This window comes from Xiphophorus couchianus, chromosome 8 (genome assembly GCF_001444195.1).
Source record: "Xiphophorus couchianus chromosome 8, X_couchianus-1.0, whole genome shotgun sequence".
Taxonomy (NCBI): domain Eukaryota; kingdom Metazoa; phylum Chordata; class Actinopteri; order Cyprinodontiformes; family Poeciliidae; genus Xiphophorus; species Xiphophorus couchianus.
The window spans coordinates 11,279,619-11,517,271 of NC_040235.1; the positions used below are offsets into that span (position 1 = coordinate 11,279,619).

General features: G+C 37.0%; 9 protein-coding genes across 19 annotated transcripts; 6 read left to right on the forward strand and 3 right to left on the reverse strand.

Annotated features, from left to right (window-relative positions):
- Positions 1–64,766: 64,766 nt before the first annotated feature.
- LOC114149238 (putative helicase mov-10-B.2) lies at positions 64,767–78,303 on the forward strand. Of its 2 annotated transcripts, none has more exons than XM_028024909.1 (28): positions 64,767–64,854; positions 65,479–65,659; positions 66,042–66,135; positions 66,436–66,602; positions 68,251–68,344; positions 68,675–68,850; positions 69,212–69,302; positions 69,517–69,662; positions 70,059–70,152; positions 70,851–70,998; positions 71,138–71,357; positions 71,438–71,521; positions 71,718–71,880; positions 71,974–72,116; positions 72,713–72,901; positions 72,996–73,102; positions 73,183–73,379; positions 73,573–73,676; positions 74,195–74,292; positions 74,369–74,467; positions 74,760–74,865; positions 75,343–75,457; positions 75,530–75,727; positions 76,956–77,024; positions 77,102–77,227; positions 77,865–77,953; positions 78,044–78,142; positions 78,217–78,303. In XM_028024909.1, exons 2-28 carry the CDS (start codon positions 65,484–65,486, stop codon positions 78,257–78,259), a joined length of 3,435 nt encoding a protein of 1,144 aa, XP_027880710.1. In that variant the 5' UTR covers positions 64,767–64,854; positions 65,479–65,483; the 3' UTR covers positions 78,260–78,303. The 2 variants fall into 2 exon arrangements, with proteins under 2 accessions (XP_027880710.1, XP_027880711.1); XM_028024910.1 differs by having other exon boundaries at positions 64,787–64,854; positions 65,479–65,544.
- A 1,469-nt stretch (positions 78,304–79,772) lies between these two features.
- Positions 79,773–84,993, forward strand: LOC114150107 (syntaxin-2-like). Of its 4 annotated transcripts, XM_028026321.1 has the most exons (9): positions 79,776–80,031; positions 80,249–80,317; positions 81,305–81,398; positions 81,858–81,932; positions 82,285–82,358; positions 83,046–83,154; positions 83,741–83,814; positions 83,930–84,067; positions 84,166–84,993. In XM_028026321.1, exons 1-9 carry the CDS (start codon positions 79,996–79,998, stop codon positions 84,373–84,375), a joined length of 879 nt encoding a protein of 292 aa, XP_027882122.1. In that variant the 5' UTR covers positions 79,776–79,995; the 3' UTR covers positions 84,376–84,993. The 4 variants fall into 4 exon arrangements, with proteins under 4 accessions (XP_027882124.1, XP_027882125.1, XP_027882122.1 ...); XM_028026323.1 differs by lacking the exon at positions 81,858–81,932 and having other exon boundaries at positions 79,773–80,031; XM_028026322.1 differs by lacking the exon at positions 80,249–80,317 and having other exon boundaries at positions 79,777–80,031.
- A 1,246-nt stretch (positions 84,994–86,239) lies between these two features.
- On the reverse strand, positions 86,240–88,243 carry pgam2 (phosphoglycerate mutase 2 (muscle)). The gene is made up of 3 exons (XM_028026319.1): positions 87,712–88,243; positions 87,456–87,636; positions 86,240–86,645 (listed from the first exon to the last, which is right to left on the reverse strand). Exons 1-3 carry the CDS (start codon positions 88,240–88,242, stop codon positions 86,476–86,478), a joined length of 882 nt encoding a protein of 293 aa, XP_027882120.1. The 5' UTR covers position 88,243; the 3' UTR covers positions 86,240–86,475.
- A 5,344-nt stretch (positions 88,244–93,587) lies between these two features.
- nefla (neurofilament light chain a) lies at positions 93,588–97,055 on the forward strand. The gene is made up of 4 exons (XM_028024515.1): positions 93,588–94,737; positions 94,819–94,943; positions 95,876–96,276; positions 96,357–97,055. Exons 1-4 carry the CDS (start codon positions 93,697–93,699, stop codon positions 96,791–96,793), a joined length of 2,004 nt encoding a protein of 667 aa, XP_027880316.1. The 5' UTR covers positions 93,588–93,696; the 3' UTR covers positions 96,794–97,055.
- A 2,249-nt stretch (positions 97,056–99,304) lies between these two features.
- nefma (neurofilament medium chain a) lies at positions 99,305–103,933 on the reverse strand. Its single transcript, XM_028026217.1, has 3 exons — positions 102,690–103,933; positions 101,892–102,016; positions 99,305–101,812 (listed from the first exon to the last, which is right to left on the reverse strand). Exons 1-3 carry the CDS (start codon positions 103,746–103,748, stop codon positions 100,180–100,182), a joined length of 2,817 nt encoding a protein of 938 aa, XP_027882018.1. The 5' UTR covers positions 103,749–103,933; the 3' UTR covers positions 99,305–100,179.
- A 20,266-nt stretch (positions 103,934–124,199) lies between these two features.
- ank1b (ankyrin 1, erythrocytic b) lies at positions 124,200–203,317 on the forward strand. 7 transcript variants are annotated; one of them, XM_028025480.1, is made up of 45 exons: positions 124,200–124,991; positions 157,855–157,956; positions 161,962–162,060; positions 162,545–162,643; positions 162,911–163,009; positions 164,060–164,245; positions 164,466–164,564; positions 165,966–166,064; positions 166,230–166,328; positions 167,058–167,255; positions 167,449–167,547; positions 168,017–168,115; positions 169,448–169,546; positions 169,738–169,935; positions 170,041–170,139; positions 170,319–170,417; positions 170,611–170,808; positions 170,921–171,019; positions 172,043–172,141; positions 172,236–172,334; positions 172,469–172,561; positions 172,737–172,809; positions 173,527–173,547; positions 174,767–174,890; positions 175,416–175,479; positions 175,696–175,808; positions 175,903–176,127; positions 177,787–177,941; positions 178,151–178,362; positions 179,403–179,607; positions 179,704–179,800; positions 179,927–180,155; positions 180,336–180,464; positions 181,786–181,905; positions 182,533–182,617; positions 184,726–184,800; positions 185,043–185,174; positions 185,437–185,595; positions 186,121–186,192; positions 194,835–195,480; positions 195,568–195,703; positions 195,794–195,838; positions 196,184–196,255; positions 197,208–197,302; positions 198,283–203,317. In XM_028025480.1, exons 1-44 carry the CDS (start codon positions 124,866–124,868, stop codon positions 197,274–197,276), a joined length of 5,745 nt encoding a protein of 1,914 aa, XP_027881281.1. In that variant the 5' UTR covers positions 124,200–124,865; the 3' UTR covers positions 197,277–197,302; positions 198,283–203,317. The 7 variants fall into 7 exon arrangements, with proteins under 7 accessions (XP_027881281.1, XP_027881283.1, XP_027881282.1 ...); XM_028025482.1 differs by lacking the exon at positions 173,527–173,547; XM_028025481.1 differs by lacking the exon at positions 197,208–197,302 and having other exon boundaries at positions 124,201–124,991.
- A 548-nt stretch (positions 203,318–203,865) lies between these two features.
- Positions 203,866–207,538, forward strand: LOC114150205 (eukaryotic translation initiation factor 4E-binding protein 3-like). The gene is made up of 3 exons (XM_028026510.1): positions 203,866–204,134; positions 206,476–206,673; positions 206,757–207,538. Exons 1-3 carry the CDS (start codon positions 203,999–204,001, stop codon positions 206,786–206,788), a joined length of 366 nt encoding a protein of 121 aa, XP_027882311.1. The 5' UTR covers positions 203,866–203,998; the 3' UTR covers positions 206,789–207,538.
- On the reverse strand, positions 207,023–210,538 carry LOC114150206 (nodal homolog 2-A-like). Its single transcript, XM_028026511.1, has 3 exons — positions 209,437–210,538; positions 208,517–209,247; positions 207,023–208,425 (listed from the first exon to the last, which is right to left on the reverse strand). The coding sequence occupies exons 1-3, from the start codon at positions 209,735–209,737 to the stop codon at positions 208,273–208,275; spliced, it is 1,185 nt and encodes a 394-aa protein (XP_027882312.1). The 5' UTR covers positions 209,738–210,538; the 3' UTR covers positions 207,023–208,272.
- A 1,435-nt stretch (positions 210,539–211,973) lies between these two features.
- LOC114149015 (low-density lipoprotein receptor-related protein 2) lies at positions 211,974–234,935 on the forward strand. Its single transcript, XM_028024556.1, has 55 exons — positions 211,974–212,046; positions 212,925–213,047; positions 213,135–213,380; positions 213,804–213,917; positions 214,000–214,119; positions 214,285–214,410; positions 214,612–214,815; positions 214,918–215,086; positions 215,160–215,328; positions 215,916–216,138; positions 216,283–216,402; positions 216,546–216,764; positions 216,854–217,162; positions 217,580–217,798; positions 217,896–218,039; positions 218,140–218,388; positions 218,477–218,695; positions 218,777–219,022; positions 219,465–219,632; positions 219,741–219,989; positions 220,060–220,266; positions 220,763–221,011; positions 221,096–221,320; positions 221,488–221,736; positions 221,848–222,039; positions 222,155–222,400; positions 222,506–222,700; positions 223,519–223,770; positions 223,859–224,083; positions 224,195–224,443; positions 224,692–224,862; positions 224,945–225,211; positions 225,284–225,499; positions 225,667–225,837; positions 225,981–226,100; positions 226,651–226,818; positions 226,901–227,116; positions 227,197–227,426; positions 227,498–227,627; positions 228,497–228,690; positions 228,816–229,002; positions 229,397–229,606; positions 229,692–229,875; positions 229,957–230,158; positions 230,522–230,686; positions 230,780–231,013; positions 231,090–231,317; positions 231,909–232,043; positions 232,142–232,343; positions 232,436–232,561; positions 232,790–232,897; positions 233,551–233,787; positions 234,107–234,413; positions 234,639–234,729; positions 234,827–234,935. Exons 1-55 carry the CDS (start codon positions 211,989–211,991, stop codon positions 234,872–234,874), a joined length of 10,530 nt encoding a protein of 3,509 aa, XP_027880357.1. The 5' UTR covers positions 211,974–211,988; the 3' UTR covers positions 234,875–234,935.
- Positions 234,936–237,653: the final 2,718 nt, after the last annotated feature.

The window sequence follows — 237,653 nt, forward strand, 5'->3', positions numbered from 1 at the left end:
TGACAAAAAGTGGAATAAAAGAAATTACTCCACTCCTTTCTTTTAAAACTACTAAAATGACAAACATCTGAATACTGTGAAGTCTGGCTGTATTACACTGCATGATATCTGCATAAGAAAACCTGTTTGTCGCTGAAAATTATTAATCATCAGTTCAAATCAGGATTGAATGGGCTACAACAGGCTGTGCATACTCAACGTCACGTTCTTACCTTGCCTGCAATTTCTGGAAAATTGTGTTTATGTACAATACCTCGCAAAAATACTGATACAAATATTTTCTCATTTTGTCAGTTTCCAACCACAGAATTCACTATATTTTATGGAAATATTAAGTGTTTAACCACAACATAGCATAATGACTTAATATGTCATTCTAATGTAAATGTGATATCTTCTAATTGAAATTCTAAGGAGTGTAAAGATATTCAAAAAACATAACAGGTGTATAGTTAATAACAGTTGTTTCATACGTTTTTTTTTTTTTTTTATTGAACTGGGTTTTTACGGAGCCCCTAAGGGGACATGGAGAGAAAAAAAAAGGAAAGAAATCCCGACTTATTATCTCGAGATCCCGACTTATTATCTCGAGATCCCGACTTATTATCTCGAGATCCCGACTTATTATCCCGACTTATTATCTCGAGATCCCGACTTATTATCTCGAGATCCCGACTTATTATCTCGAGATCCCGACTTATTATCCCGACTTATTATCTCGAGATCCCGACTTATTATCTCGAGATCCTGACATCAGTACATAACGACCTAATCACAGTGATGGAGGACACCCACCCATGATTTTTATTTCGAGCTTGGGCTTGAGTATAAACACATTAAATCAGTGCTTGACAGCAGACATGGATTTAGTATTAGTGAGAGACATCTGAAGAGAGTTTTCAGAGCGCGGGGACTCATTCGGCGCAAGTCCTTTTCCGACTTGGCAGTTTTGGTAGAATTCATTAATAACCAGCTACAGTCCTCTGGACAGCTTCACGGTTACCGATGGATGTACGCTAAATTGCATGTGCATGATATCCTCCTCTGGGACATCTCTGGACCGCAGAAAATGATATAAGTCGTCCTCCATAATCAATGTAGACACACTCCCCCACGTTTACCGCATAAAAACATGCCTTTCCCCCCCAAAAAAGTAACTCGCGATTTTTCAGAAATGTCGCGGGATCTCGAGATAATAAGTCGGGATAATAAGTCGGGATCTCGAGATAATAAGTCGGGATCTCGAGATAATAAGTCGGGATAATAAGTCGGGATCTCGAGATAATAAGTCGGGATCTCGGGATCTCGAGATAATAAGTCGGGATCTCGAGATAATAAGTCGGGATCTCGGGATCTCGAGATAATAAGTCGGGATCTCGAGATAATAAGTCGGGATCTCGAGATAATAAGTCGGGATTTCTTTCCTTTTTTTTTTCCTCTCCATGTCCCCTTAGGGGCTCCGTAGGTTTTTACATAATCTCTAAAAATTAAACTCAGATTCCTCCTTTTATGGATAACAATTTAATTTACAACTATTAAGGTATAACAAAATTATGTTAACTTATTCTGGGCATATGTATTTACTACCAACTTCATAAAATCAAGCTTTTCACTAGAATCTGTCGTGAGGCCATCACTGAACATTACTTTATTAAAATAAACATTAAAGTTCTAGCCTACACTCCTAATTGACATTTTTCTGCACACAAATGTATGCCAAGTCTGTTTCTACTGCCTCTGAGTAGATACATTACAAGCAAGTGAAAAGCAAGAAAGGGTTGCCAGGATATGTCAAATGATACAGCAATGTAACCCTTTTTATTACATCAGCTCTGTCAAATCAATACAATTTACAGAATCCTGTATGCATGTGCTAAGCATAAGAAACAGCAGTAAACACAAAATTGCTTCCACAAAGCCATTTTTTAAAAAGGTACAGTGTAAAAATAATTGCATTATACATTACATTTGAATTACATCACTCTCGTGACTGAATGGAAAAGAATTGAGAAAAACAGAAGTTGAGGTGCATGCAAGTGGTTTTATTTTAACCACAGACTGAGTGCACCGACAAATTTTTTTAATACCCGAACCATGTCATCCTTTGAAGCGCCACTTGATGAAATACCAACCAATACCAACTATAGTAGTGGTAAATATACTTTTAATTAATTTTATTTGGTTTTAAGGTGGTTATATGAAATGTATAATGATTACATCCATATAACAGTGAGTTAGTGTCATGTTGAACTAATAAAATTTTTGATGTCACCCATTCCTGGCTTTATATTTATACATGCGTATATATCTTGGCTTCTGCAGTATCTAGTTGGGAGAAATACTTTATCAATTATGTGTGTAGTTCCGAGGACAACTCTCATCCCAATTTGTTCAATTTAGGTCAGAGAGGCTAGTTAAAGGGAGGCCCTTTAAATCTTCCAACGGCATTTAGAAATGAATAAACTAATTAAAAACCCTCTGAGGCTTGGGTCAGTAATTAGTGCAGTGTACAGCTTTCTGTAAACTTTTTCTTAGCGGGTCAACTCCTCGTTTCATTCGAGTTAGTTTTTTTTATTTTATTTTAGTGAACCCTTAAAAAAGTAGAACAACCTCAAGATTTACAGAATAAACTTTTTTGTTCTTTTTTAAATTGCCATTATGTTATATTGTTAAATGGAAGAAAGGACAGAGAACAGAGAATTTCTCACTTTTTTCTTTGATTTAATAAACTCTCAGCTGACTGGAATTGTGTTTTGGGGCACGAGTATGCTACCATTGAGACCAAGAGGTCTGTCATCTGAACTGTCCTACGAATATCTAATTTTACAATGGAACTGAGGGTCAGCCCTCAATTTTACAACTCTTTATGGGTTTTCATGCAAGTGTATGTGCTAAAGTGTCTCCTCGGTTCTTGTTAGAAAGTAAGCAAACTAAAAGCAGCAACACTGAGCCTGAAACCAAATCTAGCAGACTTCAAAGACAGAACTAACAAAACTGGGTCATGAAGAAAGATGGGAATAAATAAGTACATTAATTTGAACATCTGTGTTTTAGGTCACTGACAGCTTTAGCAAAAAGCTCACAAGAGAATTAATTCCAGCTTGAAAGACAAACTCAGAGATATGGCAGATTTTTGACTGATAGAAAGAAATATTTCCAAAAAGCTATGTGATTTATGGTGTGACCTTTGAGACCACTCTGTCTGCAGACGCATTATGATATTTATATTCCAATCCTCACTTGAACTGGTTTAGGCCATATTCACGCTGGACTCAGACCACACAACTATAAAGTTAGACTTCAGGGAGCATCAAAATGTGTGCTTCCTATGATGTGATGGAGCACAGAGCCCACCATCTGTTTTGACTCTGATCCAAACATGACACTGGGCTGATTCATCAACATGGTGGCAGAAAATAGTAGACTTCAAAGAACATCACCCGTGCCTGTATGAGGGTGTGCCAGACAATGGCTGCCAACATGATCTAAACTCACTTTTCAATGCTATTAAGATGCAGCTGGATTGTAAGTTTTGTGTAATCTGTATAATTTACAGACATGTCAGATTCCTACAACTACACCATTAGTTTAAACATTGCAATGGATGAGAAAAATCCATTAGTAGTTATTAGATTAATGAGACCCGATCAGATGCAGATGAAGGAGAATAAGGGGATGCCAAAATGAGCAATATATTTTATGTGGCACAGCTTTCTGTGCACATCAAAGGCTGTTTAGTGTTTATATTACACCCTTGTAAGGCTCAAAGCTTTCTCCTGTCTCCCAGTAACCAGCACAGCCAGGCCTATGCACAGTGTGGAGGTACTGCACATGGAATCTGGAGCATATTGATTCCTCTGTGCAAGAGGCTTGAACAGTATGATATTCAATGGTGTGGAAATCTTAAGCTACGTTCACACAGCAGGACATGATGACTAATCTAGATTTTTTCATTGTTCATAATACTAATTAAATGTAATGGTAGTCAGACTTCTGTGTGAACCGTATACAACCCTAAATCAGCCCACATATGCAGAAGATTGAGGTTACACAGCAAAGCAGTGTGTACAGAAGTAATAGTGTATCAACTTAAAGTTATTCAGCAATATTGTCAGAAGGTCATAACTCAAAGGAAGCTAATAAAAGAAAAAAAAAAAAAAAACTGCAATGGCTTTTTGTGAAGCAACTCCTCAGAAGTCCGTTTGGTTGTGTAGTCAGACCCAAGAGTGACGGGATTTTGATGTGATGTGTTGTGGAATAAGGTCCTACTTTTCATAATTATGATTTTCAGCCAATGTTTATGTCTGGATTCATTGTGTCTGGCTTCGGTTGGTGCAGAAATATGATGTACTGTATGTCTCACATCAATGACAAAGGTCGCATAAACAGTTCAGACTGCAAACATTGAAAATTATCAGACATTTATTTGATTTAGTATGGAAGTGGTACAACTCAGATTTTGTGGGGATGAAAAGATTGAAATTAGGCAGTTCAAATTGTCGTTAAAAAAGTCAAATATGTCTTCATATGGGCAAAAAACACACATTTGGGTCTCATTTGCCTGCTTTAGATTGTTCAGTTAACTTGGTAGGATCGTTTTGCCAGTTGTCAAAACTGCCACCTGACTGTTCAGTGAATCAGCATAAATCTTTATTTGCAGCCACAATTATGAAGCGACACTATTGCGCCGGTTTGTACATGGTCAACATTTGGGGTTATATTTAAAGGAGAAAAACAGTACAGTGCATTCTTGTTTCACCCCAGAAGACCCCGTCCAATAACTTTGAGACAATCTGCTGTCTGGCAGATTTTTTACATCAAGAGCCATTTTCATTCAGCACAAAGCGATCCTAACTAACAATTGTAAACTGATGTTATGAGAAGATTCTGGCCTGACTAGGTTTTTTGAGGTAAGATGGATATGGGAAAAAATCTAAGAAAGTAAATCAAGTATGCTCCATGTGGCAAGCAACTTATACACATAGTCATAAGACTGCTTTATGTAATGTCAAAGTCTGTAAATCAAAGCATGACACAAATATGTAAAAATCAAGTTAAAAATAAGGCTACCATCCAAATGAAAATGTGTTTTTATGTCATTTAATTTGCTGTTTTTTTCTATTTCAGCTTACAAAAAAATAAAACAAAAAAATGAATGTTCACAGAAATATTTGATTTTTCATTCTCAGTTCATATTCTTCCTTTGCAAACAATGAAAGTTGTGTTTTGGGATGTGCATTTATCATTTATGAATCTGGAAAACAACCTGAAAACAATCTGCCAACTGGTGAGCGAGGAGGAGGACTTTGTAGTAATTGAAGCAGAAGTTTTGAGCGTCACATCAGCCTTGGCAATAAACCCATCCCTCGCAGTATATTTCTCCAATTTTATTCCAAATAGATTCAACACATACACAATTCACGCCTTTGTTGATATCTTCATTTCAACTACTGCTGGCCAACACATCACAGAAACAGTGTCCTGCAGTTATACGCAAGATCTTACAATATACTCTGCTTTCCAATTTTCCATCTAATATTACACAAAATCGTTATCATCACATCTCTGCAGAAGTGGATTTTATGTGTGTGAAGACTTGTCTTGCATTGTCCTGAGTACTGCTCATTCAAGACAATCTGCAGAATAGCTTTTTTATGTTACAACCTCAGGGGTTCCATCTTACAATCATTGTATTAAATAGAAAGTCTGTTACTTATTTTCTGCCTTTCCCTTTGTCCCTCAGAGTGTTTTCTTTCTGTGTATCTCTGTTCTCTTGCATATTACTGGTGATGTTCAGTGCATTGATCTGTGATTTATTTGAGTCAGTTGAAAAGCATAAAGGCTTTGACCAATTCTACTTACTTTTTATGCTGCTAATGCTGCCATTTTTATATATCCTGGCCTATTGTAATCTTGTTTCTTCTGACTATGCAAAGTTAGTCAGCAGGAGTTGGTGCAAATTTAGCACCAAATTTAGTACTTTGTAAAGTGCCAACTACTTTGAGCTCTTAAAATACAACTACAGTTAAGTTAAATATTATTCATGCACTTTCAGATACAGGTTTAAAGTAATCTTTTAATTTTACCATGTTAGTTCACACTTGAAGTTACATTGATGTTATTACTTTAAATGAATAGGAAGCATTATCTCTTTCTAAATCGGTTTGGATATCAGGTTGTTTGCCGACTTTCCAAGCCTCTTTGTAGTTTCACTTTTAATCTATTTAATACTTATTCAATTTCCAGTTTATTGCACATTAATTACGACAGACAAATGTAGTATTTTCCGTTTTTTTTCCAGATTACTTCTGTTACAATGAACATCTTGAGATGATTTCACTTCAAGAGTCTCATAAGTATTAAATCCACTTTGGACAATGTTGATATAGTCAATATTAATTCTCTGTGCTATAAGTACTGAATACTATAACATTAGTAAGCTAAAATGCATGAACAGTTCCATCAACAGTTAATAATCCAGAAATAAATTGTTTACAATAAAAAAAAAAGAAAACACACAAACATTTGAAATATATTGATAGAACTGAAATCCAGATAAGTGCTCCCATCTATACATAGGCATTATGTGGGTACATAAATGGATGGATGTATAAAATAACTGTAGGGTGACGTAATATATGAAACCAACAGCTAATTTCTCAATGTGAGTATCAGACTAAACCACTGATCTGATTTTGGTGGATTTGGTGCTGCCATTTGTCATATTATGCAACACAGTGACAGAAAGAAGCCATCTACTGAATAATTGTGGAGAATTTCTCAAGAAGATGACCATCACTCAAAGGTATGACACCAAACAACTCTTTATAATTAAGAAAGATCAGAATGGAAATTAATTTAGTCATAATCACAATTTCGTCTGAAGGAGAAACCATGGGCAAGAGAGCCATGAAAGGACTCAACATGAAAAAGGACTGGACCGTAAATTGAAGGAAAAGGTTACATTTTTATCTGCCAAATGCTATTAGTGCAAAGTAACATTAAAATGACACTCTTACAGCAGATACAGGCATCTGTGGTAATTCTCAAAAACACTTGTGTGGACATTCACTTCTACTTTAAAAGGCATCCATGAGTGAAATTTGCTTTGGCCACTCAGGCCTCTCAATCCTTTTCCATCTTTTATTGCAGCCCTCTATGTTCTTTGAGTGCCTCTGAAACTGTCTGCTTAATCAAATGTGATTTTCTCTTGCAGAGAAAAGCATCCTACAAATGTCACAGTCTGGGCTTTTCATCCGCCCATATTCAGAACGAGCAAAACCAGGCCATATTTTGTGTTAAGTGCTCAGCATGCTGATGATTGGGGATTATACCTTGCTGATGGTTAATCCCTTCCCCTGACAGCAGGTGTATATATTGCTGCTCTTTGGTTGCATTTATGTAGCAAACGCAAATACTTTTTGGTTTTCTTGTACAAACCTTGAAGCAGATTAAAAATGCACACAAACCAACAAGTAGGAATGTTGGTGTCAATTTGTGGATTTTATTGATTGATTTTTCCATTTGATTTTCCAGGTGAGAATTATTATTACACAAACAGTTTCAGTGCATCAGTAATAAATCAAGAATCGAGAAAAATAACTAACATTAATTGAAAATATCAATTCTTACATTTTCAATGAGTATTCTGAGTATTTTTCAGTCTAATGAGTGCTGTCAAACATTTTCATTCAATCATCAAAATGAGAAAAGACCTCGACAACTTAAAATAATCTTCTGCACCATTTAGTAAGGTGAATGTACGTCCATATGTGAAACTATGTCCATAATTCTATATATACAAAATCCAAATTTGATCATTTCTTATGCTTATAACAATTCTATAAAGTTGTTTACTTTAAGATCATTTCAAGCAGCCTCAAAGTCAAACAATGAAATCTACTAACTATTTCGTATTTGTGTTTATGATGGGTGCATGAAAATATCTCACCAGAATTGAGGTGGATCACTATAGCATTCTCAATAATCCAGGTCTCATTATTTTGTCTCTATCTCTATAACCTCTATATTCATTACTAATGAAAAAATCTAATAGTTGTTTAGAATTTCCTTTTTCTTCTTAAAAAATTATGGACTATGGGAAAAGCATCTTCTAATTTCTATTTCAGTCCTTTAGCATGCTTTGAAAAACAGTATTATACATTTAAAAAAAAATTAACTGAAATTATCACCCAATTATATTGTGTCCCACAATGCAGTATCTTTGCAACACTTTCCCAGCATGCTGGCAGTGAATATGCTGCATTTCTTTAGCTGCTTTGTACTTATCACTAACATAGCACTGCAGGCTGTTTGCTTGGTCACCTCGCTGGCAAACTCAGTTGATAGCAAAAGCTAAGAAACCACCCTTCCCTTGCACATCAGTTGAGTACCTACACATAGTGCATATCAGTAGCTTGCTTGCCACTGAAAACCTGTCTGCAAAAACCAGATAAATTGAAACCCTTCCCCAAAATACTTACAGAACACAGTAGCTTGACTCCTAACCATAAATATCAACTGCTGAGGGGGTGAGAATGGAAATTTCAGGATGTGGAGAACAAAAAAAAGAAAACTGACTAGAGGGAGAAATAAGCAGAGATACCTTTACGTTAAAGCAAGGTAAATTTATTTGAAGTAAAATGTAAAAGCTAAAACAATATTTTGGTCACCTTCCTAAAAATAATGGCCTAAGTAATTTTTTGGCCAAAAATGATTTTGGCAACAAAACCACCACCTCTTTCTTCCCAAAAGATGTTAAAGGGGGGAAAAGAATTATCAAAGATTTACTCTGTTTTCCACGGTCACCTTCCATGCAGAATTATAATAACCAATGATCCCAAAATAACAGACAATATTCAGTCGGTGGTTTTACTTAATATTTGTCAGCAAAGTGATTTGAACATATGTTGCAGAATCACAGCTTAATGTCCACAGCATAAAAGGCTGTTGGAATGCTACTGCAAAAGAAGCATTAAGTATTGGAAATTAAGCTGCTTTAATTATAACTGGCATATGTTTATAAACCTGGTGTCTAATAATTGCTTAATTCTGACATGACTACATTTTTGAAACATATTTTTAACTGTCCACTAAGGATTATTTGAGACAACCATTGAACAGTAAAGACACTTTGCTTCTTCCAGCCCTGGTTTGGACTTCTTGCAGTTTGACAAATCATTGTGAAGAGTTTTTTTGTATGGTGTCCAACTACTGTGCGACTGGTATGAAATTTGAAGTGGACAATACTACTAGATTGACAAATGCTGCAGAGGGAAAGACCTACATCGACACAGCAAAAATTCTGCGCTTGAGTTCTTCTGAAGAATAAAACGCTCATCTTAAAAGGAACCTTGCTCTTGTGCATTCCACTTTGAGGAAAAGTATAAATTTCTCTCTTGCTGAATATGGCTTGGCCTTTAGCTGAAATATTTATGTACCATCACATGGATGGCTACATCAACTTAAGAAAATCAGATAATCTCTTGTGTTTGATAAAGTTTGTATTTGTGTCCAGCTTATACAGGTTTAGCTCAAGGACTCTTCTAAGTTTCTATGTTAATTACGCTATTAGTTAACAGTTTTGCCGTTTGTGGGGGAGAAAAATAAAGTCTTTTGTTCTTTTCTTTTTGGAAACGTCTTAAGTAAAAATAGATATGGGTTGTTTTTCATTGCATTTTATGCTGAAGATTTTGCAAGTACTGCAGACTTTTTGCAGCAGAGGTTCTACATGACAATACATCAGGCGGTTTCAGCAAGTTGCAAGGTTCTGTAGAAGCACTCAAAACAATACAGCACTGTACTGATATTAGAAAATATAATTTGTACTTTTGCAAACTTGAATTTGCTTTTGAATATATACATATTTTTAAAATTACTTCAGTACCGAGTTAACCTTTGATCGAACAACTTTTACTTGTAGTTGAGTAAAATTTGACCTAGAGTACCAATACTAAAGTTGAGTACTTTGTCCACCACGGATCTGAACTGCTGTTCGATACATAAAATAGTGACAAAACTCTCTGCTGCAACTTCAAGTCTCGAAAAGGCAATCTCTCTGTCACTTTATAAAACTCTATCAACAAGGCACTCAACCACAGGCATGCAAGTGTTATTAAACCCAACGCGTCTCGCCCAGAGTAATTAAAGGTGCCTACGACATCGCAGAGTTTCCTTCCAGAAACTTCTCTTCTTCCTGTTGCTGGAATCAGAGTTAATGCAGTCAACTTTAGTTGATGAGGGAGAATCCAAGCACAGAGGACCACATCTGAATCAAAGCATGGGGCTTTTAAGTGCAAGTGTGCACAGTGTTTGGGGGCATGTTAAATTATCCTCTCTGCTTCATCGTTTGAACCGTTAGCTTTTGATGCCACAAACAACACTACACAAGCCAGACGCCACTATTATCATGGGGTTGGCTTCATTGTAACTGTGCACACTTTCATGTTTATTGTCCACTGTTTATGACTTCCGGCTTTATCGTCCCCTATCAGGTCGTACCAGGATTTCTACCACCTGCCACTGATTTCTCTTAAATCAGTGATTCAATAGACTTTGTGAATCTGCTCAAAAAAGAATGTCTTTTGTTAATCAATACCATGCTACTACTGTGAATATTTTTTATTTTTATATCAAAATCAACTGTTGTAGGCGGCATGTTTTGCTTTGCAGACTAAACATCAGCGATGTTAGAATTGAATTAATCACTTCATAAACGATGCAACTTGTACTTTCCTAAAGGCTTGTGAGAAAATATATTTTATCATGATGTCAAATTCTTTAGCATACCCTGTTTAGAAGCTCTGGCAGAGACCAGACACTGCAGCACAATTTAATCTTCGACAGGATTAACACTGCCAATCTGCAAATAAAAGAGTAAATATAATACCAAAGAATGAAGTAACTGGGAAAATCCTTTCAACACATCAAGGCAAAGCTTTGTTTAATGAAGAACAAGCACTTTCTCCATAGGGCTGCTCCAAAGATTTACAGAGGAAACAACTAGAAATGCATTTGTAGTATGGATTATGTTTGGATGGCTAGTTAGGAATTTAAACAAAAAAGAAAATAATAAAATAAAATCAGTACATGTGGATGACAGCCAAATTCCCACATGTATGATTCTGGAAAATAATTTTTCTTGAGTGCAGATACTCATGTTTCAAAGAGCCTGGATATTCTGCTCTTGAACCACTAAGTTTATATTTCAGGAAATAATTTGATTTTAATTTGTATTAGGGTCATAATTAAAAACTTGCAGTAGAGTCATAAATACAATCATTTTTCTATGGAAGAATCTGCAAGACTCCTCTGATGGAGCACCTCACAATGTCTTCACAGGCTAGACGAGCCTTTTAATTCATGAGTAGCCCTCCTGTGACAAAGTGTAGAATATAAAATACATAAAAATATGGATGAAAAGCTTCAATAAACTAGATATTTTTCTAATCTTTTAATGTGATCTTGAGTAAATATTCTTTGGAATTTTCTTTAAGTGGTTTAGTCTGATTCATGCATTAATTTTCATTTGATTATGACTCAATCTCTAGCTGGGCATTTCTATTAGACAGAAGAAATAAAATATATTTTTAAAATAATAACAGGTAATTTTATGAATAAGAAAAATTGATAAAAGGAAATAAAATATCTAATTTACAAATTATGATAAAACGATTTTTTAAAATCTGTTTTGTAGTTTTTCTTATTTTTACTTAATAGTTTAGTTAAATTGTTTGTTAACTGCACTATTTTAACTATAACTTGAAATATTTTAGTAGTATTTTGGAGATAAGTATTTTGTGTTTATTCTGTCAACATGTGCAGAGCTTTCTGTTTAAGAATGTCAGTGCTACTATTCACTCCATTGCTAATAATGGTACACCCTACTGGGCAGATATTCATATCAACAGAGATCAAGAGCTGCTTAGCTATTAATTCCTGACAGAAGGTGATTCCCCAACTTATTAATTTTGACTCAAATGACCAACTCTGTTAATAATTGGCCCTGGTACTTAATAGTTATTCATAGCCAAAACAGACCTATTGCTGTATAACAATCAGTAAATGTACTGGTAAATTGGGCAAGTTTTAGTCCAAGTTATATTGTTGTATATACAGTTTTATTTAAAATAGCAATTTTAAGTTTGAAATGTTGGAGGAAATTAAATGTTTTAAAGTTGAGTTTATTTATATTATCAGAGTAAAAATGTATTTAATTCAAGCAGGTGTGAGACTCACATAGACAATGCAAAACACCAGCAAGGGTTATATCTGTATTACATTAGTGTGAAGGTTTAAAAAGGTTGTTTGGCACCAACAGAAAAAACACCGACATCAATACAACCTGGTTCATTGTCTGGCCTGTCAGCTTTTTCACACACAGCAGGCAACAGAGGCCCAGCAGTGACTTTGTAATGGAAACACGAGTACTCACAGTATGACATGCTAAAGCATGTTTTATTGTGTAAGAAAAGAAGACATCAGACAAAGCACAAAGCAGGGAAAATATAAGTCAATTACCTCATGACTTTACACACAAATATCCCATATTCTTTGCAATGTGGAACTTTTTCCTAATTTATTACAAGTAGAACCACATCATGTAAGAATTAATAGTCTTTCCCATGAAACTCTAAATGTATTACAATTTGAAACAAAGATGGAACAATAAAATGTGGATAAACTGAAGTACTGTGAATACTTTCCAGATGCATTGTATGACTCAATAGTAACATTTTTATCTCAAAACCATTGTAGCCAAAATGAAACTGACTTTAAAATCTGTATCCCTTGGATATGATAGGGTGACAAAGGCTTCAAAAAGGGACATGGTATTAAAAATAATATTTTTTCTCTACTTGAAAATATTTTAGAGCATAAATCACTTTTTTCTAAGAAAGGAAATTATGTTTTAAACTAATTAAGTGAAGGGTTTAAAGGTAGACAAATATGTAACACTTCAAAAATAGAAATATTGTGATGTGTCCAACTGCTTGTTTTAAATATTTCTTAGCCTAACCAATTTCTGTCAGTGAGTAAATTATTTAATCTGTTCAACACTTTTTCAACAGAGATTCACAGCATGAATTCACTCCTACCTGAAAACAAACAAACACTATTAAAGGGTTTTAAATACAATCAAAGGTGTAAAAAAACTGCACAACCCTTTTTTAATGACAAGTTAGCTTTACTATTTAAATCAGCTTAGAGAATACCCCCCATCAGGGTCTCCAGGCCTAATTGTGGCTGACAAGTTTTAAGCCAGCTGTGGCTATTTGCCAAGGTCTTGGCTTTAAAGCATATCTAATTTTCTCCTGTGGGTCCTCTGTCCTCCAAACCTTGTATTGAAAGCTGATGCTGTGAGACTTCTGAAGCAGGTACCATTTGCTCTTCCATGCAACCACAGGCAATTATGATTTGACCCTGTCATCTCAAAGAAAGCTGGTAGGGCAGAATAAGAATGAGTCAGGGCTAGTAGCACCAACTAAACTTTGACAAGTTTTATGCATGCAACTTGGTCATGATTTGAAGGGTGTTCAACACCTTGAAATCTTTGATCATCATCAAGCAAACCATTAGGAAGTTTTAGTAAATTTAATACAAACAAGAGGTGCTCTACATACAGTTCCAAATAAACTAACTCGCATTGCAATATGCAATGAGGTGGAATAAACATTCTTTTGTAAAGCATAAAGCCTTATGCAACTTTCATGAATTCCCCATTCTGACAAACTTGTGACCACTTTTCATGACATGACTTAAAGGGTTATGTTATGTTACTTCATGACTTCAAGGCATCCAGAAACGTTCAACAGAGCTAAGGTCACACCACACACTGCCATGATTAGCACTCTCCATAGACCATGACAGTCTCAGCATTGCTACCTAGTGCAGAATATCTTTCATGTGCAAATGGCTGAGTGGGACAACTAGTATTGTAGAAGCTATCAATCCCAGTAGCAAACAGCACAGCCTGAAAAGGACAGATTTGAGCAGGTGGAACGTAGTGAGGCAGAATATCAACATGTCCCACATGTCCACTGACAGAAAGGCGGTGAACATAGTCTAGCGCTAGTCCCAGAAAGACAATATTCTGTGCTGGGGCATGCATGTTCTCATGGTTGATCATAAAATCCAGATTGAGTAGCTGCCAAATGAGTATGTGTGTGTGCTTCTGCTCCAAGCATCCTTCCTCAGAAGAAGTCAGTCATCCAGATATGTGGTCAAACAAGATGCCATGCTATCTCACCAAGGCCATCTGCCACTTTGGTACACCACCTGAACACCCTCTGGCTCAGGAACAGCACAGGTTGAAGGAGAACACGGAGCAACTGTAACAGACATCCTGAAAAACAAATGTCAGAAATATGGATACGTGCATCACTCAGGTCAACAGGTGAACTGATTGTCTCAGTGCAACAGGCAATGAAAGATGCATACAGATCCAGGATAGGGTGAATCCAGTTCCCCCCTTTTTGGGAACCAGAAAATACCTGGAGTAGAGACTCCTCTAACTCTGCTCTGCTGATACAGGGATTATTGCTCCTTTCCTCAGCAGAGCAGAAATTTCCTCTTACAGAGTGCAATGTGCCTGGAAAATACCTAATATTGCTCCTTAAAAACTAAAATACTTAAGACAGTGAGAAAGTGAGCTTCATAAATCAATCAAGGAACATGTCTTCAAACAAATTTCATTTGTAATGATTTATGTTTTCAGTTCTTTTTCTGGATATTTCTTTTTTATTTTTCTTCCCAACAGTGAAAATGTGTGTGATCCAGCAGCTGGTTCATGATTCTTGCCATGCAATTTGGAAACAATGGCCAACAGAGCTGGTGTGAAGAATGCAGCCTGAGGACGCCGATTGATTCTGGAAAGAGTGACAGATGTACATGTTTTTGCTTTAAAGATTGCTGGGGTGCATTAATCCCACATGTGAGTCCGGAGCCCCATGACATTGATTAAAATCACATTTTGGACGCTGGCAAAATGAAACCATCTGATCCATACTTGGGAATTGAGACCTTTGAGATTTGTTACTGACTTATTCCTTTATTTTGTTGCAGGGGAGAGGGCCTTGTTGCTTTGGGGGAGGAATGGCAAATTGTAACACCACATATAATTAACAAATGTCAATCTTTATTACGTTTATTTTTCCAGAGGCCTTTGGGATCCTGTGTAACCAACAATGGGTCCCATTGGGTCCCATTGTTGGTTACACAACAATGGAAGATAAAAGACTACAATGAGTTTCTTCAAGGTATGCTTACTGCTAGATTTGTTTCACGTGTAAAAACAAATGTTAATGAAGCTTTCTGGAATGTTTTAATTGTTCAGTGTATACATGCACATTCCACTAGTGTTGAATTCAGTGAAGAAAAAAAAAAAAAAAAAAAAAAAAAAAAAAAGAGTTTTCACTGCAGAAAAGCTTAATGTATGTCCTCAATATTAATTCATTGTCATTTGCTAGAGGAAGAAATCTTTAAAATATTCTGTTTGGACTTTCCCACTTTCTGGTCTGCCACTTTGAATACTTGTGATCTGACTGCCACTAAAATGTTAGAATTAAAAAAAAAAATCCAATCATGGTGCAAAAATCATACTCAAAATTATTCAGTTAGATATCTGATTCACCAAAAGTTCAGTCAGGGGCAACATGCACTCCTGACCAAAATCGTATGACCATGGGAAATAATTGCAAGCATTCAAGTTTCGTTCTGGTGAATCAAAACATCCGATGGGTCATTAGTAAAAATAAGAAATGTACGCATTTCATTCATCACTGTTAAGAATTATTAGCGTTAAATGAAACATTTTTTCTACTTTTACCTCACCTTCATAAACAGCAGAGAATGTACAAAATATAAATTTACCCATCTAAGGCATTACATTAGGTGTTGCAATCACTTCCATGGCAACAAATGTGTAAATGCCAGTACTGAGGGATCCAAACTGCTTCTCTAAACTGAACGTAGAGACCTCATCAGTTTTTCGAAAGAAGACTGGCTGAAAGAATAACTATGTTACAACTCAGACATTTCAGTCTGAGCTTCTCTGACACTCATTGATCCCTCTCCCACTGACTTCCACCCTGTAAGCCCTTCTCCCTGCAGAGCTTTATTCCCCTCCAGAGCTCCATCACTGTGTACTGGAGACAAAACAGGCTTACTGTAAATCAGAAACCAAATCCCACAGGCAACAGGGAATCTATCCTGCGACAAAAAAAGAGCACCTTTTCTCCTCTTGAAATGAGCGACAAACCAAGTCAACATAATTTTTCTATAAGTCATTTATTTCACAAGAAATGCTTAAAAATAATTTTCTCAGAGGAGATGAATTTTGGCAATCAAAATTCATTACATGGAGTGATGCAATGCATCATATGCTGTTCCTTTATAAAGTAGTGAGGTTAACAGTAAAAAAATATATATATATGCATATTTTCCAACAGGGATGTAGGAGATTCTCAACATACAATAACTTTAAGCAAAATTGCTAACTAGGCTAAAAAGTAAAACAAAAATGTAGACAAAAATATAGAAAGTTACCTAATTTAGCCTTATATAGGCCACATTGAAAATTTTATCGCAAACATGCATGTTAAAATGAGGGTACTTCACAAGTTAGACCTGCATCATAGATGTCATGGTGAACATTGCATTGTTCTTTGAGTGTCTTTATCAAGCATCCAAAATAAAAGCACACAAATCAACTGTTTTGTCCAACATGAGAAATTACTTGGCAAAACATCTGTCCACATAAATTGCCCTCTGTTAAGTATATTGTGAACAACTGAGAATAGACATCCAAAAACAGCCTAGAGGAGGTTAATGAATACATTAAAAGTCCAATAAAATTAAGCTTATTACGAGCTTATTTGAGCTTTTACTTATCTAAGTTGTTACCAGCAGGGCAATTTTGTAATTTAATTCCCAACAATGAACCAGCTATAAAGTACACACTAAAAGATAAACAATCCAAGATGCAGTGCCATTAAAAGGCAAGCTGGTGACATAATTTGACGAATGTGGACCAAGAAAAAGGATTTAAAGGGCTTTTGGAAAAGGATAATTTTATCTTTAGAGCTGCAGGCTTTTATTACCGTTGCTCTGTGGAAAAAAACAACAGATTTTGTCTTGAAGACACATAGAAGTTATAACAGAATGTAGACCAGCAATGAAACAAACCATATTCTATATATATATATATATATATATTTATACAGATATATATATTTATACAGATATATATATATATATATATATATATATATATATACACACACACATATTTTGAAATCAAAGTGAAAAGAAAAACAGATATTTTAATGAAGACTTTAGCAGAAACCTCACTGGAAAAAATACGTATATTTAAAGGAAATGACAGATCCAGCTAAACTAGTTCCATGTTGCCCCCTAGTGAGTTCATTTTATTAACTCTGAGGTGTATAGTATAGCCCAGATTTGTACTCGCGTAAAAGTAGTATTACTTCAATATATTTTTCTCAAGCTAAAGTAAATATTAATACTAGTCAAATTAAAAACATAAAAAACTACTCAAGTGCTGAGTATTTGAGTTGTGGCGTTTAATCTCATTTAATTTGTTAAAATTATTTAATCAAATATCCAAACTAGCCAGATTCTGGCACTAAGAATAAACAAACAAACAGATGTGGGAAAATAAGTAACATAACACATTGGAGCAGAAAGACAATTCCTTTTCACAACATAAAAGCTTTGAAATCAAGACTTGCACTAGATAATTTGTGTAAATTAAAATAATGATTCCAGTGACAATTTTTCCTCTTCAAGGAATTTTGGTTAGATCTTGCTTTTTTTGGCATTCAGTAAAGTAATTACCCTGACCTGGCAATACTGTGGTATTATAAATACTACCAGAAAGTGCCTCTATTCCAAGAAGTGGCTACTATAGTATTTTCAAGATGTAGATCAACACTTTACAAAATCAAAAAAGGTGATCTCAATATTGCCTTTGAAACTGCAACACATTAAAATTAATCTACAACTTAAGATGAGCTACATTTTTACTGTCACAATACAGTACATATCCATGCTTACGCAACATTCCATTGAAGAGATGAAAAATGTAAATCTCTATGATCTCCTGCCACTCTTTCCAGTCAGAGGTGTTTACATGGCAAAACTGGGAGAAAATGTCTTTTCTTGAAGATGGATGCTGAAGTAAGACCAAAACGTAGGCAAGCAAGGGGCAGACTGGCAGAGTTGGCAGAAAAATGAAAAGTCCACAAACAAGTTGCAAAGGGAGAGGCAGAACCCCCAGATGGTATAAAAATGGTTGTGTAAACAGGAGAATCTCATAATGAACCAAATAAACCTTAACGTATAATGTGAGCACACCGAGGAGGAGGAAACAGGTGAGACTAATTATTTGAGTGGAAGAAGCTGAAGGCAAACTGAAGAAACAAGCAGCAGGGATTGGCTAAATGAGTGTTAGTCCATCCTGAGGACTTGCTGTCTTGCATGTTTTATGTGTTTCTCTGCCTCTACACACCTGACTTCATGCTTCATTTGATTCGTGTGTGCTGGAGCAGGGAAACATTGGAAACAGGAACAACAGTGGGTCCTGAGGCCCAGGGTTAAATACCACTGGGCTAGACAAACACTACAAGACACACAGATCTGGAACACCAATAAACAGGCAAAATATTGATACATACAAATGTAAAAGAATTAACACAGAAACCTAAAAACAAAATATAAAACCCAAGGTCAACCTATGAAGTCTAAATAGTGAATACAAACTCAATGCTTTGTATCGTGAGTGTCCAGCTCTAGTTCTCTAGTTTTGCCTCCTCAGCATGTCAAAGTTTTGCAGAGGCCTGCTAATGAAACACCATTTTATCCAGTTGCATAAAAATACAGGATGCTGGCTCTACAGGACTGACATTGGACACCACTGCCATACATATTGACACATAGAAATTCCCTCCTAAACATGCCATCAAGTTTTTGCAGAGCACTTCTGTAGAATCACTAATTCAGACCAGGTGTGCTGAAGCAGGGTAACGCATGAAACATGTATAATGGTGTTTCATGGGACGCGCAATTGGACATGAACTATATCTATCACAAGTCCCCAACCTAACCACATAACATTCTTTTTTTTAAGAAAGAGAATAAATAAGTCATCTGAACAAGGGTTAGATTTACTCAAAGCTTTAACACAAAATGTTCTGCTTATTATTAAACTGACTGGATAATGGAAACTCAATCTCAAGATAAAGTCTTTATTAGCCGTTGCCCCCAAAATCCTTACATGCAAGTCAATGGGTTCAGAAGGACACTGGTGACCTTCTGACTTTTTTCAGGGTTTAATAACCTCTTTACATAATCTTGCCTGTCCCCAGTGTTCAGGGTCAAGCAGGGGGACATTTGAGAGCTTGGATTTAGTCTTTACAGCAAGAAAAAGTACCCTAATATATACTCCATATCAGTAAAAAGCATCCTCATAATGAATGTAATATTTTGAAACATGGGGTAGGCTGTATGCGTTCAAGACAAGTAAACAGCTACTTCCAGCCTTGATTGAACACCTACTTTGTGTGGAAAGAACTAAAGCAACATCAGTGGCAATAATTCCACTTGAACTGGATTAAATATCCACCTCATATATTTGGCTTTCAGATAAACAAGCTCTCAGAGAGGTGCTATGGGAAAGGATCAGCACATTAATAAATGGTGAAAATGATTTGAAATGAAAATCCAAGGCTGCTTTTTATCCAGATGCAGTTTAATAAGTAAACAAACTAGCCCTGCTCAGCAAATCAGAGAGGGAAAGTTTAAAGAGAAACAAATAACATGGCAAAATATTTAAAAAGAAAAAATGTAGGAAAAAGGATGATAAACAGACTATCATTTAGATTTTAATTTAGATGTGCAGTGTTAGTCCTTATTAACACAATAACCTTAAGAGTAATTTCCAGCCAATCAGCCTCCTAAATTACATTCCAAGGGTCTTTTTGATGAACTTGAATGAAATTTTGATGAAAACTAGCAGATTAACAAGTGAGGTAGGAACATAAAAGTACCAAAGGAGGGTGATGTTGCTTTGTGATCTCTGGAAATGGAGCAGTTCTGATATGTTTGTCCTAACAAAACACCATAGCTCAGAGTTTGTTCATTTTGTTTGTTTTTTTGAAGGTTCTAGTGGCCTTTATTTGATAGTGAATTGACAGGAAAGTGGGTAATGAGAGAAGGGGGAAGACATGCGGCAAAGGTCACCAGGCCGGGAATCAAATCTGTGACAGCCACTTCGAGACCTAAGGTCTCCATATGTGGGTTGTGCTTAACCCCTGTGCCACCACAGCACCCCAGTTCCGAGGTTTTTGTGCGCAAGTGGACAAATTCTTTGCAGTTTGCATTTATGCCATGTTCCATTTGCAGTCAGTAGTCCCAACTTCCCAGCTGGAGAAACCGACTGGAACGTCCCACCCAAGTTGGACAACACAAAGAAAGTGGGAGAACATTTAAGACCCTAAGTTAGGATTTCAAGATGGCTGCCAATTCCAACATTATTAGTAAAGTCGTTTACTTTCACTGTTGAGGTTTGTTTTTTTTTTTTGTTTACATTTAATCAGCCTGTACAACAAGTCTTTGGGGGGAAAAAAACTGATAAAAAGGAACAACGACATTTAATCTCTGTTTGGGATTAATAAAGTATTTATGATATGACTTGAACTTCTGCATAGTGAGGGACTTATTAATATCCTCGGCTTACCAAACTGCTCAAATCTTTTTGCTGCTACTCAAAATATTGCAATACGTTTTCCAATATCATTTTGGAGACCTTGGATAGTCTAAGCTGTCTTGGCCAGTGACACCAAGTTTTTTTTTTTGTTTTTTTTTTTTAACTTAGATTTTACAAAGCAGAGCTTCAAACTGTGCACATTGCATTAGAAGTCTGCAGTGGTAAAGAATTAATCACAGTATTTTCTTGAAGAAGAAAGATCAAGTCTCTCCACAGTGAGTCTCTTACATTAGGGGATACATGAAAAATGCATGAACTCTTACTCCCCACTCGACCCATGGCATTTTGTTGCCAACTCAGAACTCACTTTTAAGATAAAAGTGAGGTTTCTCTAGTTCTGCTAGTTTAATTTCTTTGTGAATGAAATACTAGTATATTATTCTGGGAATACTTGGAAATGCCAATAATAAACATAGCAGTCATACAGATTGTTCCATGATTTTCCATGTCTTTTTGCACAAGAAAGTGAAACAAGGCCACTGCCAACATGTCAGTTACAGTTGCTGGCTTGGCTTGAATATCAAACGATTTTCTATTGGATTTTTTTTTTATTTTAACCAATGGACTGCATTTTAAATTGTTCTCTTTCGGGAGTGGGAATCTTTACCTCAGATCATTTTGCAAGCATATTCCAGTGGATATTAAGCTAACAATACTCTCATGCAAAAACCAGTTCATACAAAGTATTAAGCATTCCAGCACAAACTCACTAATGTCGTGGTATATGCAGCAAGGAATGTTTAGGCTTCTACATTGGAGACATTTAACTGCAGATACTGGTCAAAACAACTCACAATTGCCTCATTAATGACCAACAGTCTTATAAGTGGTTCTTCTATACACCTGTTACTTCTCATCATGTTCAGAACTGAAAAAACCTTTTAGATGGGAGACAAAATGTCAGTGACAGTCACAATTTGAATCTAAATATCACATGTGAAGCAAACATTGAGAATTTCAATAATTTAAAAACTAAATATTTTGTTTAAAAACTGGATTTGTTTAGTCAAAATAACTTTGCACAATAGATGTAAAAGCTAAAGAATGAAGTCTGGCATTTCTCAATTTCTTGCAGCCATAGCTTTGTTCCTATCATTTCAAATATACAATTAAATATTCCGGGGAACAGCACTGGAGATTAATAGCTTGCCTTCACCTCCCCTTTCTCAGTGTCAAAGGTACTCTTAAGCTATGTGCAACTCAAACACGTGGACTCTCCATCAGTCTTTGTGTCTGCAAGTGTCATATTCAGCAATCACGACAAGAGCCAACCAAACAGAGGAAACTTAACTTTAAACTTCATTTAACAGCAGAGAAATTCAGTTTTAGGAGACTGGCCTCCTCTACACAGTCACTCAGGAAGCAGCCATGTAGCCACTGTTGTAGCAGTCAGTGTTATTCAATACAATGGATTAAACAGCACTTACTTTTGGAAGAGTCAGCTTTAATTGACAAAGGAGTCTATAGGATGCTTAGTTAAATACATTGATATTTTTGTTACACTTAATGTTGTTAGTACTTTGTTGAAGATGCCTGTCCTTCTATATGATCAATTAACTCTTGATTTCTCATCTCAAAATCTTTAGTCTATATTCAAGCTTGACATTTTTCAGAGAATTTATCAAAAAAGAGCTTTACATTAATAAAAATCTAGCAATTTTTTGTCATAACACACTAAAATATACTTCACTATCAACTGTGTTTAATGAAGGAGCCTGGAAACAAGTAGATGTATAATTTAATCCTGAATGTGCTAAGACTAATCAGATTTAGGTTTTTATTCTGCTGAAATTTATTTTCTATTTGTTTTGCATTATTTTGCTAATAAGTTGGTATGGTTAACTTTCAACTGACTTTGCACACTGAATATATAAACATCCAAGAAATCTTTCAAAAGATTAGGCAGCAGTGAAGGATTTAGGGCTTAATTGTCAACATCTCATCTCTCTCTGCTCAATTTTGAGGTCCCAGTTGAAAACAACAAACATTAGACACTGAATATAGTTAGTTCAAATCGACTGCTCCTATTAAACAATTTATCATGTTAACAGCATTAAATATCACAAATAAATAATAAAAAATAAATATGGCTTTTGATTATTCTGTTCATTTGTCTTTTTGAAAGTAAATATGTCTCCAAGACATTATTGTCATAATGCCTGTTGATGTATTTATTTTTACATCCCGTTGTAAAATGTAAAGAAAAAAAACATGAGTTCAAATAATTATAGTTTCTGATCAGAAACACTCAACAGTAGCGTAACACAAGGAAGTTTAAATGCCGAAGTCTTTTCTTTGATCACAGTTAATGCCTTCTCTAAGAGGATTATATTGTCATTAGACAGATCTGCCTTTGAGGGGATAAATATAAATCCTCCAAGTCTCACCAGTGAAATCTACAACCTTTTGTGTCCTGCCACATGTGGTAGATGTACTAAAAAATGCAAGCCTTCACTGTTAGGTTTAACATTGCTGGGGATAGATCAGGTGGAATCATGTGGGGTGTCTGATTTCATCTATGATTACAAGATTTGCAGGCATGACTTTTCTTATTTATTAGCACTTTTTACAAAAGTGTACCGTGCAAACCGAATGAAGAGTCTTCTGGTAAAAATAAAGATTACATTTTTAAGCCTTTCTTCCATAAAGACAATACACAAAAATATTTAAATCAGGGTAGAAAAACAGTTTACTTTTGTATGTTGCGTCATTTGTGAAAAGTAAAAAAATGTCACTGTCACGGTGGAGTTGCCTAAAATTAGCAATTAAATAATTTGAGGATACATTAAGAGCTTTTAGTCACATTATCTGAGAACTATATGACTTAAACAATTGGTAGCAAAGCAGTGTGTTCCTTTTTCTTTAAGATTTTAATGATTTTTCTTTCATTTAAGATTTTGCGTGTTATATTGACAATTTAACAGCTAGAAACCAATGGGAGTCAGCCAGCAGCTTTTTGCGCTGTATTAGCACTACATCACAATTATGCAAATGAGCTGCTGTTGTCCAATCCCTCCTACTCAGTATTTACATTAGTACCTCAAACACATAAAAATGGCATACAGACACACAGTGGTCCAGCCTTACAGCTTTGGCCCCGAAGCAGAACAAAAAGCACAACTGAGTACAGAAAGGCAACTTTTTTAAAATATACATTTGGCAGGTTAGAGGAGAAGCACTTCTCTCCACGTGCTTTTTGGGGAAAAAAGAAACGTTGTCGGCAGTATCCAGTTGTCAGTATTTTCACAAATACTGCATCTTCTCAGACTGTCACTTCCATTTTACAACAGTAAATGTGAATATATTACCTGGGGTCAGACAGACAGACACAGGACTGGCAGAGGCGTCATTTAGTACGCATTAACGTATGCTAACAGACAAATCATCTTCATTTTGCTGAACAAAAATACAAAACACACAACACATTATTGTGTACTTACATCGCCATCATCTGCAGATTTGCGACAAACACTAGGAACAGAACCTTCCTTTAGTCAAAGGCTTTTGGTAAATCCTGCTGTGTAATGTTGTTGTGAAGTTCCTTTGCCATATTGTCAAAGAAACTACAAATTTCTTTGGCATTTTCGCAGTGCCATTGCAAGCAAAAATAAAAAGAAGCCACACTGTTCTGTTCTTGTGACTGGGATAAAATAAATGGACACATTCTCTAGGGTGCTCAAGTCCAGTCCTCGAGAGCTACCCTCCTGCAACTTTTAAATGCATCCTTACTCCAACAGACTGAAATCAAATGGCTGAATTCCCTCACTAGCAGTCATTCTGCTCTGAACAGGTGTGGTAACGAGCCATTCATTTGATTCAGGTGTGTTGGAGCAGGGATGCATCTGAAAGTTGCAGGATGTTAGCTCTCCAGGACTGGATCTGAGAACCCCTGCTCTAGCCAATAAAAAAACAAACACACATTTTCCTTCTACAGCAGCCATATCAGCTGTAGCTTATATGGCTGTCTTGAATGAAGTAGGTGGAGCTCCACTTGGGTTGCCAGGTGAGGGGCTGGACTTGGCTTGGGGTTGCTTGGTAACAAATTGTGACTCAACAATTTTTAGAGGTTTTTGAAACAGACCTCTTTGCAGACACCAGCAGAACATTTGCTGTTTCTAGAAACAGAAGATACCCATATGGTTATATTTACAATTACATTTTGGGTTAAATTATTGTGTTAATACAATGAAAGGATGTAAATTTTACTAGAGACTGTCATCTTGAGAATCTCATAAGCATGTCTAGACTGAAAACAGCTCATTTCTATTGATTGTAATATTCTATTTTATTTAATGAGACACAATGAGTAAGCTTTTATATTGCTGCATTTAAGAAAATGTCTTTAAATGAGCAAAATTGATCATGTGTTACACATTTTCACCTCATTTCATATTTGTATTCATCTAACCTGAGTTTGTTTACAATTTTTATTAAAAAATCAACACAAGCAAAGTCACAGTTTTATAAACGATACACTGGCAAAGCTGAACTATTATTTCAGTTATATTGCAGTGCTCTGGAAATTGTTTTGCAATATCTGGACAGTGTGGAAATATATATTTGGGGTCCTGCACCAGCACAATTTGTCTTCCTGTCTTTATCTGACACTTCATAATTCCCTGTTTGAAGCCTTTCTCTTTATTCAGTTTCATGCTCATCATCCTTCCTCTCATTAATTTATTTACCTCTTATGATTATTTCTTCCCTCTATGGTTTTCCCCTCGCTGTCAGTGATGCATTGTCTATTCTCATTTTCATTCCTCCGTATCTTCCTCCTGCCCAATCTTCAGCTTTCTATTTCTGAAAAAGCAAAAGAGGAATCATCTGAAATTCTTCTTCTGAAATTATTTTTTACTTAAAGTGCAGATTCTGATGTTTCATTGAAGTACTTGGCACAAAGGCAACTTTATACTGTAGCTATAGGATGCAAAAACATTAACATGTGAAATTTTGACTTTTATAAAGATGAATCTATATAATATGGTATTTTTTTTCATTGCTGGGAAAGTTACAGTATGTCCTTTTTGTGGTTCTGCAGTTTTTAAAGTAAAATAATTTCAGAAAGGAAATTACCATATTGAAAATGCAATCAGTCACTCGCATAACAGGAAAAGCCGCTCGGAGTTTTCCAACTGTACTTTAAGACAATCTTACCTTAATAAAACTGGCTGTGTTTCAAATTTTGCAAATGGGAAAAAAACATATTTTAATGCCTACATTTGTGTTTGTGGTAAGTGAGGAGAAAGTGTAGTAGCCTTCTTTCTGTCAGCTGATTACTATCTAAGAGATAGATGAAGAACACCCCAATGTTGCGCAATGTTCCTCACAGTCATTTTCTCTGACATCCCATTTAAACCCCTGGAACAGCATGGCACACTGTTGCCTTTTATAACTGCAAATTCTCAAAGAACTGTGTTTTATGAGGCATTTTGAGAAACTTATCCAGATGTCTTGGCAAGAAATAGTGCAAGTGGGCGATGAACTGTTGTAAAGCTACAAAAACACACATCAGGTCCAAGTTTAACTCTCAAATTTGTGAATGGCAAAGAAGTTATGTTTTATATTCAGCTTTGTTAACTGAACATCTTTGAGTTGACTAATATTTAGCTGCTCTCACACAAGGCATTTTCAGGAACTTTATCTTTCAAATTTAGACTTTAAGGATTATTTAGCAAATGCAAAAAATATTTTTGATTGTATATGCAAATGCGCCTTCCCTTACACACAACCAATGAGAATCCTTAAGAAAGTGGAGATTGTCTATTTTTCTATTTGAATAGGTGGCTTACTTGGTATGTAACCATTTGTTTTCTTAACTGAAATTCACTTTCACCCACACTAATGATGTCCTGTCTGGAATCAAAAGTTATCAGATGACATTATGGAAACATTTCTTGTTCCCACACCAAGCAGAGCCTGTTGAGGTTTAATTAAGGAGGCTGTTGAACAAACTTATCTTTGGATATTTTTTTATGCTGCAGCACTATCTCTTCATGGCCTCAGAAAGAGAAAAAAAAACATTAAGTGTGATCAAAGGAGTGATGAATCATTTGAGCTCTGTTACCACTGCATCTGTCAGAATACAGAGCAATCAATTGAATCACTTCCCCTTCATCTGTCTCCCCCCACAGCGGCTTACAGAGCTTTGGTGTCTGGTCACCCAAAACCATTTTCTCATTGTGACAAAACAGGAGAACTCTCCGTTAACAGATTAACAAGACCAAACTCAAAGCAAGTGATACTATTAAATGATTACGTCAGGATAGTTCAAGGTTGACAAGTGGGTTGATAAATCACCACGTCATGAAAGGAGAATTTTGTTTGCCTTAGTTAAACACTGAATGTTAGAGAGCAATAGTCATTTAGAACTGTTACCATGACTTCAAACACATCTCTGTGACAAAGTGACCAAAGTAACCAACTTTGCAAATGAATGACTAACAATAGTTTTATCATCAGAGACAAACATATATTGTCTTCCTGCAGATCTAGCTATTTGATATAAAGAAACTAACTTCTTTAAAGTTGATGTGTCTTTCTGCCACCACAAGTGTGTCAAGGTTTTCAGTCTCGTGATTTCACAAGTGACACATATAGTCAAATGACCCCTGTTTCCATTTAGTACTTTCAAATATTTCATAATCCTACAAATGTCTCAAAGGAGTTGTCTGCCATGGAAGCTTTTGAACCAATCAATTGTCAATTCTAATTATGTTTTGGAACGTCATTTACCCATATTGTTGGGTAAATACAATATTACAAACTAATAATTGTCTTTTATTTATTCTTATAGTACAAAAAATGAAAAGTGTGGAAATAAGGGACTAAGATAGAGAGCATTTACCAACAGGCAGTTTTTCATATTTATTTTGAGATCAGGGATAAAATTACCTCAGCAATGATTTGTTGTAGCTGAGACTGGATAGTTTTTATGTCTGTTTGTTGCCATAATTTCATTAAAATATTTTGTTAGAGAGAACTCCTAAACCCTCCTACCACTTTCCATGATACAACGGAGTAGTATAGACAAAAGTTAATCATCATAAGACATTTAAGTGTCTTTTTTTTATCCATGGCTGCAAAATCATATTCAAGGCATAAGAAAATGATGAACAGCTCATGTACTGCTAATATCACCATTTCCATAAAAGTGTGCCAGCAATAGAAAGAGAAAGGTTCTTCCTGCACTTGCATCAGGTTTGGACAAATACTGCACATAAGCACTTCACATAAATGACTCTTACCACTTTACCTATGTTTGATTATTTGTCTTTCTTGGTGTCCAGTTGCTTTCATCAACGAGAAGGTGGTAATACCAGGGACAGTAGGAGCAATTGTTTTGGTATTCAGGTGTGACTATAGCTTAGAAAGAGGACAGTTTTGGCTAGAAAATTCTGCCAAGGCAGGTGGGTTGAATGCTGGGATTACTCTGAGGTTTAATGAACCTCCCATGCACCAGCGATTATTTTACACAAGAGACAAGCTGTTTGCTAACTCAAGTTAAACAATGTGTGAAATTAATTTATAAATATTAATGGGTTTCGTGATGAAACACCTATAATCCTCCTGGATTTTGTTTGCATAGGTGGTGTAGATTAGGTGTGTTGTGTGCTGGCTCCTTCAGGCTGTATATCTCAGGTGTTTATAATGAGAAGGGGATCAATGCATTGATTAAATAACACAAAAGATATATTTAGCTTTTTATCAGCCTCTTAACTCTGCCATCTAGGCTTTAGGTTGGGTCTCCTAATGAGACATAATTAGAGGCACACAGGAGAAAAATGATCCACAAATGCTGCAGAGGGTGACTAATAATCCAGGCTGTATCTCCCTGTATCACCCACTTACCAGTCGAAAATGGAATTGGTGGCCGTAGGGAACTGTATTTGGAAAAAATGGTTAATTGGTGATGGAAAATTACAAATTCTAAATGTTGATATTAATATTAACCACCTAAAATTTACACACTGTCTACTTACATTTTACAGAACACTGAATACTGGTTATTCTTTATCATCATATTTAGCTGTTTAATTCTCTAAAATATTGTCTGTTTCCTCCCTAAAATAGGGAGGAAACAAATGCAACTTTTATTTGCCCCAATCATCACAGCGAATGAAAGGTAACCATTTTATTAATAAGCTCAGCATTCCCTCAGTGTATCGACCTTCTCCTGTGGCCTTTTCCCATGAAGGATGGAAATGCTGCAAGACAGCAGCTCTTAGCAGGATTAAATTGGTGCTGAGTAAAGCCTATTTTATCCCAACCGCTGCCTCAGGACGTGTAGACGCTATCATGAAGCCAAGACTTGGCATTTCTTTCCCTGAACAGCGGGTCTAAGGTACTTCACCATGGAAAAAAAAAATTATAATGTACGACTACACACACAATAGCACCTCTTTTAACTGACAGTGAACATTAATGAGGTGAAAATGTGGTTATTTCAAAAAATGAGAAACAGTAATGTTACAGATGATCCGAAAGCATAATATGCTAAGTTGTCGATTTCATCTGGCAACGTATGGAATTTGTATGAAGATTTGAGAAGGAAAGAAGGAAAGTGGGAAATACAGAGACATTAAGGCAAACACACTGAATGGAATGAACAATAGAAAGTGACACCATACAAATAGACTAGCAGATGAATAGAGACAGGTAGCAGACCAGCATACAGTCTCTTACTATGTGTACCTGTGCTAATAGTACATAAAACAATCTGGATGGAACAAGTGAACTATTCTCAGTGCAAACCAAAGACTTCTTTTACAATATTACAACAATCTGTTCTGGTAGTCATCATGATCAGCCTTGAGTTTAACACTTGTATAATTTCTAAGTGCTCATTCTAAACCCAATTCCACCTCTTTTTAGATGTCATAGATATTCTCCTTTAGTTTTGTAAGATTTCTTTTCAGTTAGAAGAATAGATGCCTGTATTTTTGCCATAATTTTCTTTTTCTGCTTCAATAAGTCCCCATCAAAGTAAGGTCTTGTTTCTTCTTTCTTTGTATTCCTCCAGTTAATACAGGGTCCAACATCGCCCGCAAAACTCTGTCACCTCCTTCTGATGCCAGCTGAAAGGCTCAAAAATCTGACCTTCATTAATAGTGGAGGTCCTGTTTTTGCAACATGTTTCACATTCTTAAGTAAATGTGAGAGAAAGTGTGAAAAAATTAAAGTAGAAACAGAGGTGAACCCTGCAACATGTCATTGACGCAAAAAATGCAGTAAATCCACCAAGGACAGGATGAAATCTGAGACATGGAAAGTCAAGTTGTTTGTCCTTTTCAGATGCTGAGGGGTGACTTGAGATGAGGTGTAAACACAAGAAACCCAACAAACATTTTATAGCTGAATGTGAGGAGTTTGGCAAATGGTTTCTCAGCTTGAGGTTAGAGACTCATAGATTGCTACAAGAAACATCTTACTGAAGTTCAGCCAAACAGGGTAACAGTAGCCATTAGTGGTAGGTTCTCATCCTAAAATATTGCTTTGTTTAAGTGAGCATTGCTTAAGAAATGACTGTCCCAGCTTTTTATTTATTTAACTGTACTTGTATTTTTAATTAACCACCCACCTTCAAATAAATATACTAAAATTAGAAATCGACTTTTTCAAATTTCTTCAGTGTGGTGTTGGCTACTACTTAAAAGTTATTTTATTCTGAAGGTTTTAACTTATCTTTACAAGAGGTTGCCAATAACTGAACATAGTTCTGTGTTAATGAAAAAACAAAACTTACTATTCAAATTATTAAGTCTATTCTTTTGATTTTTGTAATCCATACTTAGTGGGGATAAAGCATATGGAAATGTGATCATTTAAGGAGCAGCTCTGAAAATAAGTAACATATTTCATCAAAGCACTTTTGGAAATCTATTGTTCTGCAGCAGGTCCAAACACATCAAGATGCAAACAGGTAGGCTGTGATTATTTTAACAGAATAAAGATTATACACTTTATTGATTAAAAAACTGCACGTTTGTTTATCTTTTCCGCTATTTGAAGTGGAGAATGCTTTTAATGTTTGAGATTCAAAACATCAACTTTGTTCATCACTCATGAATAATGAGCATATGGTGTTTTACACATCTAATGCCGTAAGAAATATTAATCTAGAGAATTCATTTAACACTCCAAATGATAATTCCTGCCTTGTGCGCCAGAGTGACGTGAGCAAGGAAAGGAGACAAAATGTAACTATAAGTTCAATTCTAACATTTTGAGGTAAATTTATTTTATGTGAACTGCATTGCCTAGAACATTGAGCAGCACATAGTTTGACTCGGCCCCACCTAAGCAGATGCCTTGTTGTAATGAACTAACCTCTATTCAGACTTTGAATCCAAGTCAATTGATGTTCCAAAATGGCTGAATAATAAGGCAGTTGTATTTTCTGGCTCACCTAATTGTTGAGGTGTCTACAAGTTCTGTAGGCTCACATTGCTTTTCATGTCACTCTTGCTGTTTAATTTCCCACTACAGAATAAATTGGATTTATTTGCTTCCAAGGTTATTTTGTATTGCGCCAGATGCTTCTGCAACTCTCATTGTAAATCTTCCAGCTTGCTGAGCTAACATGCTTTGTCATACCAATAACATCACCCAATGGCTTCAGTAATTTGCTATGCATTGCTATTTGTTTGTTTCCCAGCTTTGTGTAAATGGTTCGTATTCCAGTCCTACCATTTTATTGTGGAGTAACTCTGACAGGAACCAATGTGAGACACATTGAGAGCATTAAGCCCCCAGCTGCACCTCTTTGTGGTCTTAGTTCACCCCCCCAAAGCATCAGCTTGTGATGATCACTTTTTGTGGATTGGCCTGGGATGCTGCGAGGCATCATATAGATGGAGCAGTAATGAGGATTGCTTTCCAAAGTCCATCACCTGAACTGGAAAACATGTGTAAAGAGGAGGAGAGAAGCAGAAGGGTTGAACTAAAAAAGGATGGAGATAAGTAGAAGAGAAGAGAAGTGAAGTGAAGGAGGATATGATGGTGTTTGTGTGTTGCCACTGTGTCCCTAGGCTCTGTCTGGACCCAGAGGCAACAAAAGTACCATCTGCTCTGAGCTACTAGAGAAGCGGGGTATAATGCATCGGAGATAGAAGAACACGCTTCATTAAATCCATCAGTTAATCCCGTTTTTCCAAAGAGTAACCATGATACTGATGAAGCTACAGGAAAATTTTGAGACAACGAAAGAGACAAGAAATGTAATTTTATTGAATATTTCTAATATAACAACATAATTATAAGATCTGTTTATGTTTATGCATTTGGCAGGCACTTTTTTCTAAAGTGACTCACAGATGAAGATGTAACAATGGAGTAAATATCAAAGCTAACAATAAAATACTTGGAAGGAAGACCAGCTGTCAGGCTCTACCATAGGCAGGGTTCCCACATGCCCTTGAAGTTCAAGAAAGTTTGTAACTTTGAAAAGATAAACTCAAAGTCCTGGAGAGTTTTGACAAGAGCTGCCAAAAAAATAAAAAAAAAACACCTGTTCTTGAAGGTCCTTTAATGCTTTTTGGCATTTGTAATTTCACACGGATGGTCAATTTTTTTGTTTTATCCACCATTGCTAGCCAATGTCTAAAGTTGAACTAGCCAAAAGACACATACATGTTAATGGTGATTGTAGGGATGGACCTCTGCACCCACATTTGAAATTTGAAAGAAAACTGCTGTAACCTTTGTCAAAAATGTAAACATAGAAAATGATGCAATCATAAAAACAATGGGCAGACTAAAATGAAGCCGACAGGTAATGTGGATGTCATCAATTATTTAGACAGTTCTTTTTCAACTCTAGCAGAATATGCAAACACCAGATTGTTATTATTCAATAAGGCAAAAATTTGTAGAGAGTTTAATTTCCTTTATTTAACAAAAAAATGATTGCTACAAAAATAAGCAGAAGCTCACAGCATTGTCAAGTGTTAAGTAAAACATTTGTCTTCACATCTGCGGGAGGTATTACTTACTTAAACACATTCTTACAGCGTGAAACATGCTGAGACTAGGAACACATGATAAAACGAACATTGGAAATACTGTAATCACCAGTGCCTACAGGGACTCAGTCTGTCAGCATGTCCAGAACCTGTAACATAAGCACCAATGGCAAAATTAATCTCCTAGAATGAACTAAAATCTGTGTTTTCTCTATATCATTTTTCAAAATGACACAAAGAAAACAAGACCAGCCTTGATGATTAAGCACATGGAATCCAACTCCTAATAACACTGACATCTGGTGGATGTTTGAGAGAGAGATAGAGGGCAGAGTGGGCAGAGCAAGTAAAAATGATGCAAAAGGAGAGCATAATGCCAAAGGCTGGTGGAGGTTTTGATCTCGTTTTTTTGTTTGGGAACTGTTCAGTCATGACTACCAAGTGCTTCACAAGCTGCCCTCTCCATCTCCCTCGCTCTCTTGTCTGATTTTTGGTAGTTGTATCATGTCTATGTCCCCTAAAGCACCTCACCAGCTGCCCTGGTCAGAAGTTCTTTATGTCTTGATTGCACTATATCATGCATAATCGAAATGTAATCCTTGAATAATGGAATCTGTAGAAGAAATATCAATTATTCTGATTGCACTATGATTAAATCTTAATCTTACCATTTTTGTCACCATTGAGTTTAATTTTGTGAGTTAGAAATCTCAAATGATACGCTTTTAATAACACATGCTACGAAAGAGATGCAAAACATTTAAAAAAGTAATGCATGAATAGAATTTCATATTTTTGTCTGCAGCTCGTTTGCATTTGTACTTTTACTGGTAGCATCTTTCATGTAGTGGTGGATTTCTTCTTTTAGCTTTTACATTTAGGTCAACAATTGTTGGTGGCAAGACAAAGTCATTGTTCTACTTAAGGAACTTGAGCCAACCTTTTAGCAGTAACAGTCAGTTTACTCAATAATAATTTCATTGTATCACCATTTGAATGCACACAATTAGATTAATGTCAGAGGCTACAGAAGTATAGATAATGTAAAAATTAATAAACCACTATAGAAATACAGCTCAAATTTATGACTAACTTGAGGCGCATTGAAGCCCTTAAGACTTGTGACTTGACCATTGGTCTGAGATAAGTTTTAGTTAACAGTTTTACATTTAATGACAATTGAAAGTTAGCTGCTATCTGAGCTGCAGACTACATGTTTGCTATGTATTTTTTACTACAAAAGGATGATTTTGAATACTAGCCAATGCAGTTTAGATTGTAGGCTTGTTAATCAAGACAATCTGCAAATATTAACTCTAGTCACTCAATAATTAGATATGAATGCCTGTATTAAACACCTTTTTACAAGAACAGTTTGGGCTGAAAATGTCAGTCATATTTTTCATTGCTTTAGGAAGTTTAACATGTATTTACTTAATGAACATGGTCTCATTCACTATGTTGTAATTTCTATTTTAAATTTCAACATGTTCAGAATTGGGTAGCGCAGTTGGTAGCACTGTTGCCTTGCAGCAAGAAGGTCCTGGGTTCGATTCCCGGCCCAGGGTCTTTCTGCATGGAGTTTGCATGTTCTCCCTGTGCATGCGTGGGTTCTCTCCGGCTTCGTCCCACAGTCCAAAAACATGACTGTCAGGTTAATTGGTCTCTCTAAATTCTCCCTAGGTGTGAGTGTATGGTTGTTAGTCCTGTATGTGTCTGTGTTGCCTTGCGACAGACTGGCGACCTGTCCAGTTTGTACCCCGCCTCTCGCCCGGAAAGTAGCTGGAGATAGGCACCGGCAACCCTCCTGACCCCGTTAGGGACAAGGGTGAACAGAAAATGGATGGATGGATGTTTAGAATTGAGAATAGTGTAGAAGTAAATGTATGAAAAAATCCTGGTGACACATATTGGTTGCTTCTTACCGGGAGCAGTGTATTTCTGCAGTTGACAGAAATAATAATAAACACATATTAAAGGGAAAAATTAGCTTTGAATTTTAAAAAACAGATCTGTTGATTCTTGATTAGTGAACTGGTTCCTTGGGTGAGTTCCTGCTTTAACATAAAGGACCGAAACAGACCTTAAATTTCAGAGAACAACCATAAAAGAGAAACTGCCTCCAACAGATATTCTTTTTAGGTTTATCCAGTATAGAAGCTTACTGTCATCAGTCTTCCTTCTCTGCTGCTTCAGGCACAAGAAGAATTTGTCACTAAGGTACGATAAAGCTTCTCTGCACTGTAAGGGAGTCTAGTCTCTGTTTGAGCTGTCTATTGGTGAAGAAAAGCAGTATATTTAAAGTTGTCCTTAATCTCAACTCATGTTTATGTCATCTTTATGTCAGGATTCTGTATTGTTGATTTAAATAAAAGAGCAGACACTTATGCAGACAGTACTTTTATCGACTGATTTAAATGTCATAATTACCAAGAAAATTAAGACAAAAACAGATTGTGTCTTTACCTAACAAATGTTATCTCAGTTGATTCATGCGGCACTGCTCTCAGATTGTTTGTTTTGTGAAAATGACTATATCACAACAAAGCACCTAAGGTTAATTTTGTGAAAGGAGTGACATACACTGATGAACTATTCAGGCTGTCTTTGGAAGAATTAAAATAGATCTATGCAAACAATGTACCAAGTCTGGCAGAACCATATATGACTCAGACACAAGGCTAATAATAACATTGCCTAAAAATTGAGTTGTTTTCCCTTTCTGTCATCACAGCTTCAATCTTTGTTTTTTTGTCTTGTAGCTTGCTCACCAGGTTTGTGATTACAACTTACTTTTAATATAGAATGAGACAGAGGTCATGTTAAATATTAATTCTGACCTCTGATTATCTTAGAGTGCTTAACCTTTTAATCTCTTTGCACAAGCCCTGTTTAGGATTGTATTCCTGCTGCTAAAACGACAGAATGTGGTTTAGTTTGGTTTTTCAGGCAATGCAACTTTTTATGGCCATAGTTCTGGTCATGGAACAGTGGACCACATCCTTACTCTCATAATATTTAGACCTTGAGCAAAGAACAAGACCAGGGATACTAGTAGCTAAATTAGCCTTTCTGCTTTGAGTAGCCAGACTTAGATTTAGTATGCTTTTACTACAGTACAGTTCAGAGAACATGGTTTGAATGGACTAGGAAACTGAAAAAATCCACACTTTCATTTAGTTTGGTTTACTTTCACACTACTCCTTTGAAAACAACCAAACCACCTGGACAATGTCATAAAGATGTCACATCTGCATCTTTGGACTGCTATCAAATGAAGCTGCTCAGCATCCAATTCCCATTTAAATTGTAGATATGTGAAATAACCATTTGTCCTAAGAATTGCATTTGCCCTATGCAGAATTTTCACGTAATATAGGATCAATATATCTGTAGATAAGCGCATCTAAAAAACAATAAGCAGGAATAAAACATTTGAAGTCATTTATCCTAAGAACATCTTAGATTGCTGAAATGTTCACAAATGTTCTTTGTTTCTTAGTTTTCTTGGACACCTGTACAAATATATCTATGTCATTAAGAACATAACTCACCACAAGCTTAAAGTGTCGATCACTTAATGTAATAAAGTTGGCCACAATCATGTGCCAAAAACTAGACGAGAACCTCTACCACAAGTAAAACAAAAACAGCTTATAAGAAAACATGTACCTGTGCAGTGTTCAACATTCTGTGACATGCTTGCACTGTTTTGATATTGATTTAAATTAATCACTTCTAGATAGTGGATATTCAACAAGTGCAAATAAATCGCTCTGAAGACCTCAAGGCAGCTGCCAATCCAAGAACATCAGTGGCAGAATTACTGGCAGGTGTTTAGTACGGGGAAAAACGTTGCCTAAAACAATTTTAAAAAGACAAAAGAAAACAGAAAGGAATATAAATGGTGGATCAGGTGCACCATATGCTGAGGCCACAATCTTTGACATATCTCTCCTGAGTGTGAGCCCTGGGGCCATTTTCTGCACATCTTTCCATTTTCTCTCAGCTCTTCTTCCCATTCAGCTACTAACAAAGATCACTTCTGACAAAAATCTCTTTAAAAAAATAAAATTGCTGCAGGCCACAAAGAAAAAACAATAACAACAGAATTACCAATAAATTAGAGGAAATGCTAATTCTGTAAAGTAGATAAAGTGACCGTTGAGGGAAAATAGCCAAGTTTTAGCATGTAAAGCCAGTCTTTATTCTGCAACTGTATCTCACCTCCTCAGTCTGTAAACAATTCTGTATTTATTTATGAACTTATAGTCTATATTGTGTAACTGCTTTTGATTGAGCTGCTGTACATATTGGTCCTTTAGCCAAGAGATTTTGGCAAGCAGTTTAAATACCAAGAGGTTTATTTGGTAGATAAATGCAGGTTAAGCAAAGTATTCTTTAGAGGGGAACAAAGCATACATTTTTTATACTGTCTGGTCCGTGCCAATTGCCCATTTGTTTCCTCGCTGTAGACAATTATCTTAAACCTCTATTTGCTGACTAATACATTTCACATGGTTACAATGTTTCAGTAGTTATTAAGCCTATAAAACTGCCCATGTTTCTTTTCTTTTAATAGAAAATATCCTTAAAAAAATACATCAATGCTGTCCATTTTCCATTCAGAAAATGGACAAAGTAGTCTTTTCGGAACATTTTGTTCAATTGTCAATTTTTTTGAAGGGCTTTATTTCAGAGAAAATCTCACAGTAAACAAATCTCAGTCCGCATCAACTTCCTGTGCAGCTCTTGATTTGCTGTTAAGAGCTATACAAAATTATTCCATTATTATTCTGATATTTATCACATAAAATGAATACAGTAATTCCAACTAATTTAAAACAAGAAAAGTTTAGTCTGATTCAATGTCAGTGAAAATGTTAAATTTCAACTTCAGATTGCTGCATTATTCAAACCCCTTTTCTTTTCTGAAAGTTGCTATCTAAAATGGTAAATGATAAAAGTTTTTAACTAGTTTCTAACATTATCAGATGGTCAGAATCTGTTTTTAATCTATAATTTACAAAAGTGTATTACACTGCAAGTCTTTGTACAAAATTTTTCCATTTTGACTTAATTGTGAAGCTCCATTCACAGAGTCATTGATGTTGAGAACCAGAGGAGCTGTCTGAAAAAAGTGACTTATCTCTATAGTCGGGCAGGAACAGATCAGATCTCACATTCTGCCTGTTGGATCTCTATCACCTGGGGGGAAAAAAGACAAATAAAGTCAGACAGCAAGAACATTACTGATAGAGACTGATTGATCAACATAAAGACGTGAAGGTAATGGAAACCAGAGGGGCAGAAATAGCTCTGAAGAAATTAATCAGGAGCTTGAGGGACTACTTTACATTCACTGTAAATATAAACAATGAAAGCAACCGTCACGAGTCCAGATCATTCACACAGCGATATATATGTGCGCCCTGTTTTAAAGGCAGAGGGAGGAACTCTGGTAGTAGTCTACAGAATTTATAACTATTTAGTTTGCACAAGATTTAGTGGCCCGAAGTTCAATTGTATATATGGATAAAATATATAAAAAGATAATACAGATATTCAGTGGTTACCAAGAATTTTTTGAGTAAAAATCTGGAAAGCCTCTCAGTATTTGAATCACTCTACACAGTTATCTAAAACCGTGTTTCTCAATCCTGGCCCTCAGGGACTACTGCCCTGCATGTTTAAGGTGCTCCCCTTCTGCCACACACCTGCCCTGAATAAATGGGTGATTAACAGGCTTCTACAGTCCTTATAGCATGCAGGCACTAATGCTATCATTTAAATCAGGTGTCTGGAGCAGAGCCACGTTAAAATATCCAGGGCAGTGGTCCCTCAGGACCAGTAGTGAGAAACACTGCTCTAAAACATTTCAAAATCTAAAGTAAAGTTGAAATATGTTCTAATTTACGCAATTATACTCATCATAATTTGAAAGTAACTCTCTTTTTATCTTCTTGCTTTGGTCTTTATGTTGAAAAAGAGCAACCATTTGACCTTGACAGCAGAGTGAATAAAGGCCAACATCTTTGCATCGTTTTTTTTAGGCTTGTTCTGTCCGTTGAAACTTATTTCGGTTGAATTCATTGCAATTTTCTTCTTCTGGGTTACTGGAATTCAACTGTATCTGTGTAAGTACCTGCTGCAGTATGATTCCCGACGGCAAACCCTCAGGGTAGCCTAGTTTTGGAGTGAACATTTTTACCTGGCTTCGGCATTAAGCTCCTGCAATGCATGAATAAGGCTATTTGACAATGGTACAAACATTCAACATGCATTCATTTTGGCAAAGTAAAGCAAGTCATACTTTGCTTCTTTTGTTTTAAATATAGTTCTTTACGTTTTTTGAACGTTTAACAAAAGTGGGTTAATTCAGATCAAGTCTTCTGTCCTGTACACACGAAGGTTTCTGAGTGCTGTTCTTTGAGCTGAGAATCCTCCTTCAAACTGAACCAAAAGGTAGACAAGAAGCACAAGAACTGTTTCAACCAAGTGCTGATTGTGGAAGTTCTTATAGCTGGTAAATTATTAGACTATAATGTGAATTATAGATAAAACAGATTCTGATTAACTGACAACATTTGAAACTAGTTAAAAACTTTTGTCATTTACCATTTTAGATAGCAACCTTCAGAAAAGATAAAGGGTTGAATAATGCAGTAATCTGAACTGAGTTGAAAGCTAATGTTTTCACTGGCATTGAATCAGACTAAACTTTTCTTGTTTTAAATTAGTTAGGAATACTGTATCCATTTTCTGTGCTAAATATTAGAATAATAATGATTTTGTAAATACTAGAGAACATAATATGAGATACATTAAATTGAATTGTTGATTAGATTAAAGGACATTCTCTGTGAAAGTAACACTATATAAAAGTCTTGATCTCACACAAAATTGTCATGTAAATAAATGGAGTAGGTTGAGGGTAGAGGATTGGTTTGATTAGCTCTGGCTTACCTAAACTCTTACGACTCAAGTTATTTATCAGGTTTGCATTCACATTTGATTTTTGTTAATCATGTATTTTGTATCTTCTCATCTACTTCAAAATGTACATATAGCTGTTGGTTTTTTTGTGGCTTGTTGATGACTCATAATGGTACTCTTTACATGTTAGTTCTTTTATGATCTTTGCCATAAGGAAGTTTTCATTCTACTGTTTTGTTTTAGTTATCTTTGAAGACCGCCAGCTTCGGCTATATTGTCAAGTTGTGTTCAGTGAAGTAGTTTTTCTTCAAGCCAGCTGTCTTTTTTTCTGTGCCAACTGCTTCCTGGGGCTTTATGTTTAGGATGTGGTCTCCCAAGTGCCTGGCTTCTCTCTTGCTTTGCCCCAAACATTCATTCAGCTCTTCCTCTTTCTTCTTTCTCTCTTCTTATTCTTATTTCTTTACAATGCCCAAAGAAAAAAACAATAGGAAAGATATTTCAAACATTCTTACACTGCAACTAATAGTTGTGTAATGGGGGTGAAAAGAGGAATTGCCTCAGCTTTTTCATAAACTGTGAGAAGCTTTTTCTGCTTTAACACCAGTTAGCTGTTTTTCTTTGTCTCTACTAAAACAAAACCAAAACAATTGTTTGCCTTTTTTTTTTCAGGAACAATACAAAAGCTTAAACACAAACTTAAAGGTGACAATTTTCTCCATACCAAACAAATCACTCATAAAATAATCTTGAAGTTTGGAGAGGCAATTCAACTGCATAATATCTAGGCATAGTCAAAAATCTGTGGAAACTATATTTGTTGTTTGAGTGGAACAAAGTATTTACGAATGTTGATAATGATTCAGGATTTCTTCATATCTTTGCACATGCGTTAGATTCTGTGCATATCATATTTTGAATTCTGTGCCTCGGCTTAACTTCATTGTGATCTTCATTAACAGACCAATCTGAGACCTACGATCAATGATGAGAAAAATAAAACAAAACAAAACAGAGAAAATCAATTGGTATTTTTCTTCTAAGCGCACAAGCATGCAAATCGGATTTTTCATGGAGTCACAATATCACAAACTAAGAAATATATGCTAAACTGGGTTAATCTCTTATTATTATCATCATGCAAACTTCATCATCGGCTTGTTGTGCAGCTCCTGAACAATTTCTGTGAACATTTATGATTTCCATGCTGGCTAAATATAGATTATATCAAGATACAAATTCAGACCTAAACACGAGTCTGTTGCTTACTAATTTATTTATCTATTACAAGTGGTTCTTAAATGGTCTGCCACAGCTAGTCTAAACATGAAACCATTGAGCTCTTTGAAGCATAAATATTTGTGAGCAACTCCAAAGTACGATGAAACTAAGTCTGAGTACAGACATGACTCCAGAGAAATTTAGGTCGGGTGTGATGGGTTATGTTTTGGGTGCCCAGTAAACAGGCTTTTTTTATTTAAAAACATAAATGAACATTTATGTAACTTTTCAAATGAAATAGGTCATCAATGATGATGTAAACAGTGACATGTAACTGTGCATGAGTCACGAGAAAATGCTAAGTAGTTATGCTCAGATTAGCATAAAAGTTGCAGAAACCTAAGAAACTAATATTTGCAGTCTTTGAAGTCTCTATCTTTAAATGCAAAATCACACAATGATGTGTGAGAAAAAACAGTCTGCGAAGAAAATGGTATAGTGGCCATGCCAGCTTTTATTTTGGAGTGTGTATCTAAGGGACTTTGTAATATCCTGATCCCACACCTCAAACTCTACTGATGTGTGGTCTTGTAAATGTTAGGAAAAATGCGCCCTGTTGGAAATTTACTAATTTGAACAGAAATTTTAAAATAATTAGACTTACCACTTGTCAAAAGGAAGTAAACGTAGCTAAATAGTCTTATATACTGACTTGTTGTTGGTTCAAACTTTGCTCTAATTGAACTAAGTCCTTGACTTTTTTCCACTGCTCTTTGGTGTGAAGAAGTTTCTGATGGAGCAAAAATGAGTGTGATTGAACAATTTATCTTTCTGCTTGTTGGAGCTCATTAGCTCTATTTTGCAGTTAATTTGTTTGCATAAAGCTTGAAAGTCATCCACCATGAATCAGCTAAAACCAATTGTTTTAGTTTGAGAATCGTGGCTCTAAGGTATGATAGTTGGTTTAGTGTCGTCATCCATTCCCCTCCTCTTCGTTATTTTAATGGTTATACCATCTTGGGATTTGAGGTCTGAGTCTGCCGCCTCCTTGCCTTCCCCCCTTCAGTCGCTAACTCCCTCCTTGTGCTCCAACAATCCCACCAGCAACTTTGCTTACAAGATAATGAGGTGTGCAGTGCCAGGGTTGGACACATAGTTGCCATCTCCTACACTTGTCTGCTCAGTGTTTGGGATTATGTTAATTGCTTTTCTGCATCTACGTCTCATGCAGATATGGGACACACATGGACATGCAGACAGAGTTAGCAGTGCTGCTGAAAATCACCACTGCACTCACACATTGATTTGACAAAAAAAAAAAAAGAAATAGAAGAAGAAGAAAAAAACCATCCACATTTATGTCATTTCCATAGGGAAATTATTGATTCAGATAGCAATCCAGAATGTATAAGTTTTTGCAATAGCAAAGTGGCTCAATACTTGGATGACCCAGCAGAAATGTGCATCTTTTCGCTGGCAGTGGTTTTAATGCCAGCAATGACTTTCTCCTGAGGTCCTTGATGCAGCCACTGGAGCTTGGCTTTGCTTTTTGTTTCATTGAAGTATTTACCCAACCTGTGCAATACCCTTGTCACCTTCACTGATTTTCTGTCACTTTTATTCACAGTTATTTAAGGGACCACTATTGCATCAACTCTCCAAAATAAAAACTGCAATTTATTTAATTGAATAATTAGTTTTGGGGTCTCTTTTTAAATTTCATTTGAATTATTTGTCAACTTCCTTTTGGTTGTTAAAGCTGAAGTGATGAAGAATGACGGGAGGATAGACTCTTTATCTAAAAAAGTTGTAAGTGTTCAAATTTGTTGCTTGTAGATCCAAAGAAGGTTGTCAGTTAAATATAAAAAATTAATAAAAAATTAAGAATATAATAATATATATTGCACTTTTTTTTTTTTTTTTTACCTCAAACTAACATCCATTTGTAAACCTTTTTTGCCTCCATTTTGAAGAAGAATTGAAAAAAGGCTCTCAAATGTTATTTTGGTTCTATTTTCAGTGATTTGTCTGCAAAAAAGAAAAAAAATCCACTTTGCTACTGATGTTGCATATTTTTAAAAACAACTTAAAGAAATTCTTTCATTTGCTTTGAGACTGAAAATTGTTTGAAATGGTTCGGAGAAGCTGGAACTCCACATGTTTCCCACTCATTGGACAACAAACTAGAACTACTTTGCATTAAGAAACTACATAAAATGCATTTTGCATTATTAATACATTTCATTTATGAATTTAAATTATTTCTATAACTTAATATGCATTTTTTTTATGGTGTGCTTGCCTAAGATGCTGTAAAATGTTTTAGTGGCCAAGGGAAAAGAAAGGAGGATCACCAACTTTAATACAAATGGCAGATATTCATTTTGTTGGGGAATGCGAATGTCTTGGTTCCGCTTTGAAGAACAGTGTTGCAAAGGATTGATTTCATGACATGACCAATGCATTAACACCTTTGAAAAAATGGAAGCAAACATCTCTGACTCTTGCTGATTAAAGAGGTCGTGAGTCTATCAAGACAAAATGTTCTTTTGGGGTTTGAGTTGCGATGTTTCTGAAAACACTTCATGGCTAATCAAACTGACATATTTGACACTTTCTCTTGCTTAAATGAACTGAATCTTGGACAACATGGACTCTTACCATTTATGATGTGCAGGATAAAATGAATTGTTTACTGAAAAATGATTCTTATTTCCCTGCATTAGAGAGTTTTCTGATAACAATCTGACTTTAAATGATTCAGTCAGGTACAACATTATTGCAAACCTCATTTTCCTCAGACAACAGTTCTTAGAATATTTTCCTGTGATGTTCAAACCCAATTACTAGATTAGGAATTAATTCAGCATCAACTTCTCTGATATTCTGAACGAACTGACTTTTAGAGAGCAGGAGAGTTTGATAGAACAGACTTGTGATGAAGCAAAAGTTGCCTGAGTAAAATGCTGCCACACTACTTGCTTGGGTTATGGCCAACACAAAATCTGACAAAACATAAGGGGTAGAGTTTAATCAGGGACTCTAAAATTGATTATTTAAAATTGAGATCTCAAGACCCACCTGTTTTTAATGTCTTTAATAAGTTAATAACCGAGAAAAAAGAAAAAAAAAACATTTATTGTAACTAAACTCTTTGTTCTTCTATTTTAGGAAATGTACCTGAGGTTCAAGAAAAAGTTCTTGCTTGGAATTATTTGATGAAAGACCTGTAATCCTAAAAAAGTGATGTTCATGAATAGATTTATGACGACAGTAAAATGTCTCTATTATAACTTTGTGTTAAGGAACTTTTATGTTGGACTAATTGCCCCTATTAAGTCACACTATATAACGAAGAGATTTACAACCATAGATACTATATTAAATGTCATAAAACTTGTTCTGACATTAAATCGGACTGAACTTTTCCTGTTTTAGGTTAGGTAGGATTATGGTAATTACTTACTTTTGTTTGCATTCTTGCTAGACATGAACTGAAGATGTTACTTTAGAGATTTAAAAAAAAAAATGTTTTTTCCAAAATATTTCTTTAATATTTTATAAACTTTCACTTCAAACTGTTTCACATAAGTTGCTGGAATATTGGCCCCTTTCTATGGAAGCCCACAATTTTCTTCTTGATATCTTATTTGACATCTTTAGATTTTTCATTGTGTTTTAGGTGTTGCTTTAAAATACATTTGCGTGTGTGATTTTATTTAACTGAAATATTGTGAATTAAGAAAGGCAAAACACTACCATCAAACATTTTTTGAAATCGCTTAAAGACAAAGAGATTTTAATGTATGTAAACTTCTAACTTTGAAGAAAGTGATTTTATCGCAGCAATAGATAATTGATGATGATAATAACCCTAATAGATGAAACACTTTGATTTAATAAATTATGTCTTTTTAAATGCAATGTATGGAAATAATTTATTTCGGCTGCGTGTTTCTAATATTTTTCATAAATCTCTATATTACAATAATTTATTTCCACTACATAGCTTTTCCTGTGTTTTATGTTTCTGACTATTTCCTATTTTCAAAGCGGGACAATATGCTGTATTTTATTTATTTATTATTTTCTTGACATTGTGCCGGTGGCTATCGAAATATGGTTGTACATTGAAAAATGAAATATTTATAATTTAATAACAAATGTAGATTTCTTTCCATGTTCATATCAGTTTTTTCAATAATCAATAATTCCCATGTCATGGTGTTGAAAAATCATTATGGAAGAGAGGGAGTGCCATGAGTGAGGCTGCTGAACTAAATGTGCTGTCAGGATGTTGTCTCCAGGCAGTTGGTGAGAATTGCTGATCTAACACTAAAGTCTCACACAATATCCCCCAGTCCTGAGCCAAGATAAATATGAAATACAAAGCTCTGCATGCTACAGGCAATGCTGACAGAGGATCAAGTGTAGCATATTGACCGAGCATGAGCTGCTCCATCATTTAAAATCACACCAATATAATATGGAACTACTATTCATTTGTGATTGTTGAGGGGGGTTGAACCATTGTGTATCGGCTCAGTGTTTTCAAATAATTGGGTTTAGTTTTTCAATTCAACTTGCTACAAGATGCTTTGTGCCCCCCCCCCAAGTGCTTCTCCTTCCTATTCCCTGCCAAGTTTGTGAAGATTTGTCAACCCTTTTTATGGAAGACTCAATAAATTAAAGGGGAGTCTTAATCCCATGTGATTATGATTTGACATAAAAATAGCTTTCTCTACATTAATTTTAATGTTCTAAATTAAACTAATGATTCAACAACAATACCTTTCTCCAGTGATGATCTCAAGATCGTCTCTGTAGATAATAGTAAAGGAAACGTTAGGATCTCTTTCTGGGTTTATATCTTAATTTTTTTAAGTTCATTGTCGTAACATATAAAAGTTCCAGTGTGAGGTGAAATAGACTGTTATATAGCTCCAATAATTACTCTATAAATTCAGAGTTAAACTCTTGGCTGCATTTTAAAGCTGCAGAGTTCCTATGGAGAATACTTACAAACATTATCTATGGCAACCTCATGTATATACAAGCAATGAGAGATTATACAAGACTAAACAGTACATAGAGGCACAGACAATTAAATAGTTGTAGGAACAATGACTTTTATGGATATAACTAATACTGGAAAGAGTAACTTTTAGTGAGTTTACAATTAGTTGTCTAATAGTTATTTTACCGTATATTGCATCTGCATGGCTATAAAGATGGCTGTTATGCTGCACATTAGAATAAAAACTCCACTGGCCTTCCATCTTTGGGAATGTCTGTGTTTATCTACATATTCTATTCAGTTTTAAAACCAAAAAATGAGAATCAGTGACATTGAGGTTGATGGTTTTATTGGAAACAAACTGATTAGCGTTTTTGGAGCTCCATTCTGTTCCTCAGTTTTGCAGAGTTTTGATCTGCTGATGCCAATTTTTGTGACTACTAATTTAAAACAAATTAAAACATCACAAATTTAAAACCATTCATTTATATTAGGACCAGAGAAAACATCAAACTGAATGTGTGAGAGAGAATTCTCTGTAAAATACAATTTTACCATAATTTAAACACAAAAACAAAATTGTTATGAAATTGACATTTTATGACATCTTTGGCATCTTTTTATCACAATTAGGATGGTTAGCATCAGTAAGCTTAAGAGAAAGTATTTTGATATTCAGCTTATCCTCTAAGATTGTGTATTGAAGAAGAATATTTGGATACTGTATACAAAAAAAGTTATGACTCCTGGTCACTGATTGTTTTTACTAACCAAAAAAATAATAAAAAATGTTCAAAAACTTACAATGAATCCATCCTTCTATTGTTTATGAAAAAAAAAATCTGCATCTCCTTGCAGCCAAGTTGGATGAACAGAAAAACATAATCCTGGCCTTTATATATCACTTAATTTACAGTTCATTGAAAGTATATTTCCATCTTCATGAAAAATGTCAGAAAAAATATGGGGGCAATTGTTTATGCACCGTCTTGAGGATGAGTTGATTTACTTGGAATGCACACGTCATTTTAACACCATTTTGTAAAAGTATTCCACTGCAAATGTCGAAATATAATAATGTGCTTTTTGCATGATTTACTGTTCTAATATAAGAAAAGAGGCTTGTGCATTATTGAAACCTTCAGAATAAGTGGAACTATCAGAGCCTGGGTCTTTTGCTCAACTGATCCTGGATAGCTTGTTCACAAACAAGCAAGTAGACATGCGTGCAAACTCACACACACACACCAACATATACACACAGGTTGCTTTGAGAGGGAAATGAAGTGAAGCAGAAAATTGGCAGGAATGTGAGAGGTTTGCTCTGATATGATCTATGAGATGAAGCAGTGGAGCTTGTCGCTCCATATAATCCAACATGACAGCAGCATCTCTAGCCACCTATAATCCATTAATCACACAAAAAAAGCTCTCATGCATCCGCACGTAGTTATATACCCAATCATGCACTAATACAAAAACAAAGAGGCACATAGTTACTCCAGTGAGACATCACAAAATTGTCCATGAAAACTGTACCTTCACAGTCAACAGGCATTTATTTTGTTCAAACTATTTCACTTTCTTTTATTCCACATTACCTTTCTTCAGATGTTAATAAACTAAATTATGTTTATGTTTTTGAGAGCTGACCAAAATCCTATAGTCAATGTACTTGTAGAAAACCTTCATGCCCATTCTAACTAGTGGTGAAATATACACAAAATAACATGCTGAATGAGCTCAGTACAAAGTCACAAATATAAAAGAATTAATTTTGGCTGGATTATCAAATCACCAGTAGCAAATGCTTAATATCGCCATGTTTTCCCCACAGTTACACAAAACGGTTGAAGCTGTACGTGTGCACATTTCTAGCCATAAATGTTTTCCTTCTTCTTCTTTGCTAAATGGCTCTTAAGTATGAGCCAAACCATGGGATTGTAGCTCTGCTTTTTTTTTTTTTTTCAATAGATCCACTAAACGTTGACATAAATTAATGCCTTGTGCTGCATATCTCTGCAGTAACCCCAGAGTTGCAAACTTGATCCATTTCCATCTTTGGAAGGCTTCATTTGGGTCGATGTACACTGATACCAGCAAAATGACAGATTATGTGATTTTTGTGTTTTATTTGTAGGTCTCTTCATTCCAGGCTTATTCACTTTGCTAAAAAGGTACAAATCAAAATCAGATTCTCATTCAAATTACAAAGACAGAATTTACATTTGAAGGATGAATTTTTTCAGTGAGAAAACTAAAATGACACAAAGGGCTGCATCTCATCTTGGAAACCTGTCAGACAGATTTAATATTGCCACTATAACCTGAAAACACATTTTTTCAGATTACAACTGTAATATCAAATCAAACAAAAAGGCTAAACATTTTGATGCTGCTAAATTGACTGGCATTCAGTGGTTTAATCACCGTCTGAGTGACAGCCTTCTTTTTGATCACACATGAAGATTTCAGTCCTCTCTTTGAAGGATGCTTGCAAGTTAGAAAAATTGCTTCACTTGACAAAGAAAGCAACTATGCACTCTGGTTCTGAACTCTTGGGTTGCGAGGACTCTATAATCTCTTCTTGTTATGAGAATTGAATTTTATGTGAAGGAAATTTATAGACGCTAACAGAAAAAAAACAAAAAAACTTCCCAAACCCCCAGTTTTCTAACTCTCTAAGGAAATGAACAATGGGCATTCAAAAAGAATAAACATAACTGAATTAAACTGCAGAGCAGCTGCCCAGGTTATTTGCATATAGTTACAGTAAAGGAAATAGCTACAGTCTTCCAAAGGGGCTCTTCCTGTACAGTACTAATTAAATACTGAATGACTCATTGCTTATAAAAAAAGAGCAACTCAATCACCCCGTTTTCTGTTAGTAAAAGTAACTGAGGATTTATACAATAAGATCACATTTTGATTTGACTCTATTGTAATTGTGTCCCTTTTTGTCTCACTTAGCCATGGTTGCTACTGTTGTAAAGTAATAAAACAACACACATGTTGTGACATATTGATTATTTGGAAAAAATGGATGATGAAGCTCATTATGCTGTTTTGCTGATTTTGGTAGGAGTTTAATTTTTTGGTTTGACATTTGATCTACTCCACAATCTTTTGTGGAGTAAATGATCTATGATTGTCAACCATTTGAAATGACAATCGCTTGTCATTTTCAAAAGAATAAGGCGAACAACCAAATGTCCACATTAGGATAGTGATATATCAACTAGATTGGAAGGCATGCAGTCACTTTGACAGGGCAAGTGATACTTAACATATTATAGTTTTGCAGTTCCTGATTTACTCATTTGTATATAATTTATTGTATTATGTTTGTAAAATAAAACGTCTGTTGAGAGCATAGATTGATATAATGATTAAAAAGATTGTTTAGTCGGAATCACAGATGCAGCAAAACAAACAGGCAGCTGTGTTTTGGTTTTTTACGAAATGGAAGTACAAGGGAGCTAACAGATAACATTCCACTATGAGACCTTAAACCTGTGGCACACATCAAACCCAAAACCTGAAGTGGTAATGAAAGTTGTAAGGACTGCCATCAGCTATCAGCAAGCACAGTAGACTGGACTCAGAATCGTAAATGGATACTTCTGACCAAGGGGGAACAGCGGTAAATCTCACTGTCGCTTTGGTGTCTGGAGATGTGAAAAGTGTCGACCCCAATATAATGATTGTCTGAACAAATTAAGGGATTTTATTTGTAGATACGTATGTGCAAAGAAAATTTCATGTTTTTAAATAAGAGAGAGGCAAATATGTATGCAGCCATTGCTCTGGTTACTGACTTCAAAATGTTCATCAGAGTGCCACTGCAAGAAACAATTTCTGTGTTGGTTGTTGGGATGTTTCGTTACTGACTGCAAATTATCCAGGAATGTTGTGGCACTAATGTCTTTGAATACGCTTAGATGATATCAAACCATACTACCTCAAAGTTAAGCTCCAATTTAACTGAAAAGCTCACCTCTTATACTACTACAGATAAAGCTTGGCATTTATCAAGTCAAAAACCCTATCCCTGTAAACAATCACAGTTAATCCAAATGGGACATTGATGCAGCGAGTAAAATAAAATGTTTTATGTATTCCAATGTTGACCGAAGTGTTCAGAATGGCTGTGCTGGTTCACAAAGGTGCAGTTGTGCAAGACTGAATAAAGGAGATGAATGTGACAGCCTCTCTAGCAGTCAGCAGCCCCAGAATATAAACAGCAATAAGCAAATAGGATCAGAGTCATAATAAATCCTTTGCATGTATCATTATGCACTTAGTAACTCAGTGTCATCTCAATGTAGACGTGTTTGGGAATTTGTATTTTCACTCTGGCGAGAGTGAAATAATTGGAATCATGACTTGGCGCCACATGAAATCATTTAATTTTAGAAAGTGGAAAAGTGCTGTGATTTTTTTATTTTCTAGTAGCAGGTATAATAAAACTTTATATAGACTCTTTAATGGTGGACAGTATTTGACGGCAACAATTTTGAGTGCGGATATCATGTGGCTCAAAACATCCAGGAAAAAATGTCTCTCAAAACCTGGAATCAGTGTTGGTATGATGCAGCATTTTGTAGGCAGGCAAAGACTTTCCAAATACTTAAAGGTAAAATCTACTGGCTATAATCCTTGGTCTATTGGTCAGTTCAATCTTTCAAAATCATTTGAGCAAAGCTGACGGTTTCTTATGTTCACAGAACTTTTGTTTTAATTAAATTCTGTTTAATGTCCTGCATTTGCTGTGTAAAATCCACGAGGTTTCAGTTAAGACAGTTTGACAAATGCATTGATGTTGCTTGTTGCTTCTGGAAGTCTTCTTAGAACCTGGTTGTTATAACATTGTATTTTAGTGTCGCCAATTTAAGAAATAGCCTTGTTTTTGAATCTCCAAAACGAAGTACAGGGAAAACTTTGAAATCCATTGAAATTACAGCCTGCAAATTCCTCAGCTTCATGCCAACACTGTTAACCACTTTTTCATAACTGTAAACAAAATAAATTTGAAGGCTAAACTTCACCATGTTCTTGTTGATGTCTAAATCTGACCAAATAGCAAAGGCTTTCAAAAATCATGGCGCTACAAACAGCTTCTGGTTTCACCTCGAGGTGTTGTCAGAAGACAAGAGGTCCCTTATCAACACTTTTAAAATGTTGAATAAAGCCGAAGTCACAAGGAGTTTATTGCACTTAAAACATTCAAGTGTGTCCTTCAAATTGTTCAACTTTAGGATGGTTATTTTCTAATCAAGACTTCATTTCCACTTATTAGCAGATTTGTGGAGAGTTAGAGGCTGGAGATATGCTTGTCAGGATCCATCCCCTTGAGTGATTGGTGTTGTGTGTGTATATTAGCGTGTGAGTGACTGTAAATGTGCATGAGTGTACTGGGGCATAGATCATAATCCTTTAATAAATATTTGTGTCACTGTGACTGACATTCCCCGCCAGTGCTCCGATAAAAGTCTCTGTTTGGTGCTGTCCTTTTGTGTCCCAACATCTCTCTATCTCAGAGAGACTGTTTGTTTCAGTCAGAAACAATCGAAAGCAGTGTTGGCAAGAAATGTAGTGGAAGGGGTGCAGAACCAGAATGCTGTGCTTTTCACCCACATTCCCAGGGGAAAATAATGTGGCAAAATGTTGGGATTTAATTTTTATTTTGTTTTTTTATGTGGAAAATGTTTCACTTATCTCTTTCATGCAAGAATACAAATGTGACTCTTTTGTTTAATAAGTCTTTATTGTTATGAATTATAAAATAAAGTCAGAACTCATACAAGAAAAATGTTTAAACTGAAATGAAAAAGTCTTCATAGAGCAAACAATATTTTTTTGTTTTCTTTCCTCAATAAACGCTACTAGTGAATGTGAGTCTCTATAAAGAGCTTTTCATATTTTATGTGTTTTTAAAGGTAATTTTACATGTCTAAATGTGAAAACATCAAGTCCTGTTAGATCTTTGAAGCATGTGTGGTGCTTATGATGTATCCCTGTTTTGTACAATAGTTATAAAGTTTCTTTTTTCATGACATCAGGGTTGCATCTTCTTGTTTTTGCTATTTAATAATCACTCTACAGTCTTGGGATGAAAGTTCTGGGCTCAAAATGTTGTCTAAGAGTTAACCAAACAGGTCAAATAATTACTTGGTGAATTAATCAGGTAATAAGATTGCCATGTCTTTTGAACTTCTTTTGCACTCTGAGGTGAGAAACTTCATCCTTATGAGATAGAGTGAGATTAGGAAACAGTATTAATGGGTCATTGCCATATGGAATTCACACATCTGCTACTTGCGCTATATTGCAGCAGTGTTGCATATTTTTATTTTATACTGAGAGTCTTTGTGTTGCTCTTGAACTCTTTTGGAAATTCTTAGGGCGTTGGTAGACTGGCATTTACTTTGAGCACATTATTTTTGAAATGCAAGGTTGATACACAACAGTGTTACAGGTGTAGAAAAATATGTACATAAAACCTTTTGTTTTATTAAATTACATGCCACTAAAAATGAAAATGAATAAGCAATAGTGATGTAACTTTGCTTATAATTAAGCCTTAGTTTGCTGGCAAGCCAGAAAACATTTTACAGAGATTTCATGAGTTTGAAATAGTGATTGTATGTAGTTTGCTCGTAATCTGAGCAAAGTACATAATACACTTAATAACCCTTAGAACTGTTGGTATTTCTATGACAGAGAAACAAATATGCAAGGACTGATGAGCTGCATTACCCAATGCAATTTGTATCCTGGAAGGTAGTATTATACTGTTAAACATTTCATATATACTAATTTGTTGACAATAGCTGTAGTATTTATAATCTTACATGTGTTTAACAGTTTGTAAAAGGTACTTTGAACTTAGAGAAGAATTCCAAATGTATATTGTGTAACAAACTCTAATAAAATGTAAAAAAAATATCAAGGTTTGAAAGTTTTACCACATCACAATTTGAAACTATCCTCTAATTAACAAGGTCTTTCTTAACAGTTAGTAGAGTCAGCTGTCTTTATATAAAACAATACTCAAATCACTGATAGATTCCAAGCCTCCCTAAATACCTCATCCTTATTAGATGTACACACGTGCTCCTGTTTTCAAATATATGCTGATGTACCCTGCTTTTGCAGTGGCTCAGCACCAGACTGCATTCATTCTCTTCTAACTAACAATGTGTTACCACTCTGACTTTCTGCACTGTCTTGCCCTTGCATAGCATGCGATCTAAAAGCATAGGCTTTGAGCATCACTAATGCTGCAGCCAACACTTTAAATTAGGCACTCTGAGACCAGGAAAACTTTCAAAGTTCTGGCAATTTGGGAAGAGGGTAGATCCCAGGCCTATTTTGAGGACTATACTGGAGCGCTCAAGTACAGCTGTACTTTATACTTTATGTAGTGACGTCAAGACCGCCATTCTGAACATCACCAGTGTTTTCTTGACCAGATGTTGACACTTGAAGGCAATTTCCCAACATTTGGTTGTTTTATTCTTCCTCCTATAAAACCCCTGCAATTTGAGCGACCGTAAGTATAGGTTTGGTATGCTTTGATTTGTTAACTCATGGATCTTAAACAGTTGTACATGTACCACTGGCTCTATTGTAGATGTCTTCAGTGAAAAGAATTCTGATTTCAAAAGTGCTTTAATGAAGAAACAACAACACCCGAGGAAAGGTCTGTTTTCATCATTTAAAATGTTTCTCCGTATCCTGGTTCTTGGACTATTCTCCAAAGGTAAGACATGGATGTGAAATTTTGTGTGGGACAGATGCCTACTTCAAGGTGGAACATAAAAAATTACTCATTGTTGAATTTCAAAAAACAACAATAAAATATTGATGATCCTTGGCTCTTGCTGTTGAGACAATAAAGAATAGATTCCTTCCTTCAGCATTATTTGAAAAAGTTGTTGAAGCCTATTGATACAACAATAGACCTCAATGATTCTCCGTTGCTCCATCGTTGCTAATATTTGCTTAAGGCAATACTGGAGGGTGATGCTTTAGAGCTCAGTATATGTGCCTGGAAGATTTTTTTTCTCAGTATTCTTTTGTCTTACAATCATATGGGTAAACTGAAGCGAAGTATGAATGTGTCTTTGTTTATTTTAAGTTAATACATTTATTCAGAGAAAAGTTTAGACATTTGTAAGGAAAGTTAAACTCTTCCCCTTCAACTGCTTTATTGAAATTCTGCTGGCGACTCTCTGACTCATTCAGGTAAATTGAATTGTGAATGTGTTTCAAGACCTTGTCACTCAGCAAAGCAGACTTATCCTGAAGTCAGCTAATAGCCTCTCTGTCTTTAAAGCTACCCTACTTCAGTTCTGACCCTGTACACATGGAGATTTGATGTTTAGCCCTCCAGCAAAGCAAGTTATTTTTCTTTCTGTCTCAGCTGTAGAAAATATCCCAAAACTTTTCTCTGTGCTAAAGATGAGCTCCATGTTCTTGTTCTGGAAACTCACTTTTACATTCTATTATCATTAAAGGCTGCAACATTTTAATCAATCAAACGTTATAGACTGCATTAGATGTTGTGTCAAAACACACCAATTAATCCATGTCTATACAGTTAATATTTGCTCCAATTATCCATGAGCAACATAAAGAGCCAGATTAAAGTTTGTTAATGGACACAGGGATGAAGACCTTAATTTTTGGAGAAATATCCTTTGGTCTGATGAAATGTAGCTGAAGTATTCATCCATAAGGATCACATTAGAATTGGACAAGGGAAAGGGAAGCTGGCAAATATGAGAACCCCATCCTGGCTGTGGCACAAACAAGTTATGTAAATATTTTGTTGCAAAGGGGAGTTTCGTGCTTCACAAAATAGCTGTCATCATTAGAAACAAATAATATGTGGAAATACTAAAGCAATATTTCAAGATATTAGCCAGCAAATTAAGTTTTAGGTGAAAATGGGTCTGGCAAACGATTACTGAATCTAAGCTAAAACACTTGCAACGTGTGCTTTGGAATAGTCATCACACAGCCATGATCCCTCAGAAAATATATGGGCAGAGGTGAAAAGCAGCAAACAAGGCGACCTATAAACCGGACTCCATCTGTGTTTATTCAGAAAATTGCACCAAAGTTCAAGCAACTTTTGGGGAACCACAAAAGTCAACCTTTGGAGAAGAAAGGAGTAAAAACTCTGAATCCCACAAAGAACTATGTTTCACAACTACAAACCCTGTGACATCACAGAGTTAAAATATCACTTTTTAATTTTGATAATCCTCACTGATCTAAAACTGCTTTGTTTGTAAAATATTTTGTGAAGGGCACTTCAACTGTGACATTTCTGCCATTTTTATACACTCTGTTAGGCAGAGCAAATTTCTTTGAATCATTTTAATTAAGGATTGTTCTTTAAATTGTTATTATTATTCCAGTAAATAAGACAGGCAGTTGAAGGCACTATTTAGTTTCTAACTCCTAAATTGTTTTATCATTAACCTTTAAGCTCTTGTTCATGAAATGGATCTGCAGCGGGGATTTTTCTTTTTGTATTCATGTTGGCCTCTTTGGTTTAGGTCTTACTACAGATGGTCCAGAAGCTTTTTTTTTTTTTTTAAATGGTGTTATTTGTCACACTTGCCAGACCTTCTTCTCGAGTGTCGAAGCGGTGGCTCCTCTGCGCTCTTTTAAGGAGTGAGAGGTTATTTAAATTCTCTTCTTCATAAAAACTGCACATTTGGATGAACGGAATACAAATGAGTATTATTCTCCTCTGTTTTCACTTACCCTCCTCTCTGCCCCTACCATCTATCAAAGGTACGTGACGTGACGACGACAAACATAGACTCCATATGACCTGGGACGTGAGTCAGACTCTGAACAGATTCTTTCAGAGGGATTCTCCATTCATGTGTAGTCATCTTCAGTTTTGTTGTTTTATAAAGATTTGGTGAAATGGGATTTCATCTCTCTGTCCCTTTTCTATCCAACATTAATTCTCTGTCTGTGTTGTTTCCGTCTGCCTTTGCCTCTGTCATTTTGCTGCAGGCAAAATGAATAAAATATGGGAGACTAGTGGAAAACATAAAATGAGATTATTAAAAGTTGAAATAATACAGGAAAAGGGTTATCCTTAGAGGTTGAAGCTTAATGATTTTTCATCTAACTGCATAGTCAGGTCATAATCTCTCTAAGTCCAGTTCACTGGTTTGTGTACAGAAGTGTTGATGCAATTTTTTTTCTAAAGCATTTAACAAGGGTCTAAAACCACTTAAAAATCCAGGTAAGGGGTATTTTTTTAAGATCTACAATTATTACAGTTCTATGAATATAAAATGATGTTTTCATATACACTTCAGGATATATAAATACAATAAAAGGGGGAGCTATACTTTCTATCTATAAATTCAAACGACGATCCAGTCAGAAAGAGTCAGTATTTAACTACATTTACTCAGTGATGAAAATATCACATTAGAGAAATAATTGTTTTTATTGAAATCACTGGAGCCACAATCATTGAAATCCCTTTTTCTTAAGACAGTTAGTAGTCTCCAATAAAATTATTCAACGTTGGATCATGAAGAGAAAGTGTCCTGGGTCCTGTCATGATCTCTATTCTTTAATAATTCAAAATTGTAACTGACGTTAATTTTCTTATTCACAAGTTTGTGACTATGTTGCCCATATTTCTTTAGGTATCTCTTTCTGTCATTGAGAAACTTTGACAGAAAAGCCTTTTTCAACTGTGTGCTTTAAAGTATCACCAGCCTGAGGATCTTATACTTACCGACTCATAAGATAATACAAGAAAAATGTGATAAATCAAAAATTGAAGAGAAGCTTTTAAAGACAATTGTAAGAATAAAGATGATTGATATCCATCACAGAAAGTATAAAACAGGATTGGTGAGCTATCAACTCCTTGTTTCTTGTTAAAAGCCTGCCAGCTGAGTTCTGTACAACTCGATACGATTAATGGGTTTTTGGCTCAGGCAGGTGAAGAGACAGCTGCTGCAGGAAAGGAATGGGGAGATAGAAGTGCACAAAGTGATTTCCATTTCTTTAAAATCCCACTTCGGCACGCAATAAGTCCTTTTAAACTTGCTCTGTAATATTGAAAGTCATCTTTCAAAGTTTGGCCTCAAATTACATCAACCTGTGTCTTTAGTCTCTGTTGTTTAATCTTAAACATGACAGTAATTCAAGACGCAGCCAGACACCAACAGTCCAAACCGATCTGTTGTGTTTACCATTGAACCACCAATCCTTGAAAGCAATAACGTTTTGATGGGGTTCAGCAGGAGGAAGACTCTGTTTCAATTAGCATCACAAAATGAGAGTAAGCTGCAACAATGACATTAATTGGTGTTGGTTAAACATCAGCGTTTCCACACATAAAAGCTAAGAATACACGTTTACATAAAAAGGAGTTGACGCTCTTCACACAACACTGCCATCTAGTGGCCACAGCTTTCACTAAATTGATGTAACATTGTCAACAAATTGAAAGCCCATGGTTTCTTTTTTGAAACCACAAATTTTAATAAACAATTTACATATTGCCTTCAATTTGTCATTGAAGAGGATTTTATAGCTGTAAACCTGCTAAGATATGGACATGCAAATAAACAGACTGGTTTGGCGAGTGTAGCATTAATCAGAGAAGAGGACAAAACTTAGGTGGGAGAATATGCTGGCAAGACAACTATGAGTCATACCCTACACAAATGTTGCATAAATCCACTAGTGGTGATGTTTTGCTTCTATAGAGAAAGGAAAGCTTCGGAAAGTTGAAGGATGGAGCTGCAATCCAGTAAGAAAAACTCTGAGGCTGCAGAACTTCGCCTTCAACCTGGACATGGACACCAGTCCAAAAGCAGCAACAACGAAACTGGTTTAGAGCAAAGCATGGCTGTGTTTTAAATTGATGATACAAATGAAATCTGTATAGCATTTGGGATCATTTTATGTAAAGGAAAATGCCTGTATCATATTCAAACATTATTACTTCTGGGTAAACTTACATTTATTTTATTTGATAAGATGACATTTCAGAGTCAATTTTGATATAATAAACTTTTGTATTTTATTACTTTAATTGCAAATCTTTACATTTAATATAAAAATCCATGCAGAGGTGGTGTAGACATAGTTAAATTAGATGTCAAAAACTTGCCTTGGGTTATTTTAGTAAACTATCTTCAAGTCTGAAAACGAAATCATTTGTAACAAAAGATTTTTACAAACAAATTCAAATAAACTGCAGAGTGTCAGTTTAGTAAGAATTTTATTGGCAATGTCAACCAGCTTTCATAGATATTGTTTTGCTTTGAACAGCTACACCTAAAATATGTTTTGACTAATGCAGAAAATACAGTGTTCCTCACCATGCAGAGCAGATTATTTTAATTTAATTCTCATTCTCATCAACTTTTTAGTTTTACTTTGGCCTTGATTCACCATGATCCAGCAGCAAGTGAAGTTCAACTTTAGTGAATCTACCTTATATCTGCTATTCTTGATTGTCAGAGGAACTTTCTGTTACACTCTTTAGCTTCCAGTCGCCATTTTGCTTCATCCCTAAATAAGTAGCAGTTCATCTTAGGGCATAAAATGGATTAGTCATGCTTTGTGAATGAGCATATAATTATGAAACTCTCTTGCTACATACACAGTGGCATTTGTGTGACTTATCCAAAGAGAGCACAATATAATAAAACCAGAGATTTGGTTTTGAATAATGAGATTTAGAGCCAGTTTGTCCTCTGAGGGTTCATCAGCCAGATGTTTTAAGTCTCTTGAGTGGGCCATAATGACACACAGTGATTTACTGTGGAGCTATAATCTGTCTATGAAAAATTAATTTATGAATAGCCTTTTCCACGAAAGGATCCTATTGTCTGTTAATTAACCCTTTTTTTCCACAATGGAAGTGTATACGTGGACTTGCGAAGTGTATGGAAGTCTCTTGCAAAAGTATTAATTCTTAAAATATTTCAAATTTTGTATTATGTATTGTCAAGAGGAAGGTGAGAGATACCAGACCCAAGAATGCAGATAACCTACAAGATGCTGTCAAAGGAATAATGTCAGAACAGTAAGCTGATCACACAACCAAATATTGTGTATAGAAATGAGCATTCTTTTCAGAAGCCTGACATTTCTGTTTAAAATACAATTTTTATATTAATCTTATAAACACAAAATGTTGGGTTTTTGTTACCTGTAAGGCATATTCATCAAACTTAAGAGAAATAAAGGCACTCTATGTGTAATGAATGTGCATAATAGGAGTTTCATTCTTTAAAATAAGTGACAGCACTTTGTTATATTAATAATTTGATATATTATTATATTGATATAATGCTATTGTATTATATTATTTATTTTCATTAGATGCACCTGTGCTCATGTCCAAGAATTGAGACAAAAAATGTTAAAGTCAGATCAGTTTATATTCAATTTGAATGTTTTGCAGACATCTGTCTTCTTAAGTAGTATTTATGCCTTCTGAGCCTGCTTGTATCACATGTCCTACACTCATTCACCCACTGAATGAGTGTAGGACATTACAGAACAAAACAAAATGGCAGCTTAATTAATACACATTGACATGCTTTGGTCTTTTATTCCAAAGAATTGATCTTTGAAGGGTTAGTACTACTCTAGATTTTGTGTAATGAATGGCATGAAGAGAATATGAATACATTTTGAAGGTGGCTCATTCATTATTGTCCACATGGCACAAAGAGGAGACATAGGTTTCAGTTAGTTCGACTGACTAATCTGCCAAACAGTAATTTTCAATTTGATGTCTGGACCGAATCACATTGGGCAGAGCTGTTAGCTGGACTGAATGAGAAAATGGGATTTCCATGAAGCATTTCCAGTAATTTAAAAGCTCATAATTTCATATAGTGACTGATACAGTTCAACAGCATTATATTGGTTGTGAATGCATTCATAAAATGAGCATTCATGGAGCTCTTTCATGTTGGTTGCTTGTAGAATTGACCAGCTGACATTTTTATATGATTTTGCACCTACTATATGTGATGGGATGAGTATGTACAACTAAAAAAAAACATATTTAAAAATTTCTCTTGAAGGGAGATGAAAACTGAGTAGAATACAAAATAATAAAAAAAACAAGAAATAAAGGTTGAATCTCCCAATTTTACAACCACTGAAGAAACCCCTTTGTGTCCTGCACTTTGGAGGATCTTGCTATATAAGCTCAAAGCAGTCTTGTCCAATTAATTGCTTTATTGGTGTTGCTGAACTGCTTATGTTGTCTTCATGAATATTTCATCTATGTTTAAGATAAGAGCAATATAGACTAAAAGTGTTTATTTAGTATTTAGCTACTATAGTGGAGTTTATTTGTTACAGTCAGTTTAATTCTTTAGTATTCTGAACCAAGTCTGTGCTTTTAAAATTTATTTTTTTAATAATGGTAAATGTGATACATTAGACCCTGATTGCAAACAAAACAGATGGAGATTACAGTAAGCATTTGCTTCCAGGATGACTACAAAACTACACGTTTTGTCAAAAAATAAGTTATTGTGAGAAACAGGAAGTTAATGACTGAGGCAAACATGAGAACAAGCACCACAAAACAACACATTCTGGGATAACATTGATGAAAAGTGGACCAGGAACTATGATTTTTGAAACCTGATTCCAGAGTGGATACAGAACGTAGGTTCTATGTTTCTGTTTCTAAGAGTCACATCGTAACTCTGGTGGAGGTTTTGTGGAGATGCACTGTTCATGTGTGAGAACTTGAAGAGTGGATGACATAGTTGTGAACAATTCACACAAGTAGTAATGGACTCTTATGCAAGATCTGCAAGAAGAAAGCCGTAAGACCTGCTTAAAGTGTGCTTGGAGCAATATATGTATGCTACATTTATATTAGTACATGCCAATGCTATATATATATATATATATATATATATATATATATATATATATATATATATATTGACTGGACACATCCCTGTTGCATCCCTGCACCTGCCTCACCGGGGGCTCATCATCAGCGAAGTAGCAAAATTGCTTCCCAGCTGCCTGCCTGTCTGCCTACTCCTGGGTGTACCACTCTGTGAAATCACTGCTAAGCACCGGTGAGCCTGCCAGCAAGCATGTATTATTGATTTATATTGAAAACTGTTAACAAGATAAAGTGTGGACTTGCACTGCTTTTGCCGAAAATCGCGGCAACAGAAATGCCAGGTCTGCCGTTACTTTCTGCTGCAGGTTATACATTCTGAAAAGTTACTTTTGTTTACATTTTTTTGTCTTCTGTAACAAACATAATTGATCTCATATTTGTATGATGCATTAACTTATAAAGGTTTGTAGCACGCTATTGGACATTTCAGTTCCAGGTAGGATTTTTTTAACTTTTCTCAATAACATAAACTCCTCATTCAGTGTTTTAACAGATGAAACAAAATGTCATTAACTTCCATAAAGTTTAGAGTGTAAGCACAGTTCTTCCACTGTTATCCTGTCACAAAACTATCAGGAAAAGGCAGAAACATGCGAGCTGTCTATAAGGGCTGGGGTAATAGCAGGGTGCCACAATTATAAGCACCCCTGCTGTTAATATTGTTTAAAGGCCTCTTTTGCCAGTAAAAAGAGAAAGTAGTCTTTTACTATTGTATTTCAAAACAAAGATGGGTCTTTGATCATTCCTCTTCGCACAATCTCTCTAGATCAGGGGTGGGCAACTCCAGGCCTCGAGGGCCGGTCTCCTGCAACTTTTAGATGCATCTCTACTTCAACACACCTGAGTCAAATAATGAGGTCATTAGCAGGACTCTGGAGAACGTGATTGCACTTAGGAGGTGATTCAGCTGTTGGATTCAAGTGTGTTGGACCAGGGAGACATCCAAGAGTTGCAGGACACCGGCCCTCAAGGACCAGGATTGCCCACCCCTGCTCTAGATCATTCATTATCCTCTCATGCTCTTCAGCTCAACCCACAGGCTTTGTAAAGGATTCAGGTGTTGGAAATTAGGTATTCATGGAAAAAGGTTGTTTTTGTTTATCTTAATTTTTATTAATTTAGACCAAGTTTGAATTATTTTTATCTGTTAAAATGTACAATTATCAGTTTTTGGTTAGTGGTCACCATATTTCTGTTTAAATGTCCTGCTAGTTCAAGGAACTCTTGACTGTTTACTTTAAGCAGGAACTTTTAAAGTGAAACAGGTTCTTATTATACTTAAGGTGAGCATGAGATGTTTTACCACATATTTAGTCTTTGTTTGACACTAAACCAACCCCAGAAGTGTTTGTTCCTGACCAGCTCAATGTCAAACTAATCTAACCAAAGCACACAGTTGCAAATAATTTTCTGGTACAATTTGCAAACTCCCTTCCAAACAACCACTACTCATATAAATGTCATTTAGTAGTTGCAATGAAGACTTACTGACCTAAAGATTTCACACTTTGCCAACAACAATGTCCATCTTAGTTTGTCACAGTCCCAGTTATTTCAAATATTTTTTTCATTATTACATATATGGGTCCATCTGCCTCAATTCAATTGCATTTTCTCTATTATTTCATATTTTGAAAAGTTTTTTTTTTTTTTTTTAATAGGCCTCTGGGTCACATTGATTGATAAATGAAAGTCTCAAGTTGATTAACAACTTAAAAAAATATATTAAAATGCATTGCAATTTGATAGAAATTATTAAGTTGCCAATAAACAGTTTAGTAAAAAAATGTTTTTAAGTCAAATTCATGAACAAGTTCAAATTAAAGAATGTTTTCAGTTGTTTAGTGTGAGGATAGCCACTGAAAAAACTTATAGTCACATCTGAATAAACTGCTTAGAAGTTGTTCAATACTACAACTGGTTGAAAATTGGAATAACATTCATTAAAACTAAGCTGCAGGGATAAAGCCCTGATTTAGTAATGTTCAAGCTACCTCTAGTGGTCAAAAGATGTACTTACATGCATACCTAATACTAATAAAATTCTAAATACTGAGACAGTAAAGACTTGTGTGTTAGTTTGCTTGTGAAAATACAATAATCTGTGTTTCTGTGTGCTGTATTGCATTTTCTGACAACAAAAGAGATTGGAGAGCATTGTATTGTTTTATTTGTATATTTGTCTCACAAAGCCTGACAAAGTGTTAAAATAAATATTTAAAAAGACAACCATTTTGAGGGTTTAGAGTCCGCTACAAAAGTTTAACTAAATGACAGAAACGGTTAAAGGTGGGGTTTTTTTGTAAAGTAAATTTAGTCACCAGCTTCTGTTGCTCCAAATTCTGCGTTCCAAAGAGAATTTGAAGCAGTTTGGAGAAACTGCGGGTTTATTGTACTACAAAAAAAATTAAATAGTGTTCAACTGAACTCACTCTTGGTGCAGTTGCAGGTTGAAAAAAAGCAAAGATGAAAGAATAAAAGATGTACTGTAGCATTCTTTGAGGCTAATAATACGGTTCTTTATTCACTTTAGCATATTATTATAAACCAAGATGTCTATAAACATTGTCTATGCAATTAAAAAACTAAGAATTTAGTTACACAGTAACAAGAAACAAAAACATTTCAGGATTACTTTGTTTCATTCTGGTAAAAAGTTTCACTGTTGGGCTTTTAAATAAATATATTTTTTCTTTTTCATTGTTTGAGGCTGAAACACACAAACTTAACCTCAGCTCTTTGAAACAACAGAGCAACCCTCAGGACCTGGTGAGACATAAACTGCAGTAGACACATCAGATACTGTTACGGAAAACGAGTACATTTACAGCTTTGATCAACGATTTCCTGGCTCGAGCATTATTAATCGCTGCGATTACGAGAGCTTGCCACTTTGTACACATCAAATTCGTTTTAATGGCTGCACCTGAGTCCCTCCTGCCTCCACCCTGCTGTGATAAAAGGTTTGCCAAATGTGCAGTGACACAAAAGTGAAGGCAGTAATGGCAATTTGTCAGCTGAGAAAGAGCATGGACAGATCGTTTTTGGCCTTCTGTACGTTGCAGAATTTTTTTAATTACTTTTTCTGCATGAAATAATTCTGTCTTTCGTAAAATAATTTAAGGTGAAGCACAGTAACAACACTGGAATTAAACACAAGACAGGAATAGAGGATAACAAATCTTTATAATTCAGTTATTTCAATAAATGTAATAATGATCATTAATACACTACCACATTCTACTTAGGGGTATAACTATTGCAAATATTTTTTGTTGTATTTTGTTTTGTCCTATATGCATTTTTACCTTAGAGACGTTTAGGGGACTTTTTTTTAATAGGTTTAAATAGATCTCTTCTTCTGACACTAAATGAGAGGTTTGTAAATGAACTTTTTTTTATGTCATCTTAATACTGAAGGTTAAAAAATTGTGTTAAAATACTCAGACATCTAGAGAGAAATCAAACCTTCTAAACTGGAAGATTTAATACAATTTTCATATATTTCTTGTTTAATTAAGAAAAATGTACTATAATCTCTAACCAAGAATAAAAACCTTCCAGGGTTTTTTTTGCCTGCTTTCTCCCTGTAATTATTCTGTTCAAACTATTGAGAATTTAGTTCTGCACTCTAGATTTCCTGTTTTTGAAACCTACTTCTGCATGCAAACAACTACTGTGGCCATGGTAATAACACTGTTAAAAATGACAAACAATGCTAGAATTGCACGGAACATCAATAATATACAACAGTAATGTTGTAACTAAATTACAATTACAAAACAAGCAATAAAAGAAAACAATTTTAAAAGCATCAACTTGCAACTGGAGTATTCTAGAACAATAAATGAAAACAAATAACCAGACTGTTGCTAAGATATTTTCAAATTTCAAATATGCCTTGTTTTAAAATCAGATAATAACACATTTAACTTCAGCTTCAACATTAACTGGGGTCTCCACCTGAACAAACTAAAGAGTAAGTGAGACTTTCCAAAAGGTTGTGCTATTTATGTTCAATCTTACTCATAGTATTGTACATAGGTTTTAAATCTGGTTAACAAAATTGACATGCAACTTTCAAATATTTAGTAAACTTCTGAACGAGTAGCATATCCGTGTACAAGACATGTCAGGTGTATGGGTCATGTGAATATGTTAGGTTCTATTCAGAAATATAATGGCCATTTTATGCTTGTTTCAATGACCTTGAAGCCTCGTTCTTGTGTACAAAAAAAAAGCTGTTTGTCTATTTGCAGTTTTGTCACATCAGGGAGTTTAGGCTTAAAGGTTCTTAATTATATAGAAAAAAAATTTGTGAATGTGACTCCAGATGCCCACTGTGCATCTAAATCAAAGTTGGTTTTTTTGTTATTTTTTTTTTATTCTAGGGGGCACATTTTAGATTAGTATTGTATGAACATTACAATATCAGTAAAGTATAGTTTAGATAAAACTGTTTCTCCTTAGATTTTTTTTTACACCATGTGTGGTTTCTCAAGTTTAAACATCCATTTCTTAATAAAGGAAGTGAGACATTAACACAGACACACAGCCTAGCCTAGAAAAAAAATATGTCTATTTTTTCCCCTTGTTTAACCAGAAAAAATGGATGAAGCTGAGGATCTGCAACTGAAGTCTGAAACACAATCAGGGGAGAGAGAACCAGGTGGCCAGGACCCAACCTTCTTATATACTAAAGTAGAGATAGCAATACAAGTCAAAAAAAATATTTTGTCTCGTCATAAGAGGGCAAAGTCATTTCAGAAATTCAAGAATAAACGGTAATCAATTGAAACATTACAATTGTTCAAGGTTTATCAAAAAAAAAAAACATCTATTAATTATAGTGATGTTTAAACATTTGACATCCTACAGGCATGTAGGACGTCAAATGACTAACACATGTCAAATAATGAGTTAGTCACTGAGACCTTCTATTATCATTTTCTGACAGATTAACAGGATAAATACTGATACTATTATTAATGTATTTAAAGTTTTTATTTTATTCATTCATATTTCAATACAACCTTTGAACTATTGGCAAAGATTGGAGATCAAATAAAATGAATACTCAATATGCTACCAAAATCATAGATACATTTGGCAGTGCAGATGTAGCACAATGATCACATGTATTTTATTACCTTGCCATCTACACAGGCTTGAAGAAACCTTCAAACAATATAAACTCAGAATGACTTCAAGACACTGTGCACTGAAAAAGAAAAAATCTGTCTCTGTGAAAGAAAATGAGGTAAGACCAAGCTAAGTAACTTTAACTTTATTTTTTTAAAGCACTGGTTTAATCCTTCAATACTAATTAAATTATCAATACTAATCAAATTATTATCACAATTTGCAAATTGTCATTACCTACAAATCCTTCTTAACTCATGAAGCTAAAAAGAAAGATTGGACATAAACATCTTACAATTTTATAGAACTATTCCTTTCTTCAGAAACTGAGACATTAATTACCACAAACACAAACCGACTTTACTGGCTTTCAAAAAAAAAAAAAAAGTATTTAATAAATCTAATCCCGTTTAATCAGAAAAAAATGGATGAAGCTGTGGATCTGCCATCAACATTAGAGAGAGCATCAAGTGACCAGAACCCAACCGTCTTATTTACTGAAGAAGAGATGGCAACACTAGCCCAACAAAACATCTTGCTTCGTCAGAAGAAGGCAAAGTCATTTCAGGAATACAAGAATAAATGGTAAGCAGTTGAACCATAAGAAATATTTGAAGTTTAGCATGTAAACAATATACTAATTGTTATCATTGTTACCTGGCTACGTAGGATGGACTGAAGGTAAGGTGGTTACTTTGTCCTTTCCACATGTGATGGTGCAATATAGAAAAGATGAGACACAAACATAGAGATTCCATTAGAATTTAACAGGAAGGTTAAATGCTAATTCTTCTTCTATGTAATGAACATACTGCGTATTCAATACTTCAGGTACCAAATACTTCAGGTATCACTAAGTAATTGCAATAAATTGCCCTGAGATGACATCACAAATAGCCATAATATCCATTTAAATTGAACGGTTTAAAAGAATATTAATAAAGACATTATGAATATCCTTTTGATTCATAAGGACATTAGGAATGTTACAAGTGGCTTGAAAACAATATTATTTCTTTAGTTAGTGCTTTAACTCAAATACCTTGTCCCTTTTTCCCAGACCTTCTGTATTTTTAACTGGCAAACTTAAAATATATGACTTTGCTTTTAACTATTTTTAATAGCTTTTACAAGTTTTATTCTGCACAAATAAAACATACTTTAATATTTAAGCATTTCAGCTTTTAACTGTATTCATTGCTTTAAAAGAATAAGAGTATTTTATCTCTTACATTAAAAAAAGTAACTACAAAACTGTAATGCTCCTTTAATGCTGTGTCTCTTTACTAAGCTTTAAACATAGGCAACCATTACTTACTCATCAAATGTCATAACAATATGGTTTCTCTGGCTTTTGCAATAACCCACAAAGAAATGTCCAAATGGCAAATAAAAAAACCAAAATTATGTCCTTTGTGGGAAAACCGTTTTGAAAAGTGCAAAAATATAGAATTAATTCTGTAATCATTTAGCTGTTTGTCAGCTAGCTTAACACACGTACGAAGTCCGCTAGCATTAGTATTTAGCCTGAAAAAATATGTCGTTTTACACGATACTGATCACAAACTGTATAACATGGCTCACTTTTTGACTCTCGGTTCAAGAACTTCTTCAACTCTAAAAGGTAAATAACATAAGTGCATCAAAATACAGTTTTACTGACCTGTGAAATAGAAAAGATGACACATATTTTGAACTTACATTAGCGTATAACAGGAAGGTTTATTCTTCTTCTGTGTTGCCACCCTGCTCTATGCCACCAATGCGACAGGCGCCCCTAGTGGCTATATGTGGTATTGCACTGAATGACTGAAATAACACTAAAGAACATATCACAATGAATAATTAAGGATAGAAAACGAAAAATAATGTGGGGGTGCCTATTTTTATACTTTGCGTTTTATTTACTGATTACTGTACCTGTTTTTCACCCCTCTACATCATGTTCAAGCATTTATCTCCATAACCAATCAAGAATTGATCAGACAGACTTTCTATTATAACGTTCTGACAGATACATGGAATTAATACTGCTGTGATTATTTATAATATGTTAAATGTTCTTTTTTTTCCCTTTGCATATTTCAATCCAATCTTTGTGCCCCTGGCTCACCATAGATTAGAGGACAAATATAGCAAATTCTCAATCTGCTTGCAAAATTATGGGTAGATTTGGCAGTGCATTTATAGCATGATGATCAAATGTCTTTTTTTCACCTTGCCATCTACACAGGGTTGAAGAAACCTTCAAAAAATATAAACTCAGAACTACTTCAAGACTTTATGAAGAGAGGGACAAAAATTCTGTTACTGTGACAGAAAACAAGGTGAGACCAAACTGCGTAACTTCAATAATTCTTAAGTATGAGTTATTTTTTAACTGTAAGGTTTTAAAAAAAAATCACACAGCATGGACACTGTCTCCCTCCCTTGGTGACCAATCGTTACTGTGTTCTATGTGCTGTATTAAATGTCTATGGCTTTGTATTTTTAAGGCATTAGTTTAATACTTCAAAGAACATTTCAAAATTGATCATACTAATCTAAATAATCATACAGCATCAGTCAGAAACAGATACATTAATTGTCAAACACAAAAACACTACTGCCTTTCAAAAAAGTATTTATTAAATCTACTCTTTACCTTGTTCACCCAGAAAGAAATGGATGAAGCTGAGAATCTGCAATTGAACTATGATACTCAAACAAGAGAGAGAACATCAGATGTCCAGGACCCAACCCTCTTATGTACTGAACAGTTGGCACAAGCACACCAAGGCATGTTGCATTGTCAAAAGATGGCAAAATCATTTCAGGAATACAAGAACAAACGGTAAACAGTTGAATCATCAGAATTATTTGGAGTTCAGCATGAAAATAATCTAGTAATTGTTGTCATGTTTAAGCAATCAGGTCCATATGCAATCAATAATTAGTCAGACAGACAAACAGACATTTTATTATAATGTTCTGACAGATTTATGAGATTAACACTTATTAACTGATAATGTAGTAAAGGCTCTTCTTTTTTCCCTTGCATATTTCAATACAATCTTTGCTCTCTTGGCTCTCCACAGACTAGAGGCAAAATAAAATGAACTCTCAGCATGCTAGCAAAATTTGGATATATCTGGCAGTGCAGTTGTAGCATGATGATCAGATTTTTTTTTTTTTTTACCTTGCTATCTACACAGGGGTGAAGAAAACTTCATAAAATATCAGCTCAAAGTGAATTCCAGATCTTGTGAAGAGGAGAAAAATTATGTCTCTGTGACAGAAAATGAGGTGAGACCAAGCTGAGTAACTTCAATAATTAGTATGATTTCATATGTTAAATCATTAATCCTCCCAGGAACATTTCAATTTATATTAATGAAATAATCATATTGAATTTGTCTATTCTAAATGTCTAGAAATCCTTCTTAACTCATAAAGCTGAAACAAAAGACTGGACATAAACATTTTACAATTTTATTTTAATGTCACTTTCTTTCTGAAGTCTGATACACAAACAGGAGAGAGAGCATCAGGTGACCAGAAACCAACCCGCTTATTTACTGAAGAAGAGATGGCAACACTAGCCCAACAAAACATCTCGCTTCGTAAAAAGATGGCAAAGTCATTTCAGCGATACAAGAATAAGTGGTAAATGGTTGAAACATTAGAAATATTTGAAGTTCAGCATGAAAATTAAATCTACTAATTATTATCATGTTAAAAGATTTAATAAAATAAGCTATCAATACTTAGTCAAACAGGCTTTGTATTATAATCTTCTGACAAATGAATGGGATTAATACTGATGTTATTAATTATAATGTATTGAAGTTTTTAATTTTTTTTCTTGCACCCTTGTTTCACCACAGATAAAAGGAATACTCAAGCAAAATTCTGAAATTAAATAAAATGTATTTTTAACATGTAAAACAAAAAAAGTCATGATAATAATCAAACTCACAAAAATGTTGTATTATGGGTTTCTTTTGTAGTGCAGTTGAATTACCAAGTGTTTTGTTTTATTTTTGCGTTGCCATCTCTCAGGCTTGAACCAACCTTCCAAAAATGTCAAGTTAGTGTGACTTCAAATCCTTATGCAGAGAAGGAGAAAATTTCGATCATTGTGACAGAAAATGAGGTGAGACCAAGCTAATTAACTTCAACAATTCTTATGCATCACTTAAATACTAGCTTAATCCTCCCAAGAACATTTAAATGAATATGGCACTGATCGCAAATGACGTCACTGTTGCCTGGATGTTTGAGTGACAGTGCAGGAATCTTGCCAAGTTTTTGCTCAGCAGTTGGTGTGGTTGAAATTATTGATTCATCAATGCTCAGCAGTTCATTTTTCTAATTAGATATCAATTTGGAAAAGCAAATGAGTGCGGTGAGCAACACTGTTGTGAGCAACTCTTACCACTATATTAGCGCGGTGACATATAAAGCAGTTTTTCATCTTGAGTTTACTTGTGGTTAGCAAACAACAATTTGGTGGGCATTAAATTTGACATATTTATAACCTAAATCAGCCAATCACAAACAAAATTAGCTTTTCAGACACACATACGTTTCCCCAAAAACACCGTTCTTGTTGGTCCGAAACTAAAATGGTTAAGGTGCAGTGATATAGATTTGGTAGTTTAATGCAATTTGTGATCAGTGCCATTGAATCTGGCAATTATGCACAGGCTCAACATTTAGATATTTATGAATTATGCCATTCATTCTTTTTATTGCAGTTGTTAATGATTTTACAATTGTTCTTTACATAAATATGTGCTTTTCTGTGACTGATAGTATTGCAGTTATTTTGTGAGATGTTCTTTCTGACAGAAATTTGTGCCGTTGCGCATACAAAACACAGGTGTCGAACGGGTGTATTTCACCTTTAAGACCTTTGATTTTGTGAAAAACATTTTCACTGTCAAAAGTCAGGATGGAAACATTATCAAAACCATCAAAGACAACCTTCTCAGGCCAGGTATGTAAACCTCTGACACAAAGCATTAATCATTCACATACCGTAATTTTTACTCTGAAATCATAAAATAAGTGGACCCAAACTTATCACAAGCTGAGCTAATGAAATGAAAAAATGTTTCCCTACATTTTGGCTCCAGGAGAATCATACAGAATGAAAATTCATTTCTCCTCCGACCACCCCGGCCTCTATGAGCAGCTGCTAGTCTTTAAGTTTAAAAGAGACTGTCAGCATTCAGAAACATTTGACATTATGCGCCTCTTGGAGGTCATCCGTCAAACACCTCAGAATGAGGACTCTCAAGCCAGGTCAGAAGTAGAGAAGAACTTCCAGACTGCAAAGAAGACATCTCTGGCAGGGTAAGTAGTGAAACATTGAGCAGTTTGTTACTATTATTTCATGTTGCCCAATGTAACTTGTTTGTTTTTCACTTCTGCAGATGTGAGGTCTTTCTCAGACCAATGGTGTATCTCAGGAAATATCCATTGCCTAAGAACGTTGCAAACATCAAAGACATAGATATGTCTGTTCAATTTTTGATCTCTCACATTTTTTTGTTGTTCTCAAATGTTTAAACATGGGGGTGATTTGATTATATTAATCCAATACCATGGACTTATATTACAACTAAGACTTTTGCCTGCTATTAATTGTCATCACTGAAAGCTATATGGCTCTAAATGTACCGTCACTTTTACCATATCAATGATTTTTTTCAGAGATTTGGAGAAAAAGCCACTTAAGTGGGGGAACTACTCTTGGCGATTTCACTTGCTTCTTTATCTAGAGGAGTACGCATTTTCCACCGCTCTTGAGAAATGCAACCAAGAAGATATACTTGTTGTCACTCATCAAAGTGAAAAACGTATACTGATTTTAAAGGTGACACGTCCATCTGTGACACAAAGTCTAATAAATTACAACCTTGTGTCACATTAACAATAAACTTAAATCTTTTTGCTAATGTTGCATCAGGCAGAAGATGTCTCAAACATGTCTAATGTTGTTCTGACTGGATGCAAGGCACTGGTGACTCCTTTGAAGCAGGGTGACAGGATATACAAAGGATGGGTCGATGACGTGGATGAGGAGCAAATCTACATTAGATTTGAGGAAATGTAAGAATGCAGCAAAAGTAATTGGAAAGTAACCTATTTTTTTCTTTATAACCTTGTCTATTTTTAGACTATTAATTTAGTCTCCCTCTGCAAAAAGAAGTATCAAGTTAATAAAATTAGTTCAAACTATTTTCCAACAAACGAGTGAGTTTACATTTTAAATGTAGGCTTGAATGTGCAGACACTCTATGCAGTTTGATTGAGGTTAAGATATTTTCCATAGCATAAAAATCATAAATTTCTGTAAATAAACGTTCGTGGAGAGACACCCCAAAGGATTTGTAGTATCTACAAAATACAGTAAAAGATGGCTCTAAAGTGCTGGCTAATGGTAGCTGTATATACTGCATATGTGCCCCACAATTTTCAGATTTCCGAGTCACGAAAAAAAAAAATTTAATTCCTTTTAGTTTATTGTACTTTTCATTGGTTTATCATATAAAATACTGATAAAATAAATAGCAGTTTGTTGTTCTAATATGTCAACAGTGGAGAATTTCCACAGATGTGAACATGTTTGCAAGCTACAGTATATTTTAACTTTTTTGTCGTGTTCTTGTTTGGTACTGACTCAGTTGCTTTGAATTTAAACTCAGCTTTCCAAAAGAATACAACATAGGCATGAGGTGCAGTGTTGTGTTTTCACTTCAAAGAATACCACTACGTATGCAACACAGAGCAGCAGCACTATCGCGCAAGCATTTACTAAGGGACTTACTCTTCCCTGTTGGGCTATGTTCTGCATACAATTCATGCCTTGCACCTGTAATCCCAAAATGCACCAGGTCAGTATGTAATAAAGTTAACACTACCTTGAAAATCAAGTTGCTTTGCCTGCTTTGCCACTGAAGTAACTACAAATGGTTTCTCCATCTCCAGTCCACGAGTGATTGTAAACAACCCAGAGCAACAAAAGGCTATTAAACACATTTTAGCCCGTTCTGCAAAACCTGCCCCTTACCTCATATTTGGTCCACCTGGCACAGGTATGGTATGAGGTTTTGTATGCCAAGACCAAACTGATTGGCATGTAATACAATATGCATTTCTCTTATCTGTGGGTCAGGCAAAACAGTAACTTTGGTTGAAGTCATCAAGCAGATTGTGTCAACTCAAGACTCCAAAATCCTGGTTTGTGCACCCTCCAACAGCGCAACAGACTACCTCTGTGAGAAGATCCTGGAAGAAAACATTGTACCCCACAAAGTGTTTCGCCTTTACTCCATAAGCTACAAAGTGGAAAAGATCCCTCAACATGTGAAGGTCTGGATTCTGTCTGTTTTTATTTTGTTTATTACAACTAAAATGAAGGAGAGAATAGACAGCATGACTAACAATGTTAAATATTTTAGAGGTACAAATACCATAAAGCATTTTTTTGTAAAAGTTAACTTCTATTGCATTCATATTAATGTGTACTAGACATGCTTGTATGTGCTGTCTGTTTTAACTACAGATGCACTGTAGCTTTAATGTTGCAACAAACTCTTTTGAGATACCGACCAAAGGGGAGCTGATGACATACCAGATCATGGTCACCACCCTTCAAACTGCTGGAAGGTATTATATTCTACTGGAGATGTCACAATCAGAATGCTTCTTTGTCCCAAATACTAATCAAATGATACCAAACATTTAAAAAAAAAAAACCTTCATAAGTATGCTGAGCCCCACTTGTTACTGAAATTGTAAAATATTTCAGTATATTTTTTTTGCCAACTTTCTGCTTCAGAGAAATTATTTCTTTGATGATGGCACAATTTTTACACAAATTCTCACATATTCAGAAAGAGTCAGAAAGGCTAAATTGGTTTACTGAGTTGATGTTCAGATCTGTGGTATCTCTAGCTGATCTCAAATTTGTCATCTTTGCCATGTTCATTCTGAAGGTTCTTATTTGTAATTTATTTGATCTATTTGAAGGCATCAAAGAAATTGGGCCCATTTGCAGCAGGTTAAAATCTTCTGTGAGAAATTCCTTATTGAAACAAATGAAATATGATGTTTATCCAAGCTGCAATGTGTGCAATGATTAACGTTAAATTACTGTATGTAAACATACACTTCTTTTTTTACAGGCTGGTGACAGGTGGCATTCCTCCAGACCATTACAGTTACATCATTGTGGATGAAGCAGGCCAGGCTATAGAAACAGAGTGTTTAATTCCAATAGCTGGTGAGCAAGGCGACTTTGTTTAAAATACTATATACTAAGCACATATTTTATAGTGTATTCAATGGATTTCTGACAGGATTGCTGAAACCACATAGTGGCCAAGTGGTTCTGGCAGGTGACCCGAAACAGTTGGGACCTATTATTTTATCAAAGATAGCAGAGAGAAACGGCTTGGGTGAGCACCATGCATACAGTGTTATTGATATGTAAAGGTCTAAGTGAATTAATCGAAATATGATTCAAAACATGTCAAACATTTCTGGATTAAAGAAACTTGATAAGCTGCTTTGGTAATTAGATAATCTGACTACCTTAAGAAAATGGAATGAAACATATCATCTTAGCTGTAGATGCTGCAAACTATAATTTCTAAGCTCAGTTTTTGCCTTTTTTAAGTGTGTGAAACAGTCAGAAAACTGTGACTATTCACATGTCTCGAGTAGGAAAATAGTGTTCACTATTTTCAGGTGTGTCCATGCTGGAGAGACTAATGACGGATATCAGACTGTACAAACAACACAAGATCAACGGCTTCAACAGTCGCTATATGACTAAACTGCTGAGGAACTATAGGTTTGCTTTTTGTGACATAAATTAGTTCATCTCTTTGCCAATTTGAATCTGGTTCATTCCTAATTCATCCCAAACTTTTACCATTTTCAAGAAAACCTTTTGTATCAGTTTATGGGGATACATAAAAGGCTCAGTCTCAAGGTACTTTTACACTGTACAATATAGATTTACCAATCCACATTGTTTCTAATCATTTCAGGTCTAATATCTGTTTTGAACCAACCACATTTCCTTGTTCTAGAAAAACAAGTAGATTATAATTACTTTCAGATCAGTGGTTACCAGAGTGGGTAAGCAATAATTCCAAAGTTTGTGCAAATTATTAGTGTGAAACATCCAATATGACCAAAACTGCAGAAGTAAAGTGGCACAGGGGTCAAATGATCATCACTGTTTTCTTTGTCACTATATCCTATCAACAAAAAGCTTCCTTCCCCAATTCTCTCCAAACGTTTCCACATCTTTGCTTTTTCTTAGGTCTCATCCTGCAATTCTGAAAATACCCAATGAGTTGTTCTATGACTCCGAACTCCAGTTTTGCAGTTCCCTTGAGGATTGTTTATATAGTAACTGGGAACTTCTGCCAAGGAAGGTAATTAGAACCAAGAGAAAATATCTTGCCATCAATTTCTCTTCATCTCTAATCTTATCTTGTTTCTCTGAGGATCAGGATTTTCCTCTAATGTTCCATGGGGTTGCAGGCATGAAAGAACAAGACCTCAACAGCCCATCTGTTTACAATATGGCTGAAGTGGATGTATTGAAGGAATACTTAAAATCCCTAATCAAATATCGCCGCAGAAATGGTCTAGACAAAATTGGACCAAAAGAAATTGGTATTGTTACTCCATACACAAAACAAGTAAGTATTTAATCTTTATGTTCATTATTAACCCTCTGATGCATAAGTGGGTTCTTTTGGACCCGGTGAGGTCATCTTTTTGCAATATCTTTTTAATGAAAAGTTTTCATCACTTCATATTCCAGGTATTCCTCAACAAACATGCCATTGATATCATGCAATTCGAATTTCTAATTTACTTTTTATACATTTTAAGAAATAGCATGTTTTATATTACTACCCTATTATTCCATAAGTGGGTCCAAAAGGACCCGCATTAATTTCCTATGGAATTTAATCGGAATCTTTGTTTCTTACCAACTGTGACTGTCAGGAAAAAATTGTTTTGTGAACCATACACACTGAGTCCCAAGTCTCACCCCTGAATAATATTTCACAAAGCAAGAAGTTTTACATATAATTATTATCTTTATTTTTACCTCACAAATGTGTGGGTGTGTGTGTGTGTTAATCATCAGTGCTGTGACAGTGTTATTGTCACAAATCAACCTATTAGCCTTCTTTGAAGTTAGCTAATACTAGTTATCTAATCAAGCTAGCTAACATTACTGCCTATACTTTATTGTGCATGTGTATTATTTGTGTGCGTGTGTTTTATGTGTGTCTGTGTCTCTCTCTGTGTGTCTGACACCCTGGATAAGAAAACCAAAAGAGAAAATGTGGCCCCCGGGGAAGACCCAGGACATGCTGGAGGGACTATGTTTCTCAGCTGGCCTAGGAACGCCTTGGGATTTCCTCAGAGGAGCTGGAACAAGTGGCTGCCTACCCCGCAACTTGACCCCAGATAAACAGAGGATGGATGGATGGATGGATGGATGGATGGATGGATGGACGCATCCATGATACACAGCATAGCTGGGTTAGCTAGCTAGTTTCAAGAAATGGGTTCTTTCTATCCCCCCCCGCACACACACACATATAATGGACGCTGACATTGTTCCAACACAGTATCATATTAAACATGATTTTGAATAAAAATGACAAAAGTAGCATAAAAACACATTGATTTCAACTCGGGTCCAAAAAGACCCACTCATGGAAAACTGTATAGTCAATATGTCATGCATCAGAGGGTTAATGTTTTCATGACTTCTACAACTGAGGGAGAGCTCTGCAAATTCTTTGTGTCAAATACTGTAAAGACTTTTTTTAAGGACAGTCTTTATTACCAAATCAGCAGAATGTGTAATTCTCTTTGCCCTCATTGTCCTGTTTTATGTTCTGACAGGTGGAGAAGATTAATGCAGCCTTTCACAAAGACAAGGATCTAGTCAAAGAGGACTTGGAGAATGTCCTGGTATGACACTTTTCAGAAATTACTACAATTTTGAAAATATATTAAATAAACTCTAAATTTGTTTCCTTTTTCTGAAGGTTGGCACAGTTGAGATCTTTCAGGGTAAAGAGTCAGATGTAATCCTGATGTCAACGGTGCGCAGCAATCCCGGCCTGACTGCACCTAATCAACATTTCAGCTTGGGCTTTGTAAAGGATGAGAAGGTGAGAAATATCTCATTGTTCTTAGATGTATACTCCTCACATGTTTTTTAACTCATTGCCAGAGTGGTGGTAGTATATATAATGCAGGAGCATCAACAACTTTTACTCTGCTAAAATTAAAAAGGCTTCATTTTTCTCTCATTGCAATAGCACAATCTTACAATTTCTTTGACACCATCAGAACTACTGGAAAAACTTTCAAATACTTCTCATATGTGCAACTTTTTTTCTTTAGTCTTGACAATGATGTTTGTTATAAGTCTTTTAATAGGATGTATTTGATTTTCTTCTGAATCTTCCACAAGATTTGTTTGAAAAGAAGATCTTGTTTTAACATTTATTTTTACTTTTCAGCCTAGTGAGCAATTTATTTCCAACACAATCATTAGAGTTCCCTCTACATTTATTTGCACTCAATCTAAAGATGTGCAAAAGCCTGAAAATAGTTGCATTTTTTATCGCAGTTACATAATCTCACCCTGTAGCAAATTTAAGGACCATAAAATAAATCTACATTTATTCCGATTGTTTTTTTGAGTTTATACTACTTTGATAAAAGATACATTTATTAGAAGACCTTTGTCATTGGGCTGTCAATATATTAGACCCTATGTATTTACAATCTGAATCTCTTCAGAGATTCAACGTGGCAATGACTCGAGCCAGAAGCCTGCTGGTTGTGGTTGGAGACCCCAGAGTCCTGGAAATAGATCCAGTGTGGAACAAGTATGGCTCTGTATTTTCTTACAAGTACAAGTAAAAAGATTGGGCAGAACTCAGTCTGACATGCCTTGTGTGCTAATCTTTCTCTCTTAGGCTTATCCATTACTGTTTAAGAGAAAGAGCATACCGTGGCATCAATATTTATGATCTGAAGGCAGGCACAGAGGTCGCTTACCCCTCGTCAAGCTCCGGGTAAATGGCAGACTTGCAGATCCAGAGACACTGTTGTCTGCCAATTATTTTAATAATAAATGTTTGTGTTACAGCCCTCAGCAGAAAGTGAAACCAAAGGTCACATTCAGCTGGTAGAATCAAAAGCATTCAACACAGAAATAAACTTCATCCAAAGCATGTTTCACTATTTCATTCTGTCTTAAGGTAATCAAGAATCTGAAATTTGGTGCATATTTAATGTAGCATGTGCAAGACATACAAAACAATGTACCATTCAGACAACACAGCCGATCATACAAGTACAAAACCTTCATACAAAACCATTAATAACATTTCATGTCATGGAGACTTTCAGACCCCAAAGTGAGTATATTCTTCAGTTATCCAACATTGAGGTTTTTACCTGCCTTCCTATCCTTCTTACTATGTGAGATGTTAAATTAAACCCACATCCTGGAAAGAAATGAAAGAAGCTATTATCTTGTGGCTTTTTTTTTGTTATCTCTCTATTAGCCCATTTTGAATTTTAAATAGGCCATGTCAGATGCATATTTCAGGTAAATACAAAGACATGGAATAACTGAAAGTTAAACATTCAGATCAATTTAAAAGAAGTTATGCAGTGGAGTAGTAAATTATTTAAACCCAAAAATGCTTCAATTACATTTATTTTTAATTGTATAAAAATATACTTTATTGTTAATGAGTATGGATGCTTTTACCAAGATTAGAACAAATCAGAGAAGAAATTAAACAGAAAAAACTACCTCAGGGTAAAATTACCTCAGTATTCCTAACTCTTTTTTCGCTTGCTGGCGTTTTATATAAATAGAAAAGAAGAGCTAACAGTCCTGAATATTTTTTATTTTTTTAAGAAAAAAGTTTTTTTAAGTATTGTCTTATTGCTTTGGTTATTTATTTATTTTCTTGTTTTGTTTTTGTTGTTGTTGTTTGTTTTGTTTTGTTTATAAGGCACCAGAGGATTTACTGGGTGATTTACGCACCCAGTAAATCAAAAGAAACAATTCAATTGAATTTATCTATGAACAATTTCCCCAATGATATAAAAATAACAACAACTTTAGAGCAGCTAAAATTGGTGGAATATAGGCTACTCAATTTGACTTTAATAATCATATATTGTATAGTTTACAAGTACTCTTATTATTGTACAAAGTCGCCCTTGCAGAGGTCATGGAGAGACAGGGTGCGCCCCTTTACTTCTCCACAAAGCAGAACTGTCCACCGAGTAGGTGGAGTTTATAGCCATTTTACATTTGAAGCAACTCGTAATTATCAACTACAGACTTACTCATATGAAAACAATACGATAGCTTGGTTGCATACATAACAACATCGTCTCAAACAATGAATAAATTCAATGATTCGGCGTAACATGTGCCACCTGTTACACATGTGGCACAACAAGCTGGTCTCGACGTTACACCTTCGGCAAAAACTCGTTTTCCTCAGGAAAACTCCTCTTTCATATTTTGGTCATCACCTATTCGTAGGTTGTTCGGCGGCTGACTGTTATGAAACTCACCCAGAAGATGTAGTTCTCGTCTTCTTATTGGTTAATCCGGCTGTTTACAGGTGTGTCACTCTTTCAAAGTAACCAATTCGAAAACGGGAACCAGCTTCATATTAACGGAAAACTCTGTAAGGGTTTGCGTTTTTGTTAACATTTCTCTACACTTTTTCGCAATAGGCGTAAAGCTTAGCGATAAATATCCACAACTTCGTTTTAATAAATACAGTCATTTTCTGTTCAACCATGGCTTGAAGACAGGTGGCTTGCTGAAGCTCTCTTTGTTTGTTTAGACGGGAACGCGCCTGCGTGCCCACGCCTTTTATTACAGGTGCCTTCGATGACCTCATCCCCCAGGAGGACGGACAGACTTCAGGTGAGGTCGAGTCTTATTGTGAATCCCGTGGGTGACCTGACTGTTAATAGTGTAGTATTTTGTAGCTGTGACAAATTCCACCGAAGTGGAGTTAAAAACCGTTTTTTCATACAAAGCTTTTAGAAGAGGACAGAAGCTAGTTTTGTGTGCAGCGAAGCACTTTTTATTTATGCCACAACATTAAAGTGGCGTAGTAAATTTCCACTCGCTTTTTTAGTCACGCCAAACGGATACTATGAGCAATTCAACAACGATAGGAGCCGAAATGGAGGAATTTTTTGAAACGGTAAGTTTGCACCTAAAACTGAGTTAGTCACAACATCACTGAGACCAGAAGCTTTGGCCACATTCTGGTTGCAGTCATTGTTTGTCATTTGTTAGACTTAGCAACAGCTGCTTCACAAAGCACATGATTAAAGTTGCATTTTACAACAGTAAAACTTAAATAGGCTGCAGGGTTGCCTCGCAGCAACCGTGCTGGTTTGAATCTTGGGCAGTGGTCATTGTGGGTGGCTTTTGCATGGTTCTTTCTGGTTACTCTGTAGCTCCCACACAAAAACATGGCAATGGTTTGTTGGTTACTCAAAATGGTCCTTTTGTGTGAGTGCGTGTGTGTAAGGTTGTTTTGGGTATTGGCAAGCTGTCCAGACCATGGTGGTTTTTGATATAAGAATTGGGGGCAGTTGTATTGGGCGGCATTCAAGAGGGGAACAGTGACCAAGAACTACAAAATAAAATGTATGTTATTAATCGGTTGTGCCCTGAAAAGTTTACTACTTATATTCATTTGCACATTATATTCTGCTAAGTATTAGAAGACTATAAGCTACCTACTTTCTGCTTGAAAAAAATTTTAATTGCTTGCATTTTAATTGATTGAGCGCATTGGAGTCTCAAATGTGTCAAACCTATTCCTTTTGCAGCTTAAATATGTCATAATTTTATATATAATTTTCAGGTTGCTAATGCCAGCTGATCTACTTTAAGTTCCTAATGTGAAGAGATGGACCACCATACACAAAACTAATTTTAGCAATTTGTTTTCTTTTACTGTCACAGATTCAATGTAGTTTACCAAGAATGAACACTTGCAAAAAGAAATGAGGAAATGCAAGTTTGTATATGTATAACATCATTTACATAAACAGTAATTTAAAGTTCTCTACAGAAAAAACAAAGAACAGAGATGAAAACATTGACAACATTGGTGGTTGTTTTTTGGCTTGTTCTGACATTTCAAGTAGCCTAATGTTGGTGGAATTTTTGTGTGTAGGTGGGTGAGATAAGAAACCTCATTGAAAAAATTTCCAGCCAAACAGAGGACATGGAAAAAATACACTGCTGCATCCTTTCCTCTTCGCACAAAGGTAAGACTTTCTGGAATATTTAGTGAAGCATTTAAATTGTGTAGCAACTCAGTGTTCTATTAAGCTCCCTAAAGATACACACAAAAAAACAAGAGCAACAGAAATATGAGAAGTTTAACAGAGCTTTATTTGTTTACAGAAGGGACGCGGAAACCAGTATAGCAATGCCCTGTAAGCATATCTGTGCTATTTGGAGATGAAAAAGATTATGTAGCCATGCTTCCAGAATTTAAGATGTGAACAACCGGTGTTTTGGGATATTTCTATACATTTTCTTTGCATTGGCTAGATTTTGCTTAAATACTGTTTTATGTTGTTACACAAAATTACTGAATTACAGTTCTACCATAAAGAGAAATGTAGTCTAAGCTTTTTAGATTGGTTTAGACACAGAAAATGCTGAAAAAAAGGGTTCCTCACTTTATAAAGCAAATTTGTTCAATCTGGTTGTTTTTTTAGGAAGTAAAGATGAATTGGAGCTGATAAACAACGAGACCAGGAACAACGCCAAGTTGGTCCAAACCAAATTAAAATGTAGGTGCTACAAAATGGAGTCAAAATTGCTCTCTGCTGGAACCTATGCAATATTTGTGTACATTTTTAATATTTCCCTTTGGACAATCATTTGAAATAGGTGCAGCTTTGCTGAACACCAAACTTCCTTAAAAACTTGGAGTGAAGTCAGAATTGTATAATTTGATTGGCAAGTGAATAGAAGAGGAAATAAAGTGTATCACTGTCCACTACAGCTCATCATCATTCAATCATAAAAAGTTCTCAGAATATTTTGCCTTGCTATGTAAATTGTGAAGGGAAACCTGGAGCGCATGTTAGTTCCTATCTGATGTGGTTTGTAATTACATTGGATCTGTCTTGTGTATTTCAGTAATGCTGAAGAACTGTTCATCAGAAGACAACAAAACTAATAACTCTGTAATTTGTCGAATTCGGAGGAATCAGGTTGGTACCTAATACTTTAATTTTTCTCATGGATAGTAATTTCATTTTTTTTAAGTCAAATCATTGCTTCTATACTTATGTTCTGAGAAACTAGTGCCCTCTCACTAGCTTCTCAGTCTTTTTGAAAAAGAAAATTATCCACAGAATAACATCTTTGTTTACAATGAGCATGAGGTGCTTTCATACAAAGACATCCTTTGTTTAAGGCCAAACCCACCAGAAGCATTATTTGTTTAAAAAGCTCAAATTTGGTCTCATCTGACCAAAATAAACTATTGCTGTCAAAGTTCCTGTAGGAATTAGAAAACTCCACATTTATATTTGTGATGTAGAAGAAAAATGGTTAATGAGTTCAGTGAAGTTCAACAAACATCAGCCTTAAATGGCATTTCTTATCTTCCACATTTTGTGGAAAAACAAATAAATTGCTCTGTGCCACAACAAACAAAATAAAAATACATTATTGATTTTTTTTGTGAGATTATGCTGTAACAATAATCCTAATGTCACAGTTTAATTGCATAAAAAATGATAAATTAGCAAATATAAGCCTAGTATCATACCAGGTTGTGATTGTAATTGCATATGCCCTGCTTTATGTCATAGGCTGTCATTGTACTAGTCATTGCATTGCAAATTTTAACCTTGGCTTCCAAATAAATACTTTTGCCGACTCCCTTCTGCCAGCATTCACACCTGACTCGTTGGTTTTCTGAAGTCATGAAGAGTTACCATAAGATACAGATTTCCTTCAGAGAGAAATGCAAGGCCCAAATTCAGAGACACCTCGAGATTGGTAAGTCATTATTGCAATAGTAATTGTTTTTTATTTCCAGTTTCAATGCTTTTCTTTGAGAGCAAACTGAGATCAAAGTCAAATCCCTCATTTGTGTCCATAGACTTGGCCAATAAAGCAGATTCTGGTCTTGTTCTTTACCATTTCTAGTCATAAAATTGCAGGATTGTTTTATTTAGCATGTAAATAATATGACTTACATCCACTCAATTTCCTGCCAAGATTGTTTTGAGTTTTGTTACTTTATGTATCACTGAGCCGGAAAAGGTTGATATATTAAACCACATTCCAATAGAGTATGTGTTAATCTCTTTATCCAGTTTGTTAATTGGGATAACTGTGAAGCAGTGTTATGTGTGCAGTTATGGTTTAGAATAGTATTTTGTCTTAATTGAGGCTTAGAATAACACACTAATTGTGACATCCTACGGCAAACTTCCAGAAATGCGTATAATTTTTCACTTCTTTTACTGCAATGATTCCATTGTTTTGTGTAAAAGATTTTATTTCATTTTGTAATTTCTAATTTGCCTCCATTTTACATGCTACAGATTCTAAGTATTAATTTCTCATTTGTTTCCAATAGTGGATAAAGTCACAACAGATGACGAGCTGGAGGATATGCTGCAACGTGATAATCTTGCCATTTTCGTATCTAATGTGGGTGAGATCCCAGATATTCTTCCAATACAATCTTGTGGTATTTGAATAAAAAAAAAATATTTATAGATGTAAGTATATAAAAATAATGTCCCTTTTTTACCCTCTAAAAAAGATCCACTTTGATGCCCAATTTTCAAGTCTTGCTCTCTCTGAGATTGAAGGACGTCATCAGGACATCATCAGCCTTGAGTGCAGCATTAAAGAACTACATGAGATATTTACAGACACAGCCATTCTGTTGGAAATGCAGGTAAAATGTCTGCCCCAAAAATAAATGTTCATTGAGAACAGATTTAAAATATAACTGATGAAATGACTAACATTGTGTCTTTTTAAAATTTCCACCAGGGAGAGTTAATCAACAATATAGAAAAGAATGTCACCAGTGCTGGAGGCGATGTACGTGCATCAAAAGAAGAAACACAAAAAGCACTTGAATACAAGAAGAATCCTTATAAGGTTGTATCTCTCCCAAGCTTCTTCAAGTCCTTTAGGAGACAAACCAATACTAAAGCTGCTGATGAAAGCTCTTCTGAAGACTGCATCAAGTATTCCTGACACACATCAGAGCCTTGGAGAATTATTTTTATCAATTGTTTGCAGTTCTTCATTCAGTTACTCACTCAGCCACTAGGTGGCAATGCAACAACATTGAAATATCAGGCTGTACCTCGTCTAAAGTTTCTTCTTTTGTTTAGTTTTTTTTGTCAAAGAAGTTTTCAAAATATATTAAGCAAAAAATAATGTCAAGCCATATGGATACTGACAAAAGATCGAGTGTTTATAATTTGATGTATTTATAATCCAAAATGTTGACTTGTAAAATTATGTTTTGTGCATACTACTTGTTCATAATGAATGCTGTGAAATAGAAGTTTTTAAACTTTGTGTTCTGCCTCTTCAAAATTTGTGGTCTCCTGCTGTGATTAATTAACAGTTTAAATAAAATGTGAGAAAATCTGCACAGTATAAAAATAGCTTTAGTAGTTGCAGTCAACTTGTAAATTAGAAATGTACTGATCAGAGTCTTACTGGCTTATGTCTCGTTTTGCCTTTTTGTGGGTCTGATCTGCTGACTGTAAAATCTTGTGTTTTTAAATTAACAATGACATGTATATAAACTGCTTTAAAGTATAAGGAACCAAGGCGGGCATAATCAACAAAACGGGTAAAAAAGAAAAAGTTTCTTAATAAAATAATGATGATGGCAGAAAATAGAACATAAGTAATTAGGTTAAATATTTTCGATCTATAAAAAATCTGATGCAAATTTATATTTTGGTATCTAATGTAGTACTAATAACTGATTTAGTCGCTTTACCTACGTAATATGCCTATTAGGTTTATTATGTCCAAATTCCTTTTATATTGTTTATGTTCATGTTATTTATACGTATTGCTGCTTCAGTTTGTTCTGTTTTTTTCATTTTTTAATGCACACATTGGATAGGTAATGTTCACTTATGGTGTATTTAATAAACTGGGAAAAACAGATTTTTCAGTGTGTGGCTTCCAGTTTCTAATCACAAGCTGCTCAGTTGGTAAATTACTTAGAAACTGGATAGCATCAAAAAGTGTCCCCAAAGAGTGTATGCATCATGTACATGGAGTAACTTCAGTAAACACACTTTGATATTGTGACCTTTGTGAAAGTGCAGTCTCAGATAGCATTGAATTTAATTTGATGCTCCACTGAGAATAAAGTGGGACTAGTGTGGCTGTAAATATATTTTTTAAAGGTTGAAATTATTTTACTCATGCCTTAACATAAATGAACTGTTAACAGTGTAACATTTCTAATAGTGCACATTAAGTACCACATTCTCTTTAATTCTTGTTAATAAATATAAAAATTGAGAATTTACATAAAGGCTTCACTTGACTTTTATCCTCCCTACTGATTCTTATTTGTGATGTTGTTGGACACTTGCATTAGGCAATACCTATAGGGTTATAATTGAATGACATTTGTGTAATTTGCTGCTGCACTTGCTAAATGTGCAGGCTATTGGAGTGATAAGAGTGATGCCATATCTATGTTTAATGTATTATTTCCCACATGGTCCATATGTCTTAAAAGCTATTGACTGGCTGTTACTTGTGTGATTTGTAGTTACTTAAAACCATTTTGTTATCGCATTTTTCTCTTTGATCTGATTAGAGTTGAAAACAAACAAGCCTGCATTGTGGGAATACTGCCAGGATGAACCCATTGACTTTTCTCTCAGACTGCATTTCACATCCAACCCCTCCGCCCCTCCGCTTGTGCTACGTCAGGATAAAATTTCACAGCACCTTTGTACTTTGCTGAAACCACTGATTTCCAAATTGCTATGGAAAAGTGTGGGTGTATAGAAAAAAGATGACTGTGAATATGGGGATAAAAAAAGGAAAAGATGTGAGGATAAGAAAAAGCCAGACATACAAACATGACTTATTTATTAGATGTGCCAGAGTGGTGAACCCAAAAAATAGAGCTTGACCACAATTTAAAAGAGCTGAGTGATGTGTGGCTGTGTAAAATGTGGGGGCCTGGCCCTCCTCCCAAAGACCCATTAACCATTTCCCCAATCTGGAATGAAATATGAGGAAAATCTGGAAGAATTAGGGGATGAAAAGTCTCATTTTCTGCTTCCTCGTGGAGCCTCCGTGGCCGGCTTACTTCTTGGCTTTTCCCTGGGCAGCCACAGCCTCCATGGCCTTCTTCACGGTTTCCTCATCACCGAGGAAAGACATGGGCTTGACCGGCTTCAGATTTGCATCCAGTTCGTATACGATTGGGATTCCTGTTGGAAGGTTCAGCTCCATGATGGCTGCATCAGACATATCTGGAAAAGACAACACAAAAAAACCCCTGAAATCAGAAGTATGAGAATTTGAACTGATATAAATATATGGCCAGATAACAGTACTAATTGTCATTGTTCCTGACAAATTGCCCCCAACTTTATTTTGGTTAAATGTGCACAGGAAGTCTAAAGCAGACCAATAAAAGTGTATAGTGCAGCCTTAGCACCTCACACTGACTTTGATGTTATGACAGACTGTTTAAATGAATATTTATTTGTTGCACATAGTGAAAATAAAATTATTTGAAAAATACATTAAAATATTAGATGCTTTCTGTGAATAAAACGGCACATTTAAATGTCTATTTTTCAAATAATCTGTGTTATTTTTAATGAATCAGTGACAAATTTACATAATTGTTTAATTAACCATTCAGTTTCTTCACATTTATTATGTTTTAAATTAATTACATATTTTTATATAGATATAAAATAATCTGCCTTTCTTATTGTTTGCCAGACACTTCTTCTATTATTCCCAGTGAATGAAACTCCCTTATTTATCTCTGACCACTGCTTAAAAATGTACAACCTTTCGACATAAAGGTCGTGACTGTAATGGGAACCAGACTCATGACCCTCTACCCTGCACTCCAGTGCAAGAGTCTTTGCAGACTATTTATAAGCACTGGAATCAAAAGCTTAGTATCTCAAGGGCTTTTCTTCTATGTAAATCTATTCATAGTTGTGTTGTTCTCTGGAATTAAATCTCTGGAAACTATTTAAGAGTTTTCGATTTTATAAATAAAAACAACACAACTGTGCCCGCTTGCTCACTGCAAAACTCACCCTCTAGGTGCTTGACTATGCCACGGAGGCTGTTGCCGTGGGCAGCGATGATAACATTCTTTCCTGCTTTGATTTGTGGAGCAATAACCTCGTTCCAGAATGGCAAGGCACGTGCAATGGTGTCCTTCAGAGACTCGCATGTAGGCAGCTCACCAGGCTTCAGGTCTTTGTAACGCCGGGACTGGAATGAACCAAAACAGAAGCAGACTGTTGCACTTGTAGGGAGCTATATGATGGTTAAGTTTAGGTGTCTCACCTCACTGATGATTTTGTGGTAAGAGTGGTCCTTATCCATAGGTGGAGGTGGGATGTCAAAAGATCGACGCCAGATCTTCACCTGCTCCTCACCGTGCTTCTCGGCAGTCTCTGCCTTGTTCAGACCAGTGAGGCCTCCATAGTGGCGCTCATTCAGGCGCCAGGTGCGAATCACGGGCAGCCACATCTGGTCAGTGACCTCCATTATGGTCCACAGGGTCTGGATAGCGCGTTTCAGCACTGAGGTGTAGCACACGTCAAACTTCAGGCCTGCCTCCTTAATAGCCTGGGCTCCACGCTTGGCCTCTTCCACACCCTTCTCACTGAGGTCAGCGTCAAACCAGCCGCAGAAGCGGTTCTCCTGGTTCCAGGCACTCTCTCCATGGCGGACAATAACTAAGCGGTGGACAGCAGTCATATTTAATAGTTTTCCTTGGATTTTTAGCTCTAAACTAGGCACAGAGCTCTCAGCCCTTCTAAGTTGCTCTTTCACACACTCACTGGCTGCCCAACAGTGAGTCCAGACCAACATACCAAAATCTTTTTATAGCGGACCAGCCCCTCAGCATTCCACCTGTGAGGGCATTTCACCCTCTGATGGACACACAAAGCAGGCCAATAAACCAGACCACAACTGGGCTTATGGGAGAGGCTGGGAAGGCCAGAGGTCAGGGATAAACCAAAATAGCAACATGACTTTTAAAATGAGATCTGTGCAACAAAAGTGTAAAGAGCACAGTTGGTGGCACATAGTTTTCTCATCCTAAAATGAATGACTAAAAAGCTGACAATAAAACTACTGTGAACAATTCTTAGTGACTTTTACATTTGCCATCCATTTGTTTGCTAAACCTTTGACCTTTTATCAATCTATACATGCATCATCCACCTGTCTTTCCATTTGTCTGCCATCCATCCATTCTTTATTCATTCATCATCGATTTGTGTAAAATCTGTGCTTCTGTTTTATATCAGTCATTGGTCTACTGTGCATACATTCATTTTTTTGTCATTCATCCATTTACCCATCTGTCCTTCTTCCTAACACTCACCCTTCTTGATTCTTTTGTCATCATCATGAGTCCATTCATCCCTATATCTGTCCATTTGTCCTTTCAGTTTTAATTTATTCATCCAGGTTCCATTGTCCATTTTTTTGTCCATAGTATTTTTAAATCCATTGCATTTTGAAATTTATAGTTTTATATTTTTATACCATATAAACTTTTAAACTTTATGATTTTCCCTCCAGGGATCAAGAAACTAACTACTATAACTTAATCCATTCATTCTTCTGTAGTCCATTTGTCAATAAAGGAAATCATTACTTATAGGTTTAAAACTGTGAATGTGAAATTTTGTACAAATTCTGAGTTGTTTCAAAATCTCTAGGTTTGCAACATAAATTCACCATGAAATTCTTGACAAATATTTAGTCTGATGTTTAGTGTTGTATCTTATTATGACCACTAGGTGTTGATCTTGTAAAGAATAAGCAAGTGATGTTTTTACCGGTATTACTCCTTCTTTTTTTACTTTTAAAAAAGATGAATTGCAAAAAATTGTATCAGGTTTAATCAAAAAAGTTTTTAAAAAAGAACACTTTTATTTTTTTATATAAGAAAGTCAAACATTTAGTTTACTCTTATATGTTCTTGTGTTGTATTGAACAAATGCAAGTGTATACAGTATTCTACAAGAACAAGTCTTAGAAGCTAAATATTCTGCTGCATTGAACAGGAAATGTAATGCCAGGAAGGAGCATTGCACAGAAACTCCCAGAACGGACATAATGGAGCTGGCTTGGAAACTGAACCACAAAATCCAAAAGCTGAAATATGAAGCAAAGTGTTCTGTCATCCTCCTGTGAAATTATGATCCACTAGAAAGGCAGAGGTCCAAAAAAAGAATATTAATGGAATTCTAGGATTAATGCCAACCTGCATCATGTGACCTTGGATTGTATCCTATATAAAAAACTGCATTGTAAGGAATAAAAAACTCCTTTGCCTTAAATTTCTCTGGTTATATTTTTTAACAACCATATTAAATGTAAGTAATATTGGGAAACTGGTGACTGCATTCACCGGTTTGCTAGTTACAGGTTTTGTTTCAAGTTGGTATAAGAAAATGTAGCCTTTTTCATGTTTTTATTAAATTACTGATTCACTATCAGTGTTTGTTAATACCTGACATTCAGTACTCATCATCTCTCTTGACCTAACAAGCTACAAGTTTGTTATTACGCCTTTAAGCATTTTCATTTGGTTGAAAAGGCGACTTAATGATCTGCTGTCTCGGTTGTATCGCCCAGAGTTCTGTAAGCATCTTGTCTGCAACAAATTGCCTCGGTGCAGATTGTGAAGCTGCTGTTTGAGATGGAAAAAGTGGACACAAGGGAGTTTGCGTGATCACAACTGTTCCGATGACTCAGCCTGCGGAGTCATACAGCTTTCACTGTATATAGAAACACAGAACTGCCTTTGAGGGCTCTACTGGCCTTTGGTGCAAGGAAGAATTACACAAACAGCACTGGTTACAGATCAAAGCACGGTCAAATCCAATACACCGCACTCACATTCAAACTATGTTCAGTGATATTGATGCAAAGCGCTGCAATGAACAGCAAAAGTGTATGATGCTGACTGGGTGAGATGAGACTTCATGTGCAAAATGTTGAGCAGGTCATTGCACATTATATGCACAGATTCATGTAATCATTAGGCATAGGAAAATAAAAAATATAAGTCAGCATTTATGGGGCATCTAATTAACTGCATGTATAGCCAAGCAGGACTTGACAAAAATAGTTTTTGCAAAATGAAAGTCAACAGACAGCAAACAGGAAGACTTGCCTTAAAAAATTTAAAATATGCCTTTTGAACATAAACATGCAGCCCACAGTATGTATTTATCGCGACAGATAGAAAACAAAGTACGGTAGTATGAAAATGTAAATGGGAGGACAATTATGTGCAGTATATTGTTTTTTAATAAAAATAAAAATGTAAATGTTGCGGTCTGCACTTAAATTCAGCTTCACTTTGTAGAATATTTTACTGCAAGCAGCAATTACTTTGAGGTAAATATGTACATTTATATTCTTGTCCAGTCCTGCAAAGCTGTCCGATCCCTGGCATACTGGACGGCGTTAATCTGTAAACATTAACATTTAAGTCTTGCCACACATTGAATTTATGTCTGAAGTTTTAATGGACCACTCCAAAGTGATATATTGTGTTGCTTGTGAGAGGACCAAATGCAGGCAGCGGGCAGAGTAATTGCAAAAACATATATCTCTTGATGATAACTTTTAAATTTTGCACTTTTAGTATAATAATTTTACACCAATTATTTCTCATGGATGATTTATTTACAGTGATCTATCATTCCTTAAAGAGCTTTAGACAATGTTTTTGTTTTTTTTTCCAATACAAGTTTAACTTGGTTGTACAAGGCTACTAGTGAACAAACTATACCACCACCTAAGACCTGAGTAGCTTCTTTGTTTATTTAGAATTGACAACTTTGCTCGCTGCGGCTTCAAAAAGTCAAGAAAGGCACATCTTGCTCTGCTCCAAATTTCTGCTGAGGGAGAAGTTTACAGAAACAGCAGCCTAATGAAAACTTTTTTTTTCCTCTCTGTGATGAGGCTTGGATTGTTGTATATCTATCCATCCATCCATTTTCTTACACCCTTATTCCATTGGGAGTGGGAGGGGTGCTGGTGCCTACCTCTAGCTGTCAACAGGCGGGAGGCGGGGTGCACTCTGGAAAGGTCGGCAGTCCATCGCAAGGCAGGTTGTTGTATATACGCACTTAATTTATTGAATGTGGGCAAATCTTACCAACAGAGCTGTCTTCCTTTGTCACAAAACAGACAAACGGTGAGACGACAGCACTCTAAACAATCTGTCTCTGTAAATGTCAAAGTAAGGATACACTTTGAGCTTTGGATATTTGTAGCATATAATGCAAAAAACACCAAATTATATTATATTCCATAATTTGTATGCCAAATTCAGTTATTCACCTTAAATTGGCAACTTGGCTTGATTTTGGACTTGACCTGCTTGATCTGGACAGCAGTCAGGATTTTGAGAAAGGAGGATGGCATCTATACTCACCTGAACACTTCTGGGAGTTAGTAGAGAGTGTGCTTGGGTGCTAAAGAAGCTGAAAAGAACCAAACAGAAGTTGGCAGCAGGCAGAAGCACATAAATTGTAGTGTACCTTTTAGGTTTTCAGCCAAATTGTTTGGATATGCCTGACATATTCAGCAGAGAGTGAGAGCAATTAAGTATGAAGCAGCTAAAGTGACAAAAAACAGAAACAATAGGAAGTAAATCAAACCAGACATAAAAGAAAGGCATATTTCAAAATGAAGGAGGAAATAAAATTTACTCTAAAGAAAACCGTGACTGGAGACTAGATCATAGATCAGATTATCAAAGATTTAAACTACACTAAAAGTATAGAAAATTAACCTCCAAAAAGTCTAGTAAACCAAACCAACACATATATAGGCTTTGATCTAAACTATTCCAATGTAATTTTGTGTGTATGTTTAGACTTGGTGATCTACTGGAGTGTGATGATCTCGTATGTCTCTAGCAGCTTCTGACAGTTTGTTTGTGAAGGATCACTGTGTATTTTGCTCCATCTATCATTCCAGTTGCCTTTGTTAGTGTATCCCTAACTGCAAAGAAAAGTATCCAAAAGGGGCATTTTTTCAACAAGATCAAATTTGGGAAATACACTATTATTAATTGACCTTCCAACAGATTTTCCCATCTGAGCTGTGGATCTCTGGTTCAGGTTGTGACCTCAGGACATTTGATACATGTCTTCCTATCCTCTCTATTTGCTTGTTTCATGTCTGATAAATGTTGATGGGTCCACTGGTCCCACCAAAAATATCTTACGGGGAAAAAAATGACAATAACATTGACTTCCTCCACAGTTAAGATGAGGCAATTGGTTGTACTATTTTTATTATTTGTGGGTATGCCAGTAAAGGAGGCTGAATACACTTTTCATTTCATCTATCATTTTTGCTTTTACTTCAAAATTATAAATTACTTTGTGTTTGTGTACATACAATCCCAGTAACTTGTAGCAAAGCTTGTGGTTCTAAGTAGACATGCACAAATTACAGCTGAAAAGTTGACACACCTGATGAATAAGTTGAAAGATGACGTCTCTCTCAAGTTTTGGATTTTCTTAAGAGACAATTTGCCTTATTTAAACCTTAACATGCAGTTTAAGCAGAAGTATGTTTTATTATTAGTTGTAATAATGCTTTGCTTTCTTTATGCATCCATATTATTAACAATATGAATTCTGCTCTGGGACAAAAATGGGAAGAACCAACATAGTCTTAAAAAAATACATATACAATGAGTATTTTTGCTGCTTTCACTATGTCATCATTTACCTTCTCTTTGTGAGGAACCTTAACAATGCACGTTTTTGAGGTCACAGCTGTAATTCTTGTCTCTACCAGAAGAAAGCAAACTGTCACGACTGATGCATCAGGAGAACCCATCTCCTTATGCAGTTTGTTTCTTCCATATTTTAGAAGAATATAAATAATGAAGACATCAAACAGCTGTTTGTGATGCTGTAAAATCCAGTCTCAAGATTTCAGATAAATCTGGATGTTAATTGAGTTTTTGTTTCTTTACCTAAAGAACCATAATGTGTTTACTGTCTAAAAAATGTAATACCAATTTCATAGGAGTCTTTCTCCTCCTATGCCTATAGCAGCTCTCTCTGATTTTATGCTACTGCAGTGAAAGCCTAGAGAGGCTGCATTGTCAGAGTTTGGAGAAAGTGCTTGCGTCAGACTCTGTCCTGCTATAAAAGCTCAGCCTGCCGCTGCAGCAAGCAGTCGGGGCTTAAAGCTGAGCCCTCTATACACCTCCCCACCCACACAGACACAAAGAGAAGAGGGAAGAGCAGCAAGTCCCTCCAACACTCAGCCATGAGTAGCATCGGATATGACCCCTACTATGCCTCCTCGTTGTACAAACACCTGTATGTGGAGCCCACCTCTCGGGTGGTGGTGAGAGGGAGGACCCATGCCGGCTACTCTTCCCGTGCATCCCCTCAATCTTCCTCCCGTCTGCAGTACTCCTCCCCCAGCCGGGTGTTGTTCTCCTCTTCCTCCCCGGCCTCTTCCTTGGAGCGGGAACTCAGCCAGGCAGCCCAGATCAGCTCCGACTTCCGAGCCGTACGCACCCAGGAGCGCAGCCAGCTGCAAGACCTGAACGACCGCTTTGCAGGCTTCATCGAGAGGGTGCGTGAGTTGGAGCAGCAGAACCGTGCTCTGGAGGCAGAGCTACTGCTGCTGAGGCAAAAGCATGCTGAGCCATCTCGTCTCAGAGCATTGTATGAGCAAGAGGCCAGAACTCTGAGAGCAGCTGTGGATGAAGCAAGGGCAGAGCAGCAGACTGTCCTTGGCCAGAGGGAGAGGCTGGAACAAACCCTGAATTCAATGCAGGGTCGATATGAGGAGGAGATGTTGGCTCGGGAAGAGGCTGAGGGCAAGCTGATGGAGGCCCGTCGTGAGGCAGATGAGGCTGCCTTAGGAATGGCCGAGCTGGAGAAAGGTGTTGAAACCCTGCTGGACGAATTGACCTTCCTCAAAAGGATCCATGAGGGCGAGGTGGCTGAACTTCAGGCTCAGGTCCAGCTGGGGGTCCAGGTAGCAGTTGAATCTGAAGCTGCTGCTCCGGATCTGTCCGGTGCTCTCAGGGACATCCGATCCCAGTATGAGAGGCTGGCTGCAAGGAACATGCAGGCGGCTGAGGAGTGGTTTAGGGGGAAGGTGGGCTCTCTGACGGAGACTGTGGCTCAGCACAGTAGTGCTGTTAAAAGCTCAAAGGATGAAGCAGGAGAGTATCGCCGTCAGCTGCAGGGCCGCATACTGGAGATTGATGCATGCAGAGGCCTCAATGTATCCCTGGAGAAGCAGCTACACGAGATGGAGGAGAAACAGAGTGCAGAGATAGCTGCTATGCATGTAAGTACAGGCATGCTGTAGTGTGATGCTTATGCAGATATTGTATTATATTTAAGGTACTCACCTTGCTTTTCTATTTAGGACACGATTGGAGAGTTGGAGAATGAGGTGAGGGGCACCAAACAGGAAATGGCACGCTACCTTAAGGAATACCAAGACCTCCTGAATGTCAAAATGGCCTTGGATATCGAAATTGCAGCATACAGGTGAGATCTAAATACAGATGCATAGATCATCAGAGTGTTGATTAATCAAGTTAAAGTAGTCCTAGAAAACAAATGTCTTTATTTTTAACAGTTTCTCTCATTTAAAAGAGCAAATTCAAAACTTTGAAGACTCAATGTTCAACTTCTATCATTGTGTAATAAGGGCCAACAGTACCGCAATTCAACATGAAGTAAATAAATATTAATAAACACAATACATTATTTTAATAAATATGTAGAATTGTATATATTGAATAATAAATATCTCAAATTCTTTAAACATTTAATTAATTTAATAAATCATTAAATGTGAAAATAATTGCTTACAATTTTGATTAGTCATATTTTTAAAAAATAATTGTATGTATTATCTAAGGATTATTATGAATTTAATGAATTGGTCAGCCATATCTGTCAGTGAGTGGGCGGGTCTAGCCCTTCTATGGACAAAATGAGTAACTCAGTAACTGTACTGGTTAACTAACATTTGCTAGGTTCTATTTAATTTGACATAATGACTCTTTCAAAAAAATGCATGAAATGAAACAATTATTGTCTAATATTAATAAGGTAGATGATGAACACATAAAATTATTTTATTTTACATTTTTCTTTTTTTTATTTTTGATTAAATATGTATACATAATAAGTTCTTAAGTATGTATTTATTCATGTATTTGAATTTCATTTACATCACATATATAAACACTGAACAAAATAATTTACTATTGAAAAAACTAATAATACATGCTTTTAAATTATACCATGAATCAATTCTAACAAATAATATTTACATTTAGTTAGAAAATGTTAAAAATCTTAGTTTCAATAATGACTAGAGACAACTGTCCTCTTTAAATATAGCACATCTAAACATTTATTTATTGACTTAATTGAATTTAGCCTCTTCCATGTTTTTTTGGCTGAAACAGGAAGCTTCTGGAAGGGGAGGAGTCTCGCTTCAGTGTTGGGGTCCCTGGGGGCGTGGCCTCCCTCTACAGCCACAGTATGGCGACACCCTCCTTTGCCCGGCCCATGCTCTTTAGTCTGAGCTCTGGTACCTCGTATCTGATGACCTCCCGCCTGCTCAGCTCCAGCACTACTGAGGGCATAATTTCTGCCAGCCACGCCCAGCAAGCAGAGGCCAGCCCCCCTGCAGAAGAGGAGGAGGAGGAAGAGGAGGTTGAGGAGGTAAAGGAAGAAGAGGAGGGTGGAGAGGAACAGAAAGAAGAAGAAGAGGAAGAGGAGCAGCAGGAGAAAGAAGAGGGAGGAGAGCAGGAGGAGAAAGGAGAAGAAGGGAAGGAGGAAGATGAAGAGGCTAAAGAGGAAGAAGGTTAGTGCTTTTATTTTCAATATTTATAAACTCAATAATTAAGACTATGAATAATTTGAAAACTTAATGCGTTTTTTCAGGTGATGATGGAGAGGAGCAAAAGGAAGATGTTGAACAGGCTGAGGGAGAGAAGGAAGAGAAAGATGAAGGAGGAGAAACAGAGGTCAAAGCAGAAACACAAGAGGAGGAAAAAACAGAAGCAACTGAGGATGAAGATGAAAAGGCCAAAGATGAAGAAATAGAGAAGGGAGAATCTAAAGAGAGTGAAGAGAAAGAGGTGAAGGAAGAATCAAAAAAGAGTGAAGAGAAAGAGGAAAAGGAAGAATCAAAAAAGAGTGACGAGAAGGAGAAAAAAGAATCTAAAAAGAGTGAAGAGAAGGCTGATGCCAAGAAGGAGGACAAACCTGATGTCAAAGAAGCTGCTCCAAAGAAAGATGATACCAAAAAGGAGAAAGTTGAAGGAAAAACAGCCAAGCCCGAGCCTGCTGAAGATAAAAGCACAACAGGTAAAAAGTGAATTCTTTGGTTGCGACAGTGAAACTCTCTGCTCATTAATCAGATAAGACGCTGGCAATGCTGCTTGGTAACATGGTGCTCAATAAAACAGTCTGATAGCCATTTACAGCAACAAGTCAATCTAAACTGCTTCCCAATATCAAGAATAAACCATTAAAGTCTGACCGCACAGTTCCTCATGTCTGTAAGATGTATAACTGCTGAATGCTAACTTGAGTGTTTGTGTTTTGGGTGAATAAATAAAGATATGCCTCTTGAAGCCACATGTGTGGGTTATTTTTTCCTCTCTTTTCAAATTTTGAACTTCCACAACCATCAGAACTCCTTCATTTAAGTACATTTCTGTTAGTATCTTTCAGATCATCAGTTACAATATATGTTAAAAATGCATTTTAAAATGGTGAAACTTCCTGTTTTAATGAGACAAAATATCTGAGCTCCAATTATAAAAAAAAAAAAGACACCCAGGTTCTGAGTTATTGGTGACTCTGAAAACGTAAAGTTGGAAGATTAGGTCAAGCTGATGACGCTCCATTGTGATGAAAAATCTGAAAGCCTTTTTGCTATAGCTGTTAAGTTGGTAACCACTTACGTATCCTACAAAGGTGACAGAGATAAATTGTTTTTTAAATCACTTAATACTCTTAAACTATACATAAGACACAAATATAGCAAAAGTCACTGCTTAACTAAAATGAAAGCAAAAATTCTTATTTCTAGAAGTAGAATTCTGTTGTGACATTGTAAGCAGTCAATATTACTCACTTGTATAAAACAGATGTCTTGTCATTGAGCTGACTAATATGCCAACAACTAGTCAATTTCCCAAAGTAGCATACACAAGGCTTATTGGAAACCCTGTTCTATAAATCTCAAAGCTGCTGTCACATTTGAAATAGATTACTGTATAGAGATCCTAGAATTTGTTTTGGGTACAATTAAGACAATAGTATTGTGTTTGCAAAAAATGTGTAACACGTCTAAGCAAATTAGGTTAATAGGAAAAATTGTCTCTTTTATTTTCTAATCAAGTTTTGTTGGGAGGAAAAACACGTACTCCATTTAGAACTAATACATCAGAGTAGAGCTGAGATAAATTCAGACTTATCCCATGTTAAAAAGTCTCATCACTTTTTGAGAGACTTTTTACAGAAAAAGCATTAGCAGTTAGTGTTATTGCTATTTACTATCCCTACAAACTATCATCAGGTTTGAGTCAAATGACTATTTACGGAGAGTTTTTATTTTTATTTTTGTACAATTAAGCTTGTGATTAATGTGGTTCCTACAAAAGCTTATATCTTTTGTAGGAATTGCCTCCAGTGTAAAACATACCACTACAAAAAAAGAAAAGCTGATGGTATAGGTCCTTATTAAATTGAATTGCTTAGTTTAAAAATAACATTATGACCAATAAAATGTCTTACTTGCAGTACACAATTAAATTAAAGCCATATCAGAAAAGATACATCATACCTACTGTCCAACATGGTTGTGGTAGTGTATTGATCTAGGGATGATTTACTTCTTCTGGACCTGTTCTACTTGCTGCAATTAACGATGCATTGCTTTTCAGTCTTTATCACAATATGCTGAAGAATATCCATCCACCAATTAATTCAGTCTAGCTCACCCAACTATGACAAGAAAAAGAAATTTAGGAATCCAATTGAGATGCTATGCCCTTGGAAGCATAAACGGCCTTCCAAGGGCCGTTTATGCTGGAAAAACCCTGTAATGAGTCTGAATTAAAACAATTATGCAAAGAAAAGTGGGCCAAAATGTATCCACTGATATTAAAGACCAATAGCCATTTATTCCAATTGCAAAAGCTTGATATCAATTACTGTTGCCAAGTGTGGTACAAATCCTTTTTCTGTTAAGGGGGCAATTATATTTTTTACATAGAGCCAAGTTGGTTTGTACATCTGTTATCCATAGAATGTGAAATCAACTATTGTAAATTGCTACTCTTACGTACTTAGCTTAAATTTCCCTGATAATAGTTTGTTTGTTACTCTGAAACTTACATGCATGACACAAAGCAAAGAAACAATTAAACTGTATGTTATAAACTTTTATAGTCTGTTATGTACTAGCAGCCATCTATCGATTTATTTTTAAAAAAACAAGTCTGCTGTATCAATGATGTCTACTTATGCATTAATATGAATAGACTGCAGCACTCTTAATCAGATAGGCAACACAAGGTTGCCTTTGTGGTTTTTTGTTGTTTTTTTAAACACAGTCTTACACACTTTTTGCTGACTAATGTGTGGATATTTACTTTCCCTGTCATCAAATCAATCATGTCTTATTGGGCTTATTTTTATATTTACAGAAAAAAATAGTCCTTCATATATCTAAAAATAACCAATAAAGCTTCATTTAAAGTCGTTCTTTATATTAAAATGAAGAGTAAAAGAGTAAAGTATTATAAAGTATTATAATATGAAATAGAAACCATTTCAAACATAACCCAGTATGACTGCAAAAATGACAAGAGACGATGTTGTTTTGGTTTTGTTATGATATTTATTGAGCAAAGGCTGCTGGGAAGTAGTTCAAGATGAGTAAAGTTATGGGACTGCAAACAGTAGCACCTCATTTATTTCTGTAATTAAATTCAAGTTCATTCTATGCATACAAGGATGCACAATTACATTTGTCTAAGTTGCTCTCAGGTAAACATAACAGACAGTGATAAAAAGCATGTTTAAGGCTAGGAGTTTTCTCAGATTTGTTAAGCTGTCATTGCTTCAGTTACTGGATGTATACTGGTATGGTGATGTGTTTCTCCAACTCATGTTTCACATTTATTGTTTGTTACTGTTTCTGGCTCAGATGGCATCTTCACAAGTCAAGTAAGGCTTCTTCAGTAGAGTGCATGTCTGCGCCGAGGACCCTCCACCTGCCCAAACCCACCCCGACTACTTTAACTCAAAAATCTCCTCAACAGTCTCATGTTAAGTTATCTCTTTAAAGTGCATTTCTACCAAACAAACAGATAAGAGAGGAAAGTACTCCACTCTTCTGAGCTAGCATGCAGATACCCCATCCCTTCTTCCTACTCCTGGGATCACCTTATAAAAGCAGAAAGAACCTAAAAGAGGATAAAATGTCTCAGTCGCTTGCTCTTCGCTGCATCAGCGGCGAAGCTCGCTTAAAGCTTTCACTCAACATGCAGGTTTGAAGTTTGTCATGTTTTATTTTGGCTTCTCTCTATAATTTGCTTGTAGTGTGGTTTCGTTACATCGCTCTAGCTGTATGTATTTCATTGTTACGTTAGTTCTTTGTGGATTGCTTATGTTCTCTTCTCTAGCTTATGCCCCTCTCACGATTGCCCCCTCCTCTCCTTCTACTTTAGCTACGCCGTCCGGAGTCTGCTCATTCAGCTTCTGCCACTTGCTTGACAGACTGGGTAGACTGCTTCTCTGTCTTCTTGGTGGAAACAAGCTTCTCCTGTAGCACCTCCTCCACCTCTTTCACTGTTTCTGTCACTGTGATTGATTTTGTGACGTGCTTGGATCCATCTTCTCCAGTGGTGATTGTCTCCACGGTTTTAGTGATCACCACTTTCTGGCTGCCATCTTCCTTAACAGGGCTCTCATCTACACCGTTAGCAATCACGTCATCATCTTTCTTCTCTTTTTCTTCTGGGCTACTCTTCTCCACCTCGCCATTCATGGCAACATCTTTCTTTTCTACCATTTTATCTTCTGTTGAATCACTCTTCTTTTCAGATGTGTCCTCTTTGGGAGCCTCAGCTTTGGTGGTGTCAGACTTGGGGGACTCAGATTTGGGGGAGCTAGGCTTTAGGGATTCTGCCTTGGGTGAGCTTTCTTTGGGTGATTCAGGCTTTGGAGAAGCAGACTTGGGGGACTCAGCTTTAGGAGACTCTGGTTTTGGAGATTCGGATTTAGGAGAACCTGGTTTGGGTGATTCAGACTTGGGAGATCCTGGTTTGGGTGATTCAGACTTGGGAGATCCTGGTTTGGGTGATTCAGACTTGGGAGAACTTGGTTTAGGTGATTCAGACTTGGGAGAACCAGGTTTAGGTGATTCAGACTTGGGAGAACCAGGTTTAGGTGATTCAGACTTGGGAGAACCAGGTTTTGGGGATTCAGACTTTGGGGAACCTGCCACTGGAGATTCAGACTTAGGGGACTTTGATCCCTCTGGTTTTGGGGCTTCTTCCTTGCTGGCCTCAGTTTTTGAAGCTTCTGACTTTGGAACAGCTTTTTCTGTTTTATCTGCTTTCTCATCTTTTACCTCCTTTTCATCTTCCTCTTTATCCTTCTCTGGTTCATCTTTTTCTTCCTTCTCATCTACACTCTTTGATGCTTTATCATCTGCACTCTCTTCTTCTTTTTCAGCACCTTCCTCTTCGGCTCTGGCCTCCTCCTCTTCTCCTGCACTACCTTCTTTGTCTCCACCTTTCTCTTTGTCAGGAGAAGCTTTGGACTCTAGAGCTTTGGAGCACAACACTGTTTCCTCAACTTCTTCTTCTTCTCCTCCTTCTCCGCCCTCTTCATTACCTTCCTCTGCCTCACCCCCCTTTTCTTCTTCATCTTCTCCCTCCCCTTCCTCCTCCTCCTTTTCTCCTTCATCACCTTCACCCTCACCTTCTTCTCCCTCATCGTCACCTTTTTGCTCCTCATCCTCATCCTTAGAAGGAGCACTAGCACTAACTTTGACTTTGGTGGCAGCTACAACTTCCTCTTCTTCTGCTGCCTCTTCCTCAGCATCCTGCTCTTCCTCTCCCCCCTCCTCTTCCCCTTCTTCCTCCTCGCCTCCTTCTCCTGGTGTAGCGGAGAGCTCCTGTGCTATCTCTGCCAGAGCCTCATCAATGTCCACCTTATCATCCTCCACCCGTGTCTCCTCGATGATCTCCTCCACAAACTTGTGTTGGACTTTCAGCTTTGAGGCCTCAGATTTAGGTTTGGAGATTTTACTAGAAGTAACAGCCTGGCGATATGGGAAGCTGCTGAAGTGGGTCTCCTCTCCCTCAAGGAGTTTCCTGGTTAGAAACAGAGTCCATTTATTGATCGTTTAGTTTGTGTAAGTCCAATGAAACAATTAGGAGTAATGTTTCAAACCTGTATGCAGCAATTTCAATATCCAGGGCCATCTTGACATTCAGCAGGTCCTGATACTCACGGAGATGACGAGCCATCTCCCATTTGGTGCTCTTCAGTTCATTGTCCAGCTGGTGGATTGTCTCCTAAGAAAAAAAAAAAAAGAAAAAAAACAGAGAAAACTCAACTTATTTAGAATGACAGCACTATTCTCTTATGCGCAACCTGTTGCATATCTGGGACTTTCTCAATTTTCTGTCTGAGCTTCCACTGCAGTAAAACTCCTTCTACTTTTGCCTTGGCTGAGGGTGTTGGTCTAATATATTCTGACGCAATTCAGCATTCTAGAGATGCTGAGCCTCTGTTTCAAGGGTAGCCTCCGCCACCCCCACCCTCTTCCAAACTCTGAGCGGTGTGATGCAAGGACATAACCAATGAAGGCATCGATCCATGCCTCTGACTCAGCAAGAGAGAAGGGAGGGGGAAAGAGCGTGCACTGCAGTCTGCCTTTAACCATCTGGAAATCTCCCAAGCTCATAAAGAAATAGGAAAGTCCCGCAGTCATAATGCAGCGGAAAAAACTATTTAACATGTCTGATATATTACAATTTTGATATTGTTGTGTGGGGAAATTATTTTTGTTTAAATGTATCAAATAACAAATGCGTCATCATGACAAAACAGTGAATATTAAATTACTCCAAACCATAATATTTTATCGCACACACACATTAAGACAGTTCCTCACATTTCAAAATATGTATCTATATTTCCTTCCATGTTATTCTCTAAATAACTAAGTTCGGAGTGTCTCCCTACCTGTAGGCTGGCCAGATCGCTGTTGTGTCGATCTTCAATATCATTCAGCTGTCGCTCCAGGGAGTCCTTCATCCCGCGGACGGACTCCAGCTCCACTGTCTTCGCCTGCAGCTGGCGCCTGTAGTCGGCAATCTCGTCCCGGGCGGACTTAATTGCGTCCTTGTTCTGCTCCGCAGCCTCCGTGAGCTTGGCATAGCGGCACATGAACCAACTCTCCACCTGCTGGAGATTCTGGTTGGAGTGGCCTTCCAACTCGGTGCGTATTTCCCGCAGAGCCTCTGTGATGTCGGTCTTCTGGAGGTCCTTCCTCTCCACGGTTACCTGGGATGCCTGGATCTGGGCGATGAGGTCGCCCACCTCCTCCTCGTGGTTGTTGCGGATGAAGGCGATCTCGTCTTGCAGCGACTGAACTTTCTTGTCTAACTCGGACTTCACCAACTCCGAATCACCTGTGTCTTTCTTCAGGACGCGAATTATGGCCTCCGTCTCCTCACGGATTCGAGCCTCCTCCTCGAAGCGGTCCCTGAGCCGCTGGATGTCCTCCTCGATGTGCTCAGTGTCGAGTTGGATCTGCGCCTTGTCGCGGTGGATCTGCTCCAGAACGGTGCGCAGCTCTTTCAGCTCCTGGTCGTAGAGATCGTCCAGCTGATTGCGGGACACCTGCTTCTGCCGCAGCGCCTGGATCTCAGCCTCGATCTGCTTGTTCTGCTGCTCCAGGTAGTGCACCTTGTCGATGTACACAACAAACCGGTCGTTGAGCCCCTGAAGTTGTTCTTTTTCATTAGATCGTTTGTAGTCACCGTTAAGGATCGAGGTTTGACTGTAATCGACACTGTCGGCGGAACTCAGCACAGCTGAGCTGTAAGCCCGGGGAGCTGGTGCGTTCACGGTCCTCTTGTAGGATGCGGTCATGGTGGAGCCCGGGCTTGTCCGGGACCAGGACTGGGAACGAAAACCGCTTGAGGGGGTGCCGCTGGGGCGGCCGTAGCCGTAACTGGTTGTTCTTGTATCCATAACTCTCCTGAAGGGACTTCCTATCGTGTCCACCGGGTAACTCATCCGGTCAGACTAAAGTAGAAGATGCACACGGGAATGAAAGGAGACAGTGCTGGCGGTGCAGAGGCGTGTGGGTGTAAATGTGTGTGTGCGCGCAGGTGAGGGGTGTATGGCTTTCACAGCGACTGAGAGAGCCTCCGTCTTCTCCTTATATACCGAAGCTTCTGCCGCTAACACGGCATGTCCAAGCAGTTTTGTTTCGTCCTATGAAGGAAGGGAGGGGATAGAAAGGAGCGTCAGCTGATGGTCCTGGGACCCTGCTCAGCCTGAACCACGTGGCTCAGATGAGCTACGTGGGTGTGGGATTTAGAATAAACTTAGAGACAATGAGGTGATGTGTCTACTTACGTTCTATCCAAGTTATAATTGCTTACTCGTTCCGATCATTTCAGCACCACAGACAGCAACAGTCAGCTGTCAGTCGATTCCCCGCTGAGGGAAACAGCAGCATTTCCGTATCACAGAATATTGACAACAAAAGAGCACTCCATCACAGCTTTGCGATTCTGCTGACTACTGCTGAGCCAAGGTCTGCAAGCAACTCTGCTTCATTTATCTTGTTAGTTCAGTGACTCAAATCAAGGTTAGGCGAACATATCTACAGTTTTTATGTGGTGTGCAGCTGTATTCAACCCCCCTGAATTACTAACTTTCACGACAATTACAGTTGCAACTGGTTTGGGCATAAATAGTTTACACTTAGTCAATATTGATAAGGCATATCTGTAGACAACATTGTTCACATTTCACCACAGAATCTGGATTCTGTTTTGACCAATATTTAGCTCCATCTCTCTTGCCATTAGCAGACTTCCTTGTATCAGGTGAGAAAAAGCCTTCCCACAGCATAATCTTGCTGATATTGCGTTTTAACCTTGGATATGATGTCCTCTGAGTGTGCAGACCAAGGTTATGAGCAATTCAACATTCAAATTGCACTAGAAGCAAATGAAGTGAAGCACATATTGTTTGTGGCCATTTTTAGGCTTACCAGTAAGAAGACAGGCTGCTGCATTCTGCACTAATTGCAGATGATTAATAATTTCTGATCTATACCGAAGTATAATGAATTACTGTAGCCATGATGATATTTAAGCATTAATTTTATTCTCTAGATCCATGTGAGGGGTACCATGTTTTATGTAGCCTTTTATTTATCTGCTAATCTAAGGTGGTAAGCCTGATTTAATAACAGAGCTCACCAGCTCTTCAATTTTAAAACCTCCAGTAAAGGCCACAAAAAATGTTTCTCTACCAGATGAACACTGAAATATCACACACACACACTCATCCGTCTCTTCTATGTTAAAAACATCATGTCCAACCTTTGTACCAGGGGTAACCATGGAATTGTTATTAACCCCCCCCCCCCCCCACCCACCCCCACACACACACACACACTTCCTTTTAAATTGTGTTGTCTGAGAGTTTTCTCTGAAGGCTTGGCCTCATTAGCCGATTATTGATCACCATCACTCTTGATGCCTTTGTTCATTATTCAGTCACTTGGATCAATGTGAAACCATTAGTAGTTGTTAGAGGTAAGGTGTTGATGGTATTTCTATATGTTTGTTGTGTAATTTTTTCTAAATCAGCAAAATGGGAAAATACTTCCTGAGACATTGATTAATAAATGTTTCCCAAGAATTATACACATTTTGAGATTTGAGTTAGTGCTTTTTCCCCCCCCCAAATAGAGCAAAGACAATCTGCATTCCATTGCTGTTCGCTCATTGGAATTCCCGTGGGAGCTTTCAAGAAGCACAACTAATGCATCAAGGTTAGCCAATTTTAGCTCCAGAGACAAGAAGGCAGACAATGAGAGAGAGTGAGCTAAAATACAAAGAGAGAGATGGACACAGTGACTTCTTCAACTTGTGTGTACCTTTTTAAAGCTGTGATACCTGTAGTAAATTACTACACTTCACCAACAAGCCACTCTGTTGTTGATGTTGCAGTGTCCTTTGCCTTTGTCCCATGACTTGCTTTTCTTTTGTAGGATTTCAGTTCTAGTTCAGCTTTTCATGTAGGATCTATTAAGGGCAGTGGTTGCGTGATGAACATGATGTACTGAGGGTGTGTGGGTACACAACAGTTCTAGGCTTCGGCGCATTGCAGGAGTGTTGAAGTGTTTTAAAAAGGCAATGCAGCAGAAACAAGCTCGAACAGCTAAGACAAGCCCATTCTAGCCGGTGTCAGTCCGTCCCAGCCTGTAACCTGCAGATGCACATCCACAGGGGTAGAGAGGCTATTGATCCTCTGAATGGGGTCAAGGCCAAGTATTGCTGGGATAGGAAATATATGTATTCACATTTGTAGGCGTCAAAGTCAACATGACCTCATCGTCACTTCGTATACTGTTCTGAACAGCATATCAGGTCCAGATATTGATATATTGACATAAGGTTTTAGACAGTAAATTAATTAAACAATATCAAGCTAACGAAAAAGGTTATACTTACAATATATCATGTAAACTTTCAGTGTAAAAAATAAGCTCTTCCCATATTCTTTTCTACATTAAGCTCATTTTTATTTGGTTTAATTAATTTAAGGTTTTGATATAAAACGTACACAGCTTGATAAAAGGCTCTGAAAAGCTATTTGTGGTGTTTCCACTGTTGGCTGCTGGTTTTAGCTTTGTCTTAAACATATTCAGGAGCAGAAATGGAATGATGCGACTCAGTGGAGAGGAAGAAGGACACATTGATAAAGGCATAAATAAAACAGGATTGAAGCAGCTCAGTGCTTCCTTTTGACCTCATAGGGGCTAACATCTCTTTATATGTGCAAATGTGTTTAGAGATAATTAAATAGGCAAGTCAGTAATGATATTAGTACAAAAGCTGCATCAAACTGCCTTTCGCTTATATTTCTCAGCACACGTAACTGTGTGTGATGCCCACTCTGTTAAACTACAGTCTTATTTTACCTGCAGTCATTATGCAGGTGTCCTTCACCACAGAGTAGGTTATTGTGTCCAGACTGTAACTACTGTCTTCAGGCATTATTGCACCTAAGGCTGAGAGTAAAGAGTAATAGCATGAGGCAGACAAAGAAAGTGGGTAACACTTTATTTGACGGGTTGTGAATAAGACTGACATGACACTGTCATAAACATGACATAACACCTGTCGTGAACATGAGTAAGTCTTCATGAATTATTAAACTTGATTAAATGATTAAACTTTAAAAAATATGTAGCTTTATGTTATTAAAGCTAATGTTTAATTCGTAATACTTTCTAACAAATTTATGTCAGATCATGATTTCTTGGTTAATGTCAAGTTGTCATAACAAAGACATTTTGAATAATGTCAACTTTGCATTAAAAGTGTCATAATTTACCGAATGACACTTTATGACAACAGTCATAAATATTCATGAAGACTTACTCATGTTCATGACAGGTGTTATGTCATGTATATGATGGTGTCATGGCAGTCTTATTCACAACCCATCAAATAAAGTGTTACCAGAAGGTGTTTATTAATCTTAAGGTTAACTCATCCAATCCTTCAGGTTATATGCATAACTTTATTTACATAATTAAGAGCCAGTTTTAATTAGTGGCTCCAGAAATTTACTTATTTGACTAATTTACACAATCATTACATTTCTAAACAGTACTGCATCAAAAACTTCTGTTTTCATACTCTTGTATCTTGCCATGAGTTTATGTACTGTATGTACTTTAAAATTAATAATTTTCTTCTTTTCTTTTTTTTTTTATATTTTACAATAATCTTTAATGTATTTCTTGTCCTATGTATTGTTTTAGCTTTTCTCCTTTTGTACAGGATAGTCATAATTTCAGCCTCTAAAATCAAACTGAAAGTAACTTAATAAACTTGATCAAATATGTCTAGTGATTAATAATGTGTAATTATGGTTTCATTAAGTTTTTCTACAGTCTAAAATAACTTTACAGATGTTCATGGCTGTGAAACAAATATGTAAACTCTAACACTTTATGCATTATGACCCCAAAGACTGAACATTTCAGCTGACATTAGAAGAGAAACCAGTAAATGCCAATACTGTTCACTTTTCCTATTTAGTTACTTGAAAGCTAGCTCCTTTGTTTGCTGATTAGGCCAATCGACAACAATGTGGTGCAACACATTCACACTGAATTTGCATATTAATATCATTAAGCAGATGCCAAGTGATCCAGAACTTCTTGTGTATGGAGGGCTGGCTCAGCATGCAGGATATAGACTGCATCTGGGCTGCAGGTGAGTTGAAAAATTGCAGCTGCCATATGTGTGACCTTTTCCCATCATCAATAAGAATGTAGTACATAAATTTGAAAATTGAACTATAGAAAGTTTGAGATTTCTTCAATTACTATGTTTAATGCATAAAAAGAGTGTGTAAAATGCCTAACCAAAGCTGGTAAAAAAAAAAAAGTATATTTATTAAAAAAAACATTTTATTTTCTGAAATACAAAGAGTGTGATTTAATTTTTTATAAAGTACAACATATCGTTTAAACGCTGCATTTGTATGAATGCAACATTAATTTTGCCTATAAACTTTGTAATATGCTTCAGATGTCCAAACATCCCAAATTGATTCTTTATAATTATACTGTTACGCAAGATTCAATACTTTGAATAATTTGTTGTAACATAAAAAGTCATCCAAAAACTGTCTACAAATATTATTATTTTAAATAAAAGTTAAAAGAAAATTGAACTTTTATTCAGTGAACTGATTTGTAAAACTGTGTTTTGCTACTTGTGCAGTGAAAAACTATTTCATCACGGTCATTTAAAGGGCTAAGGTTTTCTTGGTTTTCTGAGATGGATTGGTTGGACTTGTGAGGGCAACAGGATCAGGTGGTGAGGTGTGGCAGCCTGTGGCAGGTTGTAGATATCTGTATGGGGTGATGATAGTGGGTGGTCTGAAGGCAGTGATGTCATTGAATACATCAACAGTGGAAGGGGGGAGTAAAAGAAGGAAAGGAAGGGAGGGGTTGCACTGCGATCTGCAGTTTATCTGCAATGCATCAGTAGGTCCTCTCTGCCTCCCCACCTCAGAGAGTGAGCAAATGTAGATAGGTCTATTTCTTATATGTGATCCACTGTGGACATCTCAGTAGCAAGAGAAATCTGATTCTATATTTGTGTGTTTGTTGGCCACACTCCAAGCCGTGTTACCGCAGACACTCATGCACACACATATACAAAAGGGCTCAGCCAAATGGGGTTTAACAACAAATATGCAGGTGATTTATTGTTAGGACTGGCTGTTATTAATCAGCTGGGTTAATATTCTAAAATCAATAATGGAAATATGTAGGAAATAAAGATGATTGAGGGTATACCTCCATACAAATCACCTGCTCATTTACATTCACTTGTCGGCCATAACTGTAAATCCCCCAGCTCTGCCTGTTTTGTGGTTTTCTTCACCAGCCAGGAAAAAGAGCGTCTATAGGGGAGTCTCAGGTGCTTCACTTCCACTACACGGTATGGCACGGATTGTCAAAGCAGCCCATGCAACTGAGCCATACAGCACCATTCTAGAAGCTCCTTTAGTTCTAGGTTCAGAGAATAATGTTATGGTACGGTTAGTGTGTCACATAACACGGTCCATTGACTGGAAAAACATAAAACGTCACTCCTTGTGACAAGCACAAGACATGCTAATGCGTATGTATTTGTTGCCACAGTAGTATAAATACATTGTTAGGTGTTTACATTTGATTTGGGACAACGTAGCATCAAAACTCCACCTCCTTGAGTTTCATTCTCAACTTGTATTTAAAGGGGAGATTACAAACTGCACACCGGTTTTTAAATTGTGTTACTAGGCCAGGGAAATCTGGAGTAATGCTAAAATATTTAAACCATCTTTTTATTCAGAATATCAGGAAGCAGATCAAACAGAGATATGAATGCAATTAAACCCATTTTCTGTTTTAATGCAGTTAAAATTAGAGGTGGATTCTAAACAGGACATGAGGATGAGGAAAGTTCTGGAAGAACTCATGGCTGGGCAAAACAGGAATGCAACACACACACACACACACCCAAATAAAGCGAGTGCTTAATATATACCACTCACTGAAAGGTAACACTAAATTCAACATTTTCTATCACTGAATTAAACATGTAGATCAGAGAAGACTTTTTCTTTGTGGCGATCCCACAAGTTGTGCAGTCCTACTGCCCAATACCACATCAGAAACTGCCAATGTGTAGGACTACTTTAGACTGATGTAGAGCTTGAGGTGCTGCAGTGGTGCAGGGAGTAATGCCTGCAGCCCAAATAATGGGTAGAATCCCAACCTTTGCTGCATGTCTTCCTTTTCTCTCATATCCCACTTTTATGTCTGACAACTGTCAAATAAAGGTCACTAGAGAAAAACCTTTAAAAAACAGTTGTAGATCTGGTTTTATTTTAATTAAGTAAATGTTATCAGCACATAAAATTATGTTTATGTAAATCCCTCACATTCTATTGATCCTCCACAATCAACTGTTTGTCCAATTTTAGAGCAGATTCTCCATCTGTCAGTTTACTGAGCAAATGAAAACCTAATCTGAAATCCAAAAACATATGATACAAATTTATTTCCTTGTGTCTCGGCGATGAATGAAAATAATAATGTTATTTAATCTGCAATTTATTCTGCTGTTTGCACCTTATGCAGTATTTGTTGCCACAAATAAATGACTTTGGAGTCTAGCCTGGTAATCACAGTGTTTACTCTAGTCATGCATTATCTAAATGGATGGTCTGACTTGTAGCAAAGCCACCATCAGTTACTCTGAAAGCTTTCTGCTTCTGCTGTGTGTTAAATGTATTGCACACTTAATGGTCACACAGCAGTACCATGTTCAGCAGGACCTTGAATTGTTACTTGACATCAGGTAGCCGCTGTAAACAATGATGTCCTTGTGGGATTTGGTAAAGTTGTCTTTTTTGATTTTTCTTTTGAGCTCTTTTGTCTGGCATTTTGCAGACATTAAACATGGGAGTGCTAGTGAAGTGGACTTATTTCACATAAAGAATCATGTAAAAAACTGATTGTAGTGTTTTACACAACATTTAATTTTGACAGTGAAGCAACAACAGAAGAAATCCATATGGGGCATTTCTTTGTAGAATGTTTGTATATTAATCCATTTCTTCCCATGACTGTATTAAATTTCTGGGTATGTGCATATGAGACCGTGGTTCTGAAATGGATGTCAGCAGGTATTATGTGACTGTGTAAGTTGTCAATATGTCCTAGCACCAATGTCATCTGAAGAAATTTGTTTACGCATGTTAGTTTGTAAATAGACGCATGCAGCACACCCTCAGACGTATATCTGTATGTTGGATGTGGTTGTTTAGGCCTGAGACAGACACATGGTCCACATAATATCAGTGTTTTTTGTTTTTTTTCTGTCTACACACGTTTTGACCAAAATCTTCCCTCTCAACTAACTGTCAAGCCAATTTTAGCAGCTTTCTCTCAGGAGTAACCAACATCTTCTTACCACAAGTCCAGCACATTAAACTGCATCATCCCACTGAGGGTGATCACCTGAGACGCCATAGTTATTGCATCTTCCTTAAAGAAAATCTGCCTGACTCAGGCACAAATTTCTCTTTATAGTTTAATTGAGTCAGGTACCTGGTGGGTCAGCCGTAGGGTGCCAACTACTATAAAAATGATCTGAAAGATAGTCCTGTGAAGATGGCAACCCAGACATCAAGAAATCTTTCTGTTAATCCAGCCTTCTTTCCTGTTATCACTACTAGTGTTACAGATTTTCTCAACGATGTTAACTGGAAGATACTTTCTGGTGTTTAATGTCATCCAATTACATACCAGTCATCCACAGTCCCCAGAAGTCAGGTACTTATAATTTTGCAAAGTCATGCATCACCTTTTTCTCCCGCTACCCCTGCAGTCCTTCCTCCACTGTCTTTGCCCATACACAAGCAGTTTTGCAGTCTCTTATTTATGTCTCTATGACCTCCTAAATCATGTATTGGACATTTTAATGTTATACCCCTCTGTGAATTGTCTCCATGCACTTCCTCGGAAAATTACTTCAGTGCGTATTTTCTGTTGCACCCCCACTTATAGAGAAACCTGAGAGAAAGATAAAGACTTTTAATGACACTTGCACGTGTAACTGCAGCAAAGACTGGGCACGTCTGCCTCATAGCCAAGCACGAGTCATTGAACATTCTCTTTGAGTTGAGGTCACAACAACAATGAAAATCATTCAGATCAAATCCACAGTTTCACAGAAATCAGTATAAATTGCCAAAAGCATATTCTCACCACTTCTAAAAGATTTTGCTACAAGAACAAGATTAGATAATTATACTCTAATTTTATTTAATTTTGGCTCACCAACTATCAGGAGCATCTTTGGTCCACTGGCAAACTTTAAATCAAACTGTTGACCTTTTTTTGAGCCAATGATCATGCTTACTGCATCAAACTGAGCAACACGTCATTTTACTTCAGATCAGCATTTTGAAATCACTTGTCCTTATTACACTAACGACTAATCTTTTCTCAGAAAGTATGATATTATGCTGAATCATTCTGGGTGCAACTGATCAATTATTCTTCATCTGTTCCAACAAATTTAATGCCTGTCAGAGAAAATACATTCACTAAGACCATAGAAGGATGGGATATATTCACTTGAGAGATTTTACAAAGGCTAACAGGAACGAAGTTAAAAACCTGAAAGTCTGAGTCGTATCTTTGACTCAGGTTTTAAAAGATCTTCAGCAGCAATTACCAGTTATGAAAGAGATAAGCTGTGATATGCTGAGACCTCTGTATGGTTTGGCTGACATTGCTCCCCAGTGACTTGTGGAAAACAAGGACACTGCCTGAAAAAGGTTTGCTGTCAAGTATTGGTAAAAAGAGAAGGCATCAAACCTCATATTTAAAAAGCAGTGATGAAAAACATGACAAGGTTTTCATATATTTCTAGAAAGGTTATGAGGGTTTACCTGTCTTAAATATAGATGATTTATGGTGGAGTTTCTGCATTATCCATATGATGTTCTTAACCAGAATCTGACACAAATATGAAACTGAAAGAACCTTTTGGGTTAAAGCAATGGAGCCTGTGTGTATGCCTTCTGTATGTCTGGTTCCCTTCAGTATTTCTCAGACCTGTCAGGGGTTTGCCGTAGAGGCTGATTGAGGTGCAGAGAGGAAAGTGGAGTCATGCTGCAGAGGCTGAGCTGCAGAATCATGATCCAGCTGAAAGAGCGGGGATGTAAGGGTGAGGAGGGGTGATTCAGGAAAAGAGGAATAGAAGTAGGTAGGGAGAACATTGTGTTGTGTGTGCTTTTGGGATGTTAACTATCAGTCTAAACCTTGTTATGTAACTGTATCTGTTGCTGCAGAGAAAACACTGATGCAGTGAAGGTGTGGTTTGTCATTTTCATTCTGACCTTGTAATTACTGCTCCTCTGTTTATTGAACTTTCAAAGTCGTTGTGTAGTGCAATTTGGATAAGAGAGAAAGAGTTTTATATGACGAGGTCTGACTCTATTAACTGCATGAAGCAGCTAATAATAATAGCATGTTTTAGATAATTGTTTTTCCAGTGTTCTTTCATTTTATATTTCCTTAGAATTTAGTGGAAAAACCTTTTAAGATGTATGACTTGAGTCCAACATCTTGGGTATTCTCCTACAACGCCTTTGTGGTCACCTAACCCTCCATATCAGCCACATACGAGGCTGATGTGGAGCATCAAGGCAGCATCAGATGCTCCCTTTTATGATGCATAGATCCCTGTAGTGATCTATGCACTACTGAGTCCCTGCAGTAGTCCATAGATCAGAAGCGGAGCTCTGCTCACTTCATTATTTGAAAATAAGCACTTTTGGTCAGCTGGTTTTAGCACTGTACAATGGCTGCTGGAAAAGCAAAGCATCTTGTTTTGTTGGTTGAAATGAACATCATGTTCTGGAAAAAGGTTATTGGAAACTGCAAAATTTAAAATAACTACCTCAATTTTGCAAAAAACATGCTTCAGGATGTTTTTCGCTTTCCTGAAAAAGAGTGAGTACTCTAAAGGGGACATGGAAACACATTTGTCAAATAAGTTCTGTGGTCGCAACTCCCATCTAATGGTGGGTCTATGCCTTAACAGAGGCACAAAACTAACAAATTTCTAAATCTAAACCTCCAGCACAGAGAGGAGGACTGGGGTGGCCGTCTGAAGGCACTCCAGGTTGGGAGGGGAATGGTGGATCGCTCCCATCCACCGGTTCGTCTGTTGGCAATCTCACAGCTACATTGCCAAAGAAAATTGTAGTTTGTGCTAATCACTCCCTAAAAATGCATGAAAAGGATGGGTTGTTATCCTAATAGAAATAACGTGTAGACGTTTGAAGCCTTACATCAGGTTTCTGTTTGAGGTTTGCTCCTTTTTGCTGCTTCTCTTTGAAGTTAAAGTTCCATATTTTTCAACATGATCAAATTCCACTTTTCTCTGATCCCACAACTACTCACACTTTCATTGTGAACTGTGCATTGTAATTATTTTTTACACTTTGGAGTCCAGATTTAATATTTATATATTCACTGCACCTTTAATCCTCATTTCTACAGCTTTATTGATTATCAGCTTTTCTTTGCAAAGTGTAGTTTTATAAGAGCAGCAAGCCAAGTGACACATTGCAGCAGAATATAATGTGACTTGTACTTACAGCTTAGTGTTTCATAGTTCTCTACCGTTTTTTCTGTTATCTTATTGAAAATTCAAAAGCTTTATTATCAGCTTACTTGGAGTAAGGCTCTTACTATGAGCAGTGCTGCAGTAGGGTCACGGTTGAGTAAGCCGTCTCTTTGGTTTGGGTCATGAAACTCAGAGTCAAGCAACCTCTGCTATTGCATGGCAGCGGCTACGGGTAATTCTACATATTTCATGAGATTGATGCAGCCTGCAGAAAATTGCTGTACTGGCAAAATGTGTATTTTCATGTGTGTCTGTTTTAGACAGGCCTGCTTCGATATGCTACAAACTCTTTAAATAACATCTGATATCACTTTAAAAAAAAGACTCAGTCAAAATTAAGAAGCGTTGATTTCCTTCCATCTAATTCCTTTTGCTGATCCACAGTCAAAGGTAGCACTTTTTCTCTTTGGGGATAGATCAGAAGGTTCTAGGCCTGCCCGGATATTTTTTTCTTGCAGGAAGTACTGTAAAAATCTCCAAAAGAAAACATCTAGCGTGTATCCTTAGCAGATGTCTGAACCACATCACAGGACTTTCCAAAATAGGGAGAAGCAGTAATTCTGAGGTCTCCACAGCTAAGCATTGCCTTCCTCCTAAGGGTGTTTTTTTCAGTAGTTTGGGATCCTAGTCTTTGAGCCATGACTTAGTTGTCATGGCTATAGGTGAGGTTTGGACCTCTGGTAGAAATTACTCAGCTGCTTCTTCACTGAGATGGCATATAGCAATCATTACTGAAAGTGAATCTCTATTTTTTAACCAATCAGAACTGATAGTCAAGACATCATGAAGCTTTAATCTTGAGGCAGAGATTCACCAATCACCCAGGAGACAATGCATTGGTATATGTACATAACTACCACTAAAAGGCATGATGAGAGTAGATCGGCATGAAGGAGATCAATACGCATTGGTAACACACTAAGAAGTGCACTGAGAACTTGGGGACAATTCTGAATTTTCGTTATGTAAGGACTGAATGACCTCTAAAAGAGAATGCAGCCCGCTATAGTGTTAATGCAATCCCTTAAAAAGGCTTAGAAGGAGACCGTCATAACTTTGCAAGAAAATAAAAATTTAACATCTGCACCACAACCTGGTAAAAAAAACAACTAATTAATCTTTTTGAATTGCATATTTGCTTGCCCCCTTCCGTTTTATGTTTGGCATTTATGTTTGCATTTATTACAGCTTTTCAAGCGATAAAATTGTCAAATAAATGGTGCAGCAGAATATCTAAAAAAGCATGACAAGAGATTTGGATTTTCCTTTGAGAGACTCATGCTATACTCTCAGAACACCCTCAGTGAGAGAAAAACAAAAGGAAACTGTCAGAAGCTGACATTCTCCCCTGGCTGACTTACTCCGATGGCTCTGATGTGCTAAAATGCTTCGTCTCAGCCACATGGGGCAAAACTTCATCAGCATATTGGGTTTCCTCTGAGGTTGGAGAGGTAGATGAAAAGACTGCAGTGTAAAAGATGTGAAGTACTTTTCATAAAGCATAAAGTTTCTTTTCTAAACATAGCCACAAAACTTTTACATCTTTTTTCTTCTATTTTACTCTTGTCCCTGTTTGTACTAACTCTTCAAAGACAAATGATGTTATTTAAATGTAGGTTGCACTGTAGTATAGCAGTTAACTCTCCTCTCTGCAGTGAAATGGCCTCCAGTTCCAATCTTGGCTCATCTGCCCATTGTGTTGTATTACAATCTCAAACTTCAGTGTTCATTACTGAGCTTTTGTATGAGAGAAACTAATACAAAGTCCTTTACATTCTCTAAGATGATTTGTCTTTTATTTAATATCTTGTATTAGAGTAGAATTGATTTGCACACATTGTTCTGTTTTTTGTTTTGTTCTATTTTGTTTTGGTAAGACAATTTGAAATGCCCATGTTATTTCCACTGTTTCATGTGTTTCACAGTTATAATCCATTTTAGGTGTATGTTCCAAATAAAATCCCCAAAAAGCAAGTGGAGTTTGTACTTCAAGGTGACTAAATGTGAAATGGTTCAAAAGGACTACTTTTGCAAGGGACTATAATTTCTCGTAATTAATATATGTTTTTCAATAAAACTTTTTGTACTGTGCAATGTACACATTGCGTTTGTGTGTGTTTAGCACTCATTTGCTTTGTCCCATCTTGCATTACGCATGTTTACATTCCTCTTATTGTTGGAGCCTATTAAGAATTAGATTAATTTATTTTTTTGCTAAATTATTAATGTTACATGCCCTGACTGGCGACCTGTCCAGGGCGTACCCCGCCTCTCGCCCGAAACTTTAGCTGGAGATAGGCACCAGCTAACGTTCCCCATTAGGGACAAGGGTGTACAGAAAATGGATGGATGGATATATTAATGTTACAGATCTAAGGTTATGTGAATGGTAGATCTGTTGTTGTTTGTTTATTTATTTATTTATTTGTTTGTTTGTTTGTTTTGCTTAGACCCTCCTCCTAGTCAGTTAGCCTCCTGCTGTGATTAACAAGCAGAAGCAGCTGCTGTAGTTGATCTGATTGTTTGGTGAAGGAGTGAGGAGTGAAACAGTTTTTCTAGCACCCATTAACATAATTAAGTCAACTCGGAGAATATTTCTGTTATTTTTATAAGTAAAGAAAACACGCCTTTTGAAATCAGAAAACTCTCCGCGAGTGCATTTTATTTTTTCAGTGAGTCGAAAACCTCCAGTTATTTGTTATGTCTTACATTGTGTGTGAATTGTGAGACAGTTATTTTTTTGTTTTTAAGCATATGCACTGACTGATGGCACTTTTTAAATTTTGTTGTTCTTGTGACAATGACAATAAAGATTTATCTATCTATCTATCTATCTATCTATCTATCTATCTATCTATCTATCTATCTATCTATCTATCTATCTATCTATCTATCTATCTATCTATCTATCAGAAAAGACCAGAAATATATGCCAATGACTGAATATTTTAGCACACTATTGTAGGATTAAAGGAGACATAATTTCTCAAAGATAAATCTCAACCCAGTACCTTCTTTGATATTTTTCATTATTCTGAATGTTAACAATTTATGTAACATCAACCCTATTAAAAGCCAAGTATGTGCGAAAAAAACAGCCAAATTTAGTAAACGTAGCCAATTATGCCAACAAGAGCAGTGAAATTGTTGCAAAAAATACATGGTTTTTCTGCATGACGCTAAGTGACTCTTAAGTGGGTAGTGGGGCTGTGTGTACATATTTGATTCTGGATTAGAGAAAATCAACATTCAACATAAAATCAAAACTTTTGAAACTGATTATTTCTTTACAAATCTTTGAAACTTGTTTTTTTTAGGTTCTTTCTAAAGCCGAGTAATTTAAATCCATTATTAAAGTGAAAAATTTATATCATATCCATGTCTGATTATTTAAGCATCTGACTGAAACTGTAGCTACATATTTTCTGTACAGTATCTTATATAATATAACTAGATTTAACAAGTAGTAGAGTAAGACAAGTCCTTAACAATTTGTATTCAGTTAATCCAAAATCCACGCTAACCTTTTTAGGGAGCAAATAGGGAGGATATTGATTATTAGTCTAAGTAGAAACATTCAATTTAAAAAACAAAATGCAAGAAATAAAAGTAAGGCAATAAGTACTTTTAAAAACTGTATTTATTGCAGCAAAAACAAGCTTTCACAGTTATACAGTGATCTACTGCTCTATTACATTGCTTTATTTTTGTTAGTGTTATTAGTGTTTCCCATATTTTCCCATATTTTTGACAGATAATCAAAATATTTGGAGTGAAGATTAACTTAATATTGTGATCAAAGTGTGTTTGGATGATAAAACCAACTCATCAGAAAGAAACTGTTAAAACAGGAGAATCAGTTTTTGCTTGCAGTGACATTTTACATGCTGCCTCGCCTTCCTTCTCCTGTTTTTTCCTGCCTCCCCCCATGTGCCGAGCCAACGCCCCGTTGCTGCAGTGCAGCTTCTTTCTGTCTCTGCAGTGAGACAGTGAGGAGGCAGCGGGACGGGTTTTACATGTTGGCAGTTTGTCGTGTTGTAGTTGGAGAAAGAATGTTGCTGGGACCTTTTTTTTTTTTGTAGATTCAATCACAGTACTGCCTCAGTCATAAAAATTATGTCTTTGAAGGTTTTTGGAAATTAATCTGATAAAGTGCAGCAGCTCCAGCAGGTCATTTCACTTCAGTCCTCCCACTCCCTAAAACATCGTTTTCTTAAGCTATTCCACAAGTTCTGAGGAATCATTAAATGTCTAAACTGAGATGTTCCCAGGATCACTTACTAAAATACAACCTTCAAACTCAGACGTCTGCAAGACAGCCAAAGCTTGCCTCTTCCTCCATCAGGATTACCAACTGGTTTGTGATTGAAAAAGCTGCTCTTTTTCCCTCAAGTAAAAGGAAACATTGCCACAGACAAAACCATTGCATTCTTTTTTTTTTTCTGGCATCCTTGTCATTGCTGCAGGTAAACTTAAGGAACCAAGTGAACATCTCCTCCCACATTACATCACCCAGCTGTCTGAAAATGGGATAGATTTTTTTAAGCAAGCAGTAAACCGTGGTTTTGGCCTCTGAGAATAATTGAAAAGCGAGACCAAAAGCTTAGATTTTATCTTAGAAGATGGATGAGGCCATCAGAGAGTAAGGAAGAGTCCGATGCTTGATGACGATGCTACATGGAAGTTAGTGAACTGATAAATGGAGCTAATCAAAGCCTCACAGAAAAAAAGATTAGGAAAAATCTCAGTAGTTTTTAACTAACACTGATGGCAAAAAGAAAGCAACTGAGAGCTGAAGTTTATGTAAAGTTGTTTAAAAAAGCTTAGAATTTCTATTGCTTTAGCATTTTTTCAATACACCAAGATGTTTTACAGTAATTTAAATGAGTATTGAATATGTGTTTGGAGTCATATCTTAAATTTTGACATTCAAACTGGTGCATCTACAAAGTTGTACTCCATATCAAAAGCAAGAAATTTATGACCAGAACTTTTTTGTGGACTCTGTACTTAAAGCTGTTGCCCTGTCATGGTCACCAGATTGGTACAAATCCTCTGTTTAACAGCATTTTCAAAATCCAGCATCTTACATGTCTTTTATAACCTACTGATACTCAATATAGCCTCTAAACACCTTCCGGGAAAAAAATGTACACAACATATTTTGCAGAATCATCAAAGATCAATGATTTTCTACATAATACAACACATTGCAAAAATACAAAAACTTTTATGAGTCAGCTTGCTGGAGTGACTGTTGAGTCTGGTGCAGTACTTTTGATGTATCAAATAGCAACGTTTTTCTTTAAAACTGGAACTATGAAAAATAAATTGCCCTCATGCACATCAGTGGTTCATGCATGACAATCCAGAATAACATCAAAAGCACTAGAGACCTCACCTGCATCTGATAACATCAGTGGTCATAGCTCAACAATAAGTAGGAGATAGGCATATGGAGTGCATATGGACTAAAAGCTATAGCTACAGTTATTCAGGAAAAATAACAAATTACCAACACATAGTTTGGGAATGCTTTGTTACTTTTCTCAAATGGCCTAGTCAAAGTATGGGTTCAAATATAATTGAGATCTAGGACCATTAACAGGCCCATGAATGTTGGTAAAGCACTATTTTTCTTCATTAGACTACTGTCATATTGACTGAGCTGTATCTGTCCCATTAATTATGACCTTGATTTCTGACTTGTGTTACTCCATCACAACACAATCTGACATAAATTGAAGATCACAACTGCAGTAAAGAGAGACGCCCACTCTGTCAGACTGTGCAACTGGAAGAGGACTAGACTCCTGGCATCTCTGCAGCACCTGCTAATCTATGGAACATTGAAGTTTGCTGAAACACTGCATGGCAAACACATTTACTGTAATCTAGCTCTTGTAAAATTCTAAAGAAGGAGAGAGAGAAAAGATACAAGACACTATAGATTAGTATTGATTGGCAGCAATGCGGGTCTTGTTCTCAAGTGCTTGTGAGTTGCTCTCTCAGGGCGTTGCCAGGTAATCTAAGCCTTAGAGGTCAGCAAGATTCCTGGCAGGTTGAATTAGGCATTCCTGCAGCACCAAAGGAAACCAAGGCGTAGCTGTTAAGACCCTTCATGACTGTTTTAGAGATGATCACCTCATTTCACTTTCATTTTTGTTTTCGAAAACTATCACAGGATGCCTATGCAGTGTTGGATGTCGTGTGTTTAAGGGGAAATACAATAAAGTTGATGAATATGCAAGCTGAGCTTCCTGAAAAGGTTTTGGCAATAAAAAAGGAGACTGAACTAAAACCAGGACGAAATTCATGTGCGTTCAAGTCTTTCCATCAGCAGTTCAGGACAGAAAGAGAGGAAGTTTTCATTATTCCTCTCCTGGGCAGGACAAGGGTCTGCAGTACTGTTATGCCTTGGCTTCAGCATGGGTGACTCTGTGATAATTTGTTGGGCGACTGCCAAATGCATTTCGCCCCCCAAAGCACTTTGATTCTCACAGAGTGCGTCTGGCACGCTCTGCTCCAGTGATCAATGGTTCCTAATGGAGGGACGCTCATGTGCAGCAAAAGTTTTAATTAGAACACTTTTTTTCTGAAGCCATAAATGAATTTAGACAATGATTTCTGTCTTTCAGATTTGTGGGAACAATTTTGAGTTGTCTGAGGGCTTTACAAAAAGGACATTTCAAGGATTTAATCAGTAATGGAGCAATTTATAAAACAACTGATAAAAAGTAAAAAGTAGAACAAGAATTATTTAATTTATGTTAATGTAAGTTATTTATACATCCTTGTGTTGCCAGTTTGTCCATCTATCTATCTCAATGTATATATTTGAGAAAATCCACTGGACAAAATTACATATAGATAACATACAACAGAAAAAGGAAAAGGTTACTTGTTGACAAAAATATTTATTTTTAAAAAAAAAAAGAAAAACCCAGTGGTTCAACAGCTGAAATATTTAGAAGACTAAAGTTCTTTTTATTACATTTATGTGTCAGTGCTATACACTAGAAATACAGCATAAGTTAATTGTTCTGTATATTTGTGAATATTAGCACAGCTTAAGTTAGAATCCAGGGACTTCCACAGAAACAAAGTAGAGACAGAGTTTTGTAGCAAACATTTTAAAATTTGCCCTGTAAAGGATAGTGGTTGATCAATTTTTTCACAATATAAATATTGAAACTTTGCTGTCACCTACAGTTTAAAGTCTGCCAGTGCATGGACTGGCCTAGACTGCAGAAGCAGTCCATGTCTATTCTTATTCCACTAACAAGAATAGAAGATGTAAACAAACAAAAACAGAAACACATGATTTTTTTTACCTCTTCTAAATAAAAGAGTGACTAGGATGCAGCAAATTAACAGTGTCTCAAAGTGAAAAATCATCATATATGAGTAAAAGGAGGAGAACATTTTTTTCTTTTTTTAATCTGGCCAGGAGTGGTTGCTTGTGAAGGTGAACTGAAATGAAAATAATTCTGAATAAAAACAAACAAATAAAACAAGTGAAAACCAGAGAACGTCCAAAGACAGTTCCTCACATTTTAAAAATATTATTACTCTCTGACAAAATAACAAAAATGTTTTGCACTGTATGTTTTAAAACTTACCAAACCTTTATAATACTATTATATATACTTCTCCAAATCTGACAATCTGAAGCAAATTCAGTAGTTTATGCATAACTAAATAGACAAACACATTTTAATTAATTTGAAAATAACATAAATAGAAATCAAGGTGAAGGGGACAATATGTCCCTTGTTGCAGTGACTAGAGCTTTTCAATCTACTTTTTGCACTTTACATTGTCCAGAGCAAAACTGGCTGAGTCCCAGTGCGTTTAGTGCTGAGGTAAGCACTCGTCATTGTCAAGGACAAACACTTCAGGACACTCTGTATGTTTTGGAGTGAGGCCAAATGACGTATGACAGAAAGGTAAGGGTGGTGTGAAGGAGTTTTAGGACATTTTAGAGACATTTTTAACATAGGATGTAATATTTATGCAAAAAAGAAATACAAATTTAACTGAGCTCTATGTATGAAAGAATCAGTGATGCCAAAAAGAGAAATATATTTTGAAAAGTTCTGTAAAATAACATTACACTGTCAAAAATATATAAAAAGATTTTATGTTGTTTATATGAACTTAGGACACATATACTACACATAAAATGGCATTACAAATCCAATCATATTGTTAATAAAACATCTCTGCTGTTAACTGGTATAGACACATACATTCACTTCTCTCCATCACAGCTGATAAAATTACAGTAAATATTAAAAAAATATATTTTATAAAGAAGCTATACATAAGTTATTTTAAACATTCATTGAAAACCTGAGCAATATTTTATGTTTGAAACGGGGAAAAAAAGCACAGAGAGAGTAATAACAGCTTTTGGCCACCAGGTGGTAGAGTGATACAAATAATGCCACAATGCAAAAGCTGTTGCAATCTACAGCACCTTCAAGCTTCAAGCAGTAAATCATCAGACATCATCGACTGGAACCCTTTCAGTACTGAAATGTGTAGAGCATGACATCCTGGAGTTAAACAGAGCACCTTTGTGTTTTTAAACACAACTCTTTCTGGTGACAGTGCAACACTGTCTGGTTTGGCAAAAGCTTTGCTTACACATTTTTTGTGAATAAAATCTTAAATGGCTAAATCATGACAATGCAACTTCTCTTTGAATGTACAGCAGCATTTATTTTAAGTCTTTGGGGTTGATTGAACTGTGTGTTACTTGACATCTCTGCTTGTCTACCAACAAAAAACACATCGTAACGGAGACTCATCACCTTGTACGTTTGGGTGTTACCATGGAGCACTAAGAAAATATTACTGACCATTAAGATGATACAGTATTCATATTCATGTTCCTTACATATTTTCAAAATGCTATGTAGACCTGGCAGGGTGGAGTGCAATAAGTTAATATTAACTTAATATGATAAAAAAATTCATCAGGCATATAATATATAATGGGCCTGACTGTTTATGTTTTTATAGCAAGTCAACAATAAATGCAGCTAATTAATCATTAGACACATTTTAGCCCCATTCTATTATAACTTGCTGAGCCTATTAGTATTCACGTACTCAAAGCAATAGTCGATATACTTTGCTTCATAAAATTTTTGAGAGTTTATTAAATGTCTCATGTTTATGCCATCTGAAAAAATAGAATGAACATTGGTGTGATTGCTAAAATAAACTATTGTTCCCTTTAATACAAATTTACAGTCTGCATCAGAGATTCTGTTTTGTCAGATGAAAATAAAAAAAAATCTGAATTTATTGGTAATGAACTTTAAATTAAACATTTTTGTGAATAATTATCTGTCAAATATTGAAATCTGTGCCAGCTACTCTGTGTTTATTCAATTCTCTGCCTGTTCTCCAGCATCAAACATCCATGTGGGCATTTCTGATGTGATGGTAAGCGGTGGAACAAAAAGAGGGAGAGGGAAGACATGCAATTTTAATGACCAGTTCATGTTGGGTTTTTTTTTTCCTCTTTTCATTTCTCTGACACAAAAACGTGATAGAAGCAGCCTGATATTGTTTCCATGCTGCCACAACATATGATATTCAACGCATGACCAAGATACTTATGATAAATACTGTATTCTGTCACCTAATGTGTGTTGTGCACCTATTTCATGCATTTTTTCCCCCCTTTCTCCATCTATTCCCAGGAAGGAGGTGTCACAGTCAGAGTCGGGGAAGACGTGAAAGTATTTGGAGGCATTCCGTGTCTTTGGCGCCCTTTTCCTTTTGTACCTCACTTATGCAATGTGCAGCAACAGCTCATGTACAAGATGCGTGTCACACAGAAAGAAAAGACGCGGAGCAGCTTGAGTAGAAGGATGCTTGACAGACAGAAAGGAGAGAGCTCTGCAGCAGGATCCCCACGGCGCTGCTGAACATAAAACTGCGTGACTGGTCTCCGCAAGCAGAAGGGAGGAGAGAGGAGAGAAGGGAGGAAGGCAGAGAAGAAAGCAGGGGGAGGGGAGGCAGCTCAGTTCAGTGCGGTGCTGTAGCTGAGTGGATGAGGCAGCAGCATCAGCACCACTAGCTGTAGCATCCTCTCCTTTTGTGGAGGCTGGGGCGGGGGGGTGGAGGGAGCTGTCTTGTAGCTGCTGCAGGATCAACATTATCTGCATACACAGAAACATATCCGGTCACCTCGTCACACGCACCCATGCCGTGGCGGCCAGAGACAAGGAGGTGGTGGTAAGTGACGGGGTAAGCTCGGGGGACAGGAGGAAACAGGGACGGCTGGAGGGATCCCAAACGTGAGGAGGGCTGGAGGGACGGTGACTGGAGCAGAAGCAGCAGCAACAGCGGCAGCAGTAGCAGCGGCACCATGGCGCAAGCTGCCAAGCAGCTCCGCAAGACCAAGGACCTCGCAGAGGCCGCCGCCCAGGAGCAGCGGGAGAAGGAGGAGGAGAAGATCAAAAAGAGGAATCGATCCAGAGACCGCAGACGCAAGGTACAGATGTTCTACCTCAGGAGGCTGGGCAGGTGGTGCTTACATTCTTGTGTCCATCTTTCCCATCATACCTGTCGTTTTCCCCCTCGCAGACTCTGTCACACTGCAAACATCGTGCATGATTGGTTGGAACGCAATTGCAGAAGTATAATTGCACAGATGGATTTGTAGGCTCAGCGTGTGTGTGTGTGTGTGAGGGGGTATGTATGTGTGTAACCAGTCAAGCATTGATGCTCTGGTGCAGGTTTTGTCTGCTCCGTCAGATATTTTCCCATCGGGGGAAATGGCTCTTAATACCAGTAGGGATGTGACTAATACCTGCTGTTTGCAGAATAACACACTATGCCATTAATTTCTTTTAAATGAGAACCCTTGCAGTGGGTGCAGCTTTTTCATGTTAACAAGATTCAGTATTTTATATGTGCACATATTGTTTCCTTGCGCAAAGCCCTAAACAAGCTCTACTCTCTCTCAAAAAGCTCTGCCAGAGTTAGATTTGCTGTCTTCCCCCATATTGCATTTTTTTTTCTCACTGGGAGAAAATGGAGGGGGAAGATGGAGGTACAGTCTAATAATAGATGCAGTTTTAATGCTTTTGTGCATCTTTTTGGGCTGCAGGTGTTATTTGAAGAAAAATATAACAAATGTTGATAAAGTAACATCTAAACCTTTTGTTACAAACTTGATACATGGAATAATATCAGATAAGTTTGATGCTTTCAGTCACCTTCACATTCCATGCCTCCTGTTCACTCTCCTGCTCTAAGTGCAGATTTGACTGAGGTTGTGCTTCCTTGCTATTGTGTTAGGGTGATTTATAGTGATAATGTTTGAGAAAAGTTGGCTGTTTGTTTGTGGATCAGTCAGAATCCCGATTCTGATTGGATAGAGACACACGACTTCATTCTGTTTTTAGGTGCAGCATGTACAGCAGAGTGTTGCCATCAAAGAAAGAGTCTGATTTTATGCATTTGTATTTGTGTTTGTTCAAATGCATTTGGAAGTGAGAGCATGCTTTCACAGGATAACAAAATTGCACCAAATGAGTTGTTTATCAAACATTTAATGGAAACTGTGGAGTATGCCAGGTGTTTGCAGAGAAGAAAGCTGCAGCACTCGGGGACTACAGACATCTTCTTATTTACTGGCTCTCAGCGTGAAACGGATCATTTGTTCTAAATGCCAAATGGTGAAGATGCATCTGCCATTATGAGGCTTTTAGAGAAGAGAGATACTTAACTTGTCAAGCTAACCAGAAAACTAAAACATTGTTGTAGTACAACATAATTATAACACAATGTCTGTCCTTCTAATCTAAAAAAAAAAACAAAACAACTATGATCAGGTGTTTCATTTTAAAGTAGGACTGATTTTACCAAATGCTAGATGCTCAGTCTGCAGAGCACAGAAAGTACACAAACAAAAAAAGAATCTCTGAAACGTGGATTAGTATTCTGAGACATTGCAGATGCTTGAGCACAAGCTTTGCTGAGAATGAATTTGTGTGTTTTTTGTAGATGTATTTAGCCCAACCAAGCAGACAATGGTCTCTCTTTGATCACTAAGCATCTATGCCTATTGGCTTATTTTGTATTCTCTGACCAAAAATAGACTTTGTACGTGAATTGTTGGAATCCAGTTGAAGGTCTGCTGTGTTCCTCATAAGAGGCAGTGTTTTGTCTTGGTGTAGCAGCAGAAACATGAAAGTTTCATGACTCTGCTCAGTTTAACAAGATAACTTTTCTCAGCAAATTGTTTGTTTTATAAGAAAGGAGCATATTAAGAACACATTTACTGTAGTAACTGTGGTTCTCATCAAATGTTGATGTTGCACAGGATGTTCTTTTGACCTTGGCAGTTTATTGCCTTCATGATAAAAGTTTCTTTGGCAGTGAGTCATATTCCAGAGTTTGCATGATCAGCAATATATCGATGAGCTAAAAGTGTTCAATAAATTATCTCTAGGAAGCACCTGCTGCAAGAACCTACTAAATTAAATTTATCTTCAGCTCCTCCTTAGAAAATTAGCCTCCTATGTGGTTGTATATTAATGCATTATATAATTGTCTTAGATACAACAAATCTATCCAAATCTGATTCTGATAGTGTCAGATTTAGACAGAGCTATTTATCTGAGTTGATCTGATTTTGCTATTTATGTATATTTGTCTAATAGAGACATACCCCATAGCACCTGTATTTGCATCTTTGACTGCAATGAAAGAGAATTCTATAAAGTGCTGATTGAATACAAATTCATGCCACACTTAAAATATTTTATTAGATAAGCAAATAAGAGAATCTTGAATCATTTCCTATTTACTTCTCAATAAATAGGAGAAGTAAATAGGATCTGATGCCTGTATCTGATAGGTCAACCTCGTGTTGACCTATCAGATACAGGTACTTTTGTAATTCGCTGTAGAAACAGTAAGGACAGAGAGGGTTGCCCATTTGTTTAAAGTGTTTTGCTGGGTTTCATAAGCCCAAGGCATATGCAATACAGCAATAATGGAATGTTCGTAGCTAAAATGCAGCTCTGCCTGTCTGGCCATCCTCCCTCAGCAAAACCACTCTCAGCAACCAGGCCCTTTCACTGTGTTCTTAACATGAACCAGTCTTCCTTCTCTCTGAAATATTTGCTACGTGCCCTGAAGTGCAAAGTCAAAGAGACAGAGAGGAGAAGAGGCACGTGCAGGTCTTAGAGTTCAGAGATATTAATTAGCTCCAGTCTACGTAAATCAAACTCAGAAGCATGGGATCTCTCTTCCCTACTTGTCCCCCTTTAACTAATCTTTCTGTCACTTCCCTGAACTGATGAGCCCTGATATAGCAGCAGGAAACGTTCTGCTGTCTAAGGTAAATGCTCTGCAGATGCAGAACAGTCTGCAGTCATTTTTTTCTTTGTCTCCACATCTTTAAAAATAAAAGTGTAGACCATTAGTGTTTGCTAATATTGGTCTACTCTTACTCAGGATTACGCTTTGTGTAGAATTGTCAGCTTTTGATATTTGTGAGAGATGTCTGACCAAAGATTTAAACTGATGTGATTAAAATAGCTTTATATGCAATAACTGTTGTGGTTTTAGCCATGGAAACTTTCTGACCAGGGAGAAGTAAAAAGTGATGTAGCAAAGGATATGGATGAGCAAAAACATGAGTTTTTTAAAATTAAACTATACAACCATACAATTCATTTGATATCACTTATTGAAGATGCCCAGTGGAATTACTATTGCTGTGATACTGGGACCCCAGTTTGGTTCAAGTTGTTAAATTGAAAGGAGTAATGGACTTCTATGACATGCAGGAAAACAACCCCACACCATAATGCTACAATCATTATAGTTGGTAACATTTATTAGTTTGAAAGAACTTATGCTTCTCCAGACATGTACGTTGTTTTTATGACCACATCTTTGCCTTGTCTGGTCAAAACAGTTTCTTCAGAAGGCGGGAAAATTAATTTTGGTGGAGGGACTTATTCCCTTTTAGACACCTTTGTCCATTGTAATGTGAAACTAATGTACAAACAGATTCCAGCTCATTCCAGGTTTTTCTGATCCCAGCACCAATTTTCTCTCTTTTCAGAGGGACAGTTTGGATCAGAGGCCTAAAAGTTAGATCAAATTTGGTGTTCTATCAAAACAATGGTTTCAAATACACATCAAAACTGATTTTGGAGTAGACAAATCTGTCTATTAGAATGGCCATTGGCGTCTCCCACCTACACCTTGCTGAAAATGTGTGATCTCTGATTAAAACCCATTTCCAAAACTAGTCAATTTAAATGAGCTCTACCAATTCTAGCAGGAAGAATGGGTTAAATATCCAACTGGAATTAGTTCACAAGCTTATTGGTGGCTACATAAAGCATGTGGTTGAGGGACAACTTGGTACCAATCCTTGTTTGTTGCACAGTAGGTCTGTCCCTCGTCATTTTTGATTGTCAGCAAAAGCATTTCCAATATTCCTATATAGTAAAATAAAGGATTCCCACATAAAAATTCTACCTTGGAAGGGTATACCTTTAAATCGAGCACTGTAGTCAGCAGAAGCCTGATGGATTCCAGTAATACATTATTTTGTCAATGGAGTTCATGAAAATGATCAAGATAGCACTACTCATGACGTTACTCTGTAGCATGAACCTACTAGGGAGATTAAGCTTTTACTGCAATGCTTAACATGAAGCTCCTTAGGCCCATGCATTTATTTGTTTGTTTTTATTTGCTCCAGGCTTGCACTTACATATAAGTGCCAGATCCAAACGGATCCAGGATTTCATAATGGACATTGCATGCTCTCTTTGTTTCCTCTTTTTAGATAACTTTTTGTGTGCACACATGATATCTTATTCCAATTGCCAAAATTCTGTCTGATATGTCCTTGTACAACATGGATGGCATTATCATTGACATTTTGGAGAAACTGCATAAAAATAGGTAAAGATTGCTCTTGTAGAACAAGATAGAATTTTGAAAATCTAAATTTTCTTCAATAAACTGTAAAGATCAAAAGGAAATTATGATGACAAAATTGCTAACATGATGAAATTGTTATAATGTATCCCAGTTTTCTCCATGCAAGGTGGGAGGTTTTCCATAATGGCACGGTATGGCACATTTTAACAAGTTCCCCAAACAAATGGTATAGATTATTCTATACTTTCTTCAGATCTTACTGAAACTATATATATTTTTAAGACAAGGTAGATTCAGGAGTATGTTTCTACATTATTTTTTGAAACAAAATGTTAAAGTTGGTTCCTTTGAAAAAGTCTCCAACAAAGTGATACAGCATTATTGGCTCCTTGTGGCCTAACATTTTTAAATATATTGCTTAATTTAAAGAGATGTAGTCAGAGGGTGAATCTATACTATATACTATAAGGAGGAATCTTACAGTAGATTATTTGGGGATTTAAAATGAAATTGTTCTAGGTATCCTCTACAAGCTCTCTTATTATGAAAACAGTGTATAACAAGATTTGGCTTCAAAATAGCTACAACTTGTTCATAACAACCATTACGAAGCTTATTGTGTAAAGTCTTGAAGCTAGGCTAAGGACAGAATTTTAAAAAAAGTTTGTATAGTTGTATAGATATTTAGCTGTTTAATATTACTTAACACTAGACAGGCAATAATGTGGGGTGAGAAAAAAGCATCCACACAGATTCATAGAAGTTTGACATATTTTTGCACAGCATTGTACATAGGTGGCACTTCTAGAGATTGTGTTTTTTCCTCTCCTTTGAGGAGAGGAAAAGTATATGAGCCAAGGTCGAGCAGAGCAGACAGCACTCATGACCAACCCAAAGCTGCCACAGGCTATATTTACCTGGCTGCCTAGAATTACACTGCAACTGAGAGCAGAGCTTTCTATCTGTCTACACACCACTACAGTGTGCTAGCTAAGCACCTGGTCTGATACTTTATCTGATGTTTCCTCGGATCTCTGTCTGGTGAAACAACATGGATGATTCCAGAATACAAGCACAATGGAGGATAGTCATCAAACCTCTGTGAAGTTTTATCTAGAGCACTGACACTTTGTGATCTGCAGATCAAAAGAATTGCATAAAAGTATGTCTGGTCAGACGTCTTTTATCTGTGGAAGTCATTTTGTTCTGTTAATGCTAGTCTTAGTAGACATTTTTTCAGTTATATGCCTACAATACTGTAAAATGTTGAAGATTTGCATCCTTCTTGCCAGCATTTTCCATAAATGAGTGTTCGCTATCACTGCTTGCAAGTGATAGTGTGTAGCTCTGGCCTGGTGGGATGGGATAAGAAAAGGATGGGAGACTTTCAGCAAAGTCTTTTGAAATATTTAGGTAATTTAGAGTGACAGATGTCCCTGTAGTAATTATGAATGGACTGAGCACATGGTGGATGGTTGAAGTGGTGGATGAGCGAGTGTCTTGTTGATGCAAGATTGTACTTTTGACAAATTACTGGTAGGACAAAAATTGTTGTTGGGATATGAGTTGGAGCCTCCTACACTGAGTCCTGGATTTCTGCATATTCTGAGCAGGATATATGAGAGATCTTCTGGAGTGTGTCAAGAAAAGATGTACACTCTCCATTATGCATAACTTACCGTGCCCACAACTTCCCCAGTGAGATTGTGGTGGTTATTACCATTATTAAACTTAATATTGAGTCCTGGATGCAGTGTGGAAGAACCTGGTAGCAGTATTGGCAGCTAATCCATGACATGTGACCCACAAACACACTGCGGATCGGTGACAACTTATTGTTTTTAAACAGTGATCTTTAAACATGATCCATGTAAACAGTCTCAAACATGTATTATACCCTAAGCTTTTCACATGTGGAAGTACTCACATTAGTGATCTGTTTGACCCATCTGAGCTTATTAGCAAAATCCCTAACATTTTTGTGGGATTAATTAGCACTAGGAGTACTAGGAAAAGTGAAAGTGAGTGATGTGGACTGGAACAGTGCCACACACACTCTCGTATATAGACAAAGAATGTACACCCCCGCACGCACTTAGAGATGTAACACGGCATTATGTAATGGAATTAGAGCTCCTGAAGGTCTGCAAGGATCATGTGGCTTACAGGAGCCAACTAATGCACTGAAGCAGCCTCTCCCAGGCACACCCTGACTCCATCATTTTCCTCCACCGCTGGCCTGAACACATTTTATAGTGCATGCAATGTCTAATGAATGTAGTGGTAGCATGTTCAAAAATCAAATAAAATTTTATGGTGTTCTTCAAAATGCCATCAATGAAATCATGAGGTTGTGAATAGTATATTATTGCAGGTTTGAGTTTATTTTATGAAATTGATCTCTGGCTGCCAGCAAAACAAAATTTGACAAAGACTGACTTATTAAATTATAGGAAGTATAAGTTCAGTTAAATGAACTGCAATAATTACCATGCAGTAAATTAAATCTTTGTCAGTTATTTTATAAGACTATTTATTGATTGATATGTTTTTCAAACTAGTCTTTGGTCCACCATGGATAATAAAATATATTTCATTGAAAATACAATGAATCCACAAAGCACAATCAAAAGTTTTAAATTGAAATCAGTGAAAGCTAAATTTCTCTTACTATTTACTAGTTGGTAAATCATCTAATTATAAAACCATTTAGGGGTCAAATAATTGGTAGCATAAAATGTGACAGATAGTGTGATAGTTACTTTTTAAATGAGATACTTACAGTTCCAGTAAATATCTGTAAACATTTTTGTCCATGCTAATTTTTTTCTTTACAATTATCCATACCTGGAAAATATTGATTCTTAAATTTGACAGATTTTGCAAAATCTTTCCCACCAAAGTTGGGGTTTGACGCAATAAAACTCCAGATTTCTTACTACTTTAAACTTCTTCAAACATACGTCTGTGTAACTGCCGTAACTGATTTGATTTTTGTGTCTCTGCACGGTGAAAGGGGATGCAGAGATACCCCCCTTCACCAGTCAGTCCTGTTACGTGTTGGAGAAAAGTTGGAAAGCTGTCTCCATTTTCTGGCTTCATCTTTCACCATAACCAACTTTCCGTTATGAACAACTTTTTCATAAATGCACCCAAACAGAAAATAAATAAATTTTAAAAAGCAGCACATTTGTAAACTATTGTGATTTTTGTAATTGGGGCTACCAAAAAGGTCTAAATAATATTATATGATTATCTGACCTTCATTCAAGCTTTTCTCTCAGTGATAGCAGCTGGGTTAATGGAAACACCAGGATACTGACTCAAAGCAGGAAAAATAACAACTTTTAAAGAATTTACTGAGGATGAAAATTAACAAAATGCCGTGTTTGCTTGCTGTATTGCTGCATTCCACTGAACACTGAGGCATCGAGCTGGAAAATTCACACTGCACTTGTATAAATACTTCATTGCTAATTTAATTTTAAACTCTAGATGGAAGACAGAAAACTACAACTCTTCGTTCCCTTTGTTCCATCAGCTATGTGTCTGTTTCTCCGATGTAGCTGCATTCTTCCATTTTAATCTGATCACTTACCACTCTCTGTTTCAAACACTCTGTCTTCATCGTCTCTCGTACTTCATTAACTGCTCTCTTGATTGCCGTTTTATACTGCAAGTGTAAAGTGGTCAAATCTTATGCTCCAGTTTTTGCTAACTCAAAGGGGCTTCGTTGAATGAAAAGATTAATGACAACATAAAATATTTACAGTGTTTCTACTGTGCAAATGAGTTGCAGGGACATGAATAGAACAGCTGAGTAAGTTCTCTTCTGTGCACTTGACAGTCATTTGAAAAGAATAAATCAATTTACAAGTCTGTAGAAAGAATCTATGAAAAGTAGAATCGAGCATGCATTTACTTTATTGGTTTAGAAAACTGAAATAGATATGTTTTTGTTTATTCATAAGTAACAGAATCAATAAACCAATATTTTCAACTCAGGAAAGTTGAAAATATAGGAACATTTATTCCTGCTAACATGAATGAATGCTCCTGTTAGCAGATCATTTATTTGGGGTTTTGTGCCCCATAGTTTTGACCTATCACTAATAATTTGCTTTCGTTGCACACAGCCAGATGATTTCTCATCAACATAATTAGCCTTTGCTGTCGCTCTATGAATCACTGTATGAATCACTCACAGCAACGCTGCTGGTTTAAGGAATCACTGAGAAAAAGTATGGTTATACAGATGGATGAATATCTGACCAAACCATAAAGAATCACAATTCATCATCATTTGCTTTGTCTCACTTGAGCTATGAATTTACTTCAGAGTAATGTTCACCAAATTTTCTCCAAAGTTCTTAAAACTGTTTTGTCTTGTACTTGTGACTTACACAAGCTAAAACCGCCGTTCATGACCTGATTGTAATGAAGCAGCAAGTCTGAGTCAGCTTTTTTAAGGTCATATGACTGACTGACAGGGCGACAGGGTGTGTCCTGCTGGCTCTGCACCAATACTCCCAAAGGGAAGACGACCAAGGTGAGAGAAAAAGCATACAAAGACTTAAATATGCATGTAGCATAGATTAAATCAACACATTAATCTTAGATTTGGATTGTGACCTACTCGCCTTCACTGAAAGTCAGAAACACAGCTCAGCGCATGCAAAAAGACAAAAATAATTGAATACATACCAATTTACATTATTTTTTTTGTAAAAATAGAGAAGATGACTCAACTTTAAAATATGACTAAAAAACTGTTTCTGAGTTTGTGGAAATGTTGGAAGTAATAAACTCATGAAGGAAGAATGCTTTTCTTAGGGGTTTTTTTTTCTAATACTGCAGTGTCTTATAGTTAGGACAAAGGCAGCAGTAATTACAGGTTTAATCATTCTGGTATTCTTGCATGTGCGGAAAAAATCCATTCAATTTGTCAACCTTCTTTGTTTTGCGCAAACCTGGCATTTGGGACTGTGCGGGCTGTTTCTAGTAGACAGCTGCACACTTTTCTGGTCACATGTTCAATGCACAACACAGAGAACAGGCACCAGCGACGGGTGAAGGATGATTGATGGTGTTCTGAATGAAGTGCAGCTTTCTGTAAATGCAGTGTGTCAGCTTGTCTTGTCCATATTTTTAGCTTTCCCTTGTGCATAAGATTTATTATAGCCCGAGCTTTGAAAATAGCTCAGTATCTTCCCATTGTGACACTATGTGACTGCTACCCTACTTTTCACTGTTCACAATGAGTGTAGGGAATAGTTGATACTGCATTTCAGTGAACTTATTTAACCTTAAATTAAATGTGTAATGTTTTAAACGACTTAAAATTGTGAAAATGTGATTGACCGGAGAATCTGCATTTTTAATATGCCATATTTAATATTTAACATGTGACAGACTTGTTCTGGAAGCCAGGCTGGGTTTATTTTTATTTAATTCACTCTATGTATTTGTTTATTTTGCAGAAATTCTCAAAAACATCACTAGATATTCAATATCCAGTCCATTCCAACACTATCCAATCATGCAGTGAGATTTAAATGCAACTATACACAACCAAAGTTAAAATGCAGTGCTATCAGATTTAGTTGATCATTTGATGACTTAGACTTAGACTTAGACTGACTTTATTGTCATTTTGCATGCCGATGACAAGTTAGTTACTCAAAGACGACCAGCAGATTACATCGAGTCATTGACTTTGTCAGAATCCTTAATCTTGTGCAAGCATGTGGTGACAGTGAAAAGGAAATACTGCCTTCTAACAGGATGAAACTTCTAGCAGAACCAGGATGAGACTGACTGGTTGTCAAGAGGACAGAGAAGAGTTAGGGTCTCAGTTAGGGTCACACTAACGGCTTAGCACCACAACACAATCAAGATCTGCTGTTGTTGTATCAACCTTCCAGACCTCTCAGGTCTTCCGGTTCTGGTCTCCTCTGCATCCCCAGAACCAGAACCAAACGAGGAGAAGCAGCATTCAGCTTCTATGCACCACAAATTTGGAACAAACTTCCAGAAAACTGTAAAACAGCTGAAACACTGACTTCTTTTAAATCTCGACTAAAAACCCACCTGTTTAGAATTGTATTTGAAATGTAATCAATTACAAATTTATTGATGGAACTTGACTTAATGCTGTGTTTTGATTGTTGATTCTATCTTCCATTGTGTTTCTGTGTTTGTAATGATGTAAAGCACTTTGAAATGCCTTGCTGCTGAAATGTGCTATACAAATAAAATGTGATTGATTGATTGATTAATTGAATAAACAGGGACAGACAGCATACATAGTTATTCCCAGTGTGCATAACTGGAAATTGTGTGTTCCAGTGTGCAGACTAACTAGATTAATATGTGAAAAGTGGCACCAGGTGTTGGAAAGAGCAGGAGAAAATGTACTGCTCTTAATATTTTGCCCAAAAAAGCACCAAATTAAAGATCTGACTTTGTCTGACTCAGAATACCTTTATAAACTGGCCAATAGTTTAATATTTAGATTTTTCTTTCTCACACCAAAACATTGTTATCTAATAGACAATATTAACCAGATCTTAGTTTAAAAGCAATCTCTATTATAATAATGGAGCGAACTAACAAACATATGTGATGTTAAATTCTTCTTTTAATGATTCCTGTAAAAAAAAAAAATATATATATATATATATATATATATATATATAATCTCATATATTGGTCATCACCAAGCCAATCAAACTTAAATCCACCTGGTTTCAGTTTCATACTGGGCAATTAATGCATTCCTAATTTCAACGGCACATATCTGTTCGTATTTCCATTAAGCTGACAGGCTGTAGTTGCAGAACATATTGGACCTTGCACATCAGGCCTGACCCTGCTGTCTGGAGCTGGCTGAGTTGATGAATATCTCCCTGTTGGCTAAAATGACCCTTTCTGTGTGAGCCAGAATGCTGAGTCATGAGGAAATGTTTCTGTTGACTGATTTATGGAGCAGTGAGAGTCTTTTGAAGTCACACTGTCAGTTGCAGCATATTTCTTTCTTATTGTCATGGATGGAAAACTTTTCTATGAGTTTATGTAACCAACTTAGCTGTATTGTTTAATAACCAGGAATGCAAGTAATTGACTTTAGATCTGCGCCTTAAGATTATATTTGTGGTAAATCGCCTCTTTACATATAAACTGAATTGAAAGTAAATTGAACCGTGAAAGTAGCAACTTTAATTGCAAATCTCAAATGTTTGTGATTGAAAAATCTGTGTGATCGAGGCTAATGTCCAGAGCATTAACAAACGCAGCTTTACATTATATTCTGTAAAGTAACTGCTGTATCATTGCTATTTTTAGCAGCTACAGGGTTCCTCATAGTCATCATGCTCGTTGCAGCCTCACAGTTGGAGGTAGTCGTGTCCTCCTCTTAGCTTGTCCTCTGCCATCTCTTGTGACTTTTTTCCTCCTTGATCCTCCATCAGCCCCCCTACCTGTACACCCATCAGTCTCTCAGAAAGATACTTACTGGTGTGGATCTCCACCCACTGGGTGATTAGCGATGACCTGCTGTCATTTACACAGACATGCACAGCCGGGAGGCCTTGTGTTCATTTGCTCAAGCTTAAGTGTAGGTCCTCATAGGTACTGTAAGCATGTCGCTACAAACAATGGTGTTTCCTGCTAGCAGAATTGATTTCTTGTTACTTAGCCAGCAACAAAGCTTCTTCAAATACAAATAATCAGTGATGCATTTCAGGAGGCCGTAGGTTCAACCTGAGGTTCTCTGAACTGTAGGGTTGAAGGGTTTCAGGTCAGTTTATTCTAGCTTGAAATACGAGAATAAACCCAGAGAAGCAAACGATACCACAGAAAGACAGAAGACATTTCAAAATTAAGAACTTTAATAAGTGCACCAAAAGTTTGTCTGTTTGATCTGTGGTTCTATACCTATCTGGACTTTGTTATTTGTATTTGAAATTGATACATAAAACACAGTGAACAATTTGAAAAATTGTGAATTTTAAAATATGGTATGTGGGAGACAATGTCTTGTTTTATTTTCACTCATCTTCTTGAAGTCTTGAAACCTGCAAATGTCAAGTGTATATAGAAAATAATTTAGGTTAGATAGATCCAATGTTTTTTTTGGTTAACATTTTAGGAGGTTTTGAGGTTTTTTCAGTTTTTACAACTATGGTGCTGGATTTGCTAAGAGTTCTTTGTTGCTTTAAAACCTTTGTCACATTCTTTTTTAGATTTTCTCCTTTTAAGTTTGTCTCAATATCTTGCAGTATTTGTGATGACAATAAAATAGATCATGCAAACTATTTAAAAAGACTGGATATGAATTTGTAACTTCTTACAATCAGAGACTTACATACAGAGAACTTGCTGTAAAAATTTCAAAGAACTTTTCAAAAGTCCCGCACAAAGTCACAATCTTATTTACCATTTATTTAGCAAGCTTTTGAGGTTTGCAAAAATCAGTAAGTAGAAGGATTTCCTGTAGAAGGGTATTTGTCCAGGTGAACACCAAGGTATATAAATTCACCATTCACCATTTCCACTGTTTCCTCCACAATAGGCTTTGACCAAACCCTATTTTTCTTAAAATTTACAATAATCCTTGTTTCGTTTACATTCAAGGCTGACTGTTACAAAGCAGTCCGCTCTGTACTTAGCTTCTTGATCATGTCTGATACACCTGATGACTGCAGAGTCTGTTTTGTACAGGAAGTCGGAGGTGTACAGAGTGAAATGTCTATTGTGTGGTAGTGATAGATCCAGGCGATTGCTAAGGCCTCCACTTGTGTCTTTTGGAGTTTCTCGCAGAGCAAATCAGACTGAATTGTATTAAATGCACTGGAGAAATCAAAGAACACGATTCTCACAATGCTGCCTGCTTTAACCAGTTGACAGTTGATTTGTTGAAGCAAGTGTTTGATGGTGTCATTAACTTTAGCGCCACAGTGATAAGCAAACTGCTAGGTGTCTTGATATGTGATTGTCTGCTCACTTGAGTGGGGCAGCAAGAATCTGTCCAGGACCTTCATAAAGTGGAAACGTCAAGTAGAAGACAGAACATCTTCAATCTTCTCTTGGGTCAGGCTAAGGTTGAAGCGTTGTTGCAGAATCCCACAGAGCTGATCTGCACATGCCTTCAGGACTCTGGGGCTGACACCATCTGGACCTGCAGCCCTGTTCTGGTTCAGTTTCTCCAGCTGCCTCTTCATCTGACTTCTAGAGTCACAGGAAGGTGTGAGTCAAAGAGCTCAGCTGCATCTCCTGATCTGGTTTAAGAGACACTCGAAGAAACAGAAGAGTTCATGGCCATGGTAGCTAAAATATTTGAGATGTGACAGGAATGCTGCAGGTCAAAGGATGATGGAATCATAGGTCAAGTGTTTCTGTACTTTAATCATAATAAATACAATTTGTCTAGAGACATACAACCTACATCACCCTTTAAAAATTAAAAATTAAAAAAAATTAAAATTAAATATTAAACATCATAAAAATAAAAAAACATAAATTAAAAAATAAATAAAAAAATTACAATTAAAAAATGTATTAAAAATTAAATATATTTTTAAAATTATTGTAAAGATGAATTAATACCTCTAATTTGCTTATATTTTACTATTACATTTTTGTTGAGTAAAAATTTTCAAATAAGAAATTAGAAAAATGCTCATATTTTGCAGAATGACAAAAAGGAGTGAATAAAAATTTATTTTATGGAGTGTTGTCCTGTTCAGGGATTCTACTATAGCCAACTGCTAGTACCAGGCTAAATGGAAATGCTAATGGAAGACATTAACAATGATGCTAAACACTGGTGTCTCTAATGCTTTTAGGAGATATTACAAATATGTTACAGTTGGTTTGAGTTGCTTTGGACCATTCTGTTTTGTATGATTTGTCTCTGTTGTGTGCCCAACATTCTGCTAATGCTAAGCTGACATGCAGGCTTGTATATGTTGGAGTCTGCATCCTGCAGTGAGGAGCATATGTCAGCTTCTGTGACCGCCTGTTGGCATAGAAGTCAAAGATGATGTAGCATGAAAGTGATGAAAGTGTGTTTATGCAAACATGTCTGCAGTAAATATGTGGTCCAAAATCATGATCATGCAGGCCTATATATTCGTACTTTTTAAGCCCACTTGCATTCACATGTATAAGACAGTCTCATACTAAATAAAAGCAACAAATATTACATTTCATTTAAATGTATTTATTAAATGACAGGAAAAAATAAATCCCACATAAAACTGGCCACTTCTGGTAAGACGGGAAAACATGCCATTCAAACACTACAATAAAAAAGCTTTGCAACTAAAGTTCCCTATGACTATTATTACATCCACAATAGAACTATAAAGAGTGGCATCTTGGCATCTTAAATCATTAAGTCCTGTTAAAAAAACATCTGCTATCTATGTGAGCACAAATCTCCAGGGAGGCGTGTCAGGAAATGTGTTTTTTCCTACCTCCACAAATGTAAACATGTAGAGTTAACAAACTCTACACAGACTTTATCTTAAGATGTGTGCTTTGATGAGATGAGAGTAAGATATCCAGTTTTTCCAAAGAGCCTAAGAACCTTAAAGGGTATGACATCATCAACATGTAATACCGGGAAATTTAAAATGACTGTTAGCTTCTTCTAGTGAACTGAAAATGAGCTTTGATTGAATCTTTTGACATAGAAATAACCCAAAACGTTTGATAAAATGAAGAAACAAGTGAAAAATACCACACAACTTAATTATCCAACACCAAGAGTCTTGGATTCAAGTGCTGTCCCAGGGCAAAAGGGAGTTTTGCATTTAAGAAACTATAAGCAGGGGTAGCAATAATACTGACAGAGGTAATTTTGTTAAAAACATTTATGTTTTTGAATGGTTGTACTTGGTTGTATGATCTTGTTTCAATCAAATATGAACAAATTTCAAGTCTATACATGCATCTTTACCCGCATACCGGTAAATGCTGAATAGATTTGTTCAGTTGTAGTAGTTGGTATGCACCGGAGCCTTACGCAGCTTTAAAACTCTGATGATGTGGTGGTTAATCTGTCAATGCTACGATGGGACAACAGCACCTGCAGAGCACATCAATCAGACATTTCTACTTGTGGACACACACACTCAAACACCAGGACAAAGCCACAATTTCTCATGATACATGTAACAGAGGCTTTGTGTGACTGAGTGATACCTTGATGTTGTTAAAGTGTCTTTCCTGGTAAGGATGTTAATTCATCTGCAAGGTGTTTTTTAACTTGGCTGTTATAAAAATTTTGTTTTTGTTGCCATACTGACCCTAAATTGTGAAGTTTTTCTGTTGAATAAGTGACATTTCTTAAAATCTGAAACATTTTTCAATGCAATAAAAACAGGAATACACAAGATGATTCACAAAATACATCACAAAGTCTCTGTCGCTTTTAAAATATCCTTTTGTTTGATATGTTGAAGGCCAAATCCAATGACACTGAACTCATAAATCAGAGACAGAATAATATGATCACTGAAACCCAAAGTGGGAGCACAGACTGAGCCGTGATAAAGAGCTGTGTAAAGCATTTTTTTTTCTGTCCCGATTGCAAAAAAAATATCCAGAGACAGCTATTCACAGAGAAATGAACAAGTTGATGGACTGCAGATGCGTTGCTCTAAATGCTGAGGTTATAGCTTCGGACATACAAATGTTACCAGCTGGGACTGAGTCATATTTTAACTGCTGTAGCAGGACATTAAGATCTGTGTAAATTCACCTCCTGGCATTTCTGTCAGGATACCACTGACCTTGGTTCAGATTCTTTGCAGCGTCTCCTCAAGCCGGTGGAGCTGTTGTGTTGTTTTTGACCATGACCCCCTGACATCTCCCTGTCAGCGCACAGCGAGTCAAGAAGCAAACCGCTCTATGGAGATTCATCGCTCTGGGAAATCCATCTTTGCTATCACACGCAGAGAAGGATACTTCAGCGTATTACTCCTGTTATATCACTTTTTTGTTTTTCCATACTTTATTTCTAAAAGCAAGTACAGTTTATAGCACAGTTATCAATACTTCAGTCTTCCTCTTTCACCAATAGGTATAATATTTTTTGCACTCACAAAATTCTGAAGATTTGTTTGCAATGTATAAATGGGATTAAGCAGGAAAATGTGTCAGAATGAACAGGGATGTCTGTGGAAATCTACTAAAGTCGTGTTTTGGTTTAGTTTTCATTATTTAATGTCATGTTATCTCTTTTTTTACCTTAATTTAAAGTGAATTATTGATTTAAAGCCACATTTTCTCTTCATATGTTGTTCTTGTCTATATCTTCTTTGTCACTCTGACTCCTCTATTTGCTGACTGCTTTTTCCTGTCATAGCAGATGTGAGTCTGATGGGAAGTATACTGGAATCGTAGTCAACGTGCAGCTGAGTGCTGCATTAGTTACACACATTACTTTTAGACACAGGGGCTCTTAGTTGCTTTTTCTGTTTGTGTTTTTGCTGTTTCTGCATATTTGTCAGGTATCAGAGCTAGAAAAAACTGTCTCCAGCTGATGAATACAATGTAAAAGTCACTTGAAAAATTCAGAAAATTCATCCATCATGTTTTTCCACCATAGCGTTTCTTGTGCGACAGAGTTGATTTAAGAGGCGCTTATTTGCTTGTTCTATGAATGAAACAGTTTGATTTTTCCCATCCAGAGAGCCACTCTGGTGCTCTTCATTATGTGATGTAAAACATCTCCGCAGGAAATGTTTCATCCTCCATCTGTTGTAAATTTCTATAGAGGATCGACCCACAGAGATACACTTTACTGAACAAATCACATAATTTATCACAACACCCCTGGAAAAACTCATCAAAATAACACCAGATGGAGACCAAAGCTGGAGGATTTTTTTTTTACCAACTTCCTGACAAGGTTGTCAGAAACTTAAAAATTCAATTTTTTTCCAATTATACATTAGGAATTAGACTGACAGCACTCTTCAGCGTGGAGTTTGGAACAGAGAAAAGAAAACTCAGTTATATATTTTCAGTATGAGCGAGATGCTTAAAACTGAAATCAGAGGGAGCACAAGAGGTATAAGAAGCTACTTAAAATCTTTATACTCTACTAACTTTTTCTACAAAGGCACACCAGCTGATCTTTTAAAATGCAATAAAAGAGCATTAAACTCATGTGGGTGCTGGTCAGTGCTCCATCACTTCATACATGTTGTTTTTTGGTCGTTTGTTACTTGACTTTTTTGATATAAATAGATGTACCATCTGCTACAGATGCCTATTTGTATTCATCCTGGGAACCTTTCATCGACTTGGCAAAGGAGTGAACTGACCTTATACTGCCTTCATTAGATCTCAGTAAGGTTAAACATCTCGCAGAAAAAAATACTTTATTCTTTTGAGCTTTCCACCAGTCTGTTTGTCATGGAAATTGATATATTGGGAAATGTTGGCAGCCTTTTGGAAAGAAATATTTCTGATTATAGTTCCAAACAACAAGTTGGGATCGGCTAAAGCTGGAGAGACAGTGAGATTCTGTTACTTTGAACGATGTTGAAGCTGCATGACTTTACTGTTTGTTGTAGATACAGCAGATCATAAACAAAGCATTTCAAACCATGATGCTCACAACATTTTCATTTTTGGTTGGTCTCACTGAGCCTGTCTTCATTTTGTCATGAAAGCTTATTTTTGGTTCAATCGGCAGTAGCTCTTCAATGCCAGAGTCGGTGCATGCGGTACTGGAAACAGAAAGAAGGGGTGCTAAGCAACTCGTCACTCTTGCATTCAAACCCAAATGGTTGAAAAATCCCTTATGACAGCAGGTATTGTCTTTTAAAAAATAGAAAGTAAAGAACAAAATAAGAAGGAAACTTAAAAAAGAAACCTCCATCTGATGAACTGTGTTTGAAAAGCATGTTTTGCAAAGCAAAGAAAAAAAGCTTAATAAGAAAATCCTAGAGACGCATCACCCTGTTCTTAAGAGACTTTTTATGTGAATGATCAACTAGCAGCTTAGCAAACAAGCAAAAAAAAGTATATTCTTATGGATATTACCTAACATGGACAGAAATAGGTAAAAGAAAAAACAGCATTAATTCAAATGTAAACTTTGAAAATCAGAAACACTGCTAATTAAATTTTGCGAGAGTCTAGCTCTTTGGAAGCTAAATACAAAAATAGTGCATTGAGCTGCAGCTTTATGTTTCAGGAGGCTTATTGTGTAAGAGGCGTGTTTCCTAAAATATCGAGCTCCTGCTCACAATGAGGCAGACGGCAGACTGTCTTCAGTGTGGTAAGATACATGATAAGTTTTACTGATTTTATGTAACTGTAGTCACAAGTATCAGATGCAGTGACTCCAACTGAGTGTGTTCAGTGTTTACAGAGCTCATGATAACAGACCTTCAGCCACAAATGGTTTGAGGAAGATTGGAAGATGGTTAATAAGAGAAAATGACCAGCTACTAACAAATCAAAATCAGTAGAACAAGTCTGTGTTGTGGTTATTTCTAGAGCTGGTTGATGACACACTGCTTCCTGTGTGCTGCTAAAATATATCAGTAGTTCTGGCAGGGAACTTCACTTTGGTAAAGACATTGAAGCAGGGCAGGGAGCCCAGAATGTCAACACTGAGTAATGACGTCAGGCGCAGGCTTGAAGAAGCAGCTTTACCCAGCATGCTTTGCCAGCAGCATTTCTGCAGTGCTTATAAATATTGAAAAATTACAAAAACAGAAAGAGAGGGTGGAGAGGGATTGGAAGGTGGAGGATCGGATACAGAGGTGAAAGGAGTGGATAGATAGCTAAAAAACTCAAGAAGTTCAAGTGAACTGGGGACTCCAGGGTGGGGTTAATGCTTCACTTTGCTGCTTCTTACTGTCACTTTCTTTTTATGTGCTACAGGGAAAAATACTCCTAACTGTAATGGAATAGCAATCCAGCCAGCCAGCCAGTAATTTCTGGCACATAGAGCAATCATGGTAATTCACAAGTGGCCCTATAGTTCATCATTTTGATCATTTAAATGGTTATTCAGTCCACAGAGATACATCACAAATCGTTTTAAAATAACCGCGTTAGGAAGCTTTTAAAAAAGTTGAAACATTTCTCATCCACAATCCTGCTTGCATGTGATAGAGACAGAGATGATGACTAGACTTTTAGTCTTAGACTTAAGTTGCAATTAATGCGGTGAAATTATGTATTATATTACAGGCACACAGTGGCATTTTATAGCACAATCAAGAAACAGTGTTACCTTCAATTATTATTATGTGTATTGAACATGACTTAAAATAAATTTGACTTTGCAATTTAACGCATTGAGATTGGGCCTCTGTCCCTTTAAGGAACTTCTGCTCTTTGTGACACCCGGCCTTCAGCATGTCATCAGAACAATGTTGCTCCATTAAGCCTTTTACAAACTTTCTTATGAGCATTGGACTGAGAAGTAGTTTGTATGATAAGCTCAGCAGACTCACTTTGTGGAAATAGGTGCCGCTTTGTGAGAGCGTGCATTTAGATGCCCTCTGAACGGTTGCCATGGGACTTTCAATGCATCCTCAAAGAATGAGAGCAACACTGCAGGTGTGTTTTAGATGAGGAAATAACATTCTAACATGATGCAACACTCTAGACCAGTGGTTCTTAACCTTTTTTGAGGTACCGAACCCATCAGTTTCATATGCGCATTCATCGAACCCTTCTTTAGTGATAAATAATATATATTTTTCCAAATTCAAGACATAGGTATGAACTCACAGCAAGTTACAGTATCACTTTATTCTGGCCCCCCAAAATATTTTGGCCCCATGAAAGAATTTCAGCCCCCCAAATATTTGTTTTACTATTTTACTAATTTAAAAATAAATTTGGATTTTTTTCAAAGAATGACAAATTTTTTAATAACTTAATTTTTTTTATTTTAAATTTAATTTGTTTTTTGTCATTTTGAATCCACAAAATACTTTTTTGGGGCCAGAATAAAGTATTGCACAAATGACATACCTGCAAATCAGTGTGACTCCTGCTGTTGTTTTGTGGGAGACCAGTTCAGAGAGGCGTGGCTTCACCTTGGCAAGTGCATCTTCAGAGCAAAGTCTGTTCATTTTCTTCTTTTTTTGCTCGACATATTTAGTATGGATTAAAATATTAGGAAAGAAACCACGCGACGTACAACTACGACAGCCGCTGATACTGCACGCACTAAATTCCCCGCAGCACTGATTGACCGAGCAATGTAACATGGTCCTCTGCAGCAAGTGATGGCCAAGCGGAGCGAGTCAACACGACTTTACACAAGTGAGTCTTTACCTCCGCGGCAGAGGCTTCGCCGAACCCCTGAGACCGACTCATCGAACCCCTGGGGTTCGATCGAACCCAGGTTAAGAACCACTGCTCTAGACTTAGACTTGCACTCTAATGACTCAAGACTTGACTTGCAATCTTCATCTTGTGTAACAAAGAAGTGAAATGAGTCTGTATGTATTCTCTCCCAGCTCTGACAGATGATGTGTGTTATGCTGAAACTTCCTTTGAAATTATGCCCTTGAATTATTAGCCAGTGACATTCATGGAGTGTTGACAAAATATGACTCATAATTTGTTCCTTATTGCTTTATCTTTATAATGTTGACCATTACAAAGGCCCTTCTGGTTTGTTAACATAGTTACACTTGAATAACTGCCTTCAGACATTCGATATTTTCTTTCAATTACTCTCTACATTGCTCATTAGGTTGTGGATTATTTATGAGTACCTTTGACAGTGTTAACTGTGAAGACTTGACAACAAAAGCTTTAAATACAGATGATGAACATGGCTCATAATAATGGTTTTCATCTCAATGTAAGAAGAAACAAATTCTCCAAGCCCTGTTTAGACCAGTACAATAGTAAAGGAGTAGCTAATATATGAACACTGGGATTAATAGATTCTTATAAAGTCATTATAAAAGCAAAATAAAGACAGTTATTTTTCTTGGAATGAATATGCACATTTTTTTAAAAGGTAAATATAGATTTGAACATTTTTTTAAATAATCTAAAGCAGTTCATAACAGTTTGCATGTTGATAATGTGAAACGCCAAGATTTTACATTATCCAATTTTCAGTCATCAGAGGCTTCACTTTGACTTGCCACAGAGATGACTTGAAATTTGAATAGAGCAGAACATCTCATTTTGTAAATAGAGCTTATTTCTAGTATTCGGAGAAGAATATGGGGATAAACTGTGAATGGAAACTGGTAAGAGAATGCAATTTAAAAAGTAAGTCGTAAGGTTCTGCATTTAGATGATTTTAGTAAACAAGACAGACGTGTTAAAAACTTCAACAAGGTTGTAGTATTTTTTAGCATGCAGTGTCATGTTATATAACACATTTGATAAAATCTTCCTGCAATTTCCCATGATGGTGAAATTTACTTCCAGAGTGAGTGCTTCAAAATTAGATTTTTCATTTTAAAATGAACCCTGAATATCAAAAGCAAGTTTTGTAAGATAAGGACTGTATTTATGTTTAAAATTAAGATGTTTTTGACTCTATGTTTTCCAGTTATTTTGCTTCTTGCCCTTTCCACGTGTGATATATGTCTGCGTGAGCATTAGCATGCAGTATGACAGCGTGCACATTATGCGTGTGCGTCAATTTACAAAAACAGGAAAAAAACATGCTTTGATTGTAATGGGCTGCAGAAGCAGTGGCCTGACAGGAGCTATAAATAATTTAGCAGCTCTGTTTTAGCACAGAAACAACAGGAAGATCCTCGTTTTGATGTGTCCCATCTTTTCGGAGGAGGAAGGAGAATGTTGGGTTCTGTGAAATATATCAGCCTGAACGAACCGTTTAATATTTTATTCAGTCTGGGTCTGCTTTTAGAGTGTAAGATAAAGTACAGATCAGTCACATCTGTAAACATTTTATCCTGTTTGATTGAAATGTTGGGATTGTTTGATATTATTTATTATTTCAAATATTTTACCTTCTTGATTTTTGTGAGAACTATGCTCCATTGTCATTCTTTCTGTGCATCTCTAAATTAACTCAAGTTTGAAATAGAAATGTTTAGGTTGTCTGACCTGTACGCCTCAGATACTTCCTCCATTTACCCATCAACTCCATTCTGCTGACTATTGAATTTTAATTTTTTGTTCAGTGACTTCATCTTGTCAGTCATACTCTTTCTCCTCATTTGGTTTTATATTTCCTTGGACGATATCTATCTTATGATTATCTAAAATGAACCGTTCACATTTTATTTAACACTGATTTCAAGAGGTTTTGATCAATGTCAAAAAGGTTTTGTGTCTAGCATACAGTGTTTGCACATAATAGGAACAACAAAATAAATATAACTAAAAATAAAGTTCAGTTTATAGTTACAAACATTGTTTGCACACCAGGTAATCATGTAATTTTCTCTTGTTTCTGAAATAATGAGCTAACAATAAATTATAGGAAAAAGCATTTTTGAAAAGAACACCATAGCCTCCACAATTACTGCCAACCTTGATGATGTGTAAAAGATTCTTCTTTTGCCAACAGTTGTACAATCTCACGCCAAGATTTTTTCTTTATTCAATTTCTCAATTTAACTAGATTTATTCAGTGAAAAAAGAAACATCTTAGGAAGAAATTGTTTGGGTTTTCTTACACATATTTTTTTCTACGTTTTAAGCTAATCAGAGCATCGAGACTTCCGTCATGCTTAAAACAGAAATCTATTTGCTTAGCCAGTTTTTAAATAGGGAAGGCAAGAAAACACACCATTCAAACTGAAAACGTATCACTTTCATTTTTTTTTCCACATTCAGTCCTCTATGAGAGGAGGGGAAGAAAATTACACAGCTCACCATTAAAGCTCCATAAAAAGTGGCATCTTGGGGTCTCAGAGCTCAAAATCCATAGTTAGTTTAATATTGTTTAATGTCTCTACCGCCACTGCCAGTCATTATGGTAAGTGTGGTGAGATCAAACATGTACCTCTTCTAGATATCAATATTGTTTCAAAACAAATCAGAGTACAGACACGGAAAACCTACTTTAAAATCATCTTTATATATTCCATGTGATTACAGCAATCTAGACTTTATTTAGCTTAAGATTTTCTGAACAAAATAATAATAATAAAATAATAAAAAAACTACATTGGGGGAATTAACTAATGTTTCAAACGACCGAAGGGAAATAAGTAATGCCAGGAATAGTGAAGTGATGAATTAGGTTGCCTCGGTACATTTGTTCCTGTGCTCCACATTTCTGTATTTTGCCACAAATGGCGCCTCCAGGTGTGGAGATTCCTTTTTCTTGTCCAGACCCCAAGCATGGCGTTAACTCTGGTGTGTGAGCAATCCTGGTAAATGATTTCACACATTTCTATAAGGGGATGATACCTTGTTTTACACAGAAAACGATCCGGAACCCTCAATATGATTTGATCAGATTTAAAGCAGTATGGTAGCGCTTTTAAGGGGTCCTACACATTTATTAAGTAGGCTTCTGCAGATAGGTTATCCGTAGTCATTATCTTACATTAATGACTACAGGATTTCTGTCTTCTTAAAAACACTCCTGTCCAATACATTTCATAGCGGTTTGTGCAAACACCGATTTAAAAACATTTGTAGATCTTTGTGCTGCAGATTGTTTTTTAGATGGAAGTTGAAGATCATAGACGAGAATTAAGATGCCATTTGTTGTCTACAAGTACTGGAAAAAATCTGCAAGCAACAAGAAAAAAGAAGACAACAGAAAAAGCTGTGCATCAGGAATGTAAACACAACACGTTCATACTCTGTATATGTAGAACTGAACAACAATATGTTGATACAAATACAGTGGGATGTAAAGAAACAAGGAAGACACAGTTCTAAACATAACTGTTATTTTATTGTTAAATTAGCAAAGTCTGTAAAATGTTTACTTGAATGTGTAATTTGTTTTTAGTTGGTCTCCTGGTGAAGAAGTAAAATTCCTACTTACAATTTAAGATCTGTGACCAATTTTTCAACCACCAAAACTCAACTATAAACCATTTAGCTTGGAAGACCAGAGTATTTGCATATTCAATATTTAACCCTATCTTAAATTGATTATGTTTTGATGCTTGTTTGGGTTGGGAGGATGACTTCCAACCAACTGATTGTGTGACAAAGACTATTGTTTTATGAGATATTATCCTATGTCTATTTTACAAAGATAGGCACATTCAAGATGATCAACATGTCACCAAGCAACTTTATTTTCTTTGTTTGACTGAAGTTTTCCACAATCCAACTGGCTGTGATTTGAAATGATTGAAATTAGATCAAATAAATCGGACAGGATTCTATGTAATTTGATGTGCTTTGATAGGATATTGTTGTGAGCTGGTGGTCGATACAAAAGTGATAAAATTAATTTAAGTCAGAGTGTTGTGCAGTTTCCACACTTTACATTTCAGCGTGAAATGTGAAATGTAGACTGTTTCTTTTGCGATGCAGTTTTCTCTGATGTTTCACAATAATTTGCACAATACTTTGTATTCCTTATTTACCCTGGTTGTGGATGCAAATCAACTTCCACTACTCGTATGCTGAACAGAACTAGCATGCTATGTTATACAGAGTGTGTGTATTTAATTATACGGTTTTGTTAATTTAAAATCAGTTTCTGCGTTTGTTTGTTTTGTTTTTTTTCTTTTAGCTCTGCATTAAACCAAGGCCTGGAAGGCTTTAAGTTGTTTTCATCCTGCTGTCAGAATCTAAAAAATTTGTTCACTCGCTTACACGTGTGTGTGTTTGTAGGTTTCCTTGGGAATCTGTCTCCTGTAGTTGAAGTGTGTCTTGGTAAACCCATGAGGGTTCATTACTTTGATCTATCTCCCTCCCTGTTGCTGCCAACACTAACATACCGTGGCGTTGATGCAACTATTTTTAGTTTTGTCCGCATGAGTGTGTATCTGCGTGAGTTTGTGGCGGTAATTTGTCTTAATTTGTGTGTTAATCATAATGAATGATTTTCTTGTTTATGCTCTCAGCCACAAAGAACCACCATTCCTCCGTACACAAACATAATGAGTTAATGTCCACTTTAGTAATTTGAGAGAACAGAATCCAAGCTTTGGTTTGTGCGTCATTGGTTTCAATCTAACAGGCTCAAGCTCTTTGATGCAGAGTCCACTGCTTTGTAAAAGCCTTTTGATTTCTTCCCTCCCATAAAATGCATAAAAGTCATCCCTTATTTCGTCTGAGCTTTTTCAAATGTTACATTCAAAATCACATAAGTAAAAAGAGCCATCCTAGAGTTACCCAAGTCTTGTGACTTGAGCGAATGTTTAAACATCTTACTTACTTTTTAAGACAGAAGCGTGTATCTCTTGTTTCTTCCAAATCTGGGTGTTGGGAGATGAGATTCATGTTGAAATGCACGGAGAGGTCAGAGCTTGAAGTGACACAAAAAGTTATTTCAAAATCAGAACTGACAGGAGCTGTCACTGGAAAAAGTTTACGTGTTTAGGATTCTGCCAATGACTTCTGTCAGAGGAGAGCCAGAGTGCACAAAGTCATCAGATATTTCCAGGAGAGGCAGTTCATTAAGGTTCTGTTGGAATTATTGTGCTTCTAAAATAATGACAGCTTTGACACAGAGAAACCATTAAGCTCAAAACACTGTAGTATCATGGAGTAGACACTGCTTAAACCATTAGTGCTTTAGTATATTGGCTGGTGTCCATGAATCCATTTAATATAATCCTCTTTGCTTTAAATTTTGTTAGAGAAGACATATCGATTAAAATTTTCTTATGTATTTCAAACCTTTTAAGTGCATTTAAATGACATTTGATCTGAAAGTTCAACGCGATGCATAATTGTGAAGCTGAAGGGCAGTTTGTATATTCAAGCTTATGTGCTATGTTAGGGTTTGGTTTGACATGGTCACCTTCAAAATGTCCATGTCAGGATACTCCAGAAAAGACTCTGTTGACATGGAGTTTATTGTTTATAATTTTTCCATTTTTGGATGATGCATTAAAGTTTATTTTAAATATAAGCCTGTTTAAAACTTCTCCATAACCTGAACCCGGACCTGTCTGCTGTGTTTCTTGGTCACACGTGACTTTACTTTATTTTTTTTTTTTTTTACCCCTCAAGGGGGTCTTTTTGTGGGCTCTAGTGTCCCTTTTATGACAGTGGGCTGACAGGAAACGGGGAAGACATGTGGCAAATATCGTCGGGCCGGGAGTCGAACCAGCGACGGCCGCGTCGAGGACTCAAGGCCTCCAAATATGGGTCGCGCTAACCACTACGCCACCACGGCACGCCCGACTTTACTTTATTAATGATTTGATTCCTAATTGACAAAAATCGGCTGCACTGAATTTGTCACTATTAGACTCAAAGTAGCTAAAATGAAGCCCTGGCATAAATTCAAACTGGAAGACTCTCAAACCTGCATCATCCTGCATCATCCAATCGGCGCGTCTTGCTCATCGTCGTCGACCTATCAACGCTGGACCAAGCCACGTCACGGCCAATCACCGACCAAGCCCCAGTTGATAAGGACCTCCATCCATGGCACCTTCCGCTTTCCAGCTGAGCTGCGCTAATCGCTGTCTTTCTCCGTCTGAGTCTCTCCAGATTGAATACAAATAAACAGCACTCTTTACAGGTTTGCATTTGTAAAATAAGACATGTATATTAAATGCTACTGTATGCATTTGAAAACTATGGTTTAGTAAAGTCCTTTGTGTATAAATTCAATTTCATGTTGCTTTAATTAAAAACAGACCTGCTCACCAATCAAAATAGGCATTTCAATAGTTATAATTAAGAAAGTTTAAACGTGTGCTATTCTGATGTTTATAATGTCATTTTTTTCATTTAGAGTCAGCTAAAATTTCCATACTAATGATCTGTCTTGTGGTTTCTGTCTAATACTGCAGCATTTTATGCTTATTTATAGTTTTAAATCAATCTCCATCTGGGTTTCTCTTTTTTCACTCCTTCCATTTATGTGACCATGATATAATATGGCGTCATTTAAACAAATGTTCATGTGGCTTTTTCTGTTCGAATGTCTCTACCAGTTTCTTTTGCTCCTGTCTCGGATGTGTGGCTTAGCTTTGCACTCCTCCATGAGTCACTTCTCTGGGTTTTGAGGTCTGCTGTTCTTAAAAAAAGGTTTTTCTTATTTTTAGTTTTGCATTGTATACCTATCTCTTATTTGTTGCATTGCTTATTTCCGTTGGCTATCATCTGAGGTGGCATTTCTTGCCTTCTGGCAGAATTGATTATTTTCTACATGATAATTATTATGATTTGTACCATACTGAGTTTGTCTAGTTCTACCAATTCAGTCTCAGTACATCACTTCACACATTTCTAAAAATGTAAGTAAAAAGACATACATTTAGGTTATATGAGTGGTGGTGTAGGGGTCTGACCCAAACACAGACATGAAGTTGGAATTGTTATTGTATGGTTGTTTAATCATAGAAAAAAGAAACTCTTACAGCAGGAGTCTCCAAGACTCAAGATCAGCTGTTGCGCAGGTATAAGATGCAAATCTTCTCCAACACACGTGAATTTGAACGAATGGCTTGTTATCAGGTCGTTACCAAACTTGATGGCATGCTGAAGAGGTAATTTATTTATTTTTGTTATTCTTATCAGTCTGTAGACTGTACCGAAAACAAAACATAGCAACTATAGTGGTGTATGCGGAAAGTAAAAACTGATGAGCTCCAAATTTAAAAATGAAGAACGGACGTCCCCTGAAGGGGACTTTACCAATTTGGAGAACAAGCGGTTCTCCAAATTGATTTGCACTTCTGTCAGTTTGTGTCTCATTAAATTTTCCAAAAGGATAGTACTATACGACCTCAACTGAAGTGTTCAAATACAATAAGTGAAAAGAAATACATGTATTTTTTGTTATTTGTCCATATGCTACCATTAACAACACATAAGGTATTGGAAGCCATAGTTATCATTAAACCATAATAGCTTCTATTGCTAATGGTGTACAGCTTGTCAATGACCACAGTTGTTAACTATTAACAATTACCAATTTGAAACTGAAACAGGGAATTCAATTGAACTCAAATCTAATATAAACTAGGTTTTGCATAATTTAAGATCCATGTTCTGACTTCAGAGGTAAAGAATGAGCCACAAATAGTTGTTGTTCTTTGTTCTCTGCTTTGTCTGCTTCAGTTTATATTAGGAGTTATGGAAATAGACACAGCTGCTCTTCTCTTTTTCGGATTAGGGGAAAAATCAATCTGTTTGAACAATTCAACTGTTTAGTAGTTAAATAGTCGTGGATATTTGCTGTCTGTGGATTACACAAATATCATAGTTTGATTATTTTCTTCATATTAAAACTTTACCTTCCCCATGCTATTAGCTATTAGATAGAGGTCTATTTTCTTGTTTTGCAGGTGAGGAAAGTTTATACACCTATTTGTATTAACTGTGTGGATTTATTTATAGTATCGTCTTGCTAGATGCTGAAGGAAATTTTCTATTTAATGAATGATTAACTGTCTAATCTCAAGCATAATAATCAGCCGCATTATTTACAGGTTATACAGACATAAAATTATTCACTACAGTAGTCAGGCAGCAGTAAGGGATTGTAAGTCAACATTACTAATACAGTGAACTGTTAAGCAGGTGAGTCCATAAAGAATTTGAAAAAAAAAAAAACAACTCAACGCTTTATAGTTTTGACTTGAACATAGGGAACTTGAAGAAAAGTAGATTTTATCTCTAGTAGATCTATATCTATTATCTCTAGTAGATCTATATCTCTTGCTATAACCCCTTATAGTCCATACATACATAGTCTTGTACATCTGTAAATAAATATTATATCTCGTAGAGCACTTCCGGATAGATGCAAACTACATCTCGTTGCTTGTACTTGTGACAGTGCAATGACAATAAAGTTGAATTCTATTCTATTCTATTTTGTTGCAGGAAGGTCAGACAGAGAGAGAATTTATGCTGTTCAGAGTTGTGCAAAGGGAGGGGTTCAGTTAATCAAATTACTTGATGCTGTTGTTGCGCAACACCCCCCCCCTCCTTTCTGTCTCTACTCTCTCACTCTCGTACTTCCTCTTCTGAGAGGGGAGATGTGCTACCAGCTCTCCGTCTAACGGGTACGTTGAGTTTCCTAAATCTGCTGGGATTTACCCTGTCCAGAACTGAAGTAAACTCTGTTTAAGCTGGTTTCGAGAAACGATTCGCCTGGTTATCTGACGGCCTACATCCAGGTGTCCCACCCTTCTTCCCCCTGTGAATTAGCCAGACTGAGCAGCCTGCAGCCAACTAGTTTCACAGAGCACACCTGTTAACGGTCGCTCGTTCTCTATTTTGCAACTTGCATTTGTTATTGAACCAGGTAGGTTTTAGTGACTCGGTCGAGTCCCAAGGATGAGGTTTTAAATATGGGCTACCAGCAACCTAAAAACATTTTCCACCTCTTCCTCTCCAGAATCAAACATCACAGCTATTTTACAACCATCAAAGAACTTTAAGGTGACTCATTAACTGAATGTCCACAACATCTTTAGATTTTCTTTATGCTAAATATTTTATTAGTAAGGCATTTTTGCAAGGGTCAGTACAGCTTAATTCAGTAGCAGAAATAATCAAATAAGTAAAATCAATCATCTAGTCTATCTTTCCCTACTGCTGATACTGAGAACTAAAAAAGGAACCTTAGAGCGAGACGGACGGAGTTTGGCGCCTCGAACCCCAGACCTGGCTTGATGATGAAGAAGGTGTGGCAGCAGGAGGAAGATGTTGATCGGCGAAGGCCAGGATCTCCGCAGGTCCGATGAGCTTCTTCTCCGCATGGATGCTGAGGTCACACAGGACTTGGTGCTGGCAGGAAAAAAGGCACCAGTTCTTCTTCCTTGTCTTTGTCTTCATCTTTGTCTTTGGGGTCTGAACCCAGCCGATGAGAGAAGTGCGATTCGAAGCCACAGATTGTGGGCCAGACGGGTTGGTCTCCATGTGCAGGACAGTCTCCGGCTCCGTGGCCCCGGCTCTTCTTCAGCTGCAGAGTTCTTTGTCCATCTCGATCTTGGCTCGAAGCTGCCCGGAGGATCCAACGAACGGTTCCTCTTTTGCACCCACCTTATATAGGGTTCATCTGTCTGCTTAGACAGATGATCTCATATCCATCACTGTCTTAAGAGACATCATGTCATGATGTCTGTGCCAATGTCTCAGGGTTGCTCAACCTCCTATGTCCATTGCCTGCACAACCTTTCACCTACTATCTACCTCCAACATATCAGTGATGTTTAATTGCAGTTACACCTTTTTACACCATTTCAAGTTCAATGTCAAAATCACATTTATATCACATTTATTTTCTTTAGCTTCTCTGATTTAGCATTCATTTATAATTTTATAACCATAACTTATATCACATTTATTTTCTTCAGCTTCTCTGATCTATCATTCATTTATGATTTTATAACCATAACTTATTAGTTACTCTTATTATAATCTTAATGTGAGTTATTACAGATGTTTTTCTGAAAAGAAACCAAGAATAATCTATTATTCTAATTATTTACTACTAAAGTTACAGTTACTTGTTTTTCTTGTAGTTCTCACAAATATAAGTGTAAGTATTATTACAAGTAAATCAATATTAATATAAGTATTTTACTTTGAATCTTATCAAATTACTCAAAATGTTTAGATTTAATTTTTTAAAACTTTCATGCTTTAAAATAGTCTCAGCTATTTTTATAAATCTGCAGGCTGGAAACTTCCTCTTTTTCCAGGAAACCTGCTTTTCCTGTTTAATGACTCTCTCTGACTGACTATGATTTCTTATGATTAGATAGAAAAAAGTAGAATTAAAGCAAAGTTTGCATGAGACAAAAACAACACACACAACTAGATTTATTTTATTGACACTTAAGTCTACTGTTGGGCCTTGATGTCACTTGAGTGATTCATTTTAAAGATAACTTTATTTATTATTACTGTTAAACTAAAATCTCCAGCATGGGGACGTGGGATGAACTCGGATTTTCTTGACAATGCAATTGACAGCTCGATTGCAAATAGAGTTAAAGAACAGAAAAGGGAGTGAAAGGTTGGATGATGGGAGCAGAGAAGAATGAAATAGGAGTGTCAGAGATAGTGGCCAAGCAGGAAGGAAAATAGATTGTAGCCTTGGAGCAACATGAAAACCAACTTTCCTTTGTGCTTTTGAGGATGGCACTAGATTTTTGCCAGCAACACAAACCAAGACTCATTAACAAGCTCAAAGCCCCTCTCCACTGAATTCAGACAGAAAATGTTGCCTGTCATGAGGCAGTAATGTGGTGTGAATACAGGAGTGAGGAGGGTGAGGAGTGACACAGGTGGGAACTGTACACAGGGCAGTAAATGTCATTAACAGAACAAAGCAGCATGAAGAGAAACATCAAAGGAGTTACCAATGTACAGCTTTTGGCTCTATATTACTTGTCAAAGCATGTAAATTTATTCAGCTTTGGAAGAAACAGAATGAGTTGACAACTATGTCTTCCATTCTGTTAAAAACAACACATCTAAAGGTAGAGGAGCTTGATTTTTTTAAATTTTCTTTTTATTACAGATTAATTGTCTTGTAACAAACTGTCACAGTAGTGACAAACAACTGTTTGTGCTGCAAGTTAATTTAAGTTACGTTTTAATCTTTCATATATATATATAATATACAAAAAATGTCTAAAGCAATGTTTAATTTATAGAAATGGATAGCTGTCTGATGCATCTCCACTAATGAATTTCTTATATAAGTCTGACATGTGAGGAGAGAAGAAGTAAAATGTCTTTTGGTCTGAAAAGGGTTTGTGCTTCTTTCAACGATTCAGTATAATTAAACCACTCGAGAATAAAAACCTCTAGCAGATTCATAATTTAGTCGGTGACAGAGGTGGAGGCGGGGTCAAGATTACAGCGCAGGCATCAGTTATCTCCTCTTCAGGGGAAATGAAAATATTTCATTGTTCAGGGCAGCCGTGTTACGTTAGCTGTCAATGAATGAACTTAGGAGTGGGCGTACAAACACTGAGGCAGGCCAAAAGACAAACCACAGGAGTTTTTCCTGGCTGAGATCAGACACACAAGAAAAAAGCAGAGCTCGTGGCAGAACGCGCTGAGATGGCCTGCCAAACTCATAGCGTGGGCACAAGTGGGCTGCAAGGAGTCGAACATTTTTGTGTTTAAAGGAGAAAAGAAGCAATAAATGTATTCTTACTACCGCAGTCCTTGCAGACTTACTTGTAACCTTTGTGGCTTTATTTGAAAAAAAAACTGGCTAAAAATCATTCCAGTTGTAACCTTGGATGACAGCAGAATCTGTTTTTGCGAAAGGCTTGAACGCATTTTACCAACAGGCTCTCATTTTCTGTTATCTGTTTCCGTCCCAGGCGGATGCAGCCACCAGTTTCCTACGTGCAGCTCGATCAGGGAACCTGGACAAGGCCCTGGATCACATCAAGAACGGGATAGGCATCAACATCTCTAATCAAGTAAGATGTCCTGTGCTGACTGAGTCACACTTGTGCAAAAAATATGAGTATGTGTGTCGGTGAGAGTAAGACTTCAGTAAACATGACAATGGATTACATGTCAAAGTAGATTAGAAGATTTTATTAGTATTCAGAGGGTTTTAAAAAACTTGAAACTTTAACGTAATATCCTTATATAACGAATATACAACTAGTATTGTGTACTAAATTAGATTATTCTTTTGAATATCACCAAAATATTTATTTTCTTATCGCCTTTATGTGCACTTTGACATTTTTACTTCTTTATAAAAGAAAATTATTTATCATTACTAGCTAAGACTGTAGTTAAATGAAAAAATGTTTTCCACCTGTACATGGAAAAGTTTAAAAAAAAAAAACACTGTTAAAGCAGAGCATGTTAAAGCTGCCTGCTATGGCAGGAATGGTTTATTTCTTCAGTCATTAATGTTTTAAGTTTCCACCACTGCAGAGTAAACATGTTCACAGTGTCTGTGTTTTTACCCACAGAGACAAGTTAAGAGTTTTTCCTCGTTGCTCTCGTCTATTGGACTTGTAATTTCTGTAGGAAAAAGGCCTTTTCTGTGTCAGATCAGCTGGTTTAACTTCACATACATTTTTGAGTATTTTAGATACCTTTTGGCAATTTGTTGTAAAGATTTGATCTTCAATGTTACAATAGCCTAATAGTTGTATTTTGATTTTTAGTCTCTTCCTGGCTTTTCTTCTCTTGTTGCTCTGTACTCGTTTTACGAGCGGTCCAGTTGTGATTTATAACACTCTGTCTGTGGTTGTTGATTTATGTTGCTAGGCTGTCTGCCTGTGCAGCCCATTTGATTTGTATTCTGTGTGTTGTAAAGCATTTTTAGCTCATCACCTGCTTCATCCAGAGGTTTCTGATTTCATTTTGACTCCGAAAATCATTTTTGGATTTCAATAAGGCTCTGCATTCCTTATTATTCTGAGTGATTGTTTTACTATTGATAAAACAGTTGCATTTTTGACAAATATCAGGAAGGATTGCTAAAAGCTGGATGAATCGCTTCTAAGAGATGTTATGAACCCAGAGTATTTTATATTATTTAATATAATGTTTCAGAAAAACAACGGACAGTATAAATAGCAATAACAATAAAAATATTAATGACAGAATAGAGTATTTTTAACACTAATATGAAAAACATTCATTGATGTTTTCATCAATGAATGCTTGAAGTAACTTGTTGTAAAGTAGTTGTCTTTATACAGCTAATCCACCACATTTAATGCTACATTTATGCAGAAAATATCTAATCTTTTCTCAGATAACCACCATCTGTGAAGTAGTTAATATGTTACTTTAATTGGCTAAAATATAAAGTTCATTATGTATCTTCAATAGTTCCCAGGAAGAAGTGGTTACTTTAGTTTGGAGCCAGTAAACTGTATCTCTGTGTCTAGTTTGTTGTTAAGATTTAGAAAAACTGTTCTTGTCAAATAATTCTTGTGCATAAAAAAGATCTAGATGTATTTAAGTTAGATGCATGCTTTAAAGTGGATGTATGACTTTAGACACATCAGACAATAAATCTCAGTGGAACACTCGTGTGGAGAATCAGCAAATTGAGTCCAATCAGAGGCTATGAAGATAATTAAAGATTCATGCGGTCCAGATAATTTTTCTTCTCTGTCTTTGTTTAACATGCTTTAATAATTGAGATATTAAATTATAGTTTCATAAATGTTTAGTTTTACCTCCTGTACTTCTGCCCCTTGCTCAATCAATGTCATAAAACAATGAAGTTTGACCATACATACAGGAAAATTCCTGGTCTTCCAAACGGTTGTTATTCACAGGACTGAAGTCTTATTGAAAACTCGACTTTAGCTGCCAGTGTTTGTACTGTAGAGATTAAAAAATGCAGATAGTGCATGTCTGTCATGTCATTTGAACTCTGCAGCGGACCTGAATTTAAAATGAAGTCTGCAGCATCTTCTTCAGAGCATGAGATAAATACAATGATGTTATATAATTCTGCATCAGAATTTATAAACAGCAGCCAAACCACAAATGTGGAAAGTAAAGACAAGCATCCTGTTGGTCTTAAATTTTATTTGAGCCATAATCTGATACATTTTTGTTTCATTTGTTCAGAATCAAAACCAGTAGCATCCACAATGACATTTTTCTGTTAGTTGTTCTTTCACATCCCCATGAGTGTGTATCAGACATGTAATCAGATTTTGAAAAAATAACTCGACATTTTGATCAAATAAAAACACACTTCACCAGCTGGAATGAAACTTTCTATACATTATCAATGACCATAACCCGATATAAATCCTCAAAATTAGTCCTCAAAATCAGCTAAATTCCTCTAATAACGATACTCACATTTCCAGATTCACAAGACGTTCCTTATAGCACCCACATTTCCCTGTTTTTTGTATTCCTTCTGTGAATTTTTTACTCCACGTTGACACAAGGGCAGGTATTTTTATTTGTGATTTATTGGGCTCTGTGTCCTTGCTATAGACACAAACCTGTGGGCTATTTTTAGTATTCTCCTTTTCTCTATTTGTCTTGATGTTCTTGCCATCACCTGAATTTGTTCAGACATCTAATTACCTTTAATTGTTATACAATACGATTTGTGACTGTCACTAAATACATGCACATATTTTAGAAAATTAAGATGTCTACTATATAAACTACACACAACTATAATAAAAGAATGTTAATCAGATCTTGCAATTGTGGAGGAAAGAGTTTCACATAGCACGATGTAATAAATATGATCTGAAGGTTCTAGAACAATTTATATCTTACTTAATCAAGAACACACCATTGATTCCACACTATGACTCCTGTATAAAGGACAAAGCCAAAATGCAAAGAACTAAATATACAACATAATACAATAACTTGTAGAATCACCTTTGGCAGCCATAATCTGAAATAACTTTTTTCTCTTTTCTCTACATTGTGTAATTAACAATAATCTAGTCTAGTTAACGATCAACATTTTCTAACATTACCAAAAGAAACATTGAAACAGAAGTGGTGTACTTAGTTCTTTTTCTTGTACTTTTCTAATCTTTCTTTCTTTATTATTTCTTAATTTAACCAGGAAAGACAACATGTAAAATATAATTTACAAGGATGACCTGAACAAAAATAACACTAAGACTTTTTTTTTGTCTTTAGCTGATTAGATTTAAGGTTAGATTTAAATGATTCTACCACGTCTTTGTCTCTCTTGGGTTTACATTTCGTTGACGCATAATTACATTTCATATTTAGCTAAACTTAACGCAATATGCTAAAGTACTCTCCCTTCAACAAAGAATTTGATTTATGCAAGGCAATTTTAGCTGCAGCAGCTACGGCATTTATTGCCTATCCATCTCTAACATTGTTATGGAGAATGTTTTGCCCACTTTTCTTTACAATATTTCCGTATTGAGTTTTGCAGAAACCAATTTTTCAATAACTTTCTTTAGGTTTTGCCACTGGTTTTTAACCACCGAAAAATGTTTCATTCTATTGCAGATGAGTGTTTGTATTTTGGGTCTTCTAACTTATAAATTGGTTTAGATGTGTGACAGACGGCCTCACATTTGACTCCTGAAGTCTGTGGTGTGAAGACGGGATAAGAGAGTGTGTAACTGAGACTGATACGCAGCTTTCTCCCCATTACTGTGTGCAGACTTTACACAGGGAGCTGCCCACTTGAAAAGAGTGACACTGCAGTACGATGAAAAGGCTGAGAACAGAATGGATCACAGTGACCCCTTGTGGAGAGATTGATTACAGCAGGCTAGCTGCAGCTAAAACATCAATAATTCAAATGATTGTAATAGGAAGATAAAAGAAATCTAGCCAAGAGCTAGATGTGTAAAACAGCTGATAGTAAAATGATAATCACAATTACCGAGCAACTTATTGTTTTAATTTATTAATGAGTTGACATAAGACTTTTAATTATTTTTTCTCTTGTACCTTCATCTCTCTTTTCTCCTAAGAATGGTCTTAATGGGTTACACCTGGCCTCTAAAGAGGGCCATGTCAAAATGGTTTTGGAGCTGCTGCACTCTGGCATTGAACTGGAAGCAACTACCAAGGTAATCTGACCTCTTAGCACATTAAAAACTTTAGCTTTAGCTCTTGGCCATGGACACTGGATGTGACACCAGAATTCGATGATTTGTATGAATGCAGATTATTTATTCTAATGTTTTTTTTATTTATTATTATTTCAAAAGAGAGATGAAAAAAATTACAGGTGTCAGTGATGTAATTCTATCTAATCTGTGAATTTTTTTTTTTTTTTTTGTCAGATGGATTCAGGGAAATTGTCCACTTCTCACCTTTATACTGTAGCGGTATTTAGTACCTCCACAGAGATCCGAGTAACCTTGATGCCTAAAATGTAAATTTAATTACACTGGACCTGTTTCTAGAGCTTGTATTTCAGTGTTAAGTGTGGAGATCTAGGCCATTAGGCTGCCATAATTGTCTTCTCACTCTCTTTAATTTCCTTTTTCTGACCTTCCGTGTTTTTTTTTTCTGTGGGCGTGTGTGTGTGTGTGTGTGTGTGACCTCCAGAAAGGGAACACTGCTCTCCATATCGCGGCTCTGGCAGGGCAGGAGAAAGTGGTGGCTGAGCTCGTCAACTACGGTGCCAATGTTAATGCTCAGTCACATGTAAGTCTCTCAAAGCTGTTACTCAGTTAAAGCTGGATGAGCAAGTGTGCAGATATTTGTCTGTGTTTCTTGTCTAACTGGGGCAAAACTGCTGAAAGTGAAATCTTGTTTGCATATTTATGCAGTGTCCTCTACATTTAGGTTTACGGGCTGTAATGAAAATGTGTCTCTAAGAGTCTCACTCAAATGATCCTGAGAAACAAACTGACACAGAAATCTACATGCATTTGTTTGTGTTTCATGCATGATGTTTTGATGCCCAAACAGAAAGGCTTCAGTCCGCTCTACATGGCTGCACAGGAGAATCATTTAGAGGTGGTCAAGTTTCTGCTTGAGAACGGTGCAAATCAGAGTCTCCCAACTGAGGTTTGTGTGTATGAGATTCTCACGGTATGAAATGCTTGGACAAAAATAAAACTATTTTTTATTAAAAATATGAAGCAGAATGGAATAAAATAACAATATCTTATATTTAAACATAAAAACATAAAAGCAACATTTATTCTTATCGATGTTAAAATAAAGAAAATAATGGTTATGGTTACGTTATGTTAACTATAACGTTACAGACCAATTCAGTACAATTAGAATATTACTGAAAAGATATTTTATTGCAACTTTCCATTTCTCTATATAGAAAAACTCCAGTACATCTGGTTTTTGTTTGGCATCTTAATAAAAATGAATGTATAGGAAGAGAATATTAAAAATTGTAAGTTTATGGTACGTTGAAATGGGCCAGTCCCATTTTTTTTATTGTGGTTGAAGTCAAAGATGAAAGCTGGAGTGTTTTGCAAAGATGGAAATAACTCTTATTAGAAACTGAGGCAACATTGAATCCAAATGTATTGGAATCAAACAAAAGTGGTAAATGTTTTCTTTTGTAATAAATTGTCTCATTTTTCTGAGCTGTTGCATTTCAATTAAACAAATATAATTGAAGATCATCAATTTGCCAAAGCAAACATGTAGCGACTGTGAAATAGAATTTCACATTTAAATTCAAAAATACTTTATTGATCCAAAAAGGAAAGTTAAACCATGATAATATTTTACAGGAAAGAGAGTGCATAAAGTTAATCATAGCTACATCTCATTCAGTGACTTTTTTACATTCACTTGAAAAGAGAAATAAAATCATCACCAATACCTGGCCAAGAGTAAATTTATTTTATAACACTGTTATGAACACATTACAAATTCACTTTGGCAAACAGCTCATCTGAAAGCTTAAATATTTTGCTGTAATGATAATAATGCAACAGGTCACAGAAGGAAAAATACAAATAGCAGTATTGTATTTTACTGGCATATGCTCATAAATAATTATTATATATCATATTTGTCTGTATTATTTTAAAGCATCTTGTTTTCTCTCCTTACTTCTTCCCCTCCATCGTCTGTGCTGTCCCTCAGGATGGCTTCACGCCCCTCGCGGTGGCCCTCCAGCAGGGCCATGAAAACGTCGTGGCGCTGCTCATCAACTACGGCACGAAGGGGAAGGTCCGCCTTCCAGCACTTCACATAGCTGCACGAAACGACGACACTCGCACTGCAGCTGTCCTCCTGCAAAATGATCCCAACCCCGATGTACTTAGCAAGGTATGCACTCCTTCACATTAGGTTTGCTGTGTAAAGAAAATAGCAAATAAATTAAACAAGATGGAGAAAGAAAATCAGAGGAAAAGTACAGGAGTTTTTAAGTAAATCTTAGTGGTTAGATTGCAATTGGAGATTAGGATTTAAAATACAAATAAATGTGTGAAATGTTGTTCATCTCTCTCTCTTTAACCGTCATGTTCTCACTTCCTTTTCTCTGCAGACTGGTTTCACCCCGCTACATATCGCAGCTCACTATGAAAACATGAGTGTAGCGCAGCTGCTGCTAAACAGAGGAGCAAATGTAAACTTCACCCCCAAGGTCAGTTTTCCTGAGCCTTGATGCATTAAACATTAGATCAAGATGCTGCAGTGTCTTTGCATGAGCCAGGTACAACAACATAACAATGTCTCAGCAAACTTTCACATATAATAACCATCTCTTACGCTCTACCGTAGATTCCAAAAAATATGGATTCCCTTGCTTCTTCCACTACCGACCCATAGATTTCATATAATTACACATTCTCATTATCCAGCAAGATGAAGGAAAATTGTTTTGCTTCTCCAGTTCATGCTGCATCCAATAATTACTAGCAAAGGGCCCATGATGATTATGGGTAGACTGTACAGGCTGTAGAGAAATGGATAAAAATCTTCCTCATCACTTCTGTTGGAGAAGAATTGCTCACCATCTATTTCGCTTCTCTTTCAATAAACATCATAGTAGAAATCTGCCAAAAAAGGGAAATAGTTGCTATTATTATTATTATATTTGTGATTATTGTTGTGTGATTATTCTGATTGTCACTAATGGTAAAACTGTCATATGTATGTAATACCATTAAACATATTCAAATTAGGTATCCAGAACTTGTAACATGTTAATAATACTGACACAAATCAGTCAGATTCACCATTTTTACCATCAGAAATATTATGAGTATATTGAAATTTTCAAAGAATCATTGTTATGCAGCCCTCTGGCAATGTAGTAATTTACTACAACTACTCAACCATGTAATAAAATGTGAGCAAGAGTTTCATGAACTTAACATAATTGATTTTTGAGAATCAACTGTAAGTGTCAAAGAAAACCAAGCACGAAAAACACATGTTCAGGATCCAGATACACATGAACGTTTTGGGCATCATGGATGTCATTGTCTGGTTGGTAGAACCTTGCAGTGGTGCATTATGTGACTGAGCCAGACCTCTGGATGACCGAGTGGCATTAAGTGGTTCTAAAATCTTCTGAAGTGGTGCTTTGACTGCTGGGAAGATTTCACGGAAAGTGACTTAATATTGTCAGTTGACCTGTAAAAGGTTTTAAGTAAGGTGGAGGATCTACAATGCCGGACGTCTGTTTCTCTTCCAAAAGCCCTGAAAACCTTATCTGTGATCATGACATTAGGGATTCCTTGAAAAATCAAGAGATTTTACGTCAAAATCTGTCCTTTGTAAGAAGCTGAAAAAAAGTAATTGTTGAGTATTTTAGCATTATGATGATCATAAACAGAGATATACACTGCCAGTCAGAAGTTTGGACACAACTGCTTATTCAATTCAATGGGAAGTTGTATCCAAACTTTTGTCTGGTATTGTGACAAATAAAATAAATACCGGTAACTTAAATTTATTTCAAAGACTTTTTCAACATTTTCTGTTTTTCTGGTTGTGACCAATAGCATGCAGCAGCTTATATAATTCATGTGTTCTCCAGAATGGAATCACACCTCTTCATATAGCCTCCAGGAGGGGCAACATGATGATGGTCAGATTACTACTGGACAGAGGAGCTCAGATCGATGCCAAAACAAAGGTAGACATTTCAGCTCCAGTCTAACTATACTTTCATGGGAGCTTGTTGATGCACAGAACCATCCCATTGCTTGCTGGTTATGTGTTCTGGTGAATTTCCATGCTAAATGATACTGTTATGTAACTATTTTTATATTTACGTCTGACTTCGTTTATCTTGTCACAGGACGAGCTGACTCCTCTTCATTGTGCAGCCCGGAACGGTCATGTTCGCGTTATTGAAATCCTCCTGGAACACGGTGCTCCCATCCAGGCTAAAACTAAGGTAACATTATTGCCACTTTCTCTTCTCTCTGTCAGCTGATGATCAACACAAATAATAACTTGAAATAGTAAAGCAGTCACACAGCAAATGAATGTAACGTTGGTCAGAAATAGGCCTCTTTCACACAATATTTCTGTTCTAAACCAAAGAACAACTGCCTCTGAACTATTACTGGCAGCGTAGTATGAAGTATCCCCATCCCATTATTTTCAAAGCAATGATGGTGAATGTGAAGTAGACCACAGAAAATGCTTCAAAGTTAAGTGATGTATCTCACCTTCCTGCTTCTGTTATTTTTTTTATTGAAGTTATTTCTGAATCTTGTTGATGCTCTTAAATCCTGTGGCTGACAAACTGCACTTCATCACTGCATCACTTCTTCAGTGCACAAAGCCGGCATGCTCTCTTACAAATGAGCTGGTGTGGGGCTGTGACTACTAGGCTCGGTGAGTTAGGGGCATAATAGAGGAGGGTTGACCTCGGCCTTCCTCGCCCGATTGGTCTTTCACATTGAACACATTGAAATAGCAAAAAGGGGCCATTATCCCACCTTGAAGTGTTTTTTTGAAAGGGACTAATGACTCTATTCAGTCAATATTAGGACTTTTCTTCAGCTGATTTTCAGAATAAATTTTCCACTATTAAGAAAGCCACATTCAAACCAATGTTATGCCTCCATTTCTTCCAAATTTACCCTTTTTTGCTTATCTTCCTTTATTTCTTCTGTAGAATGGTTTGTCCCCAATTCACATGGCAGCTCAGGGGGATCACATGGACTGCGTCAGGCAGCTACTGCAATACAATGCTGAGATTGACGATATCACACTGGACCATCTAACCCCGCTTCATGTAGCAGCCCACTGCGGTCACCATCGCATGGCCAAAGTCCTTCTGGACAAAGGAGCCAAAGCTAATGCTCGTGCTCTGGTGAGTTTCTGTTTTGTTTTGGTCGAAATTGTCTTACTTAACCCAGCCATACTACATAGAGTAATCTGAAAGTGATCATTCCTTGAGAGTTTTTCTGCTGGAAATATTCTATGCATTAGGTTGTTTATAAAACAGAACTTACTTCAAAGGTTCAAAATGAGTCCTGAACATTTTTTTCCTCTCGTGCCCTCAGAATGGCTTCACACCTCTTCATATTGCTTGCAAGAAGAACCACATGAGGTCAATGGACCTGCTGTTAAAGCACTCTGCTTCCTTGGAAGCTGTCACGGAGGTGAGATGATGGGCCCAAATATCATGTCAAAGTTTTCAAATAGAAAACAACACCTGGCAGTTCTATTCCATAACTTTGAAATGAAACTTCATTCAAACGTGTAATCATAATCCTACTCAAATAATGTTAAAAGTACTACATTTAAAAACACACACACATTAATTTAATGGCATTATATAGGATATCATACAAACAGTTTTCTATTCATTTTTATGTATGCATTTTCATTTAGGAGTGAGCACACACTGCTTGCTGCAACTGCATTGCATTAATCCTGCCTCAGACTTTCATTTTTGATTGGTTGGGAAATTCATTCAAGAACTAACACCATCTATTTTAATTTTTCAAAGTTTTACAAAAGGTCACCTCTACTTGAATACACTTAAAAAAACAAGAATGCTACTGGTTGTATTGCTTCCTATTTAAATCACGGTGATTTTTTTCTGTCTCTTTCTGTTCATGTGGATAGTCGGGTCTCACTCCTCTTCATGTAGCAGCATTCATGGGCCATCTAAACATAGTAAAGAACCTGCTCCAAAGAGGGGCTTCACCTAATGCTTCCAATGTGGTAAGAACCATTGATATGCTGAACCCAAACAGGTTATTTTCATCTGTCAGTGACTCTTATTTTTATCACATTTTTAATACTATCCAGAAACTTTATGTAAAATATAAAAGTATTGTATTTACTTTTAAATATCATGTATGAAATTTATAGATGGGTGTAACTTTGATGTGATTTTTTGTTTGTTACAGGAGTATGAGTGGACTACCATAATTATTTTAAAAAGAGAGAAATTATTTATTTGATTTAAAAGGGGGACTGTAGTACAAAAATAAGTAGGTCTTGTGTTGCATCCAGTTTCATCACCCAGTACAACATTGTCACAACAAGGCTCATTGACTATTACAAAAATGTGAAAGAATGGTTTCCAGGTAATCATTTTAGAGAAAGTAGGAAAAGAAAAAAAGAGATGTATGAAGTCATTAAAATAGGTCATGTTAATATAAACGAGTGAACATGTTCAATGTAAAGTGAGTGAGTGATAAATTACAGAAACCGTAACGTGACCAAATGCAAAGTAAACAAATTAGGGCCTTGGGGACATGCATGGCAAAGAGAGGGAAGAGAAAAGCCTCCCATCTCTACATCCGGTCCTCCTTGATCAGAGGGAAGGAGCTTATATGGGGCAAAGGTCTCATAAAGTCAGTTGCAGCCAATAGGTCCATTCCTTCAAATAACCAGGGCTATCACAGGACTGAGTGAGGATTTAAGTCAGCTGCAAATTTCATCGCAAGGCTTACGAAATTACTTTTTAGTTGACATTGGATTTAATTTATTTCAACATAAGGTGACACTAAAACTTTATTTGGGAAATGAGCTCCAGATAATATTATTTCATGGTAATGAAATGATTACAATCACAAAATTTGCCTAAGTTTTATTTATTTATTTTTTTTAATATACGGAACCGTTATCACTAAAAGAAATGTGCTTGTTTATTGAAGATAATGAGATAATCAAATAATTGGCACAACAAAATAAAGTCAAAGTTTTTGTCATGTCAAAATAATGAAATTACAAAATTGTTATCACGTTCAAATTTCATTGTCTTGATATAATAAAAAAAACTAGGGAAGAGTATTGCTGTCACGCAGGAAAAAAAAATTCGAGAGCTATCACGTTATAATACACTTCCGTAGAAAACTACTCAACTAAAGACTAGAAACATCAGAAATGGAAAATGGGTTCTGCGCATTATCCAATCAGTATCTGATTTTAGCAATGGTGTTTCATTGATCAGCAGTATCAACTGTCTACTGCTTAATAGAGCAAAAATGTCATCAGTTGAGTATTTGAGCAGTTCGATTAAGTGTCTTTTTGTACTGTATGCATCAGAAAGTGGAGACCCCCCTCCATATGGCCTCCAGAGCAGGGCACTGTGAAGTGGCTCAGTTCCTGCTACAGAATGCAGCACAAGTGGATGCAAAGGCAAAGGTATCATCATTTGTACTTGTATTATTAAGAAAAGCACTTTTTTTTTTCTCATTAGTGGCTCCTTTTAGCATTCACAAAGACTTACATTTAGTTCAGGTTCTGAATATCAAGTTTGCATTGGCGCTGTGATTAATATTATCATTTAATTTGCTGTGTAAAACAATTTCAGCACTATTGTTATGCCCCTGCAGGATGACCAGACACCCCTACACTGTGCGGCTCGGATGGGCCACAAGGAGTTGGTCAAGCTGCTCCTAGAGCACAAGGCTAACCCTGACTCAGCAACGACTGCAGGTCACACGCCTTTACACATCGCTGCACGTGAAGGACACGTCCACACCATACGGATATTATTAGACGCAGGAGCTCAACAAGTAAAGATGACAAAGGTGGGGTAGATTATGAAATCATGGTGTCACATTCTGCAGTGTCAATGTGCAAATGTATCTGTCAAACATTTGTCGTGCGTTTCGTTTTTCCCGTCTCTGGAGCAGAAAGGTTTCACTCCTCTCCATGTAGCTTCTAAATATGGAAAAGTGGATGTAGCGGAGCTTCTTCTGGAAAGAGGCGCCAATTCAAATGCAGCAGGGAAAGTGAGTCATTGCTTAACTCCTGTACCTCAATAGTCAAACCTTAGTGAGGAAATGTTGCTTTATCTGCTTTTTACCATAGTTTGTGTCCCATACATACATACATGTTTCTGTGTCATATTTGTGTATGTACATCTCTAGGTTTATATATGTTTACATGTGTATATGTGTGTGGTTGACAGAACGGTCTGACACCCCTTCATGTGGCGGTGCATCACAACAACCTGGATGTTGTTAAACTCCTGGTCAGCAAGGGAGGATCTGCACACAGCACTGCCCGAGTAAGATGCTCACCGATGAGTGTGCACATGCTCGCACAAGCCCTCAGCTTATGGGGAAACTCTTGAACCTGTCCTTGTACTTGCTAGAGCTCTTTTACAGAAGCATTCAAGTATTTACTGTGTGTTGCACTCGGACAGGCATTCCAAAGACCAATGTCCATGCTGGTGTGTGTGCCTTTGTCTATTTCTCCAGAACGGTTACACTCCTCTGCACATAGCTGCCAAGCAGAACCAGGTGGAGGTGGCCAGTGTTCTGCTTCAGAATGGAGCGTCCCCAAATGCAGAGTCCCTCCAAGGCATCACGCCCTTGCACCTGGCTTCACAGGAGGGGCGGCCCGATATTGTGGCTCTGCTCATCTCCAAACAGGCAAATGTAAACCTAGGAAACAAGGTAGGGTAAAATGGAACTAAATGTTTATCTCTTGTATTTTAATATACATAAGGTGCTAAAGGAGGCAAGCTAAACTGAACTTGGCTGGTTCTTTTTTGCTGTTGCTTTTCAGAATGGACTGACTCCTTTGCATCTCGTAGCTCAGGAGGGTCATGTGGGCATCGCAGACACTTTGGTCAAACAGGGCGCATCCGTTTATGCTGCTTCACGGGTAATTCACACCACCGGACAAAGGCATGGGTTGGCAAGATTCGTTGGATCTGATAAAATACAGAGACTGACATCAGAATCTGAGAGTGGGATCATTAGCTCATTATACAATATCCTGCTTCATAGTTCTTTGCCTAATTCTCATTTTTGACAGAGGTCAAAACTGAGAAAAAGGACTTGAGATGAAGGAAAGTCTATCAGTCAGATTCATTGTTTTCATAAGTAGAGGTGCTAACCAAGACGATGTTAACCGTAGCAATGTTACGGAGGAGAAAAGAATTGGAAATGGAAATTAAAACAGTTGATTTTTTAAAAGATTCTTCTTAAATGTAATATGTTAAATAAGATTTAAGCCTGAAACTACTTGATTTAATTTGATAACCTAAAGAAAGGCAGCATCACCAGCAGACTAAATAATAGGCATTCAATAAAATTAGGATTTTTCAGGCATGAGAGACTTAAACTGCGTCTCCAGCACAAAGGCTTGACTTGGGCTTGAAAAATGTGAACTGTAATTTCTGTAATACAGAATGAGCCATTTGAACATAATGGATCATCATCAGATGGCATTCTTTTTTTCATAGCCAGTGACATGAACAATCATATTAACTATAGCAATGTTTTTTAAGGAGTAGGTAAATGGTACAGCGAAGACATAATCTGCACTTTTTTTGGTGAAATTCAAAAGCTGTGAATAATCTTTACTGTCATTTTGTTATTTTTAAACTGTGTCAAACATTTAGGCAAACATGTAGGCTTTTGGAAATAGTAGGCAAAATGACAATAGCTAACAGAACTACAAACATATTTAAATAGAAAAGTATTCATGCCAATGTGCTCATTAGTTATTATGTTTTATAATTGAATTATAAATTATAAAACACACCTTCTTATTTGTCAAGAAGGTGTGTCCTGTTTAGATAATGCATCTTTTGTTGCCATGTCTGAATCATTTTAGATTTATTAATCATGTTGAATCAGGCAATTAGAAACTATTCATAAAGTCTTTCTTATCTTCCCTCAGATGGGCTATACCCCACTCCATGTGGCCTGTCACTATGGAAACATAAAGATGGTGAAGTTTCTTCTGCAGCAGCAGGCTCATGTGAATGCCAAAACAAGGGTAAAACTCTTACGCTAACTTTAAGAGCTAAGAACTTTGCTTTATGTCTTTATACTTTTGAATGAATGTACCTTTGTTGTTTGTATTCCTGCAGATGGGCTACACCCCTCTGCACCAAGCAGCTCAACAGGGCCACACTGACATTGTGACTTTGCTACTAAAACATGGAGCCATGCCTAATGAGATCACATCAGTGAGATATTCAAATATTTTTTTTATTTACCTGCACCTAATAGTTTTGAATTCCAAACTCTGCATAGAAATTAAATATGCTGATATTTTATTTGGAAAAGGAGAAAATTCCTGAAGTATATTTCTATATTGCAGAATGGGACATCTCCTCTTGGCATCGCTAAGCGATTGGGTTATATTTCTGTCATCGATGTGCTAAAGCTGGTTACAGAGGAGTCTGTTTCCGCTGTGAGTAACGCATCACCCTCTGTGTGCAATGATTTAAAAATCAAGCTTCAAAATTAGGTTCACGGCAAAAATGTAACTTTTTTAGTCAAATTCTTGGAAAAAAACTGAATGCAATGTTTCCTTTCTCTACTCCCGCCATTCATCTTACTTTTAATCTCTGTTTGGTTTTTCACAGATGACCACAGAGAAGCATCGGATGAGCTTTCCTGAGACAGTAGATGAAATTTTGGATGTTTCTGAAGATGAAGGTAGGTTTTCTGTTAGAATTATGTTACATCATGCAGTTTTCAGCATCTTTCACCGTTTTTGGCATCACAGTAAATGGATGTTATATCTAGTCATCAGTTAAACATGTTTTCTTTCAGGTTTTAAATTTATGGCACACTTATATTCCATAGAAATAGGAAATCATTGACATTGTAATTGTAGTTCCTAATCACCACAGCTTTAGAAAAAAAGAAATTATTTTTTTAAGTTTGAATCTTGCACTTTATCAAATTTTTGTTTTGTTTGTTTTTTTAAGATAATTTTATGATGTTTCAACTATGTGTACCTTTTAATTATTGTTTTGAATGCTGTACTGTATGGCGTCTGGGCCATATCTCACTCAAAAAGTAGATTTTATCTCAAGTTTTTGTAGAAATGCAAATTTTTATATTAGAATCATTCAGTGTTATTGATAATTGTGGCTTCAATGATTTTATAGTTAAAAAAGAATTTTCTAATGTAAGCTTTGTTTCTCCCTTAAATAATTATGATTTTCCAAAGTGTGATTAATTTGTTTTTCACTCATCTTTGCCAAGTATGCCAATAATTGTGGAGGGTGCTGTTGCTTTTATTGTGTTTATTTCCAACTTTTCCTTATTTAGCGAGAGGAAAACTTCATGGGAAATATAAAAAATGCCACCATAGATATTTGTTTATATGCATACAGTTTATAACCTTTCCTTCTATTTGTTTTGTAGGAGTTTGCCAGCTAACTTTAGGTATGATTGTATCCGTTTCTGTGCCTTGTCCAGTCCGGTGGCTAGTGAATGTGTGCCGTCATCGCAGTTACTTTCATTATCTCTGTGTGTCACTAATTGTCTTTCTAATTATTCTTTGTATTTCAACTCCAGCACTGTTTTCTTGTCTTTATCCTCATCCTCTCTATTGTATCTCTGTTCTTTTTTTCTATTCCAGCTTCTTCAGAAATTTATTGAAAAAATATTATTCCTGCTTTTCATCAGCATGTGTAAATGTCTCATTTTGCTTTCACCGGCGCCCGATGCAATTTTTAATGGGTTTATTATGGACAGTATTCCAATTCGTCAAAAGCGGCTCTCTTCCAATATAATGTTGCTCTTCCTTTTGCAACTTAATTGACCCACTAGCTAATTAAACACATGCTGTGCAGCAGCTGCGACTTTCCTGAAAACAACACACAACCCCATTTGCTGTTTGATATGAGCACAGGCAGTTGCACATCAGCCTTGTTTTTCAAACCTCTTAGTCTTGTTTAATGTTTTTGGCGTTTGCGGAACAGCCTGTCCTGATGGATGTCTGTAAACATCTCTGTCTGTTTAAGTGCCTAATTTAGAAGTCATACATATTATTTCCAATATTATTTTTGTTTAATAACTGAGTTGTTTTCTCCTACACAGAACCATGTTATTTCATCCTTAATCAGCATGTTCACAAACAACCAGCTGTCACCAGGTTGCCTTGCAGTCTCCCTTCCATGCAGTGTACTAAGCTCTGCTAATGATCACTGTCTTACCACTCTTCTTTTTTTCCACTTCTGTAGTTTCCATTTGTTCTCAGTGTTGTTGGTTTGACTCCATTGTTACTACAATGTTTACAGTTGCCTTGTGGCCGTTGTTCTCTGTGGTTTCTCTAAGGCGAAGGGATGGGAAACAGATGTATTACCATCTGCATAACCTTTTGGATAATATCAGCTGAAATTATTGACATTTAAGTGTTATAGATATGTTTTTAAAATACATAAACAATTAATTATATTGGCATGCATCTATATATATTTTTTTTTTTTCCTTGCTATAGAAAATTTGTAGAATTTGGGAGATGAGATCGGCCACCATTTTGCATGGGCTACCTTGTTCTTTCTCCTAATCCTGTTTTCTTTACAACCAGTTTCTTTTACCTTTTGAGATTTTTTTTGTCTTTACTTTTCAGCCTTCCTCTTCCTTTTTATTGTATCAACAGGAGATGAATTGCTCGGGCTGGATGGAGCACGCTATTTGAAACTTGATGACTTCAAAGACCAGGATGATGATTTTCTCTCCCCAAAGAAAACCCTCAGAGATTTTGAGGGTGGGACGGGAACCACGTAAGTCAGGTTTCTGAGGTTTAAACCACACATGCTGATTAAATTAGATATTTTTTGCTTCAAAGCTAAGGTTATGCAGATGGTTACTGTTTAAGGGCGTCGCCGTTCAGTGGATAGATTGTTAGTTTCTCTACATGTTGAATCAGATTTCTGGACTTGTTTTTATCAAACAGTATGTGCTATCGTTAACTAAACTTCATCAAAAGTTTAGTTCAACCAAGTTTACGACCTTGTAAGGATTACAAACTGGTCTTTTATTTATGACTAGTTAGAAATCAGATTCTGTTAGCTCTACCATTATTGTCTGTCTATATATAAAACATTAGCATTGCTTGTACATTTGAATGCCACTGTATATTTTGTCATAATACATAACAGCATGCATTCCTGTTGAGAGCGAGCATGCATATGGTTGTTCTTGACAATTAGATACAGAAAACATAATTACCTAACTAATATTTTATTGCATAGCAATATTAAGTCGCTGTGTTCTGCCTTTGATTTTCCTGATTTCCTCCCTCGCAGGCCATACTCCCCTGCTATTCCCAGGATTCCTTGTGTGTCCCCGGAGACAGTGCAGCTCGACCAGGTAGCCTTCAGCTTCATTCACATTTAACAAGCTTATGTTCCTCAATAAAATATTATTTTAAAAAGGTTTCTCTGGCTGTTTCTGTCCTTTCTTTACATTTATTACATTATGGAGCATTTTTAATCATTTTATTTTCTTCCTTGTTCCTTTTCTGGATCTTAATATTTACCATTCGTGGTTGTGTATGTTTTTTTTATTTATCATTATTGTTCTCAGCACACGCCCATCCCTTTACCAAAAGAGTATGATGAGGATTCTCTTATCCCGAGTAGTCCAGCTACAGAAACCTCAGACAATGTCAGCCCTGTGGCCAGCCCCATTCACACAGGGTGGGTTAATCAGTTAATAATCCTTAATTGCTTATTTTAAAAGCTTTTATCAGTACTATTGCATTAAAACCACCTGTCACCCAACAATGCCCAGGTTTCTGGTGAGTTTCATGGTGGATGCACGTGGAGGTTCTATGCGAGGAAGCAGGCACCACGGCTTGCGGGTGATCATCCCTCCCCGCACCTGCGCCGCACCGACACGCATCACCTGCCGTCTTGTGAAACCCCAGAAACTGACGACGCCTCCTCCACTGGTAGAGGGAGAGGGCTTGGCTAGTCGCATCATCTCCCTGGGACCCTCCAGTATGCAGTTTCTGGGGTGAGTCGAACTTGTATTAGGTCAGTTTGTGCTCAGGAGTCTTAAAGTTTGCAATTTTAAGTATTTCTCAAATATGAGGAGGTGAATTGAGGAAAATAGTATTTTCATAATTACAAATGTTTTCACAATAAATGTTCATCCATTCATCCATTGCTTTTCACTCTCTGGCTTTTGCAGGCTTCAAATTTAAAGGCAGACCATAGTAAAGAAATATCTATCGCAAAGTCGGAACGATGTTGTGGATAAAAAAAAATAATAATTCTGGAAATTATAATTTAGAAAGTTTGGATATTTGACCTGAAAAATGTACAGGAACAAGTGTCAAATGAAGGTTTACATGCAAATATGCATGCCCACAACAGAACATCCCTGCCCAACCAATTTTTATTTTTTTTTCATCAATTAATAAACATAATAAAACTTGTTTTATACATTTCTAACATCTGCATCAATTAAAACTTGTTTTTAGTCTACAAAAGCATTTTTAAGTTTTTATTTTTATTGTTTGAAACTTTTTAATGTCTTATTTTAAGTATTGTTTGTGTTTAAATGTACTAAGTCACACATAATACTATGTGTGACTTAGTGCAGTCTCTTGCATGTGACTTCACATACAAGTGAAGTCAAAACATTAATTTTGTCTTCTAAATTAATGAAGACAAATTCATTGTCAACAACTATATCTAATATAGTTGTTGGGGTATATTAGATAACGAGTAACCATTTTGTCCTTGACATTAGAATCAGGGAGAAGGAGCAAGCATAAGGACTTCAGCCAGTTTGACCAGACACATTTCTGTGGCTATACGGCTGATTCAGAGAATCTCCATATTGAGTTGTTGTTCTTGGTTTGCAAAACTCAGTATCTTTCAAAAATGTTCCTGTGAATGAGCAATGATGCTCAGACAGGACTCATTAAGACAAGTAGAGAGTGAAGAGTGGCCCATGTGGTTTGATCCATTATCGGCTAGGCGAGCTATTCTGGCTCAATTAAGGAATGATCACAAGAACAACAAACATCCTTATTTCAGTTTTCTCTTCAAATTTTCTCTCTCTGACCTCTACCAAAGAGTTCTATTTAGAGTTCTGCTAAGAACCCCCAGTGATCCCAGAATGCAATACAGAATGATATCCATACCTATTGTCTATGAGAAGTTAATGCTCTAAACAAGTCAATGCTGGTTGCAATAAAAACGTTGTAGAACAGACAGTGCTCTGCAGTTTGTTACGGCATTCTGGTCATAATGTTGTGCCTATTGGTCTATTACTCAGACTTTGGACAGTGTTGTTGGTCCGTTCATTTTGGTTTGTTGTAATTCCTACAACCTCCTTGTGATGTCCTCAATTGTCCTTGTTTTCATCTCTCACCACCCACATTCTTCACCTCTTTCCTCTCACCTATCATCCCTGCAGATCCTCCTCTGCTCATGCTTGTCACGGGTCTGGTTGTGCTTTGTTTGCCTCTGAATTCTCTTTGCCTTTGCTTTACTGAGGTCTTTGTTCATTACAGAAGTGTCTTGTATTATTCTATTGAAAAACAAGAATTTCTTAAACCAGTATAAATATATAATTGCCTCTAACTCACTGAAGACTCTTGATTCAAACTGAAAAGTTTATAAAGACGTTGAAGGCTTTTAAAAGCACTTTTTATCTTTATAGGCCTGTCATAGTGGAAATCCCCCACTTTGCCTCATTGGCCCGTGGGGACCGGGAGCTTGTGGTCCTACGAAGTGAAAACGGCTCCGTTTGGAAAGAGCATCGCAATCGCTATGGAGATGAAGTGCTAGAAACCATTTTGAATGGCATGGATGAAGGTCAGTTTCATTTGAACAGGTACTGTTTCCCACAGCAGCTTGCATGTTCTCAGAAAAGTCACTTGTCATCTTGAGGTGCAACCCTCAAAGGAAACTTTCTCAAGGTCACTGTCTCAGAAAACTTTGAAAGTCAGCTGCTCCTGATTTACATTAAACCGATAAAAATCCATCGTTTTGCCTCCCTCTGACCTTTGTTCACTTTGCTGTAGACTTGGAGAGTCAAGAGGAGCTGGAGAAGAAGAGGATACGTCGAATCATCTCCACCGACTTCCCCCTCTACTTTGCTGTAGTCTCTCGCATTCAGCAGGAAAGTGATCTTATCGGCCCTGAAGGTGGCCGGCTCACCAGCAAGCTGGTGCCCCATGTGGAAGCAATCTTCCCTGAGACGGCTGTTACCAAGAGAGTGAGGCTGGGATTGCAGGTAAAAAGATTGGAAGACATTTCTGCAGAAATGCATAGAGAAATAACTCCTTGGATATTTGATGTTTCACACTGTCTTGGAGAGAGAGAAACTTTGTGGTCTGTAGTGGCACATTTACCTGCTGGCTTAATGTCGACTTTCATTGATTTATGTTTTTGAGCTGCTCTTTTGAGCAAATAAGGGAATATACTACACTTTTAGTTTTTAGGACTCATGTTGACATTGTGCTGCCCTCTTAAGAATATCTAAGCATCATAAGTCACTTCTTTTCTCAGCTGTAAATCGGCATCTCAACCTTTCTGTTTCAAGCACAAGATTAAGAAATTTGCCAAACTCTTAGCTAATACCCCTTTTGACAAATCTAACACAACACATGCACTAGAGTCTAAAAATAAACAAATAACAACTGGTCACTCTATACAATAGTTATTCCTAGTTGCAGTGAACATGAAATAAGTGTGTGAACAAGTGTACATTTCAAATAGCTTGTTTAAACTGCAGTCCTGAATATAAAACCATATGATGGACTGTAAAACCAGTATAAGGCACCAGGCATGCAATCTTTTTTGTTGTACATAACATGGGCTTTCATTGTATTTTTTTTCTTTGTTTGTTTTGGTTACATTCCTTATTAACATTTTTTTTGTCTTGATAACAGTCAATGTAAAATAAATTGCATGAGTCTGCATTTTGCTTTGCCTTACATTGGTTTGTTTTATGTTTTGCTTTTATCCAGCCGTCCGTCTCTCCTCAGTTGCCTGATTTAAGTTGTGAGCCACACTGACTGAGCTGATGCACTGGTGTGAGTTGGGTCAGATGTGAAATATGACTTTGTTGCATGTGTGAGTATGGCTGTGAGCTTGTTGTTTCAGTTTATTGCACATTTTTTCTTAAGTTCACTTTTAGCACTAATCCCACACTTATCCTTTGAAACTTGATACGCTGGTTTTCTTTATTTTCCTATTTTTTTTCTCTCTCCTGCAGTCATGTTTTTTTCTTGGTTTTCTTAAGAATGTTTTGTCCCCCTGAATAAATTTCAGGCACAACCAATCCCTGATGAACTGCTAACTAGGCAGCTGGGAAACCAGGCAACCTTCAGCCCGGTGGTTACAATCGAACCCCGGCGGCGCAAGTTCCACCGTCCAATTGGTCTGCGCATTCCTTTACCTCCATCCTGGAGGGAAAGTCCACGTGATGCAGGGGAGGGAGACACCACCAGCTTGCGCCTTCTCTGCAGTGTTATAGGTACTGTTTAAAAAAAAAGTCCAACTTCGAATTGCTAAGGACTGTAGGAAGCTGTGTCTTTGCAGATTAAACTCACTGTTTGTTTTTGTTACTTAGGTGGAACAGCTCCAGCTCAGTGGGAGGACATTACTGGAACCACCAAGCTGATGTACGCGAGTAACTGTGCCAGTTTCACCACCAACGTGTCTGCAAGGTAAGCAACTCAGCATGAACTTTGTGAAAAGAAAAACATCTATTACCACCCTTTTTTTTCTCCATTTTTATGTGCAAACATTTAGTTTCTACTGGCTTGAATCATTTGTTCTTCTTTCCCATCCAGATTCTGGCTGGCAGACTGTCCTCGTACAGCAGAGGCAGTGACCTTTGCCAACTTGTTGTACAAGGAGCTCATGGCAGTCCCATACATGGCCAAATTTGTCATTTTTGCAAAGATGAATGAAGCTCGGGAAGGTCGATTGCGTTGCTACTGCATGACAGATGACAAGATGGACAAGACTCTGGAACTGCACGAAAACTTCTCAGAGGTGGCCCGAAGTCGAGACATCGAGGTAAGTGTAAAGGAGAACAGTAATCACGCTGACAGAAAGAAAAAGTGGCAAAAAATTTACTTTTTTTTCATGTTCTCCCTTATTTTACTTTTCAGTCTCAGAGATGTACATTTTAGAAATGTATGTAAAAGTGGATGGTCATAGTCTGCTTGTTTTCTAACATTGGCATGGTTTTCACAGCTTATGGAGGGCATGCCGCTGCACCTGGAGTGTTCTGGGAATTTAGTGCCCATCCGGAAGGCCACTCAGCAGCCTCGCAGCTTCAGCTTCCAGGCCTTCAGAGACAACAGACTGCCTGTTTCTGTCAAGGTCTGTCTTTATGTGGCTGCTCACTTGCCTAACTTTCTATCACTTATCATTCATTCCATTTGGTTTTTGTTTTTATTTTAGTTAGTTTTGGGGTTTAACACACCAAGGATCCTTTCTACAGATGATCAATATTCTTTCCAGATTACTTATTGATTAACAGACACTTAATTATGAACCTGACAGTAAATCTTTTTAATGGCGCCAATATCATGTACAAATGTATAGCAGGGAGTGCCATTGAAACAAAAAGACTATTGAAAAATTGATGATGCAAACAATAAAAGTTGAATTTATGCCAAGTGTATAACAGGATTTGCTCTGTAATATTATATGGAGAACATGTGACATTTAATTATTTCTTTGCCTTTATTGTGAATTTAGCATTATCAATTTAAAAATAAAGCGTGTTGTTTATCATAGAATTATACAATTACTTGGACATACTGTTGGAAAAGTTTGGTGAAAAAAACAAATAAATTTGAATGATCAGGTCTGAGGCAGAATAGCAGTTTTGTCAGATATCAGATTTTTCCTAACATGTTCTAGCTTTCAAAGCCAGAATGTGTTGAAACTCAAGTTCATTCAAATTAGGGTGACCAGACGTCCTCTTTTTCCCGGACATGTCTTTGAAAACTACATGGAATTCTGTGTATAAACCTTGTCTTGTCCGTCCTGTGACCATATTGATGTAATTTCATTGTGTTGTATGGTGTTCTTTTTCCCTAAGTACAGTCAGTTCTTTTTTTTTTTTCATCCACATCTGTCGGTGTGACTTATGGTACTATGTAGTATCACCTACCTAAATTCTTGTAGCCATGCAACAAACAACTTACCTATCTGTCCCCTGACTCTCTTGGGTAATTGTTTGCATGCCCTGTGTCTCCCTCACTTTCTTTGCCTGCCTTCCAATCTTTGCGGCCTTGCCTGTCTGTACGTGTCTGTCTCACTGTCTCTCTTTCTTTCTCTCATGGTCACTCTGTAACTGTCTGATCTGACAGACGCCCAGGTAAAATGTGCAGGTAAATCTCTCTCTCTTGCCTGCCTGTGGACTGCTTCCATCCCTGTTTCCCCCTGCTTCTTGTCCAATGTTACTGCGCACCAACCTTCGAGGCTCTGTGGAGAGATCTAACTCCTCTTTCTGATCTGTTTGTCCTTTCCTCTTACTCCTCCCTTCTTTTTCTCTGCTTCACTCTAATATTTTCTGATGTGCATCGTCTTGTGCACTCTTTCTTTCACATTCTCTTCTGTTCTGTTCTCCACCTACTTCTATCTATTTTTCTGCTTTTTTTTCCTTCTTTGTTCTGTCATCTATATGTGCCAGGTCAGGGATAGTAACAAGGAAGCCACTGGGTTTCTGTCTTTTCTGAGGAAATGCACAAAGTACGAGGACTCGCAACATGTCTTGTGTAACCTTAATATAACTATGCCACCTTGTGTCAAGGTAAGAACTTGCCATGATACATGAGCACACATTTAAACATGAAAGCTTATAAAATGAACATAAATGAAGGTTGTGAAGTCAAATTCTTACTGGGTTATGAATTAGTACACATCTCAAGTAGCACAGGATTAATAATGAATAGTTATTTTTAGTTATCTTGAGAATTTAATAACTCAAAAATGTGACCAGTTAGAATATTCTGATAAATTTGCAGGAATTCACTTTACTGTTGGACTAAAATAGTACTTTGAAAGTACAGGGACTTGCATTTTTGAAGATTTTACTTATAATTTGCTTTCCATATTGGCAAAGTAGATTTAATGACAACTCTCTTGGTACATATCTAAAACTCATGCCTTCTGTTGCATTTTTGATTATGTGGGCCTGTATCTATATTACTTTTTAAAACTTTGTAGCAAAGATAGGATGTTATTAAAATAAAGACATGTCATTTATTTCAAAGTCTTTTATGCATGTTTACCAGAGATGCAAACCAATTTAAAGGATGCTTTATTCCTTTTATATAGTCAAATGTTTTATTTTGCTGTTGTCGTTTCCATGTTTTCCAATTAAGATGTTTTCCAGACAATTATTGTTTACCATAAGCAACCATTGTCCCTATTTTAGGTTGCTGGGAGTGAGGAACGCAGGCGAACTTTAACCCCTCTGGCCCTGAGAGAGCGCTACAGTGCACTGAACGAGCCCGGTGTGGGTACGTTTTTATTGTCTGTACTTCAGCCCTCTCCTCATAAACACACACTGGAGATGGGTACAGAATGTTGCTCTGCCCTTTTGCCCAGACCCCCGCTTCCCTAATCTGCCCCTACTCCACCCTCTCTGCCCCTATTTGTCTCATGTGCACGCATGGCACAAAGACTAAAGCCTTGGATGCAATGCACTGCTGTACAGTATGCCCCAGAGTTTGTGGCAGTGCAGTTCGATGAAAGCACACAAGAATGTGAGGCCGATAGACAAGCAGCCGTCTGGAACATGGCCTGAAGAAGCTCCATGGCACCTGGAAAGTCTGACTTATTCTTTCCTGAGTGTCTTGGATGTTCAAACAACGACTTCTGTGATTGGTTAAGCATGGCGCTGGTGTCTCCACTGCGACATCCAATGGCATGGCAGCAGATACTATTAGCTTATGAGCACTGAGAATGAGCAGGACCTCCCAGTGGAGCTAGACAGAGGAGCCCTTTATACTGGTTTTTGGTAAATGCGTAACGGTAACTCTTAAAGTTAAAAAAATGTGGTTTCCTGATGGAGGAGGGAGGAGAAAAGGTCTCTTCTGTCTATTAAGTACACAGCACTGCTACATTGCACCTTGGTCCCTCTGTAATGTTTACGGAATGCTACTACGGGACTAACATTTCAATGAACCCCAAAGTCTTACATCTTATACCCACACTCAGTCCTAACCGTGACGATTACTTGGATAAAAACAATGTTGTGGTTAGTGCTTATTTGGCTGGACAGAGAAGAAGAGGTACGTATTATCATTAGATCTTAACAGAAACCTTGCTCAGTTTTAAATCTTTTTAGTTCACACATGACAAACTGTAATCTTATAACTTTTTTTATAGCTATACTTTACTTAACTTCATAAGGATAGATCAAATGTTACGATCCTGGATGTCCCGGTCAGAATGTATTAGCCCCTGATACAGAAACACTGAAAAAAATACATTTTTATACTATGTTCTTGAGAACCTTGACAAGAATTCACAAACTATATTTAGTAAGTGTTATGTGGACAACAATAGTGTTCTGATTGCACAGCATTTTACTCACTCTGGAATGACATTATGAATGGTGAAGTCTATTCTGTCTGCTTTTCTTGATTGTGGCAGATGTTTTTGTTTGAACTTTAGTTTCTGTAGGTCAGACTCAAAATGAGGCAAAAAACCTGATATTAATTTGATCAGGAAAGTTTTAACCTCACAAATTCACCTTAAACTACCACTTAGTCAAGTTGGTATATCTACTTCCTATTGATGCAGATACTTCACATACAAAGGTTTATACTGCAAGCAATTTGCTAGTATTTTGAAGTTGAACTAATTCCCAATAATTTTACTAATATCCATTGTGTTATAATTAAAATAACTTACAAATTAGTTGAAAAACTACAAAAACAAACAAAACATTTTCTCCTTTATAAATGAAAAGAAAGCGAGGCAGTTATTGGTTGTTCAAATAACCGCCTACATGATTTGTGCATACATTTAAATTGCTCTTGTTGCTGAAGTGTTAGGCTAACACTAACATGCTTAGTATCTCATTTAGTGACTTTAATAATTCAGCTCATGTTTTAGTGCTCTTCCAGTTGCTCATGATACAAAGTCTTAAGAAAATTGAATGAAAATGTTTTAATTCTTCATAAACTTAGCACTTTGAGCCTCATAAAAACTTAATAACTAGTCTTACCAAAAGCTCTCCTGGTACATATGATGATAACTAAGGACAGTGCACAGAGCAACAGCCGTACACTGTTAGACCAGGAGCTGCAGCAGTCAATATGGTCTCTCCCATCCACATTTGTGAGATCAACAAAATAATATTCACTGTCAGATATGTTCACAATATATTTGCTAGTTGTGAATATAAATACAGATGGTAATCTTTTAAAATCACCAGCACAAAACAAATCTTCTTAGGGAATCTAATGCTAGTGAATGTATTATATCGTGAATTAGGATTAGGAAACCTGGAATCAAGACATTTCTGATTACAATCTTCTGAGTTTAGAAATCTGGTGTTTTTCACACTGTTTTTTCATGATGTTTGGTGGGTCCTAAACTGCTCCTATTTTCTCTTTAGCTTCAGTGAACGCCATGGAGAGAACTGAGATCAAAATCAACATCATATCTGATCAGCTAGGCTTAAGCTGGGCAGGTTAGTAACTTCAGATTTTTACAAGCTTGAGACAAATACAGCGAGTAAACACAAACTAGTGACGGATTTGATTTAGTCTTGCCTGAGGAAAAGTTCCCTTGTCAGGTTATGTAAACTGTAAGAGAGCTTACAGTTTACAGACCAGGAGATAACCTGTGGTATTTACTTCATTTGTTAGTGATTGTAATGTCTATATTTACTGGTGCAGATATCCAGTTTATTTGATCTGCTTTTTCCTTCAGAGTTGGCGCGAGAGCTTCAGTTTAGTGTTGACGACATCAACAGGATCCGTGTAGAAAATCCAAACTCCCTTTTGGACCAGAGCTCCGCCCTGCTCAACCTGTGGCTCAGCAGAGAGGGCAAAAGGGCCAAAAGTGAGTGAAACAGTTACAATTCTTATTAAACTGACTACCGATTTACTCTGTAGGGGATTAAGAACAATGTTTAAAGCTGTGGAAAGGCTTTAGATTTCAACCAACAGCAAGCAACAGAACAAATGGATCTGTATTAAAAGAAACTCAGAAAGTATTTGAAAGTGTAACTTTACAAACACTTTACTATAAGACATGTTCTCATTTTAAATCTTTTCTGTTATTTTCTCTTTTTGTCTTTCATTTTGGTGTGTTTGCTGCTTAGTGGAGAGCTTGTACACAGCTCTGAAGAACATTGACCGCGCAGATATTGTGTCTTCACTTGAGGGTCAGGCCCCACAACAGGGGCCCGGGTTGTCAGAAGAGGGGGCCTGTCGTCTGGCTGACAGAGACTCTACATTGTTGTCTCCTAGTGTCATTAATGGTAAGAAACAGAAACATAATATAGCATGAATTTAAGAGAAACAATTTTATCTATCAGCAAAGCCTTATCTTTATATATTTAAATAACAATAGCTTATGCTTGCTCGTGATTATCTTGAAGATGATGATGAAGATGCCTTAATGATCACAAAATCCCTTCTACAATGATATACGAGTTTAAAGGAGAAAATGAAGGTTTCTTTATTGTTTATATTTATTCTATTTACAATGGTTTGAAATTACAATTTTGACAATATTCCTGTGTTAAAAATAATTTGGAAGCAAAGGTTACTACAAAGAAAATAACTACGTACATAAAGTAAGGAATTAAAATTATGTCGCTCTGAGGAAACAGGCATTTAGCCAAAATCTCTGTTTTCAAACATCAACTTACTATTCAATTGAAACATTTACCCTGTTTGAGCCCGAGAAAGTGCTCTGCCGTTCCCCTTCATCTGTGAAAAATCGCCTGCTTCGTTAGAGTGTGGGTAACAGCCATTGTGCCTTGTTTCTGTTGCCCCACAAGAGATCACGGACACAAGGCCTTCACGCATAGTGCACAAGCCGAGAGTTATTAGACCCCCGTTTTTCAGAAGGGGTAAGTTGATCAGAAACTGGGGCTGCATGGTGGTTTGCTGCTCATGATGATGATGATGATGTTGATGACGACGATGAGTCTCAGACGATGATTTTGAGGTCTGAGGAATGGTGTCGTTCTGCCACCATGAAAATGGCTTTTATCAGCATGCACTAACACCGCCTCTGTGCATTTCTCACTGGGGCACAAGTCATCTTTTTTTTTTAAGTTACACTTTGTTGCACCTCATAATTTAGATATGAATTATAATGTTTCTACTCATCTAGGAAAACCATCATAGCTCTCCTTTATATTCTGGATTTTAAGGCGATACAGCCATAAAGGTATGAATCCGACAAGCACAGTGTCTTGAGAACATATCCCTTGAAGTTTTTTCACATTTTTTCACCCTTCATCCACATACTTCAGTGTATCTAATAGGGATCTTATGTGACAGACCAACAAGGGGTGCATGACACTGAAGTAAAGGAAAGTGACTAATTAATTCATCTTTTTACAAATAAAAGTCTGAAAATGCAACCTAGCTGCATTTATATTCAGGCCCCTTTACTCTAGATCAGGGGTGGGCAATCCTGGTCCTCGAGGGCCGGTGTCCTGCAACTCTTAGATGTCTCCCTGGTCCAACACACTTGAATCCAATAGCTGAATCACCTCCTAAGTGCAGTCAAGTTCTCCAGAGTCCTGCTAATGACCTCATTATTTGACTCAGGTGTGTTGAAGTGGAGATGCATCTAAAGGTTGCAGGAGACCGGCCCTCGAGGCCTGGAGTTGCCCACCCCTGCTCTAGATAGTCTTCAAAAATCACCAAATTAAAGTGCAGGATTGTTGGAGAGCTCTAGTAAACAAAAAGCATGAAGAAGGGTAATGTTATGGAGATGTTTAAAGCACGGGTAGGTTATAAAACAGTAGCCAAGGCTTTACATTTTTCATGAAGCACTGCAGAGATCCATGGTTCAGGGGGGATAACCAGTTGACATGGCAACAATGGAAAAGTCTTTGTTAAACAAAAGCCTTAAAATTTACTTGCAGTTTTCTACCAGCCATGTAGGGCGCAGAACAAGCATGAGAACATTTTGTCCCACAAGCAAAATACTGTATGTGGCAAAAAATAAAAATTAAAAAACGGTACTGGAGATCAGCCCATTATCCCCATCAATGCTGGGGAACATGGCAGTTTGATCAAACAGAGACTGGGAAAGTGGTCTCAGTTGGTTGGAAGATGATGTGGATAAATTCATCCAGTCCTGAGAGAAAACCTGTTAGAGGCTGCAAGAGACATGAGACTGGAGTGGAGGTAGTTTAAAACAAAGCATATTTATATTCAGGTGTTCTACTGGTCTAAGGAAAGTTCAGTTGTAACAACAGGGGAGAATTTCTGGCAAGACTTGACATTTTTAATACACAAATACTTCCAAACCAATCCGATGGAAGAGTTTTGCTGAAAAAACAAAGGATAAAGCTGGTGGAAGCATAACACAGATGATGAGTTCAAGGTATAGACTGCTAAATACAAATTCTAATCACCCTTTTCAGATTTTTGTTTAAAAAATGTTATTCCTCTTTACAATTATGCACTCTGTTTTTTCGGTCTGACACATAAAAACCGGATCAGATGTACTGAAGTGTTTGGATTGTGATTTGAAAAGAAAAATAAAAACAAGGGTTATGTGTACCATCTCAATGCACTGTGCAAGAAATTCCTTCCATTTACTATGGATGTCTGGATTACATGTGGGACTGGTTGCGTATGTGTGCACATAAGTATGTGTGTGTGCATACATATCTTTGTGTGTATGTCTGGGATGGATAAAAGAGTCAAAACTGAACAAAATGAAAATGTGCTCTGGGCCTTCATTCCTTGTTTCTGTCTTTCCCTCTTCCTATCTTGCTCTTGCTTTCTTTTTACCTGAGAAAAAGACAACATTCCACACATCTTACTGCAGATGATGTTGGAATTATCTCTCTTCCTCAGGATTCTGTCCAACTTCTTCCTCTTTCTCTGAACCTGTGACACAACATACAAGTTGCCCAGCTGCCCTGCTTTTCCTCCTTCTTCTTTCTCCTGCTCTTCCTCCTCACAGCTCTACCTGTCTGACCTCTGACCTCATAAGAACCTCATTTTGACCTCTGGGCCTCCTCTTCTCTTGTCATCTTATTTCCCCCCGCGCTCCTCCCTCGTTCAGTCGAGTGGGGACCCTCTCCTCCTCTTTAAATCCACAGCTCAGTGTGTGTACTACTGTTTGTGCACGTGCATGCTGCATGCCTTGCTGTTACCGTACTGGAGTGTGACTTTGTGTAAGCATAAAAGTGAGCTTTTTGTTTCAGACTAGCTTTTAAAAGATACATTTGTTTAGATACAGACAATTAGATTTGAGTCTTATTTGCATAGCAGATAAATATTGAAAATCTGTTGGATTAACTGAGTGAGGTTATTATTTCCAAAGTATGTTTTACGTATGGGTTAAGTCAGAAGTTTACATGCACACATCAAAGGCATGAGCACCATATTAATTTTTGGGTTTTACTCATCCTTTTATCCCTTTTCATAAAGTCTGACTGGAGATCAGCACCTTATCACCATTAAGGGTTCAGCCATTCCTAAAAACAAGAACTAATTGTACATGTTGGAAGTTGTTGGTTATTGTTTGTAATCCACACAGGATTAAAAATTATTCAAAATGGCCCAAATCAATTAAGTTCAAATCAGATAGTTACATACACTGTATATAAAGACACTTTTTTTCACTGACTTGTTTAAAAGGATGAGGTCACACATCATTACTGGTTTTGAAAAGCACATTGCAGCTTTACATTAAGCTCTAAATATAGCACATCTATATCTATATCAATAAAATGTTTGTATATATTTTGGCCTGTATTCCTAATTTTGAACCTGTCTGGAGCAGAGAAAATTGACCAAACAAAAAAATTAAATTCTTGGTCTTGCATCTGTTATATTTCCAGTCCAGCACCAATAAAGAGGGATTTAAGGAAACAACTAAAGCTCAAAGATAATATATTATTAATGCTGATGATGAGTACCGTACATGTACATTTCTGATAAACACTGTGTATGAGTGGGTGAGGATTTTGTACTGATGAATTGTGGTGTCTGCAGTTTGCCGTTTACGTTCTTAACATCAAACTGTGCCTGGCATGCTTTCAGTGTCTGAATTAATCTTTGCTGTGCATAATGTTCTCTCTGTTCAGTGGGTGCATTCTAATCTTGTTTTATGCTAAATTAACTCAAAAAGTGTTTCCTTTTCTTTTACTGTGAAATAAATGGTGTCATTTTAACAATATGCTGTTAACACATTGACTTCTGCATCGCACATAATGTTCAGAGAACAATGCTGCTGCAACATGAAGTCTTTATCTCATGGGCAAACTCATTAATCATACAGTTGTCTTTAAGATTTTAAGAGGTCAGTGTTACTGAGGGGGGTTTCTTGGGTCTTTACACTTTTTACTGAACTTAATGCAAAAATTTGCCCAGGTCAGAAGGACTCTCAGCATTGTTGAAACATTATCTGCTGGCAGGGATACTGGTGTGAGGGTGTGTGTTTGTGTATGGTTTGGATGTTCAGGATTTATTACCCTACATCTTAACCTCACCTGTGACCCAAAAAAACTACTTCATTCATTATATATAAAAGAATATGAGTGTAGTTTTGTGTGTCTGTGTTTTTATTTGACTGTTGTTAAAACAGTGTATCGTGAAGCGTGTTGTGAAGTGTGGTGTCCTTTTTTTTTTTAGGGCTTTTTCAGTCTCAGTAGAGCTAATCTGTGCTTCACCATGTGTTGTGCCTTGGACACTTGTGTGTGTTTTTTGTTTGTTTTTTTAACAACAGGAATAAAAAGGAAGGACTAACCCTGACTCAGCTAAACTCATTCAAGCTGCCATTCTAACTCATTCCTTCCTGTTCACCCTCATTCTGATGCCACCTCTGATCATCCTGGCCCTGTTCCATCCCAGAGACACACACACACTGTAGTTCATAAGTCAATAAATTCTGGGAATAAAACAAATGCATCGTAAAGAAGTATTTCACTCACATAAGGAGCTATAATAATTGATTCTTGCCGCTTAAAAGCCTTAAAATACCTTGAAATCCTTCTTTTAATGCAGCAGATTTGCGTCACACTGAAAAATATAGACAAAATTGATCTTTGCTTTGCATACATTCATTCAGCAGGAGGAAAATCCCATGGAAATAATTGCTTTTAGCAAAATCAGTAGTGTCACAATTGTTGGTACATCGACTTTTAATTCTCTTTACAAACTCACAACAAGTTTTGGCTGTAGGATACCACTTGGTCTTCTAGATTTTTGACAATTCCTGGATCTCTTGTTTTCAGAACTTGCTTTCAGGAGGTGGAACCTAGATTTCCTTGGCAAAATGTTGATTTTTGTGTCTGCTGAATTATTTATGTGTAGATTTGACCATATGTTTTGCATGATTATCCATGACTTTTTAAACAGTCCAGGTAACACACTCCATGTTATGTTTATCTGTGTGAAGGTGGAACAGGAGAAGCTTTTTTGTGACGTTGCTCCCACATAATCAGTTGGCCTTTAGATAAATTATAATGTTTTTATTGGACCTCAGAGAAATGCTATGATCAACTTTAGAAACTAAGAGATAATTTAAAATATTCTACAATTACACATATATCTGCAATGAATTGGTACCAATCATTATGATGGCAGTGTCATTATAAGAAACACATATTTTTTTAAATGGAATAAATGCACTGAAGTTTTTGCTTCTGTGCTCAGTGTGACATTAAGCTCCTGTAATAAAAGATGAATTTGTGTGAAGGCTTTTTGCACATCTTTACTACGGGTGCCAAAACGTGTTGAGGTTATATAATAGATAGTCTCTGTATTAACATGTGTCAGGTGTTCTAAAAATTTAATTAAGCTGTAAGGCTTCAAGCTACTACATGCCAAAATGTTCACATCTCCATTACTGGGCCATAATGGGTACTGCTTTTTACATTAAAAGTAAGACAAAAAAAATTTAAGCTGCAGATCTGCTGAATTTCACCTCTGTTAAATGACACATTAAGCACCAAAAACATGTCATTTATGCTCAAACTTGATAGCATGTTGGTTAAATATGTCAAGTTTGGGAACCTTTGCCACATCTACATCCATTAGTATTTAACTATTGCGTATGCCTTTCCTGAGAGTTAGCTTTTTCAGTTAATCACTGACAGAATCACATAAAACATGTTTTCTAAATCCATTTTCATTCCTTTAGATAACAGTCAATAGATTTTGCTATTAAAATTAATTAACAACATTTTGAAAATTAAGATTGAGCTAAATATAGTTTAAGGCTTTTAGTGAGGCCAGGTATGACGGACATCATTAAAAATGTTTAATTTGCATTCATTATTAAAAGTTAAGCTGAACCCTTGCATTAAAACCTGTACTAAGTGTACGTTTCTAGATATATTTGCATGAATATGTTTCTCACAACTATACTTTGGGCTTGATTTTGGATGAAGACCTTTTCACCTTCACTAATGTAAAAATTGCATATGTTTACATTAGAAATCCTAACTACAATCCCCTCACATTTTCCATGTTATGAAGATATTTTTGACTTAAGTTTTACAAGAAATCGGTATAAGTGACGTGCATCATAATTTTCTAATTCTGTCTATTTTTTCAGCCGTTTGTTTAGCTAATGTTTTAAGTAATACAGAAATTAGAATTACATTCCACAACATTTAAAATGTAAAATTATTTTAATTTCCCTTGCTTAATTCCTACAAAAATTGCTTATTGTGATTCAAGTGAGATTCAGAGTGTTCACATGGTGTTCATTAGAAAAATCATAATTACTTTTTGAAGTTTAAAATTACCACCAAAAACTGCATTAATTCAATTTTGTGTTTGAATGTGTATGTTTGGTTCTTTCCTATACTGTCTTTGAAAAGCAAATGAAAACTTTAGTCACCTAAATTAATTATAGGTGGCACTCGAATTAATAATAAAAGTTAAACGCCAAAAACATATATGAAAACATGGAATATCTTTCATATACTTAAAGAAACAGTTTGGATTTTTTGAAGCGGAGTTCTGTGAAAAGGTGTTTTGTGGTTATTATCCTAATTGAAGGAGATAACTCTTTCAGTGACCTCAGATTAAGCAAAGAGATTGTCTATAATTTTCTGATGATCTAACAACTATTCAGAGGACAGCTCAGATAAAAGTGGATTTGCTCTGCTGTTAATCAAAAAATATCATTTCAATTCATTTCATTCTTACAAACGTTTAAGCCACTGTGAGGGTTGAAATGATGAATATCTGCATATTGGTCTGAAGTTATTTACTCTGAAGATCGTATTAGCTTATGCTGTGTAACGACTATTATAAAAGTGATGCACTACAAAAACAAAAATATGAGCTAAGTGAATGCTATTCATTGATTTTTACCTTTAAATTAAATTGTTATTCTGGTCAAAGTATGCATTGAAACTTTTTATTTCTTCAGTTTTAACTGGAAGTGGAGCCCCAGATATGTTTTTATTAAGGGAAGCATACAAACTGGCACAGCTTAAAGGAGGTGTCTTCTTCAGGTAAAATACTAATTACACCTAATGACTCCACCGTTTATCCAAATTAAATTAGTTTTAAATCTATTAACTGTGTTTAATGTGAGTATGTGTAATGGGGTGTGTGTGTGTGTGAGTGTTTGTACAGGGACTTGTACTTACATGCCCGAGGTACAGAGTAGGATGCATGTTTCTGAATTGCTGCTGTAATAAAGGAGAATGCAAGAATAACTGTAGCTTGCATTTTTCTTAGCAAAGCCTACTGCTGAGTCCCACTCAGGAACTTATGACATGGGTTGGAACGATAACAGATATTTCAAAGCATTTTTGTTTATTGTGTTACATTATAACAATAATATTGCAGAGATGACAATTCCTCCAAGCTGCTTTGCTTAGTTTCGGATTTGTATGAAATGAAAGGTCTTTAATTGGGCAAAATTAAAAGACCCATCTACAAAAACGGATATCCTTGCATTAATGTAAATGAATATCGTGCCAACCCCAAAATCAACATGTAGCTACACTCACTTTTCTTTTTTTCTTTCCTGGGACAGTTTATGTTCTGGGAATTCACTTTCTTTCTTTGGTAAAATTTTAAAAAATCAAGAGCCCTGCATCATTCACCTCACAAACAAAGGATGATCCACGAAGCTCTGATGATCCACGAAGCTCTTACTGTTTGCCCTCACAGCTTGCACATCTTGCTGTGTCCCAATGACAAAGACCTGGACTGAATTCTTTACACCAGACTAACTTTCTTACATCAACTGGACAAAGTATTACTGCAAAGAAGAAAAAAAAAACTTAATTTAAAATGTTCTTGTGTTCTATTCAAGGGCATGCAGATAACATATAATCGCAGGAGTACTGCAGTTCTGCATTAAATGACTATTTTTAAACATAAAAATCAAACTCAGATAACAGGAACTTCGAACCAATTTGTGCTTAATTTGTCCTTCTATCATTTGAATAGGTTACTTTATCTAAAATAGGATTTGCATAAACTATCTCTTTTTTGTGACTCGAATTATTATAACTGTAGAAATCAACTTTGCCTTTTTGCACCGCTGTTGCTAGTCATTAGCTGGAAAGCTAATATGTGTTTCATCACCAGGGAGAGTCTACTAATAGAGATCTACTGGATCAGAATTTTGTGGTCAAGCTCCGGTCTCTGATTTTATAATGCTTTGACCTGCCAATGCTTTTAGCCATTTCTCTTTTGTTTTTAAAAATGATCATTAATATAATTCAAAATACTCTTTTAGCCTTACACCTGTTATTAGTGATTTATATTAGGGGAATAGTTGTGTGTAAGAATGTAGTATGTAAAACAGGATTTTACCATCCTATTATTACTAAAAGACCAAATGAATATTGCATCAATATTGTAAAGTTTCTTTAGCAACTTATATTTAATTTAGCATGACTAGTACAGCTAGCGAAAATTAAAACAGCAATCTCTTTGTGTTTCACAAGGTAGATCCTTACATTAACTCGAACATTAATGAAATGCTGCCAACATTTGTGGCATAACACATTAAAAATGCAGCTTCCTTATTAGTAGCATAGGCATCTCTGGACATCATATGACTTCCATTATCAAACACTTCAGTGATACACAACACTTTGAAGTTTTTCCCCTCAGTAACAATATCCACTCTGAAGATTGTTGTCAGCATGACCTGGTAGCTCTTCCATAAAGTGACTCTTCCTTTTCAAGCATTTAATTATCAAAACTTGTTTAATTAAAACTAGTTTCTACTTTTGCACACTAAAAGAGCTCCTCTTGCCAATTCTGAGCATCCCAACATTTAAAATCACTGAGGTTTTCAAAACTCCTGTCATCTGAGTCTGGTTTTAATGAAATGCAGCACCAGACAAAATGTATTTCTGACTGATCGGTCCAAATTCTTAGAATGTAGAGTCTCTACTTGTGTATTGGGACACGGCTAAGCTCCACTGTTTCTTAAGTAGGTTGGAGAAACAGTCGACATACAACCTCCCGACCCTCCCCATGGCTGTGCCTGCTCGGTGTTAGTGTTTCTCTTGTCTCGCCCCTGTCTTCCTTCCAGGATATGGGCTGGTGCAGGAGGAGCTTGTGTCCCCGGCCTCCATGCAGTACAGCTTGCCCTCTCCATTGGGTGTGGAGCCATACTGGCAGGAAGTTTCCAGCCTGGAGTGTGCGCCCATTGCCACCACGGAGGAAGACACACTAATGGAGATGTCGGATGTTCAGGTGTGGCCAGCAGGGGTTAGCCCCTCGCTGGTCACAGTTGAGGACTCATCGCTAGATGGTAGCAGTCGAGCAGATGACTCTGAGGGTGCGACGCTTTCCTTGCCCTGCAGCTTGGGCCGTCCAAGCAGCGGAGCCAGTGGGGCCAGTGGTTCCATCATGGAGCTGGAGGAAGAGGAGGAGGAGGAGGGGGAGGTAGAAGAGGAGGAAGTGCCACAAGAGCCAGCGAGTGCACTGGCAGAACTGGACAGGGTGAGGGCCAGTGGCGCTGTTCCAAAGGTCAATCTGAATGGGCAAGCGGGAGGTCAGAGGTCAGACGCAAGGAGAGGGGACGGTGTGGCGGTGGGAGGAGGAACTAAAGGAGGAGTTGGTGGTGTGGGGCTGGGCTCAGTGGAAGGGATTTCTCTTGTTGCAGGCCAGCAGGTGTATGCCCAGCATGGTGAGATGACTGGGCTGAGGCCACCGGAACACAATGGGGACAACCGGTACGTCATCTTTAAGATGCACTGTCTCAACGCATTATGAGATCATAGTTCCCCTGCTAACATCAAGCTGTGCTTCGTTCCCTACAGGATGGTGGGAGGTGGAGCATTTCAGCCATACTTACCAGACAAGGACTCCCTGCAGGGCTGGGTGGGCTCGGCATCATCAGGACATGATGGAAGTGTGCCAGGCTTGCACACAGCCCAGGAAACCCTACTGACTCCGGTGTGTGATACGGGTTACTCTTATGTGCTGCGTGGGCACTTCCTGAAGGGCACGCAGCCTTTTGACAAGGGGCTGGGCTTCTCTCATCAGGAGACGGGCCAACAAGCTTGGGAGCAGGAGCAGAGGCGAGGCCAGGTCAGGTTGCAATGCCGACCACCCGCCGCTTCCTGCGCCTGGAGAGGGAAAACATCTTCATTTTGTTAACTTTTTTCTTTTTTTTTGAATACTCAAATTTATATCCAGCCATTTACTTTTTTCAAATCACAATCATCTGTACTTTTTAATCTTTTTAAACGACTCAGCAATCATCAGGGCTGATGATTGGTCATTTTGATCACTTCGAAGACCCAGACTTAAAGGATTTTTTCAAACAAAAAAATTGCTTAACATTAATTTTTCTGATTCAAGAAAGCATCTCAAGCATTCAAAGCTGATATAAATCATTATTTGATTGTATTTTATTATCTTTTCTTTGTTCAGAAAGAAGAGAAAGCGGACTTCTCTGCTGAGGGAAAATTTGTTGAAGAACGCGGAATTGCGCTCTCTAGAAAAGTAAGATGACTGTTTGTTTCACATTTTCCAACATACATGAATTTTCAGCTTCATGTATGTTATTATTTTCATTCCACATAGAAAAATCATGAATTTAAAAGTAGCATATAGGATATTGATCTGTTTTAAACAATGAAACAAATATTGCATTTGGACAGCATTTGTTTTCAAGGATATATTAACTACTTTAGGTTTTACGTTGCCAGATAAATATACAGTAGCCAGTGGATGGATAGCCTTAGTCTCTGAACTAAATACTTGCAGGCCTTTTTATTAATTCTTTCAGAAATATACAAGCAACTATTTCATTACCTCTAGTGTGTTTTTGTGTGCACACGCGCTTGTCAACAATACAGTTTAATTTCTAAGATTTTCTAAATGTTGCAGGACCTTGTTGAGTAGAAAAATATGATCAATGCTTCAGTAGCATTTACCAGCTGAGCAAAATGAATGAGAATGAGTTGTAACGATGTTGTAAAATAGATTAAATGTGATTGCATAAGAGACTTATTTAAACTCACAGCACAGTAAAAACATGGTGGATTTGCTCAAGGTTATCGCGATACCAAAATCTCACGCTACCCACACCATCACACAAAGACTACAAGTCTGAACTCACATCTTGTCATTGTAGATCAGCTACTTAGAGTGAAACACACAGAAGATCATACATAGAAGCCACAAGGATTTTGGTTCATGTTGGTTTAAGGAATTTTGTACAGTTAAATGGAAAAAAAAAAAAACAACTATGACTCAGATCATTCAAAGAATGAGAAATTTCATATGGAACAAAAGACAAAATGAGTTAATTTGGTGTCTGATTTGGTTGGTTGACTGCTAAAGCCCTTTGAGACCCTGAACATGTGAGCCATAGTTAGTTTCCTACTTTGGTTTCAGCACTTAACTGGTCCAAGTGTTGTCTCCTTCCTTCCTCCTGCCCTCCTTGCTCCAGGTGGGGATGGATGTAAGAAAGGGTGCTCAGTCATTGCAGCGCACCAGTCTCCGGAGAGTTAAACACTGAAATACAAATACTGCCCGGTCCTTCAGGTACGGGACAACAAAACAAGCACTTGTGCATCCCAGTGCTTGGACAATAACCTGTGTGGTGACTGCTACCAATCTGATAGAGCCTAATAGTTTCTTACACCAACTTTGTTTTTATTTATTTATTTTTGTTTGTTTGGTTTTTTTGTTGTCGTTGTTGTTACTCCAAGTGAGAATCCCTTTTTGTAATGCTTTGAGGGAAAATGTTTGGTTGTTGTGTAAAATGCACAGTCTGCAATTATTTGACAGTAATTTAAATTCTATACTAAACAAATGAAATACAAAGACAGGAAGGTTTTCCTTTTTATTTGAAATATAAGTGGTTAATTCTATGTGATTGCCACGAACATGCTTCAGAAATGACAGATTACTACTTTTTAAATCAACGTTAGGAAATAAAGTAGAGGGGAAATAAAGTTGTTTTAAGCCTAAAAAAACATACTATAGCTGAAGCATAGAAAGAAAAGAAGTTAAGAAATAAAATAAACAACTAAGTAAGCTTAAATCTGAGTATGGAAAATTGTAGCATTTAGAAATGGAAATATTGTGGGAAACCTACAAAAGAAACTGCTGTGTTTTTATTTTGACTGCTTCCTGTGAACAAACTAGCACTGGTGGCAGCCTACATTCTTTTATGGAGTAGCCATACTATGGTTAATATGTGGGTGGCACTACTACCACCTACTGTCAACTCTAGTGGTATTTGTCAATGAATGAATTCAGATTCTTTCATTTTGAAATTCATTGCTGCAAATTTAGCAAATCCATCTATATAAACGTCCCGCTTTTCCTGTTTTCTGTGTTTCCGTGTTTTCAAATCATGACATTTAACAGCATTTTACACAGCTTCCCAGCCTTTTCGAAAACTCGATTATATCATTGTCTACGCTTTCATCATAAAATTTTAGAAGGCCAAAATAATTTTGTATGCATATTAAATCCGTTTTTATATTTCTATTGTTTTTTGGGGGTTTTTTTTCCAGGACCGGAAACCCACTGCCAAAACACCCACCACAAAAACACGACCGGAACGAAGATGGAAATGAAGAAGAAGAAGAAGTGGGGAGGAAGTGGAGAAAACATACCAGGACAACCAGAAACATCCTCAACCTGTGATCATGAAGCGCCACCAAACAAAAGAAGATGAGAACAAAAAGAGGAGTTGAACTTGTAGTTTTATAACATTTGTAAAGAAAAATATAACTAAACAGAGGCATGGTAATTCATTTTTATACAAAAAAAAAACTATAAATGTTCGTAAAACAACTAAGAAAAAAAGCAACCAAGTGCTTCCTGTGAACTGTAATCGCATGATAACTGCTGGTGCATGCCCTTTGACCTTTTGAACTGTCATCATCTACAAACTGAAGGAGTAAAAACTGAAGGTACAGGGGCCGACCCGTGCATGGGTCATAGGTCTTTTTAAAGGACCTCATCCCCACTAACTGGAGTCGTTTGTCAGCGAGTTGAGTCCGTTAACACTGCAGCCAAAAAAAAACAACATACAACTCCCTCAAAGGATGGCTGTATATGCAGCAAAGCCTCTGCTGAGCCAATGCTTCTGTCATCGGACCCTTTCTCCTCTTATTCTTAATGTGATATATGCACTCTATGCTCTGTGGACATGTGTGTGCGCGTGTGTGTGTTTAAATTGCTCTGCCGCATGTGTTACCTTGCTTCGAGCTCTACGTTGAGCCTCGCCTGCCCTCCCCTGATTGGCTTGTTGTCTCTGTGATGTCATGGCGTGCTCGACCTCTGCAAAGAGAAAGCCGCTGGCTCTTCCACGCTTGTGAGTTCTCGTCTGCGTGTATCTACGTTTTTATTTAGTTTTATCCTTAAACGAGCTCGCTTCCTCTTCAGTATATGTCCGCTTTGGTTCTCCACTTTGTTTGACTTTGGCAGAGAACTGAATCTCTTCAATTCCCTCGTGTCTTCAGGAGTAATGTGTTTTAAAGACATGGGAATGTTTTACTTGGAAATGAGTTGGTTGCTTGGCGGCATTGCACAGCAGCTCTATGATAAATATCTTGACTTTTTCCTTCCTTATGAGCTTTCTCTGGTTTTTCGTGGTAGCATATCTCATTTTGAGCCATCTTTATTGGTAGCCCTCGTTTATATGCAGTAAAAATCGTAGGTCTCTTCTATCCATTTTACTTCTCTGCTCCATCTTTTTTTTATCTGTTTGTGTCAGCTGCGGCATCTTGCTGTCAAATATTTATTTATCCATTCAATACAAAAGACATAGAAAGAAGAAATACTGAAGAAGTTGACTTTTAAGACATTGTTTGGAAAATTCCTGGCAAGTGTGAAGTTGCAGGTGACAAAATGTAACGCGTGGACAGAGAGGTAGCACTGTGACTGTCCGGTTATCACTGACCCCAGACTCGTGAACTTTCTATATGTGGCTTGCAAAGGTATTTATACTTTGTGAACATTTTCTCATTTTAGAACAACAAACTTCAATGCATTGTATTGAGATGTTATGTAATGGTGAAACAGAAGGTATTGCATAATTGTGAGGTGAAAGGATAAGTATATGTTGTTGTTAATGTTTTATTACAAATAAAAAAAAGTATAGGATGCATTTTCAACAGCAACCCTGCAATTACAGGTGGCACACATTGTTTTCTTTGCAATAAGTTTTCCTATTTAAAGACACCATTTTTCATTTAAAGCGCCCCCCATGAGCTTGTTGTTGTGTCATGCTCTTTCCATCAACAAATGACAAAAACAGTGCTATATGTGTCAGAATACATCCCCAAAATATATACTGACGTTTGTGGTTGTCACATGACAAAATGTGAAGATGTTCTATATAAATACCTTTGCAAACCTCTGTACATTCAGATATAGAACATGAAAAAGCACATAAACAAACAAAATAAACATATGGTTGAAAGATCAGAATGTCAGACAGCTTTGCCACAGCAATAATACCTAACAAAAAGAAAAGATGGATTGATTGTCCAGCAATTATGATCTGTGATGGTTTTCTTCATTATAGTTATTCATTGTTTAAAGCACTAACATAGAAAATCTAATTTCGCTTAAGTTATTTTTAAAAAGTTTGTTTGTTGAGATGGAGTAAGTGAAAGCAAAACTGATTTTGGGTGAGCTTGATTTTTTTTTTTTAACATGTGAAACACTAATAGCCTTAAAAAATCAAGCTCACATTACTGAAAGTCATGTATCTTTCAACACTTTATGCAGAAACCGGACAGCAGCACTATGTAGACTTTGTATCACAGTAGCACACATTTCTGGAGCGTCTCAACACTATTTTATCCCACAAGTACTGTAACTGCTACTGTAGCCTGAATGAGTGCAGCACAGAATGAATGCACATATTTTTCATATGCTCTCCATGCAAGCAACCTTCATCAGATAATAGCACATGTTTTATAATTTATCACATTTTACACTCAGGTTTTCTTTTTTTGTTGTGCTATGTAAAATGAAAATGGGGTTGAAATACGGATCGCTCGATGGAAAATGAGGATGAGTCTAGGCAGGAGTACCGGAAACGAGGGTTGTGAATTTTGTAGTCCTTTTGAAGAGCGAAATCTATGTATTTTTATTATTATCATTATTATTATTTTGGGGGACCGCATGAAACAGAAAGGTTTGTGTACAGATGTGTGTCAGATTCTGTTGATTCAAATGAGACCAAAAAGTACTTTTTAATGAGTCTGGATGAGTCCTCCTAACACATAAACATAAGCTTATGTTTATAAACTTATGTGTTATCCTAACACATAAGTTTATCCTACTTATGTGTTAGGATAAACATATAAGTAGTGTTTATCCTACTTCGTTTTAACACCTGACAAACAAAACCTAACCAGAAGCACAGAGATGACTGCATTTATTTATTTATTCATGACTTTTTAGTTTTTTTATGTTTGAATTGAAATCCAGCACTTTCTAAAATTACTGGCAGTAGCATAATCTTACACTGAAGACTGTAGAGAAATATAACTTTGGGGGAGGCAAAATTAATCTGTGCCACAATTACTGGAACCTCTATCAATTAATATAGAAATAAAAATAAATTTTAAGCTAAGAACTGCTTCAATGAGTAGCCTTTTGGGGTTACTGTGTTTCCATAGCAACCACTGGAGGTTATCTACATACTAATGTGAGGTTTGGGGGAAGAATATCTTGTCAGTCCATCCGTCACAAACTTAAACATATAGAGTTTGCTATGGTCTAATGTAACTTTAACTGATAAACGTAAATGGACTCCTCTTGCAGTCGTACTGACCACTGTTTCTCTTTTAACAGCACTGGAAATCTTGTTATAGGGCATTGCATCATCATCTCTCTAACTCTCTATTAGATTATGCTGCTGCAATAAAAGATTAATTTGTTTGAAAGACTTTTATGTATCTTTACCCAATGAATGTGGAGAATGCTCCTTGGAAACATTGTACAATCTCACCAAATCAGCTTTATCTGGATGAAACAGGGCCCAGATTCTTGCAATCGTTCAGCTATATTTTATTCACTAATTTTCAGAGTACAAATAATATCAGTCAGCTCTATGTTAGTCTGTACTCAAATGTAAAATATATTTTGTGTTGTACCTGTGTTAAAGTAGCACTACCACAAATATTCACTCTGTATTCCCACCATTTAGTGCTTTTATTGATAATGGTAGCTTTAAAAGGAAACCCTTTGACCTAATTCATGATGTGAGGCACAAAGCCAAAATTTGTAGATCAGTTTGACAGATTGTGTAAAATAATTTGTAACATTGTTTTTTGTTAGTTTTTTTTTAGGAGAGTTGAAACTGTCAGTTATACATTTGAGAAGGTTGACAGCTGTAAAGTTATTTAGGGCAGTGGTTCCCAAACTGGAGGTCATGACCCTTCTGTGGGTGATGAAAGACCCTGCGGTGGGCTCTCAGTAGAATCTCCAAACATCAACTTAATTTTAAAAAGGAATGAGCCCAGCTTATGTTTGAAATACTTAAATAAAAACAGTACTCGGCTTGAGGCTAGCATATCTGTCATTACCCATGCCAGCCCCTAAGAGGTGAAAGGATACCATTGTTGTTGATAACCTGTAAGGTTTCACTAAATTAAGCTAAACTAAAATCTCAAAGATGTATGCATTTGATATTACATTATTTTTGTATTGCATACCAGATTTTTGCTTCACATTCAGTGGCAGTTCTGGGATGGGTTTCAATCTGCAGCCAGCAAACATGCAGATCATTGATTCAAAACTCACATGAAATGCTCTTCATTTTATTTTTTATTTTCAGAGAGCTTGTGGCGCCCATATTAAGAACCACCACTCCTCAAATTTCTTATACTGCTCACTTATAAGAAAATATGTTAAACAATTTTCTTGTTCTTTAAATTTGTTTCATCTTTGAGAAGAACTCTCTTGTACTATGGTAAGCCTCCCTGCCACCATGTTTGTGTGTTTGGTGTGAAAGTGTGTGAGCATGACAACACCTGGTTCCAAACCTTGTCGAATCAGAAGAAGAAAGAAGACATTTCTACCAAGCATGTGAGTGAAGAGGGTGTGTAACCTACGACAATGTATTTTAAAATGAGTATTGTAAAATATTAACTGTTGCAAAGAATAGAGATCACCTATACTCCTTTAGACTGGATACATGACAGTGTAAACACAATATCATATAACTCTATCCTAAGGAATGCAACCGCGCACATGCACAAAAAAAGATGGTTTTTATGAAAATGTATGTATAAATATATGACAAAATATATTTAATTAGAATGCTATGCACCCTCATAGAGTTGTTATGGATGTTCTTTAAGCATTATCTAGTTTAGGCCGACACCCACATCATGGGGAATGTAGAGGCTTTGTAGCTATGACCATTTGTTTTCTTTTCTATTGTGTTGTCCTGGAGAGGATAAACAAACGTGAATATGTATACAAGCCTTTCGATCAAACATGAAGATATGTATAGATCATGTTACCCTGTACACCAGCTCTTACCATTTACAAGACTTAATAAACAGAAAAGATGGGACATAACTTTGTGAGAGTTTCTTTTGTAGTTAAATGCTTAATAATCGTGTGTTTTAATATTTTTAATTGACAAAAGTTCTGGGGACTTATGTTAATTCAGTTGTGAATTTAAATCTAAAACAAATGTTTAAATGATCAAGACTAATTAATTTTCAAGACTTGCAAATTGATGTTCCCAGATCTCTTGTATCAAATGTGCCCTGTTTTGCTAACAAGTATGGACAAAATATATGTATACATTTTTCTGAATGTGCAAGACATATGACAATTGGGATATACAGATGTAATTACAGTAAATTACATCTAATTATACATAATGGCATTATAAATTATTAATAAAAATACTTCCTTACCCTTGAGTCAAGTCACCATGATTCTCTAAAAAAGTAAAATTAGGTGCTTAATACAAATATTCATGTAATTTGTTTATTTTTTTCAACACATCAATGCTTAGCTGGTTTGACAGCCAGCGTAGGGAAAACTACATCTCCCAAGACCACCGTTTTCTGACGCCCCCTGTTTTCAGCCAATCAGCGCGCTGCGCTCACGTGATGTTTTGTAGGAATCCTGTCACTTGTTTAGAGTTTTTCCTCTCAACCACGTGGAGTGGCGGCTCTAATTCATTGAAATCAGAGGCTTTTACGTTATTATTACTGTGCGCGGCATCGACGCTGCCTCGTGTGTGAGATGTCAGCAGCGGGACAGACCTCCAGGAGCCTGGAGATCCCGGCTGTCCGGAGGATCGCTATCCACGATGCAGCCCACATGCCCAAGGAGTACTCCACGACCCCAGGAGGAACTCTGTTCAGCACCACGCCAGGAGGTAAACATGCGTTGGACCCTGACAGATGGTGGAAAGTTTAGGATTTGTGTGTGTGTGTGTGTGCGTTTGTTTTTGGATTATTAGGTTATAAACTTCAGATTCAGTAACATTAACCAGATAAGGAAAACATGCAGTCAGTCATAAACTATTTATAGTGCGGCTCTTTCAGCTGCTGCAGAAACATGTTTACAAGAGGAGGACCCAATTGTGTAATACTAAACATTATAGAAATGTATTCAGTTGTCTCTTGTAAAAGCTCAAATTTAAAGGACGCACTGAAAGCTATATTATTACTTTCCTTATTACTGTATTTAAAACTGTTCTTCAGTGTTGAAATGGACAGTATTTTTTCTGTAGATTTTGAGTTTTTCACAGTAGAACTATTTTATTCTCAGCTGTTGTGTTTTCTATGTTGACACAATTTTGTAATAAGTGCTATTAACTGAAATTACTGAAAAACCCAACCATTATTCCACCTTACAATAAAATGGGTAATGTATTTTTCTGAAATAATTACAGAAGGTTAAACATTAGAGATGCAACATGTGTTCACAGTCAATCAGAAAGCCTTTAATCTACTGCTGTAAAACAAAATAATGTTTTACTGTTAGTTGTATTGTGTTAATTTAATATTCATTTTACAGTTAAAGTCTATGTATGTTGATGTTGGCAATGAAAACTTAAATAAAAAGAGTATGCATATTTATATTTTTGTTTTAGGATTAATGCTATTGCACAAAGTCCTAACCAGTCATCAATAAGCTCTCAAATAAAGACATCCTGGAGCCTCCTGGGGACATTTCCAGCGTGGGGCCTTTGTTCAAGAAAAGTGTAAAACCATCCTATTTGCTGTGAAAATTTGGCTCAGATGCACATGCTCGTTTTTACTGATAACATGTTCAGTGACATTATCAGCTCAGACCGGTTCAACAGATAATACACAGCGTCATTAAAGTTTGGGACTGAAGTCTAGATTCTCGGTCATAGGAACGCATGGAGAACAGAAAATAGTAACTTGTCACTGACTAACAGCATTTTTCATGCATTTCAGCATTTTTTAAAATCTTTTCTAGATTACAAGATTTATTTAACTCATTTGTGTTCCTCTACATGCTGCGCTGATCAACTACAGTACTTGCACCCGTATCAAATATTTTCTAAAAATGCTCAAATAAATCGGATCCTTTGATCGTAGTAGAATAATCACTGAAAAAAATGTGGTGCCCTTTGAAAAAATTTTTTTACTTCCATCGTTCTCCCCACATTTGTTGGAAGATAAAACTGAAATATATAAAACGCCTGTTAGATTGTTAGAAATCAAATGGACTTTACCACATCTTTAGTTAGGTATTAAACATGTAAATGAATAAATACCTGTTTTAACTCTTGTTCTGTTTAAATCCTGATGTCAAAACTGTCAAATTAAGATTTGAGATCTAAAAGTTTCTAATACAGTTTCACCAACTGCCAAGGTGCATAAAGAAAGAAAGACTACTTCTCCAAATTAAAAGTTCTCATATGCCACAAATATTGGCACTAAATAAACACAAAATTTTACAAAATGGTCAGATTGTTTTGGAAAAAGGGATCTATAAATCATCTTCGGTTTGAAACATTGAAAAAGGGTCTTGCTTGCTTATCTTTGCTCTACAAAAAGGCTATCTCATGCTGGTATCCTAATTCTGTGTTTGACTTTATGAAATCAAGGCTGCGTCTGGCATCGTTGCACTCAAACTGATGAAATAGTTTGCGTTTGTTTGACTCTCAACTATATGCATGGGTGAGTGAGTGCGCCCAAGTCTGCTTTTGAGAAAAAGTGACAGCATGTTTGTTGTCCTGCGTACTATGAATTTAAAAAGATGGCAAACCATGTTAGAAAAAGCCAAATGTCTTTTGTTTTGTTTATTTTTTGCCATCAATTATTCTAAGAAAATGTGTCCATCTGCAACAACATGCTTATTTTCGCTTGCTACATTTGTACTTTTTTTTTTTTTACTACAGTTGTCAGCCAAAGTAGATTATTCTGGGAGCAACTAATACTTTGTAGCTACACTTTGGACAAAAAAGACACATTTATTTTAGACAACTTTAAAGATGTGATAACAGGTGAAGTTGCACCATAAGTTATTTTGAATTTATTAAATGTATTATGGATTTTTAGATGTTTGTACCATTTATAAAGTTTTCTTAGTGGAAAGAAAACCTACATAGCACACTTTAAAATACTTCCATAATCAGCTGCTGATTCCTTTGATTTTTATAGTCCTGTTTAAAATATAACTCAACAATAAATGTTCTTATACATAACTTTTGCCTGCTGTGTTATTGCTGCCACCTGCAGGCACCAGAATCATTTACGACAGGAAGTTCCTGCTGCAGTGTCGGACCTCTCCTCTGACCCGTACGCCTCCCAAACTTCCCGATATTCCCGGAGTCACAAGGCCGCTTGACCCAGAGTCGTCCAGTAATGAAAACCAGCCTGAAGAATTACCCAGCAACAACGCAGATGACCACAGCCTGAACACAGAGGAGAACTCGGGTACTGTTTTTTATTTACCAGCTGACTTTGTACTCTCCTATTTCTGTCAGCTAAATGTAATTTTTTTTCTCTCTCTCTTACAGCGGAAGACGCCCAGTTTGAAATGGACATCTAAATGTTAGCAGCAACAAGCAATGAAGTAATGCTGACATTTATGTGGTTATGAAATGGTTGAAACGACAAGTCCAGTCTAAGTCAGCTTTATAATCTGACAGAAAACAACCATGTCTTTTCTAATATCAACTATTTGCTAAAATGTTGAGCCTAAAACATTAACTAACTAAAACTGCTTTTTCACTTTGTTAGATGTATGACATGTAATTCCTTAAATTGTTTTTTTTTTTTTTTATGTGACTTATGTTTACTTTGAAAATAATATGATATGAAGTCTATTAATAGGACTAGTCTAGTTGGGAACCTAGTTTTGCAATCTGTGATAACTTTTATGGCCACATGAGGGCAGCAGACACAAGTTCCATACTTTGAGATCCCGTTGTGTTTGTCAATTTCAAGTCAATTTATTTGCATTACTTGCAGTTGCTTGAACACTAAGTGATTGTGAAGTTACATAAATTATCAGCAGAGGTTTTCTTAATATATGACTGAATTTTATTGTCACTCATCAGTTGTTTGTTCCTTAATTTCCAAGATCATTTTAGAATAATTTCATGCATTTTTTAATGAAAAATGAAACCTCTACCAAGATGGTAAAATAAAAATATTTTTTGGCTGCAAAATGTTACATAATAAGCTAATAGTTTTTACAAACTATAAGCTTGTAAAAAATATATATGTTAGAGCTTTGAACTTTTTTTTTACTGTGAACATCATTAAAAGTCACTGTTAATGCATTCTTTAACCAAAACTAAACTATTGTTTCTTTTCTGTGATGTTTTTTTTTTTCTTACTATACATCAGAAAGTGCTTGAAGAAAATGTGCAACCATTACAAAAGATTAGCTGAAGCAAAACTGGACACTGCAATACATCATTAACCCAAAACACACTAGTATATCCACCAAGGGCTGGCTGAGTTAAGAAACATCTCACCGCTGAAACTGACCAATATGAGAGGCTAGTTGATGATTTCAGGGTAGAGCTTTTTTTACATAACCCAGTCATATATTGCAATACAAAAAAATACATTCATTATGCAAAATACATTAGTATTAAAATTAACCTTAATCCAGAATTTTTGGGTGGAAAAAGCTGATGAAACAGGGTCAGTCCTATCCAAAATGTTCTAAAATTATTTTTTGTAATAAAACACATAACAGTTCTCATTCAAAATTGTCTTAATTTATTGAATTATCAAACACAGCAAACATACAGATGGGTTAGTATGACCTAAACATTCCAGGTCCACCATTCTTATTTTGTCAGTGGCATTAAAAAATAAGTCACTGAACATAATATGAGTACAACTTGTGCATAAAAGGCACAACTTGATGTATTTGTAAAAATCTAATAGTGCTTCTATTAATAGAGTCCATCTCAAGTCCAGCTATTACCTCCCTACTGATTTCATTTCTCTTGCTTTTGTCCAAGTTTGAGATTAGATGGAAAGTGCCTGTAGTTTTTTTAGCCACTTTTTGTGTCCTCAGTGGCAGCCACACTCCTCCACAACCATGTTCTCATGATGCCTCATCACCATCCTCCCGTTCTCGTAGTACAGCATTGAAAGTGGTGCCAGGCGTGTGGGCACACAAGACAGACTTGGTACCTTGTCTGGTAGGTGTAGCTTCAACAGGCTCTGTAAGGAAAAACAGAAAATTGTTAGATCATAACTCCTCAAATAGGTATTGGCATCATTAGATATGTATACTGCAGCATTTTAGCCTTACCTGCATGTATGCATGGTTAGTTGGAGCGAAGGTCTCATCTACAGGTGTAGGACATGTCCCTTCACAGCGATAAGCATTGAACCGTTTGGGATAGACGATCCACTCGCTCCAGTTGAACTTCTCAAAGTCTATCCACATGTCCTCCGTCCTGCAGAGATCACTTTTCCCCTCCTCCCTTGCAGCGTCTCTCTGCCGCTGCCATTTCTGTCCATGCCTCTTTTTCCTGTGGCTCCTCATCGTGGTGGTGGGCACCCTGTCCAGGTTGACGTACTTGGAGTGTTCTGCAGTGCGGATCAGTGTTGGCATTCGCTGGCTGCGTGGGCTCTGCCTAGAGAAGACCACTATCATTACCCTATTGGCCGTTGGGTGCTGGATTCTCTGCTGCTCATGATCCTCTTTCACCTGAGTTACATCCTCCTCCATTCTCTGAACTGGGGGTCGCCGATAAAGCCAGCGGCGGATCATCTTGGTCGTGTTGAATACTTTCCATGCTGAGGTTGAGACCACTGAGCTTGGATGAGCTCTCAGGCGTCCCAGAAGCAGCCTGCTCTCAGAGCAGTCCGTAACAGAACATCGTTCCCAGTTGGAGTGATAGATGTCTATGGAGGCAGTGGAAGACTCTGTGAAGGCATGCTGACGGATGTGGAGCTCAGCCAGGTGGATGTTATCACTTGGAGACATGGAGGACAAGTCGAAGATAACTGACCATTTCTCACTAATCTGATAGCAACCTGGAGAAAAAGAAATTAGAATTTTAGACAAAGATGCAAAAGAAGACTCCATATTTTCCATCTTATTTGAAACTCGTTGGTCAAAAAAAGGGAAAAAAGGAATAGAATCCAACAGCTTTTCTACCTATTAACTTTAGACAATAAGACAGATGTTTCACTATAATGTTGAATAGGAGTCCTACTACTCACTTTTAGCGACTAGGCTGGTCACTGAGTCGGATTCGTGGAGGACGGGGCTATCCTCCCTCTCGATGCTGCTGATGTCTGCCGAAGATCTGGTCCGATCCTCCGTCCTCATCGTCCGATAGAGCTGCATCATGTACACCGGAAGCCTGTTTCCAGCGCGTCTGGAGCCGACGGACCGACCCCTCATCCCTCGGAACAGCGCGTCGGGAAGCATCCCGTGGAATGGCTGCGCACAGAGACTCAAAACCAAATCCACCAGAAGAAAAAACGCAAACTCCACAGTGAGACCGGTCATAGTTCCCATTAATGATGAAGATACTTTCACGAGCAGATGCAGACTGGTCCCCGTGGGATGCTGAAACACAGTTTTATAATCCCGCCTTTTCAGCCTGTAGTCCTTTGAAGAGACGCGTCAAAGCAGGGATGTCTCTGATCCAAAGACCTTAATGTGACAGGTCGTTATGAACCGAAACCAAAATGCTCTTTGTAGTGTAACAGGTGTGAAACTTGTATAAGGAGCTGGTGGGTGCTTTTCTGTGCGTTACAGATCCCACTTGAAAGGAAGCTCTAACAAAAATATTGGTTAATGAGATTACAGGCCGAAAGACCTGCAGTGATTAATGAGATTATGAGTTAATCAGGTGGAGGAGGGCTTTCTGTATCAAAGGTCCTGACATGCTTGGAGTCTGTTGGGGAAGAGTTTGCAAAAAGAGAGAGAGACGGGGACTCAAAAACATAACAAGAAATCATACAAATGTTATTTTAATTCTCAGAGTTTATAGGGAAAAGTCATATTTGAATAAAATGTGTATTGCATTTTCTTTAAATATTTTCTTGCCTGTATTGAAGTCTACACTTTGGCCACTCTACTGATGTAAACCTACTTCTTTTAATGAAGTTAGTTAACACTATAGGAATTGTTTTAATAACGCCACCTCTAGAAGAAGATGTATGTTCTTTATTGAGTGATGCAATTAAATGACTAACAGTTGTAAAGAAAAAAAATACATCAGTCTGTGAAAAAGACACACAATTTTTAAAAATTACTTCAATTCAGAAAATACTTTGTTCAACAGAAAAGGAAATTAAAAGTTGTCTGCTAGCAATCTTCCAGACTTTTTGACGTAAATTAGACCATACATCGGAAACAACATTTTTTTTTATTTTTGTATTTAGTCACCTGACATGGAAATCTTTGTCCTTCAACCCTGCATCACATGAAAGCTTTACTTTGACAGCAACAGTAAGGCCTGCTAGTTGTCACCCATTTATAAGACAAACATATCACTTAACTTCTTAGCAGTCTTCTAAGCTTTTATTTTTTTCATTGCAGTGATCAAAAAAGGTCTTTGTATTAAAGAAGCATTGTGCTTAAGAAACTCTTTATAGGGATAAAAACTTCAAAGAAAAAGAGAACAGTGATGTTGATGCAAATCGTTTCTTTTGCTTTTCATAAACATGTGAGTTTTGTTTTAAGACAAAAGATGTGCCAGATTTGAAATGAATGAAACCAGTTGGTTTGTTTTGTTTCTTTTAATCAGGGGTATAAAATTTGGGCCGTCTGAGCAGATTTGAACACAAAACATGTAATTTAAAAGCATTACAAATCCTAAAAAAGAATAAAGTGGAGACAAAACTATACAGGCTAACATTTCTAGCATTTGGAAAATAATAAATAACATGCAAAAATGTATTTTGAGCCATATTTTATGAGAAAAGACAATGTTATGTTCACATAAGAAAGAAGAAAAATCTGTACATTTAACTGCATGCTAATGAGACACAGCTGTGGGGTGATGCATAAACTCACAACAACAGTGAAGTTGATTATTAAATCTGTGCTTATAATAAATTGTGATCTCTCTAAAAATATTTGGACATTCCTTAATTTAGACTAATGTAGAAAGAATAATAATTATCTTTCACAATGTATTCAGAAATCAGCGTCACAAATGACCCGAAGCCTAATTGGCTACTGGTTTGTTCTCGTCGAAAAAATTCACTACATTACATTCAAAATAAAAAAAATATAAATATTTTAACTTATTACTGAAGGAGAAGGTGGGAAATTTAAATGTTTCTTTAGCAACCTTCGGGGAAAAAAAGATTATTACTCTGATATTTTTCCCAAAATGTTTCCCTTCCTCTAAGAAGTAATTAAGTCAGCGTTAGATATTATTGTTAGCAATGTCTGTTTCTCTCAGTATGTGGGCAACTTTTGTTTGTCAGCTTCGTCCGACTCTCACTATAAACAAAATAGGTCAAGATTAGCATAATACGTAGCTCCTTGTGAGATTAACAATGATGGCCTAAAGATAAATAAATAAAAACTGTATATTTTCAAACATTTTTCTGTTTATTTAAAACTTTTAAATATGTATTTGCTTCAGGTACACGTTTCAGTTGCATAATTTGACTTTTCTATCATTTTACGAGGTAAATTTGACCGGAAGTCAGCTTCTCTGCGGTAATCACAAGCACCTGCAGCAGCACAAAACTGATTAAAAGCTCCGTCTCAGGTGTTGATGTTTGTTCGAATGAGTCGCGGGGCCGAGATGGACCTGCGCTTGGTCGTTTGCTTCATTTTTCTGCCGAATCTAAGATTTTCCTCGGGTAAGTTCAATTTCAGTCGAAAAGTAATCCTTTTCTAGCTTAACGTTCTTACTCCGACACAAACAACTCCAAAATGCTCTCGGCGTCTGCAAGGTCCTCGATGTCTGCATTGTTTGTTTTTTGTATTTTTTTTATTCACCGTTTAAAAATCTAAAAGCCGTCGAGTAATACAAGGAGAAATGAGTCAAATGGGCATTGTGCCTGCGACTTCTCCGAGTCGCATTATAAATGCTGTAATGAATCGATTACACAGTGATTTATTTAACATTTCTGTTTTGTTTTGGGTTTTTTTTCCTATATGACTGGCAGATAATGAAAACCTAAAATTTATTTTCTCAAACTTGAATTGTAAGACTAATTTCGAGAGGGATTTTTTTCCTCATTTGAAGTTTCTAAATGCATAAATCGGTATACTAAAGTATTTTAGTACCTTTAAATGTTTGTTTATTTAATAGAAAAATTAAAGCGCATAATTTAGCATATCTTCATTTTGGGCTCCACTATCCCTGTTGCTTCTGCCCCTTTTATATAATCTTTTTTTTTTTCTTCCACTCAAGTTTTAATTGATATGCTTCCCCAGTTTTGTGACCAGTCACAACATTTCTGTTTAACTTTTTTTTTTCTTCTCAGCATCAACTCTGCACTATTCACTTTTTATGCGACTTTGTAAACCTGCTCTTTTGAAAAACACCCAAGTGGAAAAAACTTTAAACATTTATATTTTTTGTTTGCTTAAGCAAGTGAGAAAAATTCTTACAAAATGAGATTAAATTGCACTGTGCTTTCTATCACTTAATTTAGGTGTTAACATAATCTGTACTGAACGGATATGATTACAACTTTTCTAATATGCACTCTAACCTTGTCTTTGTCTGTAGGCCAACTATTGTCTTGCCCTGAGGGTCAGTGGCAGTGTGATGATGGAACCTGCATTACTGATGTGTGGAGATGTGATGGAGAAGGAGACTGTCTGGATGGATCAGATGAAATGGACTGTAATGGTATGTCAAAAACTCTTAAAACAAGATTGTCAAAGAACTGTCAGATTTTACATGGCATCTGCTTTGACTTTTTCTTGTTGCAATCAGCCTCCACAAACTTGGATTGTCCAGCTGGTCAGTTTCCATGCATGGACTCTGTTGGCTGCGTAGACATGTCAGCCCATTGTGATGGACAGAAGCAGTGTCCCACTGGTTCTGATGAGGAGAACTGTCCAGCCACAGAAGGCTGCCTGGATTCTGAGTGGATGTGTGGAAACCACATCTGCATCCCCAAAGAACTGCACTGCAATGGACAAAACGACTGCATGGACAATTCTGATGAAGAAGACTGTGGTGAGAGACACAGAGAGCTGAAATAGTTTGTGTGGATCTATAGATTGTTGTAAGAGTAACTTAATGAGTTTTCGTAAGAAAACTTTCTCTCTGGAAAATGTGCCAAATGGTTTTCATTGGCTATGTTTGAGATCTTTCAGATTGGAAATGAATATTAGAAACATTGTAATTCCATAAAGGGGACCAAACCTTTGGATGCAGAAAGCACCATAATTGGTAATTTCCAATCAAATCTTCTGTTGGTGCTTGTTTTGAGTCTTTGTGATGAAGAGATCAGGGTTTTCTGGGGTAGTTGGAAAGTGAAATATTAAACCCTTTAAGCATGTATTGAAAATGTGTTTTCTGACTTGCAGTGATGGAGGTTTTCAGGAGTCTTTCTTGGTTGGGTTGTACCAACAGAGTTTTTATTGTGTCTTTTTCCAGGTAAATGTAGTGAGAATGGCCTTCAGTGTCCTGAGGGAAAGTGTCTGTTTGCTGAGGAAAGGTGTGATGGACACATTCACTGTTCTGACGGCAGTGATGAGCCCATAACCTGCGGTAAGCCTGACTACATGAACTCAAGCTCTGTAAACACGACTGTCTTCATTTTGTAACCACTGTTGCGTTGCATCTGCTTTAGGTCGTACCTGCTCTATGTACAATGGCAGCTGCAGCCATATATGCGCAGATGAATCCTGGGGAGTTCGATGCATTTGTCCTGTTGGACACAAGCTGTCCCCTAATGGAGCCGTCTGTGAAGGTGAGTGGGTCATCGTACTCTGTATGTCATGAATGACCCTTCCTTTTTGAATGTGTTGAATTAAGATGTCTGTCACTGGTTGGTTTATCCATAATGCTTTTATGGTCTATCCTAACCAATTTCAACATTTTTGCATTTGACTCTCAAACCCATTTCTATTTTTAGACTTGGATGAGTGTGCTTCATCTGTTCCTCGATGTGCACATCACTGCACAAACACCATTGGCTCTTACTACTGCCACTGCAGAGAGGGGTTTATACTCAACGGACACAGTACATGTCAAGCTTTAGGTAAAGTTTTTTCAAACTGGAAATGTTTATCTAAATGTGTGTGTATTTATTTTGGGCAAAAAGTAGACATTTGGACAAAATTAATATGTTGGATTTAAATACTTTTGTGAAAAAATAAATTGGAAGCCCAGAAAAAGCACTAAAGTATCCTACCAAAGTGCCCACACTTTGTACAACTTGTGCTGTTTTTGAATCCATCAGGTAATGCTACCCAACTGCTGATGATGCAGAGGAACAGTATAGGACTTCTGAATGTAAAATCCAAGCAGTTCACAGCCATCAAGGCTCCAGTGTCGGACCCAGTGGCGTCAACATACGACATTACTAGGGGGTGGTACTACTGGGCCGATGGCAGCGGGAGCATTTACAAAACTAATGGCCGAAACACCTGGGCAACTTTTACTGGTGGGTGCATTCTTATTTTAAGTTTGTGTTACCACCATGGTTATTGTTGGATTCCTGATGAAGCTGCCATGTAAAAGGAAACGCATGTTTGTAATAAAACAGGACCACCTGGAATCAAAGGTCTAGCCTGTGATTGGCTAAATGGATACCTGTTTTGGACCAATAAGAAGACTGAGTCAATCTACATGCAGTCATCTGATGATAAAAGCTTTACAGCTCTACTGAGCAAAAATGTCAGTCCTTCAGAATTGGTTCTTCTACCCATTGAGAGGTGAGTACAACTACCTGTTTAAATGCCCATTGTCAATTATTACAATATTCAACTTTTTTTATATCCTTGTTAGGTTTATGTTCTGGATCAATGAAGGTCTGGGTGACAGAGTGACTTTAGAGAGGTCCTGGATGGATGGATCAGACAGAAGCACTCTCGTGGTTCTTACTGCCCAGTTTGCCCACAGCCTCACAGCTGATGTAGCTGCTAGAAGACTCTACTGGATCAGTGACTCAAAGAGGGTGAGTTCTGGAAAGAAACAGTTTAGGATGATTTTTGTCCCATTTTGAGGTTACTTTGGAAATTCAACTAAACTGTAAAAGCCCATCCAAAAACCCTGAACTGGCTATTTGAATGTACTTTTCACACAGATTTCCTACTCAACCAATCTTTAGGTAAATGTGACATAGCACAATAACACTGCTATACTATGTGTAAACAGCGTTTCATTTTCAGTGTCTTGCTTTATTTACAATGCTCATATTTTAATTCAATATAAAGCATATGTTAAAGTTGTCTCAAAAGTCTTGAGACAACTCTCCAGCTATTGCTAGATATTTTGCAGTGTTCAATACTTTCCTGGGTATTTTAGTGGATGTTCTAGCATTTCCAATTTAAGAACACTTGGACAAAGCAACTGGGTCCAAAGTGATTCCTTTTCAAAAAACAAGACTGTTTGAAATGTCACAGTTCTGTAGACCCTGGAAATGCTTGTGAGCAGTGGACCAAAATATCAACATTTTGAATATGTTTTTATTAAAGACCAAAGAAATGTGCAAAAATACAGCAACTGTCAACCTAAACATTTATAAGTATTTGTCTTTTTCAGTCCGTAGAGACGGTGAAGACAGATGGGACTGGCCGATACTCTTTCACAGGGCTCTTTAGCAAGAGACCAGCTTTCAGCCTTGCCGTCTTTGAAAGCATGTTCTTCTGGGTTGATCAAAAGGGACTTTGGCAGGCTCCCCAAGACCAGTCAAATCCAAAGAAGTTTATCAGGAAAACTGACTTGCCTCTGTTGTCAGTCTTCCATGAGCTTCAACAACCCAAAGGTAATTTGTGGATTTAAAATTGGTCCTTCTATATGTTGATACTGATGAGGGGGAAAATGCCAACTTCTAATACTAAATTGTTTTGTAATACATCAGAATGTTTTTTTTTTTTTTTTCCCCTCCGACTGTCTTGAAAAAATGTAGGCTCTTCTCCTTGTGCTAAGACTCATTGTCTCCTCTGTCAACTGACTAAAAATAACCCTGCTGGATTCACCTGCGCTTGTCCATATTTTAAAGTACTGCTACCTGATGGGACATGCAAATGTAAGTTTACAGTAACTTTAGGTTGTAAAATGTACGAAGTGAATCAGATTTTGAGCATAAATGAAATCTTTTGTTTTTAAAGCTTGTGCTATCACTCATTAGGGGCTGCATTTTCAGAAGAATTTCTGTACTTTATTTTACAGATCCACGGTTTTTATATGGCACTGTAACAACAATCAGCTTGTTGGAGTTTAAAGGCAAAGAGTCCTCTGAAACAGAACTGTTTTCTTCAAAAGAAGGAATCCTTTCTTTTGATGTCGACTGGTTCAGAGAATGGTTGTACTGGGCCAACCAAACTGGCCATGTTCAACGCACCAAGCTAACTCTGGACAAGACTGAGTTCATTTCAACACCTTTGCCAGGTGTTATTTGCAAGAAGCCAAATTGTAGCATAAAAAATTTATTTTGCTGTCATGCAATTTAACTGAAACAAATTGCGTTTCACTTTTAGTTTGTCTGCTGTCTGTGGACCAGAGGAGTGGCAACCTTTTCTGGGTGTCATGTGACCAGAACATCATTGGCACCAGTGCAGCCAGTAGAAATTACCCACAGCAGCTGTACCACACCACAAAGGAGATCAGCAGCTTTTACCTGGACTGGCTGAGAGGTGGAATGTTCTGGTTGGAGGAGGACAGGATCTTTGGCATGGGGATGATGGGAGAAAAGGCTAAGGAGCTGCTGCAGATGGCAGGAGGAGTCAGAGGGAATGTCGCCTTTGACCTCAGAGCCAGCAGTCTCCTCTGGAACTCTAAAAGAGGAGGTTGGGACAAGTTTCTTAAATATTTAGCAAGTTTTAGATTCCAAGGATAAAGTTCTCCCTGCAGATTCTGCTTGGATTATGAAGCAAGATGAAAAAAGTAAATTTACTTTTAACCACTGCAGTGACTTGTTCATGGAACATTTGTATTGCCAGCATTTAAAGAATTGTCTTTTTAAAAGGTAGAATTTTATAGCCATTTCTGTGTATAAAGAAGTTGTCGCAAGGTTAACATGACTTGGGGGATTAAATACAATGTTGGATTCTAGGCCACAAATTAGTTGTGCTGCTATTTTTAGCTCTAGTAATTAAAACCACTCAATTTTTATCGGAGCATTAGGTGTCCAACTACTGAATGAATTTTTCTCAAGGCATAGAAAACTTTATGTTAAGGGTATTATGTGTGGTCATCTTTTCCAGGTCTGACAACATTGAGTTTGCTGAAGGAGAAAAGCCACCAAGCAGGAAGAAGGTGGAACGTCTCAGGCTCAGTAGTGGCTGCTTTTGAGCCTTTCCTTTTGTCGATCTCCAACAAAGTGATAACTTTGTGGGATCGGCGGGACGGGAGCAAAATTCAGTCAGTTTCTGTGAAAGGTCCAGTGTTGAGTATTATCACTGTACTCGGGGATATTCAAACAGGTCAGGCACCGTTCTGTTCCTGAGCTTTTGCTTTAATAAAATTCTAACTTTAGCCCACTTATAAGAAATATTGTCAATATTTATTTTTGTTCCTTAGTGCCTGATACCCAAGTCTGCAATGTGCCGTCTTGGTTGTGCCATCAGTCATCCATCTGCCTTCCACAAAATCTGCTCTGCGATGGCAAAAGGGACTGCCCTGGTGGAGATGATGAGGAGCTCTGTGTCAGTGCCTGTCCTCAAGGTAGATCTATATTTGATACATTTTAATAGCAACTCGGGTTTTAATCACAGGAATGTGTATTCACAAAGCAACCAAACATTTTGTTTACTTTTAATTTTAGAAGACTTTATGTGCATGGATAGAAGAAACTGTATTCCCAGAATCCTTCTGTGTGATGGCCGTGCACACTGTCACGATGGTTCCGATGAAGTTGACTGTCCGACGGTTGCAGCTCCTTTATCACGGACAAATGTCTTGAAGTGTCGCAGCGGCTCAGTGCTGTGTCAAGATGGCACAGAGTGTGTTCTGTACACTCATGTCTGCGACGGAGAGGCAGACTGTAAGGATGGATCTGACGAACTGGGATGCGGTAAGTTGAGCAAATTTTAGGGGTTTTTGTTTAAAAACAAGTAACAGAACTTAAAGCTCTAAACATATTTTCTCTGCTTTGTTTCAAGATGCAACTCAAGAACCCACAAGTTCTACGAAGCCAAACAAAAAGCTTCCTGTTACCAAAGCTCCTCCCTTCATTCTGTCGGCCTGCCTCAGCCCTTCTGTCCTCTGCCCTTCCTTTAAGGCATACATTTGCATTTCTCAGAGCCAGTTTTGTGATGGCATTAAAGACTGTCCAGATGGCTTTGATGAACAGGACTGTGCTGAGAGATGCCGTTTAAGAAGTAAGCCCCAAATATTTAGCCAATGCTTCTTTTGATGTATAAATTTTACAGTGGACACTAAATGTACGGTATGTTTTGTAGGTGATTTTCTCTGCAAGAATCATCAGAGCTGTGTGCCAAAGAGTTCAGTCTGTGACGGCCGACCTGACTGCCTTGATGGCTCGGATGAAGTGGGCTGTCCAAACGTAGCTCAAGGTGTACCTCATAATGGGTTAAAATGTCGCTTTGGGTCCAAACGTTGCAGAGATGGCCTATCATGTGTTCTCATGAGCCACATCTGTGATGGTGAGAGGGACTGTCGGGATGGATCAGATGAAGATGGTTGTGGTAAATATTTATCCCAAACACTGAACCTAAAGCTTTAATCCACCTGGGATTTTTCATGTTTGAAGTCTTTACAGAACAAAGAACTGCTTTCATCTAAAATTGTTGGCCATTTTGATATTGGCCATAATTTATTGTGCCAAATAGATGGCATTCTTTTTCACTTGGTAATGGAAGAAAATGTGTTGCGTGTGTCTAGCAAATATTCAAATGTGTCCCGTACCACTCAATTCTGAATACAAAGTGAGAAGCCAAGACATATCATTAAATGAACCACTGACTTTTTCCAATCAGACGAGCTGAGAGGTAGGAATATTGGTAACGCTTGGAATGAGCCAGTTGGCTTTATGAGCGACGAATTTGGGGGTTGAAACGGAGTTCCTAACTGTGAATTAAATAAAATTAAGTTTAAATTACAATTATCTGTTCTTTGTATAATTTTTAGACACTGCAGGAATTGCAACAATTGCTCCCACCACACCTCCATGCACCAGTCCTTCAGTTCTGTGTCCAGGTTCTTCTAGATGCATCAAACCAACACAGATGTGTGACGGGCAGAGAGACTGTCCTGATGGATCTGATGAGAAATGTGTGAAAAGGTGTTCCTATGAGTGTAAGTGATGTCCTAAGCACTTTACTGCTCCAAAATTCACATTGTTACAAAAGATATTTCATATCAAGTGTATTGAAACTCATGCAAATTTCTTCTTGTCCTCAATAGCTGATTTCCACTGCAAAGACCGTCGAAGTTGTGTCCCACTGAGCCAAGTGTGCGATGGTCGCGCTCAGTGTAACGATGGCTCAGATGAGCTCAACTGTCCAAGTGAAGCGCCTCCTGCAGCTCCAAATAAAAGCCTAAAATGCCACTTTGGTTCTAAACTCTGTCAGGATGGTCTGAGATGTGTCCTTCTCAGCCACATTTGTGATGGAGAGAGAGACTGTCAGGATGGATCAGATGAAGACAGATGTGGTATTTATCCAAAATCTACTACAATGCAAATGTGAGATTCAGACTTGATTTTGTCCCTTTTTTTATCTAGACAGTGCTGTTGAAAATGGACCACTTATTGGAGCTCCTACACCCACTAAAGAAGTAATTCAGCCTCCCACCATGCCTCCATGCACCAGTCCTTCAGTTCTGTGCCCAGGTTCAACAATATGCATCAAACACACACAGATGTGTGATGGAAAGAGGGACTGCCCTGATGGGTCTGATGAAAAATGTGTCAAGAGATGTACCTCTGACGGTAAGTTTTTCTTTTGTACACATTTTTTTATGCTTTCACTTTTTGTTGCATTAGAACCAGAAACTTAATTGTGAAAGAAATGGTTAGATTTTTTTATTTTTTTCCACAACTTGTAACCATGAGCCATGTTCAGCCTCTTTACTCCATGTGAAATTGTGCAACAAACTGCTCAGGAGTCAGTAAATAAGTACATGGGCTCTTAAATTACACCTCTGTGTAATTTAATCTGTAAACGTATAGCTGCTTGAAGGTCAGAGGTTTATTGGAGAACAAATTGCCTCCATGAAGATGCAGGAATTCAGAGAAATGGTTATGGAGAAAGTTGAAGCAAGGTTAGGTTGGAGAATAATCCCTCACTTTGAAAATCTGATTACAGTTTTTTTCAATTATCTGAAAATGAGGAGATAATTGAGAAAATGAGAGATTCTAAGATCTGGTTGGCGATTTATCTAGAAGTATAAGGGTAATCAAGTTGATGCCATTTTATCTTTTGCAGCTCACTTTCGTTGCAAAGACCGTCGGCGCTGTATCCCAAAGAGCCAAGTCTGTGACGGGCGTTCTCAGTGCACTGATGGTTCGGATGAGGTGAACTGCCTGAGCGCAGTGGTTCAAGAAGCTCCAAAAGAAGTGTTGAAATGTCGCTTTGGCTCCAAACTTTGTAATGACAGGACGGCGTGTGTTCTGCTGAGTCACATCTGTGATGGAGAAGTGGACTGTCAGGATGGATCAGATGAAGAAGCCTGTGGTATGCATCTAGAAGTTTTAATTGGATCACAAATGTTTTCATTTATTCATTAAAAATATATCCTGTCTGATTTTTACCTTGAAGATTCAGAGAGTGCTCCTGGTAATTCTATGGGAAATGGGCTCTTAAGTAAATCTCCAGAGCTGACTAAAAAAGTAACACTACCTCCCACTAAGCCTCCATGCACCAGTCCTTCAGTTCTGTGTCCAGGTTCATCTATATGCATCCAACACACACAAGTGTGTGATGGAAAGGAGGACTGTCCTGATGGATCTGATGAAAAGTGCATAGAAAGATGTCCTTCTGAAAGTAAGTGGAGTTTGAAGATGCAGTTCTTAAATTAAAACAGTTAAAATCTTTAAATGCATACATATTTGCTATTTAACAATTGACTAAGATGACTTGGTACATTTAAAATGTAAACTAAATCAGTGAACTGAAAACTAACTTGTACCTTGTTCATTTTTCTTCTATAGGGGACTTTCTCTGTAGAGACCGCCGGCATTGCATCCCAAAGACCCAAGTGTGTGACGGTCGCTCTCATTGTAACGATGGTTCAGATGAGATTAGCTGTCAAAGTTTAGTGCAGCCTGCATCGCCTACTAAAATCCTAAAATGCCGGTTTGGGTCCAAACTGTGTCGAGATGGGACATCGTGTGTCCTCCCAAGTCACATTTGTGATGGAGAGCCAGACTGTCAGGATGGATCAGATGAAGAAGAATGTGGTATTTACCATTAGTTAACCTGCACTTTATTATATTTTATCAATTTATTTGGGATGAATGTTTTAACTTTGACTTGTAGACTTTACACAAGGCATTTCTCTTACTTTCTAGACGAGAGCTTGACTCAGTCCCCAACACCCACAAAAGAAGTAACTCAGATTCTGACTAAGCCTCCCTGCACCAGTCCATCAGTTCTGTGTCCAGGTTCTTCTGTATGCATCAAAACAACACAGATGTGTGATGGAACATGGGACTGTCCAGATGGATACGATGAGAAATGTGTGGAAAGATGTCCATCTAACTGTAAGTGATTAAGGGCTTATTCATTGTTTTAATAAAATTGGAGGCATTGACTAAAGATAAAACATGCAAATGTAATACTGCATCTTGTGAATTTTCTTATTGAACTCCATCGCAGATTTCCACTGCAAAGACCGTCGAAGTTGCATTCCACGGACCCAAGTGTGTGACGGTCGCTCTCAGTGCAATGATGGCTCAGATGAGGTCAACTGTCAAAGCGCAGCGCCCCCTGCTGCTAGTACTAAAGTCTTGAAATGTCGTTTTGGGTCCAAACTGTGTGATGACGGTACATCATGTGTCCTTCTGAGTCACTTTTGTGATGGGGATGCAGATTGTCACGATGGATCAGATGAAGAAGGATGCGGTATTTATCAACTAGTCGTCTTTTACTTTCCTATTATGTAATAAATAATCCAACTTCCACAATCCTTTTAAGACTTTACAGAAAATATTTTTCCATTTTCTCTAGACAATGGGAGCTTAAATCAGTCTCCCACACCCACTAAAGAAGTAGCTCTGATTCCAACTAATCCTCCCTGCACCAGCCCATCAGTTGTGTGTCCAGGTTCTTCTATATGCATCAAACCAACACAGATGTGTGATGGAACGAGAGACTGTCCTGATGGCTTTGATGAGAAATGTGTCAATCGATGTCCCTCTGACAGTAAGTAGAGCTGGCCAAAATGAACTTCAGGTTATCTATAAGAAATTGTAAGATGCACAAACAATTAAATGATCTTGATAGTTTCGTTCATGATTCTTGGTTAGGCTTGACCTAAACTGGCAACAGGAAGCCTTTTCCACCTGGACCCATAATCTCCATGTGCAATGTGATGGTGGTAGAGTGGTGTGATGGGATCTGTGATTTCAGCTTGCTATAGGTGGACTCTTCTACATAAAGCTTGACCTTTTACACTGTACTACTTGAGGAGATGCACTGGAGTTGCCCATTGAAAGGGGCATTGGGCAGATTTAAGCATGCTCACAAGCCCCTGCATGTAGCTTGAATTTGCAGCAGTGAATATTTCAAACATTTGTGCTCATCTGCCTAACAGCATAGTAGTTGGCCTCCTTGCATTTTTTTGAATAATTTTCTGTAATGAGGGCCTCATTACAGCATCATTTCAGGCATTGACGTCTGGAGGGGTATGACTGACGGTTGTCTTTTTCTCCAGCTTTAAATTGGGGGAAGTCACTCAACTCGGTTTTTAAAATTGTGCCATTAGATCTACAGCTTTGTCTCACACTGAAGATTAACCCAAAGCTCAACTTATGTCACGTAGACATTGGAAATATGGTAACTGTGGCCTTTGGTGTTGCAGCAACCAGCAGGGATAGATTTGTAGACACTTGTGGTCCTGGAAGCTGTTGAGCAGAAGGTGTTGGGACTTGATGGTCTCTGATTAGCATAAAGATGCCTTGTGAACAGACTACACCCTTGTGGCTGCAGAACATTTTTTAAATTTTTTTTTCTCACCTCAGCTGACTTCCGTTGTAATGATCGTCGAAGATGCATCCCTAAAACCAAAGTATGTGACGGGCGTTCTCAGTGCGACGATGGCTCAGATGAGATGAACTGTCACAATGGCGAGGTGGCTCCTAAAGCGCCATCAAAAGTCCCAAAATGTCGCTTTGGTTCCAAACTTTGTCGGGACAGGATGAAATGTGTCCTTTTGAGCCATGTTTGTGATGGTGAGACAGACTGCCAGGATGGATCAGATGAAGAAGGATGTGGTGAGTTTATCTAGATGCTCATTTTACACTCTAAAGGATGAGATTCAAGGTAATAACTTTACATGTCTTACCTGCTCGTCACTTTAAGATGCTACAGAGACTGATGCCCAAAGTTCTGTGGATAATGACTACATGAATGAGTCTCCCAAACCAGTCAAACGTTTTAGTCAGCCTACCACCTCTCCACCATGCACCAGCCCTTCAGTTCTGTGTCCAGGAACCTCCATTTGCCTCAAGGCCACACAGATCTGTGATCGAAGGAAAGACTGTCCTGATGGGTCTGATGAAAAATGTGTGAGAAGATGTCCAGGCAGTGAGTGGTTAAAATATAATTGTAGTATTTTCATTTACCCCTCAAAGCTTAATTTATTGGAGTTATAACCATATTAAACTGTAAATTTGGAAAAAAATTCTCTCCTTCAAGCTGATTTCCGTTGCAAAGATCGTCGAAGCTGTGTCCCAAAAAGCCAGGTCTGTGATGGTCGCTCCCAGTGCAACGACGGCTCAGACGAGGTTAATTGTCGGTCAGTAGAGTCTCGACCATCTCAGCCAAATGCCCTTAAATGTCGCATGGGGTCCAGAATGTGTCGCGATGGGACCAATTGTGTCCTCTTCAGCCATGTCTGTGATGGGGAAAGGGACTGTAGGGATGGATCGGATGAAGAAGGGTGTGGTGAGTGTGCTTGCCTAACATGTAGATATTGCCAGTGTTCAATGGTAAATAAAAGTGCAAACTTTACAGAAAACTTTCTTATTGCACAATTTTTAACGGTTTGGATAGATAGGCCTAGGGTAGATTTGTTTTCTTTTTAAGATTGCAGAGAATGATCTTTAAAAATTGATGTGTATTCTAAGAAACTTTCAACATTAACAGCAATCGCTAAGCTTTTGATTTGATTTTTCTCCGATCCACATTTTTAGATGCTGCAGAAACAATTGAATCCTCATCCCCCAACAAACGGTTCTGTAGTTTCCCTTCAGTTCTGTGTCCTGATTCAAATGTTTGCATCAACCCGTCTCAGTTATGTGATGGGATCAGAGACTGCCCTGATGGATCTGATGAGAACTGTGTGAAAAAGTGTGCTGACAAAAGTGAGTTAAAAGCTGCTTTTTTTTTTTTTTTTTTTGTCTCGACACTTTTTGATGTATGCAAAACGTTCTTTTGTTTTTGTAGCCGACTTTCTCTGCAAAGACCGTAGGAGCTGTGTGTCTAGGAGTCTAGTTTGTGATGGGCGCGCTCACTGCTATGATGGCTCGGATGAGGCTGACTGTCGGAGTGTAACTGCTCCACCGCTTAAGTCCAATGTGTTAAAGTGCCGCATGGGCTCAAAGCCATGCAAAGATGGCAAAGATTGTGTTTTATTTAGTCATGTTTGTGATGGAGAAATCGACTGCATGGATGGGTCTGATGAAGAAGGATGCCAAGAAACATGTGATGAAGGTTGGTTATATTAACTAACTTGTAAAATTGAAATCTGTTTCTAGTTGGTCATGTTTGTGCACTACTTTTTAGGAGAGTTTCAGTGTGCCCATGGGAAGATGTGCATCCCTGAGAATGAGGTTTGTGATGGCAAGCCACAGTGTCGGGACCACTCTGATGAGATGGACTGCTGGCAGCGAACAAAGAGCTGTGAACACCGTTGTGCTGATGGCAAACGGTGCATCCCAAAGAAGTTCCTCTGTGATGGAGAGCCAGACTGCTTAGATGGAACGGATGAACTGAACTGTGGTAAGTTTTCAGAGTTGGGTTTTTTTTTACACAACTGATCTTTAATGGCAATATCAATTAGTAGATTAAAAACTGTTATAAAAGTAACATTTGGAACAAGAGTAAGGCTTACTTAGTTGCACAGCATGCAAAATCCAATTGTTTAATTTTTGCACTTTCTATTTCAGATTCTGTTCCAACAGATTTTCCTATTACCTCAACATCAGCTTGCATCACTCCTTCAGTTCTGTGCCCAGGCTCATCACGGTGCATCTCTCAACACCAATTGTGCGATGGACAAAGGGATTGCCCAGATGGCTTTGATGAAAAGGAATGCATAGTTCAATGTGAAAACCCAGGCAAGTCCACCCCTGCAAACATTGTTTAAACCATATCCTGATGGCGTAACTGAGTTCTGCAACCAGCTTTTGGAATGTAGGAATTTTTGGATTGATTTTCATAGATTACTAATTTTATTGACCATTTCTTGTCTAAACATTAGCGGACTTCCTGTGCAAGGACCAGAGGAAGTGTATCCCAAAGACTCAAGTGTGTGATGGCCGTAACAATTGTCCAGATGGTTCAGATGAGAAGCAGTGCCAATCAGAACTTACATCTGCATGTAAGAGGAAAAAATACCAGCACAATAACATGTAATGGTACACTGTTCATAAACTGGAAAATTTAATATAAACGCGCTTCCCAGCAGTGAGTGTCAAAAACAAACTTGTGGAGTTTATTCAATGCCTTTGGACAGTAGTGGTGTTTTCTGGCATTTGGAATAAATGATCTTAGGGTTTACATTACACCTTTAAATTTAATTAAAAATGATAAATTAAAGTGAAGTCATGTTGCAGCAATAAAAATTGGGTTGTTTTGCATAATTTAAGTAGGAATGCTAGGGACACATAGTACTGTACCTAAATTTAAATGCCTACTGACCTAAACCAGCCTCATCACAAGCCAGTGTTTTTTGTTTTTTTTAATTATCCTCACCAATTGCAACATTCTAACAAAGATGGGGTTTTTTCCCCTTCCTCCATTACTAAGCACCACATTAGCAAAAGTTTATCTTTGCATTTGTAAGGTCCACCATTCTTTCACCCCCAAAAATAAATTTGCAGAATTGCAATCAGTTCATTTAATGTAACTGAACTTCTCTCTTTTTAAAGCTTCTATTAATGCACCAAGAACAAGGCATAGGCCTCTAAAGTGCCGCACGGGTTTCAAGCTGTGTAAAAATGGCCTGGAGTGCATCATGTACAGCCATGTCTGTGATGGAGAGCGTGACTGCCAGGATGGGTCTGATGAGGAGGGATGTGAGAAGCAATGCAAGCCAGGTTTGTGTTATGCATTGAAAGAAAATGGTGACTGGGTGAGAGAGGACCAACATGAATGTTGAAAATGTATATTCCCCATCAGGACAGTTCCAGTGTTCTCATGGGAGAAGATGCATCCAACAAGAGCAGGTGTGTGATGGGCAGAATGACTGTCAGGACCATTCGGATGAAACAGACTGCTCAAAACCAATTGAAGGCTGCCATCACCTTTGTGACAATAAGACTCGCTGCGTTCCGAAGACCTTTCTTTGTGATGGAGAAAAGGACTGCACTGATGGGTCAGATGAAGATAAATGTGGTGGGTGAATTTTAGCTGTAATCTTTAGACACTTGACACAAGTTTTCCAGAATCTATTATTTGAGTTCATATTGTTGCAGGTTCAGTAGCCTGTGCTCCACATCAGCATCGTTGCGAAAGCGGGCAGTGCATTTCTGAGGCGTTTAAATGTGATGGTTATCCTGACTGCCACGACCACTCGGATGAGGCGGGCTGTCCAAGAGCCCCTCGTTGCCCGGCACAGCTCCAGTGCCCACACAGCCATGAATGCCTGCAGAAAGAGTGGCTTTGTGACGGAGAAGAGGACTGTAAAGATGGCTCAGATGAGAATGTGAGAACATTGATGGGTCTTTATTCCTTATTGTGAAGAGAGTGAACATTGTCTAATAATCCTCTATTCAGAACTGCAACAACCCTCCAACAAAGTGCAGGAAGTACCAATTTCAGTGCAGAGGCAGCGGTTTGTGTATTCCTCAATCCTGGAGGTGTGATGGAAAAGAAGACTGTGACAATGGAGTTGATGAGGATAAATGTGAGTAACTTTATTCACAAAAACAGTTTCCACATTTATGAAACAAAGGTGAACGTAAAATGGAAATACCTTATGATTCAGTAGCTTGTAGAACCACCTTTAGCAGCAATGTCTTGTCTAATAGTAATTCTGTCCTTTTCCATCTACAACAATGCTTCAGTTCATTGTTTGCACAAGCATTTTGGTTGAGGTCTTGAATTTAATTGGGAACACTGTTGTGCAAAGGAGATGTATCAAATTCCTACAGCTGCAAACTAAGCTAGTCTTGCAGGACATTTCAAATTCCAGTCATACAATAAGCTGTTTTTGTTCTGATCACTGTACCTCTTGGAATTTAGATGTCTAAATGTCATGGATGACTGAGAATTTACATCTAGTTTGAACGACTAAATCACAAATCCATCTCTGTGCTTGACAGTTTATGTTATGAGATGCTTAACTCTGCTTAAAATGCTGTTGGGAATTCTACCTGTCAAAAGAACATTGTTCAAGAAGTTGTGTGGTTCATTTAGATGCAGCTTTGAATAAAAGTTCTCCTACCATCGTTTTTATAGTAAGGAGGTCTTTTCCTCATCTCCCAAACAAAATACCTGTTCAGTTGTTGGACTGTCTTGTCATGAATTTTAACTTCCTAACATGCATGCATAATCTAAGATGTTTTATTTTAGTTTTTTAAGTCTCATGAATATTGTGCAAGGTGAAAATCATTCATCAAAACATCTGAGACCAGTTACTCTGCAAAGTTTTTTTTCTTTTTTTTTTTTTTTACAGAAGCCATTTGAAAATTGCTGTCAATTCTGTCTTTCCATTATGACACAGTAATGCATAACTGCCTTTTGGTGTGAAAAATCTGTAAAACTACTTTACAGGCACCCAAAGGAAATGCCCCTACCACCTTTACCAATGTGGCAGCAAAGAATGTCTGGAAACCAGGCTGGTGTGTAATGGGATCAACAACTGTATTGATGGCTCAGATGAAGGTGTGGGATGTGCTCAACGCAACTGCTCAAGTCCTTCAGCTCCTACCTGTGACCACAGATGTGTCAGCACCCCTAATGGACCGGTTAGTGAAGAACTGCTGGTGTTGAATTTCTGTCCAGAACAGCTTTAACTGTATTTAGATCTTTTTAAAGTGACACAGGAGGACTAATGCACATATTTGGTTGTGTTTTATCTTTCCTACATTAGAGGTGTTACTGCGGTGTCGGTTTCAGGCTGCAGTCCAGCTCCAAGTCCTGTATGGACATTGATGAGTGCACTTCAACAGCAGCTACTTCATGCAGTCACCTTTGCCAGAACACTCAGGGATCCTACAGCTGTCTCTGCCACCCTGGCTTCTATCTTGAGCCAGATAACAAAAGCTGCAAGACAAAAGGTGCTGTCAAATTAAATCAAATCTCTGCATTTAATTAGTGGTTTGTGCAGCATGTACATTAATTAAACTTGTCTGAAAGTTTAATATACATAAAAGAAGCCATTAAATACTTAATGGTTACTAGCATAAAGTCAGAATTACAAAATTGTACTGTCTTTTTCACCTAAATCCAAACATTTAGGTTTGCAGTAATCCAATCTGTTTAATTGAAAGATGGCTGTTTTTGGTAGACAACTGTCGATGTTTCTTGCAAAGTTCAAATTTCACAACACAATTACAGTTGGTTGCCATTTAGATTAAACAGTTTTGTATGTACAGATTTTTCTACTGGGAAGAAAGTGTAAAACAATCAATTATTTTACTGTTTAATTAAAATTATATTTTTAATTTGTAGATGAGCCTCTGCTTTTGGCTTCGGTGCAGTCCGAAATGCTAATACTTGGAGTCCATAGCGGTACATTGCAGCTTCTCTCCTCTGCTGACCGGCCAGTTTTTGCTCTGGATTTTCACTGGGCTGAGCAGAGAGTTTACTGGCAGAGCCCCGACCACCAGAGCATCCGCTGGGCTGACATGAAATCTAAAACCAAAGGGACGCTGACCAAAGGTAGAGCTGTCCTTTTCCTGTATTCCCACAATTATTTTAAGGTTTCACAAATTAACTTTTTTCTTTTTTTTTTTTAACAATAAAGGCGTGAAGTCTGATTCAATTGCAGTGGACTGGGTTGGTAAGAACCTGTACTGGGTGGATGGACTGGTTGGACAGATTCTGGCTATAAAGCTAAGCAGTTCAATCATGAAATCTCAGGACTATACTGTAGTTCTTGGGGAAAACCTGGAGCAGACAAGCTCATTGGTCCTGATACCAGACAAGGGGTACGACTTATTTATTCATTTGTCTGGCTTAAAATTTGTAGAACAAATATTTGAGCATTTTTGTGTCATTGCTCTTTTCAGATTGATGTTGTGGTCTGAGATTGGCAGCATCCCTCAAATCGAGCAGTCTGGGATGGATGGCTCCCAGAGGAAAGTACTGGTGAGCCAGGACTTGAGCTGGCCAGTCAGTCTGGCCTATGACTTCCTGGATGACAGGATCTACTGGGCTGATGAGAAGCTGCACTGCATAGGCTCAGCCTCGCTGGATGGAGACAACATAAAGGTGGGTGAAAACCAGTAAAAGAAATGTGTAGTCTATTCAGTTGAAGATCTATTACGCCTCCTTGAACAGGTGTGCTCCACATCACTGTTTTGGTGTTTAGGGTGATGTGCAGTTTTGGTTTTCGATCACACTCTGAATGTTGGCCTAAAAGTTCATTTTCACTCATTTGATCAAACTAGAGGACTCTCTTCCTCAGGTTTGCAGTCCTACCACTCCCATGAAGTAGCAAATTCCAATGAAATGTGATTTTCTTTTAATAATAATAATTAGGTGACTTCATTAGCAGTTTCTCCCAGATTTTTTTGAGTTTTTACTTTCAGTTTTCATGAATCACACAAAATCTTGTTGGCTTTCTTTTACCAGATCCTCCAGTTGACAGAAACTCCAAGCCCTTTTTCTGTGGCGGTTTTCAGCGACCGCATGTTCTGGTCTGACACCAAGAGAAGAACTGTTCGTTCAGCTGACAAGAAAACTGGCAAGAATCAAACTGTTCTTCTGAAGAGACCTGGGCAGCCATTTGGATTAAAAGTTGGTCTTTCTACTGTGATTACATTTGTATGTGGGGGAAAAGTTGTATTGTGAGTTCTGTAACTAATGTCACCATTTTAACTTTGTCTTTAGCTGATGCATGCCCTCTCCCAACCACCTGTATCAAGCCCTTGTGATCATCTTCGATGCTCCAATCTCTGTCTTTTGGCTCCAGCACCAGGAAAATCTAGAGCTGGAGCTCCAGCAGTAAATGCTGCAGTTTGTCGATGTCCAAAGGGTCTGCTTCTTTCTCAGGACAGAATGACCTGCGTTCTTCCCAAAGAGTCATCTTTCATCCTGCTTTTGTCCCACAACAAAATATCTCAGGTAGAAGTACCGCAAAGAACTGTTTGCTTGCATAAATATTTTTTGTAAAGTTTAGTGAAAATATTTTTTGTTTTAGATCTACTTGCGCTCTATGCGCCGTCACGGAATCGCACTGAAGAAAATGCCAAATGGCAGAGACTTCAATCTCCCAGGAGTACCTGAGGCTATGAGTCTGGACATTTCCTTCTCGGAGCTCTTGGTGTTTGTTGCTTATTTAAGACATGGATCTGTGGATGTGCTAAAACTCACCAACTCCCTATCAAAACCAGAGCTTGTGCTTGCTGGACAAATCATAAAGTTACAGGTATGAATACTATTCCTGGGAAACGTCTTAACCATTCAACCCTTGATGGTTAAAGCTACAGTAAGTAACTTATAAGTGGGTTTTTTACATATTTGTCAAAACTCAGAGTCCTGACCGTAAAATGAGATGGCTAGTCTTGTTCTCTGAGCTACAGCGCTTCACCCCAGTGTAGCCGCCCATGATTATGCAGGCTAGTAAGCGTGGCCACAGATGGTGGATAAACAGTTGTCCTGTAACGTTAGGTTCTTTTTCTACAATTGGCATGGCTGCAGTAAACTGGCAATCTAGGTTTGTATAAACACTGCAGGGGAAGGTGTGAGCAACATGTACACAGCATAACTGAACATACAGTAGATCTTCATTCGGACTCTAATTGGTGGTTTTTGAACGCAATGCATTTCTGCAACTGGCAGTAGGACCACTGGAAGGAGGCAGAGGAGCTTTTTGTTTTGTTCCCCCAGACTCATGTCCTGACGGTATACAAGGTGTTTTACAAATCTAAACACCATTTTATAAAAGTTGACTACTGCATCTTTAAAAATGCAGTTTGATTTGTTTAAATATGAAACTTTTTGTCTTCCATCCTAAAAGGATGACTCGGTAACTGCTCTGGCAGTGGACTGGGTGACCTCCAATCTGTACTGGAGCAGCATGAAGAGGCCGGACATACATGTGACGTCACGTCTTGAGAACCACACCACCTCTCTGCTGCAAGGACCCCTCATTGTAAATTTTCATGGCCCTTGGCTGTACAAAGATGACTTCAGATTTTCAGTCAGGGCAAGCCAAGATTTTAATTGCAATTTTAATTCATTTTTGTTCAGGGAGTTGCATCAATCACCCTCCATCCTTCCTCGGGTAGGCTCTGCTATTTTGCCATAGTAATAATGGGTTCAAGGAGCCAGACGGAGATCCACTGTGCATGGATGGACGGCCGTAATAAAGTAGTGCTGTGGAAGCGGTTAAGCATTCCTATCTCCATGGTTTTCACTAATGATGGAACCAGAATCTATTGGGCTGACACTGGTGAGAAGTTTGAACTTATTCAATGCTTCCATTGCTTTTGTTCCTGCATCATCAAAGTGCTTTTTTTTTTTTTTTTTTTTTTTTTTTCTCAGGTGAAGGAATAATAGGATCTATTGGAGTGGATGGATCGGCTTATAGGGAGTACAAAACGGGACCCAATCTGCTTGTGTCTTTCACGCTTATTGAGAACTTTTTCTTTTGGGTCACTCAAGACAAAGGTAAGAAAGAAACATGACTTCTGTTACAGATGCTTGAGATGCAGTTTTTCATTGGAGCAAGTTTTATCCTTGGAATTGACTAGTGTTGACCTGTGTTTCTCCACCTCATCCAGCAGATGGCATCACAAATTTTATTTTTATCTAATCTCATTTTCCTTTTACCCCCTGAAACTTTTTTTGTACTGAAATTCTTTCAGAAATTTTAAATGCCGCTTTTATCCTATGCAGATGTCAGCAAATTGTGGTTCAGTGATGGACTCCAACCGAAGCAGTTGTGGTTCCAAACAAAGACAAAGATATCCGAAATCAGGTCCTACAACAATGAAACCCAATCGGGTAAGTTTGTAGTTTACCATGAGAAAATCCGTAATAGAATCTTTTGAAAAGCAATTACCAAAATGGAAGTCTAAACTGCCATGAAAATGCTTTAGATTAGGAAAAGTCCAAATTTCTGTAAGTATTACATCCAACTCCATTCACCTTGCATTTTATAAATCACTCTAATTTTTGGGGGTGGGGATCACACAATGCTTGGAAACAATTTATCCTAAAGATTATTCATTTGAGAATGACCGGAAGAATATTGAATACAATATTAATCCGTTTTAGTTCTTTCTATGCTAATGTGCCTTAACTATCAAACTCTGAAATAAATGATTTAATGTGGTCAATTATATTTATGCATTCATTCACACCATTGATGCCAATAATGCATCAATCAGCTTTTAGTACTGTTCTTTTGTGCATTTCAAATGGATCTTAGTGACTGATCTTAAAAGCTAGTGGAGACATAATGTAAAACATGAGTTTGGTGCAACAAGTGGAGTTGCCCTAATACTCTTGTACCCTGATTAAGAATCTGCTTTTTCTTTAGTTTGTTAAATTGTTCCATATTAACACAGATATCCTCTTTTACAAGGCAACATGCTGTAAATACTTGCAGTTTCTGCTACTGAAAAGCTACAATTCTGTTTATCCATTTCATTTAGGAAGCAACCATTGCTCAAACAGCAACGGTGGATGTGTCCACCTCTGCCTGCCCTATCCAGGAGGTCGGACTTGTAGGTGTGCATGGGGCTTTTACAGTGTAAATGACACGTCCTGTGTCCCACTTCCTTCCTGCCCCTCTGGAGAGGAATCCTGTTTAGATGGCAGCCAGTGTATCGGGAGCAAGAAGTTCTGTGACGGGCGTGCAGATTGTCCAGACCAGTCAGATGAACAGGACTGTGAGTTTACATTTACTACAAGTAATAAAACATTTATTCCATTAGTAAATGGTTTACTAGTAAAATCAAGATTATGATGGTAAAATATATTTTCATGTTGGACTGATTTACACAAAGCCTACTCTAATTCTGTTGTGTGGGTTTAGTAATATTACAGGAATATTTAACACTCTTGAAAATATTACGCTGCAGTGATTTTAAATGAGGATTAGATACTTTGTTGCAACTGCAAATTCATGGCCAATTACCTACTAATTGCTATTAGTCTTAAATGTCTTTGTTAGGCTGTTAAGTTTAAACACTCTAAATCTGTCTTTAGGTCCAGGATCTGCCTCATTTGGAACCGTAGTTGGTGGTGACCAATCCCCACAGTCTTCCCTTCACCAACCTGACACTCAGAAAAACACCATTGTGCCTAATGAAGTCTTGGCATCATGCGATCTCCAGCGCTGCAATGGCCACGGCAACTGCATCACAGAGGGCGAAGTCACTCGCTGCCACTGTCTACAAGGTTACATGGGAGAATTCTGCCAGACTCAACAAAGACAAAGTCACCCAGCAATCATCCTGGTGTCCATTTGTCTGGTCTCTGCAGTAGTAGTGGGTGCACTCGTCTTCACTAAAAGGTAGCCTGAGTCATGTCTTTGGCAGAAACTTTGCTTCTTTTAGTAAAACCAGAAAGCATTTAATCTCCAGCAGCTTGTCACTTACCATATTTTATGTGGCATCTTGATTTTTCTGCTTTGATATTACAAATTCTCTTGCACACAGTTAAAATGGAGTGTGAAACGCTTTAAAGTACACAGCCTTCCAAATCGAAAGTAAACTGATGACTTGTTTTGTTTAAACAGAAGATGGGAATACATGAGAAATACATCTGCAGATAAAGAGAACCTAATGACAAATATGGTTATTCCAGGTGAACAAGATTCTGATTCTGAGGTAAAAACCAATATCTTTAAGAGTATAGCATATGCTCGCTTGCACTTTTTTTGAAAGATTTGCAAATATCCTAATGTCTCAAACCTTTCTTTTGCAGGAGCTGGAATCTCCTGTAGATGTGAAGAACCCACTGCCAATTAAATGAATAAACTGCAGATGAAATGAACTAAACTTTTACTGTATATAATAAAAAACATGAACCAAAATGATTTTTGTTGTGATTTAGAGTAAAAGCTCTACCATAAATGAAACTGCCCTCATATACACCAACTGCAAATTTTGAGAAATGGGCTTTAGAACAAAGAAGTTTTAACTGATCAGGCTATTTCAATAATTTTGCACCAAGATTTTCAAAATGAGAATTTACTAGAACTGAACTTTTCTCTTCAACCCTCCTACTAATCACCTGCATGATTTGGAGGCTCATTTCCTCTTACCACCAGCTTAGCCTGTATGTTTTAGTAACACTTCTGTGTCAACTTCATGGCAACATTCTCCAACAATCTGGTTCCTGTTTCTAATTGTTGCCCATTATGTTGAAATTCATAGGAAGAGCCATGTTTCTGTGCTGCCCTCATAAACACCATTTTGTCAGAGAAACCAGTTTCAAGTATTTGATGGATGACTTTACTTCAACTTCCTGTTTTTGTACAAAGCGCATGTGAAACACAAGACCCATGTAATCATTCTCAGTCTTACAGATGGCATATGAAATCAGATCCTGAGGTTGGAAAAACTAAATTCCAACAAAGTGGTTTGATGCCCAATGGCTAACAAAAACCTGAAAATCAAGTTTTGAATTTGGATGGGGCTCATGTTTAATACAGAGTATTCATTCACTGAATGTGCCCTTAAAACTTGCTTGCAACTTTGGCAAAAATTGCATCTGTGCAGCATGGCATGAAAGCAATAAGCATATGGTCTCCTGAAGTGTTATCGCTCAGCATGGTTTAATCAGCATTACTGGTGCTCCAAACAGCCACATGTTTACCAAATGATTGATTCAAGTATATTTATTTAATGCCTTTTTCCACTTGTGTGAAAGAAAATGTTATGTATTCTACTTCATGTGTAAAATGGTGCCTTTTGTTCCTCATTGAAGTTCACTAATCTTCAATAGTCAATGCATGTCTACTATCCTCCAGTGTGTGCAGGAGCATGCATGCATTGAGTCATACATGATCCTCTCTGGATCTCCGCCTCATGCCAGAGCATGTGAAAACAAACATCTGGCTTTAAACATGCTCAATAGCCAAAGGCGTGCTCTGGGACATTCTCAGACATTGATCTTGAAATGAACTGGTCTGAGGCAATATCTTTTCAAGTTAACATTGCCAGAAAGTGTTTTTGAGAGGAAAAACCCTTATGTTACATGACAAAAGAAACATTGGCTATGAGTGACTAAACAGCATTTTATCAAATGTAGCTTACTTTCAGAGACTATCTCTTGCTTTTGCTAATAGCTAGCTGGTTAGCTTATCTCATCCATGCAGACTAACCATCTCTTCATCAAATATCTACTTTAACCTGAAGATTGGAATGTCTGCCAATCATTTATGAAGTCATGAACAGACACTCATACTAATTTGTTTTAGTTACAAAAATGATATTTTTCAGCTTGTTAGCTGGTACTCCTTGGACCTTTAATGAGAATCATCTGTTTCCGGTAAAAACGTGACCAACACCTGACTCGATGAGAGGAGGGTGTTCAACTGGCAGAAATGGCCAGTTGAACCCATTTAACGTACTGGGGTTGTGTTTCTCTGTTCAAGAACTGAATGAGTGTTTTTTCTGTTTAGTTGGCTTTTATGGGTGTTGATCCCAGCAATGTTTACTCTAACTTTGTCCTCTGTAAATACCCAACAAGGAAGAAAGAAACTGTTTTAAAATGCTAACATCTTAAAAGTTATTGAAAAAATATATTTTCTTTGCGTTTGGTCCTTTTTACATTTCTAGGTATTTTTATTTAATATAGAAACTTTGTGACATTTGTTTTGAACATTTTTTTTGTTATTGTTAGACCAAGGCTGCCTCTTCTTTTGAATTTGAGAGACTGTAATAAAATTGATATTGTACAAACACAAAGAAAGCTTTCATTTTGTTTTATTTTTATAGGGGCTGTGTGAATTCAACATTGTTTCATTAATATATAAAACTGCATTACTCAATTGCTTAAGTTTTTCAAAACATTGCTAGTACTTTGAGAATGTGACTCATTGGTGGAATAACTTTTTTTATGATTATTATTAATCTCTAGTATTGAAGCAATGGATTCAGCAACACAAACTCATCTACCCTGCTTAACTGTTTAGCATTAAAATCAGTACACAAACAGTTTCATGACTGTCATGCCAATGACTCATGTTAATTTTAAACCGTCTTTAGCAACTTCCTGCTGCATTTATGTATTGCATTTTTGTTTATTTTTATTTTATTTTTTCAAACATGTTTTTAAAAACAAAACAAGCAATCAGTTGGACAGAGAAAAGATTTACATACATAACCAAGATCTAATAAGTGGAGGTTGGATTTCATTTCTGTTTTTACCTATGAACATTTTTCTTTCCACATAATTTTTCTTGTAAAAGGAATAAAATGCTCACTCTTTCATATTTAACTATGTATGTTGAATGTATACATACATGACTGCCGCAGCTCTTCTCTATGTACAAGCTATTTTAAAAGGACAACGGGGTATCATGTCTCATTTGACATTTGTCCAATGCCCATTGTCCTGAGAGTATTTGTTACTGAATATTGCTTCGATGTGGAAATAGTTTAGTTCTCTTTAATCATTCCTTCCCCTTTTTTCTGTTGACATCAGAAGTGCTGATAATCCTTGTCTAAGATTACTTGACCAGAAGAAAAGAGGGAGGGAGGGGGGAAGTAGATACCAGAGTTGAAATCAGATGCACATAAACCAG

What these genes read in the sequence shown, in the direction of transcription:
- LOC114149238 (XM_028024909.1), top strand. Translation starts at nt 65,484, where the DNA reads ATGGATGAAGCTGAGGATCTGCAACTGAAGTCTGAAACACAATCAGGG. An exon ending in TTACTCCATACACAAAACAA is followed by an intron (nt 75,728 to 76,955) that starts GTAAGTATTTAA and finishes ATGTTCTGACAG; the next exon opens with GTGGAGAAGATTAATGCAGC. An exon ending in ATAGATCCAGTGTGGAACAA is followed by an intron (nt 77,954 to 78,043) that starts GTATGGCTCTGT and finishes TTTCTCTCTTAG; the next exon opens with GCTTATCCATTACTGTTTAA.
- LOC114150107 (XM_028026321.1), top strand. Translation starts at nt 79,996, where the DNA reads ATGACCTCATCCCCCAGGAGGACGGACAGACTTCAG. An exon ending in GGAGGACGGACAGACTTCAG is followed by an intron (nt 80,032 to 80,248) that starts GTGAGGTCGAGT and finishes TCGCTTTTTTAG; the next exon opens with TCACGCCAAACGGATACTAT. An exon ending in TTGCCATTTTCGTATCTAAT is followed by an intron (nt 83,815 to 83,929) that starts GTGGGTGAGATC and finishes CCTCTAAAAAAG; the next exon opens with ATCCACTTTGATGCCCAATT.
- pgam2 (XM_028026319.1), bottom strand. Translation starts at nt 88,242, where the DNA reads ATGTTGGTCTGGACTCACTGTTGGGCAGCCAGTGAGTGTGTGAAAGAG. An exon ending in ACCACAAAATCATCAGTGAG is followed by an intron (nt 87,637 to 87,711) that starts GTGAGACACCTA and finishes GGTTCATTCCAG; the next exon opens with TCCCGGCGTTACAAAGACCT. An exon ending in CATAGTCAAGCACCTAGAGG is followed by an intron (nt 86,646 to 87,455) that starts GTGAGTTTTGCA and finishes TGTCTTTTCCAG; the next exon opens with ATATGTCTGATGCAGCCATC.
- nefla (XM_028024515.1), top strand. Translation starts at nt 93,697, where the DNA reads ATGAGTAGCATCGGATATGACCCCTACTATGCCTCCTCGTTGTACAAA. An exon ending in ATCGAAATTGCAGCATACAG is followed by an intron (nt 94,944 to 95,875) that starts GTGAGATCTAAA and finishes TGGCTGAAACAG; the next exon opens with GAAGCTTCTGGAAGGGGAGG. An exon ending in AGAGGCTAAAGAGGAAGAAG is followed by an intron (nt 96,277 to 96,356) that starts GTTAGTGCTTTT and finishes GCGTTTTTTCAG; the next exon opens with GTGATGATGGAGAGGAGCAA.
- nefma (XM_028026217.1), bottom strand. Translation starts at nt 103,748, where the DNA reads ATGAGTTACCCGGTGGACACGATAGGAAGTCCCTTCAGGAGAGTTATG. An exon ending in GCGATCTGGCCAGCCTACAG is followed by an intron (nt 102,017 to 102,689) that starts GTAGGGAGACAC and finishes TTTTTTTCTTAG; the next exon opens with GAGACAATCCACCAGCTGGA. An exon ending in ATTGAAATTGCTGCATACAG is followed by an intron (nt 101,813 to 101,891) that starts GTTTGAAACATT and finishes GTTTCTAACCAG; the next exon opens with GAAACTCCTTGAGGGAGAGG.
- ank1b (XM_028025480.1), top strand. Translation starts at nt 124,866, where the DNA reads ATGGCGCAAGCTGCCAAGCAGCTCCGCAAGACCAAGGACCTCGCAGAG. An exon ending in CCATCCAGGCTAAAACTAAG is followed by an intron (nt 166,329 to 167,057) that starts GTAACATTATTG and finishes TTTCTTCTGTAG; the next exon opens with AATGGTTTGTCCCCAATTCA. An exon ending in CACCTAATGCTTCCAATGTG is followed by an intron (nt 168,116 to 169,447) that starts GTAAGAACCATT and finishes TGTATGCATCAG; the next exon opens with AAAGTGGAGACCCCCCTCCA.
- LOC114150205 (XM_028026510.1), top strand. Translation starts at nt 203,999, where the DNA reads ATGTCAGCAGCGGGACAGACCTCCAGGAGCCTGGAGATCCCGGCTGTC. An exon ending in GTTCAGCACCACGCCAGGAG is followed by an intron (nt 204,135 to 206,475) that starts GTAAACATGCGT and finishes TGCCACCTGCAG; the next exon opens with GCACCAGAATCATTTACGAC. An exon ending in GAACACAGAGGAGAACTCGG is followed by an intron (nt 206,674 to 206,756) that starts GTACTGTTTTTT and finishes TCTCTCTTACAG; the next exon opens with CGGAAGACGCCCAGTTTGAA.
- LOC114150206 (XM_028026511.1), bottom strand. Translation starts at nt 209,737, where the DNA reads ATGGGAACTATGACCGGTCTCACTGTGGAGTTTGCGTTTTTTCTTCTG. An exon ending in GACCAGCCTAGTCGCTAAAA is followed by an intron (nt 209,248 to 209,436) that starts GTGAGTAGTAGG and finishes CTTTTTCTCCAG; the next exon opens with GTTGCTATCAGATTAGTGAG. An exon ending in CTAACCATGCATACATGCAG is followed by an intron (nt 208,426 to 208,516) that starts GTAAGGCTAAAA and finishes TTTTCCTTACAG; the next exon opens with AGCCTGTTGAAGCTACACCT.
- LOC114149015 (XM_028024556.1), top strand. Translation starts at nt 211,989, where the DNA reads ATGGACCTGCGCTTGGTCGTTTGCTTCATTTTTCTGCCGAATCTAAGA. An exon ending in ATCAGATGAAGAAGCCTGTG is followed by an intron (nt 221,012 to 221,095) that starts GTATGCATCTAG and finishes TTTACCTTGAAG; the next exon opens with ATTCAGAGAGTGCTCCTGGT. An exon ending in CCAAGAAACATGTGATGAAG is followed by an intron (nt 225,212 to 225,283) that starts GTTGGTTATATT and finishes ACTACTTTTTAG; the next exon opens with GAGAGTTTCAGTGTGCCCAT.